This window comes from Silurus aristotelis (assembly GCF_946808225.1).
Source record: "Silurus aristotelis genome assembly, chromosome: 22".
NCBI lineage: Eukaryota > Metazoa > Chordata > Actinopteri > Siluriformes > Siluridae > Silurus > Silurus aristotelis.
Window position 1 is genome coordinate 9,970,806 of NC_139595.1, and position 280,716 is coordinate 10,251,521.

The following is a 280,716-nucleotide window of genomic DNA, read 5'->3' on the forward strand; positions in this document are numbered from 1 at the left end:
TTCCCCTGGCCAGTCTAGATGGCAGAGGAGGCGGAGTCGCAGCTATTTATAATAATAATCTAAGTGTAAGACAAAAAAAATAAACACAAATGTAACACATTCACACCAACATAAAATATTTAGCATCCGGAAGCAGGTCTAGTAGAGCCCATTCCATTAGGTATTATTTAATGGAATGGGCCCCCAGACCCCCAGGGCCCTACTCTAATTTGTTTTAGAATTTGCAGATTTCACCACAAACTGTATATTTTGAATGACAGGTGTCTCGTCCAATGATCGGTAAGTTTCCATTCACAAACTAGACCAACCTTTTCCGGTTTGTCTAAATCTTGTCGTTGTGTTTTTGGTTTTGTTAATGTGTTTCGTGCAACATTTCAGACAAACCGGAAAAGGTAGGAATAGTTTGTGTATGGAAACTAACAGATCATTGGATGAGACACCGGTCATTCAAGATATACAGGTGAATGACAGGTGTCTCGTCCAATGACCGGTAAGTTTCCATTCACCATTCCATTCAATTATACCTACCTTTACCGGGTTTGACTGAATTTTGTCGTTGTGTTTTCGGATTTGTTAATTTGGTTTTGGATTTGTTAATTTGTTTTCGGATTTGTTAATTTGTTTTTGGATTTGTTAATGTGTTTTGCACTTCTCGGCCACCGTATACACGCACCTAAAAACAGACCACTCAGAAATTAGAATGTAATTGGCGTCAAGCCAAATTGACAGTATTTCAGTATGGAATTGGAGCCTCCTGAGTTATATAAAAGCTCTCAGTGCTGCTAAACCAACGTTTCTCCACCCTCATAGAAAATAACAAGCATAAACGTCGAATTTTTATTTCAGTACGGTAGCAAAATGAATAGGGAATAAAAGCACTATGCAAACTATCAATAGGAAGCAAAGATTTCATGAACTTTTTCAATAGAAAAGTCAAAAACATCTGGCAAAAAATCTAGATGACTGTTATTAATCCAAACTATTTTATAAATAACCCTGTAGACAGCAGTGTAATTATAACAGACAATTAATTACAAAGTTTTACTCCTATTTAAGAGAATGACTTAATTAAAGGTCGGGGGTTCAAGCCCCGGTATCGCCAAGCTGCCACTCTTGGGCCCTTGAGCAAGGCCCTTAACCCTCTATGCTCCAGGGGACCCTTACGAGAAAAATAAATCAAGGACCTTGACGTCGGAGCGACATGGGGCCGCCTTCCCGTGGGCTCACCACCTGCAGGAGGGACCGTAAGGGACCGGTGCTGAGAGGATTGGGCAGCAGTCGAAGGCGGGGGCCTTGACAGCTCGATCCCTGGACACGGAGAAGTGTCTGGGGAATCTGCTTAGACTGCTGCCCCCGCGACCCGAATTACTGATAAGCGGGAGAAGATGAATGAATGAATGAATGATGATGACTTAATTAAATTTATTTCCTAATCAAAATCGTCAACTTGTGTTCTCGATACCCTGACTACAAGTTTCTTCAAACAGATAATTCCAGGAGTTATTGAACCTGTTTTAAAAATAATAAACGCTACCATCAGCACTGGTTATGTGCCTAAATCCCTCAAACTGGCAGTTATCAATCCCATAATCAAGAAAAATCTGACCTTGACCCTTGTCAGCTGCCTAACTATAGGACAATATTAAACTTTTCCTTAATATACAAAGTTTTGGAAAAGGTTGTTGCACAGCAGTTATGCTCACATCTACTAAAGAATAACATTTTTTAAATGTTTAAGTCAGATTTTGGGGCTTATCATAGCACAGAGACGGCACTAGTTAAGGTGGTAAATAACCTGCTATTGACCTCTGATCAGGGTTTTGTCTTCTTACTTGTTTTGCTCGACCTTAGTGCAGCTTGTGACACAATCGATCATAATATCCTACTTGCTAGACTAGAAAATGTTGGAATAAAGGGAACTGCTCTCCCCTGGCTTGGGTTTTATCTGACTGGTCATTATCAGTTTGTTGATGTAAATGGTAGGTTCTCCACACTGAGGTAAAGTTTCTCATATACAGTGAGGAAAATAAGTATTTGAACACCCTGCTATTTTGCAAGTTCTCCCACTTAGAAATCATGGAGGGGTCTGAAATTGTCATCGTAGGTGCATGTCCACTGTGAGAGACATAATCTAAAAAAAAAAAAAATACAGAAATCACAATGTATGATTTTTAAACTATTTATTTGTATGATACAGCTGCAAATAAGTATTTGAACACCTGAAAAAGTCAATGTTAATATTTGGTACCGTAGCCTTTGTTTGCAATTACAGAGGTCAAACGTTTCCTGTAGTTTTTCACCAGGTTTGCACACACTGCAGGAGGGATTTTGGCCCACTCCTCCACACAGATCTTTTCTAGATCAGTCATGTTTTTGGCCTGTCGCAGAGAAACACAGAGTTTGAGCTCCCGCCAAAGATTCTTTATTGGGTTTAGGTCTGGAGACTGGCTAGGCCATGCCAGAACCTTGATATGCTTCTTACAGAGCCACTCCTTGGTTATCCTGGCTGTGTGCTTCGGGTCATTGTCATGTTGGAAGACCCAGCCTCGACCCATCTTCAATGCTCTAACTGAGGGGAGGAGGTTGTTCCCCAAAATCTCGCAATACATGGCCCTGGTCATCCTCTCCTTAATACAGTGCAGTCGCCCTGTCCCATGTGCAGAAAAACACCCCCAAAGCATGATGCTACCACCCCCATGCTTCACAGTAGGGATGGTGTTCTTGGGATGGTACTCATCATTCTTCTTCCTCCAAACACGTTTAGTGGAATTATGACCCAAAAGTTCTATTATGGTCTCATCTGACCACATGACTTTCTTCCATGACTCCTCTGGATCATCCAAATGGTCATTGGCAAACTTAAGACGTGCCTGGACATGTGCTGGTTTAAGCAGGGGAACCTTCCGTGCCATGCATGATTTCAAACCATGACGTCTTAGTGTATTACCAACAGTAACCTTGGAAACGGTGGTCCCAGCTCTTTTCAGGTCATTGACCAGCTCCTCCCGTGTAGTTCTGGGCTAAATCCTCACCTTCCTTCTCACCCCACGAGGTGAGATCTTGCATGGAGCTTGACAGTCAGCAAGGGAGATTGACAGTCATGTTTAGCTTCTTCCATTTTCTAATGATTGCTCCAACAGTGGACCTTTTTTCACCAAGCTGCTTGGCAATTTCCCTGTAGCCCTTTCCAGCCTTGTGGAGGTGTACAATTTTGTCTCTAGTGTCTTTGGACAGCTCTTTGGTCGTGGCCATGTTAGTAGTTGGATTCTTACTGATTGTATGGGGTGGACAGGTGTCTTTATGCAGCTAACGACCTCAAACAGGTGCATCTAATTGAGGATAATAAATGTAGTGGAGGTGGACATTTTAAAGGCAGACTAACAGGTCTTTGAGTTTGGTGTTCCCCAAGAATCTGTCTTAGGCCCTCTGCTTTTCTCTTTCTGTTTATATATGCTGCCTCTTGGTGAAATTATTCATAGACATGGGATTCGCTTCCATTGCTATGCTGATGACACACAGCTGTATATTTCAGCAAAGCCAGATGAGCGAGATCAGCTTAACAATGTTGAGAAGTGTGTAAAGGACATTAGACAGTGGATGCTTGATAACTTTCTTCTGCTCAACTCAGATAAGACGGAAGTACTTTTACTAGGACCACATGCAGCTAGAAGTAAACTTTCCGATTACGTAGCATCTCTGGATGGTGTTTCTGTTTCAGCATGTACGGCTGTCAAAGACCTTGGTGTGATTATTGACCCTAGTCTTTCCTTTGAGTCTCACGTGAATAATATCACCAGGATCGCCTTCTTTCACCTTAAAAATATTGCTAAAATTAGAAATATGATGTCGTTACAGGATGCAGAAAAACTAGTTCATGCTTTTGTTACTTCTAGATTAGACTACTGAAATGCTTCACTGTCTGGGTGTGCAAATAAGTTCAGTTAGTTCAGAATGCAGCAGCAAGGGTCCTCACTAGATCTAGGAAATATGACCACATCAGCCCTGTTTTATTCAGTCTACACTGGCTCCCAATTAAATCTCGCATTAATTCTAAAATACTACTACTGACGTATAAAGCACTTAACGGTCTCGCACCGCAGTATCTGAGTGAACTTCTGTACCAGTATGATCCTCCACGCCTACTTAGATCAAAAGGTGCTGGCCATCTGTTGGTTTTTCAAGTAATGAAGACTACACCAGGGGGCAGATCTTTCTCTTATAAAACCCCACAGTTATGGAACAGCCTTCCAACCAGTGTTCGGGACTCAGACACAGTCTCAGTGTTCAAGTCGAGGTTGAAAACGTATTTATTTAGTCAAGCCTTTGATCAGTAAATTTTTTTTTTTAAGGTAAAGGCTCAGATCTGGAGGGATCATGGATCACTGGTGTAGTCTTCATTACTTGAAAAACCAACAGATAGCCAGCACCTTTTGATCTAAGTAGACTATAGAGTGTTTGGTGAACTGGGATATTTGTATGCTGTCGTCCCCTCACATTCACACGTTCACTCAGGTTTGTTGACGGTGGTGTGGTGGGTCGTCTCTTATCCCAGAGATCCCTCATGTCTGTGTTACCTTCTGGTTCTCCCTTTTAGTTATGCTGCCATAGCGAGTCTTGCCGGAGTCCAAACTGCACAGTGATATTACTTTCATACAACAATAAGGACACTCAATAATCCATTTCCTTCTCTTCCTGTCACCCTCTTCTCTCTCTCTCTCTCTCTCTCTCTCTCTCTCTCTCTCTCTCTCTCTCTCGGTCGAGTTAAACATGCTCCTGAGGCTCCAGTGACCACTGTTCCGGCCCCTCTCCCCTCCGTGGATCTTCCCACTTCGTCCAGACCTGCCTCTGGATGGTGTTCTCTTCGACTGGAGGAAACTCTGTGCAGCTTGGGACTGTTTCTCATCAACACCTTGGGTGGTTCCATGAAATTCTGGAGTAAAAACAGGAGCTTTGAGGATGGATTGGACTGTAGTTAATGTCAACAGTCTGCTACATTGACTCAGGATACAGTTCGCTTCTGATCATCATCACTGTACCCCGCAACATTGTATATCTGCTTCAAATGGACATTCGGTGCAACCCAGATGAGGATGGGTTCCCTCTTGAGTCTGGTTCCTCTCAAGGTTTCTTCCTTATGCCATCTCGGGGAATTTTTCCTTGCCACAGTTGCTCATCAGGGACAAACTCACTTACAAAGAACATATTTACTTTTAATCACCACATTATCTGTGTAAAGCTGCTTTGAGACAATGTTCATTGTTAAAAGCGCTATACAAATAAAAATTAATTTAATTTAATTTAATTTGAGGGTCAGAATTCTAGCTGATAGACAGGTGTTCAAATACTTATTTGCAGCTGTATCATACAAATAAATAGTTTAAAAATCATATATTGTGATTTCTGGATTTTTTTTTTTTTTAGATTATGTCTCTCACAGTGGACATGCACCTACAATGACAATTTCAGACCCCTCCATGATTTCTAAGTGGGAGAACTTGCAAAATAGCAGGGTGTTCAAATACTTATTTTCCTCACTGTGTGTGTGTATGTGTATATATATATATATATATATATATATATATATATATATATATATATATATATATATATATATATATATATACACATATACACACAGTAAGGAAAATAAGTTCTGACCCTCAAAGACCTGTTAGTCTGCCTTTGAAATGTCCACCTCCACTACATTTATTATCCTCAATTAGATGCACCTGTTTGAGGTCGTTAGCTGCATAAAGACACCTGTCCACCCCATACAATCAGTAAGAATCCAACTACTAACATGGCCAAGACCAAAGAGCTGTCCAAAGACACTAGAGACAAAATTGTACACCTCCACAAGGCTGGAAAGGGCTACAGGGAAATTGCCAAGCAGCTTGGTGAAAAGAAGGTCCACTGTTGGAGCAATCATTAGAAAATGGAAGAAGCTAAACATGACTGTCAATCTCCCTCGGACTGGGGCTCCATGCAAGATCTCACCTCGTGGGGTCTCAATGATCCTAAGGAAGGTGAGAAATCAGCCCAGAACTACACGGGAGGAGCTGGTCAATGACCTGAAAAGAGCTGAGACCACCGTTTCCAAGGTTACTGTTGGTAATACGCTAAGACGTCATGGTTTGAAATCATGCATGGCACGGAAGGTTCCCCTGCTTAAACCAGCACATGTCCAGGCACGTGTTAAGTTTGCCAATGACCATTTGGATGATCCAGAGGAGTCATGGGAGAAAGTCATGTGGTCAGATGAGACCAAAATAGAACTTTTGGGTCATAATTCCACTAAACGTGTTTGGAGGAAGAAGAATGATGAGTACCATCCCAAGAACACCATCCCTACTGTGAAGCATGGGGGTGGTAGCATCATGCTTTGTGGTGGTTTTCTGCACATGGGACAGGGCGACTGCACTGTATTAAGGAGAGGATGACCGGGGCCATGTATTGCGAAATTTTGGGGAACAACCTCCTTCCCTCAGTTAGAGCATTGAAGATGGGTCGAGGCTGGGTCTTCTAACATGACAATGACCCGAAGCACACAGTCAGGATAACCAAGGAGTGGCTCTGTAAGAAGCATATCAAGGTTCTGGCATGGCCTAGCCAGTCTTCAGACCTAAACCCAATAGAGAATCTTTGGAGGGAGCTCAAACTCTGTGTTTCTCAGCGACAGGCCAGAAACCTGACTGATCTAGAGAAGATCTGTGTGGCGGAGTGGGCCAAAATCCCTCCTGCAGTGTGTGCAAACCTGGTGAAAAACTACAGGAAACGTTTGACCTCTGTAATTGCAAACAAAGGCTACTGTACCAAATGTTAACATTGACTTTCTCAGGTGTTTAAATACTTATTTGCAGCTGTATCATACAAATAAACAGTTTAAAAAATCATACATTGTGATTTCTGGATTTTTTTTTTTTTAGATTATGTCTCTCACAGTGGACATGCACCTACGATGACAATTTCAGACCCCTCCATGATTTCTAAGTGGGAGAACTTGCAAAATAGCAGGGTGTTCAAATATTTATTTTCCTCACTGTATATATAAATATGCTGCATGTTGGCATATACATAAACATGGTATTAGCTTCCACTGCTATGCTGATGATACACAGTTGTATATTTCAGCAAAGCCAGATGAAGATCAGCTTTAAAATTTTGGGTGTGTAAAGGACACTAGACAGTAGATGCTTGATACTGTAACTGCCTTCTACTCAACTCTAATAATATGCAGCTAGAAGTAAACGTTCCGATTATGTTGCATCTCTGGCTGGTCTTTATGTGTCAGTGTGTACAGAAGTCAAAGTCCTTTATGTGATTATTGACCCTAGCCTTTCCTTTGAGGCTCATGTGAATAACATTACCAGCATCGCCTTTTTTCACCTTAGAAATATTGCTAAAATTAAAAGTGTCATTACAGGATGCAGAAAAACTAGATTATGCATTAGTTAGACTACTGTAATACTCGAACACTCAGACAGTAAAGTAAGTTCATAAATAAATGTACGTTAGTTCAGAATACATTGTATGAGTCTTCGGGACTCCGACAAAGTCTCACTGTTCCAGTTGATGCTGAAAACATTGTCAAGACTTCAGTAAAGGAGCAGCTCTGGAGGGATCATAGATATAATGTTTGGTGAACTGGGATATTTGTATGCTGTCGTCCCCTCACCCGTTCACTCAGGTTTGTTGACTGCGGTGTGGCAAGCCGTTTCTTATGCCAGAGATCCCTCATGTCTGTGTTACCTTCTGGCGCTTACCTTTTAGTTATGCTGCCATAGCGATTCTTTCCAGAGTCCCAACTGCAGTGTCTTTAACTTTTATACATTAAGGATACTTAATTCACGCGCACACGTGCGCACACACACACCACTTCGATCTGCCTGCTTCCCGGCCTGCCTCTGGATGCTGTTCTCTTCGTTTGGAGGCCATTCTGTGCAGCTGAGGATGGTTTCTTATCAATGGCCTTTGGATCCATGAAAATAACAGCTTTGAGGATGAATTTGGACTGTAGTTAATGTCAACAGTCTGCTACATCAAGCCTTTTGTTAGAAGGGTTTTGAACTTACACATGCAGAAAAGAAAATGCAAGATTACAATATATATATATATATATAAATAAAATGTTGGTCTCTAAGAAATTATAATAGCTATAATGGACCAACTTGACTTTCTAGCTAACAAGGGAAATCTGAGCAAGTTAAAATGTGCTATTTTCTAGCTATAGAAAGAGAACATACAAGCTAAATAATAGCACAGTGGTGGCAGAGGAATCAAAATGTAAGGCTGATTTATACTTGATTTGCATTATGATGCAGAAAGACAGTTTAAGAGTAAGTACTGTTGGACTGAGTCATACCCTTTAATAAAAGGTTATTAAACCATCTGTTATGTTATTTCTGTTACATCATTCAATAGTTGCAAAGAAACAAAACCATTTCCTTTTAAGCTGTTTTTTTATTTTCTTTTTATTATTAAGGTCATTATTCCAAATGATAGTAATAATGATGCAGCCTAGCAAAAATGTTACAAAATTGCAGATTTGTCTTGTATATTAACATTTTATAAAAACATGGATTAAAAAAAAAAAAAGTGAAACTGAAAAAAAAGAAAGCATGAAAATCGTGCATTCAGAATGGACAGAATAAAGAAATATTAAAAAGATAAAAAGAGGGTTAATAAGTAGAGGAAGAAGAGGACTAATGGCGTAGACGAGTGCGTCGGGTACGCGAGATGGGCGTGGTGACTTTTGGAGTCTCACTCTCTTCCATGACAGCATCTAAAAAGGACCCACAATCAGTAATTGAAAAAAATAGATTGATTTGTATGACAGACATTAATTAAGCACCAAGTTTACAAATAGCACAGGTTTACCACAAACAGCTAATACGCTGCCGAGATCCAGAATGAATTTCTTTTTAAACAGAATCAGTCCTTCCATAACAGCTGAGATAATATCACTGCATTTCATAACAATGCTAAGCACAGGACTCTCCATTAATACAGACGAGCTGCAACAACTAATCGTTAATAAAATTCGTTGTCAACGAATGCGGTTATCAGATCAAGTTAGGCTACTCAAGTCAGGGGTTAGCGCGACATCAAGATAACACAGCCGCTTGTGAAAATGGCGAACCGTACATAATTATGCATCTTTTTATAGCGTTTGTCTACAACAGTAACGTGATTTACTTCGGCTTTACTATGTTCAAAAGCTTGTTTTCAATGTTTTTATATTTAATCTATGCATTTATAATTTAGCTATTCTACAAAGTTTTATTTAACATATGATAGATGCTTATCTTCACTAATAAACAGTCGTCTTTAAAAACTAAATAATATTGTGTTATATTTTAAATTGGATGGTTGCATGGTTGTCAACTTGCCATCCACAAAATGCAATACAATACAAATGGTGATGTACCCCTTTTAAAAAATTATTTAATTTTTTTTTTTTTTTTAAATAGGTCTGCCCCTGCATGCAATTCAGAGCAAAACACTGAAAGTTCTCCCACAACACATCAGCGCTACATGTAGCTACTCTAATCATGCTTAAAACACTGATGCTTGACCACCAATCCAAAAAAAAAAGATCATCCACACATCTTAAAGCCCTCACACTCTGCTCTTGGTCTGCAAGGCTTAAATCACTGCTCGACTGAACCCACAATTACTTAATTCAACCAGGTGTGAAAATGAACTTCCCCAGGCTGTAAGAAAAGCTGAGTCAGTTAAATTCTTCAAACAAAGATTAAAAACCTACCCAACTTTTCACAAAGCACTTAGGGACACTAAAAACACTGGGACTATTTTATTTGTTTTGGTCATGCTTGTCTTGCTATTTTTATACTATACTAAACTACATAAAAATGGATTTATGTTGACTGAGAATATGAAGTAGAATATACTTTGAATATTGTCTTCTGCTAAACACTAAATATAAAATAATACTTTAACATGAGCCTGTTTTCAGCTGTTCATCAAATATTTTTTTCAGAGCATAAGATTCAGCCCCCTTAGGGTAGTTGATTAATTTATTAACAGCCACCAGTAGACTCTGCCCTGCCATCTCACCATCTTCCTCCTCTTCCTCATCACTGCTAAAGGTGATAATCTTTTTGGGGCGAGCACGGGAGGTTTTGGGGGTTACCAAGTCACTGTCATCCATTTTGGACTTCCCACGACCTGCAATGAGACAAGAAAATGTTATTTAGAAACAGTGACCGGTTTAAAAAATAGATAAAGAAAGGAAAATAAACAAACACACAGTAGGTGTATACAAGGTATATAAGAACGTTACAAAAGGTTTGAGACATGCAATAGGCAAAATGTTTCCACACAGTTAGCCGAGTCTATATAACGAATTTATTTATAGTGTGTGAGAGAAATGCTTTGAAAGAAAACAATGTGATGTTTTACCTCGTGTCGGTCTGCGAGCACTTTTAGGCACAGGTGTGTTTTTCTGCTCCTCTATTTGCTGTTCCCTTTCCTCATTTTGTACGTTTTCCAGACCTTTTGTATGGACCGCTGTTAACTTTTTCTCAAACTCCTCCACTTGAGCCTGTGCCATCATAGGACAGCAATAAGAATTACATTTTCACATAATTCAAATCTGAAGATGCAGCAAACCATTATATCAATGTGGCATTTCACAAACAGTTTGAATGGTAAAAGTCTGATGAAACTTATTACTCTGCATATGGTTAAAAAAAAATAAAATAAACTATTTGGACATTATGCAATTACCCAATGTATAACATCAGCTGAGATTTATATTAGGGGGTATGCAGGTAAGTGCCAAGATGAAAAAGACTTTTCAGACTCCCCCCCCCCCAGACTATAAGACCTGCCAACCTGAGCTGGAAGTCAAAAACACAACAAGTGAGTTGCATTTTTTTTCTAAAAAAAAAAAAACACAAAGTCACCTACAACTAAGATGTGGCATCTTCAGTACCTTAAACTGGGGCTTGGCTCTGCGCCGAAGTTTGGCCAAGATGGAGAGCAAAGGTTGGTAAACTGCATCCTCTGTAAGTTTATCACTGTAACACTCCCAGCACTCCTGCAACTTCTTAAAGCCTCGCTCACACATCGAGAGCAGTGACAAAGATGTAGCCAGATCTGCCCACTGTCGCTCGGTCCTGCACAAAATCAAACATATAGAAGGTTTGTTTTTTCTCTCTTTGTTAAATCACAGAATCAATGAAATATAGCTGAAATATTAACACGTTACTCATTCATATACATATGTAGTAGATGGGAAAACAAACTATTGTAACTACTTACTTCGCAGTTCTGAAACGCTGACAGAGCTTCTCCACCAAACTTTCTGTCTGTCGCTCTTTAGTTATGTAAGAAAAGAGTTGCCTATCGAAAAAGGACAATTTTACACACATCGGCTGTCAATTGATTAAAAATTTAAATTTAAAACACTTAATTGCACATTTATAGTCATAAAATGTACCTCAAATTAAATACTTTAAGTTTTTAATACTTTACTTTAATACTTAATCAACATAGCCATGGACAAAAATGGATGCTTAATTCAAAATGTGTTTATTATTAGTTAAACCAAACCCAACATAGAGCTGCTGCTTCTTTTGGCTGCTTCCATTAGGGGTCACCAGAGCAGATCATTTGCCTCCATACGACTCTGTCCTATTTAAACCAACTAACTGCATGTCTTTCCCTTACCACATCTATAAACCTTCCCCTTGGTCTTCCTATTTTCCCCTCACTCAACATAGAGCATAAAGACAAAATATTTTCGTAAATGTTTAAGTAATTATGGTGTTTTAAATTACGCAAATTATCAGTACAACAAATTAACCATTTACTATGTTTCTACATGGATGATTTTAATTGCCGAATGTAAGCATCATTGCATTATTTTTTATCATCTTGGGAATAGGGATACAAGTCTCTGATTCATTACCACAGTAGATCGCAGTAATGTTCTACTTGAGAATGCGAATGGTCAAAAAAGAAGAAGAATCTTGGCGGATATTGGTGCTTGATTTGAAACTTCATCCGCATCAGTAAAACAAATGTTTAGTGCTTAAAATTTGTTTTTGCTGGAGTTATATTTGAGTAAAGAAATCGCTCGAATAATATAAAATTGTGTGTTGTGTTGACTTTAGTCTCATATTTATTTGTTTGTTTGTTTTACTTCATAATTGTGCTGAAGTCCTCCTCTTTCATCCCTCTCTCTGGATCCGACAGTCTGCTGATAATGTCAGGCAGTAGATTATAGATAGCATTATCCTGAGAGAAAAAAAAAACAAACAAGAAGCACAACTTTGGTACATTTGAATCTTGATATGAATGACCACATCAAAAGACTGATCCTGTATTAGATTACCGTATTTTCCGGACTATAAACCGATATTTTTTTTCCCCACGTTTTGAAACCCGCGGCTTATTTTATGGATTTTTCCTGGGTTTTTCCTGGTTTCACAAACTTCAAGCCAAAAAAACTGAGCCCCATAACATTAGACCAATGAAATTTCCGAACGGAAACGGGGAGGAAAAAAAAAACCCACGCACCTCACCTGTGTTCTGAGCTGCACGGCTTTGGGAGAAAAAGCGTTTGTTTGTTGTTGTTTTTTTTTTTAAACGCACGACGATGCCAAAAAGAAAAACTCCCGAGAGAAATAGTTGTGAAAGGAAGGAGGAAGAAAGTGAACAATGACTTTTTTGGTCGGCTACTGTTTAGATAAAAGCCGTTGTAATGCGTTGAGTCTGGGTGAAGGGAGAGCTCACTAACTCCAGTAGCAACAGAAATCATATAAGCACAGACAGGTTTACAAAACTCGTGCTTTTATATTTTTCTTGGCAACAGCGTTACGGGTTAGTCAAAGAAACTTAGAAATGAGCATCAGAAAATAATAAGGACATAATCCTCGTCTTGAACACATGCAGGCAATTCCCAAAATGCCTAAGAAGCTTAAATGAGCCACAACATATTTCACCCGTGTAACAGACACTGTCGTTAAAGCCTGTGTAAAGTTCATTAGTTTAAGTGTAGACTTAGACAGGTGCGGCTTATTTATGTCTAAAATAAAAAATATTTGTAAAATTCAGTGGGTGCCGCTTATATATGGGTGCGCTTTATAGTCGGGAAATTACGGTACTTGATAATCATGCTAAACTACGAAGTTTATGTTAGTGCAAGTGCCTACCTTTGCAGAGAGTTCATTGAAGAAGTTGACTGCAAGGTTGGCAATATGTGGCTCAGGGTCCAGTAAAAGTGCAGCAACCTCACTGACCTGACCTTTGACCTTCATCACATCCTTTAGCACCAGCTGGGTCAGAACTGTGATGGCCGTCAGGCGCACCGACACATTTTCATCACACAGCCTTCAAGACACATTTAATATGAAACAATAGTGTTAGAGAAAATGTTGTGCTTTGCAGTGAGTTAAGCTGGATAACCCTGTCAAAATGAAGGATATGGGTAAAAGTGTAACAAAAATACTATACAGGTTAATATACCTGGCATACAAGTTGGGGGTCCAGGGTTCCAGAATGTTGGGAAAGCGAACAGTCAGGTCTCCAAGGGCAATGATGGCATTTGATCTGACAACTGGGAGAGGAGATTTCTCCAACACAGTGAAGAGCAAACGGATATTATCCTTACACACTGCTGGACTGAGTTGGTGTATTATTTAAAAAAAAAAAAAAAAAGGGGGGGGGGGGGGGGGGACGACATGGGGAAAGATTATTTAGAGTAAATACGCAATCAGAAATCTTTACTTTCCTATTAAAACAGCAATTGCAAAGACTAATAATAATGCTGGAAAAACTTTATTCTGTAGTGTTTCTTAATGGTCAAGCACTGAATTTTAATTGCTCAATTTCAGCCTGTTAAAAGTTTACCTGATCATCATAAACTGGGATAGGGCGAGACAGGCAGCAGTGGTGAGTTGGGTATGAGAATATCGGCCAGGTGAGCTGCACACCTTCACCAGCAAGGGCAGAAATACACTGAGCATGTTCCCTTCTGCAGAAAGAGTGTGTTGGGGAGGGGGGCATTAATAGAATTTATTCAGATTACCACCATACATGAGACACACAAAAAAAAAGATTGTAGCTACACTTGCAATCAGAAATATTCAACCCCTAGAGAGTTTTAAGGATTTATAAATGAAAATCTTTTCAAAGTGCAGGATTCTGCTTTGGATGGCTTCTTAATGAGTTTAGTGAAACATAAAATCAACACAGAAAATGTATTAAGTAGTATGTGTGTAACAGTATATTTTGTTAAGCTCGCACAATGTCACAATTAGTCAATCACTACATAATATTGTTGTTTTTAAAGCTTTGACAGTTTTTATGGCCTGAAGTGGAGCTGAATCATCATTAAGCCGTTGGGAACTACATAACGATCCTTCATTTGCTTCAGCTGTGATGCATATATAAACCCCGAACATGAAGGTGTTCAAGGTGAGTTGCAATCATGGGAAAGACAAAGGAGTTTCCACAAAAGCTGAGAGAGGAGATTATTTAATCACATCTGAAGGGGCCTTGGGTATAAGAAGATTTCCAAAAGATTTAACATTCCAAGAGACACCATTGGGAGCATTATAAGGAAGTTTAAAACTTATGGAACAGCTGCAAACCTGGCCGTGGAAGAAAGCTCACAATTTCATCAAGGGCCCTTAGCAACAAGGTCAGGACGGCTAAGAAAACCCCCCATGTGACTGCAAGACAGCTACAGGATGACATGATGAAGGCTGGTATAAGTGCTTAAGTGGCAACTATAAGATGTGCACTGAATAATCAAGGATTTCATGGCCGAACCACAAGACGCACTCCACTCTTGACCTCAAGGAACATCAGAAGTGGATTGGAATATGCCAGGAGGAATTTGGATAAAACTACAGAGTTCTGGGAGACAGTTCTATGGACTGATGAAACCAAACTGGAACTTTCTGGACCAGCTGTATGTCTGGTGTCCAAAAGGTCAGGCTTATGACCAGAAAAATAACAGCCCGTGGGGCTGTTTTTCTGCGGCAGGAACTGGCAATCTTGATTGTGTACCTGGCTTAATGGATTCCCAGATATACCAGGTCATTTTGAAGAAGAACGCGATGCCTTTTGTTGGCAAAATAAACCTTGGTGATCACTGGATCTTCCAGCAAGACAATGATTCCAAGCACACTTTCAAAATCAACAAAAGCTTGGTTGGGGAAAAGATGCTGGAGTGTCCTGGAGAGGCCTTCTCAGTCACCAGATTTAAAATCCAATAAAAAAAAAAAATCTTTGGTGGGATTTGAAGAAAGCAGTTGTAGCACGGAAGCTGTCAAACATCACTAAGTTAGAGGAAGAATGGGCAAAGATTCCAATCGAGCGGTGTAAGAAGCTTGTCAGCACTTAGCGAAAACGCTTGTTAGAAGTTATAAAAACTAAAGAGCGCTCCACAAGGCACTGAAGCTGGGGGTTGAATAATACTGCACATGCTCGTGTTACAAGATTTACAATTTTCATTTAAACTTCAAAGTTAAGTCAACTTCTGTTGTCAAAATAACTAGTATACATCAAATATTTTATTTCACAAGTTTTTTTTATTTTACCATTTATTTTCATTATCTTTCATCAACATCATTGTATTGTCTATTGAGGTGAGGGGGTTGAATATTTGATTGCGAGTGTACATGAGGAAGATATTGCTCACCGGCTAAAAGTTCTGTTTCACAGATTTTACGTATGAACTCTGCCTCAGTGTCCTCTGCTGAGGCGCCAGTCAAACCAAGCTCTTCCTCCACACAGCTGTCATTGGCTTCCTGACGTATGAGAATAAATGTTTTTGTTAAGCACCAGGGCCATAATTTTCAGGATCACAAATCTGTGTGCCAAGAATCAGCATATTTATAAAAAAAACCTTGGTTTTGTTCACAGGCTTTTTCTCCCTCTCTTCTTTCTCTTCCTTCTCTCCTCTCCGCCGCCTCAGCGCAGCACTCACACTTCTCTCCAGATGAGACACCTGCCAAAAGGCTACGAAGCCACACAGAGAGAACAGCTGCGCCAGACTCAAACAGTTTACTGCGTGCAGAGAATAAGAGAGCGACAAAGAGTAAAGGTGTTAGAAGGGACTGATTACAAAGAAAGAAAACAATAATTCATTAAAACGAGCATCACTCTATAATATAACTCTAGAAGCTCTTAAATGCTCTGGAAGATTTTGATTAGAAAGATTAGGAAGAGCAAGCCACTGGATAGTGAGCAAACATGAAAAATATTAAACTTTCCGCTTCAAAACGCAAACATTTTGGAAATGTATTAGGATATAAATGTAAACCGAGGACCATCCAAATTTTATTCTACCTTTCTGTTCCTGGGGGTCCTGGGAGCCTTCAGACATTTGTGAATGTTCTCCACACTCAGTTATCTGTTCCAGCAGAAGATGAGCAGAGCGTTGTAGGAGGCGAGCACATAGCTGATCAGGTGACTCAGCAAGAAAATAGATTAGGCGTACAGCCTGCTCCATAAAAGTCTGCCAGTGAGGGTCGGACAATATTACACCTATAAAGGAGTCAGGAGGATAGTCATTGTAATTATACAAAAGGTACTCAACTTTGATGTAGATGTCTTTTAATTTCAAAGTATTCAGTTTCTTTATCTGGGTTCAGTATCTAGTATTCATCAGACAGCAACTAATATGTATGTATGTACCATCAGCAACAGCCTGGGTCAGACAGCTGAAGAGATGGTGGTCCATTGGTAGCCTAAATGCAGGTCCTTTAGATTGCTATAACAAAGACAACAGTTTTGTAAAATCTGTTTGTATACACAGCACAATGTCAAATCAGAAATGATGTGTGAACAATTCACGGTATATGAACGTTACATGTGAACATACCCTTATGTGATCAGTAATATTGGTGATAGTGATCACAGTGTCTCTGGCCAGCAAGTAATCCTCAGTCACCTTCTCTCCCAACGCAACAGAGCAGAGTGTGTCCAGGTTGCCAAGAACAACTTCCCTCTCAGCTCTACACACACAAAAAATGCCATCTAAAGGTGCAAGTACTGTTATATTGTTGGACAGATAAAAAGATCACCCCTGATTTTGGCCAAGACAAAAAAAATTCAAAAACGTGTGTAATAGTACCATCCAATCATGAGAAAATTCTGTCTGTGATTAAAAACAGTATTCAAGGTGCAATAATGTAATAATTGAGAGAAAAGGGAATGCATTAACAAATTAAGCTAAAGTAATGTATTGTGTGTTTACCAAAAAGAGATTTATCTCTCACCGTGCGGCCATGCCAAGCAGCAGTACTGCAGCTCTCCTGTGCGGTGCCGAGGACTCCCTCTTTCCTGAAAATTTTTCCCATAGTACCTGCACCACAGAAGCCTGGAGAGCACTGTCAGTGCTAAAAAATTCCTGCACCTGGAAACACATTAAAGAGCAAGTACAGATGTTTAGAGTATGTCACCTAGACTGGCCATAAAACAGGATTCTGTAGTAATCAAATAAATCAGTTACTCACTATCTCTTCCAAACACTGAATGGTTCCCAGAGAGGCATCAACCATTAATTCAGACAAACTGTCCACAAGAGTAAGAGCCTTAGTTCTGTCCAGGAGGGAGAACAGAGGACACTTAAAATTTGTTCTAATTTATACCAGATACATTTTGTGATTGAGTGTAGGGGAAAACCCCAGCCAATCAAACACTGAAAAAGTGAGAAAACACACTCACAAAAACAGATAACTCACCTGGTGCTGTCTCCCTGAGGGTTAAGGTAGAGGCGCCTGTACGCCTGCACTACAGCATCTTTGACTGCAGCATCAGAGGACCAGACCAGAGGCAGCATTTTCCTCACCCCACACAATGAATCTGCCACACTGAACTCGCATGCGGTGACACAGAACTGTACCGCCTCTTGAACCACTGAGGTGTGAGAAAGGAGGATTATTTTACTTCTAAAAAGACACATGGTAAAGGCACATCTTTTAAAAAAATTGACACTAACACAGAACAACAGTTTAGAAAGTCAGCATATCCAGTGTTGAACACAAGTCACTCTGAAGTACAAGATGTCATCATGTCACCAAAAACTCTAGACTATACTTATAATGCATTCAAACAATTGTTCTTTGATTCTATTGATTTTCAATATGCATATTGTAGTACTTCATAAATTGCTTTATCTACAGTGGTGTGAAAAAGTGGTGTTCACTTATCTTTTTTAATTTAACATTTAAATTAGTTTGATGATCTGAAACATTAAACTGTGACAAACATGCAAAAAAAAAAAGTAAAGAAAATCAGGACACTTTCACACCACTGTATTTGTTACAATAAGTTTCTCCAGTACATTTACAAATGTTACCTGTAGTGGTTTTCCAGTACAGCATCTTGTTAATGATAGCAATAGCGCGCTCAACTTGTAAGGCAAAGCTCTCTGTATCTTTCAGGTACTGAACCAACATCTCCTGCTTCTTCAGCTCACTCTCCTTCTCATCACCCTCTCCTTCTTTCTGTGGTGTGGGGGGCTGATCCTTCACTCCAATATCTGCAGCCGGTTCCTCCTCAGGGCCTGTAACCAAAGAGAAATTCAAAGTGAGCTAAAGATTTGTATTTGTATGAAACAGTACATCAAGCAGAATTCTTACCTTTAAAAAGTGATGCCAATGTACTGATGAGCGTCCTTTCATTCATACTGGACAGAGCAGAGAAGAATGAAGACTCGGGGTAAAGAGAATAGGCCTGCATACACAGCCGCACAGCTTGCCTTGACATAGAAAAACACAAAAGATGACAAATCAGTCCAAAATTCCTAACATATACATGGCCACTACATTCTGTTATATGAAATTAAACAAGATCAAATAAAGATTTTCAGCCTGTAAATAAATTCTTAAAATGGCAAATGGTGTCCTACAGTTTTTCCCACTTGAACTTTTACCTTAAAACAGTAAATCTTCACTGTGCAGTCTTCAAATATGTAATCAACAAAAAGGTCTCAAAGCAAACTTACACCCATCTGCAATTTATTTTTTATTTTTATTTTTTGGGGGGGGGGGTGTTTAAATACAGTTTAACATTATTCTGACTACCAATAAGAGCAGTGTTAGATGATTAATGATTCTACATCTTCAAAAAGAAAACAGAAAAAAAAGATTTGCTTAGGATTTTATCCACAAACAGAACTTTACAAGCGTAAAAAGACGAGGTAATCCTATTTAATTCTGTTACCTGTATTTATTGTGTCTAAGATATTGAGCAATCTGGACAGCTGTGTCTCGGTCAGTGCCGCCAAGTTCATCTTCATTCTCTTCCTCCCTCTCTGAGTCACTGCCAGCTGCAAGATGAGTTATGACTGTATGCGAGACCTCCGGCTCCATTGCAGCCCACAAATCAGATGCTGAAATTATGGGGACTGAGACACAAACAGAATGAAATAAACCCAGAAGAATTAGCTAAAAGGGGAAACAACCACACAATAAAAAACAAACAAACGAAAACATTTAATAGTTAAATACCCTCAGATTACCAAAGATGCAGTTCATAGGCTACTGGACACAGCAGAGCTGAGATTCTATCTGAGTCCTTACACACACACACGTTCTCTGTCTGCCCCTTCATCCTCTCCCCAGCACTTCTCGAGAGAAGAGTGTAAATGAAGAGGCTTGGTGACTGTAGGCTGGCCCTTACAACACAGCAGCAAATCTCAACTGCTCTGTCAAGATTACCAGCCAATAGGAACACAGTAGAACTCAGACTTGCCTCCAGTAAGCTCACATTCGCCTTGGTATCATCATTGGGAAATCTCAATAATTGTAATTCTTGTAATTCACAACGAAAAAATTAAAAATAAAATTAGCATGAGCAATGCAGAAGCATATACCTGGTGCATTCTCCCTTATGTTGTCCCTTATTTCTTTGAGCTTAGCTGTTTCTTTTTCCAGAGGTTTCTTTAAGTCCACACTGCTAAGCTGAACAAACAATAAACATCAAGATTACATTGTTAATTTAACTGCTAATTGTAACTATTACACACTGAATTTTATTTGTGGGACCTCCAAGTGGAGGCGCTTGAGGTATCAAACGTTTATTACTTTTCCAATCATGACCGATACTGCCATATTTATTAATTTTAATGCAGGGTTTAAATATGCAAACTTCAATGAGTCCGTCACCAGACAAAAAAACCATTAAAACATCAGGTGTTCTACATGCATACTACCATAATGAGTTTATCGATTGTAGTTAATAAATTCAAAGAATATACACTCCTTAAAGCAATCACTGAAAACACTAATGTCAAGTGTTCAGACTAAATGTCCAGTGGCAAGACTGTTTGCAAAATGTGTAAAATATAAAAAAGGACTTAAAAGGACCCCTGTAGTTCGTTCTACTGATGAACGAACTTCAATCTTTTTATATTAAAACAACCCAAGACTAAAGGAGACAATATACAAGCAGGTTACTAGAGCTTACCTTGCAGCTGTAGGGATTATGAGCGATGAAAGCAGCCACAAGTTGGATAGCACTCTTACACACATTAACTGACTTATCACCAAGACGACCAACAGCCAATTCCATCACTTCAGTGTATCTACATAATGGCAAAGCCTGAGAAAACAAAAAATTATTCACCTGTTTTTACTACAAAACTGATTCATCACATTTATTTTTTACTTACTTTGCTGTTGACAATACGAGTGTACACTTGAAGCACGCGAGCTCTGACATGTGAATGTGTATCATGAATGTGTTCCTGGAGGGTATCGAAGAAGCGGTCTCTGTCTGCTCGTCCGGAATCATCCAATTTATCACCAGTTAACACGTGTACCAGCACTTCTCCCAACACCTCGCACATGGCCACACGCAAACTGGAACTCTAAAACAGAACAAGACACCATTTATTTTGGGAATACCATCTCTAATAAGGTCCACGACTGTGGAGACGAACACATTTAGCAGTCACCCTCAGATTACCAAAGATGCAGTTCAGAGCCTACTGAATAAAGCAAAGTGCTGAGAATCCATCTGCAACCACACACGCGTCAGCACGCACACACACATTGTCAGCACCCTCCACTCATGCACTTCATTCTTTCCTTTGGATAAGAGAGGGAGTGAAGAGGCTTGGTGACTGTAGGCTGGCCCTTACAACAAAGCAGCAAATCTCCACTGCTCTGTCAAGATTACCAGCCAAAAGGATTACAGGAGAACTCAGACCCCCAATCAGTGAGCTCACATTCGCCTTGGTATCATCACAGGGCAAATGCCAGTCAAAAGTCTGTGAAATAGTTCTCATCTATGTACTCACTGCTTTCTAAGTAGATCGCAAAGCATTTTTCATACATTAATATCCTAATTCAAGATATGATCTGACAAACCTAACAATTCACATATGTGATGAACATCATATCCTTGGGCATAAATTAGGGATACAACAGATTAAAATTTTGTTGTGAAGGCTTTTTTTTTATGTGGCAGTGGATGTGTTCATTAAGCCACAAGCAAGGTTGGGCACTGATGTTGGGCGAGGAGGCCTGGGGTGTAGTCAGCCTTGTAATTTCTCCTTAAAAGTGGTCAATTAGAATGAATTCTTAAGGGTTTTTAATCGCAGATTACCAAGTGTTGATTAAGTCTCCCTTTGTACACAGGGGCACGGTCATGAAGCTGTTTAATTGGAAAGATTTTGGATGCTGTAGCATTACAAAGATATCCAACACAATTGTGCATTTCCAACTATGAAGCCTACATACCCAACCATTCAATGGAGGCAAATCTCAAAATCTAGTTGAGTATTTTAACTACATTTTTGAATATAATAGCTAATGTTTTTTCAAAGTGATGTATAGGATTTATACACAAGGTAAGTAAGTTTTGAAATCAGGCACCACAGATATGTAGAAAAGTACAGGGAGACTTCTATACAAGATTTGTGCACAAAGATGTCTGCGTGTGCGTGCACATGTGTTTATACGGACCTCTCCATCCAGGTGTGTCAGAAGAACGCTGATATTAGGGATCATGGTTTCAGGAACCAGGGTACTGAGTTCAGATAAAAAGCTAGAGAAGGCCTTTACACCAGATCCCTCTCTAGCCAACTCATCACTGGACTTCTGCCCAATCTCTCTTAAAACAAACAAAATGCACACAGTCATTTATATAATACACAGAAAAGCTCAGGCAAACAGACACCTGTGCATCAGCACCCTCAGCTTGCCGATTACATCAAAATGCAATATAGTGGAATTATTCTCTCCGCACTAATAATTCTAGATTTGAATAATACCCCACCTTTATTTAGTATAACAGCATTAGAAGAGAAAAGAATTTAGGCAATATAAAACAGAATATATATTAGCTATAGCAAACTGAACCTTATATAGATTGCATTGACAAGATTACTTTGGTACTGTTGTCTGAATTTAACCAGATGCATATAGCATTGCTTAAAAGATTTTAAATTAGATATTTTAACCATATTATATATATAATTATTATTTACACACTGGCAATCAAAATTAGAGAACAATTTATACACAATTGAACAATCCTGAAATAATGTCATCTTCACTGCTCAACAGTTGGAGTTTTTGTCCTGTCTATACCATGCTACCAGAACACCTTTTCCACAAAATAACTAAAAGGCGTTAAAAAAAAAAAAAAAAAAGATTTTGCAGAAAGCACACTGATCAAAATTAGAGAACACTTTCAGATACCTCCCAGTTATTGGTGTTAATCTGGCACCTGGTGCTAATTTCCTTGATTATCTGTCAACCCCTATTTAACTGGCAGCCTAACTTCCAGTGTCACTGACTCTGCAAGATGGTGGTCCGTTCTAAAGTGACTGAAAGCCTCCGGCAGCAGGTTGTCCAGATGAAGGCCAAAGGGATGACCCTATCAGCCATAGCAAGACAAGTTGGTCGTTCCAAATCTGTGATTTCAAGAATATTGAATCTTTACAACATCACAAACTCATTCAAGTCTGCCAAGAAGGCTGGTCGTCCATGGAAGACAAATACAAGAGAGGACAGGATACTGCAGAGGATCTCAACGAGCAATCGTTTCCACACTCCAGCTGGAATTGTTCACCAGTTCAGCGATGAACAGGTTAAGGATCTGTCTCATCATACAGTGTCTCGACGTTTAAGAGCATTTGGACTGAAAGCCCACTCTGCAGTGACCAAACCTCTCATTAGCAGAAAGAATCAAAAGGCTAGACTAAGTTTTGCTGAGGCGCATGTTGTCTGGACAGAGGAGAACTGGTCCAAAGTTCACTTCAGTAATGAAAGCAAGTTCAATTTATTTGAAACATTATGTTCGGCGACAAACTGGAGAAAGACTGAACCCAAAGTGTGTAAAGAAGTCAGTGAAAAGTGGAGGAGGAAGTGTCATGGTTTGAGGCATGTTTTCTGCAGCAGGATTTGGGCCTCTTATACAGTTACATGGCAGAGTGAATGCAAATGTTTATCAGAACCTTTAACAACATATGGTTCCTTCCCTGCGTTCATCACCCAATCAGCCCGCAGTGTTCATGCAGGACAACGCTCCATGTCACACAGCAAAACGGGTAAAGCAGTTCCTTGAAACTGAAAACATTGAAATAATGACATGGTCTGCCCAGAGTCCTGATCTCAACCCAATAGAGAACCTCTGGAAAATCCTTGGCGACAAAGTTATGGCCAAGAAACCCACTACAGTCACCGAACTGTGGAGGAGACTGGAAGAAGAGTGGACCAAAATCACACCAGAGCAGTGTGAGAGACTAGTGCTGTCCTGTGGCCGCAGATGTGCTGAAGTCATTCAGAGCAGAGGCCTGTACACTTCCTACTAATTGCTGACTGTGGTAACCTTCAGAAAATTTTGTTGTAATCTTTTTCCATGCTACAGTCATTGCTGTTCTCTAATTTTGATCAGTGTGTTTTCTGCAAAATAATGTTTTTAAATGCCTTAGTTATTTTGTGGAAAAGTGTTCTGGTAGCATGGTATAGACAGGACAAAAACTTCAACTGTTGAGCAGTGAAAATGACATCATTTCAGAATTGTTCTCTAATTTTGATCGCCTGTGTGTGTAATTTATATATTTATAATATATATATATATAAAAAAAAAAATATATATATATATTTTAATTTTTTATTTTTTTTAACGCACACACACACACACACACACACACACACACACACACACAAGCTGTCAAAATTAACACGTTAATTATGCCTTAAGGCAAATTAATTTTAACAGCACTAATTTTATTAACATGTAATTAATGCAGTGTGCATTTGTTTGACCACCGAAATTAAAACCTTCAACACACCGCATTTATTAATGTCCTTTCTTTACTCTGAGTGTATATATATATATATATATATATATCTATATATATATATATAGATAGAATAGAAAGATATATATAAACCATCTCTCATCTTTTCTAGCTGCTCCCATTAGGGGGTCACCACAGCAGATCTCCATCTCTATACTACCCTGTCCTCTACTACATCTGCCTCTTTCAAATTAGCCACCTGAATGTCTTCCCTCATAAACCTTCTTCTTGGCCTTCCTCTTTTCCTCACCACTGGCAGCGCCATCCTTCTATGCAAGCCTTTACCTTATAAGCTTGGCATTCATTGTGGTAAGCTTCTCACTTAAAATACAGATTTTTTTTTTCCATTCAAAAGCAAAACTCAAAAGTTCTATATTTTTCTCTCAATCTTAACAGTATTTAAGAACAGTCTTAATGTATTACATATTAAATAATTATATATAAAAAATAGCTAGCATTTGTATGGACAAGTACCTCATGATCTCTCCAACAATTGCTTTAATTCCATACTCTGAGCTCCAGGCAGCCACTGCCTGTGCACACACTGAAGAGAGCTGCTCAAAGTGCTGCAGCAGCTGAATCACCTTTACACACGCTCCTGCCACACACAGAAACACACATCATGCAGATATTTAGAAAATTCTTTGCTGTTGGTATCACAGTCAGATTTTCAACCTATATGTATTTCTCAAAAATGCAAACAAGTCAAAATACAAAAACATAAAATGTCAAATTAGGCAACTCCTTCTCCGTGTACTTGTGCACGTAAACTAACCGAGCATATGGTTGTATTTCTTCACCATCAGTCCCAGCACATGGATGATCGCATCACGTGTGGGTTTACTCTTCATGTGACTGATTGTGGGATTCTCCAACAACTTATAGCAACAGCATGTGACACAGCTACAGAACCCAGGGAAAAGTGAGACAGGAAATATAACAGCACAAATAATTAGCAAAATTGTTAGAGTCACAGCCTACAAAAGGGCAGTTTAACATTATTTGTATTTTGGAAAAAATTGCAGGGTCATAATAGCTAATGAGATCACACAATCATAATTATAAATAAAATTGTGTGATTTGATTCACTCATGGTCAGACAGTCCAGGACTATGCCACAGAAGCTACAAATGTGTGTGCAAGCATTAGACTTAAACAGTAATAAACTTGTGGTGCACAAAATGAACAATGAACAAATAGAAAGGGGGTGGGTTTCACCTAACAAATTCTTCTTCAACCAGGGATAGGCTCCAAAGAGAACGAATATCCAATTGGAGCAACTGGGTCAAACACTGCAACACCGTCTCACGATCACGGTCCCAATGCAACAAGCCCTTACCACAAGCCTTGTCCTTTTTACGTCCCTGTAACACACACAGACAACAACGGTAACTCTTTTTGGTGTATAAAATGTCAAAACCATAAGCCAGAAACATTTCTAACAAAAACATTTCCTATGTTTTAATTTTGCCCTCAGATTACCAAAGAACATGCTCAAAGCTGAGACCATAAACAGAATTGTGACTACTGTAAGAATAAAGAGGAGAGAGAGAGCGAGAGAGAGAGCGAGAGAGAGAGAGTGTAAGCTTCCAATAATTTGCTAGGCCCATTTCTTTGGGAAGCAAATAATATTGATTGGTTGCTAGTAGTACTGTAGGTGGGCCCTTACAGCAAGGCAGTCAGCCTCCACTGCTCAGCCAAGATTACCCACCAATCAGAGCACAACCTCGGTCATTCAGCTCACAGATGCCAAAATCTCATCATTGGGCTCAATTGGCTTGTACATAAAAAAGATTTGCGATTAATCATGACAATATTGTGAGAGAGATAGATATATGCATACACAATCTCTCTTCATACACACATAAAAACAAACAAAACTCACCAATCTAAAAAAGAAAAAGGTGATTACACTCCTCACATTTCAGCAACCATTTTATGAAATTAAAGTTGATGTATTTGAGAGTGGTCAATGTGCAGCTTGTACATCAGTACAGATTTACTGTCCTCTAAAAATACATTATTAACCTAATACACCATATACCCAAGTGAACATATCAAAACTGTGTCCAAAGTGTTAATATTTTGTGTGAACGACATCCAGTGGTCAGTATGGGAGAATTGTACTCAAAGTACCACAATTAATCGCTCAAATACAAGATACACAAATTTGTATGGTCCTGTGAAGCAGACAAAAACAAACAGAGATTAAGACTTGTGTCTTTGCCTGGTTAAACAACAAACAGCCGTTATCCCTTAGGGTGTACTCACTTTTGTTGCCAGCTTTTTTGAAACTTATGGTTTCATGTTGAGTTATTTTTAGAGAACAGTAAATCTATTGAAGCTGCATATTTACTACATATTGAACATAATTTCTACCATTTCATTTCTGTAGTATTTTCTTGTGTATAAATATATATATATTAGGGCTGTCAAAATTAACGCAAATTGATTTTAATGGCACTTGTTTTGTTAATGCACAATTAAGGCTGAGCACTATTTTTCTTCCATTTTAGTCAGGATTTTAGAAATGGAGATGACAAAATACCAATGTGAATTGTGTTTGGTATGGAGGCAAGCTAGAATAAACATTTTAGAAGACAACATTTTACCATAATACGACATCTGTCCCCCACAAAGTTCACAACCATAGTTAGTACTGACACTTCCTTTAACACCAGTGTTAAATACACTACCTTGCTGGGTGCAGTAATAACACTCTCCCTGTAGGAGTCACTCTCCAGATATTCAGTGAGTTTGCAGAGCAGAAACACACTCATCTTGACAGCATTGAGCTGTTCTTTGCGCTCTGCTGCTGACAAGGACCCAGATAGGAGAAGGGGTGGCAAAGAAACAGACAACCCCTGGACCACTGAATAACACATGGAGGGAAAGATTGATTAAAAGAGAGACACACCACCACAAGACTTGTTTTGAAAGCCTCAGCCACTGAAACTTACCTTGAATAAGAATCTCCAGAGTGTCCTCCTTTAAAGTCACATCCACTGTACGAAAATTCCTAAAAGAGATATCATGCCCATGTGCTCAATTTAGATTAAAGCTCAAGCTTCAGTAAGAGTGACCGGTAAAATGAGTGCTGTACTCACTGCAGGATGCTGTAGCCCGTGTCAAAATGTTCCAAGATGCATTGCGGGCCCTGACTTCGCAAAGAAGCTTTAAGGCCTGGTACAGAAAATAAAGAAACATGGCTGAATATGCTGAACTATTTATCTAGAGCATTACCCTCATCAGCAACACAACCAATTTAATAGCATGTTGTCATAATGAATCTTTATGTGACAGAAAACACTTCTCTGTTTGATAGAGGCATTATGGTCAATTTAGGGAAACCAGAAAATCTAAAAGCAACCCACACAGACACTGGTGGCCAGCCATGGAAACTTCACATACAATAATTAAATCCTGCTTCTGCACCTCTACTGTACATAAGAACAAAAGCCTACTTACACATCCAGTTGGGCTACACTGCATAAAGAACAGCACAAGTATATGTCTTACCTATTAAAAAGATTTTGGTAAACTGTGTTTTAATAGAAAAAAATAAAAAACATTTACTGACCAAAGACAGGAATAACAACAATAATAAAAAACACCCACAGACAACATGTGGAATAGCTGGAGTGGTTTAAATCCACACCGAGCAAACAAAACAGTGTCAGTATGTATATATATATATATATATATATATATATAGTAAATATATAGATCCCCAATATTACAGGACCCATTATTTGTACTAGGATGAAAACAATAGACCTGCTGGTTGGTCCAGTTATAAAAAACACTGTCATATGGCAGCGAGATTCTGGAAATTACTTTCTAAGCATTTCGTTATACAACACAGAATAACTCGTGATTAATTTGTAACTGAAACCTGCTAAAAACCTTTATTACTTCAGGTGTTAAAGTCTGGGTGAATAACCGCCATGTAGGTCCCGATCTAGCAAATACGGTATTGGGGAATTCTGAAGAGTAAATTATGCACATATTAAACATAACAAAAAAGAAAAAGTGTAAAATATACTCACTGTTGATATGGGAGGGCAGTTGTTTGGGAGACAGCACACTCTGTACCACATACTGATTGATCGCTCCGGATTTCTGCAAATCATCCAAAGCAACAGGCACGACGAAGTCCCACGACATCTCTGTCTGCAAAAACAGCAGCAGCGAAACTCTCATTGTCCGGCCTATTACAAAACGCCGACTAGCTAAATAGAGTTATAGTTAGCTAAATAAACCGAAATTAGTTAAAGAACTAGTAAATCTATTTAGAAAGTTAGATACAGTGGAGAAAACGCATTAAAGCCCCGATAGTGAACATTAAAGCCGCTATCACGCGCTCACTTCCGAAAACTACGCAAACCGATTTAAACACAAGCTAGCTCCAAACTCCAGCGAGCTACTGCCCGCCATTAACACGATACAGTTTCAAATAACTACACAGAAGCACAAAATATATACACCTTAATATACACTTCCACTTACTGTTAAACAGCGCGGTAACTTCAGCGCATATCAATGTTATAAATTCGGCTAAAACGGTTTCTCAGCGCGCTGACACAACGGTCCGCTCCGAGGCTTTGAATTCTACCACAAGCGCGCCAACGGAAGTACGTCATCGCTCCGCCCACCGAGCAAAATACAAGCCTGTGCTATTCACGCGAATTTATACGTCGGAGGGGCGATGAGAAAACAAAACTCAGCCCACCTCACTAAGGTATTTCGATCAGCTACTAAGCAAACAAACAAACAAATAAATGAGGTGTGTAACATTTATTTGCAAGACTGAGAAACAATAATACATTTACAAACAATATTTGTAGTTTGGGAATCATTCATTTAAGCATTTATTTGTCAAATGTACATTACAGTATAATTATTTCTTATCGTTATTTCATATTTTCATATACCATCATATTTAGCAGAGAGATTTAAGGGCCTTGCTAAAGGGCCCAAGAACCTAGATAAGTAACTCAGAGCCTTAACCCTTGAGCTGCCACCATGAAAATTGAAAAATATTTCTATAATATATTCAATAATAATCTATAATAATTCTATGTGCATTAAAACATCCAAAGCTATAATAAATTTCCCTGGTGGATCAGATGTGATCCAGAAGATAAGAGATAAAAAAAAAAATTTATGTTAAAAATAAATTAAGAAACACACACACACACACACACACACACACACACACACACACACACACACACTATATATATATATATATATATATATATATATATATATATATATATATATATATATATATATATATATATATATATATATATATCCAATATGACCATGCAATGTGTACATTTCCTCTATATTGCACTTGCTATCGCATTGCACTTTATGTCACATTAAATACATCTTTTGTAATTGAAAAATTTACATTTTCATTTATCAGCAAATGTAGAAGAACGAGACAGGGATGAAAATCATATTTGCCAAGAAACTTATTCAATTTATTTTATCCTGCCAATGTGTTCTAAATGTACAACGTTGTCACTAATCTGAAGATTATGCGTAATGGCCAAGAGTTATTTAGGAATGCAGACCTACAAGTCACTTGTAAATGTACTCATACAATACCTGGTGATAAGTCCCCATCCGATGACCCGGTTTTTCTTTAGATATTGTCTGAAGATCTATAGTACCTTTTTACCAAGCAATCAAACTGGAACTTTATCAATTTTGTTGTCAAAAATAGTGTCATTTGTGTTTGCTTTTCTTTCTATAATAACCTCTGTCCAAAATGGGTTTAGCTGGATTATGTCTTTAACATTGACCTATTCAATTAGCATGCAAATGACTATTCAGCCCATTCAGATTCAAACCATTCAGAATAAGGTTTGGCGCTCAAGTGGTGTAAATGTTCCAGTAATTAGTGCAATAAAATAAATTATTGGAGGAAGATCAATGCCATTATAATTTTATAATATATACTGCGTTTCCTTCATATTACCTGAGATGTACTTTGTTTGCAAGACTGACAAACTTATATCTGAATAATTTAGTTTCTTGGGAAGTAATACATTTAAGTATGTCTATATGATAACGGAAAAGGGATTTTGTAGTTTCATCAAAGAGTAGTTCATATCTTCCAATCTGACATTACAAAAAACATAGAAGATCCATTAGCACCTTTAGGAAGAATAGATTCTTAGGAAGAATCTACATGAGTGTTTCTCTTTAACGCTTTAAACAGATGTTATTTACTAAAAATAAATTTCAAATTGTGTTTGAAAATTGTTGGAAATTGTGTTTGCAAAATGTTTCACATAGTACTATGAATTATACATGAATTTGGTCTACCAATCATTGTTTGTCCCTATGTCTCTGTGATGAGGACAGCATTTATTCTCATATACATGTAAACAAGACCATTTGAAAGGTGTAAATGGGTGAATACAACAACTTCATTAATAGCCAAATTAACAGCTGCAACTGTCCTGAGCACTTTTTTATTCTGTTTATACAGTAAAGAATATTCTGACCTAAATCAGCATTAACAAACCACTAATCTAAACTTTTTAAAATCTGACTGTAATCATTGTGTCAAGAAGCTAGTTTTCTTCTAAATGGGGCAATATTATTTAGGGTAAAACAGATTATTGTCTTGTTCGAGTCTGTGTACAGTATTATTATATTTACAGCATTCAACAGGCACTCTTATCCAGAAGGACTTACAATTATCTTATTTATACAACTAAGCAGTTGTATAGGACTTGGTGGGATTTAAACTCTTGTCATACCAAGCTAAAATCCATTTGAATGCTTTCAAGCCTCACATTTAATTGTTGTAATCCAAGTTTTAGTTAAACATAATTCATTACCTCCTAGCTCATTTAAAGTAAGCTTTATATACTAATATAAAAAAAAATAGAAACCATTAATCTAGTAATTTTATTCTGATTAGTGTTGTGGTAGAGGTGGGTCCTCCTGGGCACCATTTACACATAAACACACACACACACACACACACACACACACACACACACACACACACACAAGAATGCAACAGTTTGCAAGATAGAATATTGTGTGTTTCCATTAAAATGCACATGAAGGCCCATAGCAGTTGAAGTAACAGTGTCAAATTAAAAAAACTATTGTTAGAAATTTGGTTCACAGGTTAAAGGCAAGTGAAATATCCTAGAGCAGGTCACAGCTCACTACCTATGAATGTCTAGATACGCTACTAACATGACTGAAACCTGAAAGAAAGTTATTTTCTTTTCAGGAAATTAAGTGATTATGACTATCAATGTGACATTATAAAGTGATGTCTGGCAGAGAACCACACCTTGTCTCTGGTCTCAAGCTGAGAAAAGCCAAGCTCCCATTACACATCATCTCAACATTCTACAGAGAGGCCATTAAGAACATTTTGCGCAGCTACACCATACGCTGCATCTGCAAAGCCGCCAGGATTGTGACTGATCACATACACCCCTCACACACACTCCTCACTCTTCTGCAGTCAGGGAAAAGGTACATAAGCGTTCAGGCCCTCACGTCCAGACTGTGTAACAGTGTCTATATGTCATACACGTGCACTTTAGGTGATGCCCCAGTTTTGTGTAGTTCTGTGTTTTTCGTTCATTTATGTTGTATAACGTAGCACCTTGGTTCAGGTCGTCTTATGTGGCATCTTGGTCTTAGTTTCCTATTGTGTGTTGATCCAACTTGATTTGGACTTGATCCTATTGTGGTGTTTTACATTCTTACTTCTGACTAGTGACATGGATTGTCGATTTTCTGACATCTCATGACTCTGAACAATAATTTACACGAATTGGTGCACGTGCAAGATCTGCTGCATGGTTCATATCAGAAAATCTAAAGTCACTGCACATATCAATCTCCAAACCCCAAACAGTGATCGAGTGAACAGCATAATGAAATAATTTGCCATCTTACAATCGGATATAAAGTTTCTTTCTTTTCGGCTTCTCCCGTTAGGGGTCGCCACAGCGGATCCTCCGCACGTTTGATTTGGCACATGTTTTACGCTGGATGCCCTTCCTAACGCAACCCTCCCCAATTTATCCGGGCTTGGGACCGGCACTAAGAGTGGCTGGGGATGGTTCCCTGACCGGGAATCGAACCCGGGTCGCAGCGGTGGGAGCGCTGCATCTTAACCACTAGACAATCGGATATAATCTTTCCAATAAGGCTGGGAGACTTTTATATTGAAACTTCTCACAGTGAGGCTAAATGGCGAGCACATGCTTACAGCCAGAGTGCATACTACAACAGTACTAAGTGAAATACCAGTACTAACTGGTAGCAGTAGTACCAGAACCAGTACTGACGACAGAGTAGTATTTTGTTGTACTATTCAGTACTTTAGCGTGAGTTTCGTATATGAGTCTTAAACACAGATCACTGATCGCACCGTGGTGTTGATGTATACATTTTCTAAATCACATGCCTCTTTGCCATCAGTTATTGCCAACCTGCTGCTAGTAGTATAAACACTTTGCCTGTTACAGAGGAGAAATATGGAGTATCTGCCGGAGTGTAATAAGAGATATAAAGACGTGGAGTACTGGAATGAACGCTACCAAACCGAAGAGACGTTTGAGTGGTTCGGGGACTTCACTAAATTCCACCATCTTCTGATCCAGCATGTGGGGAAAGAGGAAAACATCCTGATGTTGGGTATGTATTAATGAACCGGATTACTCTACATTTCTCCAATATAAATTTGAACCCACCGAATATGCAGTCTTAGTGCATCCCATGAGGACAGCAGAGGGCGCTGATGCAACGCTTTTGAATAAATCAGACAGGCGAGCAGTATTTGAGGATTATGTAAGCATGAGAATAAATGTAGGAGTATTAAATCCACAAGGTTGACAATAAAACAAAGATGTGCTGTAGATCTGGTTCAGTTGGTGCAGCAATACATTAATACATTTCAAAAAATGTAGGAGAAATATCATTCGGATTCTTTGGTTTACAAAGAGATAAATACGACTCCCAAGTTCTTCTAAACTCATAGCACAACCTGGGCAAAGTGTACAAGTGTACGTAAACAATCTCTGACAGTACCAAGAGCAGCTTTCGCCTTTGCCAGTAATTGAACATCTGCTTTCTTATGATGATATGCTAGAATTTATTAAATCCACTGAACTGAAGCAAACAACCAGCTTGTGTTGAAAAAATACAGAAGTGTTCCTCAAATATGTCTAGCTACATCTGATTCCATCCATTACAGGCAGGTCAATTCCAGTTTTCAATATCATTAATACATTTATGGCCCTTGGCAGATGTCCCATATCCAGAGTGACTTACATTCATCTTATTTGTACAACTAAGCAGCTATCAGGTTAAGGGCCTTGCTCAGGGGCCCAGGAGTGGCAGTTTGGTGTGGCTTGAATTCAAAGTCATGATTTTTTGGATACAAAGTCCGGGGTCTTACCTACTAAGCTACCACTTCCTCATATATTGCATCAATATAGGCCAAAATGTCCTGCATCTATTATCATTTATACCAACATGCTAGTGAATTCTTTAACCTGATTGGTCTGAAGGTGTGGATTCATTTGATATAACAGAAGTGAACTTCTGGTTGGGTTACATCACACCTCTCTGGCTTTGATTATTTTATGATTGCACCCTTTAAAGTATTTAATTATGTAATTATATCAGTACTTGTATAATTTTTTTTTCACGTCAGTCTGCCTCACTACTCAACAAATAAAACCATCTTGCATTTGTCTATCGTTGGTATATGTTTGCCGTAGCTAGATGTAAAATTTAAACAAAAATGATTGATGAGCAAAAGAAGAAGTGTCTTCTTTTCTGATTTGCTGAATGTCTCTGAGCATGCTGAGCAAGCAATCCCAGAAGAGCTTCACCAAATATTACAAGAAGCTACATAATAATGAATAAATTATATAGTGTTATTACTTTTGAAAACAATTTGGTAATTTCATAGACCCTTATTTGCGTTCCAGTTAAGTTCTGATACCTCTTAGGGATGTGTGGCTGGAGGACACTGGGCTAAGATTAAGATTTGCTCCAACTCTCAGCATTTTAAGACTTGCCCCGAAATCTCCAGGTGATTTTGATGCTATAAACTCAATCTAGAGGGCAGTGTTGGTCTGACGACATCTCAATGCAGGTGCAGAGCTTCACCCTCTCTGCACCCTCTAGTCTTAGTGTTCTCCTGTATGTGTATAGAGCGGGAATAAATGACAGTACTCGTGTTACCTTTTTTCCTGTGCTTTAATGCAACATCTCTTCAGACAGCCACTACACTGGTGCGAATACAAACTAAGCCTGAAATTCACAGCTCCCAAAGGTCATATGCAGCATCAGGATGAGTTCTTACTCATAATAACATGCTAACAGGCCACCATAGAGCCATGTTTTTTATTTTTTATTGACTTTTGATTTGAGTTTTTCTCGGTTTATGCAGATCGACTATGATGCAATAAATCGACAACTGCGAATGTGGTTTCATTTGTTACTCACTAGTTAGATTTAGATGCATTTTGGTTGCCTGCATCTCTACACATACATATAAAGCAAAAAAAACAAAGTTTAGTAATTAGTTAGAAAGTATGTGTAATGAATGCTTTAAAAAACATTTTAAACATATTGATTTCATATTGAAGTTATTTCTATACTGCATTTATACTACCATATTTTCCATTTCTGATTGAACTCTGGCCTTAAAAGTTTTTGTAGCATACCAGAAAAACTATATATAAAAATATCTATTTATAATTGTCAGGTGCTTTGATTTCTATTTAGCCACAATCTAGAAAATTGCAAAATTGTACCTGTTGTTTTGGTGTTTGACAATCTTGTATTTATCAGGCTGAAGTGTTAGTGACTATGCAGCCTGGGTCTTAGCTCAAGGCCCCTCATTTACAATATCATCTATTTACATGAGAAAACAATTCTACTCAGCGTTTGTGAGAACTAAATAGATAGAGAGATACTCGGTATGGAATATGATGTTGATTCAATGTGTATTCTGGTACTTCTAGATGACTTAAAACTGTTGTCTGACAGTGTGTGCATTTATTATGAGGAGTATGTACCAGATTGCACCTGGCAAAAATATGCTTGTTTTATAATCTCTTATGCGCACTCAGAATTTCTGCACACATAACATTTTATTCTATACTATAATCTCCCACCTTCAAACCCACACACAGATTTAATCCAGCATATACATATATACACACACACACACACACACACACACACACACACACACACACACAGACACACACACAATCCCACACAATCCCACACAAACTCACGCCACAGCTGTGCTCTCTCTGCCTACATGGAGATGCAGAGGGAGAGGAAAGCTCTCTTTAACACATACGCCTCCATTGTACCCAGCCAACACACTTTAATGGAGAGAATGAGGGTGGAATGCAAAATCGTGAATTGTGAGCGTGAGCAGGCAGTAGAAGGAGAGACAGAAGGAGAGACATGGAGAATATGACACAGAGAGAGGGAGAGAGAAAGAAGGAGAGCCTGTCACTGTGTCATTAGTGTCTCCCAGCGAGAATGCAAAAAAAATCAGCATTAGACAGTTACATTAATGTTAGACCATCATCAGTGAGATAAGTGTGGGAAAAGAAAGCGAGAATAAAATAAAATAAACTAGAAGTAGATAATACAAGGAAATAAGAGCTGCTTTAATATAATCAGTGTTTAAATTTTGATTACAACAGCAGTTTTTTATACTGTTTCATTCCACACACATTAACATCATTCGAGCTTGACATCGAGGCTTGTTTTGCCAGTTTGAACTGCATCATGACATGAGTATGCCATATAGATGCTCTTAGTATCAGCAAAACTAAGAGATGATGGTGAATTTTAGGAGGTTGCAGGAGGGAGAGCATGCTTCTTTATATGTGCAGTTGTGGGTAGAGTCACCAACTTCCTAGATGTGTACATAACCAGCGATCTGGACCTGACTTCCAGACACTGTCCAGCACTGTAACATCCGCACTAACTTCTACCACTGAACTATTGGATGCATTAATGTCTGGTTTAACAGCCACACCACCACCAGTGGCAGGGCCCTGTAGCGAGTGGTAGAGGCAGCTGAGTGAATCACAGTCAGGAAAGTACGGTAAGAAATTTAGAGGACCTCTACTAGACATGTTGCCTGTGGCAGGTTCTAACATTATTTTGGAGGATTGTAGTCATCCATCTCATAGCCTGTAACGGTAGACGGTATCGAAACCTACATACAGAGACGCACAGACAGGAACATTGGGAAATAAATTTCTTGTGTTCTTCAAATTTGGAGTAGGGTGGCAAGACAGAAACCATTTCTCTCTTTTGTGTACACACACACACACACACACACACACACACACACACACACACACACACACACACACACACACACACAGAGAAAGAAAAGAAAAAACATCTACAGTGGTGTAAAAATTTGTCTGATTTCTTATTTTTTGCATGTTTGTCACTTTAATGTTTCAGATCATCAAATCATTTTTTTTAACCCTTAATAATAAAAAAAAACTTTATTTACAAACTGCGTGTTGTGTTCACTTGTGTTATCTTTTACTAACATTTAAATTAGTTTGATGATCTGAAACAATAAAGTGTGCAAACATGCAAAAAAAAAAAAAAAAAAAAGAAATATTTTTTTCACACCACTGTATATGATCAAGCTTATATTTGTTATATCTTCCTGATGGCTCCATCCTCAACATTCTTTTACCGATATACCCCATGTCCCTCCTCTGCACATGTCCAAACTATCTCAATCTCGCCTCCCTCCCCAGGTCTCCAAAACGTCCTACATGTGCTGTCCCTCTACAGAAGTATTTGCTTTCATATGTACTTTAGTATACAAAGTATTCATTATAGCTATAATGTCCTATTATCATTTATCATCATCATTATCGAGTCACAAGACTCTCGCTTATTCAACTCAGTTGATCAACTAATCTATTAATAGAACTACTTCCAAAAAATGTTGCAAATAAGACAACAGGTGTCAGCAGTTTTTCCCCATTATTTATTATTCTCAAAATGTTATGCTTGCTGTTGAACTGATGCTAAACTGTATGTTTGTGCCAAGCGGCAATCAAAAAGTTTAATCCTGAATGCGTTGCTCTACCGTGAAGGTGGCTTGCTGTGTGCTTGACCAGTTTTTATCCTTGAATACAGTAACAAATTAAATGTGCTTCGTTACTGTCCACCACTGGGACGTTTGATAGATCTTAAGCAATTGGAGCAAGGATGAGTGGAACAAGGATTACCTGCAATATGTGTATTTTTTTCAGAAATAATTACAGATGTGCTGCACAGGTCAAGTAGTCAAGCAAAACCTTTTGTTAGTAGGAATATTCTTCCTATGTAATAAATGTATCCACTGAATGTAGTCCACAGAAGGCACAAACATATCTATCTATTACCTGCAACTACTCACTAAAATGACCAAAGTGATTAAAATAATATGGCACAGAAATCATGTTTATCGTTTTACGAGGCCCAGAATTCCAAATTTTCCATTTGTATGACCAATTGCAACAATGAAAAAAGCTAGGCTAAACAAGAATATTGCATCCAGTGTTAGTTATTGTAATTGCAGTGGTGGGCCGTCAGGTCCAGCAAAGCCTTCTCTGTTGCCTAAACACTATCAGAAGCACTGACCTACTTTTACAACCTAAATTCTAATATTTGTTCCATGAAATTATATTACTTTATTCCCAACAGTTTATTCTCTTCATTTTGTAGTGTTTCTCTTGGCTGCACTGCTTCCAGTACGTGTATGTGAATGTTAGATTTTTTTGTCCAAGCAGATTTCAGCCTCTTATGTGCTGCCATATCAATCTAATCTACCATTTAGATTTCAAATTGGCCTCACAGGGCCAGCTAGCTGGCCCAGAATAGTGTCGGCATTTTTCCGTCCTCCTGATTGTTTAGTCAGAGCACACTGTTACAGCCCAGTTTAACGGTCAAAACACGTATTTAGCGTTCTGCACACATTAATTTATCAGTAAGACTTTTTTATGCCTACAATGGCTGACTGAGGAAGAGATATTGATTTGGTCTCAGACATACTTAAAAAGACATTTTCGAAAAAAGCTAGACATCGTATGGAGAGGTCGGCCAACCCCGAAGCTTGCTAGCTTGTCTCATCTCGGGTAAGGGTTTGTTCGCCACGTCCAGCCAGTGAATACGAGCGGTACCACTGACTTACAGCTTTTGAGGAGCAGTGCACATTATGAGTCTGCATCTCTGCTGAGTACGTTGTATTTTATTTAATTTTTTAAAAATGTTTTTGTCGTGTTATTAGACAAATATTTTGAACTGCTCCAGATGATGTAGGTGGCACAGCTGCGGTTGTAGTTTAGAGGTTTGGAGTCTTAACTGGGTTTCTTGCTTTAGTAAATATGGTATTTACCTTCCATATGCAAAATGTCTCTCTCTCTGTAATGCCAAGCGTTGATATATTAGTTTTTGTATAGTATTGATGATTTCTATAATTGTGACATGATAGTGGTGGTATTAAGTGGTGGATTAAGTCAGGTAAGTCACCACTGAAGGCCCAGGTGCCAAATGCACAGCCCGCCACTGTGTAATTGTTAGGAGATTAACAATAAGAATTTATTGACCAGCTTATATTAGCTTGCATTGCTGCTGGACATAAATAAATGATTTATGTTAACATTATTAGTTTAAAAACTGAGAACTGAGAATTAAGAAATGAGGATTAGTTTGTTCAGTCAGGAGCAACAATTCTATTTGATAGTATTTGAGTTAGCTTTCAAAGTATCAAGTCAAGTCAAGTCAAGTTTATTTGTATAGCGCTTTTCACAACAGACATTGTCTCAAAATATCAGAGTATCAGAGAAAGAAAGCTCTATGAACCTTACTTTCTATGCTGTTCACTTCTCCGCATGTTTCTTAACACTGAAAGGTCTGTTGTACAAAACATATGGAGTTTTGGAATCCAAGCAGCTCATGTTGTTTTGCATTTTTTTATGACTAGTGTACAATGTTCCTGAGTGACTAAGTAAGGACTCACTAACAGTATTCCCAGCATCAGCTATTGCTTTAAGCAACTGTTGCCAAGGGAACGTGCGATCTTGGTGATGTAATGTTCCACACCTGACTCATTTTGACATTGTTGTTTGGGGTGTTTTTTCTCTTTGCACTTCTCTTTTCATCAAGATGTAATGAGATCCTTTTCTCTTTTCCCTCCCCTTTGGACTCAGTTTTATAAAGAAACATATAATTCACTAGGGAGCGATTCACAGGGTCTGCTGCAGCCTGAGGCTTTGTATTTTTGACTCTTTGGAGTGTGTAGTACATGGGGAGGTGACTGGGTACACACACCACACTCTCTCTCTCTGTTATCTCTCTGTTATATTTCAGGGTCCCTGTCCCTATGCTTTCTTTCTGTCTCTTCTCCTCAGGTGTAGTGTAGCATGTAATTCAATGGAGGATGCGTCAGAGGATTTTTGTCCTGAGACTTCTCAGTCTGTGGAGTAAATAGTAGCAGCTATGTACGTCACAGCAGCAATAATGCTCTTGGTTACGTTATTGATGATGCATGGTTACCCCCAGAGACAGCATTTTAACCTCTACCTACCTACCTACCTAAAACACCCACACACCATTGTTTCTGTTGATCCACTAATACTACACAAAGCAGATGTGGAGTTTAAATTGGAACTATGCTCTTTCCATTATGGTTCAGTATTAAGCACTTCGATTTTATGGTATCTTTGTACCTGGGGCACTCTGGTACTCTGGAGATTAGCAGCACTGTTTGCTGCTTATTTGTTACACTAGATTGTATCTGACACAACACTGAAATAAAGTGTGCACATCTACACAGATGCAAGTTTTGTGCTAGGTTGTATATGCTTATAAACTAATGAATCCCAAGTGGTGTCATACCTTGTGGATGCGTGTGGTATTTGTTGTGCTTGTGATTTTAGTTTTTTGATACCCCCTGCAGATGTTAAAGAACAAGTAATTTGTAAGAATTAAAATTTTTGCATGATAAACTCGCCTAAATTTAATGAAATACTACCATATATTGGCAAAATTCGTAAGTATGTTGAGTATGGTACCTTCTAATAATGTCGTATATTAAATAGGTCGTCCCTTGAATATGATCTTTGGAAGTATTTCGACTATATTTAGGAGGATGGCTGTCGAGATTTGCCCATTCATCTTCAAAAGCATTAGTGAGGTTGGGCTCAGTGCTCTGTAGGTCACTTAAGTTCTTTCATGACAATCTTGGCAAACTGTATCTTCATGGATCTTTCTTTGTGCTCAGAGGCATTGTCATCTGGCTGGGTGAAGCTTTAATCATTTAGTTCTGCAGCATACAATGATATTCTCGACAGTTTTATCCTGTCAGCTATCTATTAGCAGTTTGGAGAAGACCCACATGTGGTCATAATAATAATATTATATTAATACACCTCACTTCTAACCTTTAATGAATATTCCAGTGTGAGTATTTAAGAGCATATTTGTTTAGAGTTAACAATTATTGGTTGCAAGATTCATTACTGGTAAAGTCCATCAGTTCCTGTTCTTCCGATACGATGAAAGTTAAACTCGAAATGATGTTATGAATGAAAGTTATATGAAAAGATATGATGAAAGTAAAAAAACAGTTGTGTGGAAAAACAGTTTCTCAATGTCTCTCTCTCTCTCTCTCTCTCTCTCTCTCTCTCTCTCTCTCTCTATATATATATATATATATATATATATATATATATATATATATATATATATATATATATATATATATACACACACACACACACACACACATATAATGTGTTTGTCTTGGCTTTCAGTATAAAAGTGAAACACCCACATACTGAATATGCTTTTTGTTTAATTAATGATTTTGTATTCCTCAGGTGAAACAAGATCAGTTTAGTATTCTAGATCCTGCTCAGACACAGTAAGTGTGTGAATCCTCCGTGTTAACAGCATTGAGTTGCGTGTCCTCAAATGTTTTTTCCGCACAGTCAGAGGACAAACTTACATTCATTACCCTTAGTGCTGACAGTGTGGAAAGAGGTTGTGTGTGTGTGTGTGTGTGTGTGTGTGTATACAGCATATATATATCCAGCTGCAGCCCATTATACATACAGACACACAAATATATATATATATATATATATATATATATATATATATATATATATATATATATATATATATATATATATATACATATATATATATATTTGTGTATAAGATGCTGCAGGATTTTAATGCTTTATCCCCACACGTTTTAGATCACAAGTTTCTTTATATTTTCTCTCTATTATTCCTCATTTTCTTGCTCTCTTTATTCATCGCAAATACACGATACACACATCTTTAAATGTATTTTACAGTTAAATCTACATTTGCAATTGCTAAAAGTTAGCTCACAGAGTGAGTGTTCTTCATTTTAGCCATAAAAATGAAGTCTTCCTGGCATGTTGTGGTTAAATCAGACTGTCCATGAGTCGCACTGGACTTAATGCTGCTCCAGCAGCCAGTGGAAAAATAGCAAGTGCAAAACCCCAGAAATGTAAAATACATACTTTAACATGTTTTAGGAAAACTTCATTGTGTGTAAGTAACAATTACATAACCGTAGCCCTTACTATTATAATAAAGACATTTGAAACTCTTTAGTGGGATTTAATCAACTTTTTAATCAACTGCAATTTGCCCAAAAGGATCAACATATATACAGTACAGACCAAAAGTTTGGACACACCTTCTCATTTAAAGAGTTTTCTTTATTTTCATGACTATAAAAATTGTAGATTCACACTGAAGGCATCAAAATTATGAATTAACACATGGAATTATATATGGAATTATATACATAACAAAAAAGTGTGAAACAACTGAAAAATGTCATATTCTAGGTTCTTCAAAGTAGCCACCTTTTGCTTTGATTACTGCTTTGCACACTCTTGGCATTCTCTTGATGAGCTTCAAGAGGTAGTCACCTGAAATGGTCTTCCAACAGTCTTGAAGGAGTTCCCCGAGAGATGCTTGGCACTTGTTGGCCCTTTTTGCCTTCACTCTGCGGTCCAGCTCACCCCTAAACCATCTCGATTGGGTTCAGGTCCGGTGACTGTGGAGGCCTTGGTCAAATAGCCCTTGATGCCTTCAGTGTGACTCTACAATTTTCATAGTCATGAAAATAAAGAAAACTCTTTGAATGAGAAGGTGTGTCCAAACCTTTGGTCTGTACTGTATATATATATATATATATATATATATATATATATATATATATATATATATATATATATATAAGTTCAGTTTCAGTAGGAACAGTGTTTTCAGTTTCAGTAGGAACTTATTTTGCCAGTTCATCAAAGTCTGGGGTAAGTTTTGTTGTGGCAATTCTCAGGATAGATCCGAGGTGTTTGTCAGAAACTGTCGCAGTTTTTTATAGAGTATCAGATTAAGCTCTCTTAAGAAAAGAGAGTATTGCACGCGAACAACATCAATTGAGCTGAAGTGCGACATCTTTAGGGGAAACGTGGGCATTACAGGGGAAAGGTAAATTGAACATGTTTACCCGTACCTATTTTAATACATTTTTGGTCACGTTCGGCGGGCCGAATTAATATCCGGATTAATAATGTGTGGCCCGCAGGTCTCACCACAGTCCTATAAACTTTCCCTTTCATTCTTGCAGATACCCTACTATCACAAATCACTCCTGTCACTCTTCTCCACCCACTCCACCCTGCCTGCACTCTTTTCTTTACTTCTCTAACACACTCTCCATTACTTTGCACTGTTGACCCCAGGTACCTGAACTCCTCCACCTTCTCCACCTCTTCTCCCTGCAACCGCATCACTCCACTGCCCTCCCTCTCATTCACACACATGTACTCTGTCTTACTCCTACTGACTTTCATTCCCCTTCTCTCAAGCGCATATCTCCACCTCTCCAGGCTCTTCTCAACCTGCTCTCTACTCTCACCACAAATCACAATATCATCTGCAAACATCATAGTCCAGGGAGACTCCTTTCTGACCTCGTCCGTCAACCTGTCCATCACCACTGCAAACAGGAAAGGGCTCAGGGCCGATCCTTGATGCAGTCCAACCTTCACCCTGAACAAGTCTGTCGTACCTACTGCACACTTCACTGCCGTCACACTGTCCTCATACATGTCCTGCACCACCCTCACATACTTCTCTGACACACCTGACTTCCTCATACAATACCACAACTCCTCTCTCGGCACCCTGTCGTACGCTTTCTCTAAATCCACAAATACACAATGCAGCTCCTTCTGTCCTTCTCTATACTTCTCCATCAACATCCTCAAAGCAAATAAGGCATCTGTGGTGCTCTTCCTCGGCATGAAACCATACTGTTGCTCACAGATGGTCACCTCTTCTCTCAGCCTGGCTTCCACTACTCTTTCCCATAACTTCATGGTGTGACTGATCAACTTAATTCCCCTGTAGTTACTGCAGGTCTGCACATCTCCCTTATGTTTAAAGATCGGTACCAGCACACTCCTTCTCCATTCCTCAGGCATCCTCTCCCCTTCCAGAATCCTGTTAAACAATCTAGTTAAAAACTCCACTGCCATCTCTCCTAAACATCTCCACGCTTCTACCGGTATGTCATCTGGTCCAACCGACTTTCCATTCTTCATCCTCTTAATCGCTGCTCTCACTTCCTCCTTACTAATCCTATCTACATCCTGCTTCACCAACTCCACATCCTCCAACCTTCTCTCTCTCTGATTTTCCTCATTCATCAGCTGCTCAAAATACTCCCTCCATCTTCTCAACACATTCTCCTCATTAGTCAACACATTTCCCTCTCCATCCTTTATTGCTCTAACTTGCAGTACATCCTTCCCAGCTCGGTCCCTCTGCCTGGCCAATCGGTATAAATCCTTTTCTTCCTCAATCCTTTTCCTTTTCTCCTTCTTTCTACTGTCATGCAATGGCTGTTTTAATTGATGCATCTGTACACAGTACACAGTACTTATCCCTGATAACATATCAATGAGCACTGTCACTTTATTCGGATGTCTCGGAGGTGCGATCTTGTGGGATTACATAGCACCTCAAATGGGAAGTGCATGAATCATCCATTAACCAAAAAGGACCTCCATCATCATCCATCTTCCGCAGGCTATACTGGTGCAGTAGTGACACTGTTGAAAGCATCCTTGTCTGCTATCACTATCTGGTTTGATTCAGTGAGAAGAGGAAGCTGCAGCGCACTATCAACACCACTGAGAAACTCATCAGCTGCAGTCTGTCATCACTTAAAGACCTGCACATCATTGAAACAGCTTCTTTCCACTGGCAATTTCTTGTTATTAACCAGGCTGGCTAGGGTTTGCACTGTTTCAAAAGAATAATCAGGTTCTAGTTCTTGACAGGATACTGGCATATTATATTAATAATAATAATAATAATAATAATAATAATAATATTTTTTTTTATTATTAATCTTTTAAAATAAAAATAACAAATAGTATCCATTACTTCTTTCTATTATACATTATTGCTATTTTCTATTATAAATCACAATTGTGCAGTTTAATGTACTCTGAGCAGCATCTAGCTAAGGTGCAGTATTTGTATATTAGGATGGTGTTTGTGTTGTGTTTGTGTGAGGAATGTCTAGTCATTCGACCAAATACAGAGAGAAATTGCTAGTACATGTAAATGCATATAGCAAATAAAATGATTGATTCTAATACTGGTATAATTTCTTGATGATGTGAGTTAATGAATGGATAAACAGATGAACAATGACCGTGTGTGTGAGTAAAACAAATAAACCCTGCACCATTTAACACGAGAGAGTATATGTATAGTCTTGCATTGCTCATATATAGTGACTGTTCCAAGAGCTTGTTTTCAGAGCTGTAAAGCAGTACAAACCCCCCTCCCAGCTCAATACACTGCAGTTATAGCTCCGAATGCAGATGCATCAAGTCAGGCAGGCGCACAGCCGCAGTGTTTATGAATGAAGAAGTGAATGAACGTGAGGAAACTAGAGCTTGAGGATGAATGAGTGGGCTGCCCAGTAGCGTGTCTGTGTGTGTTTGTACTGAGAGTGTATGTGTGTGTTTTATGCAGTTTCCATGGCATCCCCCCCCCCCCCAACCACTGTGTTGCTTTGTTCAATGTCCTCTCCTCCTCTCATTTGATTGGCTGAGAGGAGGGAGTGCAGAGGATGCCGCAGTCTTTTGGGGTTATCCCCCCTCTCTCTAAAGCACTCTCACACATTCACAAATCCCCCTCATTTCTGCTCTCTACTGTGCTGCGATTTATGAATGAGCTTTAGAGTGTGTTGAACATGGCCTCTACTTGAACATGGTTTTGTTTACATTTATCCTCAGTCTTTTTTATTTGTATTCATGAATAAACGATATGGTTCATTTTGGAGTGTGTTGCCACAGCCCATCCCTGTGTGTGTGTGTGTGTGTGTGTGTGTGTGTGTGTGTGTGTGTGTGTGTGTGTGTGTGTGTGTGTGAGAAAGAGACTGTTATTGCATTTTCAGCCGCAGTCCCCTGCCCATTTTAAACTCATCTGTATGCAGGTCAGGGAGACCACCCTCCCTTCTTTCTCTCTGATTTGTTCTCTTTTTCTGTGCTCCTCTACTCTTTTTCTATAGTATAACGCATTAAAGCTGCTGTAAATAATGCTGCCAATCCTGATAGATTTAGATAACCCCCTCCCCTCTTCTTTAATTCCATTTCCTTCATTTGAACCGATTTTTTATTACATTCAAGAAAACAATAACTGCAATTAACATTTTAGAGCACAAGCATGTGCCTCTAACTTTATGACAAATGTTTGTGGAAGCTGAATTGATAGATGTCATGGTCAGGTGTCCACATGCTTTAAACAGTATGTTGTGATTATATGCCAGAACTTCTTACTTTTTAAAATAAAATATTGCACATTAAAGAAAACAATATATATATATATATACACACACACACACACACACACGCACACTTTTAACGGCCACTTTATTAGGTACTAGTACCGGGTTGGACCCCCTTCTGCCTTCAGAACTGCCCTAATCCTTTGTGGCATAGATTCAACAAGGTACTGGAAACATTCCTCAGAGATTTTGGTCCATATTGACATGATAGCATCACGCAGTTGCTGCAGATTTGTCGGCTGCACATCCATGATGCGAATCTCCCGTTCCACCACATCCCAAAGGTGCTCTATTGGATTAAGATCTGGTGACTGTGGAGGCCATTTGAGTACAGTGAACTAATTGTCATGTTCAAGAAACCAGTCTGAGATGATTCGCGCTTTATGACATGGCGCGTTATCCTGCTGGAAGTAGCCGTCAGAAGATGGGTACACTGTGGGTACAATACATATATATATATATATATATGAATATATATATATATATATATATATATATATATATATATATATATATATATATATATATATATATATATATTTTTTTTTTCATAAAGTATTCAGGGCTAAGATCACTTCAAAATAGCTAAATACTTCAAATAGTAGTCACTGAATACAGAATTTACTACTGTAATGTGCCAACGCAACTTGAGAGAACCTAAGTTATTCTAATTTCTGTAATTTTTCATATTTATTTCATGTAAATTAGGTTTTTAATGCACAAAGTTAGGGATTTTGTATGATCAGAATCAGGTGTATGATTAATTACAGTGAGGAAAATAAGCATTTGAACACCCTGCTATTTTGCAAGTTCTCCCACTTAGAAATCATGGAGGGGTCTGAAATTGTCATCGTAGGTGCATGTTCACTGTGAGAGACATAATCTAAAAAAAAAAAATCCAGAAATCACAATATATGATTTTTTAACCATTTATTTGTATGATACAGCTGCAAATAAGTATTTGAACACCTGTCTATCAGCTAGAATTCTGACCCTCAAAGACCTGTTAGTCTGCTTTTAAAATGTCCACCTCCACTACATTTATTATCCTAAATTAGATGCACCTGTTTGAGTTCGTTAGCGGCATAAAGACACCTGTCCACCTCATACAATCGGTAAGAATCCAACTACTAACATGGCCAAGACCAAAGAGCTGTCCAAAGACACTAGAGACAAAATTGTACACCTCCTCAAAGCTGGAAAGGGCTACGGGGAAATTGCCAAGCAGCTTGGTGAAAAAAGGTCCACTGTTGGAGCAATCATTAGAAAATGGAAGAAGCTAAACATGACTGTCAATCTCCCTCGGACTGGGGCTCCATGCAAGATCTCACCTTGTGGGGTCTCAATGATCCTAAGGAAGGTGAGAAATCAGCCCAGAACTACAAGGGAGGAGCTGGTCAATGACCTGAAAAGAGCTGGGACCACCGTTTCCAAGGTTACTGTTGGTAATACACTAAGACGTCATGGTTTGAAATCATGCATGGCACGGAAGGTTCCCCTGCTTAAACCAGCACATGTCCAGGCACGTCTTAAGTTTGCCAATGACCATTTGGATGATCCAGAGGAGTCATGGGAGAAAGTCATGTGGTCAGATGAGACCAAAATAGAACTTTTGGGTCATAATTCCACTAAACGTGTTTGGAGGAAGAAGAATGATGAGTACCATCCCAAGAACACCATCCCTACTGTGAAGCATGGGGGTGGTAGCATCATGCTTTGGGGGTGTTTTTCTGCACATGGGACAGGGCGACTGCACTGTATTAAGGAGAGGATGACCGGGGCCATGTATTGCGAGATTTTGGGGAACAACCTCCTTCCCTCAGTTAGAGCATTGAAGATGGGTCGAGGCTGGGTCTTCCAACATGACAATGACCCGAAGCACACAGCCAGGATAACCAAGGAGTGGCTCTGTAAGAAGCATATCAAGGTTCTGGCATGGCCTAGCCAGTCTCCAGACCTAAACCCAATAGAGAATCTTTGGAGGGAGCTCAAACTCTGTGTTTCTCAGTGACAGGCCATAAACCTGACTGATCTAGAGAAGATCTGTGTGGAGGAGTGGGCCAAAATCCCTCCTGCAGTGTGTGCAAACCTGGTGAAAAACTACAGGAAACGTTTGACCTCTGTAATTGCAAACAAAGGCTACTGTACCAAATATTAACATTGACTTTCTCAGGTGTTCAAATACTTATTTGCAGCTGTATCATACAAATAAATAGTTAAAAAATCATACATTGTGATTTCTGGATTTTTTTTTTTTAGATTATGTCTCTCACAGTGGACATGCACCTACGATGACAATTTCAGACCCCTCCATGATTTCTAAGTGGGAGAACTTGCAAAATAGCAGGGTGTTCAAATACTTATTTTCCTCACTGTAATTATACCAGGCAGGTCCTTATAATTACAAAATTTGCCAAAACAGGAAAAGCTGTGTAGGAGCTCAAAACTGGGTGAGAAACAGCCAAACCCTGCTAGTAAAGTGAGGTTGTGGAAGACAGTTTCATGTCACAGGTCATATACCATAGCAATACTGAGCACATAAAGAGGCAATACTGCATCAGAAAGGTCTTTCTCAGGCAAAGATTTCTAAGCAGACTTGTGTGTTAAGGTGTGCTGTTTAAACTATTTTAAAGAAGCACAAATAAACAGACATTAGTAAAGATTGTATACACAGTGGCTGGCCAAGGAAACTTAATGCAATAGATGAAAGATACTTCATGCTTACTTCCCTTCAACATTAGAAGAGGTCCAGCAGGCCATTAACAAAGAACTGGCAGAAAACAATGGCACCCAGGTACACCCATGTACTGTATGAAGTTCCTTGAAACTAAAAACATTGAAATAATGACATGGCCTGCCCGGAGTCCTGATCTCAACCCAATAGAGAACCTCTGAAAAATCCTTGGCGACAAAGTTATGGCCAAGAAACCCACTACAGTCAATGAACTGTGGAGGAGACTGGAAGAAGAGTGGACCAAAATCACACCGGAGCAGTGTGAGAGACTAGTGCTGTCCTGTGGCCGCAGATGTGCTGAAGTCATTCAGAGCAGAGGCCTGTACACTTCCTACTAATTGCTGACTGTTATAACCTTCAGAAAATTTTGTTGTAATCGTTTTCCATGCTATAGTCATTGCTGTTCTCTAATTTTGATCAGTGTGTTTTCTGCAAAATAATGCAAAATAATGCCTTAGTTATTTTGTGGAAAGGTGTTCTGGTAGCATGGTATAGACAGGACAAAAACTCCTTCAACTGTTGAGCAGTGAAGATGACGTTATTTCAGAATTGTTAGTATCCATAGTTTGTTTTTACTGGAAATTTTTTTTTTGAAATTTAACCTGAATCTGTTTGAGAGCGAAAACGTTAAGTCCAGTATCATATAGTTTTGTATATGAATAAATTACATTGACTTAAAAAAAAAAAAATTATGTGCATCTCTCCGTTGTGACAGATTTTTCATTAGAAATAAATTTGTGAATGAGTCAAAGACATGAATGCTGATTACATTGTTTGTGCGTGGGCAGTGGAGTACTACTGTCACTGTCATGGTGTGTGTGTTTGAGAGACAAGTGTCACTATCGTCATGTCGATATGTGAAGAAGAAAACATGTAGGAGTAGGACTACCTGTAACATCACAAATGTGTGAGAGACCGTGTGTGTGTGTGTGTGTGTGTGTGTTGTGTGAAAGGCGAGAAAATCTGTGTAAGTGTTAGGACATTTGCGTATGAAAATAAATCTCACCAGTACTGACTAAGACATCTGTGTGTGTGTGTGTGTGTGTGTGTGTGTGTGTGTGTGTGTGTGTGTGTGTGTGTTAGGGGTGGCACGGTACATGGAAAAACACCCGAAAAGTTTGGTTCGCTTGTCTCGGTTCGGTTCGTGTGTGCGTCGCACGGTTCGACGCATGCGCAATGTAGCCCCGTGCTCAGTTTCGCCTCAGAAACTTTCGCGCGAACATACATACAGACAGTAAAAGTTAAGTAAGGAGTGCTGCAGAAATGGCAAGTGGAGGAGATAATGAAGGCTGCTCGGAGTTGGCGGATACGCCTGCGTCGTTCAAATCTGGTGTGTGGAAACATTTTGGATTTCATGTTACTAACGATGACAACGGAAATAAATCAGTAGATAGAACTGTGTGCAAGCATTGTGCAAAATGCATTCAATATGCCAATGGCAACACTTTTAATATGACTGTTCATTTGAGAAGACATCACGCCAACGTGTCGATACACACAGCACATACAGGAGAGAGCCGGTTAGGAAACAACTTCTACTGTCCGCAGCATTTAAGCAGCCATTTAAAGATATGCAACTGTGCAGCATGAATGAGTGTGAAGGATTTTGTCAGCTGATGAATGTACTCGAGCTGCGGTTTAATATTCCCTCTCGCCGACACTTGTATATTTTTTTTGCCAAATAAACGAAAAGCATGTCATCATCAATGTCTTCTCTCTTGCTGTATCAAAATCTCACCTAGCTTTTACTCAGAGATGGTCCCAATAATGTGCTTTAAGTCAAGTCAAATTCAGTTGATTACAAAAATGTTAATACTGTATCCTAAATTGTGGATGATTAAGCTAATGGGCTATATATCAAATGCTGAAGGAAATTCTGGAGTGTTGAAGATTAAAAGAAAAAAATAACAACAAGAACCGTACAGAACCGAAAACCGTGACCCTAAAACCGTGATACGAACCGAACTGTGGGTTTTGTGAACCGTGCCATCCCTAGTGTGTGTGTGTGTGTGTGTGTGTGTGTGTGTTAGTTATACCAAACACATCTTCACACTAATGGGGATTTACTCTTCGTTAACACTTTCTCTTGGAACACTAAGTGCTTGAGGAACCGGACAGTGCACTGGATCGTTGTTCTGAAGGCTATTGTACTCAGGACTGAATTTTGAGAAATTCTAGAGAGACTTAATGTCTTGGAACAGAGCAGCAAATTTAAAGGGGCATAAAATCGAAAAGGCCTTGAGGTACAGAAATGTTGAGGGTGGATGGTAGAACTGAAATCTTTACATTCTCGTCAGATACCATTGGTCTGATGTAGTTGCTGAGCAATGTTTTCGACTGTTGTCCAGTCTCCTTCCCTTATGGATGATTTCCACAGGACATAAACTTAGGCTCCTGCTAGGGACCTGAGTGTGTGACACTCGGATTAAAGGTCACACAAGGTTCACAAAACTATATATGGGTGCCTAGCTGACAAGCCAGGCTGTAGTGATACTGATCATGATCTTGAATTTCTACCGGTTTCAGTTGGTCTTCATTAGACATGTATGTGCCAATCTTTTGGATTATACAACTATTCCAGCCAACTTATGATCAGCATCCCAACACACAAGCATTGCTTTTCCACAAGCTCTCTGGCTGGCTAGGTGGCGAGGTATGGACATTTAAAAAACAATATCATGAAAGTAGACCAACTAATGTAGCAAGCCTGTTACACTTGATATTGTTATATGTGCTTAGCCACAGAGCTGCTAGTGAGGGGGCATGCGACTTGAAAGTCAGAACTGAAGCATCAAGAAATGCTCCACACTTTGAAGATAAAGAGAAGAATCCAATTCTGGCCTGTGCAAGCTAATTCCAGTTAGCATCTAAAGCTCAGTGAAGGAGAATATGGTATCGTAGGGTAGAACCATTCAATCTTACTTGAGGCTCAAAGCATTGAGGCATCTGGCAAGTGATTGAGAGGTGAAACTCCTGTTTTGAGCAACAGAACAATTCTTGGGTAACACAAATAGCCCAGATATGTTGGATCACACACTAAAGAGGGAATCCTGCTTAAGCTAGTAAACATGTTTAGATTGCAGTTGAACAGTAGAAAGTATGCCTGTTAAAACCTGAAGAAATGAAATGAGATGACTATGGAGTTCTTCTAAAGCTTTAGCACCTGTACATGTGACCCCAGTCACAAGTTGCTCCACAAGGTGCTCATGAGCATTGACATCCAATAGTTGAAAAGGATTTAAACATGACCAATCTGTATGTAAATATGTTTAAATTATATAATCACTTTTTAAACATTATTTTTGGCCTGTGTGCTCAAATTAGTATGACTAATATAGCACTGTCAATCATTTTGGGCTTACACACGATACTGTAATTGTAGAGTAGTGCAATTAGAATTTACTGTATACTTTTTCACTTATATGTAGCTTTGAAGCAAGAATAAGTCATATGATTGTTAGAGATTGTTGTATGGGAAAACAGTGTGTGTTTGCATGATGGATTTACATAGTGGGCATGTGCAGAGGAGATAAATATTGAATTATGTTTTGTTTGACTTTTAGCTGCAAGCAGATATTGACTCATCTCACTGAATACTGTGACTGTTCAACCTTTTAGCATTATACTCCCAGGTTTTCTGTGAGATAATTAATACTTCATTGTCTACTTAAGCTTCCTTTCCCAAATTACATACTCTTGACCATATCCTGGTGACCTAGCAGCACCCATCTCTCTTACACCTTTCAAGCAGCACTCATGAGACACTTTTTTATCTCCCTCTTAATGTTTTCTATATCAGCATGTAGCCTGATTTCACAGCTGTTTATCTCACGTTCTAGCCTACTTCATGCCATTGCTTCATAGCTAAAATCGGAAATTAAGTATTAAACATTAAATATTATGCAATTATGGGTAAATATAACTTTTGAAGTGCTACAATTTGAGTTTTATATGTAATATTATTTACATTTTCTATTTGTAAAATAGCAGTAAGTGATATTTGAAGCAATGTTGCCAGGTTTGCAGTTTTCCTACAAAATAAGTTTCTCTTGAACTATTTAAGCCGGTTAAATGCACCAGTGACCAGGTGAAGGTGATTTCCTATCATATTCATCAGTCTAAGTAATGGGTCTACATCTATAAATTCTCTCTCTCTGATTATATTTAGGATATCTTTTTAACATCATGCTGGCTGTTTGTATTTCTGCTGAATCATCACCAGTTTTCAAGGATCTCTATCTCCCTATTTATTCACAAACCAGAGTTTTTTTCTCAAAACCCATCTGCTCAGTCAGCAGAACTTGGAATCCCATGGAGAAAAACAACTCCACTAGGGGGAAGCTCATTACTTAACTCTTAAGGAGTAACTATGTTGTTGTTTCACAATGTAGATAACACAAATAACCTGAAGTCAGCTCAACTGGAAAATTGGTCATAGTGGAGATTCTTAGCTTGACGTCAAGGGATTTATTATGTGTTATTTATCAATTTGCTTATGGTTGTATCAGTACATTAGCTCTAATGAAAACGAGTATATAATTTCTGACCCAGCACATCATCCTGATACAAACACATATTGCACAAAACTTATTTCTGCATTACTGCCATTATATATGTATATGCTATAATGAGTACATACGACCTAATAAAAAGAGTCGACATGTTAAGTATAAAATAAAATATCTATTATTGAAGATTAAATGATATATAAATATGTGTGGTACAAATGTAATGGCAGTAATGCAGAAATAAGTTTTGTGCAATATGTGTTTGTATCAGGATGATGTGCTGGTTCAGAAAAGTGTTGCCAAATTAATATAGGTAAGTAACTGAGCATCATTTAGCCATTAAATATGAACACAATTTTCCCTGAACATTTGTATTGGTTGGTGTGTCTGTGAGAGAACAGAAACATTGAGAGGGTGTTAGAGTTAATAGGTGAGAGTGTAAGCAGGTTGTCCTAAGGGTGTATCTGTATCTTGCCTCCCTTTGAAAAGCTTTGTTTCTCCAATGTTGGCTGTTTTAAAAAAAAGGTAATTACTTCTAAATGCAAAAGTGTTTAGGCAAAATCTGCTTCTTCAGTTCTCTTCATGTGAGCCCTCAGCTTCTAAGTTTAATCCACTTATTTGTTAATCAACTGCTCAATTTATCTACTAATCAGCTCATGCTGTAATATTTCTATTTCTTTACAGATAAGAAAAATCTAACCTGAACCCTAAAACAGATAAACAAAAGATCTATTACTTAACATTGTTGCAAATAGCAGTTTTACTAATAAATGTTTTAAAAGTCTTAATGATTGTACGTCTATTAACATGTTGGAAAATGCAAACTGCAGCTTTGATGGTTGTCAGTTATAATTTAATAATATTTTATTGCATGTCAGAAATCAGATTCAAAATACTTTAGTGACCTCCTAGGTCACAAATTGTTGTGAAATTGAATTTTCTAGTGTGAATTTTCTTGAATTTTCTTATTAGGCACCTTTCCATTGATGATTTTTGGTTTTTTTAGATGAATGTGTATCTATGTTCAGTATCAATGTCACATCAATGACACACTTCTTTCCACTTCTATCTCATTGTTCTTTGGGTTGTTTGGACAGTTCAAACAGCAGAATGAGCGAGAGAGCAAGAACAGAGCACTTGTTACCATAGCGATGAGGAAGAATCTCTCATTATATAATGTCTAAAAGCTTTCTTGTGTCTTAACTACTCTGAAATTCGCTGTGCTGCTACTTGAACAGTCACTATATGAGGCAGTAGTAAAGGGGACACTGTAGAGTACTATACACACTCACTGGACACTTTAAAAGGAACAACTGCACCCATGATTCATGTATAATTCATGCAGATATACAGTCACAGCCAGTCATGTAGCAGCAACACAAAGCATAACATTATACAGGTCAAGTGCTTCAGTTAATATTCACATTGAATATTGGGGAATGTGATTTTGACTTTGACCATGGATATTGTAATACTTCAGAAAACATAAACTCTGGGATTTTGTGCACAACCGTTGGGGTTAAAATTCACCTTTTACAATTATATGACAAATTGTATCTTTGCTATACTCGTGCTGAGGGAGACTGACCAGTACCTCAGATCATATAAACATCTCATATGTATACATGAATGAGGCGTAGTCCTTTTCTATTGGTTACATTCAAACAAAGAAGTCTGTGCCCATTGGTTAAAACCTAACATTACATTTTGTACTCTGCTTAGCCACTGGACTTGTATTTCTTTGAATCTTATGTTTGCATGTGTGTCAGAAAACTGTTGTGGGTAGTCAAAACAAGGATTTTTGGTCCATGGCACACCAACATACCTTGGGTGTAAGTGTTCGACAGAGTAAGACACATGGTTGTACTTTGTTGATCCTATGATCATGTATAAGTTAATGTAACCCCTCAAGATTACACAGAATAGTAAAAAACAAATGGATGAACCAATGAATGTCTGGATCTGAGAGTAAGAGAGTGATTGACTCTTTTTCTATAAGGAACATCCAAGTTTCAATGAAAGAAAATGTATTCACACACTGCCAAAAAAGATGTAGAGTAACCTGATTAGTGGCATTCAATCGCAGGATGGCAGATCTGCTTTTGCAAAAGACAAATGATTAATTGCCCAGTTTCTTGCCCCCATTTCCACTTTCGGTTGGCCAACTTAACAGGTGGGAGTGTCAGTCTGCCAATAAATAAAAGTTATTTACAGAAATTTAAAGCAACCAAATTTACAGCATCTTGTTTAACTTGAATGAAAAGCCATTAAAGTATACAAATTTGATTAACATTTGATTTATTTTCTTTCTATTTTTAAATAAGGTTATTATTAGCAACTGATTAAGGCTAAGTTTCTTAACCCCAGCTTATCTCCGGATGCTTTCAGCTGTGCGTTAAAACCTTGGATATCACAGGGTTCTCTGTCAAGTGGGACATGCTGGAAATAGTTCTTAAACATGTATCTTTAACTGTGTTTTAGAGACAGTCCATGAAAAACCCAGGAGTAGAGGTGAACCATTGACAGAGTTTGACTCTCACTTTAAATGGTTTTGACTTAACAGCAAGAATACAAACTCGATTTTCACCCAGATACCACTGGATACTCCTGCAGTACCTTCTACAACAAATCAATTTCTATTCAGTTCAGTTTTATTTGCATAGTGCTTTTAACACTGGACATTGTCCCAAAGCAGCTTTACAGAGATAAAGAGGTTATGAAGTTGGAATGTATAAGTTTGTTCTTTATAAGTTTATTCCTAATGAGCAAGACAGTGGCAAATGTGGCAAGGAACCTTGAGAGGGAACCAAAATGATTCAGTCATCTGGGTGTCACAGAATATTTAATATTGTTCCATCATTATTGAGGTGTACTGTTTAGTGATTGGTGCTTATATGTAGAACTGTTCATGCAAATACCACAGCTCTTTAAAAATAGTAGGTTAAACAAGCTTCATGCGATAGATAATGCAAGATGTCCAGTGTATGACTTTGTTACATTATACATTTGAAAGAAATGTTTTTGAGGATAAAGGATCATATAAATGATAGTCTGTTTAGGGACACTGGTCACTTTAGCTGTCAAATGTCTGTTGTATATTTTAAATTATGAGAAGATTGTTATAATAACAATTACTTTCACCTATATATCAAACATTTATTATCTACATCGACAGAAAATATAAAATTAAAATGTAAAATTCATACACAATTATTTATATGAATATTCCCCTAGTTAGGGAACTTACAATCAGATTTTTGGGTATGTCTCATGAAATGCTTGACCACTGGTCACACTACATAAACCAGAGGGACTGCACATAGGCGTACTTTTGTTAAGGTGTCCTACACTTTAAAAATGTTTCCGTTAAAAAACAGTAAAGAACTGGCAGCACGGTTTCCAGCATTTGCCTGTAAAATTACCAGTGTCTTAGTGTAGGGTAAAATTACAGTTGTCTTCTGTTTATTAAAAAACAGTAAAGAACTGGCAGCACTGGCAGTTTTTATAAAATAAAAACAATGGTCAACCAAAAGCCCAAAGCTTATTACATGCATGGAAATACATCTAAATGTAAAAAAAAAAAAATATTTACTCTGGAAAGAAAGACAAAGTGAATGACAGAAAACACCCAAGTATATACAGTATTTTTGAGTGAATATGCATTTGTGTGATGTGTGTTGTGAGTGTGTGTATGCGATGTTTGTGTGTGTCTGTGGTGTGTATTACTTATATAAAATCCCACTTAAAATCTATAAATTTTTTAAGTAGACTGGCGACACGTCCGCTTTGTTACTCCTACAGCCTGGTGCCCTTTTCCGGATTTATCTCGATTAACCGCCTGAAAAATAAATGTGTGTGTTTAGAACTAGTGGAGGGGAATTGATTACTCACAGAGAACATATAGCAAAGTATATTCCTGTATAAAGAACAGTTTTCATTCCGGAAAGAAAACAAGCATAAGCACACAGATCTTTTGGACAAAAAGTAAAACATAATAATATCGATAATTACGTTTTTTTTTTTTTTCTTTTTTTTAACGCTGGAGGCTTCACGAATTTTAGAAAAGCAGCGGAAAACACCAGTCGTGTTAGTGTAAAACAAATAAAATGTAATTTCAGTGCAATGGAGTTTGAAAAATTAACTTTACAGAAGGATTATCACATATTTTGCTGAATGAAACTCACCCGGTAATTGGGAATAATTCAACCCGAGTCTGAAATCCAGCTGCACAACACAGTGGTGCATTTGGCATATTAATCACTGAATATAAGCAAATAGAAGATCGATTAACTCCAATATTCACCATACATGTTAGCTGCCATAGCAAATTTAATGAATTTTGTCACGCAAACAAAAGGGAACTCACCTGTTATTGTTATGAAGACGGATAAAAGTCCCCGCGTGCTCACTGCAGTTTACAAAAATACTGTATAGTAATGTTTTTTTTTATCTGAGTAATAAATACAGCAAAATGCCGTTATATTGTGTCTACATCATTTTACAACAATAAAACAGTAATGTACTGCTTTTGAACATAACATTATTATACTGTTGAAATTCTGCCGTAAATTAACAGCAATTTCTAACAGTGTACATTGTGTATTTCTTTCTTTTTCCCTTCTGGTTAGACAGATTGTGGCGACTAAGCACTTTAATAATTTCTTCATTCTTTCATTCTTCCTCTGTTAATAGGCTCTCTGACACATGAGTCTCTTTTTGTTTGAATATCTATGTGAATGCATATTTTGTGGTACTCACACATCTTGAGGACACACCCACAGTTCTGTGTCTCTGAAGGGGTTAGAGTATAGAGCTACACTTCTGTCAAAGTGTCTGTGTGTATTTTCATTCAAATAATAATTTGCTTTTAATTAGGTATAAAGCAGTACATTGGTTTGTGTAGCACTGATTAACTTGTGCACTAATTGTATGTTTTAATTTGTAGAAGCATAAGTACATGATGTATGTAAGGTTTTCTGCCTCTTGCATATGTACATTTTACCCTGTGGTTTGAACGAGACATATGCAATGAGACTGGGATCCTGCAAAACCCCAAAAATAAGGCATGGGAGCAGACAACCATGTGTGCTGGCATCACCACAGACAGCGTCTCGGGCACTGACTGCTGCCTAGCAGGGAGGTAATTGGAAATATCCCCTTGGCTGCTGATCCACAAATACAGGACATCTTGTTTGGCCTCCTTTTATGGTTCATTTTCCAAACTTGTGTTTATCAGTATTATTCATGCAACTGAAACCCATTTAATAATCTCTAATGTGTAATAACAAGCTTTATTTGGAAGCTGTGGATGTAGACAGGTTCTTATGAGGACCATGTGTTAATGTCACTTAAAGCAGTGGTCAACAAACTTTTTTGTGCCACGGACCGGTTTAATGTCGGACAATATTTTTACGGACCGGCCTTTAAGGTGTGGCGGATAAATGTAACAAAATAAAATTATACGACCGGCATAGAAACTGGTATTTTCTAAATAAAATAATAAACGTGAATCCACAGTGTTGTTTTTCACTCATTTTGCTAACTTGGGGGTTTGAATTTAGCAGTAATGTATTATGTGTTAGCGGCCGGAGCAGCCCCTTTAAGAAGGTAGCAGATGGAGGTAAGACATGTGACCGAGGCATCATGACACGCATCAAGAGTGAGTCATAGACAGATGTGGCCTAAAGAATCCGGTAATTTTCCAAAATAAAACATCGTTCAGAATTAGATAATAAATAAAACTGAAATAATGTAAGTTATGTATTCTTTCTGTGCGGCCTGGTACTAATTGACCCACGGACCGGTGCCAGTCCTCGGCCCGGGGATTGTGGACCACTGACTTAAAGACACCAGTCATGAAACCTTTTGGGAGTGTCTTCCTGCATCTGTAACTCCAGCAATGATTTCTGGTTGAGATCAGAGATAGCACATGATCACATGATATCTCAGTATGCGTTGATGAGGCTTATGATTATTAAACTCACACACCCTGCTGCTTAAGGCATGCTGGTACACTGTAGGACACTGTGCTACTGAGGTGAGACCTTCTAATAAGAGGTGTGTATCTGCAGTGAATAGCAGCAGAAATGTGTGCTACCTTACTGTGTCTGTGAGAGGAAGATGCTGAGAGAAAGTCATGATGTGTCAGAGAGAGATAGAGAGACTTAGGGATGGGGTGTTGTGTGTGAGAGTTGAGCAGATGGGATGTCTGCTAGAAAACTGGCACCATGTAGATATTCATGACTCTTCTGATTTGGATTACACAAACACACGCAAAAACACACACACCAATCATAGTTCCTAATAATTACATCAGTCACACTGTCCCAGTGAGAGTTATTTGTCCACACGTGTGCACGCACACACACACACACACACACACACACACACACACACACACACACACACACACACACACACAAAAGAATTTCAAATGTTGTTATCTAATGAATATATCCAGGCTGAGCACCCACCATGTAGAACTCAAGCAGAGAAAAGATGATGATGATGATCAGGTGATCAGGAATGTCTCTGTTCTCAGTCATGTTTACATCACTGACTCCCTCTGTCTCATCCACATAGCACCATACTTCTTGTTACCTTCTGCCTTGCTTGTTATTAGTTTTATAAGCTAGTCAAAGTCTGCATTAGAGCCAGGAAATGATACATCAGTGGTAGATTGAAAAAGCGGCAATGACAAGAAATTGGTTGATGGGTTGTTACCAGAAAAATCTACTTAAATACAGTAACGAAGTATTTGTACTTCGTTACTTCTAACCTCTGCTGGATGGACAGGAATGGATCTCACTATACTTTAGTCCTGATGTAAAACATCACTAAGGTTTTTTTCACCTTCCTTACAGTCTTACTATTAGACTTGTTATTGCATCAAACCTCTTGGTTGCTCCTGTAATCCTGTTGAAAAAAATTTGCTCTGGGCTTTGCCAGGAAATTAGAAAGACTTTGATAATACTGTTGATGTGAAGAATCTGAAAAGGATACAAATGGTTTGGATTTAATTTTAGATTCAATTATAAAGTTCTCAAAATTTTCCAAACTCTTTAAATGCAAGGGTTTACACAACTACTGTATTTACTAGTATTTGACATGCATCAAGTTTACCCCTAGATTATGTTATCGGTGGATTTGAAGGCTGCTGATGTTTTACCACAGTCAATGTGATTGTAATTGATTTATTCTTATGTTTCAGCTTGGCATCTTGTGTTGAAACAATATTGATTTATACAGTATAGTGAATGTAGCCATGTTCATTCAGTTTTATGTACGGATATAATATTTATTGGTGTCTCCTGGGAAACATTGGGTGACTGTGTTCATATTGTTACATTAAGAATTAATTTCATTGGCTGTTTGTGGGTGAAACTAAGAGAGAAAAGAAGAAAGAATTTGTGAGGGAGGCATGAGTGAAAGAGAAAACGAGTGAGTTATAGAGGTTGAATGAAATACAGTCAGCAAACATAATATTTCTTTGAACACTGATTAATACAGTATATAAATATGGTGGTTGATGAAAACAGTGTGATTGTTAAGGTGTACTTACGCTGATAGATTGAAGCAGAAGGATAGTGAGCATATACCTTTGAATAGTAAAGTTCTAGAAGATGAGAAATTTCTTCATCTTTACCCTATGGATATATTTAAGACTCTATCGTCATATTTATTTTTTCGTTATTTATTTATTTTTTGTTCAATCTATCCTCCTTCTGGTAAACTCAGTTCACCAGACCTTTCCATCATTATCTCTACTCTACTGCTGTTTGACCTGCTCTGTTTTCCTCTTTCTTTACGTATGCTCTTATGTGTTCTGACTGCTATAAGGAGGTGTAATCTGTGGCTTGGGGTAGGTGGAGTCTGAACTGATTTTCTCATGAATAATTAACTAATATTTACCTTGTTTCATGTGGTTGTTTAGTCTATATTTTCAAAAGTACAGTTTAAATTACACAACGCAGACAATCTTACAGCTATTTTCAAAACTTGTATTCAGTGTATATTTATAGTATACAGTATCTATAAGCTGGTCTCCTTTAAGATGACATCACATTCTAAACTTTTTTTATTCATTTAGTCTTATTTGCATATTTATGTAATTGTAGTAATTACACAGAAAGATAATGCGATTAAACATTTATGTATATTATAAATGTGATTGTTTCAAATATTGTAGCAGCAGACAGCTAAGGCCTAAGTCACCATGAATGAGTGCAAATCAGAAATGTATAAATATATAAAAAAATGTTTTAGAGGCGATAAGCGGAGGCGGGGGGGAAACTTGTTTTTTGCTACTCTCTCTAACACTCCTGTACACTACGTATCCCTAAACTTTAAATTTTTAACTTTTTCTTCTTTGCTTATCTTAATTTTCGTCACAATCTTCGCTTTCAGGCTTCGCTTCGCCATCTAGCAGCAGCGTCTCGAGCTCGTACCTCCATTTTTTGCTCGCGTAACAAAGCAAAAAATCGACAGAGTGTATATATATGTATGGATATTTTTTTTATCTATTTGATTCATATATATATATTTTATTTTGCTCATATGCATATTTATGAACAGCTAAGTCTGTCATTTTTGCAGCAGATTGCAGTCATCTCAGGCCAAGTTCTGCTTCAGAATAGTACAACACTGTTGTGACTGTGACTTGATCCCTCGGGCTTCCAAAAGACTCATGTTACTAACTTCACTTGAGCAAATAAAGTCTTAGAACAGCTCAAGACGGCAACTGGGTTTCCCCAAAGGATAAATAGTAAATCAAAGGTGACAAGGGCGTGTTATAAACAGTACTGGAACACAGCTCTGTAGCCTAATACTTTGGATTGATATGCCAGAACATTCTGGTGCTTTTCATCAGAAGGGAATTCCTTTTTCCATCTTAACCATGTCAACAAACAAATGAGGAGGAGGGAGGGAAAAATGGAAGCAGAAGAATGAGAGACAGATGGTGATAGAGGAGATATGAGTGAGAGACAGTGAAGAAACTGACAGTGCCAAGTGTAACACTGTGCTCTGGTTAAATCTCATTAAATGCTTCCCAGACTTTGCAGAGAGAAAGTCGATTTTGGAGAGTAGTGTTCTGGAGTCTTGTATCTGAGTATGCTTATTATGATCTAGATCACAGTCCAGTCCTGGGGTCATCAAAGTACAATCATACTGCACTCTTTACTTGTGCTCTTATTAAATATAGTCAAAATGGAACTAAATATGTATTTATATAAAGAATATAAAACTTTAGAAAATACAGGAAATGTAAGCTTCTAGAAGTGTTTTTGTAGAAACTATGCTACAGCAATATCTAGTATTTATATATGTAAGTACATCTTAGGGTATGATTAGGGTTCAGGTTAAAAGGTCACACATAGCCATATCAGGTTACAGTGCTCCTTGAATCAGGTTTTCCCTTCTGTATCACCTACTTCAACTCAGCAGCTCGTTATCAAGACCTTGATGAATTAAATCAGGTGGGTTAGAGTGGGGAGGATGCAGTGTTTGTTTCACTGTGTTGTGGCCTTCCTGGAATGCAAAAACTCTCAGAGCCACAGAATCATGTTCATGTTGCCATTGCAAAAAAATAAAAGTAAGTGGATTCAGTGCAGTATGTATGTATGTATGTGTGTGTGTGTGTGTGTATATATATATATATATATATATATATATATATATATATATATATATATATATATATATACATATACACACACACACACACACACACACATACAAGTCATATATATATGTGTGTGTGTGTGTGTGTATGTATATATATATATATATATATATATATATATATATATATATATATACAGAACAGACCAAAAGTTTGGACACACCTTCTCATTCAAAGAGTTTTCTTAATTTTCATGACTATGAAAATTGTAGAGTCACACTGAAGGCATCAAAACTATGAAGCCAATATAAGAGAGAAAGTAGCCACCTTTTGCTTAGATTACTGCTTTGCACACTCTTGGCATTCTCTTGATGCCTACTTTGAAGAACCTACAATATGACATATTTTCAGTTGTTTCACACTTTTTTGTTATGTATATAATTCCACATGTGTTAATTCATAGTTTTGATGCCTTCAGTGTGAATCTACAATTTTCATAGTCATGAAAATAAAGAAAACTCTTTGAATGAGAAGGTGTGTCCAAACTTTTGGTCTGTACTGTGTATATATATATATATATATATATATATATATATATATATATATATATATATATATATATATATATATATATATATATATAAATATATATATATATATATATATATATATATATATATATAAACTTTTGGTCTGTACTGTATATATATATGTCTGTATATATATGTCTGTACTGTGTGTATGTATGTATACATATATATATATATATATATATATATATATATATATATATATATATATATATATATATATATATAATATTAGGGATGCCACAATTCTCAATATAATATTGAACCGTTCGGTACGACATCCACGGTTCAATACGCGCTTGTGAATAGTTTTTTTCGGTTTTACGTTTAAATAATTGATGTGCTTTTTATTTCTCTCTGAATTGACTGTTTGTGTGTGCCTGTAAGTCTACGAGCTGAGATGAGGAAACTCCTCCCCGCGAGTAAATGTTCAATCACTATGCTCCAAAGTTAGGGGCGCTGAACCATCATTCCACACTTTAACATGGCAAGCGGTGGTGAAGTGAGGCTACAGTAAGAGGTGGCGCCGGCGTCTTTTAAATCTGTGGTGTGGAGACATTTCGGTTTTGCTGTTGAGTATAATGCCGAGGAACAAAAAACAGTACAGAAAAAAATGACTATCTGCAAGCATTGTTTTACACGTGCAGCCTATTCAAGGCAGGATAGCAGAGCAGGTAATAAAGTCCTCCAAAAAACAACAGTCTCTCGCTGAATCCTTCCAGCATACATACCCAACTGGTTCCGAGAGACACATGTAAATAACAAAGGCAGTGGGGGTGTTCATTGCCAAAGATTTGCAGCCGTTTTCGGTCATGCGGGCTTTTGTCATCTCATAAAAACACTTGATCTGCGTTACAGGCTACCGTCTCGCACTTTTTTCAGCACAGAGATAATTCCCGACCTCTATGAAAAGAAATGCAACAGTATTGTGTACGAATTGGCTCAAGCACAGAGCCTTGCTCTGACCACAGATGGTTGGATACTGTAGGGATATGAAGGATACTGTACTGGAGTACTGTTAAGTTTAACTAAGATGGTTTATTTATGTTCACTGAAGTACAAGTATGTTTATTTGAAATGGTCAATTTATGTTTACTAACTTCACATGTACGTTTATTTTCAAAATTTAGGAATTTATGTCTTCCCCAGTTTCTACATGGGCTACCAGCAGCTGTGAGATGTCCGTGTTAATTAAAAAAAAAAAAATGTTTATATTATACAAAACACTAGAAACCAGTGGACTTTTCTTTGCTTTCAAGTAAAATAAAGGAGTATTGCAATAAATCGTTTTCATTTGTTTCTTCTTAACCTCTTACTGTTCCTATTGCCTAAGCATATGTATATGTATGTATTTGTATATTTCTTTGTGATGAGCTCTTTATATCTCTTTTTGCACCCGAATGTTTTCTCCCACACAAGATTGTAAGATCTAGATTTAGGGAATAAAGCCACTGAAACATCTTTAAAGCTAGAACCAGAAACTGTTTTGTTTCTTCTGAAGTTCTTTTTTTCTGATATGCTAATTTTTTTTCCTATACTGTAGTTTGTCTTCCAGGAAACTAATGACTTTCCCTGTTAGAAATACCTCTGTAGCTGCTCATGAAACCTTGGTTTGTTTTTCGGTGTCGAAACATCACTTTAATTTGTTGATTTTTCTTCAGATTTCTGCTTGTTAAAGATGAAACAAGATGTAGAATATGAAAGAAAGAGGTGAGAGAAAAGGAGGGAATCTGTGATAAAATTTCTTTGCTAAGTCGCAACTTGTTAAGGGCTCTTTAATTAGCCAAACGAAAGGAGTGATAATTAGTGTTGCTCACGGTTTTGGAAAAGAGGTGGTAAAACGTGACAGCCTTTATCAGTGAGCAGGGCTAAGGCTGGTACTTACACAAAGACAGACTAAATTCGCCGTAGCCTGTTAAAACATTAGGTTGCTTATTAAAGTAGACAATAGATTAAATACACAGTCATCATAGTAAAAATGCAAGATGGAATTCTAATTAATCTGTATTTAATTTATTTTGTAACTTACACATTTTCTTTGCAGTTTACACACACACACACACACACACACATATACAGTGAGGAAAATAAGTATTTGAACACCCTGCTATTTTGCAAGTTCTCCCACTTAGAAATCATGGAGGGGTCTGAAATTATCATCGTAGGTGCATGTCCACTGTGAGAGACATAATCTAAAAAAAAAAATCCAGAAATCACAATATATGATTTTTTAACTATTTATTTGTATGATACAGCTGCAAATAAGTATTTGAACACCTGAGAAAGTCAATGTTAATATTTGGTACAGTAGCCTTTGTTTGCAATTACAGAGGTCAAACGTTTCCTGTAGTTTTTCACCAGGTTTGCACACACTGCAGGAGGGATTTTGGCCCACTCCTCCACACAGATCTTCTCTAGATCAGTCAGGTTTTCGGCCTGTCGCTGAGAAAAACAGAGTTTGAGCTCCCTCCAAAGATTCTCTATTGGGTTTAGGTCTGGAGACTGGCTAGGCCATGCCAGAACCTTGATATGCTTCTTACAGAGCCATTCCTTGGTTATCCTGGCTGTGTGCTTCGGGTCATTGTCATGTTGGAAGACCCAGCCTCGACCCATCTTCAATGCTCTAACTGAGGGAAGGAGGTTGTTTCCCAAAATCTCGCAATACATGGCCCCGGTCATCCTCTCCTTAATACAGTGCAGTCGCCCTGTCCCATGTGCAGAAAACCACCACAAAGCATGATGCTACCACCCCCATGCTTCACAGTAGGGATGGTGTTCTTGGGATGGTACTCATCATTCTTCTTCCTCCAAACACGTTTAGTGGAATTATGACCCAAAAGTTCTATTTTGGTCTCATCTGACCACATGACTTTCTCCCATGACTACTCTGGATCATCCAAATGGTCATTAGCAAACTTAAGACGTGCCTGGACATGTGCTGGTTTAAGCAGGGGAACCTTCCGTGCCATGCATGATTTCAAACCATGACGTCTTAGTGTATTACCAACAGTAACCTTGGAAACGGTGGTCCCAGCTCTTTTTAGGTCATTGACCAGCTCCTCCCGTGTAGTTCTGGGCTGATTTCTCACCTTCCTTAGGATCATTGAGACCCCACAAGGTGAGATCTTGCATGGAGCCCCAGTCCGAGGGAGATTGACAGTCATGTTTAGCTTCTTCCATTTTTTAATGATTGGTCCAACAGTGGACCTTTTTTCACCAAGCTGCTTGGCAATTTCCCCGTAGCCCTTTCCAGCCTTGTGGAGGTGTATAATTTGGTCTCTAGTGTCTTTGGACAGCTCTTTGGTCTTGGCCATGTTAGTAGTTGGATTTTTACTGATTGTATGGGGTGGACAGGTGTCTTTATGCAGCTAACGACCTCAAACAGGTGCATCTAATTTAGGATAATAAATGTAGTGGAGGTGGACATTTTAAAGGCAGACTAACAGGTCTTTGAGGGTCAGAATTCTAGCTGATAGACAGGTGTTCAAATACTTATTTGCAGCTGTATCATACAAATAAATAGTTTAAAAATCATACATTGTGATTTCTGGATGTTTTTTTTTTTAGATTATGTCTCTCACAGTGGACATGCACCTACGATGACAATTTCAGACCCCTCCATGATTTCTAAATGGGAGAACTTGCAAAATAGCAGGGTGTTCAAATACTTATTTTCCTCAATGTATGTATATATATATATATATATATATATATATATATATATATATATATATATATATATATATATATATATATATATATATATTTTTTTTTTTTATTATTTTTTTTTATTTTTACATTTATGTTACAGTATACATTAAGTACTATACATATATTTTCATATTTATCTGCACTTGTCAGTTTGTGCAGTGAACCTGTTTTATGCAATGACTTTTTCACGAAAAATATTACAGTACAAAAACTATTTTAATAAACGAAGTCTAGTCGAGACCATTGGGTGTAAAAGTTTGGTTTAGCAAATCTTGTAAAACATTTTTTATTTACACTTTGTTTTTGTACCAGGTTGTGGGAACAGCGCTTTAAGCTTGGACATGTACCTGGCTGGCTACATGACCATCACTAATGTGGACTACTCCAGTGTGTGCGTGGAAAACATGGCCCAGCGTCACTCTGAATACACTGGCTTGAGCTGGGTGTGTATGGATGCTCGTCGTCTAGCTTTTCCTGATTCCTCATTTGATGTGGTTATGGAAAAGGGAACGCTGGATGCTATGCTCGTGGAGGAACGAGACCCTTGGAACATTTCAGATGCCAGTGCCCAGCTACTGCACGAAGTTCTCAAAGAGGTAATACAGTCTGTATCTTTAGGGGCTGGTATTTTTAATTATATTATTTTATTGACTAGTTAGTTATTTGCATTTTTCTTAGTTTTCCAACTTTACATTGAGATTGACATTCCAAGGTGGCAGCCGTCACCTGTTAGAGAGAGAATTTGTTTGAATAGAATTTGTTTGCAGACTTTGAACTCATCGCTTTTTTGGCTTTTTAGCTAAGTGAATTGATGTAGGACAACGGAAACCATCTGATCAGATCACTGGAATGAAGTTAGTTTTTTCTTTTTTCTTTTCTAAATTGTTTCCAAATGCAAAAAAGTGGCATGGTGGTGGAGTTCGATAGCAAATTTGTTTTGTTTCAGAAGATCATGGGGATGAATCTCTGCAGTGCCCTTGATTTGATGTCAGTGTTGGCTAATTATTTAAGGCTCTGGGCTACTGTTTAGAAGGTTCTGAGGTTAAACCCTCAGCACTCTTTTGCATTATTGAGCCATTGACTAAGGCCCTTAATCCTCGCTGCTCAAGGGACACTATTTCAACGCAGGTCCTGCACTCTGAACCCAGCTTCTATAACAGACTAGGATATGTGATTTTTTTCTCTTACTCTTTAATCTGGACTGATTTCTCTTTTAAAAGTGTTCAACAGGAAAGGTTTTTAATGCTATACTTTGACAAATTAATGACTACAGTAAAGCATACTTTGGCCTTCCTAGATACAGGACTTAGCTTTTTTTTTTTGCTTTTGAATCAGACTGTTATATACACTCCTTTTATAGAGTTGTTTGCTTTTACACAAGTGCAGAATGTGAGAAAGTAAGTCATCAAATATCATACAGTACTTTCTGTGAGTCCTTTCAGAAGTGATTAGGTAGCACCTGGTATTGGCTGGTGCTGTTTCTTCAGTGTTGGCTATCTGTGTCTTGGTTTATTTATTGTACATTAGATAGAGGTCACCCTAGGTCCCCTGGTGGTCTAGTGGTTAGGATGCGGCGCTCTCATAAATGGGATAAATGGGAAGGGTTGCTTTAGGAAGGGCATCCAGCATAAAAACATATGCCAAATCAAACATGCGGAGTATCCGCTGTGGCGACCCCTAACAGGAGAAGCCGAAAGAAAGTTTTATAGAGGTCACCCATTTTTAAAAAATTTTTATTTATTTATTTTTTTTTATAACCAAATGTGTTAAAGACTCTGTGTTATTGATAAAAGTTCCTGACATATTTAGTTGTGCATATGTGTGGGTGTGTATGATGGAATATGTTATAGTTATTTAAGGTCTGAGGTTTCTGAGCATCAGTGTGTGCATAAGACTTGTAATCTTTTGGGGAATGAACAGAATAGATGTGCAGAAAGAGTAGTGGGACATTAGTCTTGCAGTTACAGTTCTAACTCCTCTCGAGCATATTTAGTCTACTAGATAAAGCCACGAATATCACATTACATCTGTATAAAACATTTTCTACAAAATATGGAAGCTTTAAAACACCCTTGTCTCCCTTATGAAGTCTCACTCACTGTAACCTGCATACAGTATCTATATTTCACTGTCAACCTTAGCAACCTGTCGAGAAACTGAAAATTCTCATTAGCTCCTCTGCTCCCCTCGTTCGCCTTTCCTCTCCAGCTTTCTCATCCTCATTTTTCGTGTTTTCTTTCTCTCTCTCCCTCTGTCAGCCTCTTTCTCCTTTCTTCCCTCATACACTATTGGATGTTAATTATATCATAGGCAGTATAATTTCCTCTGCAGTCTTACATCATTAGTTATTCAGAAATTTATAAAAGCCCACCAAACAGCGAAAGCCGATGAGGAGTATTTAGATTGATATTAGCATAAAACTGTGTAACTGATATGGTCATACAAAATGTCAATCATTCATTCATTCAATATGAAAAATCACATGTGGACACAGTGAATTTGTGAAAATTATCTTGCAGCTCGACACATCGCAAATTGCCAGTCACATCTCCTTAGCAACATTTAATCTATACAGCTGTAACTAAACACACACACACAAACACACACACACACACACACACACACACACACACACACACACACACACACACACACACACACACACACACAGTCGATTAAGGCATATTTTCACACACATAAGCACACACTGTGTGAGGGATCATTTGACAAACCCTTACAAAAAACACACAGTTCCAAGAACTCTGCTGTAAGGATTTCCATTGTGATATGATTAAGTGTGTAATGAATCACAAAATAAATATTTTTTCTTTAAATGTAAAAGATGTTCCCCTTTTCACAGACTTTGTGCTCATATCCTGTGCTACAAATGTTATTTAGTCTGCTTTTGTTAGTCTGCTAGTTAACTCAAGGGGCTTAAGCATCGTATGGTTTGTTTCACGTTCTGCTAATCAGTGTTATACTGTTGCCCTCTGTAGCTGCAGCATGTTTTTTAGTCCAGTCTCCATTTTCAAAATCTGAACTTTGCAGTAGGTTGCAATGATTTCTTTAACCCAGATTGAATCAGCCAGGAAAGGGTGCCTGATTAAGCCAGATAGACTTCACTCTGAGTCTGTCTGTATTATTAACACCAACTAGAATGATAGCATAGCAGCTTGTGAAAAGCAGCATGAGTGACAATAGTTTGTGGTAAACTGGAGTTAGGAGTCTCTTATCTCTCACCCTTGACTTATTTTAGATCAGCATTCACACCGTCATTCATGAATAACGAAGCATGAATAAGTAATGGATTGATCTCTCTAGCTTGCTCTCTGTTTCTCTCTCATTATTCCCCCCCCCCTCTCTCTTTCTCTCTCTCTCTCTCACACACACACACACACACACACACACACACACACACACACACACACACACACACACACACACACACACACACACACACACACGGTTGATAGTGTCTTCCTGAGCCCTGATAAACAGGCTAACAAGAAATGAAGGAAGAAAAGAATAAAGGCCTACTTGTTCAAGATCAGGAATGTTCATTAAGCCTCTTGTTCATTCCATAGTGTCAGAAGGTAATTAAATAACAAATGAACCACTGAAAAGTGGCAACAGTAATAGCAAATAAAATATAGAGTAAGGTATGTTATATTTCCTGCATGTCCTTCATCATCCCAGTGAAGAGTGTGTAGAGTGCCTAATCTGGTCTAATTTGTAATGAGTGGTAGCTCAGTGGTTAAGGTGCTCGGTTACTGATCGGAAGGTCGGCGGTTCAAGCCCCGGTAATCGCCAAAGCTGCCACTCTTGGGCCCTTGAGCAAGGCCTTTAACCCTCTGTGCTTCAGGGGCACCGTATTATGGCCGACCTTGCGCTCTGACCCCAGCTTCCGAGTAGCTGGGATATGCGAAGAACAAATCTCACTGTGCTGTAATGTATATGTGACAAATAAAGGCTATTCTATTAATCCAGAAGCCAAACTTCTACTCCCTTTATTGGAGATTTGCAGCCATCCCAATGGGCTTTATATTTTATTAATTTACAACCCTAATTCCAAAAAATTTTAATTAACACAGAATTATTAAATGAGATTTGGCAGCAGAATTTTTTTTAACATGTTCACATATGGCTTATACAGAGTAGTATGGAGACGGATGATCTGCTTTGGCGATGCCTAATGGGAGCAGCCGAAAAGAAGAAGGAGAAGAGAAAGAAGTTGTTCACATATGGCTTATTCTTTGCATGATATAGCTTTAACCTGCATTTGTGGATGACAAGCCAAAATGTGTTCACAAACAATGAGTTCTGGATGTTCATTTGAGCCCATGCAGTGATTCCTATTACAGAATCATGCTCGTTTCTAATGCAGTGCCGCCTGAGGGCCCAGAGATCTAAGATTGGTTTCCACTCTTGTACTTTGTGCACAGAAATTTCTCCAAATTCTTGGAATCTTTTGATTATATTTATAGTAGATGATAGTCAAAGTCTTTGCAATTTTATGTTGAGGAACATTATTCTGAAATTGTTCCACACTTTGTAAACTATTTTTCACAGTTTGGTGAACCTCTGCACATCTAAGAAAACTGATAACTTTGCTTAACTGATAATTCTGCTCTTAAAAACTTATTTACCCAATTATTTTGTGATCTTTTGCCAATTAACTAATAACAGTTGAACCCGGTTATGTCGCTGGCCTAGCGGACGCCAAAAAGCATAAAGATAACCGATGATCGAGATAAACGAAAACCAATATGGCGGCAATATATTAACGTGCTTAAAATTTCTGAATTGCATGAACGTGTTTTTGGAGGTTTTTTACACAACAGCGTTGCCGCGATTTGTTTGATGAAGGCATGCTATAAAAATGTACATACATGTTTGCTAACAACAAAAGGCATATGCGCACCAACTAACAGCAGAGATTTACCAGTATACAATACAAACCACTGTCGATTCTCGATACAAACCTTTATTATATTCTCCAACATTGCAAACACAAAGATCGCTCACAAAATCTCCAAAAATTTACAAAAAGCTAATCAGTGTCAAAATTAAATTCTCGAGTCATTTCACTCTGACACACAGCTCTGAAAAGTATCCTACACTCCTGTGCCTCCTCTTCCAACATAGCATCTGTAAGGCTTGATTTTTCTGCCACTTCCATGAGTTGTTCTGCGGCTGCACGGCAATGTGCCTGAAACTCATCATCGGGAATATCCTGAATGACGCAGTGCATCCAGCAGTTTGAGATTGTTTCCTTCTTCACGTCATTCCAGGCTGATCTATATAAATAAGATGCACCCTGGGTGAGGGGTACGTACAACTTTGTATAAGATGCGTCTTATATACGCGAAAATACGGTAGTAAGATGGTGAAGTGGCATCGATAACTAACATTTTTAATAGCCGGCGATTGGTCATGGGGATCGAGATAACCGAGATATTGTGCTCGAGATATTAGGGTTCGGCCACATAAAAGAATTGACATACCCAATGAGAAAATGCTAAGACAAAGAGAGAATTTGGCGGTTCCACTTAAAAAACGTCGACTTAATAGGGTTGACGAGTTAACCGAGGTCGAGATAAGTGGGTTCGACTGTATTTGTAAAATGTTTCTTAAACTGTTTGGTTTTATTAACACCTAATTTTGTAGCCTTTTGTTGCCCTGTCTCAATATTTTTAGATTATTATTTTTTCCTTAAATTGTACAATTCCTCAGGTTAAACAGTTGATGTGTGTTTATTGTGAGTAAAATATGGGTCTTTGAGATTTGCTGATCATGCATGCTATCTTATTTCTATTTTACACAGGGTCCCAATTTTTTTGGAATTGGGGTTGTATTTATCTATGTAGGTATTTTTATCTTGGAAATAATAATGGGTGGCGTATTAAAAACATTTAAAAGAATAAGTGAAACTTTAGAATATATAATGACTTATTGCTTACTATGAAGTGATTTAGTAAGATATTACAGATATCCTAGCACACGTGTACAGATCTTGCATTATTTATTTTTATGAGACAGTACAGTTTGCATCGGGATTTGTGTGGGTTTAATCTATGCTTGATCTTGTAGCATGCACACAGCTACATTAAAAACAGAGAACAGATGATAAATGCCTTGAAGTGTAGGCAGTGCAGTGGTTTTGGGATTTTGATTATTGTATAGTGGCCTGTAAATCATACAGCTAAAATTTCAGAAGCATAATAAAGTTCTGGGGATTCTCCTTTATTCGGTTAATGATTGCAGGCTAATTTTTCTTATTCCATATCTATGCTCACAAATCTCAAATGGTCCTCTGCGGACGATGCTGTGGCAGTAAAATTATCTGCTGATAATTAAGTTAATGAAAGTTCTCTGTATGAGCAGTAACAAAGCAAATCATCATCATTTCATTTTGTTCAGCCATTATTCCTTTCTCAAAACAACTCTTAAGTCATGTAAAAGATCCTTACCTGTTCATTATAAACTAGTTAAGGATGTAAGAATGTAAGGATTTTAACCCAGTTGGTTTGCAAATATTACACAAAAAAAGGTTTACAAGTGGGCAAAGTCAGTTCAATGTTTAACAGAATTCCTGGTTTAACTCTGGTGTATAATTTCTTTATCAGGCCTCACAGCATAAACACTGTACAGATCTGAATTTTACAAACAATTTGGAAACTTATTCATTTCCAGAATTGTTTTTTTCTTCTTCTAGTTTTGGCAAATGAAACTACAAGCTTGGGCAAGATACTTTTCTCATGTTCAAGACCATTCTTATTAAAATTTAAAAGTTTTTTTTAAATGCATGTTTAAGTGTTTTTGTAACACATTTGTGTATTTAAGCAGTTGTTGACATAATGAAGCAACTGGCATTCAGATTTGTAAAGCTTCTTTTCTGCATGAATTGCATCATTAGACAGCAGGATTAAGGTAAAATAAATGTGTGCATGTGTGTAACAGTAGACAACTATAACTGGCCATTTTTCCCTGAAATCTAACTCTACATTGTCCTCAAAATAATCATACTCTCACACCTAGCGCATGCGCACGCACACACCGACTTACATCATCATACATTAAACCCTAATCACCTCTCACACTCTAATTCAACAGTCATTCTGTATAAAATGCACACCACCTTCTGAACGACTCTCTTTTGCTTTCCTCTCTCCTTTCTGTCACACACACTTACTTGAAGTCCTAACTGCTTGCCTGCACACAGTCCATTCAACACAGACATCTCCTGCCTTACACTGTAACTGGTCCCTGTGTGTGTGTGTGTGTGTGTGTGTGTGTGTGTGTGTGTGTGTGTGTGTGTGTGTGTGTGTGTGTGTGTGTGTGTGTGTGAGAAAACAATAAGAGCAAAAGAGATGGAGGTGGACAGAGAGATGTTAAAATGAGCTGCTGCAAAGTGACACCTGTGTCTGGCAGCGTTTTGTATGTGTGACCTCAGCATGGTAGAGTGGGTTTCTTCGTGTCAGTGACATCAACTGTTTCACCAGCACTCATATGTCAGTGACATCATCTCAGTCATCTAGTCTCTAATGATCAGGCTACAAGTGGCTTACAAGGCCAACAGGAATCTAAAAAACTCAGATGTTTTTAGGAGGAACAAGGAAACTGTTATCTCTCTGCAGAAGAAAAAGAAACAGAATAACTGAGAGAAAGAACGAAAGATGACGTGTCTGTGAATAAGAGAGAGAGAGATAGAAGCATTCACCCAGTCAATTATGGAACAATGCATGAATAAATTATAAATCCACGTAAATCATTTGGTGTCTTTTCTTCCCACAACTATAATACAAGCACGCACAAAGACAAGAATAGTGATGTCATGTAGTGCTCACTGTTTTTACTCATCAGGCAATGACCTGAATGGACTGGAAACACAGTTATATTGGTCACATACGGTCAGGTCTATGCAGATTTGGGCAGAGAGGCAATATTTTTTTATTAATTTGCCACCACTATGAAATGACGTAATCAATAAGCGATTGAAGTGTAGCCATAATATGAGCTTTGAGGATGGATTTGGACTGTGGTTAATGTCAGCAGATTGCCACACTGACACAGGACTACAGTTTGCATTTGATCACCATCACTGCACACCTCAACATCGTTCATCTGTAAAAATAAATGGACATTCAGCCACCCAGATGAGGATGGGTTCTCTCTTGAGTCTGGTTCCTCTCAAGGTTTCTTCCTTTTGCTATCTCAGGGAGTTTTTCCCTGCCACAGGTTTGCTCATCAGGGACAAACTTACACTTATAAAGAACAGCTTATTCATTCTTTATCACCACATTATCTGTGTAAAGCTGCTTTAAGACGATGTTTATTGTTAAAAGCGCTATACAAATAAAAATGAATTGAATTGAATTGTTTTATGTAGGCATTTAAAAACCAAGTAGCTCATACGACTTACTCTCTGCCTTTCTCTCAGTTCATTTCAGTCCTTTTATATATAATAAAAATGAATTGATTTGAATTTAAACTGCATTAACATGCAACAGCAACACCAAAAACCCTGGAAAACTGGAATCCTGGAAAACTCAAATTAATGGTCACAGAATTCTTTCCTTAGTGAACATAAACCCCTCCACAACATCCAGCCAACTCAAGAACACTCTTGAGGGGATAGTGTAGACGTCAACTACAACTAAGACAGTATTAAAAAAAAATCACACGCAAATCCAAAGCAACACTTATTAGTGTGTTAGATTTTCGTGTCCATGACAAGATGTTTTACCATCACTGTACCCTGCAACATCGTATATCTGCAATAAATGGACATTCGGTGTAACCCAGATGAGGATGGGTTCCCTCTTGAGTCTGGTTCCTCTCTAGGGTTCTTCCTTATGCCATCTCGGGGAGTTTTTTCTTGCCACAGTCACCACCGGCTCGCTCATCAGGGACAAACTTACTTATTAAGAACATATTCACTTTTAATCACCACATTTCCTGTGTAAAGCTGCTTTGAGACAATGTTTATTGTTAAAAGCGCTATACAAATAAAAACTAATTGAATTGAATTGTTTCATGTAGACATTTAAAAACCAAGTAGCTCATACGACTTAATCTCTGCCTTTCTCTCAGTTCATTTCAGTCCTGTTATTTTTAAAAGAATAATTGAGTATTTTTAGTATTAAACACAGCACACTGTGATGATTTTTTATTTTGGTTGGGCATTTGTTCTGTCGTTTAGTATCTAATCACAGTGGTGATTAGATATTGATCTGAATGAAATACGCATATAAAAAACTATCCTGAAAACATGACGTGCATATACAAAACTATTGACATTTTGTTTATTGGTTTTTGGATTCTTAGTGTGTGTTGCTTAATTTAAAAAAAAAAAAACAGCTACTCCAATCAGTAAAAAAAAAAAAAAAAAAAAAAGTCCTGGAATCTGTTTTTGTTTGTTTTAATTTTTTTTTTCCCAATAGATGACAGAATAAAGACATTGTAGATTCTGTTGCAAATGTATTGCAGTATGTCTAGTTTATGGGAATGTTATTATTATTATTATTATTATTATTATTATTATTTATTATTAATAAATAATTACTATATGCTATACAGCATCCAAAGTTTAGTATTTTTTGTAAGTAGTAATTGTGCATATTATTGTAAAACATCGTAAAATTTCATATGATGAGCTTTATGAAAAGCATGCATTTTATTCTCCATTAATCTAGACTTTAATTGTTAATTGTATAAAGTATTTTGCAAATGTATGTAATCTATGCTTATAATTTGATTTATCATTTGAATATAAATGCAATATGGATCTCAATATATAAATCACTGCTAACACTCAAGAAAAGAAAGGCTGTCTAGGTCTGGAACCAAATTCTTTGGACAGGTATATCCAGGATTAAGGAATAGAATCATAGAGATAGAAGAGTATGGAGATTGAAAGAAAGAGCTCAAGATAAAAAAAAAGAACCAAATCATTTGTAAAACTGGGTGAATGCATTGTTATTGAAAAGGCATGTGTGGCTGGCAGAGTAAACTGAGTTACTGGTGTTTATTAATAAAATGGCTGCATGGTGGTATGCATAGTGAATTTAAAAGCATATAGAGCTATATTTTCTGCACTAATTTAGTCAAACCATCAAAATTGTAGATGCAGTATAAAGCAAAAGCATCCATAGAGCCTCTTAAAGGCAAATAAATACTGTTCTAAAATGATGAGTTAGTCACTTGACCCAAATCCAGAAAGAACCACAAACAAGGGGTGTCTCGAATAATATTGTAATTTGTGGTAAATAAAGCTGAACTGAGATCAAGCTCACCAGCAAGAAGACACAAAGATGATCAGAGATTTACTACTATACACAGTGCTATTTCTGTAGTGTGGTAAGACCTAAACTAAATGAGGTAAATTATTTATTTTTAGAGAATCTGCAAAAGCTGCCTTGAGAAATTCATTTTGAATGACTAAAAATGAATAGGCATCAAAAAGATTACACAGGATTGTGAGTGGAAAATCAACCAAAATTCATTTTGTAGGACTAAGGTTAAGGATTCTAATTGTCAGTATATCAGCAGCAGCAGCATTATTGTTGAATCAGTTATCAAAATGTCTATATTTAAACAATCAGAATTGGCAATATTAAAGCTTTATTTCTAGCAGAAGATCAGTGTACACCTAACAAAAGGGCTTTCTGTGCATTTTTGTGCCTTTTTCTGCACATTGTGGTTTTCCTGGGGATTTAAAACAAGGGAAAGATTTGTGCCAGAAAAAACAAAAACAGGAAAGAAAACCCAAAAGTATAAATGGTTCATGAAAAAGCTAAACAACTGTCTTGAGCTGTTTAGGCTGACCTTTCCTCATGATGTCCAGCTTTTTTTTTAAAATAAGTCTTGTGAATGTAAGTGTATATGCGACCAAATAAATTTCTGCTCCTCTGTCAGCCATCGTGAAATGAAAAAATTACTATTAATCCACACGAATATATTTGAGCTTGTGCAGTTTGCTACAGATGCGGCCTACAATCTCTGACTAGTGCACGCTCTGACCATTCAATCAAAGTACGTGAAAATGCTGATTGGTTAAAGCAACAGCCTTTAAGCAACATGGATATTCCACTACAGGCTTTATAGACTATTGGGAATAATTTAATACATATTCATGGACAAATATATATTCAAACATAAGTCAGTAATTCTGTTTAGGCCAGCAGAAAAAGCCTTGCTGACCCTGATTGCCTGCCATTGTTGTTACTACATATTGCACATATTTATTGGTCTATTTAACTTGCTACTGTGTTAAATAATCCTGGATGAGTATTCTTCCTTTTTTTAAGCATGGAGAGAGATGCTAATATCTATACTGCCCTTCCATGCAATTTCGACATCTACCTCTCTAATGCTATAATTTACATTCTATCTTTCAAATTGCCTGTTTTAAGGCAGCAACTGTGATCATTACACCAAGGTGGTAGATTTTCCATAAATCCATAATTATTTTTTATTTTAATGGAGCTACTTATTTAAGTTTGAATCAAAATGTTCCCACTAAGTGTTTACCGTATTTTCCGGACTATAAGCCGCTACTTTTTCCCTACGCTTTGAACCCCGTGGCTTAAACAACGAAGCAGCTAATTTATGGATTTTTCCTGGGTTTTTCCCTAATCCCGAATGGGTGAACCAATAAAATTCTTTATTCTAAATCGGATGCGCTCCCACTGAATTGGGCCGCACCACATCATAAATATGGATGAGGTTCCTCTGACGTTTGACCTGCCTCTCACTCGCACTGGCAACAGGAAATGCGAATCATTCGTCATGCTGAAAACAACCGGGCATGAAAAAACGCACTTCACCTGTGTTCTGAGCTGCACGGCATCGGGAGAAAAGCTTCATCGATTTTTAAACTCACGACGATGCCAAAAGATAAACTCCCGAGATAAATAGTTGTGGAAGGAAGGAGGAAGACAGTGAACAATGACTTTCTTGGTAGGCTACTGTTTAGATACAAGCCGTGTTACAGTCACTGTCTTTCGTTAAAGCCTGTGTAAAGTTCATTAGTTTCAATGTAGACACCTGCAGCTTATAGACAGGTGCGGCGTATTTATGTTCAAAATAATAATCTTTGTAAAATTCAGTGGGTGCGGCTTATATTTGGGTGCGCTTAATAGTCCAGAAATTACGGTAATCAGTTGATCGGGTTTTGTGGGTTTGGATGGCAACCAAATTGATGCTTATATATTTCTCTGAAATTTTCTGTAAAGTTGGATGCAGTAGCTAATGGGTTGGTATGTTTGATGGAGCGGGGCAAAGTATGGACCTGTATGTTATAATCAAAATGCATTTAAAATAAAATAAGGTTGTTATCAGAAATAATTTTAGACTGTGGTAGATTTTTTTCTATGTTTAAACCAATCGTCATTAATAAGTAAAGTGTGTGTTTTTATCATGGCGTAAAGTGATGATCTCATACACACATATGCACAAACACAAACAGACACAAGACTTTTTCTCGTTCTGATTGATTAAAGTCAAGTGTTTTTTCATCTCAAATTAATTAATTATTGCAATGTTTGGTATCTGAAGCATGTGTAGACACAGTGTTCTCATTATTTCATTTGTATCTTGATTATCTATACCTTGGTCTTTGAAAGCAGAAATCAGAAATTTTAGTTTGTTGTTTCTTTTTGAAAAACATTTTTTAAACATAGTGAAATGTTAATAATGTAAGGATATAAGCAGCTGAGAACCCACTGTGTCAAAGTAACAGAACATTCTGGAGACTCTCAACAAAACACACACAGTCATTGCAATACAACATTTGGGTTTGACTACATTGTGAGTTATGTAACTACACAGCAGAATTATTGGAGTTCTCCTTCTTAATTATAGGAACTTAAAATTCAGAATTAAGTATTATTTTTATTTGAGTGAAAAGGATTTTGCCTTGGATTCTTAGTTGTCTTATTTCTATGGGTTCCTGTGTGTGTGTGTGTTCGCATGAAGCCATGTGTTCGTGAAAAAACGAAATACTGGAGATCCTTTTTTGGTGATTTTTCTATTTTGAACTTTGTCTCAATGTAAGGATGTACTATAAATTAAAAGCTTCACCATATCAATTTTTTTTAATGTTTTTTTGTTTATTATTAGCTTTTGGTTATGTTGCACATCTGCCAGCTATACACGTTTCTGTGAGTAAGCCATTACAAATTAATGATTTGTATATTTGTAGATGATGTATTAGCATGTGTGCTGAAAGAGAAATATAATCATCATTTTCTGACGATCGGAATCTACTTGGGCAGATTTTAGAAAGTGAAGTATGAACACAAAATACTGAGAGAGGCCAAATGACAATATTTTTCTGTGGTCAAAATTACATTTATATAATGTACATGATACATTAATGGTTCAGGAGGTGTGTATGTAGGTGTGTGTGTAGGTGTGTGTGTAGGTGTGAGTTTGTGATTCCTGGCTCCCACAAATACACACTGCAGCTTAAATCAAACAGACACAACATGAGGTGGCCCGGTCTGCTGTTCCCACAGCAACACTCAGCCAATATCGACCATAGAGCAGGGTTGCTATGGAGACCCGAAACACTGGATGCCCGCGGGTTTTGGGTGGGGGTGATGTTCCAAAAATCAGTGCCATCGAGAGACAAATAAAGCAGTGAAATATAGATAGAAAGAAAGAAAGAAAGAAAAAGAAAGAAAGGGAGAAAGAAAGAAAGAAAGAAAGAAAGAAAGAAAGAAAGAAAGAAAGAAAGAAAGAAAGAAAGAAAGAAAGAAAAGGTGCAGTGGGCAGGATGGAAAGAAAGAGATTCTGTCAAGTTTGGACAACCTTTTAGAAGTGCATCTTTTATTTTTTTTACTGGGTTTTTTGCTGTATGCATTCTCTCTCAGGTTCTAGTTAATGATTCAGATTTGTAGATTTACTATAACAAGTCACAATGTCAACTGCATGCTCTGTGTTTTATGGTATTGTATCTCTTTTACTACTGGTGTGTGTGTTGTGTGTTTGCTGTCTTTACTGTCCAAAATTCCCCATGTGCCACTGTCTCTTGGGAACTGTAATTCTTTAATATAGCATTAAATATTCTGATAAACACTCTGTCAGAAAACTACACGTGTTTAAATCTGGGAACCACATACTTCCAGTAACTGAGCAAATATTGATTGTGATTTCTGTATCTGAGCCGTTGGACATAGATGTTGAATAATGCAATTACTGTTATCTAATTAATGTAAAAACTTGTGAGTGCCCCAGGTGGGAAAAGTCCTTATGGAAATAAAGAGTTGCCAGCTGATGTTTTTTCAATATTCTTCTTTTTTTCATACTGTCACAGGACAGTTTAACTTCAATGGAATTATGAGGTCTAACATGTACCAGTATGACAATGGTCCTGTGCACAAAGCAAGTGCCCTGAAAACATTGTTTGCAAAATTTGGAAATCTTGGAACTCCAAGACCTAAACCTGATCTGCATTTTTAGACATATTGTGTATATATTTAATTAAAGGAAAATAGCATGGACCATGTAAATAGGGTTTGTGAGTTTCATAATGTCATAATGTGATTTATAATTACACAGTACTATCTAGAAAATGGTTGGTTCCCTTTTGGTTTATTGCTCCTATAGGAGTTTTCTGTGTCTCAATCATCACTGGCTTCATCAGGGCATTTTATTTCTATAAAGCTTCTTTGTACTAATGTCTCAATTTTCAATTATGGGTGTTTTTGATTTGACAGTTAGCACTGAGAAGCTAAGAATTAAAATATATTAAAGTTGGCTACATTTGCACAGGCTCACAATTTCAACAAAGTTTCATAAGTTTATTTTAGTTAAAAAAAAAAAAAAAAAAAAAAAAAAAGCAAGCCAGTTGTGTTCTAATTCAAGGATTATATGAAATTGGGATCAGTTACCTCGATTATGGCAGGTTAATTAAAGTTAAATCCAACATTTTCATCATTATTTAAAGGCAGATTTTGAGTCTTTAATGTCATGCATTTATATTGATGCACTGTTTGTAGTCATTATAAAGTTTATAAAGTTTATCAAGTATGTCTTCAATTTATCTTTTTGCTTTTTGCTCTTCCTGACATCATAAAATGTCTTTTATTCTGTTATTTCATTATTACTAGGGCTGTCTCATATATATATATATATATATATATATATATATATATATATATATATATATATATATATATATATATATATATATGAGACATATGTATGAATATTTATTTTTGGGTTGCCAATTCTGTTAAAACTTATTTCCAATTCAGTCTAAAGATCTACCAGTTCATTCTAATGGCCAAATAAACAACAAAAAGATGAAAATTTGTCTGCTGGATTAAGTATCAAGTCTGACTGCATACAGAGGCAAAACTAAAGGACCTGTGTCTGTTTTGTTAAATATGCGGCTATGATGCAAAATCTGTTTGACTCACACACTCACTGCTGAAACTGCTGAAATGTAACTTGAACAGTGACAAGTTATGTGTTGACCTGCATTTATTATTGCTGAAACATTTTGGAACAGTGCAGTGGTGTGCAATCAGCATTTGCTATAAAAGCTTCTTGTTGGAATGGTGATAGTGTGAGTGCTGTGCAATTTCGGCATCATTACAGAGATGTCAAAAGTACACACACCTTCACAAGCAGAAGTACAGATACTCATGTTTTAAAAGACTCTGGTAAAAGTTGAAGTACTGACTACACTTTCTTCACTCTATTTAAAGTAATGTGTTCTGACATGTACTTAAGTACTCCCTCTGTCTGATCCACATTAGCCCACTTGTTGTTAGCTTTATAGGCTAACCTTTGTATGTGGTGCGTGAGAGACAGAAAATGATACACCAGTGGTAGATTAAAAAAGCTGCGCAATAACAAGAAATAGGTTGATGGGCTGGAAACGTGCTTGATGAAAAGAAAATATATTGATCATGTCATCAAAAAGATTAAAACTAAAGTAACAAGCCTGGTTTGAAAATGTAAGAAGTAGAAAGTACAGATATTGCATTTTTAGACATATTGTGTATATATTTAATTAGTGTAAACGGTCTACTACTTTCGAAGAAACAGGTTCACCTGTAAAAAAACGATACTAAAAGCTAAACTATCATCATTGCTGGAGAACGCCTCTCACCCCCTGTATGAAACAGTTTTATCCCTGAGCAGCTCCTTCAGTGACAGACTGTTACATCCTAAGTGTTCTAAGGAGCGATACAGAACGTCTATTCTCCCTGCTGCTATTAGACTTTACAATCAGAGCTGCTCCCAGCGAACCAGCCACCAGATTATACACTGTTATTACTGTTCAACTGTGCAATAATAACAATAACAACAATTAAGCAACACATGTGCAATAACAATAATGTAAAACCGCACCTATGTGCAATATGTATAATAGCATAACTACTTACTCGTGGTCTCTTTTCTTTTGTATTTACACATTGTGTTGTGTATATACTACATACTGTATTGTTACATATTTGCACATTTCTTTTTCTTTGCTGCTGTAACAGAGAAATTTCCCGAATGTGGGACGAAGAATGGTATATCTTATCTTAAAAAAACGAAGGCCCTAGGAGGTGTTTGAGCGCAGGTGGTGTTCAAACTGCCATTGTGAGGAGCCCTTGGCGCTCTGTTTGACGATGCACATCATCACTGTGTTGAGCTGTTTCTTTGAACTTAAGCACGCAGGTTGTAATTGCATGAGCAGACGGGACACAATCATGACCTCCTAACTGTAAATTATGCAGACATTTTGTTAGTTTGTTGGGTTATACCTGTATTAACATTGTGTTGAAATTAGAAGCAGCAGAACAAAAAAGATTCTAGTAAATATCTCATTTTTTTGCCATGGAATTATAATTTTTCTGAGCCATATAATTTTTACTGTATTTATTTATTGATGCTTAATTTTTAAGTAAAAATTTTCTTAAGACCAAATGCATCTTGTTCTGTATTTTTATGATCTTTGTAAGCTATAGTTAATCAGATTTTCAGGACTTGACTGATTAGTGCTTTTATTATATGTAATGAACTTAACTCCACGTTTACAGAGTGTAAGGTCTTAGACTAATGAGTTGGGCTCTTTTACTGGAGCCTACCAAATCTGATCAAAATCTTTGGGTTCTTACAGTATTAATGATATTCCATAGAAGATGAGTCTTGGGAACTGACATTATTTCTTTTATAAATTCCTTTATAACCCAGTTTTCTGGGTTTAGAAAAAAAGTCTATTGTTGTCCAGTACAGTATACGAGTAAAGACCTTCTGCTCCCCCACACACAACTGAACTCCCATCTCCTCCTCCATTATTTCAAGCACATGAACAATGTTTGTTCTTCTTGCTTCTAGACATTCTCGCTGTTTTGGTCAGATTCTTTTTTAGTATCTTTGAAGGTTATATTAGAACTCTTTTCAAGTCTGTTTGAGATGAATAGTAAGATTTTACCTCATTTTCTCCACAATTTGGTCAACTGCCACCCACTATCCAGCTCCCTTCTAAAGCTACCAACTCAGGAGATACATGAAGCTGTTCTATGTGTGTTTTGCTGCATGTCTGAATGGTGCTCTAAATAATGTGGGCTTAATAGATAAAATTTAGATTAAAGATAATTCTGAGGGCAAGGCTGGCCTGTTAGGGTGGGACGGTATCCATCCCACTCGGGAAGGTGCTGCTATAGGTCATAGTCTCAGAACAAGAGTTAACCAGTGACTATCCATAGCCAGGGAGCAGACAAACAGGCTAAACCAATCACACACAGTCGTCACTCAAGGTCCAACAAATTTAGACTATGTCTGTCCCCTGAGCGAAACAAAAACATAGTTCTCTAAAAGTCTTTTTAAGTAACTTGATTAACATCAGATTAAATAAGACTAAATGCACAGCCAGCACTTCTTATCTAAAGATAGGCTTGTTGAATATTAGATCTCTCATGTCAAAAGCGCTGATTATTAAACCAAATTATTATCAACCAGAAGTTTAATTTAATGTGTTGGACAAAAAATATTGATTAAACCAAATGGATATGTATCATTAAATCAATCTAGTTCCTCTGGGTATAGTTACATACACCAGCCTCGTCTAAATGGCAGAGGAGGTGGGTTTTGAAGCTATTTATAATAATGATCTATCCGTCACACGAAACATTTAACATAAATGTAACAAATTTAAAGTTCTTTACACCAACATAAAATATTTAGCATCCGAAAACAAGTCTAATCAGTTAATTCCATTAATAATTATTTATAGACCCCCAAAACCCAATTCAAATTTTCTCATAGAATTTGCAGATTTCACCACAAACTTGGCTACTTCTTTAGACAAAGCATTAATTGTTTGCGACTTTAATATTTATTTTGATAATCAGGAAGACCCCTTAAAAACAGCAGTCGTGTCCATTCTAGTTTCAGTAGGAATTAAGAATGTTATAGGACCCACTCATAGTGGTGGGGACACTCTTGATTTGATATTAACCTTTGGCTTCAATATAAAAAATACTGTCATAATTCCACAGTCTGGAGCTATTTCAGATCATTACCTCATCTCTTTTAAAATCTGCCTCTGTCATAGCATAAGTACTGTGTTACCACATTACCATGTTAAGCGCACATTCACGTCTACTAAAATTGCAAAAAAATTTGCATCGTGGTATAATGATCATACGTGCACCTTTAAACAGACCACTCGGAAATTAGAATGTAAATGGAGTCGAACCAAATTGACAGTATTTCAAATAGCATGAAAGGAGAACTTCCTGAGTTATATAAAAGCTCTTAGTGCTGCTAGACCAACATATTTCTCCACCCTCATAGAAAATAAACTAAGAAAAATAAAACCTTTAGAAAAATAATGAATTTAATTTCTTTTGTAATAAGGCTATAACAACTAAATGTGGAAAAAGTAAAGGATTGTGAATACTTTCTGGATGCAATGTAGGTCTTATTTGACTCATCATTATCAGTTTGTTGATGTAAATGGTGAGTTTTTCACACTCTCTAAGGTAAAGTTCGGTGTTCCACAAGTATCTGTCTTAGGCCCACTGCTTTTCTCTTTATATATGCTGCCTCGGGGTAAAATTATATGTAAACATGCTATTAGTTTTCATTGCTATGCTGATGATACACAGTTGTATATTTCAGCGAAGCCAGATGAGAGAGACTTCTTTCACTTTAGAAATATTGCTAAAATTAGAAATATTATGTCTTATAGGATGCAGAAAAAATAGTTCATTTTACTTCTAAATTAGAAGTAACTGCTTGTTTAAGAAAGTGCAAAAAATAAGCTTTAATTAGTCCAGAATGCAGCAGCACAAGTCCTCACTGGATCAAAAAAATATGACCACATCACCCCTGTTTTAATCAGTCTACACTGCCTCCCAATCAAATCTCGCATTGATTATAAAATACTACCACTGAAGTATAAAGCACTTAACAGTCTCGCGCCGCAGTATCTGAGTGAACTTCTGTACCAGTATGATCCCCAACACTTACTTAAATCAAAAGGTGCAGGCTATTTGTTGGTACCTTAAATAATGAAGACTAGAGCAGGGGGGCAGATCTTTCTCTTATAAAGCCCCACAGTTATGGAACAACCTTCCAATTAGTGTTTGGGACTCAGACACAGTCTCAGTGTTTAAGTCAAAGCGGAAAACATTAATTTCGTCTAACCTTTTATTGGTAGATTTTTCTTAGGTAAAGGAGCAGATCTGGAGGGATCATGGATATAGAGTGTTTGGTGAACTGGGATACTTGTATGCTGTCGTCCCCTCACTCTCACACGTTCACTTAGGTTTGTGGACGGTGGTGTGGTGGGTCGTCTCTTTTCCCAGAGATCCCTCATGTCTGTGCTCCCTTTTAGTTATTCTCCCACAGCGAGTCTTGCCAGAGTCCCCAACTGCACAGTGTCCTTGATGTTTATACAATAATAAGGATACTTAATTATCAAAATAACTCTTCCCCTGTCATCTCTGTTCTCCCTCTCTCCCTCTCGGTCGAATTAAACAACTCAACCTAAGGTACCAGTGACCAATGTTCCTGTTCCTCTCCTATCCTCGGCTCTGCCCAATTTGTCCCGGCCTGCATCTGGATGTTGTCTTCTTCAATTGGAGGCCTCCATTGCGGATGGTTTCACATCAAGGCCCGGGGATCCATGAAATTACGGAACAATACAGGAGCTTTGAGGATGGATTTGGACTGTACTTAATGTCAACAGTCTGCTACAATGACTCAGAACTACAGGCTGCATTTGATCACCATCACTGCGCACCTCAACATCCTTTAGCTGTAATAAATGGACATTCGGTGCCACCTAGATGAGGATGGGTTTTTTTTGGCTCCTCTTTAAGTTTCTTTCTAATGCCATGTCATGGAGTTTTTCCTTGCCACAGTCGCCACCGGCTTGCTCATCAGAGACAAACTTACAAATTATAAAGAACATCTTATTCTTTCTTTATTACCACATTATATGTGTAAAGCTGCTTTGAGACAATGCCCATTGTTAAGTGTTATACAAATAAAAATTAAATTAAATGAATTGAACACTCCTAATATACTATATGCAGTACACTAGTTTACACTGCCTTGTTCACACATATATTTAAACGCACACATATCACTGTTCAAGCACCTCAGAAAAAAGTTATACATTGAGTCATTTTTATTAAATTACATTGCAAGAGTGGCAGCATTAGCCTACCACCTAGGAGAGCTGACTCATACACAAAAATCATTATTCAACCGATTTGTGTAATTGTAATCGTTAAGCTTTCCCTTCGAGGTGATCCCTTGTGTGTTGAAAGATGGTTGGAGTTAGTACGTGGCTAATTTGTGTGTAAGTACATGTATGTGTGCATGAGTGAGGGAATGTGAGAGCCTGTTGCACAATCCAGTTTTATTTTTTGACCTTGTGTTAAATCCCTCAGAGGAAAGGCAAATGTGTGCTGCATGCTTGTAACAAACAACCCACAGCCTGAATCCATCCGAGGTGCAGTGGTTGGTGAAAGACACTGAACACACAAATGTGGCAGTGGCCAAATTGGCAGTAAGAAATTATATATATCTAAAAACAAGCTGTGTTATACTTGGCTGCTTCTGTATCCACTGTTGAATTGCTGCCTCTAACTAAAGCTCATAAATTGTCAAGTGGTCCTCAACCCTGAGTTCAGCATATGATGTCATATATGACATACATTAGCAATGGTAGTAATCACTATATGATCCCTTATCTCACTAATCTTAGTGTCTTGTTGGTTTGTGCAATTTTGAAGCTCTGAGACCTCTTTCATTAAGATGAACATGTTTTATTCCTAAAAGACTGCAAACTCCCATATTTAAATGTAGTCCCTCTCTTTCTTATTGAGCATGTATGCATTTGTTTTGAGAGTCCCACATCAAGGATTAATGGTTGTATTCATGGTTTTAAGGGTTCTACAAAGGAAAAACTGAGGAATTATTTAATTATTAATAAATTTTTATCTGTTAATTAGTGTGGAAATTTTACTTACTTTTAAAGTGTAAGTTTTTTGCAGATATACCAAATGCCCATTTTGGACGGGGTAAATCATCCAGTGCATTATATGTAAATATATTAAATATTCACAATAAAATGATGATCTAACTTCAAGGTGACTGGTTTCTTCCCATCTCCCAAAAGCATATTGATAGGTGAATTATCTGTATTCAATTCTCCTTAGTTGTGAATGAGAGTGTGACTGTGTGTGTGTGTGTGTGTGTGTGTGTGTGTGTGTGTGTGTGTGTGTGTGTGTGTGTGTGTGTGTGTGTGTGTGTGTGCGAGAGAGAGAGGTGTACTGGCTACCAGCTTGTGTGTATTCTTGCCTTGTATCAGGCATTCCTGGGATGTGCTCCAAATCCAGTATGACTGATAAACATAAAGTGGTTATTGAAGATGAATGAATAAATTTTGCTTGGGAGCTTGTTTGGGACTGCAAGTAGTTTTAGAACACTTCTCAAAACCTGCCTCTGCACCACTTTTCCATCTGATAAGATCTGCTTATATTAACCTTAGTAAGCGGTTTTATTTTGGAAAATTTGCTTATACATCCCATATGGGCTTCTTTAACACACACGTACGTACACACACACACACACACACACACACACACACACACACACACACACACACACACACACACAGATGTGTCTGATGATCACAGCCACACTTACACTGGGAGTTGTGGATGAAAGACATTATTGGGCAGGTGCAGAAGGACAGATTACAGAGAGAATGACGAAGAGGGAGACAGGCTTGTATTAAGTTACAGAATCTGAGGCAAATAAACTCTATATACAGGTCTAACTAAGATCTTTCATTGTTCATCATCAATCAGTGGCAAATGGTAATCAACACTCTATAAACCATGAGTGTGAAGACATGGGGGCGCTACGTTTACAGATATAATCCATCTCACTCTCTTTTTCTTTTGCAAGAATCCCACCCCCACCCCATCATGCTGTCTGGTGTCAGACAGCATGATGCAGTTGTTTCTTACACTTTCCTTCATGTTTGTAATGATGGTGGCAATGGGGAGAGATTGTGTCTGTATGTGTATCTAAATAAGTGTTAAAGGCATGTGTCGTTGATGAGGATGCTCAATGCACTTCACTGGTAAACAAATAGATTAACACACACTGCTGCAATCACTTCAGTTTATTTGTGTTTCTCTTACCAACATAGCCAGATAAATCACACCATTTCCATTAACCAAACATCACAAGTTTCTTTTCTCTATCCCTTTTTCCTGCTCTCTCTCTCTGATACACACCTTGCTGCTCTGGGTGAATAGGTTAAATAAATGACACTTTTGCTTTATTTTAGCCACTTTATCTATAGGAGCTTTGACCTGGCTTTCAACACACAGATAGACAGTGTTAAAGAGGCATCTGAGCTATCATTGTGGCTGGCTATGTGGATAAATGATTTAAAGATTGGAGACAGAGGGAGATCTCTACCAAATAGCGCTTTTCTACCAGGCAGTGCAGGACACATTTAGTTTTTTGCCCTGCCATTTTTAACTTTTTGTCATGAAGTGACCTGTAAAAGTATCTGTTCTAAACGTGTTTTTTATTTATTTATTTATTTATTATTTTTTAATACAGGGTATCTAATGGGTGGAGCTATAACGATTACAGACTAATCTTCTGTCCTTTAAATTATAATTGACTTAAATTAATGCACAATCTTTGGGTCACTCACCAGTGTTGAACTAACGTTTCTGCATCTTTTTCTTCTTCTTAGGAGTAGGTGAAACAGAGTTATCTATATTTTTTACATTAGATATTCTTTTCTTGTAGGAAAAATGTCCAGACTACATTATGATTGCTCAAACACCCGACTTCTCATACCACACTGATCACAGTGCAACCTCTGGAAGACTTGCGTAGGTTTATGTTATGGGTCAAAGTTACTTGCAGAAGTTCTTTGCTTAAGTATAAATGGAAATATCCACCAAGATATATTCTCTCCCACAAACTGTACAAGCGGCTAAATAAATGTGAGGTATAAGAAAGCACTTTTTTTTTTTTTTTTACAATTCCTTTAAAAAGCATCAGGAAGGAACTGACTGAAAACAGTCACCGCACTGTTTAAAAACATATGCTGATTATGGTATGTGTAATTGGAGTAATACAAGCAGTCTTTAATTTGAATAACCTCCTCATTGTTCATTTCTTCGGTTAGTGAGGGAAATTGTGTGATGTAGCTTATATGAACTTTTTTTCTCAAAAATAATGCTTTATTTGTATTAAATTGCTTTGTATCAGGAATAGATTGGAAATGTGGACTCAAAATGTAAATAATCAGACTTTGATGTCGGATTTTGTGATTTTTGTCAACTCTGGTGAAAAGCTTATAGATGAGCATTAAGTAAAGTTATGTGTTGTCTTGTGTCATTTCCCTGCATGAAGAGCAACCTTTAAGCTTCAAATGAGACCATACATCAAGTAGTATACTTAAATAGTAATAACTGCAAATAACATACTGTTAAGTACATGATAATGCAGTTTAAGATGTGACCCATGTATCTTTGGAGCAGCGCTTTGGCATTGCTGCAGCATGCCTCAGTCTGCAAGGTAAAAAAATAGTTTATATCCTAAAAGATTTACTATTTACCTAATGTTAGCTGCTTAGCTAAAATATAAGTTCTTTTTAAAGAAGGAAGGCTTGCATTGCAGAAATATTGCAGCAGGCACCAAACTGCAGGCAGAATGTACTGTAAGAGCTCTCCCAGAGGCTCTACACGTCCATGACTGTTACACACAACACACTAAAATATAGGGTTGAATACAAAACTATTATTTCTGGTCATTTCTAGTTGTTTACTTTATGTATCTTGTTATCTGATCTGTGATTTATTTTCTAGCCTGTAAAATGTTTTGCCACAAACGAGACAGTGTTGGCAAATTAGCATAACCCCTCATCAGACCATGAAAAGGATAATAGGGCACTTGAATTCTTTACTAGAGAATTTTAGCAACACCTTCTGTTTGTCAGTACCAACTCCTATAAGTTCTCAAGCTCAACAACTGGTTTCTAATACAAGCGCTTTATTATACACCAATGCATTTTGATACTGTAAGTCCTGAATCCTGCTTGGACAAACAGTAATCCAAAAGTGCTGATATTTAGTATATGAAATTCCAAGTGTAGCGATAGATCATTATATTATTATATTACAAACTGTCAGTCAGTCTGTTAAACGACTTCATCAGCCCTAAATTCATATACCTTCGAGTATAGTATCAGGCTCTTTCTGCCTCTCACTCCCACTTTGTCTGCACTCATATGTGGGGCATGATATTATAGAGTATAATATGTGCCCTTGAGTTAGTACCGGTTAGAGTGTTTGTGTGCCTGTGAATATAACAGTGTGTTTATGGCAGTGGTGTGGAGCGTGCTAGAGAGTGTTAGATTGCTTGTGGGTTTTACTGAACATCAGATGAAGTGTTTGTGCCAAAGTAAGACACCGTATGATGGGAAAGGATTAGTGTATGTAAGTCAGTCAGCTTGTGTGCCATGTGTTTTGAGAAATACGAGGGTCAGCAAGGACACAGCAATCTGTATCATTTTCCTGTTACATAATGTTTCGAGTATCAAGCACTGGCAGTGCTGACCAGAATTTCAATGAGGTGTTTTTTTGTTCACTCCTTTTTGCTCTGTGGTGTTAAAACATATCTCCTTTGCAGGTCTTGTAGGATGTTTGGTCTTTTGCTTTCAGAACAGTTCATCTGTCCTTTACACTTCACATTTATTTCTTGTTGAGAATCATTCAGTATACACTTAGTCACATGCAAGGTATTGTGTATTTATAGCTATTATCACATTGAACAGTGTAAATACAAATACAGTTGAACAAGAGTTTAAGATGTATTCTTTAAGATTTATGCAAACTAGTCTAGTGTAGAATGAATCATGCAAAATAGTGGGGTGTAAATTAAATCTCCTGTGCCGAGTATAAGAATATAAAGATGTTTGAAGGCTGTACTGCTCTGCTGCTATGCTAAACTTTTTGACATTTGCTTGATATGATGGGTTACATCAAATTCCAAAAGTTTTATAATTGCATTATCTGTGTGTGCCCTTGTGGGTGTTCCGAAGACTGCTCAGCATCTCCTTTTTTTTTAGGAGCAAGAGGGAGAATAAGGGGTTTCCATAGCAGCAGGTTTCCATGGATACCAGATCACAATGCATGCTTGAGGGAGCAGTATGAGTCATCTTCTCATCTGCCTTGTGATAAGGAATGTGAGAAAGACAGACAGATAGTTGGGAAAGAAGGTGTATAATAATGCAGAACAAGTGATGTTATGTCATTTTGATTGAAGCTTTATAATAACTGTGTTTCTGTCTCAGCAGCATCTTTGAGTGATGGCAATAAAATTGACAGCCAACAACCATCTGCAAATTGTATTCCCAATTAATTTTGCAGTTGTTGGGCAGTGCATAATCTATGTGGTACATCTCCAAAAGAATCTGAATAACACTTAATTTCAGTGTGATTATTTAGGCCACTAATTGTTTTGCTTGACCCAAAGTCATTTTTTAAAAATAATTTAAAGAAGATTGCCATATGCTTTTGTGGGGCAAAATGAATTGCAATGAGAATTTCTATCATTGCAATTAAACAACTTTTTTGAAGACTGATACTCAACACATAATTAGAATGCAATATGATGTAATGCCTTTTATTTTGAATCAGTCAATATGAGTAGAATTTTGTGTTTTTAATTTTTTAAGACCGCATACCCACCATTATCTTTTTTGCCATTTTCAATCACCTGAATTAGGTGTGTAGTCGCTAAACACCACTGAACTGTTCCCGGAATTACACAAAAGGTAAGAAGCCTCGGTCTGTTTTTGGTACAAGAAAAATGCACCCCCTTCTTCTTTATAAACTCGATGATTTAAAATAATGAGAAGATCTAGTCATCTGTGCACTGTGGGAGTATGTATGAAAGGGTCCAATATACAGTATGTGTATATTATATAACATGAAAGCATGGTAGTATATATTTGTGCATCTGCTGTAGTGAATTGTGTTTTTACTACTACCTTCGTTTCTTAAAAGACTTTTTGGGACTGACTTTAAAGCTGACAATTATGCAGAAAACTTTAATTTAAAACGAGAAAATTGTTATAGTAAAATGTACATTTGTTGTTTAGCTACAGAATAAACATGACAGAAAATAATGCTAGACTGTAAGTTTACAGTTAACTTGCAGGATGGTTTCGGTGGCTCTCTTAGCTTAAAAAAAAACAGTGTTTTTGACAGTCTACGTATATGGGTACACGAAATACCTTAAGCCTTTTATATAGGAATTAAAGGCCTGTTATTTATAGGTGAGAGAAATAATCTACACACACACAATTACACACTAAAATGACACTATTACACAACAAAAAAGTTCATTTAATCGAATAGAAGAGCACATGGAAAGTGAATGATTTCTTTCCAGTAGACTGCTTTTCTTTAACATTAGAGAGACACTAACCCTAACCCTGCTATACTGTTAATAAAATGTATTCTTTTCTTATACCATATTATTTAACTATATATTTTAATCAGTTGTTTAGTTTAAGCGAAGAAGTTAACTAAATGTATAAGGGTCGAAAAGATTCTTTGAGAAACTTGAATTTGAATACAATAATATTTTAATACAAAAAAATCATCAAGGCAAATTATTTGCAGAATGAAAAAGCAAGTTGTGAGGATTAGATTCATATGGAAGCCAGTTTTTGCCACATAAAAATGTTTGCTTAATTCTGACTTTTGTTCTCGCAATTTCGACTTTATTTTTTGCAATCCCTATCATTCTATCCCTATCACATCTCTATCATTTAACAAATAAAAATACAGATGATACATTTTGATGATTTTTTTTAATTCTTCTTCTTTAAATTTATTTACCCCCGTATTGCATCACGCTGACAGACAGTTAATATTTAGTGCTAAATGACAACCACATACTATATATATATATATATATATATATATATATATATATATATATATATATATATATATATATATATATATATATATATAAACCAGCAAGTCTGAAGAAATTACACAACTGTATGTTAAAGTGAGAACCAGAATCACAAGTGTGGCCTTTAAGAGAAAAAAACCTTTTGTTTAGTGTGCTTGTAGTTGTTAAATCTTCCAAAAAAAAAAAAAATCACTGTAGACCAGAGATACAGAAATAGAAACTGCTTTACTAAGTAGACAAAAATTACACACATTATGCCATTTAGCAAGCTTCCCTATTTAATTAACATCTAACAGTCTAATGCATTCCATATGAACAAAGAGCAAGCATAGGACAATTCTTAAAAATGTTAATACATTACAGATTAAACATGAGTCATGATAACATCTACAATCTTCCATTTGTGGTGTGATGGTTGGCCACATGCTGCAAACATATCATCCATCTGTTATTGTGATGAGTGAGGCCAGTCTTGGAGTAATTAAAAAATGCCCACGCTCTTTTTGGTGCATAATTAAGATGCTAAGTCCTACATTCTGGCATTTCAATATAAATCAGAACAGATTGTGAGATTTATGCAGATATGGCAGTACTTGAACCTTCCCAAAGTGTGTACACAAAGCCCAGCTGCTATCAAAAGTATTCTTCTATCAGTTCATATGTGTGTATTCATGTTTTTTTGGCATGTAAGCTTTGATTTTGTGCACTTTTGACTACTACAACACATACATAAATGAGTGACATTAATGTGTATGGTGCCACTTGGAATCCATAAAGATTGTTTATGACTGCAATTACTATGAACATTTTTGCACTCAAGTCTCAATTAATACAGTATTAAAAGCTTCAACACAATACTTCATGTTTACTATCTAAGCATAATGAATTCAGAAATAACACTGAAGTTCATATTCCTAATCTTAATCTTAATTAATGATCTTAATTTCCTGGTTACACAATTAAACTTCTGATTATAGTATGACTAAAAGTTAATTTTTTAAAAATAAATGCAATGCCAATATCACCCAGATAAAGATGGGTCCTACTGAGTCTCAAGGTTTCATCATCATATTATCTTCATTAATGGAGTTTCCATTGGTTTTGATAACTAACATCCCTGGGATGAATACAGTGATCCGTGTCTGTCTGTCTGTCTGTCTGTCTGTCTGTCTGTCTGTCTGTCTGTCTGTCTGTCTGTCTGTCTGTCTGTCTCTCTGTCTTTCTGTCTTTCTGTCTTTCTGTCCCTGCCTGCCTGCCTGCCTGCCTGCGGAAAGTATTCAGACCCCCTTAAATTCTTAAGTCAGGGCTCTGGCTGGGCCATTCAAGAACAGTCACAGAGTTGTTGTGAAGCCACTCCTTCGTTATTTTAGCTGGTTGCTTAGGGTCATTGTCTTGTTGGAAGGTAAACCTTCAGCCCAGTCAGAGGTCCAGCGCACTCTGGAGAAGGTTTCTGCAACCAGTCGTCCTGTCCCTGCAGCTGAAAAACACCCCCACAGCATGATGCCGCCACCACCATGCTTCACTGTTGGGACTGTATTGGACAGGTGATGAGCAGTACCTGGTTTTCTCCACACATACCGCTTGGAATTTCGGCCAAAAAGTTCTATCTTGGTCTCATCAGACCAGAGAATCTTAATTCTCACCATCATTTCTTGGAGTCCTTCAGGTGTTTTTTTAGCAAACTCCATGCGGGCTTTCATTTGTCTTGCACTGAGGAGAGGCTTCTGTCGGGCCACTCTGCCATAAAGCCCCAACTGGTAGAGGGCTGCAGTGATGCTTGACTTTCTACAACTTTCTCCCATCTCCCGACTGCATCTTTGGAGCTCAGCCACAGTGATCTTTGGGTTCTTCTTTACCTCTCTCACCAAAGCTCTTCTCCCCTGATAGCTCAGTTTGGCCGGACGGCCAGCTCTAGGAAGGGTTCTGGTCGTCCCAAACGTCTTCCATTTAAGGATTATGGAGGCCACTGTGCTCTTAGGAACCTTAAGTGCAGCAGAATTTTTTTTGTAACCTTGGCCAGATCTGTGACTTGCCACAATTCTGACTCTGAGCTCTTCAGGCAGTTCCTTTGACCTCATGATTCTCATGAATCTCATGAATCTGTAAGGTCTTATATAGACAGGTATGTGGCTTTCCTAATCAAGTCCAATCAGTATAATCAAACACAGCTGGACTCAAATGAAGGTGTAGAACCATCTCAAGGATGATCAGAAGAAATGGATAGCACCTAAGTTAAATATATGAGTGTCACAGCAAAGGGGGTCTGAATACTTTCCGTACCCACTCTATCTATCTATCTATCTATCTATCTATCTATCTATCTATCTATCTATCTATCTATCTATCTATCTATCTATCTATCTATCTATCTATCTATCTATCTATCTATCTATCTATCTATCTATCTATCTATCTATCTATCAAAGTATCTTAGTAATCAAGTATTCTACCGATTATTGCAACGATAAATTGAGTAATCGGATAAGAAGTTCATTTTCTTTATTAAAGAGCAATACTCAATATTCTCTCTATATAAGTAACTTGTTTTCTTTTTAGGAAAAATTAAAATGTTTATTGCTAAAATTGCATATAAGAAAATCTGTGAAAACTAAACCCATTTAGTTTATTTAATTTTACATCAAAATGTAAATACAAATATATACATAAAAAAAAATCATAAATATATTTCATATTACTCTGCACTGCATGGTATTTTCTTTATGTTTTAGCTTAAAATGATCCCAAACTTGCTGTCTCTTTCTTTAGCCTGAATCCCATGGATTTTTTTTTCTCAATTCTGACTTCATTCTTCGTAATTCTGACTTTTTTCTCGCAATTCTGACTGTTTCTCATAAACATCCGACATTTCTGGTGCATCCACCGGTAACCATGTTGTTGGCCTAAAGTTTGAAGCTGTTGATGTATGAACGAGGCTCCTCTGCTTCATCTCTCTTGTTCCGTCTCTTCCAGAGCTGATTGTTAGACAGAGTTCTCTCGAGGGATCTGAGGCTTAGTTTAATACCTTTCAATTCTATTGATTGTACCTTATTTAATTTTTAATGTGTGAAGTTCAAAGCTTAATGTGTAAAGTGTAAAGTGCTTTGTGTGTAGTTAAAGAGACCAAATGAATAATAATAATTTGCCTTGATTACTTTTTGTAATCGAATTACTCAAGGAATTGTCACAGCCCTAGTAGCATGTACAGTATATCACAATGACAAATACATTGTCAGGAAGCCACATTTTCAAGGAACAAATTACGATGTGATTGTGCTTAATAGGCACGGTGAAATGTTTCTCTGTTTTAAATAAGTGGACAAATATAGTAGAATTAACACTTCTCTGTTGAGTTCTTTGCTATTGCAGTGTAAGAGATGTTACAGCCAAAGATTTAAACATTATTGACATGACAAAACTGTTCTTTATGTTGTCTTGCATGAAATACTCATGATGCACTAAAGTGTAATGTGAACAACTATCGCAGTCAGAAATAACTATTTAAACTATTTTTTAAGCCTTATTTCCAACTACACACTTACTGGTCATTCTTTAAGACCACTGTACCCAGAGAGTAAGTTAGAGACAGAAATCATCCTTTAGAAAAAGGCCTCAAAAGTACAAAAAAAAAAAAAAGAGCTAGATATGAGACTGTGTGGGTGTGCGTTTTGATGCATGTGGAGGTGGTTATGTATCACCATAACACTCGCTTGCTCATATAGTTGTATTTGTTTACTTGCTCCTGATACTCATGATACACTGATGTAAAGTAAGTGTGCCATTGTGTGTGTTCAAGACCCTGCAAACTAAAACATTAAAATAAATCTATACGAAATGATGACCTGAGTTGGGATTTTAAAGATGTGATAAGAAACTCTGTTTTAAATATAATCTGTGACTTTTGTGCTGCACCAAGCAAGCATTAGCATTTTAGGGTTACATTTTCAACTGAATAAAAACATTTAACATTATAAAAGTACAATAAAATAAACTTTGTAATGTCATACATTTAATGGCATATAATGAAATAAATGTTGTACATTAAATCAAAACAACTAAATATGACTTTTTAAACATTTGTTCTTTGGCTATAATTAGTGTGCCATGAGTGAAACACAGAATTATTATTCTATATTATACTATATGACACTATACTTTATACTATATAGTGTTGATCCTGATTTCTTATTTTTTTGCATGTTTGTCACACTTTAATGTTTCAGATCATCAAACTAGTTTAAATATTAGTAAAAGATAACACAAGTGAACACAACATGCTGTTTTTAAATTAAGATTTTTATTATTAAGGCAAAACAAAATCCAAAACTGCATGGCCATGTGTGAAAAAGTGTTTGCCCCTGTTAAAACTGTGGTTTATTACACCAAAGTTCAATTTCTCCAGCCACACCCAGGCCTGATTACTGCCACACCTGTTCACAATCTGTTAAGTAAATCTCTAAGAAATCTCTTAAATAGGACCTGCCTGACAAAGTGAAGTAGACCAAAAGATCCTCAAAAGATAGACATCATGCCGAGATCCAAAGAAATCCAGAAACAAATAAGAAAGAAAGTAATTGAGATCCATCAGTCTGGAAAAGGTTATAAAGCCATTTCTAAAGATTTGGGACTCCAGCAAACCACAGAGCCATTATTCACAAATAACAAAAACATGGAACAGTGGAGAAGCTTCCGAGGAGTGGCCGGCCGGCCAAAATTACCCCAAGAGCACAGTGACGACTCATCTAAGAGGTCACAAAAGACCCCACAACATCCAAAGAACTGCAGGCCTCACTTGCCTCAGTTAAGGTCAGTGTTCATGACTCCACCATGAGAAAGAGACTGGGCAAAAATGGTCTGCATGGCAGAGTTTCAAAATGAAAACTGCTGCTGAGCAAAAAAACCCATAAAAGCTCGTCTTAGTTTTGCAAGAAAACATCTTGATGATCCCCAAGACTTTTGGGAAAATACTCTGTGGACTGACGAGACAAAAGTTGAACTTTTTGGAAGGTGTGTGTCCCATTACGTCTGGCGTAAAAGTAACACCGCATTTCAGAAAAAGAACATCATACCAACAGTAAAATATGGTGGTGGTAGTGTGATGGTTTGGGGCTGTTTTGTTGCTTTAGGACCTGGAAGACTTGCTGTGATGAATGGAACCATGAATTCTGCTTTTTACCAAAAAATCCTGAAGGAAAATGTCCAGCCATCTGTTCGTGACCTCAAGCTGAAGGGAACTTGGGTTCTGCAGCAAAACATACCAGCAAGTCCACCTCTGAATGGCTGAAGAAAAACCTGGGAAGACTTTGAAATGGCCTAGTCAAAGTCCTGACCTAAATCCTGTTGAGATGTTGTGGCATTACCTTAAAAAGGTGGTTTATGCATGAAAACCATTAAATGTGGCTAAAATTCTTTTATTTTTTTTTTATATTTTACTAATATTTAAATTAGTTTGATGATCTGAAACATTAAAGTGTGACAAACATGCAAACAAATAAGAAATTAGGAAAGGGGCAAACACTTTTTCAGACCACTGTACATATACATGTGTATATTTTTTACATATAAAGTTTATTTTAAAGTTTAATACAATTTAATCTAATCTAATCTAATATTTGACACTAACATTTTGACTTACAACTCATTATAGGCTGTAGGCAATGTAATGTAGCAGAGAGCCAAAATGCTGCCGTATACTAAACCTGCAGAAATATCCATGACAGTGGTGATGTCAAAATATATTTCCACTGCTGGCCTATATAACTAGTTTCTCTCTCTTACACATACACTGGCCCATATACCCAGAGCTTCTGGCAGTTGCCTGACTACTACTTTTGTCACCTGGGATACTTATATGCACACACACACACACACACACACACACACACACACACACACACACACACACACACACACACACACATTCTCTTTGGCCCATTTTCTAGCAGTTATGGTAACACAGTACTACAGAAGCCTTTTGGGAATGCAAGGGAACTTTCAAATTCTCTCCCTATTTAAATACATATATTTATTCGGAAAACGTTTTTCTCTCACACACACACAAGCGCACATGTTTTTTTTTTAGAAAAAAATGAGAAAATGAGTTACTAGTTAATAAAGTTAATTTTGACTTTAGAGTGAGACACTTAAACTCGTGAGATAAACGTACCCAATAATTGTATTTTATCATAACTGAAATTTCTAATTCAGTTCATGTTTGTATAGTGATTTTAACAAAAGCACACTGTTGTCCAAATACAGCTTTACAGAAAAGTTCAGAATATAAATTGAAAATGTATCTCTATAAATGTATCAACTTGGCAAACTAGAGTAGAGGTTGGCAAGGAAGAATTCCCTGAAATGATATAAGCAGGAAATTAAACTATATATATATATATATATATGAGAAAGAAAAATTATATTTTGTTTACTTTATAAACTGTTTACTTAGGAAGTACATATCAATTGTTTCAGCTGCAATCTTCATTATTTCTTAGTGGTACCATCAATAGTAATCACATGTCATATATCTCATGCTGGACCGTTCTCAGCAGCCTCAAGAAGTGTTCAAGTGATGAGAACTCCATATGGTTATATAGTTATTTAAAGAATTACTTTTTAACATTGTGTACCTGTACATGTTTCTGTGGTAGGTTGTGGATGGTTCGGATCATTGTTGAGATGGTTGTGACTGTGGATTATTTTATTATCTTCTATTAGGATAAACAATTATGCTTATGTAATAGTGCAAAGAGAATTTTCTATTGCTCAGGAGGCTCTCCTTCAATTCTTTTGGAAATTCTTTTAATTTAGTTGATGCCATGTTTTTATCTTCGAGTGTTTGACTTAAGGTGTGTGTGTGTGTGTGTGTGTGTGTGTGTGTGTGTGTGTGTGTGTGTGTGTGTGTGTGTGTGTGTGTGTGTGTGTGTGTGTGTGTGTGTGTGTGTGTGAGTCCAGTCAGGTCAAGTGAAGAAGCTTTTAGTGTCATTTCAACTATATATAGCTGGCGTAGTACACAGTGAAAGGAAACAACGTTCCTCCTGAACCCTAGTGCTACATACAAGATCATTTAGTGAGATCATTTAGCTTTTATTTGTTTTGTTTTTTTCTTTTAAATGGAGCTACATTATCTAGAGTGTAGTGGAAAGTTGACTCTAACCATTCAGTCTTAAATTCATTCAGATTCTTGTCCCGTGAGGTCACAGGAATTCAGTCATATTTGATTATTGAGTCTTAGAGCAGCACCTGACCTGAAGGTACTTTTGACTTTGACTTTTTTACTGTTGTCTGACAAAAGCACATTTTCAAGTAGATTATATAATCATTTAAGTTATTTTCAGACTGGGGAGATGTAGTAGCTGATGTTCGAACATTTTTAATTTAAACCTATGTATTTAGTTTACATTCTGTGGTTATTGGCCAGAACTCTGCAATCACTCATTTGTGCATTTGTGTCCCATAAAAGCAGCTTTGCCACTGATTGAGCAGCACTAATCTGGTCACTGAACTTTACTAAATGAACCTGAATGTCACTGTTTGGACTGTCACATTAACATTCGTCCTCAGATTTCCTGCAAAGACAAAAATTTCATGAACTACATCACAGTGTTTACAAAATACATCAAAGTGACCTTCCCCCGTATGCACCAGTTCTGCCTCTTACGACTAAAGATCATGAGAGCTATTTTTTCCATTTTACCTATAGGTCTACACAAATCAGAATGTTTCATGTGTCCTGTCTTTCACTGTGTTTAAAAAAAAAAAAATGCATTAAAAACTCTCAAATAACAATTGACTTTAAAAATATTGCTACATTTCTGATTATAGCTCAAATAGATAACTACAACAGGCTTATCAATCATTTTTCTTTACATGGAAGAGGAGGCCAATAAGTATTAAAGCAGTGCCAAATTAGACTGATCATAAGACTGAACGTTGCTATTAAGGAGTCCATCATCTTCATCATCTTTTAAATATACTTTAGAGAATTGCAGCAAGAATCCTAACCCACTTGAATTCTTCATTGAATCGAAGGTAATAATGCCAGATGTATGCCAAATTAGTAAAAGCGTAAGTTTTACCACCAAGTTAACAGTCCATCTTTTCTGCAGCTGCTAAAGTAGACATGTGACTCATGTGAGAAGGAAACTTTTCATCCATTGTTGTTGTTTTTAGATTTTTTTGTGGACTAGATAGAGAGCTTGAAACTTCAGTCTCCATGGTAACATTGCGTAGGAAGCAGAGAGGGGGCAGGTTTCTTCCGAGTCATTTCAGATAGCTTGCAAAGACAGAATGTTTGAAACACATCATACCAGAAGGCAGCCAAGCAAAAAACAGGTTTAGCCTTTTAATCTAAAGAAATAATACATGATCTTTCCACACTGTTGTTGCAATTCAACCTGAATCCAGTGACAAGCATGCTGAGGGATAAATCCCCTGCTGTTCTGCTGCATGTGTGCACACCAATGTATTTGGTCCTGCAGTGTGTGTTGTCTGGTGAAGGATAGTGGAGTTGTGTAATTCAAATGTTATGTAATCCACAGTCAGAGAGCTGCAGACTGAGGGAAGATTAATTTTGTTTGCTATTATTTGCAGTAAAACATGAAGATTCAAAGACAATTTGGCCGAGTTTAAGCTTTTTGAAGAAGTTTGATGGTTTGTGATTTCTAAACCAAATCACTTGTTATTTTAGGGTTTTTCCATGTAATAACAGTATAAAGCTGCATACTCTCGAGTCAGATACAACATTTTCCTTAGTTTTATAACAAAAAATTTTTTCTACTGAGTAAAAATTAGCATTTACTTAGGAATAATTAAAAAAACATTGTGAATGCGTCTTTGATAATACACAATAACACACTTTTTTTTTTTTGCTTTTTTTTTTTTTAATGCATCATTAAAGTAAATAATCTGTGATTAGACACAACCACCATGCCAACCCACTGGAATGTGTGCCGGATAAATCTTCTTCTTTCATAAAAAAAAAAAAAGACTGGAGTTTGCTAGAGTCTGCTACTGGAACTGTGTTCTGTAGTTACATTAGAAAAAGGGGGCATTTGGGGACCAAACACTCAGACTAGATTAGGCATAAATATAAGGTGAAGGCTAAAAGGTTAAAGATGTTTTAAAGATCAGTTGCTTTTATAAAAAGATATATATGTATGATGTTACTGTATACTGTCATCATTACTTTAAATTATTTAAATCAACTGCCAAAATATAAAGGTATATTGCAGGGTGAAAGTAAATTTGATCAGATCTCCATTCTAAATCCTAAAACTGGATAAAGAAAACCCAATTAAACAAATTACACAAAACATTGTACTTTTTAGATTTATATATTGACTAAGTTATTCAACATTATATATTTTTTAGAGAACCTTGAGACTGTTAGATTTGTGTGGGTTTTTTTTTTTTTCTTTTTTTTCTTTTTTTTTCAATTCTCGTCATACTCTACAATTCTGTGATCTTAAGAAATCAGTGGTTTGTGTGTATGCGTATGACTGTGTGGATACTTATGAAGGAAATTGGTAAAGGTAACTGCTGGTTTGATATATTTTTTTATATATTGTATGTATTTAATTCAATACATTTTTATTTGTATAGCACTTTTTAACAATGAACATTGTCTCAAAGCAGCTTTACACAGATAATGTGGTGATAAAAATGAATATGTTCTTTATAAGTAAGTTTGTCCCTGATGAAAAAGCCAGTGGCGATAGTGGCAAGGAAAAACTCCCCGAGATGGCATGAGGAAGAAAACTTGAGAAGAACCAGACTCAAGAGGGAACCCATCCTCATTTGGGTTGCACCGAATGTCCATTTATTGCAGATATACGATGTTGCGCGGTACAGTGATGGTGATCAGAAGCAAACTGTAGTCCTGAGTCAGTGTAGCAGACTGTTGACATTAACTACAATCCAATCCATCCTCAAAGCACCCATTCTTACTCTGGAATTTCATGGAACCCCGGGGCGTTGATGAGAGACCGTCCCCGAAGAGAACACTATCCAGAGGCAGGCCTGGACGAAGTGGGAAGATCCGAGTAGAGGGGCAGGAACAGTAGTCACTGTAACCTTAGGGGCATGTTTAACTCGACCGAGAGAGAGAGAGAGAGAGAGAGAGAGAGAGAGAGAGAGAGAGAGAGAGAGAGAGAAGGATATGGATTATTATGTATAAACGTTAAGGACACTGTGCAGTTTGGGACTCCGTCAAAACTCACTATGGCAGCAACTAAAAGGGAGAACCAGAAGGTAACACAGACATGAGGGATCTCTGGGATAAGAGACGACCCACCACACCACCGTCAACAAACCTGAGTGAACGTGTGAGATTGAGGGGACGACAGCATACAAGTATCCCAGTTCACCAAACACACTATATCCATGTTCCCTCCAGATCTGCTCCTTTACCTAAGAAAAATCTACTGATAGAAGACTTGACTAAATATGTTTAGAAATGTATCATATGTATTTCATATGTATATATAAAAATATATATGTTTTCAGCCTTGACTTGAACACTGATTGGAAGGCTGTTCCATGACTGTGGGGCTTTATAAGAGAAAGATCTGCCCACTGCTGTAGTCTTCTTTATTTGAGGTACCAACAAATAGCCTGCACCTTTTGATCTAAGTAGGCATGAGGATTATACTGGTACAGAAGTTCACTCAGATACTGCGGTGCGAGACCGTTAAGTGCTTTATACGTCAGTAGTAGTATTTTATAATCAATGCGAGATTTGATTGGGAGCCAGTAGACTGATTAAAACAGGGGTGATGTGGTCGTATTTACTAGATCTAGTGAGGACTCTTGCTGCTGCATTCTGAACAATACAATTCTGACTTCTGCTGTATTTTTGTTAATAATAAATTCATATGATTTTAGGAAGACAACATCGAGTTTAGGAGGTGACTTTAAATCTGACATTGAACAAGTAACATTAAACCAGATGGAACGAAGTAGGAGGAATCCATAGTAGATTCACTGTTATGTTTCCGTCATACACACTGGCAACAAGTCCATGTAATAAAGTATCTGGAAGTCTTGAATTGACACTTAAATTGCACTCAACAAAGACGCTAATGTACGTTTAATGAAAATAATAGCTGGTAAATGTCAAGTGCTCTTCTACACTCTCCTTTTCTGTCTGTCCTCCATAAATTAATAATAATTAAGAGGAAAATTACATCTATTGCATTGTTGGTGTAAATGTGAGTGTTGTACAGTCAAGGTTAAGATATAATAAGGGGCGCATTTGGAACTCTGTTTGTGTTTGAGCTTTCTTGCCTTTGCTAAGGAGTATGTGAATCAAGTATTGTCCCATCATCACAAGCGATCTCTGCTTAAGCTTTAGATTTGGGCTAAGCTAAAACTCTTCAAGAACCAATGAAGTAAACTGCTGTTGTTGACTTGTATTCGTATTTTTTTAAATTGTATTTATTAATTGTTAATGCCTGGGAAGCCCAAGAGATTAATTCTATAGACCTCAAGATCATTACATTTCCATTACTTTTCAAATCAAATTTTAAAGCACAAAATGCAACTACGTATGCGTTAGCAAGTTAATTATATGTGGAGTAAGTGGAAAAATAAGTACTGAGGTAGAAAGTAATGGTGAAGGCATTATGTTACACAATATGGGCAGAACAATGTGATGTGATCATCACAAATAGATGTACTTGCTGAACATCAGGACTTGTTTGTTCAGTTTTTTTGTACACCAGTGGTTTTCTTTCTATGCCCAATACTTGTGGATTTGCTCTGATCAATGTTTCTCCTTGTCTCATTGTGGCTTGCTGTTCTCCTAAAGATAGCTCTCTGGCCTTCATTGTGATTAAAGTTTTAACAGTAATTCAGGAATCAATCACATGTTCAAATATTTGGATATTGGGTCCCAAAGCAAAATAGTTTTTGTTACTGTTTTAGTCAGTTCCAGTCTCTCCTGCCTTCACACCGTTAAAGACTTTATATAGAAGTTAGATATCCTGTTATATTGGTAAATTCATTAACATTGAGTATGGTGGTCTATTATAACTACATAGAATGATTAATCACAGGACAAAGTGCACTTACTTACTTGGTAATTACACTTGTGGTATGAAGAACTCTATTCTTTTTTTTTATTATTCTACAACAGAGGTTTCCTAAGAAGACATAGACTATCTACTGTCCTAAAATGGTTTTTAGGCATCCAAGAACATTTTGGAGATTATTTTAATTGGATTTCAGAGGTCCCCTGGTGGTCTAGTGGTTAAGATGCAGCGCTCCCACCGCTGCGACCCGGGTTCGATTCCCGGTCAGGGAACCATCCCTAGTGCCGGTCCCAAGCCCGGATAAATTGGGGAGGGTTGCGTTAGGAAGGGCATCCAGCGTAAAACATGTGCCAAATCAAACGTGCGGAGGATCCGCTGTGGCGACCCCTAAAGGGAGAAGCCGAAAAGAAAGTTTATTTTAATTGGATTTCAGGTTTAGACACCTGGCATGCTTTCGTTTTTTCACGAAAAATTTAAGGATACAAATAGTCCTATTTCAGTCTCTTTCCTTTTTCACCTTTTCTCTTTTTTTTTATTGCAACCATTCATTGTCCTTATCCTCACTCAATATGTCTTATGCCTTATGTGTCCCTTAGGGCAAATGCCTAGATGATTCATAACTAATTGTTGTATGACACACACAGACTAATTTCTTATTTTTAAAAATCTTGAACTGATGTTTTACTTAGTATGGATTACTTATTATGTATGGATTTACTTTTGTTGTCAGTTATTTTGACAATAATGGCTGTGTTATTATTTTTAGTAAATCTATACTGCTACACAAGCTGCACATTGACTACTGTAAAATATATAAAAGTTTCATTTCTATACTATTGTCCCTTTAAAACATATAATGAAATGTTTGCTGAAATGTAAGGGGTGTACTCACTTTTGTGAGATACTGTTTGTAGTAAGATATGGGTAGGTAGATATCTGTAGATATTTATTTTTTTTGATGACTCAACATTTTTTCCATCTCCTGTTTTTCTACAGATCAGTCGGGTCCTGAAGCCTGGGGGTCGTTTTGTCTCGGTGACTTTTGCGCAGCCACACTTTAGGAAGAAATTGTACGCTCGCCAAGAGTACAGCTGGTCCATCAACCACTATCACTATGGCGACAGCTTCCACTTCTTCCTTTATGTCCTTTCCAAAGGAAAGGAGCTCAGCCCAGAAGATGCTGCATTGGAGCGGAGGGTGCAGTCCCAGATAGAGGACCTGTCCAAAGTGGTCATATTTCAGGAGGTTGAAAATGAAGACTTCCTCAGTAACATTGGCCTATAAAAGCCTGGATGTTATGACTGTAACTTTTTATGTTTTTACTATAGATTTACTGTACCAATGTTTTATGGATTATTATTTTAGAAATTAGATTAGAAAAATCTCAGGTTTTTAAGACATTACACTTTAGAGTTGTACAAATGCATTGTTTTCATGTGAGATACTTTTAGCTTTTGATGTGAATTTGCATTCATAATATTTTATGCAATGTTCATGACAGTATGAATTTTACTGAATGTAGGGTTTTCATTTTTACATTTGCTAAATTTATAATATTGTAATGTGGGGGAATTTTTCAAACATAGTCTTAGAATATTCCCCTGCTTGTCTCCTTGCCCTTTTCATGGATTTTTTTTTGTGGAAAAAAGGCTGAACTCATTTGTCATGTTTACATAGTGGTCACAAGGTCATAGATACATTACCAAACACAAAAATTCATTTAGCCATTTTCAGGAAACTTGTGTGAAATTTGTGTGTGTGTGTGTGTCTGCGCAGATTTTTTTCTATTGTAAATGAGGTTTAAATATTGTACTGGCCACCAGGTCTAACAATGATTAATAAACCAGAAATCATTTATTTTTAATTTTCCTCTGAAATCTAATTACTAGCTATTTTTAAAGGCTGGAAAAAGGTGCCCACATTTCAGCACTTCCTGTGCTAATGTACTGCAGATCAGAGCAGGATTTGCAGAGTTTAGCCTCATCTTTCAGTTGGAAAAAGTGACACTTTTGATATGATAAAACAGATTTTTAAATGATACAAGCTAAAGTAGATTTACTCCATGACTTTACATAATCTATTGCCAAAATAAAACCAGAAACCTTGAAGTGACTTTTGGTATTGCAAAACTTTATTCTTAATTAATAATCTGCAATCTGAATAATTTGTATTTTTTATGTACTAGAGTCCGCAAAGATTTTTAAAGTGCAATGTTAGAAATGTTACATATAAAAAGACTATAAAAATATGAAAAGAACCTTGAACCTCTTTCCTTTTCCATTCAGAGTTGAAATGTAATTTAGTTGATCTTAAACCAAGGGAGAAAATGTACTAGGTTTTGTTAGGTGCCAAATGAGTCAGGTGTCAAACATCCTTTAATGTCTTAATTGCATTGATATCTTCAAAAGATTCGGTTACCTTTGGGCAGTTCTTGTTTAGTGTTACCCATAATGACTCAATAAAATGGTGGTCTACGTTCCTAAAGAGCATTGTAGTAGAGACATGCACACCTGCACTCAGATATCTAATCCTTGGAGTGAATAACACTGTTATACTGTAACAGTTAAATAGTTGTAAACAGGATTTTGGTAGTTAAAAATTGTAGTGAGCTGCACATTGCTAAAATACTATGATTTGCTAACAAATGCTATTGATTTATCTTATTAAACTTTAAGCTTTGCTAAGCAGTCCATCAGTCAGAGATGCGTGATGGTTCATTAAGTTGCATAAAGGCCTTTTCATCTTCTGTACAGCAGCATTGAGTTATAGTGCTGTATCAGGTGAGCTGCGGGTATTATGTATCAGCTGATCCTGTCAGTTTTTTTTCTAACTCATCAGACTGCTTTGAATTATGGGGTTTAGATGGGACATGATGTCTAATCTACTTAGGAAAGCTGATATAAGGGTCAGAGAGAATTATAGTGAGCATCAAAATGTGTATTCTCTTATAACCACTAGTCACAGCACTAGTTTTATATTTACCCAGCTTTCTGCTCCTGACTGAGCTTGTGGGAAGGGCTATGTGGAATGGTTGTAAGAAAAAAAAAAGAATAATAAAAATATAAATAAAAATATTATTTATTTTCCAAGTGCATTATTCATATAAAGATTTGAACTGTGCAAAAAAAGACTAGTAATTTCATCAAATAATGGAATAAAAATAAATAATGGTTTAAAAACAATAAATACGAAATGTATAGGAGAGTCTTTGCATTCTGCAGAAACAGTGATAAGAACTGTGATAAATTTTATTAGTTTTGTGTGATATCACTGAGAGAAAATGTCTCATTATTTAGAAGTTTGCTGGTTCATTGTGAAAATATGACTCCATTTTGTACTTCATACACCCTTCTTGTTTATGAGCATTTCAACAGGGAGGCAGTCATTCATGAATCTATTTCATTATAGTATTTGTTTAATTTTGGGGTTATTTATTTTTTATAGTAGAACATGTGGGTGTAAATATAAACAGTACGTTCTATTGTCTTGTAAATATATATAAAATTAAAAAATTCACTTTGTTTATGATACATGTTACACTTTACAGTGGTGTAACACACCTCACACTCCCCTCATCTCCATCTGCCTTACACAGTACATGTGTAGCTGTCAGTAGAACAGATTTTCTAGGCAGAAAAAAATACAGTCTCTCTGTATTACACATTACTACCCTGTTAATGCATCTTATCGATGCTTAGCTTTTCATGCAGTGTGTTAATCCTCTAGCCTTTCATCAGTTTCAGTTTCTGACCCTGTACAGTCCATCTTTGGATGGCAGACTCAACCCGCTAGCAACACTGTCGTCTGCATTGTAATATGGTTCTAATTCAAGCTCTCAACATACCAAAACCAATTATCGCATGATCGTTTGATATTGCGTCAGTGTGTGAGACTGAATATATTTCCTTAAGAAGAAATCCTAAGTCCTATGTTGACAATAGTGAAAAATATCAGCCATTCAGAATAACCAAGAAAAAGTCCAAATTTCTTCCCACCATTTATTAATTCACCAAGTACAGTGAAAATGGCATCATAATATACAATGAATCATTCTCAGAATGCGATTACATTTTTGTTGCTTCTGTGCTTCATAAAACAATGCCAGTTGTTGAAAAGTTGGTTTCATGCACAACAAACCATAATTTCTTTATAAGAATGGTACAAAATAAACAACAAAACGCATAGATATAATGCTCAGAAACTCTTCAAATAACACTGTTATTTGAGGATAGTCGTAAACAATGCAGTAGATTCTAAAGTCGTTGCTTTCTAACAAATTAATCAATGAAGCTCAAGTCACAGTATACGATTTCTTACTTATAGTAGTAACATTGATTTGTGCAAATAAACCTTGAAGCACATTCGGCATGTCCCTTTGAAGGGAGAAAAAAGAAACCCCATGTCTGATACTAAATGACTAGACAACCCTTTCAGATGTGCCATCCTCTCATCCATTACTAGATAAAAACCTTTTTTTTTTTTTTTTTTTTTGCATTTTAAGACAATAAAATAGCAGAGACCATAGATGCAAAAAATATACAAAACTATCTTTGTTAAAAAGAAACGCGCAGTGAGTGATGCTGTATTCATATCATTTAGGAACAATGTTTGCATGGAGATTAACCTGAATTAAGTGTTATAACTGTCCCGTCCCCCCTGTGCTGATACTGTGCAATAACAAAGTTTTAATGTATGCTTTAATCCTGCTGTGCTATGCTTTAACTTTATAATAAAACACAACCTTTGGATACATTATGGTATTAAACCTCATATCAAACTGTAAGGTTAGTTTAAAAATATATTTGTCTGTGTAATTGTAGCCTTACTGTAGTTTCCTCAATAATATTAAGTCTTAAATGTGGAAACCCTTTTGCACTGTAGCCAAATAGAAGGTCAAATGGGTGGCATTGGCTGTAGCACCTACCATCCTTCAAATAAATCATGCCACACCATTTCTGACCTAAAATCCCATCTCATAAAAATCTGTGCTTCTTACATATTTCATGCAGAATGAATCATATCTAGCTTTTGTTGATTTCAGTGATCATTGTTAAGGTGTAGGTTTTTCAACCAAGTGTTTCTGTATTAAACTCTACAACAGCTTTAAGGCCAATACAGTAATTTAATTACATGGCCATTGATTTTGCACCAAACAACTTCAATGTTTTTATAGCTACATAAAAATAGTGCTACCCCTTAATGTAGTGTTGCCCTTCCCTTTCCCCCGCACCCCATATCTATAAAACCTGAACATACAACTAGACGCAGCTCCAAATATAGTGCTGGACTCAGTAAATCATGCGCTACGTTGATTTTCCGCAGTAATGTGAATACGGCATAAAAGTTATGACGTCAACTGCATTGGCACTAAAGGTAAAAATTCATGCAAAAAAAGGAGAAAAGGAACTTTCAAATTTTTTGGGACAACAAATATCTTTTGTCTTTTTCAAAAAGCAACTTGCTTGCAGAGGTTTTATTACATCGGGGTGATTTTTTCTACACGCTATTATCTGGTGTGGCGTCATTTTGAGTGTGAAGTTAATGCACGGCTCATGGAGCGCGCGCCATCACCACGAACATCGAGCAGCAATACTAGTGTTCTCTAATAACCACGAAGTGTCTACGAAGGTTCTACATCTAAACCATCATGAATCATTTCAAATGAAGAGTAAATACAGATATTGACATCGCACCTCGTGAAAATGTTGATTTTCATATGTTCTGATGTGTGTGTGTGTGTTAGATTATAAACAGCTCTAGTAGCAGCTAGAATGCGCTCTACACTGGGAGCAGAGGCGCAGGTGGTCTTTCGGTTCACACCCGTCGCTTTTCCTTTATTTTTAAAGCGCGTATTGGCTACAGGCTAAAAGACAAGTCTTTTTTAGATACTGTACAAGTACGTTATAAAGCTCGACGTGTGCTTTGTCCTTGCTCGCTCGAAGGTCAACGCTTATACGGCGCATTTTTCTTTTTCTTTTGTTTTTTTTTTTCTTTTGGAAGGAAATGGTCGTGAAGAAATGGCAAAGTCCGTCCACTGTGGAAAGCGGCAGCAACGGCGGCGGAGGTCGTTAATGGAGCCGCATGAAGAACCCGCGGCGGCGGCGGTGATGACTTTCAGCGCAGCGATGCGTTTATTTATTAGTTTGTTTGTTTTTTTATAATATAAATCGACTTTTCGTCATGTAGAATGTCCGGCGAGTGAATGTCGTCGTCGCCATCTCTCTCTCTCTCTCTCTTTCCTCTCTCTCTCTCTCTCTCTCTCTCTCTCTCTCTCTCTCTCTCTCTAGCATTCTTTCGCGTTTTTTCAGCGTGTTGTTTCTCTCCATCCTCCTCATATTCACGCACATTCGACCACTGCTTCAAACCGGTCATGTTTTTAAAAGTAAATGTCTGCGAGTCGTCGCTGGAGCTTTAGACGCCTGGTGACGTTTTGTCCGTCATTCCCTTCAAGACCTCGTCTATTCGGTCGTCCTCGATGACCACTGTGAGGAGAGAAAAAACAAAAACAAGACAAAAGACATGAATAATGTTATTATTGCTACGCAGTCGGTTTGTCGTGTTGCCACACTTTGCCTTCGCTCCAAACACAAAACCCGCAACAGCAACTAAGTTTCACTTGAACCTTGAAGATCTTTTTTTTAATAAACTCATTTATACTGATCGCTTCAAAACTGGAAACGCATCGAAAAGAATGTTTTTATTATTCTTTAGACGAAGCAGGGGGCTGTATGTAGGTTGCATGCAGATTGTAGATGGTTTACAGTCACCCACAGTGTCAGGAACGGATCCTTCGAATAACAATCATCTGAATAAATATCCTATAACGGATGAATAAAGACGGATTGTCATTAAGCATTATCTCTCACCTCTTTTCGCTCTGCCTATTTGGCCTAGTTTTGGGGGTCTTTTTGCCTGCGACGCCCCGAAAAACGAGCTCGTGTCCTGCAGCCCGCAACTGAAGGACATCTGACTGACGTCGTTGTCTGTTCCGTAGCCGCTCATCTTCCCCTCGTTATACGGCAGAACCTCGGACATGATAACACTGAAGTTCGAGCTGAGTAACAGACGACAGGGACGGAGTTGATCCCAGTTTAATTGGCAAATCCTCGAAATAACCCTGAAACAGAGTGGATTAGGACAGGTCTTCTCGGGCGCGCGCGAAAGTGAAGTCAGTGCGTCCTGGTGGGAATCAACTGGAGGAAGAGCGCGGAGTGTGTGTGTGAGCGGTGTGTGAGCGAGCGGTGTGTGAGCGGTGTGTGGTTGTGCGTGTCTGCTGTAGGATGGGGAGATCCCGCGATCATAAAGGAAACCCAGGAGGAATAGTGAAGTCATCCGTCCGGGTTTTAACTGTGTGTGTGTGTGTGTGTGTGTGTGTGAGAAAGAGAGAGAGAGAGAGAGAGAGAGAGAGAGAGAGAGAGAGAGAGAGGAGCAAGTTTGACCCCTTCAGGCAAAGCAAAAAAATACAGGAGTGAAATGTGAGTGTATTTGACTGTATTTACTGTGAAGAGAAGAGACTATAAGTTAAAACACTAGTGACATGTGGACAACATTAATTATCTCCTTACAGAAGAACCTTCATATGGGTAGGATATATTAGGCAGCAAGAATGAGACAGTTCATGTGTTAGAAGCAGTAAACTTTGACATGGATTATTGACATTGTGACGAGTGGGCCAGAGTTTTAAAATGTCAGTTCTGGTGGGTTGTTCCTGGGACACAATGCTTAATACCTATTAAAAGTGATGCAGAAAAAGACATGAACAGAAAATATCATTAAAATATGTGGAGAGGAAAGACGACCATTTCTAGTCCAATCTAGAGACCTGCAGGGGGCGGATTTTTCACTCCCGCAAAAATAAATATCATTTTTTAAATATTTTAGTTGTTGTGTTCCCGCCCGCAAATTAAAGTGTATATGTTCTTTTATTTGCAATGCACTGACTGCTTCTTCCTGCTACTGCCTCTTTTTTTAATTTTACTTGCTTCCCTTTTGAATATAAATGAAAAGGAAATGGAAACGTTTTATTTGAGTAAATGATGAACATGGACATGACGAGGAACGTTTCAGAACATAGAACATCAACTAAAACGATATCTTATACAGAGAAAACAGGCCAAGTTTTTGTTGTGTTTTACTTTCACTAATAAAGAAGTGATATCTGTAGACCTCAGGAGTTCATCTTTGTCTTGCGCTTCAAATATTGTGCTTTGGTGTGCTCTAGGAGGATCGAATTGGGGGGGGGGCATTAGGGGGTCCTTAAGATTATTTTAGTAAAAATATATGAATTACACAACAACTGGGGACCCCCAGTTGACTTGACTCAATTTGAGCACTGTCTAGTAGTCTACTGCGCATTGACCACGCGAGAGTTTGTGTAAATTATTTTATTTTATTTTAGTTGCCATTGTTGCTTTTGTGCAGATTAACAGATAAGAGATTATTTGTTTTTAGTAATTTATTACTAAACTTTTTTTCTATATATTTTAAAGACTCAACGCACTCGCTTGCGTTGGGTCCTGCGGGAGGGCAGGTCTCTAGTCTAATCCCTGGAAAAAGCTGCACTAGGACAAGTTAATGAAAAGGGTCGTGCTGGCTATGAAATGATGTCAGACACCCAGTGCATCTAAGCATGGTGTGTATGGGCCTGTGTAGCTGCAGACAGGATTGCCCATGCTGACACATATCCTCTGGTAAATGTGCCCACAATGGGCAAATGAGTAGCAACTACTGGGGCAAATATACAAAAGAAGGTGGCCTGGTCTGATAAATCATGTTTTTTATATCACGTTAAAGGCTTTGTTTGTGGTGCTCACCTGGGGAAAAGATGGTACCAGAATGTACCTATATGTAATGTAACTATAAGTAGAGCAAGCTGGCAGAGGGAGTATGATGATCTGAGGTAACTTGAGATAACCTCAGGCATTCATCTTACCTACCTAAACATTGTTGCAGACCAAGTTGCAGGCAATACCATTATTCCATAATGGCAGTGATCTTTTTCACAACTATAATTTTTTAACAATAATTTTATCTAAATATAAAATGCTATAATAATGTAAGTATAATTAGTAGGTGTGACAGGTTACGATTTACCACACATACTTGGATCAAAAGGTGCAGGCTATTTGTTGGTACTTTGAACAACGAACAGTACAGCAGGGGGCATGTCCCACAGTTATGGAACAGTGCTCCTATTAGTGTTTGGGACTCAAACACATTGTCGGTGTTTAAGTCTAGATTAAAAATATATTTGTTTAGTCAAGCCTATTGTGAATAGGTTTTTCTTACATTAAGGAGCAGAAATGAAGGGATCATGGTTATACACTTTGTGAACTTTACACAGTACCTACACCCTGATCATACTTCACAGTATATATTAATACACACTAATAAGCCGTGGTTCTCTATCTCCATTTCATGCCCTCTATTCTCTCTCTCTCTCTTTCTTATTAAACATGCTACTAAGGTACCAGTTTTCATGTCCCTTTCTTCTTTCCAGACCTGCCTGAATTATCCAGATGTCCTACCTATGGATGGAGTTCTTCTCAGTTGGAAACCAATTACTGCTGCTGAGGTTCCAACAGGCTAAAGTCCACAAAGTTACTGTAGAGGGTTAAATCTAAGAACCATGAGGATGGATTTTGACTGTAATTTATCAACAGTCTGCTACAGCTGCTAAAATTGCAATGAACAGTTTTGCATTCAAGCTATAATGCTCCCTGAAACATTGCAAATCTTGTTAAAGGCTTGTGGAACATGTAAATAATTCTAGGTGTTGACTTGGCCTCCAAAACTGTGGAGACTATTCCTTGTCATAGTCTCCTTTTTAAAAACAAACAGGTAAATAAAATAGAAATTAAGGGTAAATGCTCATAGTTCTAGTAACAGAATACATATTTATTTGTTATTTTTTTGCTTTCATGTATTTCTATGTTTGTTAACAAAATAGGGACCTTAGAATTTCATGACTCCAGTCTAAAAACAGAGTGAGTAACTATGTCTTCAAAAGGAACTCCCTGACACACATCTAAAAACAAACAAGGCAGAATGTGTGTGTGTGCGAGAGAGAGAGAGAGAGAGAGAGAGAGAGAGAGAGAGAGAGAGAGAGAGACCTAAAGGGAACCCCTGACACATTTCTAAAAAGATCCTTATGTGCATGTGTGTCTATAAGCATAAACATGAGTCATTCTACTCTCCATTATCCTTGACTTGTACAGCACTAGGTCAGCTGGAGGTCCAAAGTGGAAGACCCCTCATAGTAAGTTAGACATCTATGATTATCTCTGAAGTTGAAGAAATGTGACCTTTAACCTTTGCATATTTGCTGGCCAAACGAGTTAGAGCTGAAATTTTCATGCTCAATATATCCCTGATTTGAAAATCACAGTCTTGTATCGATTTTGAGACACATACATTTTATTCATAGGCTAGGCAAAAAAATAGGTAACAGGCAAAAACACACAAGAATTGGACAGTGAATAACTAGAAGAATGTTCTGTACAGATGAGTCCAAATTGCCATTTTTGTCTCTAACAGAAGAACTTAAGACTGAGAAAAGGAGAGAAGATATTGGCAGACTGTGTCACACCTACAGTCAAACATGGGGGTGGAAGCTTATTGGTGTAGGGTTGTTTGGAAAGTTGGAGACTTCTTCCGTGTGAATACAGAACCAACATGGCTACCATTCATACCATGCCATCTAGAATGTGGCTAACAGGATCCAACTTCACCATACAGGACAATGACCTGAAGCATACATCCAAGCCCTGTGATATTTAGAGAGCAAACAGTCAGCTGGCATGTTATCATCGAATGACCTGCCCAGTCATTGCACCTAAATTCTATTGAACTGCACTGGGATGAACTGGATTGCAAGATCAGGAAAAAATAGTAAACATTTGTGTATTTTTTTTATTTGAATAACACAAAACAAATATTGAAGTACTAATTTACTAAATCATAAATCATAAAGTCAGTAAACAAAGTAAAATACACTTTGGAATTTAAATATTTTCAAATGAACGCCCCTAACCTTGTTAATTTATTCAATCTGCCAATTATGAGGCAGTGGCACAATGCATAAATTCTGGCTGAGACATGGCAAGATCTTAATTATTACAGCAAACATCTTTTTTTTTTCTTCTTTCAGCTTCTCCCATTAGGGGTCGCCACAGCGGATCATCCGTCTCCATACCCCTCTGTCCTCTACATCTGCCTCTTTCAACCCAACTACCTGCATGTCTTCCTTCACCACATCCATAAACCGCCTCCTTTCTCGTCCTCTTTTCCTCTTCCATTCTCCTACCGTTATACCCCATGTCCCTCCTTTGAACGTGTCCAAACCATCTTAATCTCGCCTTCCTCAACTTGTCTCCAAAACGTCCTACATGCGCTGTCCCTCTAATAAACTCATTTCTAATCCTGTCTATCCTCGTCACTACCAACGAAAACCTTAACATCTTCGGCTCTACTAACTCCAGCTCAACCTCCTGTCTTTTACTTAATGCCACTGTCTTTAAACCATACATCACAGGTCTCACCACATTCCTATAAACCTTCCCTTTCACTCTCGCAGATACCCTTCTATCACAGATCACTCCTGCCACTCTTCTCCACCCACTCCACCCTGCCTGCACTCTTTTCTTCACTTCTCCAACACACTCTCTATTACTTTGCACTGTTGACCCCAGGTACCTGAACTCCTCCACATTCTCCACCTCTTCTCCCTGCAACCGCACCACTCCATTGCCCTCCCTCTCATTCACACACATGTACTCTGTCTTACTCCTACTGACTTTCATTCCTCTTCTCTCCAGCTCTCCAGGCTCTTTTCAACCTTTTCAACTCTCACCACAAATAACAATACCATCCGCAAACATCATAGTTCATGGAGACTTCTGTCTGACCTCATCTGTCAACCTGTCCATCACCACTGCAAACAGGAAAGGGCTCAGAGCCGAACCTTGATGCAGTCCAACCTCCACCTTGACCCGGCTGTCATTCCTACTGTACACTTCACTGCTGTCACACTGTCATCATATGTCCTGCACCACCCTCACATACTTCTCTGACACACCTGACTTTCTCATACAGTACCACAACCCCTCTCTTGGCACCCTGTCATACGCATTCTCTAACTCCACAAACACACAATGCAACTCCTTCTGACCTTCTCTTTACTTCTCCATCATTCTCAAAGCAAATAAGGCATCTGTGGTGCTCTTCCTCGTCATGCTCACAAATGTCACCTCTTCTCTCAGGCTGGCTTCCACTACTCTTTCCCATAACTTCATGGTGTAACTGATAAAATTAATTCCCCTGTAGTTACTGCAGGTCTGCACACTCCTTCTCCACTCCTTAGGCATCCTCTCACCTTCCAAAATCCTGTTAAACAATCTTGTTAAAAACTCCACTGCCATCTCACCTAAACATCTCCATGCTTCTACCGGTATGTCATCTGGTCCAACCGACTTTCCACTCTTCATCCTCTTAATCGCTGCTCTCACTTCCTCCTTACTAATCCTATCCACTTCCTGCTTCACCAACTCCACACCATCCAACTTTCTCTCTCTCTCATTTTCCTCGTTCATCAGCTGCTCAAAATAATCCATTCATCTTCTCAACACACTTTCCTCACTAGTCAACACATTTACATCTCCATCCTTTATTGCTCTAACTTGCAGCACATCCTTTCCAGCTCGGTCCCTCTGCCTGGCCAATCGGTACAAATCCTTTTCTCCTTCCTTGTGTCCAACTTCTCATACAGCTCCTCATATGCCTTTTCCTTGGCTTTCACCACATCCAGTTTTACCTGCTGCCGCATCTCCTTGTACCCCTGTCTACTTTTCTCATCACTCTGTCGATCCTAATTCTGTTTTGCCAACCTCTTTCTCCTTATGCTCTCCTGCACTTCCTCATTCCATCACCATTGTTTTGCTTTCTATTTCCAGATGTCACACCAAGTACCTTTCTAGCTGTCTCCCTTATTACTTCTGCAGTAGTTGCCCAAACATCCAGCACCTCTGACCTCTTCCCTGAATCTCACACTACAGTCGTCTGCCTTCAGTTTCCACCATCTTATTTTTCTTTCAGTCTTCACTCTCCTTCTCTTCTTCTTCACTTTCAAAAAAATCCTACAGACCACCATCTGTCTAGCTACACTGTCCCCTGCCAACACCTTTCAGTCTCCAATCTCCTTCAGGTTGCATCTCTTACATAGAACATAGTCCACCTGTGCGCACCTTCCTCCACTCTTATACGTTACTCTATGATCCTCCTTCTTCTTAAAATAAGTGTTCACCACTGCCATTTTCACCCTTTTAGCAAAATCTACCACTATCTGCCCTTCCACATTCCTCTCCTTAAAACCATACCTACCCATCACCTCCTCATAACTTCTGTTCCCTTCACCTACTTGCCCATTGAAATCCACCCCAATCACCAATCGTTCTTTCCTAGGTACACCTTCTACCACTTCATCCAACTCACACCAGAATTTTTCCTTCTCCTTCATCTCACAACCCACTTGAGGAGCATAAGCACTGATGACATTTATCATCGCCCCTTCAACTTCCAGCTTCATGATCAACCTATCAGAAACTCTCTTCACCTCCACCACACACTTACTAAACTCTTCCCTCAGAATCACCCCTACACCATTTCTCTTTTCATCCACACCATGAAAGAACAGTTTAAACCCAACTCCAATGTTTCTGGCCTTACTTCCTTTCCACTTGGTCTCCTGAACACACAACATATCTACCTTTCTCCTCTCCATCATATCAGCTACCTCTCTCCCTTTACCAGTCATAGTACCAACATTTAAAGTGTTAACCCGAACCTCCACTCCCCTACATTTCCCTTTTCCCTGCCGTCTCTGTAGACGTCTTCCTCCTCTCCTTCTCCTCCTTCAGCCAACAGTAGCCTAATTTCCAACAGGGTACCGGTGGACACATATTTCAATTATGGAATTATGTGTTTGAAACTTGTATTCATGGGATCGAGATCACAAGTTGATGATTTTGATAAGGAACAAAATTAAATCAAGTCATTCTCTGGAATAGGAGTAAAAATGTTTTCAGTTAAAATTACAGTGCTGTCTACAGGGTTATTTATGAAATAGAATTTATATCAATCATCTAGATTTTGCCTGATGTTTTCAACTGTACTATTGAAAATGTTCCTTAAATCTTTACTACCTTTTGAGGTTTTGAATGTGAGTGCAGTGCTTTTATTTTCTGTTAATTTTGCTAATTTTAATTTTGGGTTTAGATTAAAACTAAAGTAACTAGTAGGTAGTAGGTAGAAAATGTAAGTAGTACAGTAAGAAGAAAAAAGTACAGAAATAAATCTACTTATGTACAATAACAAAGTATTTGTGTAAGTGGTTTATGTATTACAGTCCAGCAAAATATGTTTAATGGACATTGGATTCTGACAGGATGGGAATTTTGGGGAATTTTTTTAATGATAATAAAAATCTTTGTGTTTTTAGTGTTGTATCCGGCATTGTGTGTAAATAACTTGATCCCAGAGATTGCTAAAATGAAAATCCTTTTTCTCCCAACATCAAGATTTATTTCATGTAATTTGTTGTTTAGGCACTGATCCTATTCCATTTTCGGTGTATGCATTTAATCATGGACTCCAAATCTTTCAGATCTCTTTAATTCCACTCGCAGTGGAAAAAGTTGCTGACATTCTTCACTGTTCTAAACTGTACATCATGCACCTTAACACTCAGCTTGCACAGGACTTGTTAAAACACCCAGATTTTGCACGAACTTCGTAATTTCTTTATTTTTTTATTTGTTTAGTATTTATTGCATGCCTTATGGCCTAAGTTTGTGTATGCTGCTGGAATTTTTTTACTTCCCATTGGGATGATAAAAGGTATCGACTGTCTGTCTGTCTGTCTGTCTGTCTGTCTGTCTGTCTGTCTGTCTGTGAAAGGTATAAGGTCGAAAAAGTTTCAGACTGACAAATATATTAGGTCAATTGCGGAGTATGTTCCAAGCCCAGAATGTATATAAGTATTAGATCTATTATTTAAGAGACATAAGTTATAGTATGGTTATTTGTAAAATCCTTTTCCTTTTGTATTGCAATGATTACTGCCCCACAGAAAATTGTGGCTATTAAAGTCTCCCATGAGAATAAAGGGAGATGGGAGCTGAGAGATTAGATGAACCAGGTTAATATGTGTCGAACTTAAATCAGGAGGAATATCCATGTTTGTCAAATTTAAATCAGAAGGAATATCTGAATATCTGTAGCTTGCTGTTAATATTGATTACTATGGATCACATTATTTCATACAAAAATGACAGTACCACCAGAAGCCTGCTTGTTATTAGGGCTGAAGGTTTTTAAAAGCAAAAATCAGCCTCCTGGATAGAAGACATGCAGCTAAGCAGGACTAACACAAATTAATGGCTGCTCTCCGTGTAGTGTAGCTGCTGCATAAACTTTCACTTTGTGGTCCTGTTAGTGTGTGGAGGCACTGCATCTAACTAGCATACTCAATTAGCCAGATGACTAAATAACATGTTGTTAAGAACATGGGGTTTGAGCCAAGTCTTTATGCATAACCCTTTTCCTCTACAGCACATGTTAAGACAATTCAAGAGGCAGAACTGTAAAAAAGTCAGCAGGGAGGTGTGTTCGGCTACACTTAGACCAGGGGCCACCAACCTTTTTAAAACTAAGAGCTACTTTTTGGGTATCGATTAATGTAAAGGGCTACCAGTTTGATACACACTTCTGAAATAACAAATTTGCTAAATTTACCTTTAATTATGTTATTATTAATAATTAATGATATTCATCTATGTGAAGACACTGATTATGCTAATGATTTCTTACAATAATTATCAACAATGATTTAACAAGGTAGGAATTATAATACAGATAAATATCAGTATGCGACTCATGTGGTCCTTGCGGGCGACCTGGTGCCCGCGGGCATCATGTTGGTGACCCCTGACTTAGACCATGTGCTAGCCAATTAGGCCCAGATAGCCATTTTTAATCAAAAAGAAAAGGGCAAGAGTGACTACCAATGTCAATGTCAATGACTACCTGTCTGTTGCACTTACCTTAGTGACAATGAATACATTTGAACTCCTGATTCTCACATTCTTGATGAGAGGGCTGAGAATATCACTGTAAAAAAAAAAGCATATATAAGACACCAGCATTGCACAACCCACCCATACACAGTTCTACAGCACAATGACTGACAGTATGTTCATTTACTCCAACTGTGTTTGTGTTTTGTGTTTAGTGCATAAAGAAAGTCATTAACCTCGACTTTCTAACCCTCGACTTTAGAATAGTGGAGGCTCAAGGATTGCTTTAGATCTGATACACCCAGGATATCAGCAGTTTTATAAGCATATACCAGGTAAATATGGCCAGTCTATCTAGTATTCAAACTCTTCTTACTACTTCTGTACCACCACACAGCACAACAAATCAGATACAACATGAGGTGGCACAGCTGGCACTTTACATCTATGCACTTCACATCTGGATTCAGGGTACTAGTTTTCCTTAAAGGTAGTTCAGCAGGGAGGTTCCCATTTATGTTATGAAGGTGTACAGTGTGTTAGGAAACTAATTATGACACCTTCAGTTTTGTCACACAAATATATATATATATATATATATATATATATATATATATATATATATATATATATATATATATATATATATATATATATATATATATATATATATATATATATATATATATATATATATATATAGCTGATTAACTGACTAATGTTATATATGTATTTCAGTAGCGGGCCATGCATTGGTACCTGGGCCTTCAGTGGGGACTTACCCGACTTAATCCACCTCTTAATAACACCACTATCACGTCGCAATTATAGAAACCATCAATACTATACAAAAACGCAATATAACAACACATGGCATTACATAGAGAGAGGCATTTCACATATGGAGGGTAAATACCATTTTTACTAAAGCAAGCTCCAAACTTCTACACTACAACCTCAACTGTTCAGAGCAGTTCACAATCAATTTGTCTAATGGCATAACAAACACACAAAAAATGTGAATAAAATACAACCTACTCACCAGAGATGCATACTCATAATTTTCCCTCTGACCAACCAATCAGAGGACGAAAAAATGCTGACGCTATTCTGGGCCAGCTAGCTGTGAGGAGAATTTGAAATCTGATTGGTTAAAGAAACAGACCCATTGCTAATATTCTCTAAGGTAAAAAGGCCAGCAGTACACACTTTGAAGGCCCTGGGCAGATTAGATTGACATGGCAGAACATAGAGGCTGAAATCTGATTGGACAAAAAATCCACATACACATACTGGAACCAGTGCAGCCAAAAAAAAAACACTACGAAATGAAAAGAATAGACCGTTAGGAATAAATTAATACAATTTAATCGAACAAATATTACAATTTAGGTTGTAAATGTAGGGCAGTGCTTCTGATAGTGTTTAGGCCAGTAGAGAAGGCTTTGCTGGCCCTGACTGCCCATCATTGATGTATTCATTGTGTTCAATATACCTTAGTACATTGTAGAATCATCTTTATACCTTACAAATTACAGCTTTGAGTCTTTTTTCGATTGGGGTTGGTCTCCACAAGCTGTACTCTGCTGGATATAGACAGTTTCTCTCATTTTACTTTGCAGATACTGTTAAGATCAATCAAACTGAATGGTCTCACTAAAGAGCCTATTTTTTCTTAAAGTCTCAACTACATGCTTTAAGTCATTGTTATGCTTCAAGGTACATCTTTGTAACAGTCTGATGTGTGAAATCTAAAGCAATTTTTTTTTTCTAAAATGCACCTATAAATAGACAATTTGCTATCTGACAAAATTCTATCTACATGACTTTAACAAGTATTAAGCAAATTTTGCATAATCACACTTCTGTCATATGAAAATGGAAGTACACCCTCTTAAAACTAGGTAAATACCTTTGTATAAAAAAAGTATTTTAGAGTCAGAGATGTGAGGCTATCTGTCAGCTAAAGCTTGGCTGAAATTGGGCGATGCAACAGGACAATGATACCAATCACAGCAGCAAATCTACACCACAATGGCTGAAAAAGAACAGAATCAATGTGTTGCAAAAGCCTGGCACAAGTCTAGGTCTCAATCTGATTTAAATGCTGTGGCAGAAATTCAAGAGAGCTGTGCATAAACAAATGTCCACAAACCTCAATAAACTGAACAACGCTGTAAAGAACAACTGATAGTCATAGAGAAAATTATTAAGCTATTGCTGCTAAAGGTGGTTAATCTGAGGCTAGATTTACTGAGTTTTAAAACCGGCTGAGGCCAAGATCTTTTTTATTAAATCCTGACACATAAAACCACCCTCTGAAAAAGAATTTCAGAGGGTGTACTTACATTTGTACATGACTGTACATATGCATCATAAATAGGTGCAATATATCACTCATGGCAGCTTTAAACCTTATTACAGTTTTTCTCAATTGATTTGGAGCATTTCAGATCAGAAATGAAATTCTCAAAACTCTTTGTTCAACCTCCACATCATTTAGTCACTTGTGCATATAAAAGAAAATTTCTTGATCAAATTGCTAATGCTTTAATACATTAATTTTATGATTTTGTACAGGTGTCTGCTGTTTCCTACATTATCAATTGTTTATGTCATGCTGATCAAAATATATTATTCGAGTTTCACCTAAATAGTCTTAACCCCCAAAACATCTCGGCATCAGTTCACTGCATAAGTCATTTGATGCAAAAATGGTTAAACCAATTGTCATCATCTGTCAAGCTTAAATTTCTAATAAACTTTTTTTTTTAATTGATGAATTGTGCAGATGAATCTTGAATGTCACTAATGAAGGCGGGTAAAAGGCATCGGATCAACCAATGATCAAGTTCTCTAAAATAGGTCAAAGGTGAATCTTGTGAACCTTTATTTGGCAACAGAGCAAAACAAATAATTTATAGTACAGTAAAAGTGTGACATATGTCCGGTCTCTTGCAATCAGTATAAATCAAATATGCAATCAAATAAATTTGTGCTGCTTTAATATGTACCATACAGAAGAAATTCAATTTGTGCATTTTCAATCAGTGTAATCGGAACCGTGGTTTATATCAAGAAATGATGATCTTGTTTTGTGAACAATGACAAAAGGACTCTTTACTCTGGTGGGATTGAGATGTACATTGCCACAAATACTTACTTTTAAGAAAAGTACAGGCTTTTGCAAGAAACCCAATGTTTTGTGCTGTTTGTACACATTGTTTTGAGAATGCATTTACTGGTTTGCAAATATTAAGGATGATTCGACAAATGCTCCAAAACAACTGAGAAAAACTGTAACCCCCAAAACATCTCAGCATCAGGTCATGTGATCAGGTGTTTCTTGAATTGATGAATTGTGCAGATGAATTTTGAATGTCACTGAAGAAGGGGAGTTTACTCGTGAAACTTTAATTGGCAAACGTTTACAGACGGAGCAAAACTTGTTAGGACTTGTTATTCTGGTGACATATATGTTTATTGACACAAATACTTACTTTTGAGAGATGTACTAAGGATTTTAAGAAAAATACAGGCTTTTGCAAGAAATTCAATGTATAGTGCTGTTTGTACACATTTTATTGAGAATGCACTTACTGTAAAATTGGCCAAAGCATGTCACATTCCCTAACAAAAGCTTTCTTTGTGGTCAGGTCAGCTTCCTGCTTGATGATTACTACACCTTCTGATATAAAATGACATCAATCAAATCATTTAACAATGCAAGAGCTTAATAAAATACGTTTTAACTGTCACATTCAAGGCCTGAAATTAGAGGCTACTAAGTTAGCTTGTCTCAGTTCAGTTTTCTCCAGTAATACCCCCATTACCGACAACCTGCATGTGTGTGATTATTGTGTATTTTATTGTAGCATAGCCTAAATCTACTGACAGTTTTCTTAGTGTAATTCTGAAGCACTTGGTTTCCTTTCTCAAGCAGGTGGCAAAAGCAAGGGCAAGCAGCTCCAATATGGATTCAGTGTCACAGCCTGTCACAAGGACAAAGGCACAGTACACACAAACGTCAATGTAAAATCCCCTGAGAAAACCCACTGATGACTTCTTTTTCATATCAATATGGATGTGTTGCGTAGGTTGTGGAATAAAGGATTCTATGTATAGGAAATGTAAAGTTAGTACAGTACATTTCAATATCCTGTGTCACGTAGTGGCTCATCTTGGTTAACAGTTTAGTGTTTCATTTACAGAAGGGATTAAATAACACAAGAAAAATACTACTGTACTGTTTATATAACTAAGACTTCTAAACTAAAATAATAATCTTCTGTGCAATTTTTTGTATTTAGAAAAAATCTAATTAAAATTTCAAGTAAGCATGTGTGCTACTGGAACCCAGACTGGAGGGAAGCAGAGAAGCATGCAGCTGTTGCAGTGGAAAACTTTACAGCTCTAAACTTCCTGTTGACAGTCACCACTCCTCAAGCAGTGGCTAAATAAAAACCTATACATGCACACATTTGAAGATTTATGACCTTTTATAACTCTCATCTTCAAAGGATGACATTCTATATTTTTCCATTTCATCAGTCTATAAATCATTCAGCCCTCCTGAATCCTGACCAAGATTCCATCATGTATATTCTCTCAGTTTCTTATATTTGTGTTATCTTCCAAGTCAAGTCAAGAAGCTTTTATTGTCATAAACCATATACACTGTATCTCACAAAAGTGAGTGCACCCCTCACATTTCAGCAACCATTTTAGTTTATCTTCTAAAGGGACAATGCTATAGAAATGAAAATTGGATATATTTTAGAGTAGTCAGTGTGGCTAGGCTTAGACCTTAAGGCGCAACAAGTTTTCCAACTTAATAACGACCCCAAACAAACCACAAAGATGACAACTGCTTTACTGAGAGTGAAGGTGAAGGTGATGAAGTGACCAAGTATGTCTCCAGACATACTTGGTGGAGAAGCACCATGTGTCTAACCTAGCAGCTTCTTGATATCATTATGGAGGAGTATTCAATTCAATTCAATTCATTTTTATTTGTATAGCGCTTTTAACAATGAACATTGTCTCAAAGCAACTTTACACAGATAATGCGGTGATTAAAAATGAATATGTTCTTTATGAGTAAGTTTGTCCCTGATGAGCAAGCCGGTGGCGACTGGCGACTGTGGCAAGGAAAAACTCCCCGAGATGGCATAAGGAAGAAACCTTGAGAGGAACCAGACTCAAGAGGGAACCCATCCTCATCTGGGTTACACCGAATGTCCATTTGTGGCGGGTATACAATGTTGCGGGGTGCAGTGATGATGATCAAAAGCGAAGTGTATTTCTGAGTCAGTGTAGGAGACTGTTGACATCAGTGTAGGAGACTGTTGACATCCAATCCAGGCAGGCCTGGATGAAGTGGGAAGATCCACGGGGGGGAGAGGGGCAGGAACAGTGGTCACTGGAGCCTCAGGAGCATGTTTAACTCGACCGAGAGAGAGCGAGAGAGAGAGAGAGAGAGAGAGAGAGAGAGAGAGAGAGAGAGAGAGAGAGAGAGAAGAGGGTGACAGGAAGAGAAGGATATGGATTATTAAGTGTACCTATTGTTGCATGAGAGTTAAAGTCACTGTGCAGTTTGGACTCCGGCAAGACTCGCTATAGCAGCATAACTAAAAGGGAGAACCAGAAGGCAACACAGACATGAGGGATCTCTGGGATAAGAGACGGCCCACCACACCACCATCAACAAACCTGAGTGAACACGTGAATGTGAGGGGACGACAGCGTACAAATATCCCAGTTCACCAAACACTCTATATCAATGTTCTCTCCAGATCTGAGCCTTTACCTGAGAAAAAATCTACTGATTAAAGGCTTGACTGAATAAATATGTTTTCAACCTCGACTTGAACACTGAGACTGTGTCTGAGTCCCGAACTCTGATAGGAAGGCTGTTCCATAACTGCGGGGCTTTATAAGAGAAAGATCTGCCCCCTGCTGTAATCTTCATTATTGGAGGAACCAACAAATAGCCTGCACCTTTTGATCAAAGTAGGCGTGGAGGATCATACTGGTACAGAAGTTCACTCAGATACTGCGGTGCGAGACCATTAAGTGCTTTATATGTCAGTAGTAGTATTTTATAATCAATGCGAGATTTGATTGGGAGCCAGTGTAGACTGATTAATACAGGGGTGATGTGGTCATATTTCCTAGATCTAGTGAGGACTCTTGCTGCTGCATTCTGAACTAACTGAAGCTTATTTATGCACCTACTTTCACACCCAGACAGTAAAGCGTTACAGTAGTCTAATCTAGAAGTAACAAAAGCATGAACTAGTTTTTCTGCATCCTGTAACGACATCATATTTCTAATTTTAGCAATATTTCTAAGGTGAAAGAAGGCGATCCTGGTAATATTATTCACGTGAGCCTCAAAGGAAAGACTCGAGTCAATAATCACACCAAGGTCTTTGACAGCCGTACACGCTGAAACAGAAACACCATCCAGAGATGTTAGGTAATCGGAAAGTTTGCTTCTAGCTGCATGTGGTCCTAGTAAAAGTACTTCCGTCTTATCTGAGTTTAGCAGAAGAAAGTTATCGAGCATCCACTGTCTAATGTCCTTTACACATTTTTTAACATTGTTAAGCTGATCTCTCTCATCTGGCTTTGCTGAAATATATAGCTGTGTATCATCAGCAGAAGAGGATCCAAGCACCAACCTGTGCAGCTCTAGTGAATTCCATGCCCAGGTGGATTAAGGCAGTGCTAGATAACAATGGTGCTCACAGCAAAATATTAACACTTTGGAGCTAGTTTTGGCATGTTCACTTAGGGTGTACTCAATTTTTGTATTACTTTTGGGGATTCTAACGAGTTTTTACCATTGCATCATTGAGCACATCCAAACTAGCTCCATCTCTGTATGGTATGGAGGCTCCATTGTGTGAACATAAAGCCATGCAAAGGGTGGTCAAAACCGCCCAAAGCATCACTGGCACGCAACTACCTGCATTTGAGCACCTTCACCACAGCAAATGTCTGCTCAGAGCTCACAACATCATCAAGGACTCCTCACATCCCAGTCACAAACTGTTTAACCTTCTTCCACAAGAAGATACAGCACATTTTATCAATAATCTTCCAGAAATTATGGTATTAAATAAATCTCCATCTGACCCCGCAGAGCTTGACTGGGCCACTGAGTACCTAGAATCAACGTTACGTTACACTCTAGATGATGTAGCTTCCCTTTAAGACTAAAATGATCAGGGATAAAAAATTAGCACAGTGGTATATTGATCATACGTGCACCTTAAAACAGACCACTCGAAAATTAGAATGTAAATGGCGTCAAACAAAATTAACAGTATTTCAAATAGCATGGAAGGAGAGCCTCCTAATTTATAGAAAATCTCTTAGTGCTGCTAGATCAGCATATTTCTCCACCCTCATAGAAAATAACAAGCATAATCCTAGATTTTTATTCAGCACGGTAGCAAAATTAACAGGGAATAAAAGCACTGCACTAAAATGCACACCATCATTAGGTAGTAATGATTTCATGAACTTTTTTAATAATAAAATTGAAAACATCATGCAAGAAATCCAGATGGTTAATATAAATCCAAATTATTTTACAAGTAACCCTGTAGACAGCAGTGTAATTATAACAGACAATCAACTACAAAGCTTCACTCCTATTCGTGAGAATGACCTAATTTCATTAATTTCCTCATCAAAATCATCAACCTGCATTTCATGGAACCACCCAAGGGGGTGATGAGAAACCGTCCCAAGCTGCACAGAGTTTCCTCCAGTCGAAGAGAACACTATCCAGAGGCAGGCCTGGACGAAGTGGTAAAGGTGGTAAATTACCTGTTATTGGCCTCTAAACAGGGTTTTGTCTCTTTACTTGTTTTGCTCGACCTTAGTGCAGCTTTTGACACCATTGATCACACTATACTGCTTGCTAGACTTGAGAATGTTGTTGGAATAAAGGGAACAGCTCTCTCTTGGCTCAGGTCTTATTTGACTGATCGCCATCAGTATGTTGATGTAAATGGTGAGTTCTCCACACTCTCTGAGGTAAAGTTTGGTGTTCCTCAAGGATGTGTCTTAGGCCCACTGCTTTCTCTTAATATATGCTGCCTCTTGGTGAAATTATAGATAAACATGGTATTTGCTTCCATTGCTATGCTGATGATACACAGTTGTATATTTCAGCAAAGCCAGATGAGAGAGATCAACTTAACAATGTTGAGGAGTGTGTAAAGGACATTAGACAGTGGATGCTTGATAACTTTCTTCTGCTCAACTCAGAAAAGACTAAAGTACTTTTACTAGGACCACATGCATCTAAAAGCAAACTTTCCGATTACCTAACATCTCTGGATGGTGTTTCTGTTTCAGCGTGTACGGCTGTCAAAGACCTTGGTGTTATTATTGACCCTAGTCTATAACCCTAGTTATTGACCCCTTTGAGGCTCACGTGAATAATATCACCAGGATCACCTTCTTTCACCTTAGAAATATTGCTAAAATTAGAAATATGATGACGTTGCAGGATTCAGAAAAACTAGTTCATGCTTTTGTTACTTCTAGATTAGACAACTGTAATGCTTTACTGTCTGGGTGTGCGAGTAAGTGCATAAATAAGCTTCAGTAAGTTCAGAATGCAGCAGAAGGGTCCTCACTAGATCTAGGAAATATGACCACATCAGCCCTGTTTTAATCAGTCTACACTGGCTTCCAATCAAATCTCGCATTGATTATAAAATACTACTACTGACGTTTAAAGCACTTAACGGTCTCGCACCGCAGTATCTGAGTGAACTTCTTTACGAGTATGATCCTCCACGCCTACTTTGATCAAAAGGTGCAGGCTATTTGTTGGTTCCTTAAATAACGAAGACTACAGCAGGGGGCAGAACTTTTTTCTTATAAAGCTCCACAGTTATGGAACAGCCTTCCAATCAGTGTTTGGGACTCAGATACAGTCTCAGTGTTCAAGTCGAGGTTGAAAACATTTATTTAGTCAAGCCTTTGATCAGTAGATTTTTTCTTAGGTAAAGGCTCAGATCATGTATGTATGTATATAGAGTGTTTGGTTAACTGAGATATTTGTATGCTGTCGTCCCCTCACATTCACACGTTCACTCAGGTTCGTTGACGGTGGTGTGGTGGGTCGTCTCTTATCCCAGAGATCCCTCATGTCTGTGTTACCATCTGGTTCTCCATGTAATTATGCTGCCATAGCGAGTCTTGCTGGAGTCCAAACTGCACAGTGACATTAACTTTCATACAACAATAAGGACACTTAATAATCCATATCCTTCTCTTCCTGTCACCCTTCTCTCTCTCTCTCTCTCTCTCTCTCTCTCTCTCTCTCTCTCTCTCTCTCTCAAGTTAAACATGCTCCTGAGGCTTCAGTGACCACTGTTCCTGCCCCTCTCCCCTCTGTGGATCTTCCCACTTCGTCCAGGCCTGCCTCTGGATAGTGTTCTCTTCGACTGGAGGCCACTCTGTGCAGCTTGGGACGTTTTTTCATCAACGCCTTGGGTGGTTCCATGAAATTTTGGAGTAAGAACGTGCGCTTTGAGGATGGATGCCACAGTCGCCACCGGCTCGCTCATCAGGGACAAACTTGCTTATAAAGAACATATTTACTTTCAATCACCACATTATCTGTGTAAAGCTGCTTTGAGACAATGTTCATTGTTAAAAGCGCTTTACAAATAAAAATGAATTGAACTGAACTACTGAACTGTACACTACACTGTTAGATCACTGTATATACACTGTATATAACTTTTATACAATTATACATAAAATATACATATTGCATATTTTAATTACCCCTCATTCTCTACAAATATTGTGCCTTACATACATCTGCACTACTATTTTGTTTGTGTATCTATATATACACCTTACAGTACACAACAGTGTCTGCACATTTCTCACTACCATAGCCTTATACCTATTTTCTGTGTACTTTTAACATTGTCTACACATCTCTTCACTGCTTCACTGCTATAGCCTTTATATCTATTTACTGTACATATTATATATATATATATATATATATATATATATGTCTATATATATAATATATCTATCGATCGATCTATCGATATAGACATTATATATATATATATATATCATCTTCTCCCGCTTATCCGTAATTCGGGTCGTGGGGGCAGCAGTCTAAGCAGATTCCCCAGACACTTCTCCGTGTCCAGGGATCAGGCTGTCAAGGCCCCCGCCTTTGACTGCTGTCCAATCCTCTCAGCACCGGTCCCTTACGGTCCCTCCTGCAGGTGGTGAGCCCAGGGAAAGGCGGCCCCACGTCGCTCCGACGTCACGGTCCTTGATTTACTTTTCTCGTAAGGGTCCCCTGGAGCATAGAGGGTTAAGGGCCTTGCTCAAGGGCCCAAGAGTGGCAGCTTGGCGATACCGGGGCTTGAACCCCCGACCTTCCGATCGGTAACCCAGCGCCTTAACCGCTGGAGCCACCACTTTCCCCCATTATATATATATATATATATATATATATATATATATATATATATATATATATATATATATATATATATATATATATATATATATATATATATATATATATAAAATGTATGTATAAATATGTACATATACCATATCATTGCCAGCTATTTTAACAATAATGGCTGTTATTTTCATAGGACAGTAAATCTGTATGTACTGTATGAAATACTTCTATACAAGCTGCACATTGACTACTTTAAAATATATTCATATATACAGGTGCATCTCAATAAATTACAATATAATTAAAAAGTTGTTTTTTTTTTCTTCCCTAGAGGTATCTTACTTGGGCAAAGGTTAAAAAGGACTGGACTGTTGCTCAGTGGGCCAAAGTCGTCTTTTTTAGATGAAAGTATGAAAGGGAAGAAAATTTTGCATTTCACTTGAAAATCAAGGTCCCAGAGTCTGGAGGAGAGGCACAGAATCCAATTTGCTTGAGGTCCAGTGTAAAGTTTGCACAGTCAGTGGTGGTTTGGGAAGTCATGTCATCTGCTGGTGTTGGTCCACTGTGTTTATCAAGTCCAAGGTCAGCACAGCCGTCTACCAGGAGGCTTTAGAGCACTTAATGCTTCCCTCTGCTGACCAGCTTTATGGAGATGCTGATTTAATTTTTTAGCAGGATTTGGCACCTGCCCTTACTGCCAAAAGCACCAAAAGGTGTTGGTGTGCTTGACCGGCCAGCAAACTCACCAGACCTGAACCCTATAGAGAATCTATGGGGTATTGTGAAGAGGAAAATCAGAAACAAGAAAAAAAAATGTAAAGGAGCTAAAGGCCACTGTCAAAGAAACCTGGGCTTCCATACCACCTCAGCAGTGCCACAGACTGATCACCTCCATGCCACACCAAAATGTGGCCGTAATTAAAGCAAAGGGAGCCTCTACTAAGTATCGAGTACATTTACAGTACATTATCATACTTTACAGAAGACCAACAATTTACTAAAAATGTTTTCGTGAATTTTTGTCAATTGGTGGGTTTTTGTTAAATGTGAGCCAAAATCATCAAAATTACACTTTAAATATATCAGTCTGTGTGTGATGAATCTATATAATACATGAGTTTCACTTTTTTTTTAATTGAATTACTAAAATAAATCTAAATTAAAAATAGATTTTTAATGATATTCAAATTTTTTTTTAGATGCACCCTGTGTAATGTAATATATACTGTATATATATATATATATATATATATATATATATATATATATATATATATATATATACATATATATACAGTGAGGAAAATAAGTATTTGAACACCCTGCTATTTTGCAAGTTCTCCCACTTAAAAATCATGGAGGGGTCTGAAATTGTCATCGTGGGTGCATGTCCACTGTGAGAGACATAATCTAAAAAAAAAAAAATCCAGGATTCACAATGTATGATTTTTTAACTATTTATTTGTATGATACAGCTGCAAATAAGTATTTGAACCCCTGAGAAAGTCAATGGTAATATTTGTTTGTTTGCAATTACAGAGGTCAAATGTTTCCTGTAGTTTTTCACCAGGTTTGCACACACTGCAGGAGGGATTTTGGCCCACTCCTTCACACAGATCTTCTCTAGATCAGTCAGGTTTCTGGCCTGTCGCTGAGAAACACAGAGTTTGAGCTCCCCCCAAACATTTTCTATTGGGTTTAGGTCTGGAGACTGGCTAGGCCACACCAGAACCTTGATATGCTTCTTACAGAGCCACTCCTTGGTTATCCTAGCTGTGTACTTCGGGTCATTGTCATGTTGGAAGACCCAGCCTCGACACATCTTCAATGCTCTAACTGAGGGAAGGAGGTTGTTCCCCAAAATCTCGCAATACATGGCCCCGGTCATCCTCTCCTTAATACAGTGCAGTCGCCCTGTTTCATGTGCAGAAAAACACCCCCAAAGTATGATGCTACCACCCCCATGCTTCACAGTAGGGATGGTGTTCTTGGAATGTTACTCATCATTCTTCTTCCTCCAAACACGTTTAGTGGAATTATGACCCAAAAGTTCTATTTTGGTCTCATCTGACCACATGACTTTCTCCCATGACTCCTCTGGATCATCCAAATGGTCATTGGCAAACTTAAGATGTGCCTGGACATGTGCTGTTTTAAGCAGGGGAACCTTCCGTGCCATGCATGATTTCAAACCATGAGGTCTTAGTGTATTACCAACAGTAACCTTGGAAACAGTGGTCCCAGCTCTTTTCAGGTCATTGACCAGCTCCTTCCGTGTAGTTCTGGGCTGATTTCTCACCTTCCTTAGGATCATTGAGACCCCACGAGGTGAGTTCTTGCATGGAGCCCCAGTCCGTGGGCGATTGACAGGCATGTTTAGCTTCTTCCATTTTCTAATGATTGCTCCAACAGTGGACCTTTTTTCACTAAGCTGCTTGGCAATTTCCCCGTAGCCCTTTCCAGCCTTGTGGAGGTGTACAATTTTGTCTCTAGTGTCTTTGGACAGCTCTTTGGACTTGGCCATGTTAGTAGTTGGATTCTTACTGATTGTATGGGGTGGACAGGTGTCTTTATGCAGCTAACGACCTCAAACAGGTGCATCTAATTTAGGATAATAAATGTAGTGGAGGTGGACATTTTAAAGGCAGACTAACAGGTCTTTGAGGGTCAGAATTCTAGCTGATAGACAGGTGTTCAAATACTTATTTGCAGCTGTATCATTAAAATAAATAGTTTAAAAATCATATATTGTGATTTCTGGATTTTTTTTTTAGATTATGTCTCTCACAGTGGACATGCACCTACGATGACAATTTCAGACCCCTCCATGATTTCTAAGTGGGAGAACTTGCAAAATAGCAGGTTGTTCAAATACTTATTTTCCTCACTATATATATATATATATATATATATATATATATATATATATATATATATATATATATATATATAAAACCCTGGTGCTACATAAAACAACATAAATCAGCAGGCAAGAACACAGAGCTAAGGACTAAAAGTTAAATCGTTACAAAGTGCATCGTGTGCAACCTGTTGCAAACAGTGCCAACAAAAGACAGTGCAGAGAGACAGTGTAGGACAGATACACAGAACACAATATAGCACCAACCAGTAAACCTACTGTATTATGTCTTATACAGTACAAGGTGCAAAAAAAGAACTGTAACTACACTTTTGTGTACTGAAATAAACACAAAATGTGCAAAACAGCATGTAAACAGTTATAATATAGTTATAATATACTATGGGTGGTGCAGAAGACATGGATTTGTATGGTTTGAAATGAGTGTGTGTTTGAGTTGAGGTTTGTAGCAGTTCAGAAACACTTAGCCGAGTGAGTGTGTGAGTTCAGATCAGTTTTGTGTGTTGAGGAGACTGATGACTGGAGGGAAAAAACCTTACACAGTCTGGATGTGAGGGCCCGAATGCTTTAGTACCTTTCTCCTGATGGTAGAGGGGTGAAGTGTGTGTGTAAGTGGTGTGTGGGGCCGTCCACAATGCAGTTGGCTTTGCGGATGCAGCGTGTGGTGTAAACGTTAATGATAGAGGGGAGAGAGAGTCAAATGATCTTCTCGGCTGTCCTCACTTTCCTCTGTAGGGTCTTGCAATACAGGACGGTAAAAATACGTCCTCTTACCATTATTTTTAAAGCAATCACATGGTATAAATTTACAGACAGAAGAACAGGTTAAATGCAAAAGAAATATATGTAACAATAACTCTTGAAAAACTATAATAATTTTAATTCTGATCCTGACACAACTGACATGACCTCATATACCTACTTACTTTTACTTACATTCAGGTGGAAATTTTAATAAAATCATTTCAGTTATAAACTACATAGGACAAAGGCATATTCTGACTACAGATAAAACAAACTAAGAACCATTTATGAATTTGTTTAGTGATTTTTACAGATTAGAAATTAAAAAGTTAGTATTAAATTATGCACTTTCGCAGCGAAAAGAAACATTCCTGTTATAGTCATTTGATGCAACATCAGCAGATCTACTCTAAAATATAACACTTTATTCATTTCATATGATGCTTAAATCCGGACACTGGTAAAAGAGCTAGTTTAACTGTGTAGTGACAACTTTCTCCGCAGCCCCCTTAATTTCCAACTCTGGTGCTAATTAACATAATGTCACACAGTGATGAAACGCACCAGTACAACAATGATGTACACAAAAGATATTAGCTATTATTAAATGACTTTAACATGTTTGCGCAGGTTTGATGATGCCAGTTCAGTCGTCTCAGGCAAACACAGCTTACACTGCATAATAAAGCTTTTGGCTTTCTTGCACTTGAAGTCAAAGTGATCGCTTAAATATGGCCAGGGGTTTGTTTAATAAGAATTCAATAGCATTTCACTTTCAGCTCGGTCTGAATCACTGGCATCCAGTGGGCTCTGGGCCCCATTTCCCAATTATCTGACCTTTTTCCTACATGTAATAACAATCAGGGTAATTCTGAAGGAAGATTACAGTTAGAGTGTAGTGAAGGTGAAGAAAGCATTTGATAGGGTGATGAACATGAAGTTGAAGGGGTGATTAAAAATTTTTTATCAGTGCTTATGCTCCACTAGTGTGTTGTGAGATGAAAGAGAAGAAAAAATTCTGGAGTAAGTTAGATGGAGTGGTAGAAGATGTACCTAGGAAAGAACGATTGGTGATTGGGGCAGACTTTAATGGGCATGTAGGTGAAGGAAACAGAGGTGATGAGGAGGTTATGGGTAGGTATGGCCTTAAGGACAGGAATGTGGAAGGGCAGATGGTGGTAGATTTTGCTAAAAGGATGGAAATGGCAGTGGTGAACACTTATTTTAAGAAGGAGAATCATAGGGTGACGTATAAGAGTGGAGGAAGGTGCACAAAGGTGGACTATATTTTATGCAGAAGATGCAACCTGAAAGAGATTGGAGACTAAAAGGTGTTGTCAGGGGACTGTGTAGCTAGACAGCATCGGATGGTGTTCTGTTGGATGGCTTGGTAGGTGAAGAAGACGAGGAGAGTGAGGACTAAAAAAGAATAAGATGGTGGAAACTGAAGGAGGAAGACTGTAGTGTGAGATTCAGGGAAGAGGTCAGACAGGGGCTCGGTGGTGGTTACGAGGTCCTGGATGATTTAGCAACTACTGCAGAAGTGATAAGGGAGAAAGCTACAAAGGTACGGGTTACATCTGAAAATAGAAGAGAAGACAAAGAGACATGGTGGTGGAATGAGGAAGTGCAGCAGAGCATAAGACAGGAGTCTCCATGGACTATGATGATTGGGGATGATATTGTTATTTGTGGTGAGAGTAGGGAGCAGGTTGAGAAGAGCCTGTAGAGGTGGAGGTACATGCTGGAGAGAGGGGGAATGAAAGTCAGTCGGAGTAATACAGAGTACATGTGTGTGAAAGAGAGGGAGGGCAGTGGAGTGGTGGGGTTGCAGGGAGAAGAGGTGGAGAATGTGGAGGAGTTTAGGTACATAGGGTCAACAGTGTAAAGTAATTGAGAGTGTGTTAGAGAAGTGAAGAAAAGAGCGCAGGCAGGGTGGAGTGAGTGGAGAGATTTGTGAAAGGAGGGTATCTGCAGGAGTAAAAAGGAAAGTTTATAGGACTGTGTGGAGACCTGCGATATTGTATAGTATATACACTTTTTGACAAAGTGGCATTGAATAAAAGACAGGGGGTGGAGCTGAAGATGTTGAGGTTTTCGTTGGGAGTGATGAAGATGGACAGGATTAAAAATTAGTTTATTAGAGTGACTGTGCATGTAGGACGATTTGGAGACAAGGTAAGGGAGGCGAGATTGAGAGGGTTTGGACATGTGCAGAGAAGGGGCGTGGGGTATATTCATAGGAGAATGCTGAGGATGGAACCACCAGAAAGGAGGAAAAGAGGAAGGCCAAGGAGGAGGTTTATGGATGTGGTGAAGGAAAACATGCAGGTAAGTTGGTTTGAAAGAGGCAGATGTAGAGGACAGAGTAGTATAGAGACGAATGATCCGCTTTGATGACCCCTAATGGGAGCAGCCGAAAGAAGAACAATAAGCATAACAATTATTGTGTATTCAGGAAGAGACAAATAAATACATTTGACAAGTTTATTAAATTAATTTAAAGTATGCATACTATATATAGTAAAGCAGTTGACACCATTGTATGGTCTCTCACACACAAACAACTGAAACACTGTCTGAATTATTATAATTAGAATAACAATAAGATAAGAGTGAAGAATAAGTTGCACTCCAGAAAGAAATGCCGACATTATCTTAAACAGCGACGGGATTATTGAATCAGTGATTTGAATTTGAGAACCAAATCAGTTCTATTCGTAAATCATTTAGGCTGGTTTTATTAACGAGTTTCTCCAATTCATTAAAATGAACGGACTCGAACACGTCATTATTACAACTATCTAATTATTATTACTACTACAACATTCATTTCATACACTTTCAGGGTAAATTTTAATTGATTCAGTAGAGAAAGCTTTGCAAGGCTTTCCAAACCTTTATACATCACTTCTTTTATTGCCACTTGGTGATTTTCCGTCTATTTGGAAGCTCAATGCTGTTCCATAATTATTGCTCGATTGTGTGGAAAATAATTTTGTTTTAACTTCCAGTGGATAAACTTTAAAATTTATATTTTATGCTCATTAAAACAGCTTCACACGGCCTAATTTCAGAATCATAACAAAACAGTCAGTACCTGACTTCCCCGTCTTGCTTTCTCCTTTTTTATCTTTGCCGACTTGCATTATTTTTCTTCCTTTCTTTTTTTTAACCCAGTAATGGATATGATTTAAATTGAAGCAAAAAACTATACTTAAAAAAAAAAAAAAAAATAACATTTTAAACTACTGTAATGCTATAAAGCGCACCCATATATAAGCCACACCAACTGAATTTGACAAAGATTTTTATTTTAAACATAAATAAGCCTCCATTAAAACTAATGAACTTTACACAGGCTTTAACAAAAGACAGTGTCTGTTACACGGTGTAACAGGTGAAATATGTTGCGCTTCCTTTAGGAGCATAGCGGTATTTTGGGAATAGCCTGGCGCCGCATTTTTTCGCTATTACTGCGTGTGTGGAGACCGAGGAATATGTCCTTATTATTTTCTGATGCTCATGTCTAAGTTTCTTTGACTAACCCGTAACGCTGTTGCCAAGAATAATAAAAAAGCATGAGTTTTGGAAACCTGTCTATGCTTATATGATTTCTGTTGCTACTGGAGTTAGCGAGCTCTCCCTTGACCCAGACTCAACGCGCTACAACGGCTTGTATCTAAACAGTAGCCTACCAAGAAAGTCATTGTTCACTGTCTTCCTCCTTCCTTTCACAACTATTTCTCTCGGGAGTTTATTTTTTGGCATCGTCGTGCGTTCCAGCGCTTTTCGTTTCCGTTCTGAAATTTTATTGGTCTGTTATGGGGTTCCGTTTTTTGGCTTGAAGTTTGTGAATCCGGGAAAAAGCCAAGAAAAATTCATAAATAAGCCGCTTTGTTGTTTAAGCCGCAGAGTTCAAAACGTGGGAAAAAAGTAACGGCTTATAGTCCGAAAAATACGGTTTAAATGGTTTAAACACCAACTGAGGAGACTCACAAAATCGAGAACAAATTTAGGCCCTAAAATAAATGTTCCCGTGCTTTCAGGAGGTACAGATCAAGTTTGGTTGCACAGGATTCAGCATACATATATGATTTTTATATTATTGAGGCATAATTCATTGATTTTTTTTTTTTTAACACATCAAGCAAAAAAATGGCTAGTTTCAAGTTTACAAAAAAAAAAAAAAGGGTTTATAAAAAAAGGGAAATGCTCTAATCTATGCACAGGTGGATTCCTAAATTAAAGACGTCTCATCATAACAAGGCCACAACATTTAAGTGATTCTCTTTCTTCCCTTTTTGAGAGAAAATTAAGGAAGAATAAAGATTTTAAATGTCACATTTACAACTGACAAATATTCAGACAAAATGAAAATAAAATTCTTTATGCCAGAAAACATGACAACAAAAGAAAAGGAGACAGTCCTTTTGAAACCTTACATGCTTTAGCTGATAAACTGAAAATAAATTACTCGCCTGCTCAGGTAATCATGATGATGAAAGCAATACAATTCTAAAGAACATACAGCCAAATATGCCTGTAGTGGGTTTGCCTATGGCATCAGCCTATTATGAGACTGTGGCTGTGGACTAACATGGGCTTGAGCTGGGAATATAGAATTTGAATGTTATCAACCACTTCAGTGCACCACAAAGAACCATGTGTGGTCATAGGCCAAGATAGTGTATTTGTATTTGTTAGGCATGGTGGAACCTATGTTAGAGTGCATCAGTCCAGACTAATAAAGGTGGATGACCCACAAACATAACTGGAGGAGATTGAAAGTACATGATGATATCTTCATGCCTGCAAAGAATACAGAACTCAGCACCTGGAAGAGAAATGTCTTCAAAGAAGTGAAAGATGAAGATCAGAAGTGCATCTCCATGAGGTGTGTGCACACTTAAAGAAACAACTGCTGGAGTTGTAGAGTAGTTCTAAGAGGCTTTGAAGAAATAAACATTTAAGACCTTGCTAAAGACATGTGCCTTAGAGTTTCTAAAATGTGTTTATGGCCTAACAGATGCTTCTTTGTTCTAGTATAACAGGGTGAAATACACCATGCAACAACTGTGAGCTACAGTGTCAAAGGAAGATCCAGCAGGATTTTACTGGCTGGATGATTCCTGCAAGGTGATGGGGATTTCGAGTGGTACAGATGCATTCTCCATCATTTTCATTCTTCAATTAAAAGCTGCCTTTCAAGTTAGAAGCGAAGAACAACAGTTTCAGCTACATCGGAATAGAAGTACATTTAAAGGAGGATGAAAAACAAGTACAACAAGGAACATACATAAAAAAATCTGCAACCTATCCCAGTGGACTCCACCAGAGAAATACAGAATGAAGATTCACTGACAGATGTTGAGATACTAAAATCAAAGATTGGACAAATATTATGTTATTGTTACTGGATATGCTGGTTGGTGGTCTACAACGATTCCTCAATGGGAAATCCTCTGGACAGTGGCACATAGGGTGGACATTTCATCATACTTATAGGAGAAAATGAAACATTTTTTCCTATATCTTGCCAGTCAAAACGGATCAGGAAAGTTGTACAGAATACCTATATTCTAAAGGTCTTACATTTTGAGAGGATTTGTTGTAACTCCATGACAAGCATACACATTTTAACCCTTCACATTTCTTACATTTTTTATATAGGCAACTATCAAACAAACAAACTTTTCAATGATGGAGACAGAGAAAGATTAACAAATACAGTATAAGGGTAAGATAGCCAGTTGTCTATCATTTCTCTCTGTGTTCATTTGTGGGGTTTTGTTTTACTCCACCTTCCATTCATTTCTTCAGCTTCTATTTTCTGAAGCCTGGTAGAGGATAACGTACTGGACATCTTATCCCTTTGGACTCACAGCATCACAGACTTCTGTAGTGTCATAATCCACTATCTCTTGCACTTTTGTGTTCAGGACTGATAGAGGGGCACAACTCTAATGATCCCCTGCCTGCACACTGGACATGTTGGCTGAGGGAGTGCTTCATAGCAGCTGTAGCAACAACACACATGTCCACAATCCAGAAACACACACCCTCTCGGGTTACTCAAACAGATTACACACGCATTATCGCGGTCCTCCACACCCTCCTCAGGTCGATCAAACTCCCTCTTTATCCTCTCTCTCTCCCATTTCATCTGGATCCGCCTATAACACCGAAATCCTGCCCACAGAACTACAGCAACACCCGCTAGAGCAAACACACCCGCCAGGGCCCACCAGCACGATGCCTGGCCCTCTTGGTCAAGCTTCAGTGACTCAAAGTCAGCCCTGGTCAGGAAGTAGTTCGAACCGTCAGTCGGGGGGCGGAGTTTTAGCAGGCGGTCTGAATCAAGGATGAGCTCCCCAGCAGCAGTGATGGACACACCCACTCTCAGCATTTCCTCCGTCTCCAGCTGGCCCTTTCTTTTCTCGCCACTCAAATACTGGCTGAGCAGGTCACTAAAGCCGTAGTTTGCCTGGTGGAACTTCTCATGCACCGTTTCCATCTCAGGGCCAGACGCCTCGAGTGGACGAAGTACCTGCACCCATGCTCCATCATTTCCCACCAGAGAAAAGGGCACGCTGCTCACACGCTCATGCAGCACACGCTCGCGGTCCACCCTGCAGGAGAGAGAAGCACTGTAAGTGTCTATACAATAAATGGAAATGAGGCGTGTGTGTTTTCAAGGTTTTATTTGTCAATGCCACCATATATGCAGACATACAGTGGAATTAAAATACCGTTTCTCTTCTCTTTCATCAAGTGTTTATATTGTCATTGCAATGTAAAGATTTTGTATACAAATATCAACAGTCAGTGCAATATAGAAACAGATTATGTATGAAGGTAACAGCAGTAGACTTGTCATATATAGATATATATAAACCGAGTGAATATATCTTGTAAACATCTGAATGAATATACGTCTGAGTAAATGTAAACAGCTAATTTTGTTATTATGCAATAGGCTGAAGTGGAGGTTTAATGGGTGCGAGATATCAGCAGTGATGCTGATGGCTCTGCTAGTGAGGTGGGTGTGGAAGATGTCCATAAGGGAGGGCAGAGAGACAAAGATGATCTTGCTGGCTGCACTCACTATGCGTTGTTGAGTATTTCGACAGGATGCAGAGCAATCTCTGTACCAAACAGTGATGCAGCTGGTGAGGATGATCTTAGTCGTGCCCCAGTAGAGGGAGCACATGATGGGAGGTGGGACTCATGCTTTCCTCAAAAGGAAATTGCGACTGTATCTTACGTGGGACAAAGATGACGGCAAACTATGCGAACATGAATGTGAACAGAAAGCACTCTACAGTGCACAATTAAACAATGTCTGAGAGAAAGGGGTGCTGCATCCATTTGTGCCACTATCTTGTTTCAAATTATGGAAAGTTTTTTGTTGTGTGTGTCTATGTCTGTAAGTTAGCAAAACAAGGAGGATTTACAGAGGTTTCCATCAACCTGATTTTATACAGTGATTAAAAACAGTACATCAAAAAGGTTTTGTGCTTCTGTCTGTGTCAGCAAACTAATGAGTGTCTATGGTTTAGAGCAGGTGTCTTCAAAGTTTTTTAGGTCAAGGACCCCTGAGGCGATAGAGACATGGGGCAAGAACCGTCTGATACAAAATGTGTCAAACACAGCCACTGACATTAATAGAAACCAATCATATTATGCTAGGGTTAGTGTTATATTATGTTAAGACATTTAGAACTAGGGCTGGAACAACTAATTAATAAAATCGATAATAATCAATAATGAAATTTTTGTCAACGAATGCCGTTATCAAAATGGCCGTAAAGTGAAATGGCGGAGAGTACAGGGTCAACCGGCAGCAGTAAAAAGTGTGCGCGCCAAGTCATCCAAGGCATGGGAGCATTTTATAATAAACGCAACAAAGAACACTGTAACCTGCAAGTTATGCAAAGCGGAGCTTGTGTTGTATGGAAGTAGCACAGTGATGCACGAGCATGTGAAAAGAAAACACAGTGTTGTCACGGATGGCGAAACATCAGCACAGTAAGTAACAACTGTTTAATCCTCATCATGTGAAAATGGTGTAGTTTAATGAAGTGCTGTTGTGTAAACTGATTGTAACTTCGGGACAATTGCACTGGATCTGTTCTGTTGTGACTCACAAGCATCAGGTTGCGCAATTACCTCGCTCGCGATGTACTGATGATTCAGTTATAACACAGCGAACAAACACTAAATTTAAAAAGCAGCAAAAAACAGCAGCAGTAAATTATTACATTTTTAGTCACTGTTGTGGTTTTCAGCAAATTATTATGCACTTGTACACCAATGCATATTTTTTCTTTTTTTTTTTTTTTTTAAATCAGACCTGTTGCTGCGTTTCTTCGTTTCATTCTCTTTTATAGCATTTGTCTACTACAACAGTAACTTACCATTTTCCAAACATGATTTACTGTGGCTTTACTGTACGTTTAAATGGTTGTTTTCAATATTTGTATATTTAATTTATACATATACAATTTAATTATTAAACAATATGTAATTAATTATATATTGTAAATGCTTATGTCTTCATAACAAAACAAAATGTCTATTTTCTTTTTAAAAAATTGTCAAAATAAGGTATTATATTTTATATAGATATTTTTAAGCATGGTTGTCAACGTGCCATCTGCAATTATCATTAAATACAAAACAAATGTTGATTTACACACTTTGCTTTACCTTGCATACTCAAATGCTGTTTTTTTTTACATAAAGAAATAACCCAGCATGAGTGAATTGTTCAAAGGAGAAATCCCCCATGCACTCCTCAACAAGCAGCCACTATAGGCTTTAAAATGCCTAAATTAAAGATAGTAAACTCAATCTGTGGTTTTTGCATTTTTTTAAGTACACTTTTATACAGATATATCATGAATAAGGGTTTTATAGTTATAATAAGCAAAGAATCTAATTATAATTTTTTTCTTTTTGATTAATATAAATGGCAACAATCTGATTAATTTGTTAGTTGCAGCCCTTTTAAAAAGGTTTATGCATTATATACATATTTTGCAATTAAAATCACAATTTATTAGGTTATTCATAGTTGTCACTCTTTTCATACATTTTCTTTCAGGTGAACTATTATACATTTACATAACATTTAATTTTACATGTAGAATTATATATATATATATATATATACACACACACACATATACATATACACATACACACACATTATACAGTATATATGCACTGGCAATTTATAAACAATTGAACAACTCTGAAATAATGTCATCTTCACTGCTCAACAGTTGAAGGAGTTTTTGTCCTGTCTATACCATGCTACCAGAACACCTTTTCACAAAATAACTAAGGCATTTTAAAAAAAAAAGATTATTTTGCAGAAAGCACACTGATCAAAATTAGAGAACACTTTCAGATACCTCCCAGTTATTGGTGTTAATCTGGCACCTGGTGCTAAATTCCTTGATTATCTGTCAACCCCTATTTAACTGGCAGCCTAACTTCCAGTGTCACTGACTCTGCAAGATGGTGGTCCGTTCTAAATTGACTGAAAGCCTCCGGCAGCAGGTTGTCCAGATGAAGGCCAAAGGGATGACCCTATCAGCCATAGCAAGACAAGTTGGTCATTCCAAATCTGTGATTTCAAGAATATTGAATCTTTACAACATCACAATCTCATTCAAGTCTGCCAAGAAGGCTGGTCGTCCACGGAAGACAAATACAAGAGAGGACAGGATACTGCGGAGGATCTCAATGGGCAATCGTTTCCACACTGCAGCTGGAATTGCTCACCAGTTCAGCGCTGAAAAGGATCTGTCTCATCATACAGTGTCTCTACGTTTAAGAGCATTTGGACTGAAAGCCCACTCTGCAGTGACCAAACCTCTCATTAGCAGAAAGAATCAAAAGGCTAGACTAGGTTTTGCTGAGGCGCATGTTGTGTGGACAGAGGAGAACTGGTCCAAAGTTCACTTCAGTGATAAAAGCAAGTTTAAATTATTTGGGTCCGATGGGAAAGATTATGTTCGGCGACAAACTGGAGAAAGACTGAACCCAAAGTGTGTAAAGAAGTCAGTGAAAAGTGGAGGAGGAAGTGTCATGGTTTGAGGCATGTTTTCTGCAGCAGGATTTGGGCCTCTTATACAGTTACATGGCAGAGTGAATGCAAATTTTATTCAGAACCTTCTTCAACAACATATGGTTCCTTCCCTGCGTTCATCACCCAATCAGCCCGCAGTGTTCATGCAGGACAACGCTCCATGTCACACAGCAAAACGGGTAAACAGGTTCTTGAAACTGAAAACATTGAAATAATGACATGGCCTGCCCAGAGTCCTGATCTCAACCCAATAGAGAACCTCTGGAAAATCCTTGGCGACAAAGTTATGGCCAAGAAACCCACTACAGTCAATGAACTGTGGAGGAGACTGGAAGAAGAGTGGACCAAAATCACACCAGAGCAGTGTGAGAGACTAGTGCTGTCCTGTGGCCGCAGATGTGCTGAAGTCATTCAGAGCAGAGGCCTGTACACTTCCTACTAATTGCTGACTGTGGTAACCTTCAGAAAATTTTGTTGTAATCTTTTTCCATGCTACAGTCATTGCTGTTCTCTAATTTTGATCAGTGTGTTTTCTGCAAAATAATGACTTTTTAAATGCCTTAGTTATTTTGTGGAAAAGGTGTTCTGGTAGCATGGTATAGACAGGACAAAAACTCCTTCAACTGTTGAGCAGTGAAGAAAACATTTCAGAATTGTTTAATTGTTTATAAATTGTTCTCTAATTTTGATTGCCAGTGTGTGTGTTTGTGTGTGTGTGTGTGTGTGTGTGTGTGTGTGTGTATATATATATATATATATATATATATATATATATATATATATATATATATATATATATATATATATATATATATATATATATAATAAAGTTTTAAATACAGATTTTTACGTTTAGTATAAGCTGCTGCATTGATCATGTTGCTATAAATGTAGATTAATATCCATGACTGTCTCTGAATATAATATGAAACAGTCTGGAAAGCCCTAGTCTGCCACATAGTGGCCACATAGTGGCATAGATTTAGTGTTTGTAAACGTTTTACCCTTCAGGATTAAACTCAATTTTACAGAATTTCCAATATACTACAGAAACCTCAGGTAGGCAGGGAATATGAATATATTTTGTAACTTAACCAACATAAGGAAAGAATTACTAAATGCAAAATCAGCAATATCTCACCAGGTACGTGCCAAACCGTTCCACACAAGTTTATGTTCTCGGAGGAGCAGTTTCTGAATAACACCAAAGGTTCCTTCCTTAAACTGACTGCACAGGGGCTCCTCTAAGGGTTGGACTGTGCCTGCAGAGAGAGAGGGACAGAGCAATGGTGTAGGATGTGTTTGTAAATGGCCAATTGAATTAGTACTACACTTACGAAAAGCTTAGTCACTCAACAGTATAATTCTCAGTATAATTCCAGTTTTCCAGCTTACCTTTAATAACCACATACTGCAGACACTTCCCAGGTGTGGCATTCAAAAGATCCACCAGCTCTTCATTTATAGCAATGTGAGGAGCATTCTGGAACCACAAATTCACATATTTCAAAACACTCTAGAACCTGATTCCTACAATGCTATAAAAAATATCTGATAATAACTATACTACTACAATAAAAGATGCTAAATGTGCTTTTTAAGATCAGTTCTGAAGATGGTTCTCACATTGAGTTTGTCCACAGCTTTGCGTTTCTTTCTGTATAAATAATAGAAGAGGCCTGAGAAAGCAATGCTGGAACCTAAAATCACTGTCTCCACTGTCCCAATAGAGAATTCCTCCATGTTCTTTTTTCTCTTGTTTATCCTTACAGGGGGTGAGCTACAAACAAAAGAGTAACAAACAATTGATTAATGCAAAATATTATTTTATGCTATAAATTCATTTAATTATAATATACATTTTATAAAAAGGTATGAACTTTAATAAAAACAATTTTTTTTAAATGTATGCATAAAATGCCATAAAACTAAATTTGCCTTCCTTCCAGGTCATGTGGTCTGTCTAACTCTCAGTGTCAATTAGACCATTAAACAGTACTTAGTTAAATAAAAATGTAAATAAAATAGCTTTGAGAATAAATGTTACATTTAAAATGTTACAAAATAGGGTATCACATTGCAGATCAACTTTTGGCCATGAAATCTTCCTGTGACAGAACTTGATGCAAAAGACTAACTTTGTAATCATTTTTGAGAACAAAAGAGATGAAGAATTTCATTTGCAATGATTGTGTCAGCAGCTCTTTAATACTGAACTAATTAGAGGCCAATCAATTCATTGATAATCGACACGATAGTTGATGGAACTATCAGCAAAATTCATACCAATAGTGTTTCCGGGTCTTTTTTTTTATTAATTTTGAATGCAACTGTTTTTATTTATTTGGATTCAGTTTGAATGCATGTCTTATTTTCATCAATATTTAAGAATATATTCATATTTATTTCATTTTGCACATTTTTTATAATTCAGCACTGTTAGGAAGGTTTACTATCTAGCTCAAAGGACCAATTGTAAGAGTTTCACTATCTGGTGTGCGCTGATCAGGAGATTGTACTTGCCCCAGCGTGTCAGTCAGAACACTTTACATGATTCAGAACACTTAAACTTTACTGGGTTTAGGATTGATCGTGTGTGATGTGATTCTTGATGTCATCTACTAGCTCGGGGGTCACCAACATGTTGCCCGCAAGGACCACATGAATCGCCCGTGGGCCTTTTCTAAAAATAGCTTACCATCGCGCCACTTACCAGTGGGTCAAGAAGTAGCTCTGTTTCAAAAAGGATGGTGACCCCTGTACTTAATGGAGAATCTTTAGGCAGATGATGGTATAATATATAGTGCTCTACAGGAATCTATTTGAACTCAGGGTTAGCATTCACCTAGCTAACTGGAGTGACGTGAATTTCCACCACATGGCAATATGAGAGTTAAACATACTGACACGTGTGATTAAAACAAATACAGTGGTTATTCCAGCTAAGGCAACATATAACACCGATATTAACGTAACTTCAATAATGAATCGAATTTACCCTCAAGCCAGTCAAAAGTAGTGTCATTCCCGGAAGTTAAGAGTTTAGTTTTGATCACGTGATCAAAAGCATTTTCCCACCATTGATCAGACAACTCTCGCGAGATGTCGTTAAAAAAAAAATTAAAAAAACCCGTGCCCGCGTCCACCATATTGGAGAGGCTCAGATTTTCCTAAAAGTCGGCTGTAATTCACTTCTGTTCGATCAATTTCCACAACATATATATATTACATATGACTATATAGAATATATTTATAAAGTTTTTTAGTTATTAGTATAGACTGAAAAAAAAATAGATGTACAGATTGTGCTTTCACAAATAGTGCTAACAACAGTTATTTAAAATAAAGGACATTTAAAGAAACTGTTAAAGACAAATGGGGGACTGAGTCTACTTTGATATGAAATGTCAGCACAGCTTAGACTTCCTGCCCTGATTACAGTGATGCCAAATCAACATATCTGTGTACAGAATCAGATATAAAAATAATTAAAACTTCAAAACATTTAACGTTATAATGTACATCGTCATATTAACTTTAATCAACACAGACACAGTAAAACGCTGTTTGAGGTAAAAAAAATATATATATATCACCTATTATAGTTATCTACCTAGTTGTTACTAAGAAACATGGCCACTGGGACGGTTATGACCCAACTTAGCCTGATGCATGTGCAGAGATTTTGAGATGAGTCGGATTGGAGAGTAAAGAAAAAGCAGCCAACAAGCACTCAACATCTCTGGGAACTCCTAGAGATAGTTAGACATCCATTCCAGGTAATTACCCCAGATGGACATATTGACATAAACCTTTCGAAACATTTTGAAAATCATTCAAGTTAATCGTAAAACAATCTCACCGCATTAGTTCATTAAATTGACCTCACTTCCTGTGACGTAGCTTCCTGTGTTTGACTTGTTTGCCGCGAGTTACGTGTTTGTATCTCTCTCGGCGTTTTTCAAACAAACTTTGCTATCTATCTATCCGTTTTTCCTCTTTTAATAATCCTTAATTGTTTTTGTCTTCCCGACTTGTGCCTGTAGTTAGTTAACTCGACTATCACTAGTGTTGTTTATATTTATTTTCTCTCACTCACATCTCTGTATAATAAATCTGTTCGTGATTATAAGCACTATGCCGGTTGTTTGTCTGCATTCGAGCACAGGTGAGGACTCGTTCGTAGGAACCATTTATAGTGCTTCTCTTAATGTTAGTCAGAGATTAGGATTCAGTTTTAAATCATTTGAAGTGCTCGTTCTTAAAATTGTACTTTCAGACATACATAGAAAACTCGCTCTGGTCACCGTGTAAAGACCCCCAGGGCCCTACGCTGATTTTCTTCGAGTTTGCTTGTTTTCTATCCGATCTCTTGATCAGTTTTGATAAAGTGCTGCTTGTAGATTTTAATATTCATGTAGATGATGTAAACGATGCTTTAGGACTATCATTTGTCGATTTACTAAACTCTTTTGGGGTTAAACAAAACGTCACCAGACCAACCCACCGTTTACCCACACACTAGACCTAATAATATCCCACGGAGCAGACGTCACTGATATAGATATTTTACCCCAGAGTGATGACATCACAGACCATTATCTCCTACTGTACACACTACCGGTAGAGCAGATTAACTTAGTGGTAGGACTATTGTTCCAACCACTAAGGACAGATTCATAAATAACCTGCCTGATTTATCTCAGTTTCACATTAAACCCATAACTGCTGATCATCTTGATGAGATGGCGAACAACATAGACTTTATCCTCACTAGCACTTTAGACACTGTTGCCCCCATCCGGTTAAAAAAGGTTCGAGAACAAGCACCTGCACCTTGGTATAATAGTCATACGCATGCCCTAAAGAGAACAACACGTAATCTGGAGAGAAAATGGAGGAAAACTAAATTGGAGGTATTTAGAACTGCGTATAAAGACAGTATGCTTAGCTACAGACAAGCGCTAAAAGCTGCTAGAGCTGAACACCTGAGCAAACTCATAGAAAACAACAAAAACAATCCCAGGTTCCTTTTCAGTACAGTCGCTAAATTAACAACAAATCACGGATCTGAAAAATGTGTTCCATCACAGTTTAGTAGTGAAGACTTTATGAATTTCTTCACTGAAAAAATAGATAACATTAGAAAAACAATTGTGGCAGTTCAACCTCTGACAGCATCTCCCGACACATTGGTACCTACAACCCCACAACTACACTGTTTTACATGTATAGGACAGGAAGAGCTGTATGATGCTATTATGAAAGCTAAATCAACAACATGTCAGTTAGATCCAATTCCCACTAAACTACTGAAGGAAGTGTTATATACAGCTGGTGAGCTTCTTCTCAATATTATTAGAGCCTCTTCTCAATATTATTAACTCCTCACTATCGTTAGGTCATGTCCCTAAATCCCTCAAGTTAGCAGTTATTAAGCCCCTCATTAAAAAACCTAATCTGGATCCAAACACGCTATCGAATTACAGACCAATTTCAAATCTCCCATTTATGTCTAAGATCTTAGAAAAGATTGTCGCTGCCCAGTTATGTAACCACTTGCAGGAGAACAATATTTTTGAAGAGTTTCAGTCAGGTTTTAAGCCCCATCATAGCACAGAAACTGTTCTAGTTAAAATCACCAATGACCTGTTTTTAGCTTCAGACCAAGGCTACATCTCCCTATTAGTTTTACTAGATCTTAGTGCTGCGTTCGACACTATAGATCATGATCTTCTCCTCGATCGCTTACAGAATTACATCGGTATTCAGGGACAGGCATTAAGCTGGTTTAAATCCTACCTGTCCAATCGTTACCATTTTGTAGATTTAAATGGAGAGCTATCCAGGATAATGCTAGTAAATTATGGCGTGCCACAAGGGTCAGTTCTAGGACCCCTGCTTTTCACAATATACATGCTTCCGTTAGGAAATATTATTAGAAGGCATGGAATTAGCTTCCATTGTTATGCTGATGATACCCAGCTATATATTTCATCCAAACCAGGCGATACAGCTCAATTAGCTCGCATAACTGAGTGTGTTGAAGAAATAAGAGATTGGATGACCCATAACTTTCTGCTATTAAATTCTGATAAAACTTAGATTTTGCTCATCGGCCCAAAAAATAGTACACAGAAGCTCCAGCCTGCATTTAGACGGTTGCTCTGTAACTACTAGTTCAACAGTAAAAGATCTGGGAGTTATTTTAGACAGCAACTTATCTTTTAAAAATCACATCAATCAAGTTACAAAAACAGCCTTCTTTCACCTTAGAAATATTTCTAAGCTAAGAAATATGTTATCTATATCTGATGCAGAGAAGCTCGTCCATGCGTTTATGACCTCTAGAATAGACTACTGTAATGCATTACTTGGTGGATGTCCTGCATCATTAATAAACAAGCTTCAGTTAGTTCAGAATGCGGCAGCAAGAGTTCTTACTAGGGCAAGAAAATACGATCATATAACCCCAATCTTATCGTCCCTACATTGGCTTCCTATTAAGTTTCGAATAGACTACAAACTACTGCTACTCACTTATAAAGCACTAAATGGTTTGGCTCCCATGTATCTCTTCAGTCTTTTAACACGCTACAATCCTTCACGCTCCCTGAGATCTCAAAACTCTGGGCTTCTAGTAGTTCCTAGAATAGCAAAGTCCACTAAAGGTGGTAGAGCATTTTCACATTTAGCTCCTAAACTCTGGAATAGTCTTCCTGACAGTGTTCGGGGTTCAGATACACTCTCCCAGTTTAAGTGTAGATTAAAAACATATCTTTTTAGCAAAGCCTACACATAACACACATCACATCACAACCTTGTGCTCCAGACTATATAATCACATGCACATTATCAACTTGTGCTGTTATTATCATGAACAGCAGCTACGCTAATTCCTCTCCACTGCTTTTCTTTCTCTCCCCATCCCGAGGCATCCTGAGGTTTGGCCAGCTCCAGTCACGTCCCACCTCGTGAAGATTATGGACCTATGGATGATCATGGAGAAGTAGATGCCGAGTGTTTAAAGGCCCTGGCATGGAGAAGCTGATGCTGGATCTATGATGATCACAAATTGTTCTGTATTGTTGAAAGATTTATGATCAAACTCTTGATGTCACCCATATGAGGATGGGTTCCCCTTTGAGTCTGGTTCCTCTTAAGGTTTCTTCCTCATATCATCTAAGGGAGTTTTTCCTTGCCACTGTCGCCACGGCTTGCTCATCAGGGACAAACGCACACCATTCACCTTAACTGTTGTTTTCTGTAAAGCTGCTTTGAGACAATGTCTGTTGTGAAAAGCGCTATACAAATAAACTTGACTTGACTTGACTTGACTTAAATTGACTGGACAAGTGTTGTTGTAAGAATGCTGATATTTAGTAGAGCACTGGGTCATTTTGCTTTGTGTATCACTCTGCATTGTCAGTTCACTACATAACATTTTATTTCTACCAAAGGTTCACTGAAGTTCAGTGGGCATACAGGCAGTTCAGTGGGCATACAGGCACCCTCTGCATCAGGCTGGGGCTTTTTGAGAAATATGTTTTTGATTGAGCAAAAATAAACAAAATTCTTGTATGAGAATTGTTGACACCAACTGACTTTTTCAATAATCAAACAAATAGTTTTTATAGATAGAAAGATGGACAGATACAATACTTTATTGAACCCTGAAAGATTACAAATACACTTATACTAGCAGACAGTAGGCAATGTAAATAAAATAGAATAATGATGTAATTCAGCATGAATGTAGCAATAATAAGTAATTATTAAGGAAAGTATGAAGAAAGTGGCAATCATAAATGTATACTCTATATTCAGTGATCATACCAAAGGGGGAATATGAGCCCTTCCAAGATGGCGGCTTCATAGACGTGACTTCGGCATACACGTTTCTTTTCCCCACCCGCATTTTGACAAATCTCGCCCCTTCCAGTACACGGGAGACGCCGTTGAAAAACGGGTGGGAAAATAACAGGCAGCGGGGACGTGTATTTCCTGCAGTTGCCGTCGCCTTGTCGCTGCTGTCATACCGCCAAACATGGCAGGAGGCAAGAAGAGAGGTTCTCGTACGTCCACGTTTAACACCACAATTAACTCCATATGGCAGGACAAGCACCTGATTTTGTTCAAACCGGAGTACACAGCGCTGGTGGCGGCGGTGCTCTGGTGCGTGGAAATCGGAATCAACGTGTGGGTCATTCAAAAAGTAGCGTGTAAGTCCCGGACTAGCTAACCTGCTAACAGCCAGTGCATGCAGTCTGAAGAATAAACATTTAATTCACTGTTAAAAGCAAAGGGGGAAAGTAACCGAGTCAAACATAAACCTGTGTTAACTATCAGGTCAGAAGCGCCCAGTTCACCCCTAATGATGTACCTGTAACATGGACAATCTGAAATCACAGAGTCCATGATTGTGGTGCTACATGACACCTGAACCTTCCTCATTTCCCCAAAACTAAGAAAACATTCATTTAATCGTTTAAACATGTCTCAAAACGGGGTTTCTTTGCTGATCATTTCAGGCTTATTTCTTAAAAAAAAAATAATAATAATAATAAATTAGCAAGTGCAGGACATAAAGGAACAGCTAACTATCTAAACTGCATTTTTCATTTCATGACCTATAATAGATGACTTGTGTATAAATCAGAAATAAGATATTTTAATGCTTATATTCCAGGGTATAGTGTAATTATATGTTTACATTTTCACATTACGTATTAAGTGCTTTAAGTTAAGATTATGTTATTACTAATGTTTGTTTTTACTGTAATACGAATGTAAAATGATTTATCTGAGACATGCAGACAGGCTGTTATGACGGTGGATTAGATGTATATTATTTATTTTTAAGTCTGGTTTCTTGTCTAAGGAAGTTTTTGCTTCCCTTATCGCCTCTGGTTTGGTGAATAGGGAGAAATTTCCACATTCGAAATGTTGTATCTGGGATTTGTTTTTGTAATGTTGACCCTAAAAGAGGTTTTAAGTAAAAATTTTCTTGGAAATACATAAAACATAGTTTACCGTTTATTTGTAAATGTTTTTATTTACATTTGTACTTTGCCTTGGTACCCAGATAAATTACATTAGACAATTTTAAAGACGATCAGTCCTAAAGACCTCTAAAACTAAAGCTAAATGAGATTTTGGTGGTCATTTGACCAGGGTTGTGTACAGTTATGCTGTAGTCAATGCAGTTTGTAATCAGCAAGTGGCTGACAGCATTTTTGGCACGCACCTGTGCCGTCATATCACCAAAACATAGAAGAGCTCTTACACATTCTGTATAGATGACAGCTGACTAAGTTTCAACACGACAAAAATCATAACATTGTTTTAATTACAAGACTTGCTAACAGAACTGAATTAATTAATGAGAGATTCATTCTTAATGAGCGATGAATTTTTCCACTGATAACTCAGACAGCGTAAAAATCCAATGACGAGGCTCAGCTGTGTCAAATGCTGCAAATAACTTTCACCTCAGTTGGCATGACGGATGTGAATACTAATCAAAGTGTCACAAACAAAATTTTTTCAAATCTAGCGCTGATGTTTTTCCAAGTTTGGCATCTTCTCACTTGGCTCACTTTTTAGAGGAACCTGAATTCTAAAATCATATGTTTCCTCCTGGTTTGGAGACGGGCAAAATAGAAACTGGAGATCTGGAGACTTATTGTATGTAAATGTACAAAACATTTGACCATATAGACTACTTAAGTAAATATACTGCAGTTTGGAAGTATACAACCCATTTATGTAAAATTATTTTTAAAATGCTCAATAAATATTAGTAAAATGTACTCACCATGTTATATTATTCTTGTCTGAATATTAAAGTATGTCTTTTCACTGTTGTATCTTTTAAACACACTGTTCCCTCCACAGATACAGAGATTGACTGGAAAGCCTACATGGATGAAGTTGAGGGTGTTATTAACGGTACCTATGACTATACCCAGTTAAAGGGAGACACTGGGCCTTTAGTGTGAGTTTCATTCAAATGTGCAGACCAGTGCTCTGTCTTATTATTTAATTGTATCATTTTATTTAAAAATTTATGTAAAGCTTACAAGTCCACAATATTAATTTATATGAAAGCAAGAATGATTATCTGGATCACTGAATGTAAAGCTTTAGCCAGTTAAGAACATTCAAACTGTGTTCTGGTGTTTTTTTTTTTTTTTTTTTTTTTTTAGGTACCCAGCAGGATTTGTCTACATTTTCACTGCTCTTTACTATGTTACGGACCGGGGGCTGAATGTTAGACTGGCGCAGTATTTGTTTGCTAGCTTCTATCTTATAACTCTTTTGTTGGTCTTCCGCATTTATCACCGTACAAACAAGGTGAGACCCACTAAAGCATGCACAGAAATTAATTAAACACTACCTGGAATACACAGCCCTAACCCTAACCCTAACCCTAATTCTTCTAAATAGAAGGTACAACCAGTAGAGGATAAAATTATGTGTAATATTCAAATTAGAACTGTTGCTATCGAATTTTGTAGTAATCGAGTATTCTACTGATTATTCCAACAATTAATCGAGTAATCGAATAAGAAGTACTTTTTCTTTATTAAAGAGCAATACTAAATAAACAGAAGAATAAAAGCAGGACTCTTAAAGTGAACAGGTAACTTGTTCCTTTCAAAAAATCTTTTTACATTTTTATTTCTGAAAATGCATAAAGAAATATTTGTGAAAACTAAACCCATTTAGTGCATTTAATTGCCATATTACATCAAAATGTAAATACAAATACATACATGAAAAAAAAATCATAAATAAAAATAAATTGCAGATTACTTCAAGAAAAAAAAAAAAAAAAATTTAAGTTTGGAATGATCAGAAACGAAAGGAAACTTTGTCTCTTTCTTTGGCCTGAATCATATGGAAGCCCATTTTCACGACATAAAAAAGTTTGCCTATTCCAATTTTTTTCCTCTTAATTCTGACTTCATTCCTTGTAATTCTGACTTTTTTAAACATCCGACATTTCTAGTGCCGCCACTGTTAACCGAAGCGGAAGCTGCTGGTGTATGGGTGTATAAACGAGGCCTCCTCTGCTTCATCTGTCTTGTTCCGTCTCTCTGCCAGAGCTGATTGTTATTCTATTGCAATTGTGATTCTATTGATTGTAGCCTATTTGATTTTCAATGTGTAAAACTTTCTGGCACTACAGAGCGGGTAAAGCCACCCGATTTCCTAAAAGAAACTCGGAATTGCAAGAAAAAACAACGTCGTTCGTCGTTTGTTTTTGTTTTTTGTTTTTTTGTTTCCCCTTTTGAATCAGAGGAGACCGAAAGCAAGGCAAATTAGGCAAACCTTTTATTTAATGTGGCGGAAACGGGCTTTCATATAAATCTTCTCCTTGCCCCTCATTGTTTCTTCCCTGTTCCTCCATTTTTCATTCTGCAGCGTCTTCTGTGTTTCTGGTCCAGAATGTTTCAGAGTGGTGCATCATAAAAATGGTCAATGGGAAATGCAGTTCACCGTTTATAGTTAAATAGACTAAACAAAGCTGCTTCTTCTTCTTTCGACTGTTCTTGTTAGGGGTCGCACAGCGGATCATCCGTCTCCACACTACTCTGTCCTCTACATCTGACTCTTTCATACCAACTACATGCATGTCTTCCCTCACCACATCCATAAACCTCCTTCTTGGTCTTCCCTTGCTGTGCTGTCCCTTTAATAAACTCATTTGTAATCCCGTCTATCCTCGTCACTCCCAATGAAACTCTCAGCATCTTCAGCTCTGCTACCTCCAGCTCCACGTCCTGTCTTTTACTCAATGCCACTGTCTCTAAATTATACATTGCAGGTCTCACTACAGTCCTTTAAACTTTCCCTTTCACTCTTGCAGACACTCTTCTATCACAAATCACTCCTGCCACTCTTCTCCACCCACTCCACCCTGCCTGCACTCTTTTTTTTACTTTTCTAACACACTCATTATTACTTTGCACTGTTGACCCCAGGTACCTAAACTCCTCCACCTTCAGCACCTCTTCTCCCTGCAACTGCACCACTCCACTGCCTTCCCTTTCACACATGTACTCTGTCGTACTTTTACTGACTTTCATTCACCTTCTCTCCAGCACATACCTTCACCTCTCCAGGCTCTTCTTAACCTGCTCCCTACTCTCACCACAAATCACAATATCATCTGCAAACATAATAGTCCAGGGAGACTCCTGTCTGACCTCGTCCGTCAACCTGTCCATCACCACTGCAAACAGGAAAGGTCTCAAAGCCGATCCTTGATGCAGTCCAACCTCTACCTTGAACCAGTTTGTCATGCCTATTGCACACTTCACTGCTGTTACACTGTCCTTATGCATGTCCTGCACCACCCTCACACACTTCTCTGACACACCTGAATTCCTCATACAGTAACACAAATTTCTCTAAATCCACAAACTCACAATGCAACTACTTCTGACCTTCTCTATACTTTTCCATCAACAATTTTAAAGCAAATATTTCGTCTGTGGTGCTTCCTCGGCATGAAACCATACTGCTGTTCACAGATGGTCACCTCTTTTCTCAGCCTGGCTTCCACTGCTCTTTCCCATAATTTCATAATGTGACTGATAATCTTTATTTCCCCGTAATTATTGCAGGTCTGCACATCTCCCTTATTCTTAAAAACTGGTACCAGCACACTCCTTCTCCACTCCTCAGGCATCTTCTCACCTTTAAAAATTTTGTTAAACAATCTGGTTAAAAACTCCACTGCCATCTTTTAAACATAACCATGCTTCTACTGGTATGTCATCTGGTCCAACCGACTTTCCACTCTTCATCCTCTTAATCGCTGCTTTCACTTTTTCCTTACTAATCGTATTCACTTCCTGCTTCGCCATCTCCACATCATCCATCCTTCTCTCTCTCTCTCTCTCTCTCTCTCTCTCTCTCTCTCTCTCTCTCTCTCTCTCTCTCTCTCTCTCTCTCTCTCTCTCTCTCTCTCTCTCTCTCTCTCTTTTGCTCTCTCTCATTTTCCTCATTCATCAGCTGCTCAAAATACTCCCTCCATTTTCTCAACACACCTCTATCTCTATCCTTAATTGCTCTAACTTCCCTTTACCAGCATAGCCATTGAAGTCTGAAATGGCCATTGAAATAACCAATCTTTTATTCCTAGGTTTACTCTCCACCACTTAATCTAACTCACTCATTAATTTTTCTTTCTCCTTCATCTTACAACCCACTTGTGGAGGATAGGCACTGATGACATTAAACATTCACCCCTTCAAACTTCCAGCTTCATGTTCATCACCCTATAAGTAACTCTCTTCACCTCCAATACACTCTGTACTGTTCCTTTAGTATCATTCCTACACCATTTCTCTTTTCAGCCACACCATGATAGAACAGTTTAAACCCACCTCCATTGTTCCTGGTCTTACTCCCTTTCCATTTGGTCTCCTGAACACACAACATATCTACCTTTCTCCTCTCCATCATATCAGCTATCTCTCTCCCTTTACCAGTCATAGTACCAACATTTAAAAAACCAACCCGAACCTCTACTCTCCTACACTTCTACTTTTCCTGCTGTCTTTGTAGACATCTTCCTCCTCTCCCCCTCCTCCTTTAGCCAACAGTAGCAAAATTTCCACCGGTACCCTGTTGGCTAACGATACCTGTGGCGGTTCTTGTTAACCCGGGCCTCAACCGATCCGGTATGAAATTCTGGTTTGTGATCCGCATTTTAGATTTGGCACATGTTTTACACTGGATGCCCTTCCTAACGCAATCCTCCCCATTTATCCGGCCTTGAGGCCGGCACTAAGAGTGCACTGGCTTGTGCAACCCTAATGGCTTTACAACTAAACGAGGCATTGAGGCAAACTAACTTGCCTTGATGAATCTTTGTAATCGAATTGCTCGAGTTACTCGAGGAAATGTTACAGTCCTAATTTAAATGACACATGAACCTTTTTATAAGATGCCAGTTAATAAGATTTGCACGTGTTTCCTCATTTATTAAATAGCCACAGTAAACCATATAAAAAGTAATGTACATACATCTTGTCTCTTCAGGTCCCGCCATATGTTTTCTTCTTTGTCTGCTGTGCGTCATATCGGATCCACTCCATTTTCGTGTTGCGACTCTTTAACGACCCTGTGGCCATGATGCTGCTTTTTGGAGCAGTAAACCTCATGCTGGATGCACACTGGACCCTGGGCTGTGCCCTCTATAGGTAATAGGACACTGACAAGGACAGGGTTGGAAATATTATTATTCACAAGTTTTAGAACACTCTAATTTCTCAAAGTTTTTTAAATTTAAGCATTAAGTCTATTGAATAAACTGAAATAGCAATCTTTAACTTTTAAGGTTTTATTTTAGGTTACCAAAAACTGAAAAACAATGTACAGTGCATCCGGGAAATATTCACAGCGCTTCATTTTTTCCACATTTTGTTATGCCAAAACCCTGTTCCAAAATTGATTAAATGTATTATTTTCCTAAAAATTTTACAAGCATACCCCATAATGACAATGTGAAAGAAGTTTTTTCACAAAAAAATTGAACAAAATCACAAGTATTCACATCCTTTGCCATTACACTGAAAATTGTGCACAAGTGCATCCTGTTTCCAATTAACATCCCTGAGATATTTCTATATACAACCTGATTGGAGTAAATTCAGTTGATTGGTCATGATCAGGAAAGGCACACACCTGTCTATATAAAGTCCCATATTTAACAGTGCATATCAGAGCACAAACCAAGCCATAAAGTATGAATGTCTCAATTAACACAGTGGCCTTCATCATCCTTGATGAGTGGAACCACCAGGACTCTTCCTAGAGCGGGCCGCCTGGAGGTTGCCAAAAGGAGCCTGAAGGTCTCTCAGACCATTAGAAACTAAATTCATTAATTGTTTGGCCTGAATGCCAAACGTCATGTCTGGAGGAGACCAGGCACCTCTCATCACCTGGCCAATTCTATCCCTACAGTGAATCATGGTGGTGGCAGTATCATGCTGTGGGGATGTTTTTCAGCGGCATGAACTGGGAGACTACTCAGGATTGAGGGAAAGATGAATGCAGAGAATATACAGAGACATCCCTGATAAAAACCTGCTCCGGTTAATCTTCCAACAGGACAACGACCCTAAGCACACAGCCAAGATAACAATAGAGTGGCTACTGGACGTCTCTGTAAACGTCCTTGAGTGACGTTGCCAGATCCCAGACTTGAACACAATTGGACAGCTCTGGAGATATGAAAATGGCTTTGCACTGATTGAGCTTGAGAGGTTCTGCAAAGAAGAATGGGAGAAACTGCCCAAAAATAGGTGTATAATCATACTCAAAAAGACTTGAGGCTGTAATTGGTGCCAAAGATGCTTTAAAAAATTATTGAGCCAAGGCTGTGAATACTTATGTACATGTGATTTATTTTCTTTCATTATTGAATTATTATTATTATTATTATTATTATTATTATTACTTATTTTTATTTAAAAAAAAATTTTTATGAGCTATTGTTTGTAAAAATGTTTAGGAAAATATTGAATTTAATCCATTTTGGAATAAGGCTGTACCATAACAAATGTGGGAAAAGTGAAGCTCTGTGAATATTTTTCAGATGCATTGTACAGGAAGGAAGTAATGGGTTAAAAACTTAAAGCTGTTCTGAAGCAACAGAAGTGAATTAACCCTAGTAAGTTGATGGTAAAAATTCCTAAGACCCAACTTTTGTTGCTTACTTACAAACCCTCTGTCTGCATAAAAGCAGTGTTTGAACAGCCTATATTACTACAACCTCTCATGCTCTTAAGAAATATTTGGAAAATATTTCTCTGCAGGATGTAAAACGCTCAGTGGAATGGTCTATAGATTTTAGCCCATCAAGCTGGTTTGGGTTCAACTGGACAGAAAGGTGAAAGTAAAGCATCCAAAAAGTGCACACATTTGAGGGGACTTCTGCTTGATTTCTATTGTACAAAAAAAGTGTTCGACTGTTACACCTGCAAAAGGTGTCAGCTCTGAAAATATTTTATTTAAATTTATTATTTCTTAAATTTTAATCATTAATCTGTGCAAGTTTCAATAAAAACTGGGAAATGTGTGTTCTAAAACTTTGACTGGTAGCAAAGAGGGAATTCAGAATAAAATAAAACAACTAAACAAACAGAAAAAAGCATATATTTCAGCTTTACTTAGTTAATCATCTCTTGTAGTGATTGTGTCTGATTGAAATTGAGTCATTTTTGTCAATTGTACATTCTGTAATGTGAACAGTCTGGCCGTGTCAGTGAAGATGAACGTCATGCTTTTCGCTCCAGGACTCTTCTTCATCCTTCTCTCCGAGTTTGGACTGATGAAGACCCTTCCCAAGCTCACACTCTGTGCAATTATCCAGGTCTCACATTTTAACAGGACACACATAAGCATGTTTAGACATTTATACCACGTTTACAGTCCACATGTTACTCACTAATGTTCATTGTCCACCCAATAAGATATGTAGGAAGCAAATTTGGATGCACCCCACTGTGTGATTAACATTTATTGGTCAATCATTTGAATTTATTGTTTTATCACATGAAACCTAATATGCATAGAGCATAATATTGTGTCTATTTGCTGGCCTCTTGTTGCTGGAATCACATCTGTGTCACAAAGCCTCTTGCTGGCTACTAAGTTTGCAGGGTCAACTTACAGGGTTAATATACTCAAAACTTAATCACTTTCTTTAGAAAAGCAATTTGTTTGATAGTATATAAGCCACAAATAAATTAATATCATCCCTTCATCTTAGCCTTTTGTGTTTCCATAGCTCTTTTTCCCTTTTTCTTCTATCATTGGACTTACCTTCACTTATTTCTCTCTTTTCAGCTTGTATTAGGTTTGCCCTTCCTCTGCGAGAATCCTGCAGGGTACATAAGCCGGGCGTTTGATCTGGGCCGTCAGTTTCTGTTTAAGTGGACAGTGAACTGGCGCTTCTTGCCAGAGGACATTTTCCTCAGCAGGTATTCTCTTTGCCACACAGCAGAGTTTGGATGTGTGAATTTATTTTCCAGATTGTGTGTATACAGATGATACATTCAGTTCTTTGTGAAAAGCAAGAATATACCTAATAATCAAACATTATTGAGAGCAAATTTAAAAGAAAAGAGGAATGTTTATTCATATAACAATCATAAGGTTTTATGTACAATTTTTATTTTTAGGTACTTCCATCTGGTCCTGTTATTCGCTCACCTGACCACGCTTGTCTGTTTTGCTTTAAAGAGATGGAAGAGGTAGGGGACGTTTTGATCCACAATAACATAAGCTTCCTGTGGCTGGGTTGCACAGATAGTAATGTTTACTGGTTGGCTTCATTGTGTAGCTTCATTGGCTACATTAACTTAAAAAAGTAGTGGACTAATAATATTTTTGTTTTTAGGCTGTTTTATTTATTTAACATAGAACTTTTAATACCATAAATCAAATCACATTTTCAGCTACAGCGCTTTTGAGTGCAAAAAGAAACTCATTATAAAATGGTAGGTCTTGCTTAATAATGTTTAGTCCTCGAGCCTGGATGGACCACTTTGAAGCAGCATGCACAACTGATGCGATTTAGCTAGACACACCTCTATGCAATATTAAAGTATTAATGGACCATTAAAGAACATTTTAAAAAAAGCCTTTTTCTAGTGTAGTAACATGCAGCTGGCAGAACTTATTCTATGCAGCTTCTATCCTGTTGCTTAAGTGAATTCATAAAGAGTATTGCAGATATGTTTAAATTGTTTCTCTGTGGGTGTTGTGTTGTGTTGTGTTGTGTTGTGTTGTGTGTTTTTCAGGTCAGGCAGCAGTATTTGGGCTCTTTTAAAAGATCCATCAGAGAGGAAGCCAATGACACAAAATCTCCGTGCTGATCATATCTTTTTATTTATCTTCTTCTAAGAGCTGATTTATACAGTACTAGCTGGAAGTACCCGTGCTTCGCTATGGAAGGCAGAACGCTAAGCAATATGGCAATAAACAGTAAGCACTGAGCAGGACTGGATGATCAGAGATCAGAACGTAACATCAACAAATAACGTACTAATAATTTTTATCGTGCATCTAACATCTAATAAGAAACAATGTACTAAGTTTTATTAGGATCCGTAATGTTATTTCAAAGAATTTACAATGCGTGAGAAATCGCGTTTTTCGCGAGTTAGCCGTGATCCAGGCCGAATTTTTCAAAACCCTTTCTTAGTGAGCTCCTAAGACCCAAGAGGAAGGTATGTTCCAAATGTCATTGCAATCCATTCAGTGGTTTTTGAGATTTCGTGATGAGTGAGTGAGTCAGTCAGTGGTATTTGAGCTTTATATATATAGATAATGGACTGTTATGGGATTCTTTTTGTTCTATATGCCATCACATAGAGAGATACAAGTCCATGTTTGGTAAAGCGTGTAGGAAAAACGGTTTGGGGTGATAAGTAATCACGCAACTGTAGGCTAGTTGTTAAGCCAGCTCATGGTGAAGAAACGTAACAAAAGCATTTATATCTGGAGAGCACTGCTTCTGTTTTTTTTATATGAAAGAAGTCTTTTGTCTTTCTGCCCTCTTTTGTTTATTTACTTATTTTTTGTAGATGTGTATTTTGTTAATTATTTGTTCATCTGATCAATAGTTCAGTGTTCCCTAACTCAATCTCACAGATTGTTCTCATCTTATTCTCATCCAACTTTATTGGCATGTGCTTCTGCCGCTCACTTCACTACCAGTTTTATGTTTGGTACTTCCACACACTGCCCTACCTGCTATGGAGCTGTGGAGTCAAAAAACTGGCTGACCTGCTGAGGTAAGAATACATGCACCAACACACACATGCCTGAGGTGACTGTGTGTGCTGCATTTGCTTTTTACAAAGTTTCTGTTATTTTTAATTGTTTACCTCTGGCGGTGTTTTCTGTGCTTGCTCTCTTCTTGTCCCCTATTTTTCCTCTTTGGCTTTTTCTCTTTGACTTGCCATCTTACATTCCTATCTCATTTATTATGTTTCTCAATATGCAATTTGTTGACAATCTACTTTATATCTCTTCATTGTTTTTTTTTCTCTCAGGGTGTTGATACTGGGTCTGATAGAGCTGTCATGGAACACGTATCCCTCAACCATCTACAGCTCCTTGTCCTTGCATGTTTGCCATCTCATAATTTTGCTGTGTCTTTGGTTCAATCCGGCCCCTTCTCCATCGGACATGGGCTCAGAGTCCCATAAGGCCAAACGCCAATAAGTGCTGCATTACCAGCAATTGTGTCTATGTTCTTGCTCCATAAATACCTCTTATGTGGGTGAAGGAGAGAGAACGTTAACACTGCTGTGACCTCTGCGTTCAGATGTTAGCATGCAGGAAAAAGTGGGAGGAAAACATTTTGATTTTGAAGATTCTTAAAGAACTACTTTTCTACATGTAGCATTTTACACAAGGCTTAAAAAAACGGTGTTGCTCTGTTATTTTGGGACATTAACACATTGGAACAAAGGTCTCACCTATAGCAGCAGTTTTTAGCATTTTTTTCTTGAGGTCCTGGAAAGTTTGTTTTTCAGCCACTTTGCACCTGATTCAGCTAATTAGTAGTTGGAATATCAACTGGCTATTGTCTGGCTTATTATTGTGACATATTGTATAATATGATGTGTTTTTAGACACTAACCTTTTGTTGTTTCATCTTCAAATATAATTTTACATTAAATGAGACATTTCCATTGTGGTAATGTGGCAATGATAATTAAAATAAAAATACAATTTTACCTACTTTAAAAATTCAATCATTAAGCGAAAAAAAAAAAATTTGTATGAAACAACATACATTCTTCTTCAGAAGACATTAATTAGCTGGATCAGATTTGATTGATTTGCATCAAAACTGTTGAACTGGTCAGGGCAAGAAGTTGATCTCAGGGAGTTTGGTGTGTTTGAAGCACAGCTCGCTTAACTATATCAATTGCGTTTCTTACTGATTAGGTGTACCTTAAAAAACTTAATGGAGTGTGTAATAAATTAGTGTAAAGGGAAGAAGACCACAGCAGCAAGTCTGGTATTAACTTTATTCTTAATAGAGAATTAGAGGGCTGTGAAGAAAGAAGCTGACTTTGCAACAGGAACTACAATTCAAAGTTCTGTTTACAAATTTGCAATTATGATTGATTATGACAGTCACCTCATAATCTTAAAAATTTCTTATTTTCAATATTAAGCAGATACTCTTAGTTTCTATTTGGCCATTTTATCAGGTCCCCATTACAGGCACTCCCCCAAGTCTACAATTAAGGACAATGAACATGATTAGCACTAAAGTGTCTAGTCGCTAGAGATTTTATATTTTTTCATTTAATAGCAGTAGAATGGCACTTGTAAATGACTGTAGACTGTAGATTCATAGGCAAGTTTCAATGCTTTAAACTATGATTGTAGACCAGTTTGAAGTAATTTGTTGCTTTGCGTCTCATCTCAGCATCATAACATTTGTTACAAATATATCAGTAAGCATTGGCCAAATAACTAATTCAGGAATACAGTACAGGGCACAAAACAGCATAAAACTTCCAGTGGCTTTTTTTGTTTTATTCTTTGCAATTGTTTTTGTTCTTGGAATTTTTTATTTTTTGTCTCTTTATTTCATTTCTCGTATTAGTAAAGGGTGTGATTTAATGTTTATTTTTGCATGACTAGAAACTAGATTTTATCGTGCTTAGTTACAGTGTTTGTGTGATCTCTTAAAGACAAAGCAGCAGCACACAATTAATGTGACTCATCTGCTAAATGTGTCAGGCTATGAACAGTCAGCTATAGCATTGTAAACTGGAAGTACACAATAGCAAAACTATTTTTAAAAATAAAGTTTATTGCAAGATATTCTGATTGATTTACTGATTCTGTTAGATATCTTAGTGCAGCATCATCAATTCTAATGCATTTCAATCAACCAACTATTAATAAAGCTCTTTACACAGTAAACAATACAAGATTCAGCTACAAAAACACATACAACTAAGTGATTCCAGCAGTAAGAAAATGTGGCAGAAAACAAGTTAAATCCCAGCAATAATTTTAGGCAATTTTCAAAGGCACGTATTAAGTAATTAAAACTATTTGTTATTACAGTCATTTAATTAATCACTTATCACATTCATCGTCATGTATATTCTGAATATTTAAAACTTTGCAAAGCAAGGGTAGAGAGAACATGTGAACATTAAACATTCTAGGACGGTGGCCACATGGTGTAGGATGTCAATGTTTTAAGTTATTTAAGGTAGGAGGTTCTTTTAATTTCACTTGCCATTTTGCACAATTGCCACTATTTGTACTACTGGTAGATGCTAAACTGCATTTACTTGCATTTACCTTTACTATGCAATGCAAAGATCGATCGGTATGTCTGTCTGTATCATATTATTACCAAAGGAATTATAAAAACATTTTGACTTTATTACAAAAACAAATTCCTAATAGGAACTTTGTTTTAGAGACTTTGTGTTAATTTGTAGGCAAACATGTCAACATTCTACCATAAACTTGCTTCTGGCAGTGCATGCTGAGCTGGAATTCCTCGTTCCAGAGCATGCTGAATTGTACTGCGTTGGTCCTGTCACATATAATTTGGATTGTAGCAGAGCATGTTAAGCTGAAGATTTTCATCCCAGTGGCGCAGCAGCAGGAACAGTTGTCTCGCAGCTGCCTTTAGTCCAGTCAGGTCTACACCCTCTGGAAGTGATTGACATTTGAGCCAGAAGTCTGCCTTGGCTGCCACAAGTTCCCACTCCACGAAAAAGCCTGCGCAGTGGTGCTCAAGCCATGCTAAAGCCACAGACGTTGCCCAGCTAGAACTCTCCACATCCAGCTGTGCCAGCTCTTCCCCCTGTTGCTCTGCCTCTTCATACATGTCTGTTTCAGAGCCACGACCACTGTCAGCCTGTAGAACTCCCCCTAAGAGTTCAACAGAGCCCTCCTCTTTGATGAAGGGCTCTCCAAGCACAGTAAGAGGATCACTGGAATATGGTCGGCCTGAGATAGCATGAGGTGGCCGAGTGGTGCTCTGGTCATCCAGCCTGAAGGAGGCAATGGGATGAGTGGAGGGAGAAGAGATACAGTGGTAAGGGGGGCTTAAGCTGCTGCGGTGGATCAGGTAGGGAGAAGCTCGCTTCAGCCGATCCAGTGGGATGCGAATGCATTCAGAGAACGACTCGGACAGCAGGAAGGCACCTGAAGCAAGCTGCAGGCGCAACTAAGGAGTCACAATGACAACAATTTGTCCTTTGGTTATAGCAATTAGCATAAATTTCTCTAAATTGGATTTCTTAGTATGAATGCTGTAGATTCTCACCAGGGGCAGGTAGTCAGGAGATTTGGAGTCTGTCTGTGTTTCAAGTTCAGCAGACAGGCACTGTGGTTTAAGAGTGGTTTGCCTTCCTGAGCTGTGAGTAGGTCTCAATTTGCCAAAATTAAATCTGCCAACACACACATGTTGGGTCAGAGAGGGTTTTAGTCTTCCCACAACCCACTTTTAAATACATTTTGATAAATTACTTGTACAGAATTAAGAATATGAATTAAATAATTTTCAATTACTATGGATAAAGTATAGAAAGTGGTGAAATTTACTAATATTCATAAGCATGTTTTTATTCTAGATTACAAAAGACATACACAAAAATGATTTTTTTCTGATTTTTGTGGTCATAAATGGACTCAATACACAATATGTATGTGGCATTCTTATTGTTTTGCTTGTATTGATCTTTTTTTTTAAACAAAACTCGCAATGGTTGTATTTTATAGTTGGGGTCTTCAAAGTGCTCCTGAAATTGTTAGTTGATGACATTTATCAGATATGTAAGAAAGCTTGAATTTTAGCCCATTCTAGCGAATATTAGTAAGGTTTTAAACATTACGCTTTGTATAACCTGCACAACTTTGAAAGTTAGAAAATATGTTATACACAAATCATATACAGTACAGTGGAGGCTGGGGCGTAGAGAAATGCTGGTATGCCATGAGCATTTTGTTTCATTGTTAAAACCGTAAATGTAAAATTTGCTATTTGTAATTATATTCAATAGTAGAGTTTTGGGAATCATTTACCACAGCTGAGGTTTAAAAGTAGGTCTAACTCAATTGAACAAAGGGCACAAGATTAATTGATATGGCTTCAGGTGATCAGGTAGCAAAACAGTCATTCAGAGCTCTAAACATTGTAAGTAGTCAATTAGAAATATAATATATATAATATAATATAATCTTTAATAATAATATAATGAAAGCATGCGCTAGTTTCTTAGCGATCTTTATGGTTAGCATAATTCAGCATAAGTCTATAAATATTTCCACCTGGAGTTGAAGAAACTCTCCATAGACTTGCTTTCAATGGAACGTTGAGAGTGGGCTGAAGCAGCAGATGGACTGCCAGGACCCACACCTGACAAAAACAGATTCACTGTTTACAAGGTTTACACTGCATATTTTAATGTTTATTGTAATGAACAGTGTTGGGCAGTAACGCGTTACTTTTTACAGTAACTAATACTGTAACGCGTTACTTTTAAAAATAAAGTTACTCCGTTACCGTATGATGCATTACCCGTTACTTTTTTAAATGTATTAATTTCGACCTGCATTAATAACCTGCTTACAGCAGCGCCGCATTGTAGGATTGGTGGATGAACCACTGTAAACACGAAGAAGACGCGCTGTGGGCGTGTCTCCGTTTATTTAGATCTGTGCGGCAGTAATGGCGAGTCAAGGCGAGAGCAAGACGAGTTTCTCAAAGTGGAAATAGGCTCATTATTTCACTTTAGTTGAGTATAAAGACAAAGTTCTGTTCTACATTGTTGATAGTTTTCATACTTCAGCTGTGAAAGGAACATGTTAAAGAGCTCAACACAACAGCAAAAACTACTTTAGTTTTTGATTGTGAATATATTATTCAGCTTGTTTTGTTATTTATTTCAGAAATCCTTGTGATATATTCAGTTTGTGTTGGTCTGACTTTACTAAAATAGTGTTTAAAAATGACTTTGTGTTTAAGTCAGTTTTGTGTTTGTATAGACCATAACGCATAAAAGGGTATTAATGGGAACATTAAAGAAGGTTCTTAAAAAAAGTAACTAAAAAGTTACTTTTAACAGTAACGCATTACTTTTTGGTGAAAGTAATCAACAAAGTAACTGAGTTACTTTTTGAATGAAGTAACGAGTAACTGTAACTAGTTACTATTTTTCAGTAACGAGAACAACACTGGTAATGAAAGTGTATATTTTTACACAAAACAAAATGGCAAAAATACAAATAATTTTTTTTTAGCTATTTCAAAGCTGTTTTCGCTGGACTTAAACCAAATCAGACAGTTTCAGTAATTCTTTACAGATTCCTTTCTGGCTGTGTCTCTCTAGTATCCCTAGATCTCTTACTCTTGATCTTTCTTTACTCGTTTTTGTCTCACGTTCATTCACAATTTTTTTTATTCACTGCTGCCCAAACTGTTCGAGAAATTGGGAGCATTTAAGAACATTTATTCAATTAAAGTGGTGAACTGCATCAGAAATCCAACATTATAGGTGTACACAACAATAAAAACATAAACTGTTATAAATGTAATGTATGCAGTTCTGCATGATTACCTGCAGAGCTGTGTGTGTCGTGTGTCTCATCACTGTCTCTGTGGGATGGTCTGCGTCCAATTGAGTATTCCCTCTGTCTCCTGGAAACAGTTGTGTGTCTACTTCCAAAACGCACACCTTATAAAACATAAACCAGGGTTATACATACGAATTACAAAACACAAATATATTATAGGCACAGTGTTATGATCTTCACCAATACAAAGACAGCATTTATAACAAGATCACAGGCTGCAAAGAAACTCAGTCAATAAACATTGTCGATAAAAACTGTGTGCAAGACTGAAGAATTGTCACCAGAAAACACTGTATATACAGTAACCCTAGATCAGGATCAAACCAGGAAGTGTACACCAAGAAACAATCGGCTAATGTTTTATGGATGAACTAGACATTTAACATACAGTTTTTAAGCAAAAAGTGTTTTAATGTACAAAACCACAATATTCATTAAAAAAACATGACAAGTAGGCACTCAGAATCAAGCTGGTAGATACTTCCACTGTGCGACAAAGCAAGCAGTCCGAGTGCTAATTGTTGTGAGTATGGCCACATGGCTGATGTTAATTTGTTAAGTTGCTAAGTATTAGTTGCAATATTGCTGTATCTGCAATATTAGCTTGTGCTGTGCAAGTGTGTATACCCATGCGTCGTATGTCTGTGGAGTCTGAGAACAATTTACTGGAGCTGGCATCAGTAGTACTGAAGGTCGTGTACATGGAGATGATTCCACAGCTCTTGCTGGTCTGAATAGCTTTCATTCGATATCGTTTGGAGGAACCTGCATTACAGAGATTAATTAATAATCTAATCAAATAATAAAATACATTTACATTTATTTTCTTGTAGTAGAGGTCCAGGTAGTAGATTATTATGATAATTCCATAAAAGACATTTAATGACATATCATCAGAAATAGTCTAAACTGACTCTACAAGTCTATATGACTGAAAAAAGTCAATTAATTTATTGTCTATAAATGATTGTCCATATTTGACATTGTTTTCCTGCAGCTGCACTGCAAGCCTTAAACTTTCCATAGTGACAACAGAGACTCTGGAAAGTTTTTCCCTCTTTCTTTTGGATTGTGCATGGTTAAGAGAGGAAATGTATATAAAATATTAAGTTTAATAAACAGAGCAAGGCTGATGTTGCACTGAACTGACAAATGTATAACAATATATAAACTAATAAATTAGTTGTTTATAGAACACAATACAGCAATATTGTTTTTTAGAGATTGGTCTATTGTCAGGCATTGTATACTGGCTACACTGGATGTACATAACATCAGGTAACCACATTCACAAATCAGAATTAGATATATGCCTTTAGTGTCAGAGTGACTGCATCAAACCATTCACACTACATGATTTGGAATACTTTTATAGAAAAATTATAAACTACAAATAGTTTTTTCTAGCATTTGCATTTAACTAATGAGTAGTTTAGGACCTCTTCCCTGTTCCTTTAATTTCATTATATGATAGATCTTACATTTAACAAAACATTTTTGTAATACCTGGATACATGCTTACATACATTCTTCAATTCATTGGTCATTATTTATTTATTTATTTATTTATTTTGATTAAAGTCAAATGTTTAAACAGAACAAATTTATGAGAAGTCAAAATCCTTATGTAAGTCTGACTATCATCATATAATTGTGGTATTAACAAATAAAATATTTATTACACTATTGCTCAGACCACGCACATCTGAAAATACTCCCTCATTTCCTTTTCCAGTTATCTTTGGGTTTCTCTCACCATGCTCTATGTTTATCTCCTTTTCTGCCATGTTCTCGAAGTCTTGGATGACAGCGCGAGCAGCAAGATGGTGCACAATCTCATCGCAGATGTCTCGTGAAGCATCTTCAGAACTCCAGAGGGCACACAGGTCCATGTTGACTTCCCATGACATCGGCTTTGATCCCAGCAGGCCATGTATCACTGACCGACATGGCACCTGCACAACCTGATATTGAGTTAATTAGAATGGCTGTTTTTGTTGTGTGTTATTGCTTTAAAATTCCACTGTCCACTGTTAAAATATTTATGGACCATTTCAACGATGTAAAAAAAAACAAATGTGCTGTTATGAAACTGCATATGTCTGGTCCTAAAATATTTCCGGTAGCACGATTTTTAAAGCACGGAACTGTGTGTTGTATGTGTTGTTTGTTGTTGATTTTAGATAACAGTTGATATTCACTTGCCAGTATCCAGCCTTCACTGCTGTAATTTGTTTTTTGGAAATTAAAACACTTTTATTTCTGACAGCAAGTTAGTTCCTGGTCTGAGAGAGCATGAACAGCATGGTGCTAGTTTTAATTTTGACATTTTTAATTGCAAGAATAAAGAAACTGTTGCAATATCACAGTGTATCACTCCCGCCAATGTGGTTTCAATGAGCACGTTAGCTAACCAGAAACGCCTAATGACCAAAGAAGTCACTTCCTCACATGAATGAATGGCAGTTGAAATGGTGCATACAAATAACATTGAATTCAATTAGATTTTGATAAAAGCCTACAGGAGCAGCTGCAAACAGGGAATCAGGATCAGTAAAACCATCCCAATCCAATGGTGAAGCTGGGAAGAGAAGACCATCTGGTGAAGGAAACAATGTTTTATGTTTATTCTGTGAATTAATTAAAAGATACCAGCAACCAAAAGATAATAGTTTAGTAAAAACATTTACATTCATGTTTATTTTGTGTGTCCAAACAAAGAAACCAACAGATATAATGATTCAATTGGTTTTGTCCTCTATGTGTTATGTTTTACTACATTGCTATATTTGTAGTGTGTGTGCATGTGTGTGTTGGCTCACTGGAGTCTGTAAGAGACAGAGCTCCTTGTGGAATGCTGTGTGTCTCTGTATCACTCTCCTCCAGTCTGCCCCCCAATGCCTGCTCGAATGAGACTCTCTCCAGTGCCCTTCGTAGTCGGTGCATGTCTAGGTCACCCTGTGGTGAAGAAAAACTGCGGCCAGCCATAGCAGCACGAGCTAAGGCTTTCTGTCTGAGCACACACCCCTCACCATCAAATAGCCGGCCACCCTGAACATACACATGCACAATTACATTATGTTAACTTTAAATACTACTTTAAATACTGAAAGCAGTGCTTTTCATGTTATGGCTAATCAGTGTATACACCAGATATAAACACACCACACAACTACACTTATATGTTTTTTTATATGTTTATTTGTTTCACATTGGTTTGTAAAGCTAAACTGATAAAATAATAATAATTTAAAAAATAATGAATCATTGGGCAGCAAGATTTAATAGTGAGTAGCATTGCTGTCTCAGTGCTAGGAGCACAGTTTGAAGAAGACTCTTAACTGCCTTTAAGAATGATGAATGTGTGTATTAAGCATTGTGACAGATTCATAGCTGACTCATGACCAATGTTCCCAGGACAGAATATTTATTTTCTCACCTTCCCAGACTCTGCCTCCACTGATGAGGTGATGTTTTGTTTCCATGATGTGTCCCAGCGTGTGAGATTATGAGTGTGTTGAGGCTGCACTCTCTCCAGGCCATGAGGAAGTGATGCAGCATCCATGCCAAGAGACAGACACTCAGTTGGAGGAGAGAAGGAGGGAAACACACCCCTCTCGCTGCCCAGAGAGCACCTTGTTAGGGTGTACTGTTCCTGAAAGTATGATGCCTGCTCCATCCGCCATCGCACATCGCTTGCAGTGTAGTCACCAGTGGCTTGTAATCAAACAAAATAAAACATTAGGTTAAGTGGGAATTAACAAAGAAATAATCAAGTATTTCTGAGACATATTTAATGACATCTTTTCATGTCTTTTTATGTGCCTGTATTACCAGAGATGGAAATGTGTTTTTGGGTTACCAGATTTGATGGTTTGAATGAATTTGGTTTAAAGGACATTTTATAGTGTGTATTATTAGACATTACATTTCACAAGTAGAGATATTATTTTAGCAGTTTCCTTGTTGCTGATCATTATTGATGGTGATAAATGTATGTGCATAGTCTGGTTTCTGTACGTGTTGGCGTCATGCATTTTCATATGGTTCATTAAAAATGTTTTTGCGACTCTATGTGTCATCTTTTTATGATAGCTTTTGAAATACTGCACAATTGTGTTTTTAATATAATAAATGATAGAAACAAAACTTAAAATTTTCTTGTTGCAAAAATAAGTTGTGCTGAATTGAGTGGTTTTTAGATTTGAGTAGCTCTATCCAGGGATTACTAGTGAATAAACTCCACCTCTCATCATAAACATGCAAATCTTACTATGGTCTAATATTATATAATATAATCAAATACACCAAATATTCTACAGATATCAACTGAATCATCTTGTTATACATATGGAGTTTTATCCTAAAATAATGAATGAAAACGATCTCTTCTTCATTTAGAAGTTTCTTTCACACAATTCACTATAAGTATTAAAATTAATATACTTTAGGTTGATAATATAAACACACACTGCATAATCTCTGTATAATAGGTATATGTTTCACCTAAATTGTCTGCGTGTTCTGTGATTGGAGCACAGGAAAACTCAGACGAGATTTCTTGTGAGTTTTCTCTCAGCATATCCTCAGTGTCTTCTTCATGCCCCAATTCTTTTCTTCCCTCTCTCTCAGGCATGGACACCAGTGGCTGCAGCAGCTCAGATGATCCAGGAGAAAGCTCAAACACTGACCCAAATGAACCATATGGCAAAGGCCTGTTGGCCTGATTCTTCACCTGCATACACAGATACACACTTTTTTTAGTATGACTGTAATATCATATTTTACAATTTCAGTATAAACCTAAAAATACTAAAATAAGATACTTGCCTCAATTTTTAAACAAGCATGGAAAAAAATTCATGCTCAGTTGTGTGATGGTCAATGTGTACTTCTGTTGACTCAAAAGTAAAACATTTTCTATGTAATGAATTGCTTTAGTTTCTTTATTTTAATCTACTGTGGCAATTCACAGGACATATACTACTGGTCGAAAGTTTGGACACCATCTCAGTCAGTAAACAAAAACATATTAAACAATCCAGAAAATGTTTTATATTTTGGCACACTCATGACATTCTTGCATCATATTTATAAGGTAGTCACCTGGAATGATTTTCAGTTCACGTGTGTCTTTCAAGAGTTCATTTGTGACAATTCTTGAACTCTTAATGTGCTTTAAACCAGTGGTCCCCAACCTTTTTTGCACCACAGACCAGTTTAATGTCAGACAATATTTTCACGGTGTGGCGTTTAAAGGCATTTTAAGGTGTGGCGGATAAATACAACAAAATAAAATGATATACCGGCAGAATAACTGGTATTTTCTAAATATAATAATAAACATGAATCCACTGTGTTGTTTTTTTTTTTCATTTTGCTAGCTTAATGGTTTCAATTTAGCGGTAATGTATTATGTGTTACCAGCCGGAGCAGCCGCTTTAAGAAGGTAGCAGATGGAGGTAAGACATGTGACCGAAGATAGCATTGTGACATGCATCAAGAGTGAGTCATAGACAGATGTGGGGAAAAGAATCTGGTAATTTTACTAAATAAAACATTGTTCAGAATCAGATAATAAATAAAACGGAAATAATGTAAGTTATGTATTTTTTCTGTGCGGCGCGGTACCGATTGGCCCGGGGGTTGGGGACCACTGCTTTAAACCATCAGCTGTCTTGTGCAATAAAAGAGTGTCAGTTTAGAGTCAATAGCTCTATTAGTGCAACTACAATTGCTGTACAATTCCATATTATGGCAAGAAACACTGAAAACAGTCCATCATTACTTTAAGAAATGAAGGTCAGGCAATTCAAAAAATCTCAAGTACTTTAAATGTTTTCCCAAGTGCAGTCTCCAAAACCATCAGACACCATGAAACAGGCTCTCATGAGGACCTTCACAGGAAAGGAAAACCAAGAACTACCTCTGCAGCAAAGTATACGTTTAAAAGTATTACTACAATTGAAGGCACTTTTAACCAAAATAGCTACCACAGCATTTGGCAGTGACATGCCATTCTATCTGTTTTACGTTAAGTGCAAGCATAATTTGTTTTCCAACAAGACAATGACCCAAAACACACCTCTAGGTTATGACCTGTGTGTTCAAAAATGAGAGTGATGGAGTGCGGTATCAGATGACCTAGCCTCCACCATCACCCAATGTAAAACCAGTTAAGATGGTCTGGGATGAGTTAGACTGGAGGCAAAAAGAAATAAAGAAAAAACAGCCAATAACCACTCAACACCTTTGGGGAACTCCTCAAGATTGTTGGAAAACCAATCCAGGTGACTAAATCATGGCTTAAACATATTCATGGCAAGGGCTGAGGCCTGGGAAAGGAAGGCTCCACCCCGAAGTGATGGAGAAGATATTGCAGAGATATAACAGAGCCCTGGTGGATCTGTTTGCAACTCAGGAGACTTGCACACCCTCTGGTTCTCTCTCTCTCACCCAGCCCCACTGGGGCAGGACGCCATGGTGCAGACATGGCCGAGGCTACATCTGAACACCTTCTCCCCTAGCGCTGCTCCCGGGAGTTCTGAAGAGAATCCACCAGGAAGGAGTATGTCTGGACCTGCTGTCCCTCCTCGAGGAACCTCCTTGTTAAATTACTTGCAGGAACAGTTTGGAACAGGGTTGGCTCCGTCCACCCTGAAGGGTTACGTGTCTGCTATCGCGGCTTACTGTACCCCACCTATGGGTCAGTTGCTGGGAAAACACCCTCTCGTGACATGTTTCCTACGTGGCACCCGGAGGCTGAGGCCCGGGATACAACCCAGAGTGACTGTGTGGGATTTGGCCGTTGTGTTAGCGGCTCTATCTGAGCCCCCCTTCAAGCCTTTGGCCAAGGTGGCCCTTAGGTACCTGTCGATTTAGAGCTTGGACAACGCGGGGCGTTCCCAAAGCGTTTAGACGCAGCATCTCGGTACCTCAGGAAACTAGGGTTTTATACGTAACCTAGAGACGATACTCATGTTTTAAAATACTCTAAACTACAAAATTACAGCTAAAAAGCTGAAGTACTCACTATACTTTTTTTTACTCAAGATAAAGTAAAGAAGTTTGGGCTCTGACATGTACTTAGGTGAAAAGTAGCTATTACTACTAACTGTTTTAGTGCTACACTGTTAAATGGACCTCATCTCATATAAATATTAGAGCTGTCAATCGATTAAAATATTTAATCACGATTGCTCGCATGATTGTCATTCCACACGGACGATTAATGAGGTAATACCGGATAAACTGTACCTCTTCTAACGTCTGTATCGATTACAAAATCAGAGAATATTTGTTTTTGATTGGAATTGGTTTATTGGAAAAAGTAGACATTTTGAGCTTTCTATACATATATGTATTATGTCTATGAGGCAAGTATTCACTGAGATTCAGGTTGTTTTATTTATTTGTCTGTGACGGGTTACATAAATAACCCTTTATAGCACATTTTGTGGCATTTTTTTCTCAAAATGCTGAAACGGACCTAAATTACTGTCTTCTTTAAACGTACAGATAAGAGCAATAAATTATTCAAATCTCTAAATGGTCTACTTTCATTTGGATACACCCATAATAACAACACAATGCTGTGCTTTTGTAAAATAAAGAAAACCGAGAGCGCACCATGAATGTTTTCTTTATTTTACAAAAGCACCGCATTTTTTTGTTTATGTACTTCTACTTAAGTGAATAATGTGTGTGGTTTTGCCACCTCTGCCCTACAGGTATTGATAGCTTAACTAATTAACTAAAACGTTCACACGTTAACTAAGGTGTATTTAAGGTGGTTCTTGTTCATGCATGCATTAATAAGACTCATACCATACTTAGAGGCCAGATCCTCATTAATTTATTATTAGTACATGCTTTAAACACTCTGCAGTTCCTATTTAAGTAACTCTGATATAAGAGCATTTTCCCCCATGTAAAGTAATTGTAAAGCAGTACTGTTTATTTTACTCTGACAAACATACAAATGAGTTGCTACAAACTGAAGTGACTGCAAATGCAAAACAGAATGCAGAACATAACCAAGTTAACTGTCCCACTTCCTACCCTCCCGTTGTATGTCTCACATACACTTACATCATTCTTCTTAACTTTGAATGCGGAGACATCATAGAGAGTGCAAAAGCCGATCAAACGATTCCCTGGATAGAGTGGCGGGATCTCATTAGGTGAGAGGAGAGCCTCCATGTTGTCTGGCACGTACCAGTCAATGCGTACATCGGTCAGCACAGGTTGCAAAGCTTTCTTCAGACACTTTATCAGCTGGAACAAGGCAATCATCTTTAATAAAATGCACATTTCACATGTAATCACATATGCCTGACATTGCTGAGATTTTAACATTCAACAAATCCTAACCCTCCCAAGTTATGGGTATTTCACGATCTTCATTTCTATGCTTCAACGCTTTATAAATTATTTTTATTAAAGTTTTTTGTTGTGTCTCCACTAGATGGCAGCTGTGATCTTTTACCTTTGGCTGCAGTCTCTCATTATCACAGAGAAACTCTGCTCTTCCTCCGGTCAGCTTGGCAACACCATGAAGGAGCCTCCTGCACGCCCTTGACCCTAGACCCAAGCCAAAACATCTACACACACACACACACACACACACACACACACACACACACACACACACACACACACACACACACACACACACACACAGCTCAGTTACTCTATTCACGAAATAGAGTAAATTAATGAATTAGAATGAAAACTGTAGTGTATACATGTGTTTATTGTAGTGTAATTTAAAGTCAGTAAATTCTTCTCAATAGTTGGGTGGAAAAGAACATGACATGAAACATTGATTATATCAGTGCAACATTCCCCCTAATTGCTGATGCATGCACCTATTATATACTGTATAGATATTTTACTTATCTATCTATCTATCTATCTATCTATCTATCTATCTATCTATCTATCTATCTATCTATCTATCTATCTATCTATCTATCTATCTATCTATCTATCTATCTATCTATCTATCTATCTATCTATCTATCTATCTATCTATCTATCTATCTATCTATCTATCTATCTTCAAAGGCTAAAGCCCTACTGGTCACACATACACATAGTTTGTGATTAAGTCTTCAGTACTCTTTTGGATAAAAACAGGGCCATTTCACTAATTAAATGTCTAAGGAGAACAGGTGCCTGAGATATGTGCACTGCTTAGAATTCAGCTCATGTCTGTTTGGATTGTATACTCCTAATGTCCTTAGTGCACAAAAATACTGGCTCTGTTTAGAGAGACAGCTAATAGCCCCTCCCCACCACCAAAATTATCATTACACAATGACTCATCTAAGACAGTAAAATAAATAACACATTATGAATACTTAATATGCTTACTGATGTTTTTTTTTGAGAAATATGGAGAGAAAAAACAACAACAGAAAAACACAGTATGTGCATGGAATACATGATTTCTGCATTTGTGGATTTTGTGAAATAGCTTATAGTAATTTTTTTAAAAACAGTTTTTTTTTAAACACATATACAATGCTCACATACAGTAAATTACATTTGCATAAGCATTAAATGACAGTATATGAAGTAAATTATGTATCTGTGTGTAACACTATACATTTACACTATTCATTTAATCTGCCATCTTAGATGTTACATATATATTTGTACATACAGAGAAACTTTGCATTTATCTAAAAGTCATGGTCTGTACAATATTTCCTTTTCCACTCTCCTCCTGTCTCTACTATGTATTTTTAAAGGAAACCTACCAAGTACTGTGATACAACACAACATTTGTTTTTAAGTTATCCTAAAAATACTCTTATTTTTCTCTATTGCCTCATCCATCTCACAATCTCCCTGATAAAACCAACCAAAGCAATAATAATCTGAAAGTTTTGTTAACTTTTGCTTCCTCTTGGTTTATGCAAAGGGAAGTGAACTTTATAAAAAAACTGTTTGAGGACATACTTTGGTTGAAGTGACATTAACTTGTTATTATTTTTCTTAAGTTATATTTACTTGTACAAGCTATATTTTCAACAAAAGGGATATTTGCTGAGTTGCTTTGGTCAGTAACTGCCATTCTTGTTATTATTTAATCTCACATTATTTATCAGGTGTAACTTGGATGGTGATCGTGTTATATATTTATCTACAAGTGTTTGCTGAAGGTTATGTTTTAGTTACTTGGTGTGGCAAGTATTTATGATTTAGGTGTTACCTGGCATTACAGGTGTTCCTCCTGACAATTTCCAGAACTTGGCTAACATTGGAGAGTGAGCCATCTGTGAGGATGAAAAGCTGTCGAGGGCAGCTTCGATGAGCAGGTTGATGGTACACCCAGGACAGTGCCTCCAGCAGGTTACTGCCACCCAGATCTGCATGCAACTTCTGTACATAATCAAGCACCTGGGCCATAACAATCTTTAGAATAAAGACAGAGATGATGATTTTATTTATATTAATTAAAAATTCAGACTGTTTAATCAATTACTTACATAGTTCAGCCAGACATAAAGGGTGTGCTGCCAAAGTTTCACTGCTTTCAGGACAGTTTAATAGTTACTGAATCAAAAATTTTACACTACAAACTGTTGAAGAATATACACTGATCAGCCATTACATTACAAACCACTTGCCTAACATCGTGTAGGTCTCTCTTGTTCCACTAAAATTGCTCTGATTTATGGAGCCATGGACTCCACAAGATCTCTGAAGATGTGCTGTGGTAAAGGCAGATCCTTTAAGTCCTGTAAGGAGCAAGTTGTTTTCGCAATGGATCACAGTTCTTTGTCTTGCATGTCACACAGATGCTTTCCTGGATTAAGATCTAGAAATATGGGAGGCCAAGCCAACACCTTCAACTCTATGTTATGTTGCTGTTAAAAGGCTACTGCCATTAGAGAATCCAATTTCCCGCAACAAGCTTAGATAGATGGTACATGTCAAACTAACATTTACATGACTGCCAGGAATCTTTATCTCCCAAAAGGACACTGCTTAGAACATTACACTGTCTCTGCCAGCTTGCCTACTTCCTATATTGCCAGCTAATCCCCAGATAAGTGATGCACATGCACCCAGCTGTCCACATGATCTAAAGGGAAACTTGATTGAACACACCAGGTCTCCGTCTTTCATTGCTCTATAGTCCACTTTTAGTGTTTACTAACCACTGCTTGCTGAAAACACCACACAAGACCTGCTATTTTTGAGATGCCTGGAACCAGTCATCTAACCATCACAATTTTGTCTTTGCCCAAGTGGTCAGATTCTTACACTTGCCTATTATAAACAGGTGCCATTGTAAAAAATAATTATAATCAATGTTATTCACTTTATCTGTCAGAGTCAAAGATATATTTTCTTATGGTTATAGTTTTCATAGTCTTTATGACAAAAAAAATACAGTTTGAGACATTTCTTTTACTTGCCACATGGAGCTTTCCATAATTTCTTACTCACATTATCTGATTAATGTCAATCAGTCATCTTTAGGAGCTCTTGCAGACACAAAAGGTAACGCCACCACTGAACGTATTGTGAAAGAACTAGAAATGTAATAGTGATGATGCTCACATGACTACTGAAAGCACGTTTTGTTGTGAACAGGGGTTAGCATGAGCACTCTGACCAGTCCGCCGATATGCAGCAAAGCAAGCTACGATGTACTGTTCTTTTATTTTAATTCCAACACCAGTTGTGGGATCAGACCTGACATGCAACCCTTCACTTTGCACACACATCAGTGAGCCTTGGGCACACATGGGCTTCTCACAAATTTACCATTTGTTCCTCCTTGGACCATTTTTGGTAGGCACTAACCACTGCACACCTGGAACACCAGATAAGACCTACCAGTTTCAAAATACTCTGATTTGGTTGTCTAGCCATCACAATTTGGCCCTTGTCAAAGGTGCCATTGTATTGAGATAATCAATATATTTACTTAACCTATTGGAACAAGCGTTTCAATGTTATGGCTGAGCTGTTGATGGCAATGTATTATGTAGGATGCTTTTTTTCACATAGGTAGTGATTCTGTTGAACAGCAGCACAAAGGTAGCCAGACATAACAATGCATAATACATATCTCTACTTTTTCCTTTCACTCACAATTTATATTTCTTTATCAGGTTAAACTGTATAAATTGTGACATGGCAAAGTGTAAAAAATAAATCAACAAATGTTTTTATACAGGTAAATGAGGTTTAAATCAATAAAACAATTTCTCAAATAGAAGTTCATTTAACAGCTACATGTATCTAGGCAGGTTAATTTTGCAGGAAAAGCATTAAACAGTGCAGTCAAGCCATTTTTTTTTTGGCTAATACATGATGCAAAATGTCAAATAGGAAACCATATGGCTGTCCGACTTTAACCCTGCAGCAGCTAAAACCTGATACTGCACTGCCATGGAAACCTGCTGTACTAACAAGGACATGGACTCTTATCAGCATGAAAGGTTGCCTGCAGATAAATGACCATCACACACACACACACACACACACACACACACACACACACACACACACACACACACACACACACACACACACACACACACACACCAAGAACAACACTCAGTAGACATTATCATAGCTTAAGGTAACCACTTTTGGCTTTGTCAATAAAGTTGAGTAAAGTGACTGCTTTACTCTGTTAAATTATAATCTAAAAACCTTACAAATTTTTATTTACTTATATTTATCCTCCTATTTATCTTCATAAGCTGCCTTATATTAACATTTAATAGCATGGAATTTCTCTGGATCAAGCTAATAAATTCTCTGTGGTATTAGAAAGTACATAAAGTAAATAAAAATTCTACCGAATAGAAATTTAAATGTAAGAGGACCTAAAATTTCAGCGTTGTTTCATACAGCCGTCTTCAACAACTCTCCTGCCTATCTTCTGTAATTTTAGTATATATGAAAGAAGTAAGCACTTACATCAGTACAGGGCTTGCTGGAGGCATATAGAGGCTTTATAATGGTGCCAAAGCCAGCAATGTTTATCAACGTGCTACTGGGAAGGCTCTTAATGGCCACCAGCATACCTTCCTGAGTGAGATGGGAGATGAGTGGTTAAGATTAGCAGTTAAGTTTATCATGTAAAACAAAATAGTTTTCCATTTAGGAGAAAAATTTCCTCACTCTGATCTTGTTGATGTTGTGCTGTGTCATGTTTCCACTGCAGTTAATTAGGAACAGAAGCTCTCGGCTGGCCTGTTGAAGCTCCACTGGCTCGGACAACAGATCCGGACAAAAGTTCAGCATCAGTACTGGGTTGTTCAGCACATCCTTGTGGTAACGCTTTCTTACAAACTCCAGCTGATGATCAAAGATGGTCGTTAATCACTGCATGAGACCCAGGCTTAAGACAGTATTTTTAATGTAAAACTACAAAGTGATGTGCTAATAGCTGTAAACAAGACAAATAATATATTTTTTTAATTGTATAGTGACCAGTCAAAATGTCAAAACTCAAGAAAACTTAACATATAAATAATAAAGTAAAATTTTACTTTTTTCTCAGGTTCTGCTTCTTTATGGACCCGACGAATGAAATCACGGCGGGTACTAATTAGCTGTTCATACTGGCTGAAGGTAAGTCGGCCCCTCTCCAAGATGATCAATGGGTTGTGAGGCTCTGTCAATAACATCAACATTGCTTAATGTATACTGTGAATTTAAAATATGATTTGTCAAACTTTGCTTTCTAATGCAACTCCCCCAAGACACCAGCATTACAATCCCAAACATAACTAGAGGTAGAATCAAAACTGCCTAAACCAATAAGGCTCATAATTCACATTGTATGCTGTAAATTATATACTGTAAGTTTCCAGTGGCCATGACAAGTCCTATGTAGAGTTTGTGGTCACTAAACCTTTTTGTGCTGATTTTGTTGTATGTTTTGGACCTATGTTTTACCTTATATTTATACCCCTGTAAAACAGGAAGTCATGGTTAAACAACTTCCTGTTCTTAATTGCCCAGGTGTAAAAAAAAAATCACCAGGCAATATACTGTACATAAAATATATTTTACTCAAATTAATTCATACCTACATTTAACAATTTTTTATAAAAAAAAAAAAATTAAATTCTGTTGTGTTTTCAATTGTTTGACATCCATGAGAGCAGAATATATTTGTTAATTATTTTGGGTTTTACAAAAAAAAAAGGTTAAATAAATAAAGACCAACTGTATATTGTAATTGTGTGTCTCTAAGTGGCTTTCCTCACCACTCAGGTGCAAGATGATTTCCAAGTGCCGATCATAAAGGTGCTCCTCTGCAAGGGTGATGTAGGTAGCAGAGGCAGACTGAGCACTGGGGTCTGCATCCGCTCGCAATGCATGGGTTGGGCTTTCAAGACCTGAGTTGAACCAGTGGAACCAGATACGTAGGGTTGGAAACACAAAATTCACGGTTCGGTACGTACCTCGGTTTTTAAGTCACGGTTCAATTTCAGTAAAGTTAAGGGGAAGAAATGCAAAACATAAAATTGCTTGTAATTGTGTATTAATATATCAAATTGAGTAATTAATTACATAAATGTATTTAATAAAATTAAATAAATTAAAAAATTTTAATTAAGTAGTTTACATTTGTTAGACCCCATTTGGGAAATACAGATGTGTATGTAAGTATGTGTTTTTTTTTTTTTTTTCGTATTAACGCAGTTTATTATTATTAATATTTGTAATCATCAACTTTTGAACAGTTCAAATTTTCAAAACAATTTTAAATAATATATTAAATGAATGCAATACACTTCTTTTATTATATTGATTAAATTGAGTAATTAATTACATAAATTGATTTCATAAAATTAAATAAATGGAAAATGTTTTATTAAATAGTTTACATTTCTTAGACCCCATTTGGGTAATACAGATGTGTATGTAAGTGTGTGGTTTTTTTTTATTTTTTTTATTTAATTATTTAACTTTTCAAAGATATGTTCTACTTAACTGTTCTACTCATTTTAGCATACTTTAAGTAATGTCTTCATTTCTTCCATCCTTCATTCATTCACTCCCTTGATATGCAGAATTGTCAGGATTTTAAGGAAAATTCTTGAAGCTAGACATAGAAATTGTGTATAATATATATATATATATATATATATATATATATATATATATATATATATATATATATATATATATATATATATATATATATATATATATATAAAATTTAAACTGATGTTCACAATTTTTATTAATAATAAACCGAGTTATTAAAAAAAAAACACAAGCAATTTAATGTCTTGCATTTCTTCCCCCTAACCATACCGAAATTTACCCAAACCATGACTCAAAACCGAGGTACATACCAAACCATGAATTTTTTGTACCGTCACACACCTCATATGTATATATGTAATATATGTAAAATAGACAGGACATAAAAAGAGATAAAGTATTGCCAAACAGCTGTTAGTGTATATTCAGAAGATGCATTAGTTCCTGACTTCTACTGAAACTGATGTCAGTTGAAGATGAATTGATATTTTTGCATTCCTTGAAAGTCAAAGTCAATATCTTTCATAATACCTCTTTAGAAATCAGAGTTAATTAGTGTGGCAAAATGCAAATCACCTTCGTGACAAGAATGTGGGCTTGAACCTGGTATTCATCTGATTTAAAGCAGATAATTGTTATATCAGTATCCAGCATATTCTACCATATGTAAAATCACAAATCTGGAATCTGATATGAATGGTAAACAATGTGGTGATTTGATTAGAAACATACAAGTTTAGACTACTAATTTACAGAATATGACAGCTTGACCAGTAGTTAGTTTACTGCATTTATTAATTCAGGAAATGAAGTAAGCTTCTTTGTCATGTAACAGTTACATAAACAAAAGCAGACAAAAGACTGCTTAAAAGGACCATGGAAGACAAGTTAATTAATGCATTTGAATAAGCCAAATAACATTAGCACAAATGCAGCAGCCTATTAAAGAACAGAGCTGTAGAAAACCCCAGCAGTTTCATACAGCATAAGGTACCTTTACATACAGTCACAGACAAAGATGCGCTATCAGTGGCTGCATATTATTTTCTGAACTTGCAGATACTATGTAAAATAGCATCTAAGCAGTCTAAATATGAATTTACAAATCAGGACAACAGCATAGCAGTTGCACTAAATACACTATACACTGGCATCCTATTTTAAGTTGGATTCTTCACCCATTATGCCTGAACAGCTGCCAAACTCATTGTGTGGCACGATCATCTAGTCAAGTGGCTAGGCCACAATGTACAATTAAGACTAAAACTCTACATAGAGTCACTTTAGGCCGATGAGGCTTTGAGGGTAAAGTTGCACTGCATTTAATCTGTATATAGAAAATTTGATATGCTAGTTTGTAAAACATATGATATATTGGTTCATAAAAAGATTTATTACCAAATGCTACACTTGCAAATGTCCCATAAGAAAATAGATGTAATAACTAAACTTGTGAGTGATAAAGTTTTATGCCAGAAAAAGGCATGATTAAAGCACAATTTACTGAAATTGATAGTGAGGGACCATCTGGAGCTTGATAACAAGCAAGTGATACTGAGGACTGTCTGCTGGAAATCATTTACAGTTTCATTGTTGGTCACTAGACTCAGCTGTTATGGGCAATAAATTATATGGACTTCAATTGTTTAGAACATAACCATATATATATTCGGTTTGACACGTCAGCATTTTTTTTCCATGAAATTCTTTATAAAAAGCACAAGGCTTATTCACTATGTAGGTCAATAGCCTGGGTGATGCATTTTTACTTTTGAAGTGAATCATTATGTCAATGGTGATTTACATTTAAACAACACTATATTAAAACATAATAAAAAAATTATAACAACTGTATTATAAATATGATGGGGTTTTTATGTTTTTTTTTCCCTCTAGCCATAGAATGAAGTCTCTTCCTCATAATGGCGCTAAAGTGTTTGTATTTAAGTTTGGCAAGTCATATACCTGGATAATGTAAGCTGCTAAATGCAATGTTAATTCAAATGTTACCTGCAAGAAGACAGGCCCCTCGAACAAGCAGCTGAAAGTTGAGCTCATAAGGGGCTTGGTTGGTTGCAGGGCTAGAGAATAATGAGTGAACGCAATGCTCATTCATTTCCAGCATCTTTTCCTGTTTACCAGAAACACTCCCAAAACACCTTGTTGCACTTAAGTGAAGATGGTAGAAAATGTATAAGAAAAAGAGGAAGCCTGAGGGTAGTTGTTATTATCAAGGATCGATACAAAATATATTGTAATATACATATATTTTAATTTTATGCAAATAGGAGTATGGAAAATGCTACAGGAATGTTTTAATTATCAGTTTAATAATATGCAACTTTGATGAATCTTGATCATTAAAATCTTGAAAGTTGCTTATTCACACATATTTGGATACAAACTGAAATTCAAACAACAACAGCAACAAATAAGTAAACCTTCACCTTGTTTCATTTGATCTCCCTCCATTTTCACCTTTGGCAGGTTGTAGTCTATCTTTTACTATAGGTGTGAGCACGGTAGGATAGATCAGATGTATAGCTCCATTTTCTAAAGTGGAGAGTTCCAGCGTGGTACTGATTACAATAGACACCACCTCCATGGGAGAGATGATCCCTGTTCCTGTGATGAAATTGGTTCTCTCCAGATCCTCATCCAGCAGCAAATGGCCTAAATACAGACACACAAATTAAGAAAGATTCTGGATCCCTAATCCAAGGTAATACAAACACAACAAATGTATGGAATTATTACAATATAGCAATTTACAAATACCGTAATTTCCGGACTATAAAGCGCACCCTTATATAAGCCTCACCGAAATTGACAAATTTTTACATTTTTTAAATAAATAAGCCGCACCTGTCTATAAGCCTACACTAATGTACTTTACACAGGCTTTAACGAAAGACACGTTACACACGGTGTAACGGGTGAAATATGTTGCGCTTCTATTAGGAGCATAGCGGTATTTTGGGAAAAGACCGGCACTGCATTCTTCCGGTATTACTGCGTGTGTGGAGACCGAGGATTGTGTCCTTTTTATTTTCTGATGCTCATTTCTAAGTTTCTTTGACTAACCCATAACGCTGTTGCCAAGAAAAATAAAAAAGCACGAGTTTTGGAAACCTGTCTGTGCTTTTATACAACTGGCGTTACCAAGCTATCCCTTCACCCAGACTCAACGCGTTACAACGGCTTGTATCTAAACATTAGCCGACAAAGTAAGTCATTGTTCACCGTCTTCCTCCTTCCTTTCACAACTACAGTGGTACCTTGACCTACGAGTGCAATAATGTACGAGTTTTCCGAGGTACGAGCGGCCACTCAGTCGATTTTTTACACGAGCAAAAAATTGAGGTTACGAGCTCGAGACGCTGCTGCTAGATGGCGAAGCGAAGCCAGAAAGTGAAGATTGTGACAAAAATTAAGATAAGCAAAGAAGAAAAAGTAAAAATTTAAAAGTTTAGGGATACGTAGTGTACAGGAGTGATAGTAAAAAACGAGTTTTCCCTCCGCCTCCACTTATCGCCTCTACCACCCCTCCACACACACACACACACACACACACACACACACACACACACACACACACACACACACACACACACACACACACACACCCCCCCCACCGGTGTTTTAGTTAGCTCAAGTCGTCTCATCTCCAAGGAAAATAAACTGAATAAAACCTTATTATATCTTTACATACTCTTTCTATTATGTTTTAATACAAGATTTGTTATTTAGAAATGTATTTTCCAATTTAATAACATGAAACATAAAAACGGGGTGTCATTTTGAGGGTTGGAACGGATTAATGCCATTTGAAGTATTTTCAATATGAAAAACTGATGTGATGTGCGAGCAAATGGAGATACGAGCTCGTCCACGGAACGAATTCAACTCGTAGGTCAAGGTACCACGTATTTCTCTCGGGAGTTTATCACAAAGGTGGGGTGCATTTTTTTGCGTTTACGTTCGGAAATTTCATTGGTCTAATGTTATGGGGTTCAGTTTTTTGGCTTGAAGTTTGTGAAACTGGGAAAAACACAGGAAAAATCCATAAATTAGCCGCTTCGTTGTTTAAGCCGCGGGGTTCAAAACATGGAAAAAAAGTAGCGGCTTATAGTTCGAAAAATATGGTACTTTTATTTGTGTGCATGAATTTCTATAAAAGTCTATAATTCTCTTGTAATAAATAAATTGAGTAAGTTATAATAACTGTTTAAAATGCATTCCTTTAGATTACTTGTTTTACTATAAAACTACAAAAACAAACAAACAAACATGTAAACAAAGTAGTTTTTCACCACAAATGGATCCAGACCTAAATTACGCTTTTAGTATTGGGTTAGCTGCACCCCAAAACGCACCATTTGTGCTTCTGCTTACTGACTCTCATTAAGCTCAGCCTCCTATTTTGCATTTGCCCAAAAGCTCTGACAGTGCTCTGTTGCTGCAGGGAGTAATTCAATTGTCCCACAGTGAATGGCCAAATCCAACAGTCCTGGTTCCCACATCTAAAGGTTCGGTCTGGTTCTTTGTTGACTAGTAAGATGAATGCAATGTCTACATTTGATGTTTACCCAGTTCCCCACACTGACAAAAGACCCAAGACCAAAAAGGAGGTGTAACATTTCCTAAGGCTCGCTATGTTCTTCATTTCCTCTAATGGCATGGGGAAGAGTTGGTGTCAGACTCCTGGGTTGAGTTGTCAAGTGCTATTTTGTGAATTTGAGATGTACTGTAAGTGATAAGATTTTACATTTTTACCATCCATACCAGAACTAAATAGAAAGGATCTTATAATGTCAAAATCTCAAATGATGCAGCCCTGTGTCTCTCTCACCGTTGGAACACTGTATGTCCTGGCTTGTCTCACCACAGCAGGCCCACTCCTTCCCATGAACGCCTGAAACTGGGGAGCATTCAGGGCAGTGGTCCTCCAGCTTCCCTCGACTCTGGACCTCTATACTCAGAAGCCTTCCAGAAATTATAGCCTCAAATCCCACCACCACCTCTCGTTCACCCAATGGGTACACAAACACTCCTATACCACAAGTAAACAACAAATCACACTGCAGAAAATACACATTGTTAGAGATGTATGAAGAAATTTGTTTGGTAAGAGAGTGCCATGTGTCCTGCTCTAAATTTCTTAGCTCATGAAGGACTCTTAGCTGCAAAGTTGCTTAAGGTGTAGCTGAGACAAAGACTTCGAGAACCACTGCTACAGTGATATGTTGGTACTACACAATGCAGATTGTAAATCTTATATTCTTTGATGTTATAAAGGGTTAGTTATTAATTCATAACTAAAGCATATTTCAAAAACATACAGTCAGGCCCATGAACATTTGGACCTGACAAATGTAATGCGTATTTAGCTTTATACCACAGTGTATTGTTATATCAATTATAATTCAAAAATTTACAAAACACATTGTTCTTTTTCAAGATTATTTACATCCAAATGTGGTGTACAGTGTATGAATTACATTATTACATTTAAAGGTAGTAAAAATTAATGCAAATTTGGCTGCTTAGCAGTTTCATGGCCAGTTAACGTGTATTTCCTCATTATTTCTCTTAAATGTAAGCAGATAAAAAGCCTTACATTGAGTTTTAAAGGTCAGGAAACTCTCTAGTATGTAGTATGTAAAATGCATCTTTTAAAAAAGACCTGTAGAGTTCCTAACCAACATCATCTGACATAGATCAACTGAAACCAGAATGATGGGAAGAAAATTATAAGCCCTTGAAAAGGGGGGTTGCATATGGAAAGTGTTGTAATTCTTCCGCTCACTATTCACCATATTCATTATTTATCAACTTATTTAATTTAAATTCTATTATACAGTATAGGAGCTAAAATGACTAATTTGTAAAATTCTTTAGTATTTGCTGACCTTTGCGAATATATTGTATATTACAATGAAAATATGTATTCACCTTCCACAGGTTTGGGGTCAGGGTTAGTGTATGTCAAGTGTGCTGTGATTCCCAGAGAACAGCCATTGGCACATGATGTGATGCGAGAGCTCTTCAGAAGCAGTGGTTCCCATGTGTCACGGTTTCTCAAGCCTGGCATCTTCCTTTTGTACACACATGTATAAGGACTGTAGTTATAAAGTTATATGAGAGACCAAGTAAAAACACACTGATTTATGCATCCATTCATTATTTATATATTTATCATTAGTAAACTCTTTATACTACACAAGTCTACAGTTTAAGATTACTGGATAACAAGCAGTGATAAGTCAACAGTGCTAAATCTGGCACTAAGCACACACACATTTCCACATTTGTTCGCATTTACCCTGAATTCAGGCTGGATGTGTTATCTCAAGGTCATTTCAAGCTTCAGTTCATCCATATTATATGATTCTTAGCTGTGTTTCAGTGTGAGCTACTAGCAACAGGTAAATTAACAGTGCACTTAATTTCTAATGCAAGATTGTGTATCTTTGGCATTCAAGTGCCAGTTATGAGTAGATGAATTCACATTTCTTATATATTTTTTTTATTATTTTCGTTTAAAGTATAATATTTAATGAAATAAGTCTATTTCAAGAGCTACCACACCCAAAATGCACCCGGACTGGAGCTATACTGTTTTTTATTAAGTTGGAACTGAATGAGGATGTCACACAACATGTAACCTGCCACTACACTAGACACTTAACATGGAAAATCTGGAGTGAAACGGCTTTCAATGGGCAATTTATCAAAACCTCTTGTAAAAGTTTTAGTTTTAAGTATAATAAATTTTATAACAGCAATATAATACATTTGACAAATATTCTGACAATAACAAACGTTCTTAATTATCATCTATCCAAGAATCTCCATCAGGACATGTACTTCAGAAAACAAGTTTTTTTTAAACTGCCCTCACAGACACACACATGCTGCCCAGCAACCCAAAGGCAGAGATGATTGCAATGGCAATGTTCATGTAAATCATTTGCAGACCAAACACGTACAAACACAGGCAGCTTAGTGCAGCAATTATGTCAATATAATATTGTTAATGAATTTCTGTTTCATTGTTTGAATACCTTTAATATTTCAATAATGCAAACATATATAAAATAAATAAATACATAAGTTTTCAGATACCCATTCTTATTTTAGTATAGACACATACAGCAAACACATAAACCATGTTGTTAAAACAGTGGGTACAGTCCAACTTTCTTTAGTGACATGTGTGTGAGCAAATGTGCTAGTCAGCAGTGTTTGTTTTCTGCTAATAGCCTACGTGTACCCTGTCTAAGTGGCCTAACACCTGCTACCTGAACAGTGAGTCTCTTCGCTGAGATTTACTGCATGCATTGTAAACATTACATGCATGTACACTTTAATTTTTTTCAATAAATATTTTACAAAAAATTATATATATATATATATATATATATATATATATATATATATATATATATATATATATATATATATATATATATATACACACACACACACACACACACACACACACACACACACACACACACACACACACACACACACACACACACACAAGTTTAGGTTCATTTGAGTATATTTTTGCATTTCCTGTTTATGTTTGAACATGTTTCTGTTTCTGATTACTCTGTACAACATCACTTAATACACTACTAGTTGGTAATGTTTGGTCTAGGACTGACCAATTCCCTGACTCATTAAAACCATGAAATATTCTGCTGGTCCAAAAGTAAAACAAGAACTGTATTAAAATGTTCTCTTTGAATTGACAATGGTTGCCTGTTGTGTTGAATATACAGTATGTTGCAGAAGTTTTAGCCTTCAAAAATAGAAGTGTTAATAGTTTATTTTTTATCAATTAACAAGATGGAATGTAAATGAATTAATGAGAAATCCAAATAAAATCAAAATTTTTCTCTAAAACAGCATCAATTCTTCTTTGCACACTGCTGTCCTGCTGCGGAATAAATTAGGGGCCAGTCAGACATCTTATTTATGTTATTGCATGATGAATAAATATATGTCTGTATTTCTCACTACTGAGAACACCATTCATCCTTACCAAATCTCCAATCTCTATTTGCAGAAATGCAGCCCCAAACTTGCAGGAAACCTCCACCATGCTTTACTGTTTCATGCAGACACTAATTATTGTAATGCTCCCCAGCTTTTTGGCAAAATCTTTCAGATTTTGACTCATCAGTCCACAGCACCTGCAGCCAGCCACTTAGCCTTGTTTCCATGTTGGAGGTTGCACAGTAAATGGATGTACCTGAGTCTAATTGGTTTCTGCCAGTTCTCTGCTATTTGAAACTAATGTAATGAAAATAAAAAAATAATAAATAAACATGTACAAAGAAACATGGGTTGGTAGAGGGTCAGTTTGTCAGCAAACAAGTCCAGTGCACAATCCAAGACCTATAAGGCTGGCACAGAAAGCATTATTGTGCTCATTGTTATTTTAATACTGCGGCTTAAATTTAGAATGATGGTATAGGATTAGATATTTACAGTTCGCGTCACTAAAATGTGAACTTGGGGGACAGGAGAAACAGAATTACATGAAAAACATGTGGAAGCAAAACAGGGCATAAACTGTACGGTGGGTTTAGAGACACTACCACATTGGTAGGTGAACTGATCTGGCAGTGAGTGACTGAAAAATCAGGGTTTTTAGGGACTGCAGGCTGATGCAATGATGAGGAGCAGGTGCATTTGCTGATTCAATCAGGAAGATGAGCAGACACACACACACACACACACACACACACACACACACACACACACACACACACACACACACAATAAAGCATGGGAGATAACAAACACAGAAAAAACAGCAAAGAGAAGAAAGCAGAGAAACACAGGGAAATTAAGAAAACAGGAACCTAACCCAAGACCATCATAAGCTTGTGTTCATACATGTTTTGTGATTCATAGTCAGCTATCAAAACTATTGCCAGATAGCTATCTAGTTAGCTCTCTAGCAAAATCCCACTGAATATCATCCTAAGCATTATACTAATGGGCTATAGCAGCACTTAAATACAGTAGTGTGCAAAAGTTTTAGACAGTTGCGAAAAATGCTGTAAATGTAGTATACCAAGTAGGATGCTAATGATCATCTATTTCATATGTAGGGGAAACAGAAACAGCTGTTCATCAGGGACAAACTTACTTATAAAGAACATATTCACTTTTAATCACCACATTATCTGTGTAAAGCTGCTTTAAAACAATGTTCATTGTTAAAAGCGCTATACAAATAAAAATTAATTAAATTGAATTGAGCTTAAAACTAGGTGAGGAAACTAAACTCTGTGTTAAAGCAAAATAAAAATGTACATTTATTTGCAAGACGCATTTTACAGCTAAATGACTCTGGATACAAAATATAAAACGCAAAATAAAATGTTATTAAAATCGTTATTACGTATTAATACGTTCCGGTCTCACATTTTATTGAAAGCGACTGCAGATGTGCAACTTCTCATTACATTACGAATAAAATCATTTAAATTCCAGTTTAATGAATGTAAGTTTGCGGGCTGTGGAAAAAGGTTTCCATTCGTTTTGTTCAATTGTCTTTCGTTAGAACATGTATAAGAATGACTGGGATGGATAAATCAGTGTTCCCACTTACCTGGTTTTCTCGGGTAGAGGCTCCGCTTCTCAGAGTCGTGCTGCAGGTGGCTGCTTTTGCTGCGCATCTCTCGGTGGCTGGAGGCGCGCGGAACACTCGATTCGGTGCGCTTTTTACGCACGCGCACGTATATGCAAATCCTTCTTCTCTATAGTTTAAAATACAGTGCTGTGAAAAAGTATTTTTCCTATTATTTTTTTTAATTTGTCTTAGTTAGATAATTGTGAACGAGCACATTTTTTATATTGCACAAATATAACCCGAGTAAATAAAAAATGCTGTTTTTAAATGATGATTTCGTTTTATTAATGGACAATGCTGACCATTAGTTGAACCTTTTGGAAGGTGTGCATCCCATTATATCTGGTATAAAACTAACACATCATTTTATAACAACATTCAACATTCAAACATGATGGTGGTAGTATGATGGTCTGGGGCTGCTTTGCAGCTTCAGAAAGTGGATGACTTACCATAATTGTTGACCAGAAAATTGTCCAAAATATCATGAAGAAGAATGTCACACATGCAAAAAAACTCCTATTGAGACCTTGAATAGGCCGTTCGTGCCCTCCAATGTGGCTGAATAAAACTATTCTGCAAAGATTAGTGGGCCAAAATATACTACATATACTAATATCTCTACAGCAATGTGAAAGACTCACTGCCAGTTATAACAAATGCTTGTTTGCAGCTGTAGCTGCCAAGGGTGGCATTATAAGGTTTGGCTTTACTATTGTACAGAATGCCAGGCAGGTTTGGACAGCTTTTTTCTATTAATTAATGACAAAAAAAAAAAGATATTTAAATATTAAAAATTTGCTTGATTATCTGTATCTGAACGGTGTGATAAATAGGCAGCACTACTCGCTAGTAATCTATATAAAAACAATCTAAGTTAAAGACCAAAACAGCAAAGCAAAAACAGCACAATTCATCCATTTTATTTTATCCAGATAAATATATTGTATATTATCTCTTTCAAAACTTTTTTTTTTGCTAAAATATAATAAATAATGAATACAAAATGCTTAGATATATAACTTCTTGGTTTCTTTTTCAGCCTATTATATGCAAAATTATAACTGATATTTACATTTTGATTTGGTAAACATTTTAGAGACTTGCACATTTGGTGGCAGACAATCCCAATAATTGGGCACACAAAAATAGTGATGTAGTCTTAAAATAAAAATAAAGCCAATAAGACTTATATGAATATGCGAATATGTTACTTACAAAACTTGCATCAAGCCAGCGATCTACTGACATCAAACTGTTACATTCTTATAGTGATGCTTATCCTGGCTTGTACTGCCAGTTGATGTTTGTTTTACAGTCTGTCAGTTTGTTTTCCATTTAATCTCCTCTTCAGAAAGTAAAAAATATGATCAGTCTTTTACAGTCCGGTGCTTGACTTGGCCAACCTTCCACTTCTTTTCCAAGATGCACAAATAATTTCCTCCCAATTAGACTGAATACAGTTGTATGCAAAAGTTTAGGAACTCCTGACAATGTCCATGATTTTCATTTAAAAATATTTGGGCGTTTGGATCAGCAATTTCATTTTGATCTATCAAATAACGAAAGGACACAGTAATATTTCAGTAGTGAAATAAGGTTTATTGGATTAACAGAAAATGCACAAAATGCATCAAAACGAAATTAAACAGGTGCATAAATTTGGGCACTCTTGTCATTTTGTTGATTTGAATACCTGTAACTACTTAGCACTGATTAATTGGAACACACAATTAGTTTGGTGAGCTCATTAAGCCTTGAACTTCATAGACAGGTGCATCCCATCATGAGAAAAAGTATTTGAGGTGGCCAATCGCAAGTTGTTGTTCTCTTTGACTCTCCTCTGAAGAGTGGCAAAATGGGGTCTCAAAACAACTCTCAAATGACCTGAAAACAAAGATTGTTGAACATTATTGTTTAGGGGAAGGCTACAAAAAGTTAGTGCAGAGATATAAGCTGTCAGTGTCCACTGTGAGGAACATAGTGAGGAAATGGAAGTCCACAGGCACAGTTCTTGTTAAGGCCAGAAGTGGCAGGCCACATAAAATATTGGTGAGGCAAAGGCGAAGGATGGTGAGAACGGTCAAAAACTGGGACTCTGGTTAAAGTTGAGGGTCGCATTGATTCCACTCAATATCAGCAGATTCTTGAGAATAATGTTGAGGAAGCAGTCACAAAGTTGAAGTTACGCCGGGGCTGGATATTTCAACAAGCAACGACCCAAAACACTGTTTAAAATCTACTCGGGCATTTATGCAGAGGAACAAGTACAATGTTCTGGAATGGCCATCCCAGTTCCCAGACCTGAATGTCATTGAACATCTGTGGGGTGATTTAAAACGGGTTGTCCATGCTCGGCAACCATCAAACCTAATTTAACTGGAAATGTTTTGTTAGGAGGATTGGTCCAAAATACATTCATCCAGAATCCAGATACTCATTACAGGCTAAATTTATTTCTAGTTATTTCTGGTAAAGGAGGCTCTACTAAATATTGATGTGATTTTTCTGTTGGGGTGCCTAAATGTATTCACCTGTCTAATTTCGTTTTGATGCATATTGTGCATTTTCTGTTAATCCAATAAACCTCATTTCACTACTGGAATATTACTGTGTCTTTCAGTTATTTGATAGATCAAAATGAAATTGCTGATCCAAACACCCAAATATTTATAAATAAAAATCATGGACATTGTCAGGGGTTCCTAAACTTTTGCATACAACTGTACATCTCTGAAATTAGCAGATTAAATATTTCTGTAGTTTCTGAATTCACTTGCTATCACTATGAGTTACTTCTTTAATAATGATTAGTGAGCTATTCCAGAAGCAGCAATACATGATCAAGCCACAGCACATGAAACTTAAAGAAGAGATCAACAAGCTTAACAATGTTAATGAGTGTGTAAAGGGCATTAGACAGTGGCTGCTTTTTAACTTTCTTCTGTTTAACTGTTAAGACAATAGTACTTTTTACTTGGACCACATGCAAACTTTTAGATTATGTAGCATCTTTGGATGGTCTTTTTGTCTAAGCATGTACAGCAATCAAAGACCTTATTGTGATCATTGACTTGTCTTTCCTTTGAGGCTAATCTGAATAATATTACCCGAATTGACTTCTTTCACCTTAGAAATATTGCTAAGAAATATGAGGTCGTTACAGGATGCAGAAAAACTGGTTCATGCTTTTTTTACATATAGATTAGACTATTGACATCTAGGGGTTAATTCCTAGAAGTTCATTCAACCACTTCGGTGTTAGAACAGAGAAGAGTCTTAATGTATACTTAAGGTGGGACCAGACGAGCAGTGCTAGACAATCCCAGGCAGCATGGTGCAGTGCAAGTAGTGATAAGGTCTTTGAGGTAAGAAGGTGCTGGTATAGCATAGCAGTGTTAAAAAAAAACAATGTGACTTTACCAAAAGAGTGAGTATAGAGGGAGAAAAGGTGAGGACCAAATACTGAGCCTTGTGGGATGCCAGTGGAGAGTCTGTGTGGAGCAGATGTTGACCCCCGTCCATGTTACCTGGTATGTGCAACCTTTCAGGTAGAAAGCAAATAATTTCCATGCTGCTCCACTGGATATTTGTATGCTGTTGTCCCCCCTCGCTCATGTATTTAAAAAGGATTGTTGACGGCGGTGAGGCAAGCCAGCTTTACAGAGATCTCTCATGTCTTTGTTAACTTCCGGCTCTCCCTTTTAGTTATGCTGTCATAGCTGTTTTTGCCAGAGTCCCCAAATACACCATAATCACACCGTAAAGAGGTTTTAACTGTTATACAACAAAAAGGATACTTAATCCTTATTACTTTTTCCCAGTCAAACAAACTAATACATACTTTTATTAGCGCTTAATCTTTGTAAATTAAATTCATTCAATTTAATTCATTTTTATTTGTATAGCGCTTTTAACAATGAACATTGTCTCAAAGCAGCTTTACACAAATAATGTGGTGATTAAAAGTAAATATGTTCTTTGTAAGTACGTTTGTCCCTAATGAGCAACTGTGGCAAGGAAAAACTCCCAGAGATGGCATAAGGAAGAAACCTTTAGAGGAACCAGACTCAAGAGGGAACCCATCCTCATCTGGGTTGCACCGAATGTCCATTTGAAGCAGATATACAATGTTGCGGGGTACAGTGATGATGATCAGAAGCGAACTGTATCCTGAGTCAGTGTAGCAAACTGTTGACATTAACTACAGTGCAATCCATCCTCAAAGCGCCCGTTCTTACTCCGGAATTTCATGGAACCACCCAAGGTGTTGATGAGAAACCGTCCCAAGCTGCACAGAGTGGCCTCCAGTCGAAGACAACACTATCCAGAGGCAGGCCTGGACGAAGTGGGATAATCCACGGAGGGGAGTGGGGCAGGAACAGTGGTCACTAGAGCCTCAGGAGCATGTTTAACTCGACCAAGAGAGAGCGAGAGAGAGAGAGAGAGAGAGAGAGAGAGAGGGAAGAGGGTATCAGGAAGAGAAGGATATGGATTATTAAGTGTCCTTATTGTTGTATGAAAGTCAATGTCACTGTGCAGTTTGGACTCCCGCAAGACTCGCTATGGCAGCATAACTAAAAGGGAGAACCAGAAGGTAACACAGATATGAGGGATCTCTGGGATAAGAGACGACCCACCACACAACCGTCAACAAACCTGAGTAAACGTGTAAATGTGAGGGGATGACAGCATACAAATATACCAGTTCACCAAACACTCTATATCCATGTTCCCTCCAGATCTGAGCCTTTACCTAAGAAAAAAATCTACTGATCAAAGGTTTGACTAAATAAATACGTTTTCAACCTCGACTTGAACACTGAGACTGTGTCTGAGTCCCGAACACTGGTTGGAAGGCTGTTGCATAACTGTGGGGCTTTATAAGAGAAAGATCTACCCCCTGCTGTAGTCTTCATTATTTGAGGAACCAACAGATAGCCAGCACCTTCTGATCTAAGTAGGCGTGGAGGATCATACTGGTACAGAAGTTCACTCAGATACTGCGGTGCGAGACCGTTAAGTGCTTTATACGTCAGTAGTAGTATTTTATAATCAATGCGAGATTTAATTGGAAGCCAGTGTAGACTGATTAAAACAGGGCTGATGTGGTCATATTTCCTAGATCTAGTGAGGACTCTTGCTGCTGCATTCTGAACTAACTGAAGCTTATTTATGCACTTACTTGCACACCCAGACAGTAAAGCATTACAGTAGTCTAATCTAGAAGTAACAAAAGCATGAACTAGTTTTTCTGCATCCTGTAACGACATCATATTTCTAATTTTAGCAATATTTCTAAGGTGAAAGAAAGCGATCCTGGTAATATTATTCATGTGAGACTCAAAGGAAAGACTAGGTTCAATAATCACACCAAGGTCTTTGACAGCCCTACATGCTGAAACAGAAACACCATCCAGAGATGCTACGTAATTGGAAAGTTTACTTCTAGCTGCACTAAGGTCGAGCAAAACAAGTAAGGAGACAAAAACCTGATCAGAGGCCAATAACAGGTCATTTACCACCTTAACTAGCAGGTTCAAAAACAGGTTCAAAAACAGTTTTAAAACAGGTTCAATTACCTCTGGAATTATCTGTTTAAAGAAACTTGTAGGCAAGGGATCGAGAATGCAGGTTGATGATTTTGATGAGGAGATTAATGAAATTAAGTCATTCTCATGAATAGGAGTGAAGCTTTGTAGTTGATTGTCTGCTATAATTATGCTGCTGTCTACAGGGTTACTTGTAAAATAATTTGGATTTATATTAATTGTCTTGATTTCTTGCCTGATGTTCTCAATTTTATTATTTAAAAAGTTCATGAAATCTTTACTACCTACTGATGGTGTGCATGTTAGTGCAGTGCTTTTATTCCTTGTTAATTTTGCTACCGTGCTGAATAAAAATCTAGGATTATGCTTGTTATTTTCTATGAGGGTGGAGAAATATGCTGATCTAGCAGCACTAAGAGATTTTATATAATTTAAGAGGCTCTCCTTCCATGCTATTTGAAATACTGTTAATTTTGTTTGACGCCATTTACGTTCTAATTTTCGAGTGGTCTGTTTTAAGGTGCGCGTATGATCATTATACCACTGTGCAAATTTTTTCTCCCTGATCATTTTGGTCTTAAGGGGAGCTACATCATCTGGAGTGTAAGGTAACGTTTATTCTAGGTGTTCAGTGGCCCAGTCGAGCTCTGCGTGGTCAGACGGAGATCTATCTAGTATCGTAATTTCTGGAAGATTATTGATAAAACTTGCTGCTGTAGCTGACGTCTTTGAGACAATGTTCATTGTTAAAAGCTTATAAATAAATAAAAATATAAATATATATATATATATATATATATATATATATATATATATAGTATATACATGTAAATATCAGGAATTAAAAGTTTATTTTTATATTTAAGTGAAAAAATTGTTACTAAGCCCATTCAGTGGAAATGTTTGAAATAATATTTCATGTGACAATATGTAACAAAAAGTTTTAAAATAAAAAAATTTTGGAATAGAATAAAATGGCAAATGCATTAGGGAATTATTAAATAACTGTTGGGAATTATTAAACATTCTGGCTTTTTACTATGTAAATTATAGTTATGATATAGTAGTTTAACCATAAAACCCTAAACATATTTTAAATAATGTATAAACACTGGCTAAGAGCGTCAAGAGGTGGTCAAGTTAGAGGAATGGTCATTGGTTCCACACAAATTCTGAGTGTATCAGAAACTTTTGGACTTCTGTTACCTTCACACAAAATTATCTCTTGAGTGTTCACACAGAATGTAAAAAAAAAATCTCATTACACCCAAAGAGGACGTTAACTAAAATAATCACTATTTACAGCTGTAGTGAGCAAAAATATATTTCAGCACATCATGCGAAACCCTGATGTGGATAGGCTACACAACAGATCAGATGGCAGATTAGATAAAGCCATGCTTCTTTATATAATGAAAACTGCAAGTCTACAGTACTGTACATACTGTAGTATAGAATTAAATCATTTCTAAGAAGAAATGGATTTCTCCTGTTAACACTTTCGTAAATGACTACTTACATTCATAATTTTAAACTGGTTAATACTTTCATCTGCTGGATGGACTTGAAACAATATTCTTGGGCTTGTATTAAATGTTTATTAAGCAGAGTCATTTATAATGCAGACCGTCACCCTCATTCATTGTTTAAATACACATGTGCTTACCAGTGCAAATATGTCCCATCTCTAATACTTTCTTTATTGTTGTGGACAATAGCTTTGACAATTAGCCTTACTCTTACTTTGGTATGACAGCCTAAAAGGGATGAGTGAACTAAAATTTTTTATCAACAATAAGATAAAAACACTGTTGTGTGTCGTGTGTGTGTTTATGTATGTGTATGCTTGCGGGCCTACATTTTACAATAATGAGTCCTATAATTGTTCTGTGTGATTTTGTCCAGTCTTGAATGTTGTGCTATTTTACAGTTTTAAAATATCTGAATTCTGGCGACATCAGCTGGTAGACATCTATAGTGCTGCTTCAGGAAAACTAAAAAAAAAAGAAAACACCCAAATTAAGAAAGTTATATGTGAATAATATATGTGGTCTAGTGGTTAAGATGCAGCGCTCTCACCGCTGCGACCCGGGTTCGATTCCCGGTCAGGGAACCATCCCCAGCCACTCTCAGTGCCGGTCCCAAGCCCGGATAAATTGGGGAGGGTTGCGTTAGGAAGGCCATCCAGCGTAAAACATATGCCAAATCAAACGTGCGGAGGATCTGCTGTGGCGACCCCTAACGGGAGAAGCCGAAAGAAACTTTATATGTGTAGAATATATAATATTCTCTTTGACCTGGTTTGTCTTACTCATTTGGATGATGTTAAAGTTATTTGTTTCCTGCACACAGAGCAGTAGAAGACACAATGGTGGGGTCAATCATGCTATATCTCCACCCACAGCAATTCTCCATAACTCTGCTACACTTACAGTGTGGCAAAAAAGTATTTAGTCAGCCACCAATTGTGCAAGTTCTCACACTTAAAAAGATGAGAGAGGCCTGTAATTTTCATCATAGGTACACTTCAACTATGAGAGACAAAATGAGAAAAAAAATCCAGAAAAATCACATTGTCTGATTTTTTAAGAATTGATTTGCCGATTATGGTGGAAAATAAGTATTTAGTCAATAACAAAAGTTTATCTCCCATATCCCATGCTTCACAGTAGGTATGGTGTTCTTTGGAGGCAACTCAGCATTCTTTCTCCTCCAAATACGACAAAATCTTGGCTCTTCTCAACCTGCTCCCTACTCTCACCACAAATAATATCATCTGCAAACATCATAGTCCATGGAGACTCCTGTCTGACCTCGTCCATCAACCTGTCCATCACCACTGCAAACAGGAGAGGGCTCAGAGCCGATCCTTGATGCAGTCCAACCTCCACCTTAAACCAGTCTGTCGTTCCTACTGCACACTTCACTGCTGTTACACTGTCCTCATAAATGTACTGCACCACCTTCACATACTTCTCTGACACACCTGACTTTCTCATACAATACTGCAATTCCTCTTTCAGCACCTTTCTCTAAATCCACAAACACACAATGCAACTCCTTCTGACCTTTTCTATACTTCTCCAACAGAAATTACCATTATTAATAAAATAATAAAAAAAAACACATGAAAAGTGCTTTATAAAACAGTTAGCACGAAACATCCACATAACAAAGCAGAGAACTGGCAATTGAGCGGGCAGAATAATTTCTTAAGCACTATATGATAAAGAAACAATTACCTGCACACAGAGCAGTATGAGACAAAATGGTGGGGTCAGTCATGCTATAGCTCCACCTATTCTAAAATACATTTCACTTCGTTAGCACATGCAAAATGGCGCACGTAAAAGAATTCAAATCAGAAATATAAAAACTACACATATATGAACAGAAAAATACACTCTACAAATCACTTCAGTGTCCAAAAGTAGGTCTAGTCAGTCAATTTCATTAATTATTATTTACCAGGGCCCTACTTTGATTTTCTCATTGAATTTGCAGATTTCATCACAAATTTAGCTGTCAGACAAAGCATTAATTGTTTGTGACTTTAATATTCATTTTGATAATCAGGAAGACTCCTTAAGAGCAGAAGTTGTGTCCATTCTAGATTCAGTTGGAATTAATCAGAATGTTATAGGACCCACTCATAGTGGTGGACACACTCTTGATTTGTTATTAACATTTCGCCAAAAAAAAAAAAAAATTGTCATAATTCCACAGCCTAAAGCTATTTCAGACCATTATCTCATCTTTTTTTAAATCTGCCTCAGTCATTGCATTAGTACCTCACTACGTAACTGTATTAAGCGTACATTCACGTCAGCTACAGCACACGTTTTTTCCAGAAATTACGATATTAAATAGATCTCCGTCTGACCCTGCAGAGCTTGACTAAAGCCACTCTCGGTCGAGTTAAACATGCTCCTGAGGCTCCAGTGACCACTGTTCCTGCCCCTTTACCCGCCGTGGATCTTCCCACTTCATCCAGGCCTGCCTGGATTGGATGTCAACAGTCTCCTACACTGATGTCAACAGTCTCCTACACTGACTCAGAAATACACTTCGCTTTTGATCATCATCACTGCACCCCGCAACATTGTATACCCGCCACAAATGGACATTCGGTGTAACCCAGATGAGGATGGGTTCCCTCTTGAGTCTGGTTCCTCTCAAGGTTTCTTCCTTATGCCATCTCGGGGAGTTTTTCCTTGCCACAGTCGCCAGTCGCCACCGGCTTGCTCATCAGGGACAAACTTACTCATAAAGAACATATTCATTTTTAATCACCGCATTATCTGTGTAAAGCTGCTTTGAGACAATGTTCATTGTTAAAAGCGCTATACAAATAAAAATGAATTGAATTGAATAAATACCTAGAATCAACGTAACGTTATGGTCTAGATGATGTAGCTTTAAGACTCTAGATGATGTAGCTTTAAGACCAAAATGACCAGGGAGAAAAAATTTGCACAGTGGTATAATGATCATACGTGCACCTTAAAACAGACCACTCGGAAATTAGAATGAAAATGGCGTCAAACAAAATTAACGGTATTTCAAATAGTATGGAAGGAGAGCCTCCTAAATTACAGAAAATCTCTTAGTGCTGCTAGATCAGCATATTTCTCCACCCTCATAGAAAATAACAAGCATAATCCTAGATTTTTATTCAGCACGGTAGCAAAATTTACAGGAAATAAAAGCACTGCACTCACATGAACACCATCAATAGGTAGTAAAGATTTCATGAACTTTTTTGATAATGAAGTTGAAAACATCATGCAAGAATTAATTAAATCCAAATTATTTTACAAGTAACCCCGTAGACAGCAGTGTAATTATAACAGACAATCAACTACAAAGCTTCACTCCTATTCATGAGAATGACTTAATTTAATTAATTTCATCATCAAAATCATCAACCTGCATTCTCGATCCCTTGCCTACAAGTTTCCTTAAACAGATAATTCCAGAGGTAATTGAACCTGTTTTAAAAATAATAAACTCTTCCATTAGCACTGGTTATGTACCAAAATCCTTCAAACTGGCAGTTATCCACCCCCTTAATTAAGAAACCTGACCTTGACCCATGTCAGCTGTCCAACTACAGGCCAATATCAAATCTCCCCTTTATATTCAAAATTTTAGAAAAGGTTGTAGCACAGCAGTTATGCTCACACCTACTTATGAATAACATTTTTTAAATGTATCAGTCAGGATTTCGGCCTCATCATAGCACAGAGACGGCGCTAGTTAAGGTGGTAAATGACCTGTTATTGGCCTCTGATCAGGGTTTTGTCTCTTTACTTGTTTTGCTCGACCTTAGTGCAGGTTTTGGCACCATTGATCACACTATACTGCTTGGAAGACTTGAGAACGTTGTTGGAATAAAGGGAACAGCTCTCTCTTGGCTCAGGTCTGATTTGACTGATCGCTATCAGTTTGTTGATGTAAATCGTGAGTTCTCCACACTCTCTGTGGTAAAGTTTAGTGTTCTTTTATACATTATACATAAACATGGTATTCGCTTCCATTGCTATGCTGATGATACACAGCTGTATATCTCAGCAAAGCCAGATGAGAGAGATCAGCTTAACAATGTTGAGGAGCGTGTAAAGGACGTTGGTGTTATTATTGACCCTAGTCTTTACTTTGAGGCTCACGTGAATAATATTACCAGGATCGCCTTTTTTCACCTTGGAAATATTGCTAAAATTAGAAATATGATGTCGTTACAGGATGCAGAAAAACTAGTTCATGCTTTTGTTACTTCTAGATTAGACTACTGTAACGCTTTACTGTCTGGGTGTGCGAGTAAGTGCATAATATGCTTCAGTTAGTTCAGAATGCAGCAGCAAGAGTCTTCACTAGATCTAGAAAATATGACCACATAACCCCTGTTTTAATCAGTCTGTACTGGCTCCCAATTAAATCTCGCATTGATTATAAAATACTGCTACTGACGTATAAAGCACTTAACGGTCTCGCACCACAGTATCTGAGTGAACTTCTGTACCAGTATGATCCTCCACGCCTACTTAGATCAAAAGGTGCAGGCTATTTGTTGGTACCTTAAATAAAGAAGACTACAGCAGAGGGCAGATCTTTCTCTTATAAAGCCCCGCAGTTATGGAACAACCTTCCAATCAGTGTTCCGGTCTCAGTCTTCAAGTTGAGGTTGAAAACGAGCGGTAAGAAACACCTGCAGCTGATAAAAGTAATCAGTGCGCTCTGTTTCAGTCCGGTAACACCAATAAAGAGGAGAGAGATGCCAACCTCGAGGGGAGTGTAACCAAGCAGAGAGACGAGAGGAAGGGTCGCCAAACGGGGACTGAGCGGGTGCCGGTGAAAAGACGTGTCGGCCGGCCTGTGATCTCGGGCGGACGCGAGAAAAAACGTGCCGGTCCGTGAGGAAACTCGGGCGGCGCTAAGAGAGAAAGCGGCCGATCCGCGAGTGACGCAGACGGCGAAGGAAGCGCGTGCTGATCCGGGAGAGACTGCCGGTGTTGTGCCTAATTCAAACCCCCGGTCTGAAATCAACCCCCTTACGCGTGCACGCGGACAGTACCGTCGTATTTCCTGTAGATGGCACTAAAAACACGGAAGGTTGGGTCAAATGTTTTCCTGGTCCGAACGCTAAAAGATCAATTTGAAGAAAACGTACAAAGCTTCCTGTAGATGGCAGAATAAACTCAGGAATGTAATAATTTGCTTTTAAAACCAACTGCGTGAATTCTAACCGCGTATTTATTTTGAGGTAATACCTAGACTCACTTAAATCACTCGGATACACAAGTAAAAATTTTTTTAAATAGTTAATTTCATTTTATTAACATAGACATACCTTACACCCCCCCCTATTTATTTTTCCTCCATACTCAGAGTTGCCAAACTTGCTGTGATACACCTACACAAGTAATAATGTATGTGTAAAATACTACATTTAATTTAACAACATGGACAGCTGTATTATTTAGGGGGGTATTATTTAGGTAAGCTGAATGTAAACCCCCTGCCTTAATTCTTCAACCCCCCAGTTCTATTTATTTTTCCTCCATACACAAATCGCAAAGTCAAATAAAAATAAACACAATTTCACTTTATTTTTATTTGTGTGCTGTCTTTGGTTTGCAAAGCATTAAATATGATTTTGTGATTCTGTAAAATAAATAAATTTATAAGTATTAATTGAATTTTAATGAACAAAGTCCAATGTAAAATATTTTCTAATAGTTTGGAAGGTTTACCAATGCAATACTAAAAGAAAATGATACAGCTATGCTTTTTAAAAGTTGTTTCAACCTTGCTGTACTTGCTGTACAATTTAAAGTGTCATGTTTTATCCAACACCCGATCACGTGAAGGAATGACCAATCAGGACTCTGCCTTGGGTGCGGGGATGCCGTGTGCCAAGAGGAGGCGCAAAACGGTAGGAGTTTTACCTGTATAATTAGTCTTTAATTACAGATATTGGCATTAACACTTTATTTTCAAGATATTAGTGTGTAAAATATTAATTTCCAGGTTTAAACAGCAGGACGTGAAGAAAACAACTTTCAACAACTTTCTTTCGACTTGTCATTCTGAAAGGTAAATATGTTTCTATTGTCACATTATAGCCAGATTATATGCCAGATTTATAGTAGAGTTGACTGGGGTTGATTACATGTACTCACGAAACTGTACTTTAAGTAGTTTTTTGTGTACTTTTACTTAAAGTATTTGAAGTAATTAACTTACTATATCTAAATCATATCCGTTACTGAATAATAAAATACAATAAAAATGATGCAAGGGGAAAAATGCTGCAACGCAAACTACTGCACTGATTAGATTGATAGGCAAGAAAGAAAGATGGAGACGGACAGGACAGTGTTCAAAAGGACACTTTCGAACTACACTAAAATCCCCCTCCCTACCCCCACTGTTAAAGTAAAAAGTAATGTAAACTATTCACATTTTTTGGTTTGTCAGCTATGGTAGCTTATCACAGCTTTGCAAATCTTACGTAAAACAAAAGTGATAGTATTTAGTTTTTTTTTTTCAATTATTTACATTATTTTATTTATTTATTTATTTGTATATTTTTTATTTATATTAAAATGTGTCTGGCTATCTTGAATTTAGTTGAATAATGAATAATGAATAAATCACATTAATATGTTGTAACATTTAAAGGTCCTTTCTGTGTTAGTCTACATCAAGAGGGAAAACATTTAATTGTTACATTTTTGTTACCTTTGGATGTAAACATTTTGAGATGTTACACTTTTAGATGTTACACTTTTTTTACCATCATACTATCAATTAGTAAAACAAGATATAGAAATCTATGCCAAAAAAAAACCCTGTTGACAGCCAACCCTTACTTATTCATTTGTGCTTTTTGGTCTGTAGATTATGGATCCTACAATGTACAGTGCCATTGTAACCTACAAAACAGGCGGTGGGTATCCTCTGGGATTATCAAGGACCAGAAGTCAAATTTTCGGAAAAAAACTGCTATTTTTGATATTGAAGGTATTTTGACATAAGACTATGTGATAAATCAATATTGTTATTTTTAAAACCCTTTTGCAACGTAAAATGTAGCTATATATTAGTATATTCCATTAGGATAATTTAATAGAGACCTGTTATTTTTATAATTTAATGTTATGCTAAGCTTTATTTTTTACACAATTTGTTTTACATTGTTTGACAACGGACCTGATGTACAGATGTCTAGTTTTCTCTATTTGTACTGTATAATTGTAATTCTTGATGCTTTAATTAATAGGTATTGTATTGTTACTATATCATTCAGATAGTCAGCTGTACTACAGAAGATACAAAGGAACTGCCTGTGAACTGAGATTAAAGGTTGTCTGAGGTGCAGAGGATGCAAATAAATGCTTTATAGAGTTTCACGCTAGCAGCATTGGTGCACATTGTGGACAAAAAAACCCCAAAAATGCCATATCCAAAAGGTTTTACTGGCCAGGGATGTCAGAGGATCTTGACAAATGGGTAATGACACTGATCAAAGTGAACAAATTGAATAAAATCTTTCTTTTCTTTTGATGCTTACTGATAAATTCTTTTTAAACAGGTGTCTGAATGTGTGGCATGTCAGGCCACTAAAGCATCAATCAAAGAAGAGGTCAAAATTACACCTATACAGGTAATCTATCTATCTATCTGTCTGTCTATCTATCCATCTATTCATCCATTTATTCATCCATTCATCCATACATTCATTCATATGTAATAGAATACTTACATAATTTACTAAATATTTTTATCACATTTTTATTTTTATCATATTTTTTGCAAGGTCACACAACCCTTCGAACTTTTGGGGATGGATCTGATCGGGAAACTCGCTTGCACAGACAGTGGCAATCAATATATATGCGTAATAATTTATTACTTGACCAAATGGCCACAGGCTTATCCACTCAGAAGTAAGTCTGCAGAGGAGGTCACAAACTGTATTATCAAGTTTTTCAATCAGTTTGAGGCACCAAAACGCATACTCACAGACCAAGGGAGGGAGTTTGTTAATCAGGTAAATCCAAGCTGTAACATACCATACAGTGCTCAAATGTACTTTGAAAAATATTTACCTATATTGACAATAATTAAATAACAATTTTGTTTTATAATCAGATCAACCAAAATGTGTCCAAAACTCTTGGCTTTAAAAGGAGTTTGTGTTCACCCTATCATCCCCAGACCAACGGTCTAGTTAAAAGGATGAATGGAACCATACAGAGGTACTAAATTTATACATAAATTTTAACACAAAGATCCTTAAATTGGATATTTTTTTTACACCCACCTATATGAAAATGTAATGTGTTTATTGCAGAACTCTAATGGCGTTTGTAAGGATTGTTAGAAACCAAGTAAAGAATACACAGGTATTTATATATATCTTCTGCTAAAACTATTTTAATGTTAATTATTTGTTTAAGGGCTCTCAGCAAATTGGAACACCTTGATGCTGTTATGTTTGGACTAAGGACCAAAAAAGAGATGACAACAAAGTTATCTCCTTTTTATATGATGTTTGGTCGTGAGGCACGATACCCTTTTCAGGTCCCAGAAGATTAGGTGGGTTGTCTTCTATGTTTTGTTTAATTTTTAATTGTATGTATCGCATTTAGTATGAACTTTGACTAGCACAGCACAGAGTCACTTTAATAGCAGCACATGGACAGTTTAGTAACAATCACACTGGGTCATTTTTATCTGTAATTCTATCAATGTCTGTCTGATAATAATTCCATCCCTTCTGTCTAATTAATGTGTATATATTTTTTTATAGTATATATATATTTGTGTGTGTGTGTGTGTGTGTGTGTGTGTGTGTGTGTGTGTGTGTATTACATTTTATAGTTATACTTTAATAAACCCCCATACTTTTATACTTTTTTTAAAAATATTTTTTATGTTTTTACTTCAATGTTGGACAGTAGTATAAAGGATTTCACTATGTCATATGTGTATGTGACAAATAAAATTAGAATTTGAACTTGAACTTGAACTTGCCTGCATGAATTTGAGATGATCAGGTATTTTTAACTAGAAGTAAATGTTCCTTTTTCAGATCGACAGCTCTGTTGAAGCTGTGGTGGGAATTGAACAAATGACTGAGGATGTCCTGAAACTCAATGAAGTTCTTCAAACTGCACTTACCCACACTGCTCAGGTCCAAAACAAAATGACAAATAAAGAATATAAAGCAAAGAAAGTGAAATTCTCTGTGGGTGACAAGGTGTGGAGATGTAATGTTCGGAGCCAGCAGAGAAAAGGTCGAAAATTAGATCCAAATTTTTTAGGTCCATACACAATTAAAGACATTGAAGGCAAGAATGCTGATCTGATAGATGAGAGAGGGGTTATTTTGCCATAAATAAATATTGACCACTTAAGATTATATATTGAGGAGATGCCACGCATTCCACACAAGATTGTATCCAGATCAACAGACGCAAATCCATCACAAAAAACCTGTCCAACTGCTGAATCACCTGCAATCTCAAAAGTGACAGAGTCATATGTCACCACCACTGTATCTGTTCCACCATCACCAGCCATCTCCAGAAAAGCTACATCACCTGTCTCCCCAAGGGTTTCACCATCACCTGCCATCTCTAAAAGAGCTGCATCACTTGTCTCACCAAGGGTTTCACCATCACCTGCCATCTCTAAAAGACCTGCATCACCAGTCTCCCCAAGGGTTTCACCATCACCTGGCATCTCTAAAAGAGCTGCATCACCAGTCTCCCCAAGGGTTTCACCATCACCTGCCATCTCCAAAAGAGCTGCATCACCTGTCTCCCCAAGGGTTTCACCATCACCCGCAATCCCCAAAAGAGCTGCATCACCTGTCTCCCCAAGGGTTTCACCATCACCTGCAATCCCCAAAAGAGCTGCATCACCTGTCTCTGTATCTGTGTCATCATCACCTACCACTAGAGCAAAAGCAGTACAGCACCGCCTCATCAGCAGTAAGTCAGCAGAAGAAGAGAGTAAAGCTATAAAGTAATGAAAGCTAACAGTCATGTTTTCTCATACTTATTATTTTCTTATGACATTTATCAATACAGTTGTTCAAGAGGCATGGGCAGAAAAAAATGCCTATGTGTTGCTCTCCAGAATTGGGCCGTATAAAATATTTTTTGCAGACATTAGCAAAACCGCTCCAAATAATGAGCTCGAAAGTGAGGTAAGATTTTTTTAGCATTTTAAAAAGTTTTGTGGTTGAAACTGTAGATATCAAATGTTAACATCCACTGCTAACTCCACACTGTTTTGTTTCCTTGTTTAAGGTAATTAATGCATACATATTTCTTCTTGTGAGGCGTTTCAATGCACAAACAAAAGAGCAGGCATTCCAAATTGACTCATATGTAATGACGAATGATTTGGAATGGAAACAAATCTAAATTTAAGGTTGGTTTGCTCGGGTTTATTTATGTACAAATTATGAAACATCAAATTCGAACATATTTCAGTCCTCTTTTTAAATTTCAGGTTGATCCCACAATGTACAAGTATCTCATTGGCATTGTGAATGACCACCACCACTGTTGTGGTAGTTGTGGTAAACAAATAAAGTGTTCATACTGTTCCTGCCCCTCTCCCCGCCGTGGATCTTCCCACTTCATCCAGGCCTGCCTGGATTGGATGTCAACAGTCTCCTACACTGATGTCAACAGTCTCCTACACTGACTCAGAAATACACTTCGCTTTTGATCATCATCACTGCACCCCGCAACATTGTATACCCGCCACAAATGGACATTCGGTGTAACCCAGATGAGGATGGGTTCCCTCTTGAGTCTGGTTCCTCTCAAGGTTTCTTCCTTATGCCATCTCGGGGAGTTTTTCCTTGCCACAGTCGCCAGTCGCCACCGGCTTGCTCATCAGGGACAAACTTACTCATAAAGAACATATTCATTTTTAATCACCGCATTATCTGTGTAAAGCTGCTTTGAGACAATGTTCATTGTTAAAAGCGCTATACAAATAAAAATGAATTGAATTGAATCATAGACATTATATTTTAAACCTTGGAAATAACTTCCAATATTGTGTTCTGCAAAGTGTATGCCTTAATATATTGTGTTTGCTTAATTTATTATGTTATTATTATGTTATTAAGTGTTATATTATAACACTTAATATAAGTGTTTGCTTAAATATTAGGTGGTAAACTTTTAAGCTTCTTTTTAAAGGTAGATTTACCAAAATAACATTAACAGTTAATATTAAAAGAAACAACAAATTACCAGAGTAAATGGGGCAGATACGTAAAGGATGTAGCTGTCCCAGCAAGTGCAAAACAAGCTGTTTGGAGAATATACAAAACATAGTAGATTCCTTCGAAGAGAAGTATTAATATGGTTGTTTAACTTTTTATTATAATGTTTATGAAGACATTTTACCTACAAGAAACTTCATTTAAACATAAATTGTTAATATTAAATGCATGTCAATCTCTTCATTATCTAAAATCTAAATTCATTACTGTTTAAAATCTTAAAAGGTTATGCTGCCCTCTCAAAGGCGGGCTTTGTTCCTAGATCCTCTGGGAGAAAGTTCAGCAAAACTGAGACAATGCCAGGATGTAACGAGGTACTTGAAGTTGTTCATCCCAAAAATATGCTTCTGTACAAAATTCATCTCTACGGGAAAATGACTTATTCCAGTATCACAATCATGATGATTTTATGTGTTAAGGGCTTTTATGCGACAAAAGGGATGCAATTTTTCAAGGTGGTCCTGCGATACACTGCCTCACCCAAAACAGCAAGATGGCACATCATGTGGCATCTTTGCTTTGAAAGTAAGTGATTTAAAATAGATAAATTACTTAATTACCCTGAACTTATGATCTTGGAGAAGGACAATTAAGTTGGTTATTATAGTGTTTTATTTTCCTTTATAATGAAATTGCTTCTTTTAATATTTTCCTCTTTTAGTTTGCTGAATTTGTACTTAGAGAGGAGCCAATTGTTTTAATTAACACAAAAGAAGGAGTGGAAGACTTTAGAAAAGAAATAGCTGTCACTCTTCTCCAAAACAGTGGTATGTGTAATGTACAGTATCAGTCGTAACATTACTATTTAAAATATTGTTAAAAGAAGAATCCTATTTTCATTAAGCCTGCATTTATTTGATCAAAAATAAATTGAAATATAAAAAAATAAAATAATAATACGTTTTGTGAGATTCTATACAAATGTAAAATAATGGTTTTCTATTTTAATATATTATAAAATATAATTTATTTCTATGATGCAAAGCTGAATTTTCTTCAGCTGTTACTGCAGATTGAAGTGTCACACGAGCCTTTAGAATTCATTCTAATATTCTGATTTATTATCAATGGTGGAGTCAGTTGTGCTGATTATATATGTATATATATATAAAATGTTATTTATTTATTAATTTTATTATTTTTGTAAGAAAATACACTACAAGTTTGGGTCAGTGTTGAATTTTTCGTTTTTTGTTTTGAAAATATAGACTACTTTTTTTCAGCAAGGACGTGTTAAATAAATAAAAAGTGATTGTAAAGGCTTATAATATTAGAAAAGATTTCCATTTTAGATGAATCATGTTTTTTTTTTTTACATCCTAAAATGAATCCTGAAAAAATCATAGCAGCCTCTAAAAAAAGGAGGACAACTTTTCATGATCACCATTCAGCAGTAAAAATGCCTGCCTCTTCTCTACATTTCCTCCCTAGTTATTAACTGCACATCCTTCTTAATCAGCACACCTATCTGCCATCATCCTCACCAACTCATTTCACTACCTGCTTGTTTAGCAGAAATTTACCTGTACGTTTGGTTGAAATAGGATCTATTTTCTTTTGCAATGTACATTTTAAATGTACATTCACTGACTGTACATTCAATGCAAATCATATAATCTTCTCACTTGAATTGTTTATTTTAGATGACCTGAGCCAGCTGTGCCATGTCTGTGGGGAGAAAAGTGGTGATAACAACTGGGTATTTACTGTTTTCTATGGCCAAGATTATTCACTATCTATCACAATTTAATTATTGGTTACAGTGTCTGTCTAGTGCCTTGAAGAAAATTATGTTTTCTCTACATTTCAGATTGCCTGTGACTGCTGCAATCAGTGGCACCACCAGTCATGTATCCAGGCGACATCACAAGTGCACTTTTTGTGTCATGCCTGTCAAAAGTAGAAATAAAGGAGTAACACTTTTTACACACCTTTTCTAGTAGTGGATTTTTATTTTGCATGGTTTTGTAAGGGGGGGGGGGTAGAATTCAGGCAGGGGGTTTACATTCAGCTTGCCTAAATAATACCCCCCTAAATAATACAGCTGTAAATGTTGTTAAATTAAATGTAGTATTTTACACATACATTATTACTTGTGTAGGTGTATCACAGCAAGTTTGGCAACTCTGACTATGGAGGAAAAATAAATGGGGGGGGGGTAGAATTCAGGCAGGGGGTTTACATTCAGCTTGCCTAAATAATACCCCCCTAAATAATACAGCTGTAAATGTTGTTAAATTAAATGTAGTATTTTACACATACATTATTACTTGTGTAGGTGTATCACAGCAAGTTTGGCAACTCTGACTATGGAGGAAAAATAAATGGGGGGGGGGGGGTAGAAATCAGGCAGGGGTTTACATTCAGCTTGCCTAAATAATACCCCCCTAAATAATACAGCTGTAAATGTTGTTAAATTAAATGTAGTATTTTACACATACATTATTACTTGTGTAGGTGTATCACAGCAAGTTTGGCAACTCTGACTATGGAGGAAAAATAAATGGGGGGGGGGGGTGTAAGGTATGTCCATGTTAATAAAATGAAATTAACTATTTACATTTTTTTTTACTTGTGTATCCGAGTGATTTAAGTGAGTCTAGGTATTAACTTAAAATAAATACGCGGTTAGAATTCACGCGGTTGGTTTTAAAAGCAAATGATTACATTCCTGAGTTTATTCTGCCATCTACAGGAAGCTTTGTACGTTTTCTTCAAATTGATCTTTTGGCGTTCGGACCAGGAAAACATTTGACCCAACCTTCCGTGTTTTTAGTGCCATCTACAGGAAATATGACGGTACTGTCCGCGTGCACGCGTAGTGGGTTTGATTTCAGACCGGGGGTTTGAATTAGGCACCACACCGGCAAACGTCGGGAAGGAAAGGCGTCCCGAACCGCGAGTGTGTGGGTGAGCCCTAGCGTGAATACTGGAAAGGAAACCGCCAGGGTGAAGACGAAAGTAAATAAAGATGGCTCTGCTTGGTGAACTATTGCCTGTCTGTCTTTCTTCCAGTACGGGGTCATTGAGTTTGTTACACTTTTATCAGTAGATTTTTTCTTAGGTAAAGGCACAGATTTGGAGGGATCAGAGTGTTATAGGGATATAGAGTGTTAGGTGAACTGGGATATTTGTATGCTGTCATCCCCTCACTTTCACACGTTCACTCAGGTTTGGTGTGGTGGGTCGTCTCTTATCCCAGAGATCCCTCATGTCGGTGTTACCTTCTGGTTCTCCCTTTTAGCTATGCTGCTATAGCGAGTCTTGCCGGAGTCCAAATTGCACAGTGACATTAACTTCCATACAACAATAAAGACATATAATCCATATCTTTCTCTTCCTGTCACCCCTCTCTTCTCTCTCTCTCTCTCTCTCTCTCTCTCTCTCTCTCTCTCTCTCTCTCTCTCGGTCGAGTTAAACATGCTCCTGAGGTTCCGGTGACCACTGTTCTTGCCTCTGGATAGTGTCCCTTCGATTGGAGGCCACTCTGTGCAGCTTGGGATGGTTTCTCATCAACGCCTTGGGTTGTTCCATGAAATTCCGGAGTAAGAACCGAAGCTTTGAGGATGGATTGGACTGTAGTTAATGTCAACAGACTGCTATATTGACTCAGGACTACTTTTCGCTTCTGATCATCATCACTGTACCCCGCAACATCGTATATCTGCTATAAATGGACATTCGGTGCAACCCAGATGAGGATGGGTTCCCTTTTGAGTCTGGTTTCTCTCAAGGTTTCTTCCTTATGCCATCTCGGGGAGTTTTTCCTTGCCACAGTTGCCACCGGCTCGCTCATCAGGGACAAACTTACTTATAAAGAACATACTTATGTTCATTGTTAAAAGCGCTATACAAATAAAAATGAATCGAATTGAATTAAGGTGTTCAATACATTTTAAACAGTGTCTAAAATTTCACATAAAATTATATTATTTTACTTTTAGCACTACAGCAGAAACAACTCACTTGACTCAGTGAGCGTAATAGCGTGATCCCATTAATGCAGGACTTACTTAAAGAGCAAACATAGAGCATGAAGACAAAATAATTTAAGTGTTTAAAAAGTAATGTTTTAAAGTGGTTGAGGTTGAGAGGTTCCGACTAGAGATAGTCGGGATCACCTCTACGCACGGCCTGGGCTCTGGAACCACACTCCTCGAGAGAGGATGGACTCTTTACAACTCTGGAGCTGCCCATGGTGAAAGGCGTCGGGCTGGTGTGGGTTTGCTTATAGCCCCCCAGCTCAGCCGCCATGTGTTGGAGTTTACCCCGGTGAACGAGAGGGTCGTTTCCCTGCGCCTACGGGTCGGGGATAGGTCTCTCACTGTCGTGTGTGCCTACGGGCCAAACGGCAGTATAGAGTACCCGGCCTTCTTGGGGTCTCTGGGAGGGGTGCTGGACAGTGCTCCGACTGGGGACTCCGTCGTTCTACTAGGAGACTTCAATGCACACGTGGGCAGCGACAGTGACACCTGGAGGGGCGTGATTGGGAGGAACGGCCCCCCTGATCTGAACCCGAGCGGTGTTCAGTTATTGGACTTCTGTGCTAGTTACAGTTTGTCCATAACGAACACCATGTTCAAGCATAAGGGTGTCCATCAGTACACGTGGCACCAGGACACCCTAGGCCGCAGGTCGATGATCGACTTTGTGGTCGTTTCATCTGACCTGCGGCCGTATGTCTTGGACACTCGGGTAAAGAGAGGGGCGGAGCTGTCAACTGATCACCACCTGGTGGTGAGTTGGATCCGATGGCGGGGGAGGAAGCTGGACAGACTCGGCAGACCCAAGCGTACTGTGAGGGTCTGCTGGGAACGTTTGGCCGAGCCTCCTGTCAGAGAGATCTTCAACTCCCACCTCCGGCAGAGCTTTGACCAGATCCCGAGGGAGGCCGGAGATATTGAGTCCGAGTGGACCATGTTCTCCACCTCCATTGTCGAAGCGGCCGCTCGGAGCTGTGGCAGTAAGGTCTCCGGTGCCTGTCGAGGCGGCAATCCCCGAACCCGGTGGTGGAAACCGGAAGTAAGGGATGCCGTCAAGCTGAAGAAGGAGTCCTACCTGGCCTGGTTGGCTTGTGGGACTCCTGAGGCAGCTGACGGGTACCGGCAGGCCAAGCGAACTGCAGCCCGGGTGGTTATCGAGGCAAAAACTCGGGCCTGGGAGGAGCTCGGTGAGGCCATGGAGAAGGACTATCGGCTGGCCTCGAAGAGATTCTGGCAAACCGTCCGGCGCCTCAGGAGGGGAAAGCAGTGCCCCACCAATGCTGTTTACAGTAGAGGTGGGGAGCTGTTGACCTCAACTGGGGATGTCATTGGACGGTGGAAGGAATACTTCGAGGATCTCCTCAATCCCGCCGTCACGTCTTCCATTGAGGAAGCAGAGGCTGAGGGCTCAGAGGCGGACTCGTCCATCACCCAAGCTGAAGTCTAGATAGGTAGTAAAGAAACTCCTCGGTGGCAGGGCACCGGGGGTGGATGAGATCCGCCCTGAGTACCTCAAGTCTCTGGATGTTGTGGGGCTGTCTTGGCTGACATGCCTCTGCAGCATCGCGTGGCGGTCGGGGACAGTGCCTCTGGAATGGCAGACCGGGGTGGTGGTCCCTCTTTTTAAGAAGGGGGACCGGAGGGTGTGTTCCAACTATAGGGGGATCACACTTCTCAGCCTACCTGGGAAAGTCTATGCCAGGGTACTGGAGAGGAGAATACGGCCGATAGTAGAACCTCGGATTCAGGAGGAACAATGTGGTTTTCGTCCAGGCCGTGGAACACTGGACCAGCTCTATACCCTCTACAGGGTGCTGGAGGGTTCATGGGAGTTTGCCCAACCAGTCCACATGTGCTTTGTGGATTTGGAAAAGGCATTCGACTGTGTCCCTCGCGGCGGCCTGTGGAGGGTGCTCCGGGAGTATGGGGTCGGGGGCCCTTTACTAAGGGCTGTCCGGTCCCTGTATGACCGAAGCAGGAGCTTGGTTCGCATTGCCGGCAGTAAGTCAGACTTGTTCCCGGTGCATGTTGGACTCCGGCAGGGCTGCCCTTTGTCACCGGTTCTGTTAATAATTTTTATGGACAGAATTTCTAGGCGCAGCCAGGGGTCGGAGGGTGTCCGGTTTGGTGACGACACGATTTCGTCTTTGCTCTTTGCAGATGATGTTGTCGTGTTGGCTTCATCAGACCAGGACCTTCAGCATGCACTGGGACGGTTTGCAGCCGAGTGTGAAGCGGCTGGGATGAGAATCAGCACCTCCAAATCCGAGGCCATGGTCCTCAGTCGGAAAAGGGTGGCTTGCCCACTTCAGGTTGGTGGGGAGTTCCTGCCGCAAGTGGAGGAGTTTAAGTATCTTGGGGTTTTGTTCACGAGTGAGGGAAGGGTGGAACGGGAGATTGACAGACGGATCGGTGCAGCTTCTGCAGTAATGCGGTCGATGTACCGGTCTGTCGTGGTGAAGAAGGAGCTGAGCCGCAAGGCGAAACTTTCGATTTACCGGTCAATCTACGTTCCTACTCTCACCTATGGTCATGAGCTCTGGGTCATGACCGAAAGGACAAGATCCCGGATACAGGCGGCCGAAATGTGCTTCCTCCGCAGGGTGGCTGGGCGATCCCTTAGAGATAGGGTGAGAAGCTTAGTCACTCGGGAGGAGCTCGGAGTAGATCCGCTGCTCCTCCACATCGAGAGGGGTCAGCTGAGGTGGCTCGGGCATCTGTTCCGGATGCCTCCTGGACGCCTTCCTGGGAAGGTGTTCCGGGCGCGTCCCACTGGGAGGAGACCCCGGGGAAGACCTAGGACACGCTGGAGAGACTATGTCTCCCGGCTGGCCTGGGAACGCCTTGGTGTCCCCCCGGAAGAGCTGGAAGAAGTGTCTAGGGAGAGGGAAGTCTGGGCATCTTTGCTTAGACTGCTGCCCCCGCGACCCGGCATCGGAGCGGGAGAAGATGGATGTTTTAAAGCCATGACCAATACTCTTGGGCAGTTAAATATACTGGCAAAAAACCTGGCAGCCGCTTTAATTTAACTTACAACACGTTGATGGAAACCACAGGAGTTTATTCTTCCGGAGCGTTTCTGGAATTGCCATGTATAAAAAAGATAAATCGTTTGAATTTCAATAAAATTTAAATACAAATACTGATATAAGTAACTATTAAAGCATTTAGAAAAGCTTAAAAGCACTTAGAAAAGCATTTCATGTGTATGTGAAAAGAATTGAAACTGAATAATTGTAGATTTAGCCCAGCGGATGGCGCTGTACATAGTTTTTGGTGTGCTGTAGAGACCTGCACTCCCGCGCAGCCCCTGCACAATGTCTAAAGCGCAAGACAGATAAGAATCACTGAGTGCTACATATTACTTCATTATTAGTGAAAGAAATACACAACACAACAAAACCTTGGCCTGTTTTTTTTTATTTTTTTTATTTTAATTTTTTATTTTTTATATCGTTTCACTTGAGTCCTTATTTATGTCCATGTTCATCATTTACACAAAATGTCAAACTCAAATAAAATAAAACATGTTTGTTTATTTCCTTTTCTTTTTTATTCAGCAGGAAGAATCGGTCAGTGCATTGAAAATAAAACTACTTATACATTTCACCTGTGAGATTTTGCGGGCAGGAGAGGGATCAAACTTAAATATTGGAGACAGGAACAGAAGTAAATAAAATTTTTGCGGGAGCGGGACAGAACCTTGAATAAGAAATCCGTCCCTTGCAGGTCTGTAGTGTGCTGTATTTTGTTCTCAGCTCGCCAGTGGTCACAGCCATGAATACTGAAAGCTTAACTGCTAACACAGTTCGATCCAGTATTGAAATCCCTTCAACGCTTTTGCCTGAACACATTATTTTGTTGTAATTTGGTTTTTGTGAAACATCATAGGTGTATTGTTTCAATGCATTATTGTAAATCTTAATGTCATATGCAAAATAAATTTTTTTTGTCAGTTATATATATATATATATATATATATATATATATAAAAAAACCACTAATGGATAATAAATGATTTTACATATAGTTCAACAACACTGAAGTTTTTCAGTCTAATAGCAGTCATAGATTGCATTTAGTGCATCTCTAACTTTAGATCAACTTCAGAGTTGCATGCAATGGATTAGATGTGTTTTTTTAAGGAAAATATTAGGCTATATAAATTTGATTTGTGTTTATATTATAATATAGCAAGGCCTTGCTCAATATTTGAAGCCCAGAAGAATAAATAAAGACATCTGACCATTGCAAGTTTCGCTGCGAACACTCAAGTATGCTCTTATTGTTCTAACTGGTATATAAAAATTAGTTTTGGACACAAATAATTGTATCACTGTATTTAAATGTGATTAACGGAAATACTGAATCAGTTAAAACTACAACTAGAGGTGAAAGACAACATCAGTCAGGATATGTGCTTGGAGAACACGGGAAAGTTAGTCCAAACACTCACCAACTGGTGAGATGCTGTATGATAGAACATGGCTTTTTTGAAATACATACAGTATGATTCGTGCATGTAATATATACAGTCTCTTTCAAAAGTATTGGAGTAGCATAGCTAATTCATCTGCTTTTGCTGTACACTGAAAACATTAAAGCTTGAGATTAACAATGAATCAGACAATTGAACCGGATTTAAGCTTTAATTTCCTGATATTTTCCGTAAAATGTGTTTTTTTAAGCAACTTAGAACATGATACCTTTATTGAACCTTTTGCAAAATATATATAAGTATATAAACATAAAGTTTAAATGTAAACTTCCTCTTTTTCTTCTTTTTCTTCTTTTTTCAACTTTTCCCATTAGGGGTCACCACGGCGGATCATCCTTCTCCATACCCCCTTGTTCTCTACATCTGCCTCTTTCAACCCAACTACCTGCATGTCTTCCATTACCATATCCATAAACCTCCTCTTTGGCCTACCTCTTTTCCTCCTTCCTGACGGCTCCATCCTCAGCATTCTCCCACCGATATAACCCATGTCCCTCCTCTGCACATGTCCAAACCATCGTAATCGTGCTTCTCTTACTTTGTCTCCAAAACGTCCTACATGCACTGTCCCGCTAATAAACTAATTTCTAATCCTGTCCATCCGCGTTGTTCACGCTCTAAATCACGTGTAAAATCTGGTCAATAGGCAGTTGTGACGTCATTGGCGGGCGACGTCGCGCAAAACAGGAAGCTACAAAATGGAGCAATATCAACCTCTGAAAAAGGAGAAGGTCAGGGATGCAGGGAGTATGGCCCATTGATGCAGCTCTCATTCCCTCAGGGAACTAGGGTTACATACATAACCTAGAGACGTTCCCTTTCAGGAAATCGAGCTGCGTCGAAAACGCTTTGTGACCGAGTGTCAAATCATGGCATACTGACCAGTCCCTCCCTAGTGTGTCTGAGCACAACCTGCATTCAGGACAGAGGTCGAGGTCGTAAAACCTGACATAGGTCAGCGGGGTAGACCATCCCACAGCGTTATAAATGTGCTGGAGCGACACTTCAGTGGACAAGGCCATAGAGGCCACCATACACCAGGAGGAATGAGCCTTAACTGCGAAAGGAGTGGGAAGACCAGAGGACTCATAATACAAACAAATGGCATTCACAATCCATCTACTGAGCGTCTGCTTATTAGCTGGGAAACCTTTCCTGTGAGGGCCAAAGCAGGTAAACAGCTGCTCTGACTTCCTCCACGGACTCGTCCTGTGAGGGATGCATCCGTTGTTAGCGTTACGCAATGACAAGGAGCTCCCAGGACAGGGCCTTGAGACAGGAAAGTAGGTTCTCGCCATACATCTAAGGCCCGCAGGGCTTGCTGCGAGACCTTGATAGTATAAAACGGATTGCCCTTCGGGGGAACCCTCTGTCTCTGAGCCACCACTGGAGGAGTCTCAAATGGTGGAGGCCAAGTGGGATCACACTGGACACTGCCTCCATGAGACTGAGCAGCCTCTGGAACTGCCTCACAGTCAGTGACTGGCCTGCATTTACTCTCTTGACTGCAGTGAAGATGACTTTGATCCAGGCAATTGTGCCTGCAACACATTCGAATCCCCCACTACGCCCAAGAAGGTGGTTCTCTGGGCGAGGACAACATTTCAATGCCGGACCGCCTGAAGCTCTGATCGAGCTAACACCAACCAATCGTCGATATAGTTTAGAATGCGGATGCCCTGAAGCCGTAGGGTGGTGTTGAGGAGGTATGGGCACTGTATAATGAGGTGTAAACCGCCCTTCCCAAAACAGGGCTCTCTGATTGTCAGGGCCGCTGCACCACTGCCCGTTTGTTCCCAGAGAGGACCACCCTCAGGTTGGCCGACCCCCTTTGCCAAGCAGCCCTGTGAGACCGGCAGGGAAAGTACCGTTGAAATGCCACCGAATGCGTTTTAGACACCTTAAAGCTGTTGATTACCACCTCTACCGAATCGTTGAACATTCCAAAAGTAGCATTCAGCAGAAAAACCCTGTCCCTGTCCGGAATTTCTGACAGGGTGATCCACAGATGCCTTTCTGTGGCTACTAAGGCTGACATGGAGCGACTGACGGCCTGCGCGTTTCCTTGGTGTCGGCAGCGCGACATAACTCTTTGGTGTCGTCAGCCCCAGAATTAAAGCCCTCGTCCAACTCTCGCAGCAAATCGGCCTGGTATGCCTGCAACACACCCATAGTGTGAAGGCAGCCCACGGCTTGACCTGCTGCTGCGTAGGCCCTGCTTATGGCAGTAAGCAGTAAAACGTAAACAATTTAAGGTGGTTTTGTGATTGTCCATAAAGTGTACGTGTGCGGTATGGTGTGTTGTAAAGTGTCTTTGTTCGGTATGGTGTGGTATAAAATAAAATGTAAAGTGCACTGTGCTGTGCGAGTCCAGAGTTTAAAGTGTTGTAGTGCAAAAAGTGAGATATGTGCAGAAAAAAAAAGGGAGATTATGGAGAGAGTGGGCCAGTTTTTAGATCCTGGGTGTTTCCTGGTTTAAACTCTGAATGGCCTGCGGGAAGAAGCTCCTCCTCATTCTCTCTGTGTTCGCTTTCAGGAAGCGGAAGCATTTCCCTGAACGCAACAAAGAAAAGAGTCCATTGTTGGGATGGCTGAGGTCCTTCATAATCTTCCTAGCTCTCGTCCTGCATCGTGTGCTGTAGATGTCCTGCAGGTTAGGGAGCTTGGTGTGAATAATATGTTCAGCTGAATGCCCCACCCTCTGGAGGGCTCACCTGTCCTGCATGGTGCTGTTCCCGAACCAGGAAGTGATGCTACCCGTCAGAACGCTCTAAATGGTGCAAGTGTAAAAAGTCTTTAGCACCTGAGAGGGTAGTTCAAAGTCTCTTAAGCGTCTCAGATGGTACAGACGCTGCCGGGCCTTCTTCACCATGGTGTTGGTGTGACAGAAACAAGACAGGTCCTGTGTGATGTAAACACCTAGGTACCGGAAACTGTCCACTCTCTCCACTGGGGTCCCGTTGATGTTTAGCGGTTGGTATGACCGCCCCTGCTTCATGCTGAAGTCCATGATCAACTCCTTAGTCTTGCTGACGTTCAGGAGAAGGTTGTTCTCCTGGCACTATCTCTCCAGGTTTTTAACCTCCTGTAGGTAGGCTGTCTCGTCGTTGTTGGAGATCAGGCCCACCACAACAGTGTCGTCAGCAAACTTGATGATGGTTGTGGAGTTGGAAGTGGCCACACAGTCATATGTATACCAGTGAGTACAGCAGGGGGTTTAGAACACAACCCTGGGGAGCTCCAGTGCTGAGGGTGAGGGTGGATGAAGTGTATTTGCCCACACGTACGGCTTGTGGTCTGTCTGTCAGGAAGTTAGAGATCCATTGGCACAGCGGCAGGCTGAGTCTCTGGACCTTCAACTTAGAGGTAAGTGTGGAGGGAATTATGGTGTTAAATGCTGAACTGTAATCCACAAACAGCATCTTTGTATAATTTCCATTTCTTTGGTCCAGGTGGCTCATCGTAGTGTGGAGGAGATGAGCAATGGCATCCTCAGTAGAACGGTTCTGATGGTACGCGAACTGTAGTGGGTCCAGTGTGTCTGGTAGTGAGGCAGTGATGAAGTCTCTGACCAGTCTCTCAAAGAACTTCATTACTACTGAGGTCAAGGCTACAGGGAGGTAGTTGTTAAGGCAAGCGGGCTGGGGTTTCTTCGGGACAGGAACAATTGTGGACTGTTTGAATCATGAGGGGACAACAGACTGTTCCAGTGAGAGGTTTAATATCTCAGTGAACACCGGTGCTAGCTGGTCAGCGCAGGCTTTCAGAACCCGAACTGTGATGCCTTTCTGGTATTCACTCTCTTGAATGCCCTCCTCACGTCATGCTCCAAAATGGTGAAGGTGTTTACCTCTCCGCTCTCTCAACATGCACGCTGTTTGTGCTGCTAGCGCTGCTGGCGTGGTTAGCTGCAGCCTCGAAACGAGCGTAAAAACTGTTTAGCTCGTCTGCCAGAGAAGCGTCCGCATTCACCATTCTAGAAGATGGTGTTCTATACTCCGTGATGGTTGTTAGTCCCTGCCACAGGCTCCTAGAGCCACCATGTTGGAACTGTGACTCCAGTTTCCTCCCGTAGCACCGCTTTGCATCCCTTACCGCTCTGCGAACACTGTAAGACGGAGCCTTGTACTCATCCATGTCCCCGGGGGCGAGCCTCGTGTTGTAGGCAGCGGAGCGGGATCTCAGAGCATCGCAGATGGTTTTATCCACCCACGGCTTCTGGTTTGGAAACGTTCTGATGGTGTTTTTTTGCACCGTATCATCCGCTAGTTTCCCGATGAATCCCATAACCGCTTTCATAAACATGACGTCATCAGAGCTGCACCTGAACATGTTCCAATCTGTGCCATCCAAAGCATCCTGCAGAGTAGCCACTGATTAGTCAGTCCAGCGCACGACCTCCCTCTGAACCGGAGCCTCCTGTTTCAGCCTTTGTTTTTAAACAGGCATGAGGAAGATGGCGGCATGGTTCGATTTCCAAAACGGTGGACGTGATTGTGCCTTGTAGCTGTTTTTAAATGTTGTGTAACAGTGGTCCAGTGTCCTTTCACTTTCTCCTACCACAATGAGTGCAGCGTCCCGATGCTGTGTTTGGTGAAAAGTCTCATGTAAATCCCATACTGCAGTGTCTGTGTCTTGAGGTGGAATATAAACGGCACTGACTATGACCGAGCTGAATTCCCGAGGTAGATAAAACGGCTGACATTTGATGGTCAGTAGTTCCAGATTTGGTGTGCAGGAGCGTGAAAGAGGAACAATGCTCGTGCTGTCGCACAAGTGGTTGTTCACACCATCAGACACACTCCACCTCCTCTTGACTTCCCCGAGTCCAGTGTTCTGTCTATGCGGTAAACTGAGAAAAACTTGGCCGGCTGGATGGCATGGTCCGGTACCTCTGGGTTCAGCCATGTCTAAGTGAAGCAGAGAAGGTTGCAGTCCCGAATGTCTCTCTGGAACGTGACCCTTGCTCTGAGGTCATTGAGCCTGTTCTCCAGAGACTGGACATTGGCTAACAGGATACTAGGTCAGTGTGCGCGTGCCCTCAGCCTGTTCCTGACGCCGGCTTGTTTCCCTCGCGGACGCCGGTACGGGTCGCGTCGTTTGTTCTCCTTCAGAATCTCGCTCGGCCAGCATGGGTCCGGGTTTAAAAGTGCTTTGTACACCAATAGATATAAGAGTGTCTCTGTCACATATAATGATGTCCATAGTGTGTAGATGGAACTGTAAGTAATTAAAGACCTCACCGGCGCCATCTTGATCATCTTCAATGGCTTAGCAGGCAACACTGGATCCTTCAGCGATGCAACACCTGGGGAAAGATAGCCAGATAGTGTCTCTTCAACCCTGGGTATCTCCCCATAGCCGCATTTCCTGAACCCTACTATATTTGTGTATAGCTATATGGGGTCTCCCAGGACCTAGACACCTCAGTGTGTAGGTCAGGGAAAAAACAGTAGGCCCCGGAGGCGGAGGCTTTGCCACAGGACACAGGAAACGCTCATCCAGCTTGCTGAGAATGCGTTGCTTCCGCATCTCATCGGGCCAAGCTATCTCTAGCTTAGCGACAGCCCGCGTCACTACCTCCAAGAGCTTCTCGAAAAACACAGGCTGTGAGGAGGCTCACTAGCATCCGGAAACTCTCCCTCCTTGAAGAAAGAGATCTGGAGCTCTGAGTAACATGTGCCAGAAGAAAGGACCGCGAAGCGAGTGTTTTCCACGGAAACGGGAGCTCGGCCCAGCAGGAAAGGCTGGAGGGGACTCATCCGTCTCCATGCCTTCTGCTAGGTCGGCCTACGAGCCCAATGACCTTCGGTGCTGCTTCACCTCGGCGAGAGCGGGGCCTGAGCCGCGATTGAGATCACTCTCCTCGCAGAGTGATCTGCCGGAGCAGAGAGTGCGGATAGCCATGCGGCTACAGCACGGACAATTGTCTCTCAAGAGAGCCGATTGAGCATGAGCCACTCCCAAGCGAACAACGCAAAACTCATGTGTATGTGTCCCCGTAATAAAACGGGGGCAAGGAGGGACTCTCATGCGAAAGTTTGTTTGCTTCTTAGCCATGCTGCACAGATTCACACACAAAGCGTTTACCTAAACAACTCTATTTCTTAGCAACTCCTTCACCTTCACCATCTCTTTTCCCAGCATCTGCACCTCTCCATTGCCCTCCCTCTCATTCACACACTGTCTTTCTCCCACTGGCTTTCATTCCTTTCTCTCCAACACGTACCTCCACTTCTTCAGGCTCTTCTTGACCGGCTCCCTACTTTTACCTCGAATCACAATATCATCCGCAAACATTATGGTCCACGTAGACTTTTGTCTTACCTTGTCTTGACAGACAGGTCAGACAGGAGTTTTCGTAAACTATGATGTTTGCAGATGATATTGTGGTTTGCGATTGTGTATGAACTGTTCATCACCACTGCAAACAGAAAAGGGTATATAGACGATCCTTGATGCAGTCCAATCTCCACCTTGAACCAGTCTGTCGTTCCTACTGCACACTTCACTGCTGTCACATTGTCTTCATACATGTCCTGCACATACTTCTTTGACACACCTGACTTCCTTTTACAATACCACAACTCCTTTCTCAGCACCCTGTTGTATGCTTTCTCTAAATCCACAAACGCACAATGCAACTCCTTCTGACCTTTTCTATACTTCTCCATCAACATTCTCCAAGCAAAAAAAAGTTAACTTAACTAAAGTAAACTAAAGTAGAACAAATTAATTCAATTAATTTGTATTTGTATAGTGCTTTTAACAATGGGCAATGTCTCAGCAGCCACAGATGCTTGTACAGCTTCTTTCAGTTGATATTTGTTTTAGGGGGTTCATCCTTCAGTCTGTTTATTAGGAGGAGGAATGTCTGCTCATTTGGGTTAAGGCCTGGTTAATTGACTTAGCCAGTATAAAATCTTCCACTTTTCCTCTGCCTTCATTTCTTGCATTGTGACTTGAAACATTGGCCTGCTGCATCATGATGTTTTGGGTTTTTCTATAATTTTTAAGTCATCAACCAACCTGTCTAATGTGGTTTCTTTCCACTCTGTTGTACTCACTACATCCAGACAACAGAGAACAGACAGGCTTCTGATATTCCCGCTTAAGGTTTGCTTTTCCTTTATAGACAACTCTCTGGTATTAATGTTTGTGTACCTGTTTTTTAACCATCAAATGCAGTTTTCACAGGTGACAGGTGATCTACCAGGGACTATCTACACAGCAAGAAACACCTGTCTGTTCAACTAACCCCATTGTGACATGATCTTAGTCTTTTAACACCTCTAGATATAAATATCAGAAAATATAATCTGGAAATTCTTGTCTTGGAACTGATCTCAATCTTTTTAATATCACAGTGAATGGTTTTTACTGCACTGCAAAAACCTTTTATGCTAATACTTTCGTTTACTTATAAATAAAGCTATATACTTTATACATAGCTATATATGAAATGTAGAATTTAAACATGTTCCAGATGAACAAAGGGAGTGTTATTAGATTGCTAATATTAAAAAAGGAAAAAAAGGAGCAGGATATTTTTCTTTGTACTGGCTACCCTATATACACTAAAGTCCACTTTTTTAGGAACATCTTTGCACTTGCACATTCAGGTCGTTCTCAGCTTATATTTACACAAAAAAATCGGTCTGTGTACCTTTGTGACTTTAATTGTGGCATAGATGTTGGTACTGAAGGGTCACTTTGATCAATTAAGTATATTGTAAACTGCTGATGATTGACTGATTAGATAACTGCATGATTCTAAAGATTTAACTGCATGATGTACAGTTGTCCCTAATATAGTTGATAGTGAGTGTGCATATATACAAATCTACACACCCCTGTTGAAATTTGCAGGTTTTTGTGATGTAAAAAATAAACCAAGAATAAAACACCAGCTCTGTCTAAATAATGAGGCTACCACTGCCATGCTGCACTATGCTTTTATTTTTGGAGCTAACATCTTCTGATCAGTAAAGTTCAAGAAGTGATAAACCCTGCATGCTTTGTAAACTAGGGCCACACCAACGATAATATTTTAGGGATGCACCGAAATGAAAATTCTTGGCCGAAACCAAAAACCAAAAATGAGGAAACCAAGGCCAAAACCGAAAACCAAAACACTGAAAGAAAAGATTATGTCAATTATTAGAACCATTGCATTCATGGCTATGAATGTGTACTTAACTCACTAAAATCAATGCATTGCAATTCAAAGAATGAATTAATTACAAAAGTTTTTTATTTATTATTATTAAAAATTATTGTTATTTATTTGTTACCATTCATAGTATTGACAGACAGACAGCGGTCAATTATTATTAGCAACGGTCTGTTAAACTAAAATAATTGACCGCCGAACGTTTGGAAGCCCGTTTCAAGTAAATTGAACGTTCTAATCTACAGCATTATGAATAGCCGTGTAATAAATAATAATATATTATAATTATTATTCTTTTCGAGATCCACGAGGAATGTTTCTAAGATTAACCCGTCGATTCACTGGCGACCACTGATCTAAGGCAATGAATTCCATAATTGTTTGTGTTATGCCTTTTGCCTTGGCACCGTCACTGGAAAACTTTCTTGCCTTTTCAAAAACCTCCGCTGCAGACGGATTGGGCATTTACTTTTCTGTGCCACGTTCTTCTCATATTTAGAATGGCAATCGGGATGTTCGGATTTCAGGTGATAAATTAAACCCGACGTGGAGAAACTCTTTGCAGATACACCCCCTCTTGAAATTTTAGCATTGCATGTTTTGCAAATTGCTATCCTTGGGCCTTTCTTCGAGATATTGAAATAAGTCCACACATGTTGGCTTTTATCCAGATAACCGTGTGCTGGCTGCGCTTTTTTATTGCGTCATTACAATTGTGTTTCTGCCGTGTTGTTTTGGTGATTTAGATATTCCAGCCAAAAATTTTCGGTGGCCAGATTTTCGCTGCATCCCTGTAATTTATGATGGGCCTCACGCCAGGGATGTACAAAGGGCCGGATGTGGCCCGCGGGCTGTAGTTTGCCCAGGTCTGCCATAGATTCTCTATAGGGTTCATGTCTGGTGAGTTTGCTGGCCAGTCTAAAACACCAAAACCATGGTCATTTAACCAACTTTTGGTGCTTTTGGCAGTGTGGGCAGGTGACAAATCCTACTGGAAAATAATATCAGCATCTCCAATGAAGTGCTCTAAATATTCCTGGTAGACAGCTGTGCTGACCTTGGACTTGATAAAACACAGTAGACCAACACCAGCAGATGACATGACTCTCCAAACCACCACTGACTGTGCAAACTTTAAACTGAACCTCAAGCAACTTGGATTCTGTGCCTCTCCTCTTCCTCCAGACTCTGGGACCTTAATTTACAGGAAATGCTGAATTTTCTTTCCTTTCATCTGAAAAGACGACTTTGGCCCACTGAGCAACAGTCCAGTCCTTTTTTGTCCTTTGCCCATAACAGTTAAATTCTGCAAAGCTGCTTTGAGACAATGTTTGTTGTGAAAAGCTTTATAGAAATAAACTTGACTTGAATTATATATCGTATATCTTATTACTCGATTACATGGTTGTCCAATGATGCCAGCGATACAGTACTGCCAAATTGCTGTAGAGTGAAGAAGCACAGGGATTTGGGGGTAAGTTAACTGTTGCCAAACACGTCACACTGAGTTCTCTAGGAGGGGAGAATTTGTGTGATTTTTTTTTTTTTTTTTTAGTTACAAGCCCAATGACCCACTTTACAATTGTCTTCTGGCAGAGACAATAGCAAAGGCTTTCATTAACAATCCAGCAACCCCCTTAAATGCACACATACATAAACACAGTAATAGAGTTTATGGTTTAATGTTAACAGTGGTATGAGTTGGTTCTGATTTCTCAAATTTTATAAAGCATCCAGAGAGATCAAGACAGCAATAAGATTAAATAAATAAAGCTTCAAATTGCCTATGGAAATTGAAACCATAATTTAATTTCGGGTTGCCCGATCTTCCTTTTTTTTCACTTTAACTTAATCATAATCATTTTCTTGAATGTGATGTCCTTAGCCACTTAGTTGAATAGATAAAAAGAGCAACACAACCAATGAGTGAATAAGATTGTGGCTGGTTAAACAGGAATACATCAAAGAGCAGAAATTAGAAGAACAGGGAGGCAGAAGATGAATGGAGGCGGAAGGCTTGTTTGTGGTTTGGCCAGCGGCTCTGTGCTTTTATCCCTACAGCCTCTCTCACTCTCATCTTTGTACCAGTTTTCCTTTTAACCCCACTTTTTCATTGTTTAATCAATGTCCATTTTGTGGTTGACATTTTCATTTTTACATTCTCTATATCGGTTTTGTGTCTCTATCCCTCTTTTTTGTCTGATAAGCACATTTTCTTGCTTCTGTTTTAGTTTTATTTTCTAGGTTTTTTTCTGTTTTATATTTAGAATTTTCACACTGGCTAATTGCTTTTTGTATTCCATGTCCCCTCTGTGTCCTGTTGATCTGTTAATTATGCTTGTCAATTGTATGCATTTTGAGTAGAATCTATACATTCTGACCAAATATATGAAACACTTACATCAACAATTACATTTCAACAGATAGTACATATTCCTTTGCACTAAGGCATGAAGTAGAAGTAGGGCAAGAACCCTACTAGAATAACAATGAGAATGGGGGTGGAAAATGGATCATGTTGCTCTTATTTATACATATGGATGGATGGATGGATGGATGGATAGATACATAGATAGATAGATAGAAAGATAGATAGATAGATAGACAGACAGACAGACAGACAGACAGACAGACAGACAGACAGACACAGGTGGCAAAACTTACAAGAAAGTTTTCATGTTACAGTAATTAAATGTGGATGGACCAATGAACGAGGTTTTAAACTTAAATTCCAGCACTGCCATTGAAAGAATTGGACAATTGTATGTGTGTTTCAAATGCATGTGTCTTAAATGTATGTTTACACCCTTTTTAACAGTACCTTACTGTGGTTATGTAAAGTTTTTGGAAGAAAGGTTAAGTACAAAACGATCTTGCAGATAATGGTGAACATTAATGCATGAAATTAATCACGGAGGGCAGCGGGTCTGTGATTTTTGGATGTCTTTGAAGTACCCAAGCTCAGAGCCAGACAATGCGCTTTTTCATTCACTAATAAAATGACACACACACACACACACACACACACACACACACACCCCTTGTGCCTCAATATTAATACCACCAATACCCACCCTCTCTCTCTCTCTCTCTCTCTCTCTCTCTCTCTCTCTCTCTCTCTTACTCTATTTACTATTAAATATTTTTTTTATTCTGTGATGAGGGTCAGCACTCATTCTTACACTGACTGGTGAGGCTGTATATATATCCTCCATGCAGAAACTGATGCTCTATTATTGTTCCTCCATGCACAATTGTGGACGGACAGATGTCTGGATTAAGTGAGTGAATGGGGTAGATTTGGGAGCAGAAGGAGGTGTACATGGTACTAGCAGAACCCATGCATAATCTTTAGCATTAACACAAAGAAGTTCTGTGAGAGAGAAAGCAGCAGAGATATTTTTCTCTCCCTTGTTTTTTTAAAAGGACTTACCTAAAACAGGGTGTGGGACAATGCTACTGATGTCAGTCCTGGTGCTGGTATTGATTGGTTGGTGTGCAGCAGCACCTGTGGAAAGAGAAGTCTACAGAATGCCACAAAGTGTGCTCAAAGGTAAGGATGAGCAGTTTAAGATGTACTAGGTGATAAAACTATTAGCAGATAAAACTTACAACAAAGTAAATACTAATTTATTAATTTCTGCTGAACATTAGTCCATGTTTATCGGTTTGAAAAATATGCTAAATAAAAACATTTTTAAGTTTTAGAATGCATTATAGAGCAACAAACGCAAGTGTATATTTAAATGAACTCTAGTCTTTACAAAGAAAAGAGATAATTTGCCTGTATTTATTTTATATATTATAAAAGAAGACAACCTTAAAGTTATTCTGAAGCTTATTTGAAGATGCCAGTCTGAATATTTAATTTGATAGAGCAACAAAAATGCATAATATCTACAGAACAATTTAAATTGTGATTTTGGTGTTATGCTAGTTAGATTTTGATAGCATATAATCTATAATCTTAGTTAGTATATGATGAAATGCTCACATTTTGCACACTCAATAACAGAAGTGTATAATAAGTACATATATTTAGTTTAACAATAGTTTAGTGTTATTTAAATGTTGTTATTGTTTCACAGATTGAAAAATCCACTTTATTTGTTTGTAAGTTTGAATTTTGTGTTCTCAGCAACTTTCCAGACCTGGTCTAAAAAAGACTACACATGCAAAGTCTTGGATCATTAAATAATTTGATTCATATTTATAGCATTATTGTAGTTGCAGCTGTCTGTGTAAGTGTGAAAATCAGGGGTAATATGTAGCATGTTAATACAGGAAAAAATATATATGTACTTAAAATAAATTACCATATTCCAAATCAAATCTTATGTGATGCATTCCTTGGAATGGTTGAGGGAATTGTTTTGATTCATACTGAGGTGTAGTGTGGATTTTGCACTATACTATTGGTCATAATTATACAATGCAAAATTCATCCTCTTATAATTTTGCCCCAGCCTTATGGTTTGTCTTTCTATGTATACATATTTAATATCTATATTATTCAAGAGCGATTGAAATAAAATATCCCTAAGACCTTCTCTCACTGTTTTTATTAATAGCTCTCTCAAATAGAGGGACAGTTGTGATGGAGGCAGCTTTGGTCCGTGCGCTTACTTCCATGGACCAGGCGATAGCAGACATGCGCAGAGCAGAAGCCAGCTGTACGGGCTGCATTCCCTGCCTGTTTCAGGACTGTGGACAGCGCTCCGGAACATGTGGTGAGCACATGCACACCCTTTAAATATCATACCAGAGCATGTCATGCAGCCCAAAACATCTGATATTTACACTTTAAAACTGTCCCCATCAAATGGAATTATTGATAAATGCCATGTTTGTATCTGAATTTGTATTTAAACAAAGAAAATCCTTTTAAAAATGTTTTGGCAATTCTTTCCTAAAGCAATTTTATTTAGACCAGTGTGTTGGGCATTTATCCTGGTTTTTTTAAGTTCGCAATTCTTTAATCCATCACATATTGGAGAATTGAAGAATGTCACACTTGATAGTAAATAGTCAGTTTTGAAGCATGCAAGGGGAAATAATATATAGCACAAATATATAAAATATATCAAATTTTATCAAGTTCAGTTACATTAAGAGTGTTAATATACCAGAAGAGATACAATGAGTAATGAAAGCATTACAAAGAGTTAGAAAAAGTTTTTTTTGGACTGTCATGTCACAGTCTGCATTCCCTGATAACAAAAACTCCATTTGCATCCAAACCTGTCTGTGTATAACATTGCCAAACTTGCTTCATGTAAGGCAGATGTTGATGCTTACCTTAAGTCAATTCTGGCCAAACCCTTGTAATGTCATGGTTACACCATGCTAAAACAATATTTAGGATCTACTATATTTTAGCTATAATAGTGTCCAGCTATGTGTGTGTGCGTGTGTGTGTGTGTGTCAGTCCAGTTCCTTCATGTTAAGGAGTCTGATGGCTTGTGGAAATTTTTTTTTACACAGTATAATTGTGAGGGCTCAAATGCTTCTTTTTCCAGGTGACGGGAGAGTAAAGAGTGTGTATGAGGGGTGTGTGATCAGCCACAATGCTGGTGACTGTACAGATGCAGCGTGTGTTGTTAATGTCTGTGATAAAGGGAAGAGAGACCCTGATGATCTTTTCAGCCATCCTCACTAACCTCTGTAGGGTCTTGCTATCCCTCTGTAAAATGGTTTATGGTTGACCCTGCTGCTCTTTCTTTCTCTCTGGTCAGAAAATACTAAATCTGCTTTTGCTGTACAGACTTCATCTTGGCTTGTCTTCCATTGAATTTGATCTTGAGCTTTTATTGGGGAATACTAGTGGTACTGGAAAATATTTGTGCTTGTTTTAAGAATGTTGTTTTTTTAGAGAATGACCGAGCTTGTTGGAGAATGTTGGTGTTTATTAGATAATGTGGTACATGCATTTGTGACTGTTGTTAGAGAATGACTGCGTTAAAGACTGTTAGTGTTAGAGTTGGTGTATGTTTTATTGGTTGTTGGAGACTACCGGTGTATACTGGAGAATGCTGATATTTCCTGGAGTTCTTGTGTGTACTGGTGAATGTTGCTACTTGTGTGATGTTACACTTTGCTAGAATATGTTGATATATTTTATTGGAGAACATAGGTGTTTGCTGGGGATATATAAAATGCTGGTGATATCACAATATTGCAGATTTTAGTTAGCTGATTTTTGTGTTTCACTCTCTGATACAAATTTTTTTGTTGCCTCAGGGGCTGCAGAGTCTCTATTAATGGAGCCAAGCTGTGAGATGTTGAGACAAACTCAAAGTTTGACTGAAGAGACTGAGAGAAGCTGGGCTTTGAGTCAGATGTGTGGGTTTTACCAACGTCGCTGTTCTACCTTAGAGCTGCACTCTGAATCCTGCATTAAAATCATGGGAGAGAGCTGCAGCTCCAGGCTATTACAATGCAGTCTCATTAACACCATGCAGAACTTGGAGCCAGCCACAGAAACCAGAACAGAGAGTAAATACACACTTTTAAAGCTGAGCACAGTCAAGGAAACAAAACAAACACGCACATACAAAATCTGGCAATATCTTCTTCTTTTTCTTTCGGATTTACCCATTAGGGGTTGCCACAGCGGATCATCTGTCTTCATACTCCCCCCTGTCCTCTACATCTGCCTCTTTCAACCCAACTACCTACCCTCACCACATCCATAAACCGCCTTCTTCGTCTTCCTCTTTTCCTCCTTTCTGGATATACCCCATGTCCCTTCTCTGCACATGTCTAAACCATCTCAATCTCGCCTCCCTCACCTTGTCTCCAAAACGTCCTACATGCCTCTAATAAACTCATTTTTAAATACAAAATCTGTCATTATATTGTATGTAAAAAAAACAGTGCCATAGTGTTTACGTCTCTCTGTCATCTGTATGCTGTAGCTTTATGTGGGCAGAGGATATTAGGTGGAAAGTCCCTTACACAGCCACGCTCCCGCATAATGGGTGGCTCTCAGGCGCCCCCTGGCAGCTGGCCTTGGATTGTCAACCTGCAACTAAATGGAGCTTTGATGTGTGGAGGAGTCCTGGTGGACAGCTACTGGGTCATCACTGCTGCACATTGCTTTGTTGGGTAAGAGCCTAGAACAGATGTATTCAAATCAGCTGATTTTTATTCCATATTCATTTTCAATTTAATTCATTTGTATTTTTATAGCGCTTTTAACAATGAACATTGTCTCAAAACAGCTTTACACAGATAATGTGGTGATAAAAATAATGTTCTTTATAAGTGTAAATTTGTTCCTGATGAGCAAGCAGGTGGTGACATGAATTTGATTTAGTTGAATTTCCTTTGCTATTGTTTGTAGGGTAAATGTGAAGTACTTGATTTATCACTGAACCAACCAGGGTGCAACTGAAGTAGAAGTAAAAATTAAAATTAAAATTAAAATGTGTGAAATATATCAAATATTAGCAGTAGGCATAATTTTTTTGATGGCAAAACAGTACCTTCTATTCAAGTTGCATTCCTATGAGCAGCACCACAGATGATTACATTTAGTTCATCAATCTACAGTGGTGTCTGTGAATGTATTTTTTGCATTTGTGACAGCATGCCCAGGTTAAACTAAGAATAGTTTCTGTGTGTAATCTATATTTACAGAGATGTTTGAACATTGTAAGGAAAAACTTTTATTACTTCATTACTGTAGGAAAACTTGAAGAAAAAAAAGCCAACTTCAGAAAACGATATGAAGACGTTGCCGCAGTGAAACCCTTGGTCCTGTCATTAATTTGGATGCTCCACCTAAATATTGTTGAGGACCAAATACAATTCTTCATAGCAGTGGTATTTTCTGATGGCAGTGGCAGATTTTAACAGCCTAATGCTTTTTTGTCACACTGCAAAAAAGTATAGAAATTGTTGGAGGAACAAGAAATATTGTATAAAATATTGACTTTGACTTACATTTTCTCAGATTTCAATCTGATAAAGAATCTGCAGAATGTCCTAAAAAAACAATTAAATGCATGGAGGTTCCACTTTGCATCTTACAGAACCACAGCACACCTTCAGAAGTCTTGTGAAATCTATGCCTTAAAGGCTCAAAGCTGTTTTGTCAGCACAATGTACACAATATTTGGGTGGTAAAAACAAAGATTGGTGAAGTCATTTTGCTGGTTTTTGTGGTCTACTCGTCTTATATACCTCTGGTTGCTGCACTTTCATAAAAGTTCCTTTCTCTCTCCATCTTACATTTTAGAAGTCAGAGTGAACATTACTGGAGAGCTGTGGTTGGGGAATTTGACATCACTAAGGTTGACCCTGATGAGCAGGTCATGAAGGTCAACCGCATCATTGCTCACCCAAAGGTAATGTTTACATACCTGTACATATGCATCAATAGACAGCTTTTATTGCATTGCCTTTTTGGTGTTTTGATACTGTGCATCTTTTTTTTTTTTTTTACAATAAACGGAAAACAGATCAAAAGATAAATTGGATGTCAGCTCTGTAAATGTAAATCCTTATATTTACACTAGATTAGATTTACATAATATTAGATGTTTTAAACAACTTGTTTGAACCAACCCATTTTCCAAGTGTTCAGAAGTATTGGAAAGTTGCAGGTTTCTTGTTGCCAGTGTGTGCTCTGTTTGATTATTTAAAAAATGATCAGCTCTGTATATCTACTCTTGGTTTGTTGTGGTTAAAAAGGAAAAAACATTAGAAGGAACAGAGAACTAATTATGGGAGAAAGCTGAAGTGGTGGCTCAGTGGTTAAGACACTGGACTAATCATTGGAATTTTGCAAACAGTGAGGAAAATAAGTATTTGAACACCCTGCTATTTTGCAAGTTCTCCCATTTAGATATCATGGAGGGGTCTGAAATTGTCATCGTAGGTGCATGTCCACTGTGAGAGACATAATATAAAAAAAAAAAAAATCCATAAATCACAATATATGATTTTTAAACTATTTATTTGTATGATACAGCTGCAAATAAGTATTTGAACACCTGTCTATCAGCTAGAATTCTGACCCTCAAAGACCTGTTGGTCTGCCTTTAAAATGTCCACTACATTTATTATCCTAAATTAGATGGACCTGTTTGAGGTCGTTAGCTGCATAAAGACACCTGTCCACCCCATACAATCAGTAAGAATCCAACTACTAACATGGCCAAGACCAAAGAGCTGTCCAAAGACACTAGAGACAAAATACACCTCCACAAGGCTGGAAAGGGCTACGGGGAAATTGCCAAGCAGCTTGGTGAAAAAAGGTCCACTGTTGGAGCAATCATTATAAAAAATTGAAGAAGCTAAACATGACTGTCAATCGCCCTCGGACTGGGGCTCCATGCAAGATCTCACCTCGTGGGGTCTCAATGATCCTAAGGAAGGTGAGAAATCAGCCCAGGACTACACGGGAGGAGCTGGTCAATGACCTGAAAAGAGCTGGGACCACCGTTTCCAAAGTTACTGTTGGTAATACACTAAGACGTCATGGTTTGAAATCATGCATGGCATGGAAGGTTCCCCTGCTTAAACCAGCACATGTCCAGGCACGTCTTAAGTTTGCCAATGACCATTTGGATGATCCAGAGGAGTCATGGGAGTAAGTCATGTGGTCAGATAAGACCAAAATAGAACTTTTGGGTCATAATTCCACTAAACATGTTTGGAGGAAGAAGAATGATGATTACCATCCCAAGAACAAAATCCCTACTGTGAAGCATGGGGGTGGTAGCATCATGCTTTTGGGGTGTTTTTCTGCACATGGGACAGGGCGACTGCACTGTATTAAGGAGAGGATGACCGGGGCCATGTATTGCGAGATTTTGGGGAACAACCTCCTTCCCTCAGTTAGAGCATTGAAGATGGGTCGAGGCTGGGTCTTCCAACATGACAATGACCCGAAGCACACAGCCAGGATAACCAAGGAGTGGCTCTGTAAGAAGCATATCAAGGATCTGGCGTGGCCTAGCCAGTCTCCAGACCTAAACCCAATAGAGAATCTTTGGAGGGAGCTCAAACTCCGTGTTTCTCAGCGACAGGCCAGAAACCTGACTGATCTAGAGAAGATCTGTGTGGAGAAGGGGGCCCAAATCCCTCCTGCAGTGTGTGCAAACCTGGTTTAAAACTACAGGAAACGTTTGACCTCTGTAATTGCAAACAAAGTGTGTGCAAACCTGGTTAAAAACTACAGGAAACGTTTGACCTCTGTAATTGCAAACAAAGGCTACTGTACCAAATATTAACATTGACTTTCTCAGGTGTTCAAATACTTATTTGCAGCTGTATCAATAAAATAAATTGTTAAAATATCATACATTGTGATTTATGGATTTTTTTTTTAGATTATGTCTTTTACAGTGGACATGCACCTACGATGACAATTTCAGACCCCTCCATGATTTCTAAGTGGGAGAACTTGCAAAATAGCAGGGTGTTCAAATACTTATTTTCCTCACTGTGAATAATTGTAACTGGATAAAGGAGTCTGCTAAATTAAAAGAATTATCAGTGATTTTGCACCACCATTGGGCATAGGCAATGCAATCCATACATTATACAGGTCAACCAATGAAAATAACTGCAAAAATTATGAGTTGTTAAGAAAAATACCAAAAACAACAGTCAGTGACATCACCAAGAGTCTCCATAGGGCAAAGTCCAAAATTAGAAGAAGCCTTTGAGCGCAGAAATACACTGATCATACTAAAATATGCAATCTTCAAATCAACAGCAATTGAAAGAAATTTGCAAAGAAATACTATACAAGATAATGTGATAAAATACGAGATGAGGCAAAGTAATTTTGTGTAAAGAAGTAAAGGAGCTACTTATGATCTGTTGCATACAAACTCATTGGGTATCTAAATGTGTAAATCATATGTGTGTGTGTCAGGGATTCACCCTGCCACGCCCCCCTCTGTAGCTGTCAGGGATTCACCCTGCCACGCCCCCGTCTGTAGCTGTCAGAGATCCACCCTGCCACGCCCCCCTCGATAGCAGTCACGCTGCTTCCCAAGATTATCGACAGCTGTGGCTCATGAAAGATCAGACTACATAAACTCACGTTCTTGAGTCACAGGCTGTCGGTCGTTAATTTGTCAAGCTGGACAATCGCGTGGCTGCTCGACCGCCGGCTGTATATGCGAATTCCACTTCCGACTTGGATTACTCATTGCCGAAGGCTTTATGGATTATGCGTGGGACATTCGAACTCATAGCGGACAACGCGTATCGAGCGGATGTCTTTGTTTGTTGTTTTCAACGGCTTATGAGTGTTTTTGTGTTGTACGGTTGTTGAAATAAAAGGACAATGATCGGACTATATCGGCTTCCGCGTCTGCAGCCTGACAGAACGACCGACCTATACCGAACGCGGATTCGCCATTCCGCGATTCCGACCACAACGGATCGGCAGCTGAACCCGGCTTCGGATTTCCTCCGGAAGCTCAGTGCCGCTTCTCGCGGTTCAGATCCACAGAAGCCGGATCATGAGAGCGCGGCTGCGCCACGCCCCTCAGAGAGCGCGAGGGGATTACCGGCTCGTTACTCGGGGAAAAAAGACGAATTGGGCGGATTTCTGCAAGGCATCGGCGAGTATGTGGCTGTTAACATTTCCCGGTTTCCTTCCGAACGAGCCAAGATTGCCCTCTGTATTTCCCTCCTGTCTGGAGAAGTTCTTGCCAAAGCCAGCTCACTATGGAGCGCCAAAGGGGGCAAATTCGGCTTACTCGCCGAATTCAGCGGGCTGCTTCTGGGGAAGTTGGGGATAGAGGTGGTGGATCTCCACTACAGTCCCCTTGAGGAGGAAGGTGCTCCATTCCAACGTTCTCAAGAGCACGCGGCTCCGTGCCGGATCTCCCATGAGCCTGCAGCTCAGCCCCAATGTTTTGATGAGAGGGCTGCTTCATCTCAGGGTCTCTACCAGCGTGCTGCTGTGTTCCGGGGTTCTCGTGGACGCACCACACCATCTCCGAGAGTCGGCGAGCACACCATCCCGCCACAGAGTTTTCGCGAGAGCGCCGCGCCGCCACAGAGTCTTCGCGAGAGCGCCGCGCCGCCACAGAGTCTTCGCGAGAGCGCCGCGCCGCCACAGAGTCTTCGCGAGAGCGCCGCGCCGCCACAGAGTCTTCGCGAGAGCGCCGCGCTTCGCGCCGCGCTTCGCGAGAGCGCCGCGCTGCCACAGAGTCTCCAGGAACATGCTTTCCCGCCACAGAGTCTTCGCGAGAGCGCCGCGCCGCCACAGAATCGTCACGAGAGCGCCGCGCCGCCACAGAGTCTCCAGGAGCATGCTTTCCCGCCACAGAGTCTTCGCGAGAGCGCTGCGCCGCCACAGAGTCGTCACGAGAGCGCCGCGCCGCCACAGAGTCTCCAGGAGCATGCTTTCCCGCCACAGAGTCGTCACGAGAGCGCCGCGCCGCCACAGAGTCTCCAGGAGCATGCTTTCCCGCCACAGAGTCGTCACGAGAGCGCCGCGACGCCACAGAGTCTCCAGGAGCATGCTTTCCCGCCACAGAGTCGTCACGAGAGCGCCGCGCCGCCACAGAGTCTCCAGGAGCATGCTTTCCCGCCACAGAGTCGTCACGAGAGCGCCGCGCCGCCACAGAGTCTCCAGGAGCATGCTTTCCCGCCACAGAGTCGTCACGAGAGCGCCGCGCCGCCACAGAGTCTCCAGGACCATGCTTTCCCGCCACAGAGTCGTCACGAGAGCGCCGCGCCGCCACAGAATCTCCAGGAGCATGCTTTCCCGCCACAGAGTCGTCACGAGAGCGCCGCGCCGCCACAGAGTCTCCAGGAGCATGCTTTCCCGCCACAGAGTCGTCACGAGAGCGCCGCGCCGCCACAGAGTCTCCAGGAGCATGCTTTCCCGCCACAGAGTCGTCACGAGAGCGCCGCGCCGCCACAGAGTCTCCAGGAGCATGCTTTCCCGCCACAGAGTCGTCACGAGAGCGCCGCGCCGACACCTCCGGTCACAAAAGGCGAAGTGACTCCTCCGAGTCCCTCTCCAGACGACGCCCCATCCCAGAGCCCCTTCCAAGGCGACATCTCGCCCACGGAAAGCTCGGCTCCGCCCCAGGACCTCCAAGAGAGCTCCGCCCAGCTCCAGGTCCCTCCAGAGAGCTCTGCCCAGCTCCAGGTCCATCCAGAGAGCTCCGCCCAGCTCCAGGCTCCTCCCGAGAGCTCGTCTCCGCTCCAGGCTCCTCCCGAGAGCTCGTCTCCGCCTCCGAGCGACCCCACGAGCTCGTCTCCGCTTCAGTGTCCCAAAGAGAGCTCCACTGATGTCGTGGACCTCCAGGCAAGCCCTTCTCCGCTCGTGGATCTCCAGGCAGGCTTCACCTCATTTCCAGGCTGCTCAGTAGGCTCTGATCTGCTCCTAAGGGTCCCAAGGAGCGCCCCCAGCGCCCGCAGAAGGCGACGTTTCGCCCCCAGCGCCCGCAGAAGGCGACGTTTCGCCCCCGGGCTCCACAGAAGGCGACGTTTCGCCCCCGGGCTCCACAGAAGGCGACGTCTCGCCCCCGGGTCCTCTTCAGGGCGAAGGATCGCATCCAGGCTCCACGCAGGGCGAAGGATCGCATCCAGGCTCCACGCAGGGCGAAGGATCGCATCCAAGCTCCACGCAGGGCGAAGGATCGCATCCAAGCTCCACGCAGGGCGAAGGATCGCCCCCGGGCTCCACAGAGGGCGACGTCTCGCCCCCGGGCTCCACAGAAGGCGACGTCTCGCCCCCGGGCTCCACAGAAGGCGACGTCTCGCCCCCGGGCTCCACAGAAGGCGACGTCTCGCCCCCGGGCTCCACAGAAGGCGACGTCTCGCCCCCAGGTCCTCTTCAGGACGACGGATCGCCCCCAAGATCCCCGCATGGCGACGTCGGTCCTCCAGGTCCCTCTGACGGCGACGTCGGTCCTCCAGGTCCCTCAGAGGGTGGTACGACGTTCCTGGTCTCCGCCCGGGATGTCCTCCACTCCCTGGTCATTGTCATGGTTGGCGTCCAGTTCCGGTTCCCCGCCATGGAGGTCGCTCCGGCTCCAATCCCCGCCAGGGGCTTTACTCAGCCTCCCGTCAGCATTGAGGGCTTGGCTCCGTTCCGGATCCTCCTGCAAGGTGTTGTCCCATGCCGGCTCTCCGCAGAGGATGCTCACCAGGCCTCCGTTGCTCCCAGGCGTCTAAGGAGGCCTTCCTCGGAGTGCCCTGGCCCGCCTGGCATAGGTGGGTTTTGGGGCGTCAGGTGTCGCCCCTGGAGGGGGGGGTACTGTCAGGGATTCACCCTGCCACGCCCCCCTCTGTAGCTGTCAGGGATTCACCCTGCCACGCCCCCGTCTGTAGCTGTCAGAGATCCACCCTGCCACGCCCCCCTCGATAGCAGTCACGCTGCTTCCCAAGATTACCGACAGCTGTGGCTCATGAAAGATCAGACTACATAAACTCACGTTCTTGAGTCACAGGCTGTCGGTCGTTAATTTGTCAAGCTGGACAATCGCGTGGCTGCTCGACCGCCGGCTGTATATGCGAATTCCACTTCCGACTTGGATTACTCATTGCCGAAGGCTTTATGGATTATGCGTGGGACATTCGAACTCATAGCGGACAACGCGTATCGAGCGGATGTCTTTGTTTGTTGTTTTCAACGGCTTATGAGTGTTTTTGTGTTGTACGGTTGTTGAAATAAAAGGACAATGATCGGACTATATCGGCTTCCGCGTCTGCAGCCTGACAGTGTGGAATTGAAAGCTGAAATTCAAACTAATTCTAACAACCTCTGTCATCATCTAATGTTCTTTTTTTTATCTCAAGCCAAATGTATTTGCTGTGTATGTGGTATATCCATTCCAATTGTTAGAGTGTTGAAAATATGAACCTGAAATGTAAATGTAATCTGCAGCATGTTTTTTTTTTTTTTTTTTTTTTGGATAATTGCTAAAAATGGTGCCTTTGATGACATACCTGTATTTCTACTGCTGTGAGGACTTCTGTAGTATAGAATTCAGATGTAATACACGTATATTGATTGCATCTTCCCATCTACCTTGCAGTTTAACCCAAAGACATTTAATAATGACATTGCCCTGGTGGAGCTAAGCTCTCCTGTGGTTTTATCAGAGCGTGTGATGCCGGTGTGTTTGCCCTCTGACACTGAGCCACCCTCTGGAGAACCATGTCTGATTGCTGGATGGGGCTCACTTTATGAAGGTGACAAAAAAAACTTTTCAGACCAAATTAACTGATTCTATGTCAGAATAGAGAAGATGCATTGTACTACAAGTGTGTTTATGTTTTTCATTTGATGTGTGTGACTGATACTTGTGTGAGTGTAGACGGTCCAGCAGCTGATGTGGTAATGGAGGCGATTGTACCACTTCTGTCTCAGAGCATATGTAAAATCGCCCTGGGTAAACAGCTGCTTACCAACACCATGTTTTGTGCTGGCTACTTGTCTGGAGGTATCGACTCATGTCAGGTATGACACATTAATTTGAAATATAAATGTATTTTTATAATACAGTATGTATACAGTATGTATACAGTATGTATTTATTATACAGTGCTGTGAAAAGATTTTGCAAACTTGTAAAAAAATGCTGTAAAATAAAAACCTTTTAAAAAATAAACAGTTTTTGAAGGAACTTAAAATATAGGTTGTTCCAAAAATCTTGAAGAACTAAGCACAGATCCTCTGTTGATGCAGGGTCCCTCAAATAGTTCTCTCTCTTCATGTAATCCTAAACAGACTTGATAATGTTAAGATTTGGACTTTGTGGGGAACAAAACTATTTCTTCCAGGACACTTTGTTCTTTTTTACGCTGAAGATTGTTCTGTCCTCCTGCAGAATAAATTTGAGGCCAATCAAATGCCTCCCAAATGGTATTGCATAATAGATAAGTATCAGCCTGCATTTCTCAGCATTAAGGATACCATTAATCCTAACCAAATCTTCAAGACGTTTTGCAGACACTCATTATTGTACTGCTCTTCAGCCCTTTGGCAAACAGCTTGTTTTTTTGCAAGAGCCAAATATTTCAGATTTTTACGCATCAGTCCAGAACACATGCTTCCTTTTTGTCTGCACCTTAGTTTCTATATTTTTTAAATAAATATTTGAGTCGTTTAGCCTTTTCTCCATGTCAAAAGGTATGGATTCTTGGCCACAGTTCTTCCCTAAAGACCACTTCTGGTCAAACTTCAGACAGTAAATATATGTACCTGGGTTCTATTTAGAGGTGGCAAAAGTACCTACATTCTAAAAGTGCAGATACTCCTGTTTTAAAATACTCTGGTAAAAGTTAAAGTACTGACTATCCTTTTTTTTTTACTCAAAATAAAGAAGTATGAGCTCTAAAATGTACTTAAGTGAAAAGTAGCCATAACTACTACCTGTTTTAATGTCGGTGGTAACTGGACATCATGGCAAATTGATATTAGGGCTGTCAATCGATTAAAATATTTACCGTATTTTTCGGACTATAAGCCGCTACTTTTTTCCCACGTTTTGAACGTCTTAAACAACGAAGCGGCTTATTTATAGATTTTTCCTGGGTTTTTCCCAGTTCCACAAACTTTTAAGCCAAGAAACTGAACCCCATAACATTAGACCAATGAAATTTCCAAACGGAAACGAAAAAACGCACCTCACCTGTGTTCTGAGCTGCACGGATAAACTCCCCAGAGAAATACAGTGGTACCTTGACCTACGAGTTGAATTCCTTCCGTGGACGAGCTCGTATCCCAATTTGCTCGCACATCAAATCAGTTTTCCATATTGAAAATACTTAAAATGGCATTAATCCGTTCCAACCCTCAAAATGACACCCTGTTTTTATGTTTCATGTTATTAAATTGGAAAATATTTTTATTTCTAAATAACAAATATTGTATAAAAACATATTAGAAAGAGTATGTAAAGATATAATAAGGTTTTATTCAGTGTATTTTCCTTGGAGATGAGATGAGCTAACAAAAATGCCGGTGGGGTGTGTGTGTGTGTGTGTGTGTGTGTGTGTGGAGGGGGGGTAGAGGCGATAAGCAGAGGCGGAGGGAAAACTCGTTTTTTACTATCACTGTACACTACGTATCCCTAAACTTTACAATCTTTACTTTTTCTTCTTTGCTTATCTTAATTTTCATCACAATCTACACTTTCTGGCTTCGCTTCGCCATCTAGCAGCGGCGTCTCGAGCTCGTAACTCAAGTTTTTGCTCGTGTAACAAAGCACACACACGCAGTAATACCGGAAGAATACCGGCAGTCTATTCCCAAAATACCGCTATGCTCCTAATAGAAGCGCAACATATTTCACCCGTTACACCGTGTGTAACCTGTCTTTCGTTAAAGCCTGTGTAAAGTACATTAGTGTAGACAGGTGCGGCTTATTTATGTTAAAAATAAAAATATTTGTCAAATTCAGTGGGTAATCCTGATTATTCACATGATTGTCATTAGTGAACTCATTTAATAGCAACTCAATCACACATTTTCTAAATGTACAAACCCGATTCCAAAAAAGTTGGGACACTGTACAAATTGTGAATAAAAACAGAATGCAATGATGAAAGAACTTCAAACTTGAATTCGTCTGACCACAGAACAGTTTTCCGCTTTGCCACAGTCCATTTAAATGAGCCTTGGCCCAGAGAAAATGCCTGCACTTTTGATTCGTGTTTAGATATGGCTTCTTTTTTTACCTATACAGTTTTAGCTGGCAATGGCGAATGGCACGGTGGATTGTGTTCACCAACAATGTTTTCTGGAAGTATTCCTGAGCCCATGTTGTGATTTCCATTATGGCGCATTCTTGTATGTGATGCAGTGCCATCTAAGGGCCCGAAGATCACGGGCATCCAGTATGGTTTTCCAGCCTTGACTCTTACGCACAGAGATTGTTCCACATTCTCTGAATCTTTGGATGATATTATGCACTGTAGATGATGATAAATTCAAACTCTTCGCAATATTTCTCTGAAAAACTCCTTTCTGATATTGCTCCACTTGAGCAATTGAGCTAATAAGTTGTAAATTGGTCCTCCAGCTGTTCCTTATATGTACATTTAACTTTTCCAGGCTCTTATTGCTACCTTTCCCAACTTTTTTGGAATGTGTAGCTCTCATAAAATCCATAATTAGCCAATATTTGGCATGACATTTCAAAATGTCTCACTTTCAACATTTGATATTTTATCTATATTCTATTGTGAATAAAATCTAAGTTTATGAGATTTGTAAATTATTGCATTTCTTTTTTTTTTTTTTTTACAATTTGTACAGTGTCCCAAAGTTTTTGGAATCGGGTTTGTACTTTAAAATAATAATTTTCCAGTATTTAATACTCTAATCAACATGTGCATGGACAAATATTGATTATTTTATGCAAATGTATGTTTATTATTAGTGAAACCATACTCAACATTGAGCATGGAGACAAAATATTCTTGTAAATGTTTTAAAGTAATTATGGTGTTTTAAATTATTTATATCACCAGGACACCAAACAGTACCTTTGCGATGTTTCCACAGGACGGTTAATTATGTAATACCCGAGGAACTGTACCTCTCCTAACATTCAGAAGAATTTCATAAGCAGTAAATATCTGTTTTATCTGATTGTTTATTTAAAAGTAGACATTTTGAGCTTTCTATTTATATAATTATGATGTCTGTGAGGCAAGTTTGTACAGAGATTTAGGTTGTGTAATTTGTGTGTCTATGAAGAGAGATGACAGACGGAGACAGCAAAAAGTGCATCCTGTCCGTTTTCTTTATTTCACAAAAGCACAGCATTTTGTTGTTATTATGAGTGTATACAAATAAAAGTAGACCATTTACAGTTTTTAATGATTTTTGGATCTTATGTGTATGATCAAAAAAGACAGAACAGTTCAAGTTCATTTCGGCATTATGAGAAAAAAAAAAGCTGATTGGGACTTAAACAATTGGGAGTAAAACAAATGTTTATTGATTAAACAATTTTTTGGTGGAGTTTTTTTATATCTGAGTAAAGAAAGGACGTTGTGAATAAACGTGTGTTGCGCTGAAGGTTTTAATTTCACCTCAAATTTATTTATTTATATTTTTACCAAAAATGGTCAACCAGAAATGCATGCTGCATTTATTGTGCATTAATAAAAAAATCCAAAAATATTGATCATTTCACCAAATAGATTAAAACTAAAGTAACAAGCCTGTTTTGTAAATAGAAGTAGAAAGTACAGATTTTTGTGTAAAAAAATATATTGAGTGAAAGTAAAACATTGTCCAAAAAAACAATAGTGAGGAAAAGTACTGACACCAGAAAAAACAACTTATGTGCAGTAATTAAGTAGTTGTACTTTGTCACTTCCCACCTCTTGTTCAACTTGTTTCCACCAGTTCTTTGCTGGACCTTGCTTCTCCTCTTCCACATTGCCCGTTTTTTTGTAATTCTTCAAAATAGCTTGAACAGCACATCTTAAAACTTCAGTCTACTTTGAAATTTTTGCCTGTGTGAGACTTTGCTGATACAGTATGCCTTATACCTTATACCTTATGCCTTGCTGCTGTGCTCAGTCTTGCCATGGTATATGATATGTGTCATGAAACTGTTTTCCACAACCTCAACTAAATAGCAGAGATTGGATGTTCCTTACCCAGGGTTAAGCCTCCTGCACAGCTGTTCCTCTTTCAATTAATGACTGCGTTTCACCCTTTTGAAATTAATTATTAATAGCACCAGCTTGATTAAACTGCTTAATCATACACCTGACTCTGACCCTTCAAAGTTCCTGACTTTCTGCAAGTGTACAAAGTGTGCAAGGGTAAGAACTGAAAGTCAAAGGGTGGTCACACAAAAAATGTATTTGATTAGGATTTCGCTTCTACTGATAAAAAAAATAAATAAACAAATGTCAACTTTTTTTTAAAGCATTCTCTTTACAGCACTTTTTAACAACCGCCTAAACTTTTGCATATTACTGTATGTGTATATTTATTTATAAACATGCATAGCAATAAACAACTTTCCATCTGGATCACTAACTAAAATTTTCTGTAAAAGCTATATTGTGTATTCTTACCCCCACGCTCTATGTCTCTGTAGGGTGATTCTGGTGGGCCACTAATCCTCCAGGACCTTGATTCAGGGAGGTTTCAATTATATGGTATAACATCTTGGGGCGACGGCTGTGGGGAGAAAGGCAAGCCGGGAGTATACACTCGTGTTGTAGCTTACAAAGACTGGATCCTCTCTGAAATACATAGTGAGTCACACACATTGCTGGCCACACACATTCACACTGCCATATGTTTTTGCTCTTTCTCAGTGTTGGTTAAAAATACATACACAAAGGAAATATATATAAGCTAAAGCAGATATTGCATGTGTCCAATCCCAGAATCTATTGGAAGCAGGGAACCCACATGTGCAGAGCTTCTGAAGACATCAAAGATGTCAGAAGAACAGCGCATGTCAGAGTTCATCTCACTCTGCCATTTCCACATGCTGAACTGCTCTAAAACCGTAGACCCATCTGGCTGCCAGCGCCAAGCCCAGGATGACTGTCAGAACCGCTTCAAAAACTGTCGTGGGTTTATTTCCATTTAAGAATCTGAATAATCCTGTTTATTAATACTTATATTGTGTATTCTGAGCATTATGACGTACTTTGAAACAATACACCCATTTTAATATATTGTAGTAAAAAGCTAGTAAAAGTAATGTATTTACTGTAAAACTACATCTGTAATGGTTATATAACTGAACTTGCACACAAAAAATGGATATATGATGTGGGGAGATACTGCACTTGTCATACATCTAATATGTTGTTAGAAGTAATCTCAATTGTTTAAAGCTTAAGCTTATTTCTCTCAGATTGCAGTGAGCATACTGTGATTCATAACCACTGAAATTATATTAAGCTTAATGCATAAGCACCATTAGGATAAGTACATTTTAGTAGGCTAATGAAAAACAGCTTAGGGAAACAGAAAAGGAAGTAAACCCTGAAGTATAATATGTCTTTATTTTCAAAACTGGAACCAGTTAAGCCTTTTGTAACAAATTCAGTACTGCATGTTATTCAATCATAGGTGTCACATGCACATCAAACCATGCCTAGTTCAGGGCTCTGTGCAGGCCACTCCACACCAACTTGGCAAACTATGTGTTTAAGATAAAGATAAGAGATATCTTTATTCTTCCCACAGTTTTGGAAATTAAAAAATTTACTGTATGGATCTCAGGATGGTGTTCATTTCATTCCCGAAATCTGCCTTACTGTATCCATGTTGGCATAGAGGCAATAAAATCTTGCAGTGGAGGACACAAACCATGTACACAAACCATGTACTTGAGTTAAAGTAGAAATACACTAGGTAAAATAGTAAAAGTGCTCCCTTTAAACTTTAATTTGAAAAGTACAAAAATATTTGCCTTCAAATGTACTTAATTATCCAAAGTACTATGAATTATTATGGCTTTAATGTACTATTATCTTTTTTGTCACAAAACTCTTAATAAACTCAGTTTATGTGAAAAGAGTCAACAAATGTTCTTCTTAGCACACCAATCTATTTATAGAATGATTTTAATTAGTCAAACACTTTAATATCTATTATAATGATTATGAGCCCAAAACCTTCTTATCAAGTACTTCACAATAAAACAAACAAGCAAAAAAAACTTGTGGAAATAAGGCCACGAGTGTTGTGGCAAGTTAGAGTAAGAAGTTTCTTCCATCATTTATTATGCTCAAAATGCTCTGCTTGCTGTTGAAATAACACTGAAGTGTATGTTATGTTATGCTAAGTAGATATCACCAAGGGCAATCAATACAAGTTTAAAACATAGTGTGCACTGATTGGTGGCATGCTGCATGCTTGACCAGTTTAGTTTTTATCCACCTCCAAGGAACGACCGAAGCTACTTAAGTACAGTAATGAATTACATTTACTTTGTTACTGTCCACCACTGTAATCTTAACATGACAGTTGCAGCTATTTCAGTTACACTATTATTAGCAAGATATTTTATAAACCAAACAATAATGTACACAGTGACTGCTCATAGATTAAGGAAGATCTCTCACCTTCTTGCAATATAGTTGAATTGATATTAGGGTTATTAACCAGTCCCAACCATGTCTGGCTTCAGTGTTAATCAGGGCCAAATATTGCTATGTCTTTATTCCCTCTGTACATTTATTCACAAATATCAAGTCTTTCTATTGTTCTCAATGTGGCTTCCAGAAAAATCTTTGCTAATTTTTCTTAATGGTGTCTCTGTTTCTTCTAGAATTATATTTGTTCTTGCAGACTCTGTTGGATATGTTGCAGAGAACAGATGATTATATTCGAGATAAAGTTGACCTGATGTTTTTTACCCAGAGTATTCCGCAGCTGGTAGAACATATCTATCATTCTTCAGTCAACATGCGAACACGAAGAGAAACCATTATAGCAGGTATGACTGCCAGCTCAGTGTGTTCATCCTGGTGTCAAACTGTGACATTTCATAATTATTTTCTTTAGACATGTTGCCAGTAATTGAGTAACTATGATGGATAATGTACCGTTTAAGAACATATAATATTTATAATAAGCTTTAATTAAACACTTCTAAAAAGTAACTTTTTTGCTGTTAGAAACATTAATCTAGCATGATGTATGTGAAGTTTAACTGCAAAACAATAAAAAGTTATTCTGACTGATAACCGTTACCATTAGATTACCTTTTAACTTCTGGGCACCGGAACTCACTGAATTAACAAATATATACAGTAACAGTCAAAAAATGACTTCCCAGAATTGTCGACTGCTTGTTGGCTGCTTTTCCTTTACTTTCTGACCCAACTCTTTCCAAAATATGAATTTAGAGTGGGTGATTGTAGAGGCCAGGTCATTTGATGCAGCACTCCATCACTCACCTTCTTAAAAATTTAGCTCTTACATAACCATGTGTTTGGGGTCATCATCCTGTTGGAAAACAAATTATGGTCCCACTAAGTGTAATGGGACCAAGATTAGGATGGCATGTTGCTGCAAAATGCTGTGGTATCCATGCTGGATAAGTGTGTCCTCATTTTTGAGTAAAACACCAACAGTGTCTCTAGCAAAGTATCCCTCACCATCCCACCTTCTCTACCATGCTTCACAGTCGGAACCACACATTCAGAAACTGTCCGTTCACCGTCTGTAAATCTAAGAAATACACATCAGTTATCACCAAAAATATGTATTATATAAAATAAATTATATCTGAATAAAACTAATTGAATAATATAAATTGTCCAAGTAGAGATATTTAACATGGTTTTCATTCAACTCATTAATATAAAATGATTGAGTTCCACAAAATTTTCATGCCTGTATTATTGATTATATGATTAAATTCTACAATAAATTTTACACAAAATGGAGAAATTTCGTTTTTTAAATCTTACATAAATATCACACATCTGTGTAAATGGTTATTTGTTCAGAGTATTCACAAATAAATTGGTTATTATTTTGACTGGTAACCCAGATCATTGTTATTCTACCAAATGATCTGTATGATAAAACATTCTTATGGCTCCCTAAAGACTATATTTCTCTATTGTGAAAGGGATTCCTTGTATGTTGGTGTTGTTTTATTATTTTATAGGTTTAAAAACTGATTACTGTATTGTTTTAAAAGAGCAGGTAAGCCACTCCTCCATGTCTACTGCCCAAAACCCATCACCTGTATTTGAGCAGGTGGGACCACTAGTGGATGACTGGGAGAATTACCTTAACAGCATCGCTGATAGTTTGGAATACCACAGCAAACATGAAGAATCAACTCAGCACAATAAAGAGGTGGACCTGTTTCAGCAGGTAACAAAAATGTTATGCTTACAAAAACTACTTCTTACATGTTGTAAAATAATTTATGCTAAGTTTCTGAACAAAATCAATAAACTTTAACTTAATATAAACTTTGAAAAAACTCTTCAGCTATATATCTTAAATATATTTTATTTTTTATTATAAAATATCCTAAGCTTTTTTTATTTACAGAAATAAATGGTGAGTACAAATCTCTGACTTGCGATTTCATGATTTATGGGATTGTAATTAAAATACATAACCCAATTTTGTGTCATTTTAAGGACAATAATTCAACACTTCAACAGCTGGACAGAGATCTGCGCTCCACCATTACTTTGCTTTGCTTTAGACTGGCAACTCGCCACATTTCTTCACTTAAAGATTTGAAAAGACAGTCCTTTTGGATAGATTTGATCATTTCCAGAAGAACATCTGACATTCTAGAGCTAACACCTGAACCAACTCTGAATCCCTACATAAAGGACAACATGAATTGGCACAATTTTTTAAGAAGTGTGAGTCTAGTACCTAGAGCTGGAGAACTTATTACACCTCAGGAGTTTAGGACCCAGGAGAGGTCTGTGCAGAGTGGAACTTACTTATGGATGTCTGATTTAATAGAAGAAAGACTACCAGTAACAAACTTCACCCCTACCCAGCTTCCACTGCTACTTCAACTCTACTCCAGCAAGAAGAAAAGTGGTGATTTACATTCCCTCAGTACTTTTGGAAATAAAAATTAAACAAATATTAGTATTTCTAATTATATATGTGTTTCAAGTTTGAAAAGAAACCAAAGTATCTTAACTCATGACAGGATAATGTTGTTATTTTCATTATAATACAGCGGTTTTGAAAATCCTTTGAAAAATTAAATATACAGCAGTGTTTTTTTCCCCAGGGTTTGCTCAGAGAAGACACAGAAGGCAGCTGCTTTATGAACATGAATCAAGTAACAACAGTATTTATAAAGGTATTATCCATTAAAACACTGACCATTTATCAGCTCTTGTTTTACACTAAGTCCACAATTCAATAAACAATTTATGGGTAAATTAGATTGGTTTACAAACTTATTGAAAGCATGTATTTCTGAACTGAAGGAGTATGTATCTGTGTTTTAGTGTGTCCTGGGGTTGCAGAGTTGGCACAGCAGGTCACTGTTACCAAGGAAACATACAAATGGATTCTAAACATCACACCAAGCAACCTCAACATGAATTTCCAAGAGGTGGGAATGTAAAAGAATAAATGAGTGAAGAGTGTGTACAAACACTTGTTGCCTGCTTTTAGTTGCCTTTATAAGAGCTGTTTATTTTAAGTAGTGCAAAAAGACATTAAGATCAAATGTCAGGAGGTATATATGCATCAAAATGCAGGTGACCAACTGGAGTTTCTAAAGCCTGCAGGAAAATCTAATTCGTGAGAAAAAACATATCAAGGCAATTGTCAAACAGCATGAACTATAGACAGAAAAAAAACAAGTGTAGAATTTCAAAACAGTTAGATTATAGAATTGAATTGCAGGGTATTGACCAGTTTATAACATGCATATAGTTCGTCAAGTGTGGGCAAATTAAGAATTCATATGTGCTGGTGAAAGTAAGTCCATATGTACAATGTGAATAGGACTTGAATTATGGCTTTTGCAGTTGGGCACCAATTTTGGCAATAACATGACATAAATATGACATTTTACACAAGGTTCCTGCTCAAATTTGACCAATACAAAAACATATATTAACATTTTAAATAACTTTTATATATTTTTTATATATACTTTTGTCAATGTTAAATACTAGACTCTATGTTAAATACTCTAGTGAAGAACCCCTAATATTTTTTCAATGGGTTTAAAAATAATATGGTAAAATATTCCTTTAATTTTTGCCGCAGTTTAGTTATATATCTGGTTATTTAGGTGTCTATCTCTACGGTAATGTCACAGTGACCCCAAATTTTCAAACATGTCTATGTAATAGGCTTTGCATATTGTGCGTATGAACATTGTGTTAACCCTAGAGGTGTGTCTAATTACAGGTACTGGTTGACCTCACCACTAAAAATGAACATGGTCTATATGAAGCAAGGATCAAAGCAACTGTAGGAGGACATCTTTTAAACTTCTACAGTTTTGTTGGTTTGGAGAATGAGTCATTCTATAGGACCATGCCACGCATCATTGCTCTAGCACTTGAGGCACTTAAAAAGTAAAAACTGTAGGCAAACATGCATCACTCCACATTACAGTCTGAATTTGTTCAGACAGTGGGTTCTAATCACCTAATCTTGGATCTAGCACTGTATAATATCACTTGTTTGAAAGCTCCTCTCTTTTAAACCTGGGCAGAACTATTTCAAGTGATGCATTTTGTACTCAGAATTTCATAGACTGAGACTTAAGAAGAATGGTATAAATGATAACTTTTCATAAATCTAAAAAATATTTTAGCAGCATATTAGCTGTCAGAGAGATGATCACTTAAAGTATTTTACAGTACTCTTTATACACATTCTAGGGAACAATATACCCCAAACTTTTTATTTCAATACATTTACATTATGACAGAATAATGAAGTTTTTTCTTGTACTGATGTTCACATTTTAAATTGAAAGCATTTCTATGGGACATATGTGTCCTTAATTTATTCACTGCAGTACAGGAGATGTGAAATCTCTCTTTGAACTGGATTGGTATAATTTTATTGTATTTATTTGTATAGATATGACCATTTCATATTTTTGTAAAAAAAAAAATAAAAAAAAAAAACATGTAGGAACAGAATGCAACTTTAATTTATCTGAATAAATCCAAAACCAGCTTAACCATCACTACCCCCTTGTTATCCTTTATTAAAACACTCCAATCTGTTTTTAAATGGTTTTTATTGTATCACACACCAGTTGAGTAAAGCAATAGACTCAATGCACTTTCTGAACACTGTTTAGCTGTTTAGACACACACAGCAGTGTGACGTTTGTTTTTTATATGGATCAATTAAGAGGAGTAGGAGAACTGGTGAAATTATGTGAAATCCTGTGTGAACTGTGGGTACAGTAAAACCTAGTGCTCTATTGTTGTGTTATAATATTGTTTTTTATGAGGTCGAGCCATTAGTTCAGTGTCTGGCTAAACCAGAGTATTAGGCAGCAAACCCAAGATGCATCTGAACATGAGGAACACCCATTTGATACCCATGCCCTCCTCCACTGGATAGATTTGCTGGCCTGTCCTCTTCATCCCTGGGTCAAAAAGGCACAAAAGCACACAATTTGAAAATTTAAGCCCCAGCTGAGATTGACTCAAGTCTTTACTGTTAGCTGCAATAATGTGTTGAGTTTTGCTCTCATGTCCTGAATGCATTACATTTTTACTATATGAAGGTCCATTCTACCCAGTTTCTTAAATGACACCTTACAGGCTGTACAGTATTTAAGAACAAGAACTTACGAATATTTTGTAACCCTAATGTCTGATCATTTGACTAGTTCAGCTGTGAACAGTAAACACTGGTGCCAAGTTATTAATTCTTAACTGTATGTATAGCTCACATAGAGTGTATTTCAAATTTTTTTGTAGTACTCAAGAGTTATATTTATATTGAGTTTGTAATCTGGCGTACCAGTATAGATTTATTTATTGCTAGAGAGTCAAAGCACTTTTGTACGTCGCTCTGGATAAGGGCGTCTGCTAAATGCCGCAAATGTAAATGTAATGTAAAATGTAAATGTAGTGCCTTGATCATTTAGAATTACTTTCAATCCTGACTGGGGAGATTAAACATAAGCATACCTCCTTACACTACTTTGGGATATTAATCTAACAAAATTTAAACAAAGAATATATTCATTCACTCCACTTTAATGACCTAAGTTCTATAAAATAAAATTACTATTAAGAATTTTTTCCACTGGTACATTGGAAGAAACAGGTGGGTTGTTTCTAGTAAGTGTGATTTTTGGCTGGATTATTTGACTATTGATTACTTTCAGATGGTTAAATGTAAATAGATTGAGTTAAACATGCATGCAAAAGCAGATAAGCTTCAATATTAAGAAATAAAAAAGCGAACTATTCTGAAATGTGAAGGTATATCCATCAACTAGAACTGAAACTCCTATGATAAGCAAATAACATAGGCAAAAAACAATGCAGGATTAAAAAACAGAGACATGGTACGAGAATGCAAGGTTTGGTATGTAGTTTTAATTCGCACTGAGGATTAATCTGCCCCAAGCAAATAAACACCAGGGCTTAAATGCAAAGACTAAACCAAAGGCAAAATGAAAACAGGTACAAGTCACAACAAAACGCTAGGAAGACCACCATTGGAAAGACAAGCATGGAGACAAGACATAAACCAGATCAAAATCTCTGCTGGCATTAATAAGCAACCTTGGCAATAATGATGCACACTAAGATGCACAGTGTGACGTGTACATCGCAGGTGAGAGAATATATGACAATATCCTTACTCAAAGTGTCTTCTAAAACTCAACAAGATGATCATGTAACCCTAGATTTTGAAGCAGGCATTGCCCAGAATGGTGAGTGGTTTGTGCATGGTTAGCCTACCCATCACCCTCTATCATTAGTTAAGTTTGAGAGGTTAATCATACTTTTAAAATAAATGTGGCACTGTAGTTTGAATCCTTCAGGATGCAATTTAGTATCATTAAGGGAGGGTGCTCTGTGGGACTCTGGTCTGACCTTGGCTAAGAGACCACCTTGTCACCAACTAGAATGATTTTGGATGGTAGGCAGCACTGTCAGCACTGCCATCCTAGTGGCTTTTGTAACTGTACTCAAGAACCAAAAAATGTATTTGGTCCGTAATCAAAATAATCTTTTTTTTTTTTTTTTTTTACAGTGGCTTAGGACTACAACTGTGGCAAACAGTTTTGCACTCCATGTGTCCATAGGTTTTCCTGTGTGACCAGGCCTTTAGCCCATTGGCATGCTTGGCCGACAGCTGGGGCAACATGAACCTCACTCATTCACTCTCATTCACTCTCTACTCAGTACCCTCAAAGGGAGCTAGGCTCATGAACATTTGGAAAAATTGCATAGAGACAATTGCTAGCATTGTGATCCTGCCATTTCACCAATCCTGTAAGCCTGCTGCATCTATATGAGGTGGGCAAAGTAATCTGTCATGCAAAGAAACATGAGGGCTTTAAAAAAAAACTAGGGGATGGGGCAAATTTAAACAATTTCATAAAGACTACAAATGACAAGACATGGAGGGAATAGGAGAGGGGTCCACCTCTTCCTCTGAAGCCCTGTGACAATAAGTGGACTATGGTACATGTCACATGGGCAGTACTTGGGCAGCGTTTGTGGAATAGAAGCTGTGTATAGGACTTCTCCGTGACGGAGTGTAGGTGTGGTTAGCTCCGATGGCATTTTCAAATTCACATTGACTTAACTACATTTGTCGTGGGGTGTTAAATATAAATGCATTTTTAAAATGTATTAAACGTCAGTGCAATAAAAAAGAAATTTAATTCACTATTTTGCTACCTTTTTGCTATACATACATTATACAATGCATTTTCAAAAATACATTCACAATACACAATGAATTTTACTACAAATATCCCACGAGGTTATGATGAAAATGCAATCCTAATTGTCCAAACCTTGAATTAAAATGCATTAAGGACAAATAACATTCAACTGATCTGTTTATAATTTCTGCTTAGACATATTATACATATCAGATCAATTTGGGTAATACATTTTAATGTTAATTTTGCAACTTTTAAATAGATTTTGCTGCATATATGCTTCCATATGTCACCAGCTTCACCTTTAAAACTATAGTATGAATTAAAGAGGGAAGTCTGCATGCATTAGTCTATACTGAATATATACTGTAAAGGAGCTTAAAATGCATTTTAGGTGTCTGTTTATAGTAAACGTTATAGACTCTGTTTCTTATTCTCAAAAGGTATCTATAATTTTGAAACCAAGGTTTGTAGAAAACTATTAATTTTAGTTACATTTTTGATGGTCACATTTATGATGGTCATGTAATGGTGATTTAAACTACATATGAATGTAACTTTGTCGAGAGTCTGAAAGATCTGTGAAGTGTGGTTTTATGATTTAAAAATAAATGTCAATATTTATTAGCTAGGTACAAAGTAGTGTTGAACAAAATTGTAAATTGTTTGTTGAAAATGGCAATGCTGTTTATTATATCAAATGTCTCATGAATGACATTGAGATTATGTGTAATAAAGAGTAGAGAAGGCAAGCACAGAAAAACACCAATCAAAGGTACTAAGAACAAATGGCAAATACAGTTTTCATAAAAGTTATGCTTATTTTATAGCTTAGAATGTCAAGAAGTTTTATTCATGGTAGTTTATATGTAAATGATATTTCTTTTAAGTCATTAAGTCACAAAGATATAAGCTGACCATAAAAGTACTTTCATGAAAACTCACACTGCCAGACAGTTTTACTTTTTTATTAAAATATTTTTGTAATGGTAACACAAATATTAGAATGTAGCAGGAAAGCCAAATTTTGCTATATCAGTATTTAATACTAGTCTGGGTGGCTCACACAAGGGTTGTTATTTTTAGATACTCTTTAGAATGCCCATTTGCTGCTATCAGGAATCAGGAGACTAAGAGACAGCTGGACAGACAAACATGTACTGAATGTAACATTTATATAGGCACAAGGGGAAGTACTGTATTCTAAGAAAGTGAATTAGTTCTAGTTCTGAGGGTTTTTCTTTATTTTAATCCTCAAATGAATTTGAGCAAATTGTGTAATTGTTTAATTCTGCTGCCTATAAATATTATTAAACATTATCTAACCAGATATAGAGATGGCAAAAGTACACACATCCTTTACTCAAATAGAAGAACAAATAGTCATGTTTTAAAAGATTTTGGTAAAAGTTGAAGTACTCACTACACATTTTCACTCAAGTTAAACTAAAGAAGTATGGGCTCTGACATGTACTTAAGAAAAAAGTCGCCATTACTTACTACCTGTTTTAGTGTCACACTGGTAACTGGACCGCACATCATATCTATATATTAATACAAAATTATTTTATATTTTGTTACATAATTATTGTATCCAGGCTGAACAACCACCATCATTATCTTTGCTCTAAACACAAGCAGAGCAAAGATAATGATGATCAGGTGATCAAGAATGTCTCTGTTCTCAGTCATGTTTACATCGCTGACTCCCTCTGTCTCATGCACGTTAGCCATACTTCTTGGTGCCTTCTGCCTTGCTGATTATTAGCTTCATAGGCTAGCCAAAATCTGTGGTGCCAGGAAATGATATACCAGTGATATAATGGAAAAGCAGTGACAGACATAGGTTAATAGGCTGAAAAAGCAAAGAGGAAAAAAATATTGATCATGTCACAAAATAGATTACAACCAAAGTAAAGAGCCTGTTTAAATAATTTATACACAAATACAGATATTTGTGTAAAACATCTAATGACTGAAAGTAAAAAGTTGTCTGAAAAATAAATAGTAAAGTACTGACACCAGAAAAATCTATTTAGGTTCAGTAACGCTTCATTACTTGCCATCTCTGACAAGATATAATGGGTTAACATTTTTGTTTTATGCAGAATTTAGTAAGGTATTATTCACCTTTCCTAGTGATTCTTGTCAAATGCTTCAAATCAAATATTAGTAAACAAAGTTGTACATTACAGGTTTAAAAAACACTGGGATTTTTATTACAGGAATGTTATTATGCATTGTGATTTCCTGACTGACATAAAACAGACAGACAGGCACACACACAGACACAGACACAGACACAGCACAGACACACACACACACACACACACACACACACACACACACACACACACACACACACACACACACACACACGGAAAAAAGTTTACAAATAAAGGGCAGCTGTTCACATTCATCTTTCTACACCTCCACTTTCATCAAGTTATCTGTAACCATAGCTGTGGTGCTCAGTGTAATTCAACCTCAATGTTTTACAGTAAAGAGAGGCAGGGACAGGAAAGAATGTGTTATCAAAATACAGTACATTCCCACTTGTCATTGCTTTGCCCCAATGTGGCAATGAGAGTGTTTGTGTGTGTGCGTGTGTGTGTGTGTGTGTGTGTGTGTGTGTGTGTGTGTGTGTGTGTGTGTGTGTGTGTGTGTGTGTGTGTGTGTGTGACAGCTGACTATGCAGGGATCATTAGTGGTGAGGATTAATAATAGTAGTTGTTCTGAAAATAACACCAAGACAAAAACCACACCTATTACCCTGCAAAAAAAAAATTCTGTATACAGAGACAGACGCAAATGCTCATTGTCACTGCACAGTCATGACTAAGCTTTCTGTCCCAGCTCTGTGTGTATGGACATGGACACTTTTGAGCCTATTCACATCAGGTAAGCCATTCACATATACACATGTTCTTTCTTTTTTATATATGGTTTATTAAATTCATTAGAGCTGTTCTCTTTGACAAAAATAAATATTATCTGCTACTTTCCACCTACTGTGTAAAATATACACAAATGCTGTATATTTCGAAGCATTAATTATCAAAAAAATACAATACATCTATTTTGTGTGCAAATGTAGTGATTTTATTTTTTAATTTGTTAGACATGGTTTTGTAAAGCTTACTCCTAATAATAATAATAATACTCATCACTATTGTAGTGTAAGGAATAACAATTATTGTGTGTGTGTGTGTGTGTGTGTGTGTGTGTGTGTGTGTGTGTGTGTGTGTGTGTGTGTGTGTGTGTGTGTGTGTGTTGGTTTTATGTAGGTATAGTGTGTAACCTTGAGGGGGATCTGCACGGAGATCTAATGAGAAGTTACAACAAGAACATCAGACCAATGGAGAACAATAGAGACATCACAGAGGTCAAACTCAAGATGACCCTGACCAACCTAATCTCTCTGGTGAAGACCAATAGTGTGTGTGTGTGTGTGTGTGTGTGTGTGTGTGTGTGTGTGTGTGTGTGTGTGTGTGAGAGAGAGAGAGAGAGAGAGAGAGAGAGAGAGAGAGAGAGAGAGAGAGAGAGAGAGAGAGAGAGAGATCTCCAGAATTAATGAAACCCTTCATAAAAATGAGTAGAAATAATGGTATAAAATTAACATTTTACACATTGAACACTTTTCAGGAATGTTATGTTTTTCAATGAAAATGGTGATATAAATTATGTCAAATGCCAATTGTGTTTTAGAAATGACATTAAGAGTATGTGTGATAAGGAGTAGAGAAGGAAAGCATGGACAAACACCAATTAAAGAACTAATGACAAATGCAAGTTTTCATAAAAGTTGGAGCTGTTATTTGAGGTTACATATGCAGGTAAATGCATATTCCAGAAATAGTAAACATTTATTTGATGTGACTTCTTACTCTGGAATCAGCAGAGAACCGAATACAGTAGCATGTATATTAAGATATTATTTCTTTAAATCAATTAAGAATTGTGTGACTGACTATAACTAGACTATAAACATCTTTTTATTATAATACAGATAAATTACTGCATTGTTTTAAAAAAATTACAGTAAATTCAGACATATTTATGATCATATCACTACATTTATTAATAGGTCAAAATAAGTCAAATTTGTTAATATTAGAAAAATAATGAGTTTTTAAGATTTTGGATTGCCAACATAGAGGATGCTTGTATTGTTACCTCAAGTTGATTGTGTTTGTTTGTTAGTAAAATATGCCACTATAATTATTAGTTTATTTAATAGTCATTTATAGTTATTATTTTTTAAGCATTAGATTTTGTATAGCTTGAAATGCTAAGAAGCTTAATTCTATTTGTTCATTTGTAAATGATCATTTTAGCTCACCATAACAGTACTTTCCTGAACACTCCCACTACCGGCAGACTTTTTTTTTTATTAGGCTATTTTTGTAATGTAACACAAATACTATAATATAATACACAAACATATTTTCAGGAACATATTGCAAGTGGGGAAAAAAGCTAAATTATAGTTTTAGAATTGCGCAGTTGAGTCTTCTTTTTGTCAAGTTTTAATAGCAACTGCTAAACTACACTTTTTAGGAACAAGCAGTTTGTACCTGTGGTACCTTTCTTACAAAAATAGCATCCAAACTTCCGAACGACATCTTGTGCTGTGGTCAACCCAAAATATTATTGCCTCCAGGATTTTTTTGTAGAGCCCCCGAGAGTTATAAACATATAGAACACATTATTATATGGAACATATAGAACCTATTTCCCAGTCAACACAAAATTAGTTGATCAATGCTTGCTTATGATCATTTTGTTCTTCATTTACTCTCTGGAGCTCTACAAAAAAATCCTTGGTCTAAATTCAAAGGAAAACTCTACAAAAAAAAATAAAATAAATCAATGTTAAATGTAAAGCAGTGTAAAATGTTATGCATGAAAGAGTGGACCAAGATATTTTAGATACTTAAATAGATCTTCTGCTTTTGTTGTCTCCAGATAATGTAATTCATTTTATATATTTAATTGTACTAATTTTCATGAAGGGTGCCAATAATTTTGAAGGCTGTGCATATGTGTGACTTGTTTTATGAGCCTATTATCATTTATATTTTCTTATTTGTTCTCATAGAATGAAAAAGAAGAGACACTGACCACATGCGTTTGGGTAGAAATGGTAAGTGCTAAAAACAAACTGAAATTACATACAGTGCATCTAGAAACTATTCACAGCCCATTTTCCACATTTTGCTATGTTACAGCCTTATTTCAAAATGAAATAAATTAATTATTTTCCTTAAAACTCTACAAACAATACTCCATAATGAAAACGTAGAAAAGGTTTGTTTAAAATCTTTACACGTTTATTACAAAAAAAAACATAAAATAAAATAAATCAGGGGAATCCTGTTTCCACTGATCATCCTTCAGATGTTTCTACAACTTGATTGTCCATCTCTGGTAAATTCAGTTGATTAGACATGATTTGGAAAGGCACACACTTGTCTATATAAGGTCCCACAGCTCACAGTGCACATAAGAGCACAAAGCAAGCCATGTAGTCTGTAGACCTCAGACACAGGAATGTATCAAGGCACAAATCTAGGGAAGTATACAGAAAAATGTTATTAAGCAATGAAGGTCCCAATAAGCACAGTTGTCTCCATCATCTGTAAATTTAAAAAAATTTGGAACCATAAGTACTCTTCCTAGAGTGGGCCACCCGGCCAAACTGAGCGATCGGGGGAGAAGGGCCCTAGTCATGGAAGTGACCAAGAAACCTGTGGTCACTCTGAAAGAGCTCTGTAAAGAGAGGAGAACCTTCCAGAAGAATAAACATCTCTGCAGCCCTCCACCAATCAGCCCTGTATGGTAGACTGGCCAAACAGAATCTAGTCCTCTATAAAAGGCACTTGACAGCCTGCTTGGAGTTTGCCAAAAGGCACATGAAGGACTCTTAAACCATGAAAAACTAAATTCTCTGGACTAACGAAACAAAGATTTAACTGTTTGGCCTGAATGCCAAGCGTCATGTCTGGAGAAAACCAGGCACCGCTCATTACCTGGCCAATACCGTCCCTACAGTGAAGCATGGTGGTGGCTGCATCATACTGTGGGGATGTTTTTCAGCAGCAGAAACTGGGAGACTAGTGAGAATCAAGAGAAAGATGAATGCAGCAATGTACAGAGATATCCTAGATAAAAACCTGCTCCAGAGCGCTCTGTACCTCAGACTGGGGCTATGATTCATCCTTGAGAGGTTCTGCAAAGAAGAATGGGAGAAACTGCCCAAAAACAGGTCAGCCAAGCTTGTAGCATCATACTCAAAAAGACTTGAAGCTGTAATTGGTGCCAAAGGTGCTTTAACAAAGTATTGAACAAATGCTGTGAATACTTACTTGCATGTGATTTTGTCTTTTAATAAATTTGCAAAGATTTTAAAAAAACTTCTTTCACATTGCCATTATAGGGTGTTGTTTGCAGAATGTTAAGAAAAATAATAAATTGAATTCATTTTGGTATAAGGCCATGTGGAAATGTGGAAAAAGTGAAGCGCTGTGAATACTTTCCGGATGCACTGTATAGCATTGTTACAGATACACTGAAACACATTAAGTGGTTAAAGTTACACTTATTTCTGCCTAAAATAGGCTACTGGTTTGGGGGAGTTTGACTGTTACATGTGAGTAGGGGGAGGTAGCAGTTTGTTAGGTCCAGAAGTTTTACATCAGATTACGACATACTATGTCCAACATGTCATTTTAATGAAAACGAGACGCTAACAATGGGCAAAATATTTATAAAAAAAGAATATATATATATATATATATATATATATATATATATATATATATATATATATATATATATATATATATATATATATATATATATTTGTATTTTTGCAAGAGACAGACAGTGAGGTAGAGACCTGCACTCAATGCTACGAAATCCAGGCAGATACCATCATGCAATACCATCAGAGAGGCCTAAACAAACATAAAGCCAATATCAATATCATCTTTGAGCATAGAGAATAAGTCCTGGAAGTGATAGTTTGGCCAGAACAGAGCACTAATCTACATATAAGAGAAATCATATAACAATTATATTTTTGAATGCATTCTTACTCAACAGCATTTTTTCCGCACCTGCCTTATACTTTTGCACAGTACTGTATAAACTTTTTTTCCCTAATAAGGTGCCTCTTATTTCTTCCCTTGTTCTGTGTCTTTATTTTAAGCCACCTTTTCTTCATCTCTCAATCTGTTCCTCCCTGTAGCAGTGGTATGACTATAGACTCAGGTGGGCTGACAGGCCAGGGTTTGAAGCATATGAAAATATTACAGGCACACGGATTCCCTCCAAAACCATCTGGCTACCAGATATTATATTGGAAAACAAGTGAGTCACACAACAACAACGACAACAATAATAATAATAATAATAATAATGAAGCATAAACCCTTTTTCTATTTTGTGTTTATTTTAGTGTTGATGGGAATTTTGAGATCACACTCTACACAAATGCTTTGATAGACCCATATGGTATGGTGTATTGGCTTCCCCCTGCAATCTACCGCAGCTCCTGTGCAATCAAAGTCAACTACTTCCCCTTTGACTGGCAAAACTGCACCATGGTTTTCAGGTAGAGTGAATTAATATACAACAGCCTATAATTTTCACATAGACATTAATTAGCGAACAATCTTTCTTTAAAGCCAACTTTTGAAAGTTGCTTTAGAATTTTACAATTGGGATCTAAGTGAACATGTAAGAATAAAGGAAACCCCTGTAGAAATTTCCCAAACATAACAACCACACAAAACTAGCATTTGAGTTAGATATGCTATATTGCATATATAAGATATGTATATTTGCTAGATAATATAGGTCACTGTGCTCTGAGCTTAGTGTCTGCTGGGCTTAACAGACCTAGTTAAGGAGTATTTATACTGCTAATTTAGCCATCATATTCAGTGTTTTATAGATGATTAGTAAGATAATATATATAAAATATAATATAATTAGGGTAAGAAATGCATAAATTTTTTACTATATAATGTAACATCACATTCTTCATTATATTGCTCAACAATATTATTAAGATTTAAAAAAGGCTATCCCAATAATTTAATGTACATAATGTGTTAGATCACCACACAAAGGTCTTTTACTGCTGTACATGATGTAACTCAAAGCCCTGTCTATCTGACTCATCATACTGTACTGTATGTCTAATGTCATTTACAATGTCCTTTACATGTTGTAATGTTTATTTCACATGTTGTCTGTCGCTTATATATTGTATGGAAACAATCAGTGGGCCTAGAATAGCTCTTTGGAACACCAAACTGTAGGCATAGAGAAGTCATCATTGACATTTACATACATACTATTCCTATAACTTATGAAAATGAATCTGTCTAAAATCAATTATGACAAAATAAATTTTTTTAAATCTGACATCAAATGTTTCACTGAGATCAAGCAACACAAGCAAGGTGACACAAACGTGTGAAGTAGTGGTGGTTCCTTTACTACTTTAACCTGTACTGAATCATTACTGATTTATTTTATGTGTTTCATATGTAAGTATGCTGCAGCTGAGCTACAACCATTAAATGGAAGGTTTGATATTGACAGCTGACAATAATTAAGCCCAGACGTTTTAGAGAGTGTTGTTATTCAGAATAAATAACAATTATAGATTATCTATTGAAACAACCAGCAAATATTAATTAGTGGAAATATTAAATAAACTAGTAGCTATACTTATTATAAATGTTAATTTATATTCAAATGTAAGATTTTCTTTTAAAAAAGAGTGTTACATATATAGACAATAGTCCATTTAGTCTTTTTTGTCTGTCACTCTCAATCTGGATTGTTATAGATTAATGAAGCCTGGCTCTACTGTGAACTTTATAATATGAAATGAAAGCAGTAACTTTAAGAGTAAAGACATTGCAACACAGAATGTACTGAGTGAATAAGTGTGATTAATAGTGCTACCTTGACTCTTTGCTTTGAATGGGTTGTAGGTCTCAGACGTATAGTGCTAATGAGATTGAGCTGAAACTGACAAATGAAGGAAACACTATAGTTGAATGGATTGAGATCGACCCTGAAGCCTTCACAGGTATACTACATTTACAGGTGTTCTTCTATAGTACATTAGGTCACACAATCAACAGTATTTTTACTGCCACTTTGCTTCAGATTTTAAAGCACTTTTAGATCACCAGTGTGACCTAAAATTGAGACAGAATATAATCAAACATATTGCAGATTAGTTTAGAGTTACCTGCCCAAGATAAAAAATTTGTATCCAGTATCATAACAAATATCCAAAAATATATATATACTGTTTTTAAAGCTGCATCTTTGACTTGATTCAGTAATATTTTATGCACACTGATTGGCTAGAGAATGGAGAATGGGTAATTAAGCATCGGCCAGCTAAAAAGGTGGTGAACGAGAAGTACAGCCGAGATGAGCTGAACTACCAGGAGATAATTTTTTTCCTCATCATCCAGAGGAAGCCACTTTTCTACGTCATCAACATAATTTTGCCCTGTGTGCTTTTCTCTTCTCTTGGACTTTTGGTCTACTTCCTGCCAGCCAAAGGTTTTTTTTTTCTATCATTGTTTTATCAAAGTAAAGGAATTCAAGAATTTATGTCCGATTTATTTCATTTATTTGTTCTAAGCTAAACTAAATAATAAAGCAAAACTGACTCAGCTATAAAGCAAAAGTCAGTCTGACTAGTGTAAGCTTTCTTTTCTCTTCAAAAATAAATTGTCTATGTATTACAATAATAGGAAATTTGAAATATTTGATCATGATTGTATTGTGTGTGTGTGTGTGTGTGTGTGTGTGTGTGTGTGTGTGTGTGTGTGTGTGTGTGTGTGTGTGTGTGTGTGTGTGTGTGTGTGTGTTAATTAGCTGGAGGACAGAAATGTACCATGTCAATCATTATCCTACTTGCGCAAACTGTCTTCCTCTTCCTTATTGCAAAGAAAATTCCAGAAACATCCCAGGCTGTTCCGTTGATTGGGAAGTAAGTGTTTTTTATAAGATACAGCACTGAAAATTTCAGTTCATTATATTAAACCAGTTCCATGGAACGTACAGTGAGGAAAAAAGTATTTGAACACCCTGCTATTTTGCAAGTTCTCCCACTTAGAAATCATGGAGGGGTCTGAAATTGTCATCGTAGGTGCATGTCCACTGTGAGAGACATAATCTAAAAAAAAAATCCAGAAATCACAATATATGATTTTTAAACTATTTATTTGTATGATACAGCTGCAGATTAGTATTTGAACACCTGTCTATCAGCTAGAATTCTGACCCTCAAAGACCTGTTAGTCTGCCTTTAAAATGTCCACGTCACTACATTTATTATCCTAAATTAGATGCACCTGTTTGAGGTCGTTAGCTGCATAAAGACACCTGTCCACCCCATACAATCAGTAAGAATCCAACTACTAACATGGCCAAGACCAAAGAGCTGTCCAAAGACACTAGAGACAAAATTGTACACCTCCACAAGGCTGGAAAGGGCTACGGGGAAATTGCCAAGCAGCTTAGTGAAAAAATGTCCACTGTTGAAGCAATCATTAGAAAATGGAAGAAGCTAAACATGACTGTCAATCTCCCTCGGACTGGGGCTCAATGCAAGATTTCACCTCGTGGGGTCTCAATGATCCTAAGGAAGGTGAGGAATCAGCCCAGAACTACACGGAAGGAGCTGGTCAATGACCTGAAAAGAGCTGGGACCACCGTTTCCAAGGTTACTGTTGGTAATACACTAAGACCTCATGGTTTGAAATCATGCATGGCACGGAAGGTTCCTATGCTTAAACCAGCACATGTCCAGGCACGTCTTAAGTTTGCCAATGACCATTTGGATGATCCAGAGGAGTCATGGGAGAAAGTCATGTGGTCAGATGAGACCAAAATAGAACTTTTGGGTCATAATTCCACTAAACATGTTTAAAGGAAGAAGAATGATGAGTAACATCCCAAGAACACCATCCCTACTGTGAAGCATGGGGGTGGTAGCATTATGCTTTGGGGGTGTTTTTCTGCACATGGGACAGGTCAACTGCACTGTATTAAGGAAAGGATGACAGGGGCCATGTATTGCGAGACTTTGGGGAACAACCTCCTTTCCTCAGTTAGAGCATTGAAGATGGGTCGAAGCTGGGTCTTCCAACATGACAATGACCCAAAGCACACAGCCAGGATAACCAAGGAATGGCTCTGTAAGAAGCATATCAAGGTTCCGGCATGGCCTAGCCAGTCTCCAGACCTAAACCCAATAAAGAATCTTTGGAGGGAGCTCAAAGTCCGTGTTTCTCAGTGACAGGCCAGAAACCTGACTGATCTACAGAAGATTTGTGTGGACGAGTGGGCCAAAATCCCTCCTGCAGTGTTTGTAAACCTGGTGAAAAACTACAGGAAACGTTTGACCTCTGTAATTGCAAACAAAGGCTACTGTACCAAATATTAACATTGACTTTCTCAGGTGTTCAAATACTTATTTGCAGCTGTATCATACAAATAAATAGTTAAAAAATCATACATTGTGATTTCTGGATTTTTTTTTTTAGATTATGTCTCTCACAGTGGATATGCACCTACGATGACAATTTCAGACCCCTCCATGATTTCTAAGTGGAAGAACTTGCAAAATAGCAGGGTGTTCAAATACTTATTTTCCTCACTGTATATCTGTTGTTAAGGAAATAAATTTTTTTTTTGTTTGTTTGTTTTTTGCTAAATTCCTCCTTGTTTTATCAGGTATTTGATGTTTGTGATGTCTGTGAATGCAGTCACAGTGATGAACTGTGTAGTGGTTTTGAATGTATCTCTGAGAACTCCGAACACACACCCACTATCCAATAAAGTCAGGCAGGTAAAAAACTGTTTGCAAACATGAATACTTCATATGTTTGTGAGCATAAAGCTTTGTAAAATTTATACTGTTTATGACAATCCACAGGTACTGTTAAACATTTTTCCTCGGGTGTTGAGGATGAGGATGCAACGCTGGACACCGCAAAGTGGACTGAGTGCAGATGGCATAATGAACCAATCTTCTGTCCCTTTGAGGAGAGCCAGCTCATTAGGACTAATTGTGAAAGCAGATGAGTACATGCTGAAGACAGCACGCTCTGAGCTGATGTTCAGCAAGCTGAAAGAAAGAGATGGGTTCATGAGGAGTGCCCTGAAGAAGATCTGTGAGTCATATAGAAACAATATTACAATACTACAATCGTTCACATTGATTTATTTTCTTATTAATCTACACTCAGTACTCCATAATAACAAATTTTAGAAATATCTGTAAATAAATAAAAATAAATATCACATGTACATAAGTATACAGACCCTTTACTCAATACTAAAAGCATCTTTGGCAGCAATTACAGCCTCAGTCTTTTTTGAGTATGACACAACAATCTTTGCACATCTTGCAAATCCTCTCAAGATTTATTAGCTTGAATGGGGACTGTTGGTGAACAGCCACTGTCAGGTATCTCCAGAGATGTATAATGGAGTTCAAGTCAGGGCTGTGGCTGGGCCACTGTAGGCATTCACAAATATTGTCCCTAAGCCACTCTTGTGCTGTCTGGACTGTATAAATAGGGTTGTTGTCATGTAGATAGATAGATGGATGGATGGATGGATGGATGGATGGATGGATGGATGGATGGATGGATGGGTGGGTGGATGGATGGATAGATGGATGGATAAATGGATATGTACAGTACAAAAATATAAAGGCTATGGCAGTGAAAATTGTGCAGACACCGTTGTAACGTACAACAAGTAGAAGGTTATAAGGCTATGGCATGGAAAAAATAGCAAAAAGCTGAAAAATCAAGTACACTAAATATGTTTGCACACATTTCAAAAATATAAATCAAATTTTATTTGTCACATACACATACATACAGAGTACGACATGCAGTGAAATGCTTTTTACGACAGTCCGGCATGAGCGAATAGAATGAGGAGAAAAATAATCCAAGAAAAAAAGAAGGTAGATAAATAAAAAGTATAAACTATATAAAAATATTAAGATATATGTGAAAAAAGTGTATATACAAGGATGGCCCTGGTCCTGCACCGCGTGCTGTAGATGTCCTGCAGGTCAGGGAGCTCGGTGTGGATGGTACGTTCAGCTAAATGCACCACCCTCTGGAGGGCTCGCCTGTCCTGCAGGGTGCTGTTCCCAAACCAGGAAGTGATGCTACCCATCAGAACGCTCTCAATGGTGCAGGTGTAGAAAGTCTTTAGCACCTCAGAGGGAAGTTTAAAGTCCCTTAAGCTTCTCAGATGGTACAGATGCTGCCAGGCCTTCTTCACTAGGGTGTTGACATGACAGGACCAAGACAGGTCCTGTGTGATGTGAACATCGAAGTACCAGAAACTGTCCACTCTCTTCACTGGGGTCCCGTTGATGTTTAGCGGTTGGTATGACCGCTTCTGCTTCGTGCTAAAGTCTACTATCAACTCCTTAGTCTTGCTGACGTTTAGGAGAATATTGTTCTCCTGGCACCATCGCTCCAGTTTTTTAACCTCCTGTAGGTAGGCCGTCTTGTCGTTGTTGGAGATCAGGCCCACCACAACAGTGTCGGTGATGATGGTGGTGGAGTTGGAAGTGGCCACACAGTCATATGTGTACAGTGAGTAGAGCAGGGGGCTAAGAACACAACCCTGGGGAGCTCCAGTGCTGAGGGTGAGGGTGGATGAGGTGTGTTTGCCCACCCGTACGGCTTGTGGCCTGTCTGTCAGGAAGTTAGAGATCCATTGACACAGGACCTCCAATTTAGAGGTGAGCGTGTATGAAAGAGTGAAAGAGAGCGAATATGAAATCTGATTGGTTAAAGAAAAAGAGCTATTTCTTAAGGAGACTATAGTAAAAGGGCCGGCGGTATTGACATTGAAGGCCCTGGGCAGATTAGATTTACATGGCAGCACATAGAGGCTGAAATCTGATTGGACAAAAAATCTAACATCCACATACATGTACTAGAAGCAGTACAAAATGAAGAGAATAAACTGTTGGGAATAAATCAATAAAAATTTTATGACACAAACTAGAATAGAATTTAGGTTGTAAATGTAGGTCAGTGCTTCTGATAGTGTTTAGCCAGCAGAGAAGGCATTGCAAGCCCTGACCACCCGTCACTGGTATGTAATTTTTATATAGATGCAGAATACAGGATATACAGTATGTAAGCTATTTATAGATACACATACATATAACTAAAATATTAGTGCTGATGTGTGTAAGATACAATATGTCTAAAGAAAGAGTGGTAAATAAATTTACAATATGCAATATGTGCATTGTATGTGCAACTGTACAGAATTGTACACAGTGTTTATACAGTGTTATACAGTGTTCTAACGGTGTAGTGTAGAGTTTAGTAGTGTGATGCTGGATGGAAAAATGTTGGCCCTGAATCCGCTGGTCCTGGTGAGTATGTTCCTGGTGAAGTTTAACAGTTTATGACTGAGATGTGAGGAGTCCTTGATGACGTTGTGAGCTCTGCACAGACATTTGCTGTGGTGAAGGCGCTCAAATGTAGGTAGTTGTGTTTTGGCCACCTTTTTGCAGTACTTTATGTTTACACACAATGGAGCCTCAGTATCATACAGTAAATGATTTGGTCAGGATGCTCTTAATGATGCAGTGGTAAAAACTTTTTAGAATCCCTGAAGACATATGAGCTTTCTTAAGAATCATCAAGAAGTGCAGGCAATGTTGTGCCTTCCTAATCAGAGCTGAAGTGTTCTGGTGCCAGAACAGATCCTAGAGATGTGAACTCCTAAGAACTCAAAGCTGAAGACCCCCTCTACCTCAGATCCATTGATGTAGATTGGGGAGTGTCTCCTACTGTTAGATTTCTGAAAGTCCATAATGAACCCTTCAGTCTTCATGGCATTGAGGGTCAGGTTGTTGGTGGCACACTATGCTGTCATCTCTTCCCTGTAGGCTGATTCGTCATCGTTGCTGATCTGGCCAACCACAGTGGTGTCATCTGCACACTTGATGAAGATGTTGGAGTTATGCAGAGGAGCACAGTCTTGGGTAAAAAGGATGTCTGTTTGTTTGACTGAGGTCTGTTGGTAAGAAAGTTTAGAATCCATCTGCATGTGGAGGTGCAGATACCCAGGTCATTATGCTTAGTACAGGGGGGATGACTGTATTGAACGCAAAACTAAAGTCAGTGAACAGCATTCTGATGTAGGTATTGTTTTCATCCAGGTGGGTGAGGGCTAAATAAAGAGCTGTGGAAACTACATCTTCTGTCGACCTGTTCAGGCAAACTGTTGTGGGTCTAGTGAAGGTGGTAGGCCCACAGTATGGTGATTCAGAACCAATTTCTCAAAGCTCTTTATAACAAAAGGGGTGAGTGCAATTGGACAAAAATAATTTAGGCATTCTGCAGCTGAATGCCTAGGCACTGGTATGATGGTTGTAGTCTTCAGGTGGCTTAGGCCAGTGACAGGTTAAAAATGTCAGTGAAGACCTGTGCCAGTTGTCCAGCGCATGTTTTGAGAACATGTCCCGGTATGTCGCCCAGACCAGCTGCATCCGCTCTGCTAAATGCTGAATAGACCTCCGTTGTTGAGAGTGACAGTGGACTGTCAAGTCAAGACAAGTTTATTTGTATAGCGCTTTTCACAACAGACATTGTCTCAAAGCAGCTTTACACAAATCAACAGTTAAGGTGAATGGTGTGAATTTGTCCCTGATGAGCAAGCCGTGGCGACTGTGCCAAGGAAAAACTCCCTTAGATGTTATGAGGAAGAAACCTTGAGAGGAACCAGACTCAAAAGGGGAACCCATCCTCATTTGGGTGACATCAAGAGTTTGATCATAAATCTTTCAACAATACAGAACACTGGAGAGTGAGAACTAACATGATTACTGGAGTATAAGATTATAAGTGATGTTCTTTCTGCAGTCTTATACAGTCTATATGGTTAGTAGCTCCTAGTTTTATAAGCTCAGCATTTGTGATCATCTGTGAGCTGTGACTGTGAGCAGTAAAAGAGTCAGCGATTATGGAAAAATGTCCTATGCCTTGATCAAAACGAGCAAAAAAGTGATTGAGTTCATCCAGTATGAAGGCACTGCTGGTTGGTGGAGATTATTGTTAGTTAGTAGTCTGTGATGGTCTGGATGCCTTTCCACATGCGTATGGGACTTTAGCTGCTAGCTAACGTGTTTGATAAGTTTATTGGTTTAAAAATATAAACTGTTCAAATGTTGATTATCACAAATGTTTATAATAATAAATCACATTAATAAAAAAATTACAAGCAATTTGGTGTACGGTTACACCCCTATTACACATAGATAGATAGATAGATAGATAGATAGATAGATAGATAGATAGATAGATAGATAGATAGATAGATAGATAGATAGATAGATAGATAGATAGATAGATAGATAGATAGATAGATAGATAGATAGATGCTTTCATTTAAACATTACGTGTGTTATTATATGCTTTAATTTAATAATTTTTCTAACTGATAATCCCCTAGGGAACACTCTGGAAGGAGACACAATCCAGGATTTGACTTGGAGTCTGGCCATGGCATCACCAGATTTGCAGCAGTGTGTAGCATCCTGCAAACATATCACTGAGAGAACCAAACAGCACAAAGATTTCCAAAAAGTCAGAACATTGATATTATTTTAGTAAAATTATATGTTTACAAATAATGATTTTATAATGTTTTATTATTTTTGTATAATAGTATTTTAAAAAACATTACTATAGCATTTATGTATATACACAATTCATCAAAAACATAAAGATTTTATTTATTATATTAATCGTGTGTCTTGTGTTTAATGCATTTAATGCAGTTAATGAAAACACAATAATGATTGCACTATGAACTCCATAGATTCAACTACATCATATTCATAGCATTCTTACTGCTTAATTAACAATTAATCTTAGTTGAAATAATAAAAACTACTTGAAGAGGAAAAACACAGTATATACCTGCATTGAAATTTATTTTTGCTAAATGTGATTTACTAGAGAGAAGCATTCTCTAGAGAGCACTGGTACGGACAGTGTAAATGTTTGTCCTGTCGATAGGGACATTTGCATTTGGACCATAGATTGTTTAATTTATCTTATTTGTTTTCTCTGCAGGAGAATGAGGAGTGGTTCCTGGTTGCCAGAGTGATTGACAGACTCTGCTTCATCACCATTGCCTTGTTGTTTACACTGGGCACCATAGGAATCTTCATCATGGGACATTTCAACCAAGCTCCAACACTTCCATTTGCTGGAGACCCCAAAAAATATCTTCCTGAGATACTTATCACAAACATCACAAGCCAGCATTGACACACTTACAGTTACAGTTACATGTTCATTTTAAGCTAAACTCCATCAGCAGTACTCACTTCAGCTTCTTAAAGTCAATAATAGATACTAAAATATTTTTTTATAAATCCTTGTTCATGATTTTTTGCTTTTTTTTTTTTTTTTTACTGTCTTGCTGTCATGACCAGACCACAAAACCCCTGTTTAGGCTACAAAGCTTTTCTTTAGTATTGCTAGAATTTGGGGTTAAGAGTTACTTTTTAGGATCAATGTTAATTTAAAGTAGTTTTTCCTACTAATAATCTGCTTCATCTACTGTATAGCTGTCATTCTGTTAGTAATAGACAAACTGATACATGTGTTATGTGCACATTTAAAAATAAATGAATAAAATTATGTTTAGTTTTGGAATTTTACTTGTAATAATGGAATACTAAAAAGAAAATTCAAAAGGTTATTCCTTAGTGATATTGGTCAAATCAGGAATTCTTGTGTGTGTCTTGAGGAGGATCTGAATTACATGGCTCAGTGGTGTATCACAAAGACCACATCCTGGAATTTGGGAGGGGGTCAGGAGGGTGGTATAAGAGGTAGAAGTAGAAGTAGTAGAGTCACTAAAGTGTAGTCTCCCATTCCCACACACAAAACCTGCAATATATAAGGATTTCCAAGAAACTCTAAGATCAACAGAAAAAAGGTAATAAAATATTTCCTGAAATTTACATTTGCATTCATCAACAAAAACCACGGGAAAGAATCAGCATTTGCAGAAGCACTTATGACTGCTTTTGTCATTCTGTAGAAAAGATTCACTGTTTGAATTCAGAGGTTTTTTTATGGACAATTAAATTAAGTGATTTGGGTGACATTTAGTGGTTTAGTGTATTATATGTCCTCATTTGTTATTATGTGGATGCAAAATTAGAAGTTGAATATTTATGGTTCAGATGTTGAAGCTTTACAGTTTAAAGACAAAGAAAGTAGAAAGGAAAAAAGAAAGGAAAGAAAAACTCTAATGTAGCATCATCTGTCATTCAGAAAGGATTTGTGGATTGCTAACAGAAAAGTCTAAAGGTTTACATACACTTAGACTAAATACATTTATTTTTATAACTCTTAAGACTTAAGATTATTTTTTTTAAAACTCCATTTCACTTTTTTTTTAATAAGATGCCATTTCAAAGATTATGGCCAATAACCAGATTTATTTCAATTGTTTTTGTACACCTTTTATTATTGGGTGGAAATGCCTTTTAATTGTTGGAACTGTAATCAAATTATTGAAGTAACCTTCATTTCACAATATATTACATGGTAAAATCAATAGTATAGATTTTTATATACAATATTTTTCAGGGACAGATGAAGTGGAGGTTAGCATTTTATTGAAATGACATTGGTATATAATTCTAAAACATGAAGCAAAAACTTGAAAGAGCTTCCAGAATGTCAGACAATCTGCAAATAGTACAACATAAGCAAATAAAAAATTCAGAAACTAGTCAAATTCTAAAATCGGAATAGCAAGACACAAAAAACACAAGGTAGGCAGGTTTAGGCATAGTGTTGTGGCAAAAGTGTTACATGCAACTGGCTAAAAGTCAAACACCGTCACCAGGTTGGAACTGTGGTCTTCTGCACTTGATTTTGATCAGCAAATTCTGGTCCTGATGTGGCAGAACATTTATAAAAATTAGTTATCAGTTTCTTGATGTCATTTAGTTTCTTATCCAATAAGGGAGTTGTCAAAATGTTACTAATCAAACAAATAAAAAGGAGCCATTGCATCTCCCACATACAAAAATGGCTCATTTCTTTGAATGAAAACTTCAGTTAACATAAAAATTCATGCACATGGTAGTTTTACTTGAATTCTCTGACTGATTTGCAGTAGCTGTTAAAATGCAGGTTGAATCATTAAATCATTTGTGTTAATTATTTGGAACATGATAATCAAAGCCTAATAATAAAAAACTATAACCATTATATCCTAACTATAAAAAGTATACTATAATATCTCTCTCTCTCTCTCTCTCTCTCTCTCTCTCTTTCTCTCTCTCTCTCTCACACACACACACACACACACACACACACACACACACACACACACACACACACACACACACACACACATGCGCAAACACACGCACACATACAGTCTTTCAGGACATGTCCACTATAATGGCTCAGCCTTTACCCTATGGTCTGGAAAGAGAAAAACACGTTGAGATGTTTTTTAGAGCTTTCCAACATAGGTGGAGGTCTTCGCCAAACCCTCAGGACCTCATCACCACTCCAGCTCCAGCTCAAGGTCCCCTCTATGGACATCTCTCACCCACATTCCATGCTGCAGTCTTGGATTCAAACAGACATAAAGGAGAGCAGTGTGTAACAGAGACATTGCCAGCAGGTCTGGCTGCT

At 38.0% G+C, this 280,716-nt stretch overlaps 8 protein-coding genes and 2 long non-coding RNA genes across 19 annotated transcripts; 6 read left to right on the forward strand and 4 right to left on the reverse strand.

The window, feature by feature from the left end:
- Window positions 1-8,440: 8,440 nt before the first annotated feature.
- On the reverse strand, window positions 8,441-28,966 carry ncapd2 (non-SMC condensin I complex, subunit D2). Its single transcript, XM_083525502.1, has 32 exons — window positions 28,808-28,966; window positions 28,348-28,471; window positions 27,406-27,481; window positions 27,259-27,317; window positions 26,995-27,170; window positions 25,517-25,662; window positions 25,074-25,201; window positions 24,773-24,896; window positions 21,954-22,101; window positions 20,657-20,854; window positions 20,452-20,586; window positions 19,859-19,946; window positions 19,207-19,390; window positions 18,624-18,742; window positions 18,341-18,547; window positions 17,724-17,898; window positions 17,496-17,580; window positions 17,259-17,395; window positions 16,862-16,994; window positions 16,675-16,750; window positions 16,327-16,524; window positions 15,884-16,044; window positions 15,677-15,785; window positions 13,879-14,002; window positions 13,495-13,650; window positions 13,182-13,359; window positions 12,170-12,264; window positions 11,287-11,367; window positions 10,958-11,141; window positions 10,423-10,564; window positions 10,078-10,188; window positions 8,441-8,782 (listed from the first exon to the last, which is right to left on the reverse strand). The coding sequence occupies exons 2-32, from the start codon at window positions 28,463-28,465 to the stop codon at window positions 8,703-8,705; spliced, it is 4,131 nt and encodes a 1,376-aa protein (XP_083381628.1). The 5' UTR covers window positions 28,466-28,471; window positions 28,808-28,966; the 3' UTR covers window positions 8,441-8,702.
- A 3,553-nt stretch (window positions 28,967-32,519) lies between these two features.
- Window positions 32,520-110,032, forward strand: ece2a (endothelin converting enzyme 2a). Its single transcript, XM_083526133.1, has 3 exons — window positions 32,520-32,995; window positions 67,752-68,035; window positions 107,957-110,032. The coding sequence occupies exons 1-3, from the start codon at window positions 32,836-32,838 to the stop codon at window positions 108,242-108,244; spliced, it is 732 nt and encodes a 243-aa protein (XP_083382259.1). The 5' UTR covers window positions 32,520-32,835; the 3' UTR covers window positions 108,245-110,032.
- Window positions 110,033-110,944: 912 nt separating this feature from the next.
- On the reverse strand, window positions 110,945-114,336 carry camk2n2a (calcium/calmodulin-dependent protein kinase II inhibitor 2a). Its single transcript, XM_083526180.1, has 2 exons — window positions 113,827-114,336; window positions 110,945-113,442 (listed from the first exon to the last, which is right to left on the reverse strand). The coding sequence occupies exons 1-2, from the start codon at window positions 114,290-114,292 to the stop codon at window positions 113,372-113,374; spliced, it is 537 nt and encodes a 178-aa protein (XP_083382306.1). The 5' UTR covers window positions 114,293-114,336; the 3' UTR covers window positions 110,945-113,371.
- Window positions 114,337-142,707: 28,371 nt separating this feature from the next.
- Window positions 142,708-150,324, reverse strand: mul2 (mitochondrial E3 ubiquitin protein ligase 2). Of its 3 annotated transcripts, none has more exons than XM_083526037.1 (5): window positions 150,233-150,294; window positions 148,861-148,999; window positions 148,630-148,717; window positions 148,376-148,496; window positions 142,708-143,764 (listed from the first exon to the last, which is right to left on the reverse strand). In XM_083526037.1, the coding sequence occupies exons 2-5, from the start codon at window positions 148,975-148,977 to the stop codon at window positions 143,071-143,073; spliced, it is 1,020 nt and encodes a 339-aa protein (XP_083382163.1). In that variant the 5' UTR covers window positions 148,978-148,999; window positions 150,233-150,294; the 3' UTR covers window positions 142,708-143,070. The 3 variants fall into 3 exon arrangements, with proteins under 3 accessions (XP_083382163.1, XP_083382162.1, XP_083382161.1); XM_083526036.1 differs by having other exon boundaries at window positions 142,846-143,764; window positions 148,861-149,014; window positions 150,233-150,324; XM_083526035.1 differs by having other exon boundaries at window positions 142,846-143,764; window positions 148,861-149,014; window positions 149,948-150,296.
- A 4,784-nt stretch (window positions 150,325-155,108) lies between these two features.
- Window positions 155,109-168,111, forward strand: alg3 (ALG3 alpha-1,3- mannosyltransferase). 2 transcript variants are annotated; one of them, XM_083525909.1, is made up of 10 exons: window positions 155,109-155,456; window positions 157,132-157,231; window positions 157,443-157,590; window positions 161,293-161,453; window positions 163,507-163,627; window positions 164,104-164,237; window positions 164,439-164,510; window positions 165,060-165,135; window positions 165,910-166,055; window positions 166,317-168,111. In XM_083525909.1, the coding sequence occupies exons 1-10, from the start codon at window positions 155,282-155,284 to the stop codon at window positions 166,486-166,488; spliced, it is 1,305 nt and encodes a 434-aa protein (XP_083382035.1). In that variant the 5' UTR covers window positions 155,109-155,281; the 3' UTR covers window positions 166,489-168,111. The 2 variants fall into 2 exon arrangements, with proteins under 2 accessions (XP_083382035.1, XP_083382036.1); XM_083525910.1 differs by having other exon boundaries at window positions 155,270-155,409.
- vwa5b2 (von Willebrand factor A domain containing 5B2) lies at window positions 167,711-196,639 on the reverse strand. Of its 5 annotated transcripts, none has more exons than XM_083525524.1 (22): window positions 196,568-196,639; window positions 192,886-193,028; window positions 191,783-191,983; window positions 189,378-189,603; window positions 188,941-189,011; window positions 186,144-186,275; window positions 185,421-185,545; window positions 185,050-185,226; window positions 184,846-184,956; window positions 182,114-182,316; window positions 180,380-180,494; window positions 179,983-180,168; window positions 176,398-176,626; window positions 175,331-175,608; window positions 174,714-174,942; window positions 174,414-174,490; window positions 173,648-173,855; window positions 172,519-172,656; window positions 171,876-171,992; window positions 170,587-170,674; window positions 169,583-169,706; window positions 167,711-169,483 (listed from the first exon to the last, which is right to left on the reverse strand). In XM_083525524.1, the coding sequence occupies exons 2-22, from the start codon at window positions 193,022-193,024 to the stop codon at window positions 168,848-168,850; spliced, it is 3,810 nt and encodes a 1,269-aa protein (XP_083381650.1). In that variant the 5' UTR covers window positions 193,025-193,028; window positions 196,568-196,639; the 3' UTR covers window positions 167,711-168,847. The 5 variants fall into 5 exon arrangements, with proteins under 5 accessions (XP_083381650.1, XP_083381648.1, XP_083381649.1 ...); XM_083525522.1 differs by having other exon boundaries at window positions 173,648-173,846; window positions 188,941-189,098; XM_083525523.1 differs by having other exon boundaries at window positions 172,558-172,656; window positions 188,941-189,098.
- A 13,547-nt stretch (window positions 196,640-210,186) lies between these two features.
- On the forward strand, window positions 210,187-211,902 carry LOC310717799. Its single transcript, XR_014530924.1, has 4 exons — window positions 210,187-211,155; window positions 211,238-211,309; window positions 211,463-211,696; window positions 211,798-211,902. It is a non-coding gene; the product is annotated as an uncharacterized lncRNA (long non-coding RNA).
- A 2,948-nt stretch (window positions 211,903-214,850) lies between these two features.
- Window positions 214,851-216,659, forward strand: LOC310717854. Of its 2 annotated transcripts, XR_014530982.1 has the most exons (4): window positions 214,851-215,274; window positions 215,380-215,485; window positions 215,622-215,727; window positions 216,604-216,659. It is a non-coding gene; the product is annotated as an uncharacterized lncRNA (long non-coding RNA). The 2 variants fall into 2 exon arrangements; XR_014530981.1 differs by having other exon boundaries at window positions 214,851-215,485.
- Window positions 216,660-239,932: 23,273 nt separating this feature from the next.
- Window positions 239,933-257,899, forward strand: prss56 (serine protease 56; the record flags this gene model as incomplete). The annotated part of the gene is made up of 11 exons (XM_083524757.1): window positions 239,933-239,965; window positions 246,641-246,797; window positions 246,923-247,065; window positions 251,675-251,834; window positions 251,970-252,158; window positions 253,871-253,977; window positions 255,313-255,432; window positions 255,708-256,128; window positions 256,328-256,378; window positions 256,551-256,657; window positions 257,467-257,899. 11 exons carry the CDS (start codon window positions 239,933-239,935, stop codon window positions 257,638-257,640), a joined length of 1,662 nt encoding a protein of 553 aa, XP_083380883.1. The 3' UTR covers window positions 257,641-257,899.
- Window positions 257,900-263,577: 5,678 nt separating this feature from the next.
- On the forward strand, window positions 263,578-278,691 carry chrng (cholinergic receptor, nicotinic, gamma). 2 transcript variants are annotated; one of them, XM_083525812.1, is made up of 12 exons: window positions 263,578-263,839; window positions 264,226-264,362; window positions 266,040-266,084; window positions 268,191-268,312; window positions 268,401-268,556; window positions 269,953-270,050; window positions 270,338-270,538; window positions 270,857-270,971; window positions 272,720-272,834; window positions 272,922-273,159; window positions 277,493-277,626; window positions 278,119-278,691. In XM_083525812.1, the coding sequence occupies exons 1-12, from the start codon at window positions 263,773-263,775 to the stop codon at window positions 278,314-278,316; spliced, it is 1,626 nt and encodes a 541-aa protein (XP_083381938.1). In that variant the 5' UTR covers window positions 263,578-263,772; the 3' UTR covers window positions 278,317-278,691. The 2 variants fall into 2 exon arrangements, with proteins under 2 accessions (XP_083381938.1, XP_083381939.1); XM_083525813.1 differs by having other exon boundaries at window positions 263,742-263,839; window positions 277,493-277,565; window positions 278,119-278,284.
- The last annotated feature ends 2,025 nt before the right edge of the window (window positions 278,692-280,716 follow it).

Coding starts and splice junctions, on each gene's coding strand:
- ncapd2 (XM_083525502.1), bottom strand. CDS start 28,465: ATGTCGTGGGACTTCGTCGTGCCTGTTGCTTTGGATGATTTGCAGAAA. Junction 19,391..19,858: donor CATAAGGGAGAATGCACCAG/GTATATGCTTCT, acceptor TTTGTGTCTCAG/TCCCCATAATTTCAGCATCT. Junction 17,581..17,723: donor CCTCAGGGAGACAGCACCAG/GTGAGTTATCTG, acceptor CCTCCTGGACAG/AACTAAGGCTCTTACTCTTG.
- ece2a (XM_083526133.1), top strand. CDS start 32,836: ATGGAGTATCTGCCGGAGTGTAATAAGAGATATAAAGACGTGGAGTAC. Junction 32,996..67,751: donor GGAAAACATCCTGATGTTGG/GTATGTATTAAT, acceptor TTTTTGTACCAG/GTTGTGGGAACAGCGCTTTA. Junction 68,036..107,956: donor TGCACGAAGTTCTCAAAGAG/GTAATACAGTCT, acceptor GTTTTTCTACAG/ATCAGTCGGGTCCTGAAGCC.
- camk2n2a (XM_083526180.1), bottom strand. CDS start 114,292: ATGACTTCACTATTCCTCCTGGGTTTCCTTTATGATCGCGGGATCTCC. Junction 113,443..113,826: donor AATAGGCAGAGCGAAAAGAG/GTGAGAGATAAT, acceptor CTCTCCTCACAG/TGGTCATCGAGGACGACCGA.
- mul2 (XM_083526037.1), bottom strand. CDS start 148,977: ATGGAGGAATTCTCTATTGGGACAGTGGAGACAGTGATTTTAGGTTCC. Junction 148,497..148,629: donor GCAGTATGTGGTTATTAAAG/GTAAGCTGGAAA, acceptor CTCTCTCTGCAG/GCACAGTCCAACCCTTAGAG. Junction 143,765..148,375: donor AACGGTTTGGCACGTACCTG/GTGAGATATTGC, acceptor TCTCTCCTGCAG/GGTGGACCGCGAGCGTGTGC.
- alg3 (XM_083525909.1), top strand. CDS start 155,282: ATGGCAGGAGGCAAGAAGAGAGGTTCTCGTACGTCCACGTTTAACACC. Junction 161,454..163,506: donor CTGGGCTGTGCCCTCTATAG/GTAATAGGACAC, acceptor TAATGTGAACAG/TCTGGCCGTGTCAGTGAAGA. Junction 163,628..164,103: donor CACTCTGTGCAATTATCCAG/GTCTCACATTTT, acceptor CTCTCTTTTCAG/CTTGTATTAGGTTTGCCCTT.
- vwa5b2 (XM_083525520.1), bottom strand. CDS start 193,024: ATGCCAGGCTTGAGAAACCGTGACACATGGGAACCACTGCTTCTGAAG. Junction 170,675..171,875: donor CGACACACACAGCTCTGCAG/GTAATCATGCAG, acceptor TGTTTTTGTCAG/GTGTGGGTCCTGGCAGTCCA. Junction 169,484..169,582: donor CTCCTGACTACCTGCCCCTG/GTGAGAATCTAC, acceptor GTGACTCCTTAG/TTGCGCCTGCAGCTTGCTTC.
- chrng (XM_083525812.1), top strand. CDS start 263,773: ATGACTAAGCTTTCTGTCCCAGCTCTGTGTGTATGGACATGGACACTT. Junction 264,363..266,039: donor TGACCAACCTAATCTCTCTG/GTGAAGACCAAT, acceptor TTGTTCTCATAG/AATGAAAAAGAAGAGACACT. Junction 272,835..272,921: donor TATCCAATAAAGTCAGGCAG/GTAAAAAACTGT, acceptor GACAATCCACAG/GTACTGTTAAACATTTTTCC.